This window comes from Stomoxys calcitrans, chromosome 5, assembly GCF_963082655.1.
Source record: "Stomoxys calcitrans chromosome 5, idStoCalc2.1, whole genome shotgun sequence".
In the NCBI taxonomy this organism is placed as follows: Eukaryota; Metazoa; Arthropoda; class Insecta; order Diptera; family Muscidae; genus Stomoxys; species Stomoxys calcitrans.
The window spans coordinates 61,854,212-62,081,814 of record NC_081556.1 but is presented as its reverse complement, the minus strand read 5'-3'; the positions used below and the strand labels follow the sequence as shown (position 1 = coordinate 62,081,814).

The window sequence follows — 227,603 nt, the reverse complement described above, 5'->3', positions numbered from 1 at the left end:
CAGCGAAAGCCGGGCAATGATATAGGAAATGCATCAACGTCTCAACATCTTCCCCACATGCTATAACTTGCCGCACCCATTCTGCATAAGTGAGCTCGTAGTCCTATGTGGTCTGTTATGATGCCGAAAGCTATACTGACTTCATTTCAGCAATAGTCTCGTCTTCTCTATGGATATACACCTAAGCCAGTAATCGACTTGGTGTGAGCTCCAAATACTAAAAAGTAACCTACTTACAAATTGCTTAATTGTAGGTAGGTTAATATCTGTTATTGTGTCAGCCGGTGTGCGTTGGCAGCGAAAGCCGGGCAATTATATAGGAAATTCATCAACGTCTCAACATCTTCCCCACATGCTATAACTTGCCGCACCCATTCTGCATAAGTGAGCTCGTAGTCCTATGTGGTCTGTTATGATGCCGAAAGCTATACTGACTTCATTTCAGCAATAGCCTCGTCTTCTCTATGGATATATACCTAAGCCAGTAATCGACTTGGTGTGAGCTCCAAATACTAAAAAGTAACCTACTTACAAATTGCTTAATTGTAAGTAGGTTCATATCTGTTATTGTGTCAGCACTTAAGTGCCGGTGTGTGTTGGCAGCGAAAGTCGGGCAATTATATAGGAAATTCATCAACGTCTCAACATTTTCCCCACATGCTATAACTTGCCACACCCATTCTGCATAAGTGAGGTCGTAGTCCTATGTCGTCTGTCATGATGCCGAAAGCTATACTGACTTCATTTCAGCAATAGCCTCGTCTTCTCATGATTGGGATCTCCCGATAGGATTTTCGTCGACCTATTGACCGTTTCGCTCGTCCCCCACGCCCTTGTCCTTGGAGCATGAATTTCCAGATGGCAATACCAGAACTCCGTCAATCCAAGACAGCAGAGCAGAGCATTGCACTCGACGTCAAGTGTCGTCTCAGGTATGCGATCAAAAACCTTTTACACTCCTTCCAGGTATCAAATCGTCGCCTCGATTAAACAGCGATGCACAGTGGGAGATAATCGAAAAAAACGAATAAAAAATATGCTTTGTGAGAACGGGCAGAGATATCTCTTTTCAATTTCAAGGCCCTAGGTGTTTCGGGCGGCTATTGGCAGGCCCCTAAAGGTGGTCACCTCGAAAATTCTTTTGGCATTCTCTTCCCCAATACCTTTCCCCATTCTATGGTGGGCGTTAAAACAGAAATTAACGAAGTATTTAAAAATGAAAAACTGTCCTCAATTAAGAAATTTGTACATTCAATTAAAAAATTTGCTGAAATCGGACCTATAAAGGAATTTGTATTATTGATTAATAATTTTGCAATTTGAATTTATGATAAGCTCAAATTCAATCAAAGTGGTTATTAACTACATAAACCATTGTTTTAAAATTTGCCATTTCTTTTAAAAAACATTTCTGTAATAAAAATAAAAAAATTTATATTTTTCACAATTTAATGCAATTTTATTGCATTAAATTGCGAATAAAATAAGAAATATATTCGATACAAATTTTAATTTTTTTTAACGGTCCCAGGGTTAAAAAAAAGGGAAATTATCGATTCAATTTTGAATCTCTCTTCGTTGTCGGCGACACCGTAAACATTATTATAAGCAACATAATTTACATACATTCATATTTAATATAAATCGTAATAAATACCAATCTTAGCATTTTGCTTGCAATACCATGAAGCCTAGATCCACATGTGTTATCTTCCACCGTCAGAGACCAAATCAATATAATCTATATATGGATAGTAAAATATAAAAATAATAAAATAATATTAATAATATGTATTAATAAATACCAATTTTACATTCTAAAATGTCCTCTAATTTGTTTCGTTTGGAATTTATCCATTTAAATTTAAATTAATAAATTTGTTTTACTTTTAAATTATTATATTTATAAATAGAAGCTAGACATATATTTGACTCATTTCCACTTTTTTTCGAGTTGCATATGTGTCAATACACAATTTATATCATTTCATAACAATTTAATTCGTACAATTAAAAATATGTTCAGCTTATACCTTCTTTACCAATCACTTTCCGCAGTACCAAAAATATCGAATTTCTATCTCAAAAATAAAAAAAAGCAGTTAACACCTTTGTTGAAAAGATTTTTATTAGTCAATACCATGTTTAATCGGTTAATTTTGGGTCCATACTTTTTCTGTGTATAAGGATTTATTCAATCAATACTAAAATGATTCACACCATTCGCGCATATTCGTTGTCTTTGAGAGTGTTAAGTGAGATAAACAAAAGACATCCAATGCTATGCACGGGTTTCGTGATATTCTCTTTCTATGAATAGTGTTGAATAGTTTGCTGTTGCTTTAAAATGATGTGAATGAAAATGGCATTCAAACCGTTCTCTGATGGTCACCTTACACCCAGAGAACAGTTGATACCACGGATAAACCAGAGGGATGCGAAGTTCGTCCCCAGCCTTTAAGTAAAGATGGTGATCATCGCACCCGGATCCAGAGATGAGGACAGCGGGATGACGGAAGTAGTGAGCGAGGTTTTGCTAAGCTCACAAGAAGACAGAAAGCCGGGTCACGGCAAACGAGGCTAAGGGGTATGCACCAGCATCGCATTCGGGCGAAAGTGCAGGATGCTAGACGGGATATAACTAATATTCCAAGCACTTCTACGGAAGCTGGAAACAGAATCAGATCTCCCGAAGAGTATAACACTGCTCTAATGATGCAAGAGAAATAGAGTTTCCCGCTTTCACGTACTCTGGGAAGACCAAGCCAGCCCTCCCACAGTGAAGACGTCGCTGGGAAAGATAAGGAGTAGCCCATCTTAACTTGTGAGAATGATGGACATTTCCGAGCTTACAGAGACGACGGTCTTCATCAAGAGATGGGGCAACAAATTCGCGACGAAACACATATTAGGATTCGCAGGCTAGCAAAACCAATGTTTGGGCGAGGAGAAATGGGAGGTCTTTCACAGGAAGGAACTTGTTGTGGTGGACATTGATCAAGTCTCCGTTATAAATTTGGCTAAGACTAAAAGCGTGACGTTCTACGGGGGCAAGGCTGTCTTTCCAGTGACTCAATACCGCCCAACGAACAGGAGGCCAACGACAAGACAACCACCGACTCTCTCAATATTCGGAAGTTTAGGATATGCAAAGAGCGTAACATAGAAACAGTCCAATGACAAGCAAATCAATACCGCCTAAAAAACAGGGAGCACCCACCCCAGAAGCCAATTTACTCAAGATTTGGAAGACTGGGGTAGGCAAAGAGCCTAACGTTAAAACATCATGCAGTGCAGGGACCCAACGATCTCTAAAGATTCGGAATACTAGAATATGCAAAGATGCTAATGATAAGCATCAGGCATTGCAGCCTAAAGAACAGGGAGCAGATGATGTGATCATCACCCTCTCGCAAGAAGCCAATTTACTGAATGATTGAGGTCGTTTAGAAAGGCCTCCAACGGAGCGAGACAACTACATACGCTCTGAGGAGGAAAATCATCAAGCGCAAGATTCATATTGCGTTAATTCAGGAGCCATGGGCGAACCGGAACAAAGTTTCTGGACTGAACCATAACAACTACTAATTGTTCCATACTATCATTGGCACTCGCCCGAATACCTGCGTTATTTGTCATAAATTTTTAAATAATATAAATATTTTACCCAGAGCTGTCAACGGTGATGAGACAGGGAGATAGTGAAGAATACCTCGTATAACTTTTCATGCGTTTCGACTCTCCGTGACCGCACCCACGTCGGAGCTGCAACGGCTGGTGAGGAAGGTAAAACAGACAGGGTGCGATGCGAACTCTCACCACATTTCAAATGCTAAAGACCTAATAACACTTAATATTGGTAACACCGATACGCCGAGGACGTTTTAAATGTGTCAATATGTTCGGAAAATCTAATCGATGAGGTTCAGGATTGGAGAGTCTCCATGAAGCACTTCTTCATTGATCATCGCTATATCCGTAATAAGTTGAAAACCACCTGGAAAAAACTCGGAAGACTAATCAGAGGAAGACATGGGCAAGGTGATTAGATTGTAATAGCATAGAAGACATTGACGACCATGTCAACAGGATAACGACTGCAATAGTGGGATGTTTCGAAGATGGTTGTCCTCTTCGAGAAAGGATATCATTCCCAGAAAACCATGTATGGCTGGGGAAATTCGCAACATTGGGAAAGAGGTCCGCAGACTTTTTAACAGGTCGTAAAACAGTGGAAGGTTACTGGAATGTGTATTACACACGGTTTAAGGAAAACTACAAGATAATCAAAGCGGCAGAACATGCCTCTTGGATGCTTTTCTGGGAAAAGGTCGATAGCGTGAATGACGCCGCCAAGATAAAAAGTTTGAAAAAAATTTAAACGTGGGAGTGAGAGCGGAGACAACGGAGGACATGTAGTGGACTTTGATGAAAACTTATTTTCCACAGGATACGACGGGGCTCACGGCAACACTCGAATCTTGTAATAATGAGGTGATGGAAAGCTTATCATTACGGAATTTATGGTGAAGAAAGCCTTGAGGAGCTTCCAATCATTTAAGTCACCCAGACCTGATGGAATATTTCCGCCTTTTTTAAGAAGGAGGCGACCTACATGGCGCCCCACCTGGCCACTATTTTCATAACTTGTATATACTCCGAAAGCCTGGAAGGAACTAAGGGCTATATTTATACCCAATATTATACCCCGATATTTATACCCAAGCCCAGCAAGGCAAGTTATGCGACACCAAAGGCCTACAAACCTCTAATCCTTAAGTCCTTTCAACTCAAAACCATGGAACTTATTTTGGACACCATGATGAAGCGAACTGTTCAAATACAAACAGCTTGCCTATGTCAGGGTAAGGTCGGTGGAGACTGCCCTGGACGATGTTGTGCATGAAATAGGAGAATCCTTCTATGCCTAAACGTAAACACTGGCGGTATGCATTATCTTCGAGGAGAATTTTAACAATGTGCGGACCGATGCACTGATCCAATCCTTAGACCAGTACCGGCTGGACCCAGTTCTTAGAGACTGGCAAAACCATATGCTAAGGAACTTGTGTGTCCCATGACATAAAGATGAGGGAGAACATGGTACATGGCACGCCACATGGAACATATTATCGGCACTCCTAAGGGCCATTATATATAGCCTGTTGCGGATGTTGACTGAGGAGCGATTTGAACCCATCTGCAACGCAGACGATGTTATAATACTTCTAAAAGATAAGGATTCGAATCAGCTATGCAGAAGGGCCGAGAGGGTCTTGTAGATGCCACACGACTGGGTTAGACCTAGAGGTCACGATGTTAACCCAGGGAAGACTGAAATATGCCTGCTCACGAGGAAGTCGAAGGAATCAACAGAATATTTTCGATATCTGACAAGGTTAGGAGTGATCTTGGACAGGAAACTTAGTTGGAAGTGTCAAATTCAGGAGCGTGCCGAGAAGGCTCAAAGGGTCGAAATTGGGCTTAAATCGGAAGATAGTCCATTGACTCTACAGGAGCGTGATTAGACCGATACTTAGCTACGCCTTAGTAGTTTGGTGGACTGCAATGGAGAAAAAGTGCAACGTAAGGATAATACAAAAGGTTCAGAGAACATATTATCATGGCATAGGCGGAGAAATGGTGACCACGCCCACCGTGGCAATGGAAACTTTCCTAGATGTCCGACCTACCGACGTACAGACTATGAGTGAGGCAGCCACTACGATTATGAGAACAAAGGCGATGAAAGTATAGATAGAAGATAGGAGCAGGTCATACCATCTCGGTATAATCGAGGCGACTATAGCAAACCTGGAAGGAAGGGAAGAGGTTTCCGATCAGATTCCTTAGATGACACTTGAGGTCGAGTGTGAGACTCTGCTGCCAGAGGCACAGCCTTGGATTGACGGAAATCTGATATTGCCATCTGGGAGATCATGCTACACAGATGGATCAATGCTAGAGAACAGAGTGGGCCTGGGTATCTAGATTGAGAACCCAGGGACTAAGATTTGTTTTCGAATGCCTGACCATTATACGACACTGCAGGTGGAGATCCGGGCGATCACTGAATGCGTGAGGTGTGATGTTAACGCGAGGATGTCGAGTGTGAACATCTTTAGTGACAGTGAACTGCCTATTAGGGCAATAACAACCAAGACAGTAAGGTCACGAACAGTCTTGGAGGATGAGGATGGCACGATCTGCGTCGTTTGAGTGCTGGGCCACAGCGGAGTTAGGGGGAATAAAAGAGCATACGACTTGGCAGTGAAGGCCAGAGGACTGCCGTCAATAAACTTGGTTAACCCGAAGTTTTTCTGGGCGACATAGGCTCGATTACTGGCTTAGTGTGTCTGTCCATAGCGGCATGGGGCGGATTAATATCCGCACCTTCTTTTCAACCTAACCTAACCACTAAATTTTAAGCAGTATGATTGTCTCAATGAAAAGCTAACTTCGAGTAAGACATTGTACTTTGTACTTGAACCTTCCCGTAAAACCAACTCAGTGTCGAAATTACATACCGCTTCCAACATGCAGGCATATAAATACATTTCTCTTAAGAATCAATACACCATTCGTCACAACTTCTCACAATATGCATGCTATAACACGTATTTTCGACTTTTTTCCTTTGAGTGAAAATGCTCTTTCCCCTACCCACTCAACTTCTCAAAACTGTTGTTTTAATAATTAATTTAATGCAAATTAATTTAATGCAATGCAAATTAATTTTTTATCATCCTCTTCTCTGTATATAAAAGCCACGCGTGGTTTACCGACTGACTGATTACTGTCCAGCCGTTTAGGCTAAAGCAAGAATTATGAGATTTTGCATGAATGTTGGTCTTAGGTTGTAGACGCGGAGTTTGGCGACATTTGTTCGTTGAGGTACTAAATAGTACCTATATAGTACGAAATGGTGCATGTTTGTGCAGGGTGAACGAAATTGCTGGCAGAATGACTTTGGGCTCAAACTAAAAAAACGTCTTGAAAATATCAGATTTGGTGAAAAATATTTCCAAAATCCGGAAGTGGGAGAAATAGTACGTTTAGTGCTGCAATTGGTACTATTTGTACTTTCTTTGTAAATTGAGCTAGATCTCTGAATTTTGGAACTTAGCACCGCAATTGGTACCATTTGGTATTTTCTTTACAGATGGAGTAAGAGGTCTAAAATTTGGCATGAAGATACAACTGGAAAATATATAATGGGTGACTAAATTATCTATTCACAACTCGAACATTTTGGTACCATTTGGTACTTTCTAGAGCTAGTGGTCTGAAATTAAGCATGTAGGTACATGCAGGCAAAATATGTTAGATGTCTTAATGATCTCTTAAAAATGCGTACATTTTGGTACCATTTGGTAATTTCTCTATAGATGGAGCTACAGGTCTAAAATTTGGCATGTAGGTGCAACTAGGAAAAATATGATGAGTGACTGGTTAGGTTGAAAAAAGGATGTGAATATTCATCCGGCCCATACCACTTGTTGTGAGTTCTAAATACTAAAAAGTAACCTCGAAAAAGATAATTTTAGTCAGGAATTCCGTGCTACTTACAAAATTGTTACCCATACCACGCCCCTTAATTGATTTATGTCTGGTGTCTGTTAGCAGCGAAAGCCGGGCAATGACATAGAAAATGCTCCAACGTCTCATCATCTTCCACACATGTTCTACACATGCTGTCACTTGCAACACCGACTTTGCATAAGTGAGCTTGTAGTCCTTTTATGGTACCAAAAGCTATACTGTCCTCCTGGTTGCTTGCTTTCAGCAATAGCCTCGTCTTCCCACAATCCGGATCTCCCCATAGGTTTTTCGTCTTCATGCCGACCGTTTCGCTCTTCCACAGTATTACATGCGTTCGTAGCCAACGTTCTTTACTCGGACTGCGTCGACCAGAAAAGCTTCTGGTTAACCAAGTTTATTGACGGCAGTACTCTGGCCTTCACTGTCAAATCGTCTGCTTATTCATTCTCCTTTACTCCGCTATGGCTCAGCACCCAAAACGATACGGATCGTGATGGATGACAAAATGTTCTATTCGTATACATATTCATAAAGTGCTAAATATTACGAAATAGCTTATCTTCGACTGAAGCAAGCGGGGACAGCTAGAATTAAGCAACTTGATACGAATTATTACAGTCTTGACAAAAATGCGATGTGTCTTAACAAATCGTACTAGAAGTGGAAGAAAACTTACTAATTGTGGTGTAATCGGTACCTTTAAAGCATATATGTATTGGTCGACTAGAAAACAACATTGAATGTTTATGGAGCTAGACTCTGCAGTTACACTATTTGGTTTTCAAAGCATGGGTCATTGTAAAGGTTTAAATGAATCCCAATTTTGAGCGCTTTAACCCAATTATTAAAGACAGTAACAATTTGTATGTTTCAGTACGTTTTGATGTTTTGATACAAAAATTGCCAGTATTGCTGTATCCCAATTTTGGGAGTATTATCTTTATTCCGTAAAGAATGTACCATTCTTGAGTACGTTTGAGTACCTTAATGCACGATTAAAAAATATCTTCGAGTCGCCCAATATACAATTTCAAGGTAGAATTTGCACCACAATTAGTACGTTTTCTTCCACTTGTCATATCTTGGTCAAGACTGCGGTAATGTTTGCCAAATTGCTTAATAATTTACACTTTCTGCTACAATAACGTACGAATTTTAAATAGATCAATTAGTCACCCATCATATTTTTCCTCGTTGTACCTACATGCCAAATGTCAGGCTTGTAGCTACATATATAAAGAAAGAACCAAATGTTACCATTTTGGTACCAAAATTTACGAAGTTTGAATATATTAAATTGGCACCCATCATATTTCCTCGTTGTATCTACATGCCAAATGTCAGACCTCTAGCTCAATCTGCAAAGATAGTACGAAAATGTACGAATTTTGAATGGATTATTTAGTAACCATCAAATATTTCCTAACTCTACCGACATTACCTCAAGCTTCCAATTGCGATAATAAACGTACGTTTTCTTTCATTACCAGTACTATTTTTCCTTTTCAGCAGATGTCTTTTAAGTCAAATATTAAAATTATATCTCTATCCATCCATATATAGGCCATATAAGTTCACCCATTTCCTACATTTTTGGTACTTTTTTTAGTACCTTAATGTAAAAATTTCCAAAAACTTTTCTAGTCCAATTAAGTTTGCCATTGCGTTCCTAAGTTCCAAAATTCAGAGCTCTAACTCAATTTACGAAGAAAGTACCAAATAGTACCAATTGCATCACTAAACGTACTATTTCTCCCACTTCCGGTACAATTTTGAAACATTTTTGTCTTCTAATGTTATTTTCGAGACGCTCTTTAATTTGACCCTAAATTCATAATTCTAGACCTATCCGTTTGCGGTAGAAATAGAGTCGGATGGTACATGAACATACCTTTGCCGTATTACATACACAAGCCATACATATGTCATCTTGCAAACTACAATGAAGGGGTATGTTGCTTATACAATTTTGTTGCTAAGTTAAAGTAAGCCTTTTGCCGTTCATTACATTAATTGTATGGCGGCTGAGTTGGTAGAATATTCGCTTTGCATTTGAAGGGACCTGAGTTCAAATGACGCTGGCGCCAAAATGTGGACTTCGAAAAAATGTTGAAGTGGTATGAAAATAATAATTAACACGCGCATTTCTAGGTCATGCAAATATCCCTTTTTACGCAGTGCTGCAAAAACAACTTTAACGGCAGTTCTTTTTAATTGGTGCTGTTGCAGGCCAGTCCAAAACACTGTTTTTTGTAGGACTCGTAAATGGACATATTTTGCAGGCCCTTCACCAGGCGTATTTTGAGCGATGGGTAGTGCATGACATCGTGCCAATGACACGCAATGTTATTTTGAAATGGTGTTCACATTTGAGTGGAAGTGCTGCTAACTGCCTATGCGGGCAGATGCGTATGCAAGTATTTCGCTTCTGAAGAAGAACCGTTGTCTGTAATAGAGGCAACGCAAGCCACATAGTTTCACATATAACAACTTATTGCATAAAAATACTAACATATCGTTTAATTGTTTTTAAAGTGTTTTTTTTTTAATTTGGGCCCATTGGTGGGCCTTCAAAGTTGGTCCCCTTGGATTGTTTATTATGTTATTTGCGAAGGCATTTCTGATCCGATTTCCAATTTTTTAACGGATGTCAATAGTTCATGAAATTTGCTATATTTTTGACGCAATATATGCCAAGGTCCGATTCTATGATCAAGAGTTAGCTCAAATAATTAATCAAAAAAGTAAAAAAAAGGAATTTTGGGCATTTATTTATGTATAAAGAAGAGTTGTTCTAAAAATTTCAATTTTGCTCATTGTACCTTAGGGAGAGAGTTAATGAAGATGCATTTTAAAACCAAAGTGTTTATTTTGGGCTTATTTCGGGTTTTATTCAAATAATTTTAACAAAATTTATTATTTTGATTTCAGCTTGGTCATTTTATTGTAAAACAAGTAGGGCTGGCAAACCATCAATATTAGCTCCATTTGATAGTTTCAATATTATTCTTCCTATCCTATCGATAGAACTGACAAATTTGTTTAATATATGTACATATTTATATATAAATAAATTTGTATTTGTTTGCTGTGGTCAGGAAGGAACAAAAGGCTACATAAATTTTTGAAATCGGAAGGGAGGCGGACCCTCCCTCTTATCCCAAAAGAACCACCAAAAATAAAAGTGGAACGACGGGGATAATATGGGACTCAAATGAATGGTTTTCGGGTTCGATGCGATATTAAAATTTCGAATTTAAGTTTATGTCCAAGTATCTATGTGGCGCTATACCCATTAAACCTTGACAATGTGGAGATCAAGTGATAGAACCTAACATTCAAATTTGTACACAAGTGCCAGACCCTCCTGGTGGTGCACAATCCCGGTCTCAAAAGTTATACTGGGTAATTATACAAGATACATAGTAAGTAAGCACTATAAGTATGAATAATGAAGGCTCAGCGAATCTGGCCGGGTTTCGTTAGTCTATTATTCATAAAAGGAAAGTGTTTTGCTTTGTTTGTTTGTTCCGAGTAGACCCACAAACGGTTGAACCAATTTTAATGAAATTTTCACTGATCGTAGAGTTTCGCTTCCTCTGAAAAAGGGTACTAAATTTTGCGATATACGCAAGGGGCGGGCCCTCATCCTAATCACAATTTTCAAAAACGCCAAATCTCGGAAATGAATGCACCGATTTAATCGAAATTTTGATTTCATCCTAAAGCCTAGTAGTGACTTCATACGTTGTCTTACCTGTACAATGTTTGCTTAACCAGAAAATTCAACTTATGGGTCATCCGTTGCCCTTATACGTAGTACAAGGGACCAAGAACCTTGTACTTTTTGTATAAAATTTAATATGAAAACGCATTTTTTAAAATGTTAAGTTAGTGAATTAGTTTGTAACACACAAAAGGAAGAGAAATAGAACCGTTGATAAGCATACCGATCGACTAAGAATCACTTTCTGATTCGATTTAGCTATGTCCGTCTGTCTGTCTGTCCATGATAATTTGTGTACAAACTACAGGTCGCAATTTTCATCCGATCGACTTTAAATTTATTTATAGCGCTCATATATATATATATATATATATATATATATATATATATATATATATATATATATATATATATATATATTTATATATAAATATATATATATATATGTATATATTGTACACAAATTATCATGGACAGACAGACGGACATAGCTAAATCGAATCAGAAAGTGATTCTTAGTCGATCGGTATGCTTATCAACGGTTCTATTTCTCTTCCTTTTGTGTGTTATAAACTAATTCACTAACTTAACATTTTAAAAAATGCGTTTTCATATTAAATTTTATACAAAAAGTACAAGGTTCTTGGTCCCTTGTACTACGTATAAGGGCAACGGATGACCCATAAGTTGAATTTTCTGGTTAAGCAAACATTGTACAGGTAAGACAACGAATGAAGTCACTACTAGGCTTTAGGATGAAATCAAAATTTCGATTAAATCGGTGCATTCATTTCCGAGATTTGGCGTTTTTGAAAATTGTGATTAGGAGTAGGGCCCGCCCCTTGCGTATATCGCAAAATGTTTTACCCTTTTTCAGAGGAAGCGAAACTCTACGATCAGTGAAAATTTCATTAAAATTGGTTCAACCGTTTGTGGGTCTACTCGGAACAAACAAACAAAGCAAAACACTTTCCTTTTATGAATAATAGACTAACGAAACCCGGCCAGATTCGCTGAGCCTTCATTATTCATACTTATAGTGCTTACTTACTATGTATCTTGTATAATTACCCAGTATAACTTTTGAGACCGGGATTGTGCACCACCAGGAGGGTCTGGCACTTGTGTACAAATTTGAATGTTAGGTTCTATCACTTGATCCCCACATTGTCAAGGTTTAATGGGTATAGCGCCACATAGATACTTGGACATAAACTTAAATTCGAAATTTTAATATCGCATCGAACTTGAAAACCATTCATTTGAGTCCCATATTATCCCCGTCGTTCCACTTTTATTTTTGGTGGTTCTTTTGGGATAAGGGGGAGGGTCCGCCTCCCTTCCGATTTCAAAAATTTATGTATGTAGCCTTATGTTCCTTCCTGACCACAGCAAACAAATACAAATTTATTTATATAAAAATATGTACATATATTAAACAAATTTGTCAGTTCTATCGATAGGATAGGAAGAATAATATTGAAACTATCAAATGGAGCTAATATTGATGGTTTGCCAGCCCTACTTGTTTTACAATAAAATGACCAAGCTGAAATCAAAATAATAAATTTTGTTAAAATTATTTGAATAAAACCCGAAATAAGCCCAAAATAAACACTTTGGTTTTAAAATGCATCTTCATTAACTCTCTCTCTAAGGTAAAGGGTGATTTTTTTGAGGTTAGGATTTTCATGCATTAGTATTTGACAGATCACGTGGGATTTCAGACATGGTGTCAAAGAGAAAGATGCTCAGTATGCTTTGACATTTCATCATGAATAGACTTACTAACGAGCAACGCTTGCAAATCATTGAATTTTATTACCAAAATCAGTGTTCGGTTCGAAATGTGTTCAAATTTTGACAAATTTTGTTCAGCGATGAGGCTCATTTCTGGTTGAATGGCTACGTAAATAAGCAAAATTGCCGCATTTGGAGTGAAGAGCAACCAGAAGCCGTTCAAGAACTGCCCATGCATCCCGAAAAATGCACTGTTTGGTGTGGTTTGTACGCTGGTGGAATCATTGGACCGTATTTTTTCAAAGATGCTGTTGGACGCAACGTTACGGTGAATGAACACATTTCGAACCGAACACTGATTTTGGTAATAAAATTCAATGATTTGCAAGCGTTGCTCGTTAGTAAGTCTATTCATGATGAAATGTCAAAGCATACTGAGCATCTTTCTCTTTGACACCATGTCTGAAATCCCACGTGATCTGTCAAATACTAATGCATGAAAATCCTAACCTCAAAAAAATCACCCTTTACAATGAGCAAAATTAAAATTTTTAGAACAACTCTTCTTTATATATAAATAAATGCCCAAAATTCCTTTTTTTACTTTTTTGATTAATTATTTGAGCTAACTCTTGATCATAGAATCGGACCTTGGCATATATTGCGTCAAAAATATAGCAAATTTCATGAACTATTGACATCCGTTAAAAAATTGGAAATCGGATCAGAAATGCCTTCGCAAATAACATAATAAACAATCCAAGGGGACCAACTTTGAAGGCCCACCAATGGGCCCAAATTAAAAAAAACTCTTTAAAAACAATTAAACGATATGTTAGTGTTTTTATGCAATAAGTTGTTATATGTGAAACTATGTGGCTTGCGTTGCCTCTATTACAGACAACGGTTCTTCTTCAGAAGCGAAATACTTGCATACGCATCTGCCCGCATAGGCAGTTAGCAGCACTTCCACTCAAATGTGAACACCATTTCAAAATAACATTGCGTGTCATTGGCACGATGTCATGCACTACCCATCGCTCAAAATACGCCTGGTGAAGGGCCTGCAAAATATGTCCATTTACGAGTCCTACAAAAAACAGTGTTTTGGACTGGCCTGCAACAGCACCAATTAAAAAGAACTGCCGTTAAAGTTGTTTTTGCAGCACTGCGTAAAAAGGGATATTTGCATGACCTAGAAATGCGCGTGTTAATTATTATTTTCATACCACTTCAACATTTTTTCGAAGTCCACATTTTGGCGCCAGCGTGATTTGAACTCAGGTCCCTTCAAATGCAAAGCGAATAACTTACCAACTCAGCCGCCATACAATTAATGTAATGAACGGCAAAAGGCTTACTTTAACTTAGCAACAAAATTGTATAAGCAACATACCCCTTCATTGTAGTTTGCAAGATGACATATGTATGGCTTGTGTATGAAATACGGCAAAGGTATGCTCATGTACCATCCGACTCTATTTCTACCGCAAACGGATAGGTCTAGAATTATGAATTTAGGGTCAAATTAAAGAGCGTCTCAAAAATAACATTAGAAGACAAAAATGTTTCAAAATTGTACCGGAAGTGGGAGAAATAGTACGTTTAGTGATGCAGTTGGTACTATTTGGTACTTTCTTCGTAAATTGAGTTAGAGCTCTGAATTTTTGGACTTAGGAACGCAATGGCAAACTTAATTGGACTAGAAAAGTTTTTGGAAATTTTTACATTAAGGTACTAAAAAAAGTACCAAAAATGTAGGAAATGGGTGAACTTATATAGGCCGGATGGATAGAGATATAATTTTAATATTTGACTTAAAAGACATCTGCTGAAAAGGAAAAATAGTACTGGTAATGAAAGAAAACGTACGTTTATTATCGCAATTGGAAGCTTGAGGTAATGTCGGTAGAGTTAGGAAATATTTGATGGTTACTAAATAATCCAATCAAAATTCGTACATTTTGGTATCAAAGTTGGTAACATTTGGTACTATCTTTGCAGATTGAGCTAGAGGTCTGACATTTGGCATGTAGATACAACGAGGAAATATGATGGGTGCCAAATTGATATATTCAAACTTCGTAAATTTTGGTACCAAAATGGTAACATTTGGTTCTTTCTTTATATATGTAGCTACAAGCCTGACATTTGGCATGTAGGTACAACGAGGAAAAATATGATGGGTGACTAATTGATCTATTTAAGATTCGTACATTATTGTAGCAGAAAGTGTAAATTATTAAGCAATTTTTCAAACATTACCGCAGTCTTGACCAAGATATGACAAGTGGAAGAAAACGTACTAATTGTGGTGCAAATTCTACCTTGAAATTGTATATTGGGCGACTCGAAGATATTTTTTAATCGTGCATTAAGGTACTCAAACGTACTCAAGAATGGTACATTCTTTACGGAATAAAGATAATTCTCCCAAAATTGGGATACAGCAATACTGGCAATTTTTGTGTCAAAACATCAAAACGTACTGAAACATACAAATTGTTACTGTCTTTAATAATTGGGTTAAAGCGCTCAAAATTGGGATTCATTTAAACCTTTACAATGACCCATGCTTTGAAAACCAAATAGTGTAACTGCAGAGTCTAGCTCCATAAACATTCAATGTTGTTTTCTAGTCGACCAATATATGCTTTAAAGGTACCGATTACACCACAATTAGTAAGTTTTCTTCCACTTCTAGTACGATTTGTTAAGACACATCGCATTTTTGTCAAGACTGTAATAATTCGTATCAAGTTGCTTAATTCTAGCTGTCCCCGCTTGCTTCAGTCGAAGATAAGCTATTGACAAAAATGCGATGTGTCTTAACAAATCGTACTAGAAGTGGAAGAAAACTTACATATATATATTTGTATATATCGCCCGATATTCATTCCTAGAGCCACTGCAAGCGCATTTATTGACCAATCTTACCAAAATTTTGTACAACGCTTTCCTCGACGACTTCCATAATATCTCTAAAGTTTGCTCTGAACCAGTTCAGATTTAGGCATAGCTCTCATATATATATGTTCGTCCGATTTGCATAAATATGGCAATCAGTTGGTCATTTGTTAATCGATTCTCTCGAAATATGGCAGGAAGGATTTTCTCTTGGTTCTCGAGATTATAGAAGCATTTTATAGAAATCAGTTCAGATTAAGATATATCTGTCATACATGTGTATTGCCCGATTTTTAATTCTTCAGTCACAGCAAGCGCATTTATTGACCCAACTTATAATATATTCAATAAGCAACTCACCCCTCTTGTTGACATCCGAACTTCCCCATATCACTTCCTACAATGAGGCTTTTCTTCCCCGCAGAAGCGGCTTCAACCAGCGACTTAAGATTTGAAGGCGGCATCTCTGAATCGTGTCCCATTTAAAGGAAACCCAACCAGTATTGAGATTTGTTTATTTCAAGGTTGGCTACTACTAAATCTTCAGCGCTTAGCCATCACGTTTACTACTCCTTCCAAGAATAAAGGCTCTGTGTCTCTCATTTCCCGTACCCTTGAGTAGTTTAAATCTCGGAATTCTTAGTCCGCGAACCATTAGTCCCCTGCCATCAGGAGTACCTTTAGTGCCACCGAATCGGTCTTACAATGGTGGAGATTTATCTGTAGAAATCGCACCAAAGACAAGATTCAAATCTTTCCCCACTGTTGTGTTAGCCTCATCTTCTGATTCCACCAGCAGTTCATCCTTGTTAGATTTTGTCATTATTAGCTTCCGTACGCATCCAGGGATAGGTGAGAAAGCTGTGGAACCACTCTTCCTCAGGACACTAGACGCCTGCGGTGTGGTGTCCGTGCTTCCCCGCTGGTGCATACCTTGAGCCTAGTCCATCTGGATGACCCAACCACACAGGGCTTGTCGGGTCCCATTTCGATGCCATCCCTCCTGTCTCTATTGTGGTGGTCTCAGCAAAGTAATTTCTCACTTGAATCTTGGTTAGCTCGTTAAAATTTGAAATTTGGTCACCTCAGCCCTATAGAATTTTGATCGGGCTGTCAAAAGTGGATTTATGGTCCGACTTTTAAAATTTTTTTGCTGGAAAGTGCTTGAAAAGCCCTAAAAAAAAACAGGCTTAAATGTGCGGGATGTTTTTTATAGTGTCCAAAAAAAATTTACTAACAAATATTTTTTTTGAAATTTTCGCAAAGTCTGGCCTCTTATTTTGTTGCTTGTGAAAGCATTTCTTAGGTGATTTCAAATTGTTTACCCGACTTGGAAATCTAATAAAATGTACTATTTTTTTGTCGCGATATATGCTAAGGTCCGTTCTAATCGAAAAATATTACATGTGCTATTTTGAAAAGTGATTTTCATATGTACCAACATATGAAAATCACTTTTCAAAATCACAAATTCGTTTGTATCACACGACATGTACAACTCTACAAGTGCTAAATATGGCATGTCGTAAGACAACTACATGCCGTGTAATAGAACCTTAAGTTGTATTGGTTAGTGTGCATCAGCGAAAAACAAAATTCGTCAAGCAAAACGATGAATGCAGAAAATGCGTTGAAATTGACGTTGCATTTGAAAATTCTGCCGCTGCTCTGCTTTTAAGAATATAATTTTCCAATAACGTTGAAATCAATTGTATTTCAGAAATGTAGGGGTCGACAATATAGTTGTTGTTGCAAATATAAGACTCAAGTTTAACTTAATAACTATTTAAATCTATCTTTATTTAATATATAATTGTGTGACAATTAATTCGATTCACTTTTACGAAAGTGTACAACCGAAAGCTAAATAACTCACGAGCAACTAGAAATTGCTTTCGCCTTCGTCTGGCAGCTGAAGGGTTGCCATCTCGTTTACTTTCAGAAGTCGGCAAGTTCGGGGTTGCCACATACTTGTGCTGTGGACAGCACAAGTCGTTTGCTATTTTGGATTACAACGCCAACAAATTGGGCATTTCATTCATACAACGAGATGATGGCAATAAAAAGAAGTGACAGACGACGGTCATTCCTTCTGATGATGACAAAACAATTGGCACGACCAAAACATAGAGGAACGTGAGATGAACGACCACATATCCAAGGATACGAACCGCAATGAAAGCATTTGATGTAAAGCTTAAAAAAAAACAATTCTTATTTTATAATGCAGAATAACTGCATAATTTTGTTCTTTTAAGATAAAGGGTGATTTTTTTGAGGTTAGGATTTTCATGCATTAGTATTTGACAGATCACGTGGGATTTCAGACATGGTGTCAAAGAGAAAGATGCTCAGTATGCTTTGACATTTCATCATGAATAGACTTACTAACGAGCAACGCTTGCAAATCATTGAATTTTATTACCAAAATCAGTGTTCGGTTCGAAATGTGTTCAAATTTTGACAAATTTTGTTCAGCGATGAGGCTCATTTCTGGTTGAATGGCTACGTAAATAAGCAAAATTGCCGCATTTGGAGTGAAGAGCAACCAGAAGCCGTTCAAGAACTGCCCATGCATCCCGAAAAATGCACTGTTTGGTGTGGTTTGTACGCTGGTGGAATCATTGGACCGTATTTTTTCAAAGATGCTGTTGGACGCAACGTTACGGTGAATGAACACATTTCGAACCGAACACTGATTTTGGTAATAAAATTCAATGATTTGCAAGCGTTGCTCGTTAGTAAGTCTATTCATGATGAAATGTCAAAGCATACTGAGCATCTTTCTCTTTGACACCATGTCTGAAATCCCACGTGATCTGTCAAATACTAATGCATGAAAATCCTAACCTCAAAAAAATCACCCTTTATTATCAAGACCGGCAGAAGGAGCTGCGCCGTCGTTTGCGACTACAACGAACAGACAAGCGCCTATTGTCATTTCTATAACAATCCAGTTTGTGCAAAGCATTGAACACTACACAACAATAGTCTATTAGGCTTTTTTCCATTTAAAATTAATAATATTATATTTTTTTTCTAAAATTCATTATACTTGTATTATTAGTAAATAATAATAAATCAAAACAGTTCGTTTGAAATCGGTTCATCCAGATGGACTAGGCTCAAGGTATGCACCAGCGGGGAAGCACGGACACCACACCGCAAGCGTCCAGTGTCCTGAGGAAGAGTGGTTCCACAGCTTTCTCACCTATCCCTGGATGCGTACGGAAGCTAATAATGACAAAATCGAACAAGGATGAACTGCTGGTGGAATCAGAAGATGAGGCTAACACAACAGTGGGGGAAGATTTGAATCTTGTCTTTGGTGCGATTTCTACAGATAAATCTCCACCATTGTAAGACCGATTCGGTGGCACTAAAGGTACTCCTGATGGCAGGGGACTAATGGTTCGCGGACTAAGAATTCCGAGATTTAAACTACTCAAGGGTACGGGAAATGAGAGACACAGAGCCTTTATTCTTGCAAAGAGTAGTAAACGTGATGGCTAAGCGCTGAAGATTTAGTAGTAGCCAACCTTGAAATAAACAAATCTCAATACTGGTTGGGTTTCCTTTAAATGGGACACGATTCAGAGATGCCGCCTTCAAATCTTAAGTCGCTGGTTGAAGCCGCTTCTGCGGGGAAGAAAAGCCTCATTGTAGGAAGTGATATGGGGAAGTTCGGATGTCAACAAGAGGGGTGAGTTGCTTATTGAATATATTATAAGTTGCAATCTGGTGATTTGTAATAAAGGGGTTAAGCCAACCCTTATTATCAGGAACAGGCAGATACCTTTGTATCAGATACCTTTGTATCGGAAGATATAAGTGGAAGAATATGTGACTGGGATGTGTTGGATGACCACAGCTTCTCTGATCATCGCTATATTAGTTACAGCATTAGAGAAAATACTGCAGAAGTGGTCCCTCGGCCAAACTGAAGAAAAGCGGATTGGGATAAATTTCGGCACAAATTCTGCAGGTCTATCCCTTGTAGACCAGAAAAGGAAGTGGAAACTACGGAAGATATAAACACAGCGGTGAAGCAGAACACGAAGGCCCTGAATGACTCGCTTGCGTCAGCACGACCTAGTGCGAAGCCAAGGGGCAAACAGCGGCCGCCATGGTGGACTCCAGAGCTGGATGGTCTAAGAAATGACTGCAGAAAACTCTTCAACAGAGCCAAATCCACAAGAGAAAATCTCAGAACAAATCCTGGGTAGAATTCTGGAGCTCTGCTCCACCTATTACCGTGGCGTATATTCATAAATCATAGAATGTATGGACAATTTCTAGTGAGAAAACACTAGAATTACTCGTTGATACACATTTGCCGGGAAATTCTCCAACGGACAAATGGCCGTCAGAAGAGGTTTTCACTGATATGCATTCGTCGGAGGCTATTAGGGAAATTGTGTCTGAGCCGAAAATCCTTTGGGCGACAAGAAGTTTCGACTCCTTTAAGTCGCCAGGCCCTGATTATGTATCCCCGGTTGAATTACAAGCTGTGCCTTATAGACTGATTCCTCTCATATACTCTGCTGGTACCAGAATGTCATATATACCTGTGGGATGGAGGGACACTAACTTCATTTTCAATCCGTAAGCAGGAAAACCCCACCACACGAAGGCGAAAGATTTTTGTCCTATTAGTTAGTCACCCATTATGCTGAAAACTCTTGAGAGGTTGATAGAAATATCTTAGGGCAAAGATCCCTGGAGATCGCCTGTCGCGGCAGCAGCATGCGTAAAGTAAAGGCAAATCCTCTGAAAGAGCCCTTCACAACCTAGTCGTCTACGTAGAGGTTTCTCTCGCTGTCAAGGAATATACAGTGGTAGCATTTCTTGACATTGAAGGTGCTTTCGATAATATAAAACCGACGTCAATCATGGAGGAGTTGGAGTTTCTAGACATCAACTCTACCGTAAGAAAGTTTATTAATAACTTACTTACTAAAAGATGCATTACGACAGGCTTGGGATCCGTGGATCTAAAAAGATGGGTCAGCAGAGGAACTCCTCAAGAGGGTGTACTGTCTCCTCTACTTTGGAATATAGCCACTAACAATATATTATTGTCTCTGGAAGAAAAAGAAAAAGTGGTCGCGTATACTGGTTAGGAGAAAGTTTCCCAGCACTCTAAGCGATATACTTCAGGAAGCTCTACGTGCAACAGCAAAGTGGGCTACCGAAAGGGGTCTAGGTATAAATCTTGCACGGATAAGATAATCTTGCACAGAAATAGTTCTTTTCCGTAGAAATTACAAGTTACCTACAGCGGAACCTGTCTCCTTGGGAGGAGAGAATGTTCCATTTACAGAAAGCGCAAAATACCTGGGTGTTTTGCTGAACAGCAAACACCTGCAAAAGAGCCATTGGAAAAAGTTGGGGTTTAGGCCGCGTGTCATGCATTGGGTATGTACTGCAGTGGTCAGACTTATAATGCTATATGGTGTTGTGGTCTCGTGGACGGAGCCTTAAAAGTCCACCTACTGCTCAATACTGTGTTATCCTTGATACAATATCCGATGTTCCAGGGATTGCTGATTACACCCTACCTGAGCCGCTTTTAGTAAATAGTACCTAGAGGCCTTCATTTCTTCCGCTTTGGCTTAAATTTGGCACAATGACTTCTGTTCCGACTTCCAACATCTGTACTAAGTATGATCGGAATCAGTCAATATACTGATATAGTTCCCATATTAATCGATCCCCGGACTTAAAATCTTGAGCTCCCAGAAGCCTCAATTTTCACCTTATTGAACTGAAACTGGCAAAACGAGTTCTGTTATGACTTCCAACATGTGTACCAAATATGATCTGGGCTTCCTTAAATATCGATATCCCGATATGACTTCTTGATACCATAGAAGTCGCAAACAACTCCCCGATTTGATTGTTGCAAAATAATTCAAATTCGAACTGAAATAATAAAGGTAAATTTTTAGAGGAATCTATAGTGGGTACCCAAAACTCGGCCCGGCCGAACTTTGCTTTTTTGTTTTACCTCGAGTTCTCAAAAGGCAAAGGGAGGGTATATTTGGGTTATGTGCCAATTTGGAAATCATTTTTGCCCAAAACGGGTATTTTGGATTATTTTTTTTTAATCTTTAAAAAAATTAAGAAAACTCAAAAGAATAAAAATCAAAAAGAACAAAAATTATTAAATTATATATTTTTAATTTTTTGAGACTTTAAATTTAAATTTTGTTTTAAGAAAATTGCATTTCTTCATTACTTTTTTTGTTTTCATACATTTATTCCTCTGACATTCATTCCAAAAATATGGGAAAAAATTGCAAATTTTCTAAAAACGAAAATTCAAATTCAATTCTATCTGGTCTTAAACAAAATTTGTTATTCTATCCCACGACTTAATTTGTAATCAAAATAGCAAAAAAACGTTGAATCTCCATCCAGAAGCAATGACTTTTAGATTCTACTTAAAAATATAAAAACTAAAATGATTTCCATGAATTTAGCAGAAACAGAATCTGTTTTTAGAAACTTATTCAATATCTTTTTGGTTTGGAATAATCAAATCGTTAATATGCTTGAAGAATGGCACAATAAAACAAATAAGAATATATTAAGTTCGGCCGTACCGAACTTTGGATACCCATCGGCATGGATATATGGTCATCATCCTAATTTGTTATATCTCCATCATTATATCCAAATATTGAAAGATCCGGATCATTTTTGATTTAGGTGCCGAGATGCCGTTTTTTATACCCTCCACCATAAGATGGGGGGTATACTAATTTCGTCATTCTGTTTGTAACTACTCGAAATATTCGTCTGAGACCCCATAAAGTATATATATTCTTGATCGTCGCGACATTTGATGTCGATCTAGCCATGTCCGTCCGTCTGTCCGTCCGTCCGTCTGTCTGTCGAAAGCACGCTAACTTCCGAAGGAGTAAAGATAGCCGCTTGAAATTTTGCACAAATACTTCTTATTAGTGTAGGTCGGTTGGCATTGTAAATGGGCCATATCGGTCCATGTTTTGATATAGCTGCCATATAAACCGATCTTGGGTCTTGAATTCTTCAGCCTCTAGAGTGCGCAATTCTTATCCGATTGGGATGAAATTTTGCACGACGTGTTTTGTTATGATATCCAACAACTGTGCCAAGTATGGTTCAAATCGGTCCATAACCTGATATAGCTGCCATATAAACTGACCTTGGGTCTTGACTTCTTGAGCCTCTAGCGTGCGCAATTCTTATCCGATCAGAATGAAATTTTGCACGACGTGTTTTGTTATGATATCCAACAACTGTGCCAAGTATGGTTCAAATCGGTCCATAACCTGATATAGCTGCCATGTAAACCGATCTTGGGTCTTGACTTCTTGAGCCTCTAGAGTGCGCAATTCTTATCCGATTGAAATGAAATTTTGCACCACGTGTTTTGTTATTATATCCAACAACTGTGCCAAATATGGTTCAAATCGGTCTATAACCTGATATAGCTGCCATATAAACTGATCTTGGGTCTTGACTTCTTGAGCCTCTAGAGGGCACAATTCTTATCCGATTTGAATGAATTTTTGCATGAAGTATTTCGTTATGATATCCAACAACTGTGCCAAGTATGGTTCAAATCGGTTCATAACCTGATATAGCTGTCATATAAACAGATCTGGGGATTTGACTTCTTGAGCTTCTAGAGGGCGCAAATCCTATCCGATTTGGCTGAAATTTTGCATGACGTATTTTATTTTTACTTTCAACAACTGTGTCAAATAAGGTTCAAATCGGTGCATAACCTGATATAGCTGCCATATAAACCGATCTGGGATCTTGACTTCTTGACCCCTAGAGGTCGCAATTATTATCCCATATGCCTGAAATTTGTACGACGGATCCTCTCATGACCATCAACAAACGTGTTTATTATGGTCTGAATCGGTCTATAACCCGATACAGATCCCATATAAATCGTTCTCTCTATTTTACTTCGTGAGCCCCAATGGGCGCAATTCTTATACGAATTGGCTGAAATTTTACACAGGTCTCCAACATATAATTTAATTGTGGTCCGAACCGGACCATATCTTGATATCGTTTTAATAGCAGAGCAATTTTTTTCTTATATCCTTTTTTGTCTAAAAAGAGATGCCGGGAAAAGAACTCGACAAATGCGATCCATGGTGGAGGGTATATAAGATTCGGCCCGGCCGAACTTAGCACGCTTTTACTTGTTTTAATTCAGACCTAAAATCAGCAGATCGGTCTATATGGCAGCTAAATACGGTCCTATCTGGACCGTTATTGACCAAAATGACAAGTGATCTAATGTAACTTACTGTTTCAAATTCCACTGAAATCGGGCGCAAGACCTTAAATTGGGAGATAGGTCAACAAGGCACGGAATCGAGGGCCTAACGCAACTCAATGTATCAAATATTAGTAAAATTAGGGTAAAAAATGTGCCTTCAACGGCCTCGATGGGCAGATCGGTCGATATGGCATCCATATTCAAATATGGTCCGATTTGGACTATATTCGGTTCCTACAGAGAATTTATACAACTCACTGATTCAAATTTCAGCGAAATCAGCTTATGTGACTTTGTGGGCTTAAGACCTCAAATCGGCAGATCGGTCTATATATGTAATTGTTTTTCTTGTACGATCTGATCTGCACTTTATTCGGGTCGGATGTAACTTAATACAACTCGGATCGGATGCAACTTAATACAACTCACTGTTTCAAATTTAAGCGAAATGGCATAATAAATGCTTAAAACAACTCACTGTTTCAAATTTCACCGAAATCGAGTAATTAATGCGCCTATTATGGCCTTAAGACCCTAAATCGGCAGATCGATGTCCGACCTGCACCATTTTCGGGTAGGATCACGGTGAATTAAAAAAGCTCACTGTTCCAAATTTCATCGAAATCGGATACAAATGCTCCTTTAATGGTCTTAGCACTCTATATCGCGAGATCGGTTTATATGACAGCTGTGTCCAAATATAGTCCGATCTAGACCACATTCAACAAAAAGGTTTAAAATTCTACCAGATCACACAAAATTCTACCGGATACACAATGCTCTTCTTATGGGCTCAATACTCTACCAATGGACGAATTGTTAGGTGTGGGTGCAACTCAAACACATAAAGTAAGAAAGAGTAAACTCAAATTCATAACTACTTTCCAAGAGTAGGCAAAAATAAGGAATAAAGACTTAAGCAAAATACGATTTGTTCTAAAAATAGACAATTATATTTGTTTACCTTAAGCCACGCATATTATAAATAAGTGAGCTGGTAACGCACCTGACTAACAAGCGAGAGGATAGATGTTCAAACCCCACTGGCGGCAAAAAGTTAAGTTTAGCAGTAATATGAAAAAATGGTGTTTAATAAAAAACAACAACATTTAATAAACAAAACAAAAGAAGCAATATTTTTATACCCTACACCACTATTGTGGCACAGCGTATTATTACTTAGTGCATTTGTTTGTAACACCCAGAAGGAAGAGAGATAGACCCATTGATAAGTGTGCCGATCGACTCAGAATCACTTTCTAATTGGATTTAGCCATGTCTGTCCGTCCGTCTGTCTGTCAATGTTAATTTGTGTACAAACTACAGGTCGCATTTTTCATCCGATCGTCTTCAAATATGGTACAGACATGTTTTCAGGCCTAGAGACGAAGTCTATTGAAATTGAAAAAAATAGGTTCAGATTTAGATATAGCTCCCATATATATGTTCGTCTGATTTGCAGTAATAATGCAATAAAATGGTAATTTGTTAACCGATATGTATCGCCTGCAAGCGCATTTATTCACCAATCTTCCCAAAACTTTCTACAACGCTTTTGTCGGCGAAATTAATTTTTCTTGAAATCGGTTCAGATTTCGCTAAATATGTTCGTCCGATTTGCAGTAATAAGGCAATAAATTGGTCATTTGTTAACCGATACTCTCGAAATTTGGCAGGAAGAATTTTGTTATGACTTTCGACATTATTGGTGAATTTCATAGAAATCGGTTCAGATATCGGTTCGGTTAGATATAGCTGCCATATATATATATACATATCGCCCGATTTCCACTTCTTTGGTCACTGCAGTTTAACTTATTAACCAATCTACCCAAAATTTTGTACAGCGCTTTCCCAGACGACTACCACAATATCTAAGAAGGTTGCTCGAAATCGGTTCAGATTTAGATATATTTCCCATATCTATGTTCGTCCGATTTGCAGTAATAATGCAATAAAATAGTCATTTGTTTACCGAATCCCTTGAAATTTGGTACGAAAGAATTTCTCTTGACACTCGACTGGTGTCTTTCATGACTGGTGAATTTCATAAAAATCGGTTAAGATTTAGATAAAGCTGCCATATATGTATATGCGCTTTTATTGACCAATCTTGCCAAAACTTCATACACCACTTACCTCATCAACTGCCACAATATCTGAGAAGTTTGCTCCAAATCGGTTCAGAGTAAGATATAGCTCCCATATATATGTTCTTCCGATTTTGGGAAATATTGCAATAAATATTAAAAAAGGCTGCTTCACACCTCTTTCCGCCGCTGGGTTTAGATTGTATGTTGTCAACGGCAAAGGCACATCTGGGTATGGCTATCGGAATAATTACATCGCATAATAAGTTAAGTTATGTCTCGCATTGCCATTACAAATGATGACATCGGTTGGAGGTGTCATGTGATCGACGTCTCGGGGGACCGCTTGCACATTCTTTATCAATTCACTACTTTATGTCAAAATAGACACAGGATACTGAGTTCCTTTTTTATTTCCGGCACTAGAAAAACTAAGAGGCGTAAAGCCGAGCAGGATCAGGGCGTTTGCCATTTTATCCGGGTGGCACCAGAAAGAATGTTAACGGACGGCTAGCTTTGTGAAGTGACTCATCAGAAGAAGAAAAGGGAAGATTAGAAATCACAAAGGACATTAATCTGTCCAACGTGCATGTCTACACGACTTAGGTCTTGCTATTATCCTCCGCCATCCTAACTAACCTAATCTACACGGATGGTTCCAAACTAGACGACCAGGTGGCCTTTGGGGTGTACTCTAAAGATCTAGAACTGGACATATCGAAGAGTTTACCCGACCACTGCACTGGTCGGTCAAGCAGAGATCCTTGTAATTAAGGAAGTGGTGGAATGGCTAAGATATAATGTCATTGCGACGATTAGCATAAATATCTTGTCAGACAGCCAGACAGCCATTATATCCCTGGAGAAAGCATTTCTGAACACAAAAACCGCCCTCGACTGTCGCAGATCTCTCAACGAGATGACTAAACAGTTCAAAATTCACCTCTTCTGGGTGCTGGGCCACAGTGATATCCCAGTGAATTCTAAAGCGGATGCGCTTGCGAGACTAGGAACTACCTTACACATACCAGGGATACTGGAATCTGTGGGTATGCCTCTAGCGACAAGTAAGCTACGTTTTCAGGACCAGCCCCGAAGGGCAAAGAATGATAGATGGTCACAAAGAGGGGGCTGTGAGCATTCCAAAACTATGTGGGCTAATCTAGACTTGAAGAGGTCTACCGCTTTGCTGTCATTGGCTAGAACAGACGTCTCAGTCATTGTGTCTGTCATGACAGGTCACTGTCTAATTGGATGACATGCTGACAGTCTGAAGGTTGCCAGCAACGACTTTTACAAAAGCTGTGAAGAAGAGACTATACAACACCTTCTGTGTGTGTGTCCCGCACTAGCAGTCAAAAGGAGTTTCACTTTAGGTTCTCATTTCTTTGAGAACCTGTCTGATTTAGCGGATGTGAACATTCGCAAGTTATTGGGCTTTTTAAAGCGATCTGGATGGTTCAACGGTAGGAACTTCCTTCCTCTGTTCCTGTGGTATCATATTGGACGAAATCGTCTAAGTGAGTCTGATGGCAGACTGCCACTTAAACCTAACCTAACCTAACCTACAACGGTGTATAGTCCACCAGGACACAAACTGAAATGTAATGATCTTATCAACTCACATAGATATAGATTCATTGTGGGTGGGGTCTATAATGCAAAGCATATTCATTTGGCCTCCAGATTAACCACGAATAAAGGAAAAGAATTTTGAATAATATAACACAAAAATGAAGTAAAAAAATCAAAAAGTACGACAAGCACAATCTATGCCTTCGCCTTTCTAATCTTACATACGATAATAAAACCAACTATTTGGCAAACGACTAAACAAAACAAGAGACATGTTCTTCAAGAAAACGGCCAATGGGCAAAAAGCAGTGCAGAAAAGGCAATGCATTCAACGGCCGGTACAGAAGATCGTGAAGATAGCACTTCAGATAATGATAGATGTGGAATGCAGTAAAAAATCTCCAGGATTTGATTTAATAACAGGCGACGGGCTTAAGCAACTTCCATATTATATTATATTTATTGCAAAATTGCAGAAAATTATGAACTTTGTTCTCAAGTTACAATATGTCCCCAACTACTGTAAAGTTACAGAGGCAATTATGTTGCAGGAACCAGGGAAGAACCGTAATAAAACTGAATCATATTAGCCGATATCTCTACTTCCAATAATAATAGGAAAACTTTGAAATACTGTTCTGCAACTCAGGGTACTCAAAGATAGGAAACAGAGTACTCCTATGACATCTGGAGTTCCACAAGGAAGCATTCTGGGACTAATACTCGTATCCTATTTATACTTATGATATGCCTTTACAAGAGAATTGTTTTATTGGAGTTATTGCAGACGACACAGTTCTAATGGCAACTGTCCGAAATGCCACTGAATCCACAACAAAACTGCAATGGGCTTAAAACGATGTGTGCAAATGAACAGACGAATGGGGTCTGAAACTGAGCAATACCAAGTCAATTCATGATAACTTCTCTATAAAGCGAACACATTACATTCTTACACGTTTCAACTGAAACCCCCAAACATACTCTTCATATATAAATTTAACTTAATCATATCAGTATGCTAACTATTGTAATTTCTCCTTAACAAACTACTAGTTAGATAAAGTTCGGTTGAAATGATTGTGTGGATATGAATTCGCCCCATGCCACTGGGGACATACACCTAAGCCAGTAATCGGTTTGTTCTGCACTCTAAGTACTTAAAACGTAACCTCGGAAAAGAAAATTTAAATTAGAAATTCCGTGCTACTTTCAATGTTTTCCATGTCACGCCCCTAAGTTGGTTCATATCTGGCTTAGTGTCCTAGCTAAGTGAATGCTAGTTAGTCACTTTATTTATTAGAGACTCGTTGCAGTGTCAGTTAAGCAAATTGCTTAAATAAATAATACAAAAAATTCATTTGTTCCATTCCAATGCAGAAAGATATGGTATACATCTATTTCCTCAAATAATTGACTAAAGAAGGTGGCCACAATGGCGTCCTCATTTTCCCTAACGATGGTGACTTTTGTGAAATATTAAGCCGTATGCAAACTTTTCAAAGAGACTGGAAACGGAGAATATCTATTCAACCTAGAAGGAAATGGGCCTTTATTCGTGGCTACATCAAAAATTCGGAATTTCATCGATAATCCATTAAAAATCGATATCTCACTAGGAAAACTTAAAATGGCTTTTAAACTTCTTAAAAGTAGTAATTTTTTATGGAATTTTTATTTATTAAATGTGCGATTGTTCTACATTGACCACAATATAACACCCTTTGTGAGCTGCGTTTGTACTTGCGTATGAATGGGAGGGTTTTACAAAGAATTTTAAATGAAAAAAACCGCTCATACCACTAATGACTTTGAAAAGCAACATTGAACCACCTTAAATTTTGGGAGAAAACTTACACAATTCAAGAACAATACACTTCGATTACGAATGATAGCGCATTCTAAAACTATGTGGCCTAATCTAGATCTAGGTCTACTGATTTGCTGTCATTGGCTAGAAAAGACGTCTTAGTCATGACAGGTCACTGTCTAATCGGAAAACATGCTGACAGAGTGAAGGTTGCCAGCAACGACTTTTGCAGGAGCTGTGAGGACATCGAAGAAGAAGAGACTATAGAACACCTTTTGTGTGTGTGTCCCGCATAAGCAGTCAGAAGGAGTTCCGCTTTAGGTTCTCATTTCTTTGAGAACCTGTCTGATTTAGCGGATGCGAACATTCGCAAGTTATTGGGCGTTTTAAAGCGATCTGGATGGTAAGTGAGTGATGGCAGACTGCCACTTAAACCTACCACCAAAAGTTTGGAGACGCTGCTCAGCATTGTGAACCTAATTGCACTAGAGTCAACAATACATCGGGAAACTATTCGAGTTGTTATCAGTCCACAGGGTTGGCGACAGCGACAACCATAGAAAGAAGAAGATCGTTTACACATTTTCGAAAAATTTTGCAAACTTGCAATTTTTAATTGTCTCCGGCTCGGTGGTGTCTGTAGTACCACCATATTAAATTAAGGCAACGCTTCAGCAATCTACAATGAAACTTCTCGCAGCCAATGGACAAGAAATTCAAACCTATGGTGGTCATTGTGTTTTCAAATTAGACCTAGGCCTTCGAAGTGAATTCAAGTGGTGGTTTATTATTACCTACGTCCAATCGCCAGTATTGGGAGCCGGCTTTTCAATTAATTACAATTTGATGATTGATCTGAAAAGAATAAGCCTTATTGATAGGGCATTGGGCAAAAACCCAAAGGTATTTACCCGGTAAATTGGGTAAATAATCGGATATTCACCCATATCTACCCAAATACTGGGTATTTATGATTTTGCAGATATATTGGGTATAAAACCATTTTCCAAAAATTTCATAAAATCTGAACTTTGCAATACAAACCCGATATATAGACCGATATCCAGACTTAAAGTCTTGAGACAATAAATTTGTCATTTTCCGTTGGGCACAGTGAATTCTGGTAGACCCCTACCCATTCCTGTGAAGTGTGGTCCAGATCAGACCATATTTGGATAAAGCCGATTTCCATATATAGGTTATTAAGCCATAAGAGATCCATTTTGGATATTTGGATATAGCTGCCATATAGACCGATCTGCCGATGTAGTGTATTTATTCAGGGTATAGGGTATTTATTTCAAAGATTTATGGATTTGGTTTTAAGGGGCCTTGAGCTGTAGACTTTCGTAAAAGTTAATCAAATTAATTGTCGCACAATTTTGTAATAAATAGAGATAGATTTAAATAGTTGTTAAGTTAAACTTGAGGCTTTTATTGGCTACAACAACTATAAGTATAATGTTGTGTCGACAGCAAAATTACCGCCTTGTTCTTCTTGGACACATAGCGTTATATCGCTTTCGTCGAAGACGAACAATGGGCTGTTGACATGATTGGAATTCCCAAAGCACACAGCCTTATACGAGTGCACTGTTTCAATATATGCGGTTTTCTTCCTGATCAAAGTACGCACCAAATCCAAAGTTGTCAGAAGTTCTGCCCTTGATTCACCTCTTGTGCCTGGTCAGGCAATTTTCCAGACTAAATCACTCTTTTGCCAGGGTAAAATGATTTCGAGTCGCACAACCAGCATATCTTTATACCTTACTTGTGTGAAGAGGGTGTGGCGGGAATAACTGCTTATCAACGAGCAATGCCAAGTTAGACGGCAACATTTGCCAAATATAAGCAATAGCCGCAGTTTTGCTGTTGATTAGTCGCTGCTGCATTGTTTTATGCACCTTATACGATCTAATGATAATACTGCTATATATATTCGACGGCTCGTTAGGTCCCATAACTCTTCAAGAAGTTCATTACTCGATTTAGTGAGTGCAGCATACAAAATAATAGCCAAAAAATCATCTAACAATTTTAAAGTGATTGGATTCCATTCCTTTGAGTTAGTTGGATTTGCCAAATTCCATGCAGCGTTCACTTCCCTGTCATTCCGATTTGATTCGTGTATTATGAAATTTCAGTACAAAGATTACAGTACAGTCCTGCGGACCTTTTCCCACATTCCCGTATTTGTATAGAAACTAAACTATTGGTTGGATCCCTTTGAATTTTTTTTAAACGGTTCTAGATAAAATGTCCTTGGAAAAATTACCTTGTTTTTTAAGATTCAGTCAAGCTTAAAATACAAAAAAATACATTTCATTTCGTCCATTTATAAAAAAATTGTCTAGAAGATTTGTTTTTTTTTTTGAAGATGAGTTAGTATTCATATTCTTCGACTCGTTTTTGCCATTATTCTAGCCAATTTGGATATATATTTCCTGCAAAAAGCCGTAGTTACTTGTTTAAAGTTTTGATTTCCGAATAGAATGTCTAAAATGAAAAAAAAAACAAAAACGAAAAATAACAATTAGTTGAAGTAAATATTGGGTTGCCCAAAAAGTAATTGTCGGTAATATAGTAGTAATATAGTCGGCGTTGACAAATTTTTTCAACGGCTTGTGACTCTGTAATTGCATTCTTTCTTCTGTCAGTTATCAGCTGTTACTTTTACCTTGCTTTAGAAAAAAAGTGCGCGAAATTTTGTTTACATTTGTTTGTTTGGCGTCAATTTTAATATGGGTACCACACGTATTGAAAGAAATTCATTTAACAAACCGATTCAACGCTTGTGATATGCACCTTAAACGCAATGAATTCGATCCGTTTTTAAAACGAATCATAACTGGAGATGAAAAATGGATTGTTTACAACAACGTTAGTCGAAAACGTTCATGGTCCAAGCATGGTGAACCAGCTCAAACGACTTCAAAGGCTGATATACACCAAAAGAAGGTTATGCTGTCTGTTTGGTGGGATTGGAAGGGTGTGGTATATTTTGAGCTGCTTCCAAGGAACCAAACGATTAATTCGGGTTTACTGTTAACAATTGGACAAATTGAATACAGCCATCAAGGAGAAGCGACCAGAATTGGTCAATCGTAAAGGTGTCATATTCCACCAGGACAACGCTAGACCGCACACATCTTTGGTCACTCGCCAAAAACTGAGTGAGCTTGGCTGGGAACTTTCGATGCATCCACCATATAGCCCTGACCTTGCACCATCAGACTACCATTTATTTCGATCTTTGCAGAACTCCTTAAATGGTAAAACTTTCGGCAATGATGAGGCTATAAAATCGCACTTGGTTCAGTTTTTTGCAGATAAAGGCCAGAGTTCTATGAGCGTGGAATACTAAATTTGCCAGGAAGATGGCAAAAGGTTATCGAACAAAATGGCAATAATATATTTGATTAAAGTTCATTCAAAGTGTTATTAAAAACGCATTTACTTTCTTTTAAAAAATCCGCAATTACTTTTTAGGCAACCCAATATAACACAATTAAAACAATTTAGATAGAACTTACCTAAAATGATATTTATCTGCTCATTTCAATATTCATTTGCGGGAAAAAGCCATGGTTGCTAGTGGTTTTAATTATTGTACATTAACCAGAGTTTTAAAGTTTTAATTTGCCACAACGAATGCCTAAAATTAAACCAAAAAAATAACTACTTATTGAAGTATTTTAAAATAATAAGACTTCCTTAAATAGAATTTATTACCTCAAATGACACTTTCAGTTATTAGTTGTATTCGATTCATCAAAATTACACGTATACAGCGGTCAAAAAAAGTATTCATCATTAGCAAAATTGATAATAAATTCACTTATTTTAGGTAATTGAAGAAAATTTAAAGTAAACAAATAATGCAGTTTTATGCAATAGTTTATTTTTCGTAATATGTTTTAAAATAAATTCAAAAAATAAATTTAATTAGCGCAAAAAATGCAATTTTATATAATAACACCAAAAACAGAACAAAAAAAGTATTCATCATTGATGTGCTATCATCAAAGTCAAATTCAAATATTATTTGGGAATCCCCCTTTTCTGTTTTATTTAGTAAAGGAGGCTTTGCCCTTGACAACAAATATTTAATTTCATTGAAAATATAGTTTTTGTCAAAATGGGTCGTAAGCAAAACGAGGTTTCTGATGAGGTAAAAGTTTTGATAATAAAACACCACAGGAATGGTTTAACTCAAAAAACTATCAGTGAAATATTAAATAGACCACGATCTACTATACAATCCATCATCAGAAAGTGGACAGAAACGAAAACTGTTGACAATAAACCAAGATCTGGTCGACCAAAAGCACTTTCAGTTGGAGATGTGCGTTGGCTAGTGCGGCAAGTTCAGAAAACTCCGAAGACAAATGCGACCATTCTTCGTAAAAACACTATGGAATATTTAGGGAAGGAAGTTACTACACAAACAATTCGAAATACACTCAAAAGGCATAGTTACAGAGCAAGAACTGCACGTAAGAAGCCCTTTATAAATAAAATAAACCGAGTGAAAAGGCTAAACTTCGCAAAAATGTACATATGTAAAACAGCCCGAATCATTTTGGAAAACAGTCATTTTTGCAGACGAGAGCAAGTTTAATCTTTTTGGGTGCGATGGAAAGGTCATAGTGTACAGAAAACCAAATACAGAGCTTGAAGAACGAAACACAGTTGCTACTGTAAAACATGGTGGAGGTGGTTTAATGGTTTGGGGGTGTATGGCGGCTTCAGGAGCGGGAAATCTTGAAATTATTAATGGAGTAATGGATCATAAGTATTACATTGACATTTTAAAGAGGAATTTAAAAGATAGTGCTGTAAAACTTGGGCTTGGTAATAACTTTCAATATTATCAAGATAATGACCCCAAACATTCTGCTTTAAATACCAAGATGTGGATGCTGTATAACTGCCCCAAAGTCATTAAAACTCCTCCTCAAAGTCCCGACTTGAACCCAATTGAACATCTTTGGGAACATCTCGAACGCAAATTGAGAACGCGCAATTTTTCGAGCAAGAGTCAAATGCAACTGGTGATAATGGAGAAATGGACTAATATAGACCAAAATATAACCGCTAAATTAGTCCAATCGATATCAAACCGTTTAAAAGAAGTTATAAGACGCGGTGGTCGAATAACAAAGTATTAATTTTTTTAAATTATGTTATTTATTTTTTTTGTTTTTTTGCAATGATGAATACTTTTTTTGTTTACTTTTTTGTGTTCAGCTGTAAAATGGCCCTTTTTGTTCCAATAAATACTATTTTTTTCTTTAAAAACAATGAAATTGTGTACATATATATCACACAAGCACTACTGCATCATTAGTTTAATATGTTTTTATTCCAATTGTCTTTTGTAGACTTATTAAAAAAAAAAAACATTGAATTGAGTAAATTTTACAAAAAAATTAAATGATATTTTTAAAATTATTTCTGAATTATTCACCTTTAAAAATCAAATCGGACTGCTACAAAAATTTATTATTTTTTTCATATAGCCACCTTTTTTTCGTTGTTCTCTAACGAACCGTATTCTATCAAATAATATAGGAAATTGCCGTAACATTCACGCGTGTAATACAACAAAAACATAAAAAACCCTACACATTTTCAACGCCCACAGACGCGAACAATTAAAAAACCCACGCATGACAAATAAGACACATTCATCTTGAGAAAAATTCGTTGATGAAAATTTATGAAAAAAAGTCATATCAAATCAAACTGACTGCGTTGTAAAGGAGTATATCTTTTACAAGAAGTTAATGAAAACGTCTTAAGTGCATTTACATATTTCTAGGATCATGTATACCATATTTCATTACCAACTAACTAAAAAATTTTATAGTAAAGTTGCTTTTACAACGAGGTGGATTTCATACTGACATGTCCTCAAAATATATGGTAATAAGCTTCAGTAAAAATTTGCTATACATTTTTTTTCCATACAAACATTTTTTTTCGTATGTCACAGACTATAAAAAAAAGCATGCGATTTTGCCTTCCGCGAGTATTTTTGAACGAGAATTTATTTTTTTTAAACTGGTTATAAAGACAAGCAAAACCAACAATAAAGAATATTTTAGGAAATTTCCGTACCACTTTTGGGTATAGGATATATTCCAGTAGTTTAGCAAAATTTCATTACAGAAGAGACAATAAAATTTTAAATAAAATTGTTACTCCAATTTTGGGTACATTTTTTACTACATTATACGATATCCTTTTTTGTCAGTGTAGGAGCAGTTAGCCAACAACAAAAAACCAAGTTCACGCTCTGTCAAAATCAGTGCAGCTCTGTTTTTGGCAAATAGAGGATTAGTGTAAAACTGATTTTGACAGATATTGTTTTGCTTTGTGTTGTTCTAAAGCAGTAAATTTAATTTAATGCATTATTTATTGCATAAATGAACCTTGATTATTATTTCGCGCCATTTTGTCTTTGTTTGCGATTGTGTTTATAAGTTTCTCGCCTCGTGCAACAAATGGCAAACTAAATGTAGAGCTAAATGAGCCCTCGATTAAGTTAACCTCCCTTGGCTTACCAGAGTAATTTTGGCTTAACTTCGTTCACGCAAATACAGATAATTCTACAATCATCGTATTTCTAATCTATCTTACTGGAAGTTATTGGCGGCGCTGGTAATATTGTCTGTATTGGTGTAACCAAACCAAACAGATCATGGAATAAAATATTACATAAATGGATAAGCATTTTTTTGGGCCAACTTTTGATGAGACCTTATTGCGGATGACATCATGAAATAGCGTAACTAAATAATTGTGCCACCACCATCTGCCAAATATTGACTCTTCATCATCAGAGGAATCAAGACCCCATCATCATTACTACCATCGCGGTTGTACTATTCGCATACGGTTCAATTGATGGTTAACGAAGAGGTAGACTACAGAAACTTCAAAATGAAAAGCACCCAAACGACGCGGATGGTGCCATACTCTCTTACTCCATTAGACTTTGTGACTTTACCGTCCTGGTTGTTTCAGCTTTGATGACCAAAGTACTGCCTGTTATTATGTTCACACTCGACGTCCTCACTGTAATACCATACCAACTCACGCATTCTGTGATAGTCCGTAGCACCGCCAGTAAAACCGTATTATAGTCAGGCAGTAGGAAACAGATCTCAATCCGTCAATCCAAGCACCGTGTAGCTGGGAGCTTTGAGCGCACTCGACGTCATGTGTCGTATCAGCTCAGCGATCAGTTGCAATAATGTATTTTAAAGATTCCAGCGTGAACGCTCAAGAAGCATAGGATATCCCGACGGCGCTCCAAATCTCGTGAAAAAGAACATAAAAATGTCTAATACAACAACTGTATTTCCAGATTTTCCCATCGTGAACAAGAAAATGAAAGTACTGTATTTTAGATAAGATAAATTTGTTTGCTAGAAAAAAATTTCTTTTAACGAAATTTTGTCGAAAACGAAATTTTTTGGACAAAATTTGGTCTTTTGACGCTTGACGATTTTTGCTATGAATTCCTTTACGATTTGAGGATTTCTTTTTGGAGGTGTATTTTTTTAAATGTATCACAAGTTGAGACAAGTTTTTTTTTTTAATTGTTGCAGTTTTGTCTTAATATATTTGTTAGAGAAGCTTTTAAAATTTCTTTACAGACTCACTTAGACAATTTTAAGTCCGTTGTGATACCACAGTAGCGACAGACCAAGGCTTCTGGGGGAATGGAACCCACGACCCCTGCACTCGTAATCCAAGCACGCTACCAACTCGGCTACCGGGGCACCCACACATTTAGAGAAAATTTCATTAAATTCTTGTCTTAAAAATGTTTTGTTGGAATTTTGTCTTTACAGACAATTGTTTTAAAACGTTGGTTTTAGATTTTATTGAAATGTCGACTTTAAAGAAAATTTAGTTGACTTTGAAAGAAAAAGTATTACAAATTTCATGGACAATTATAAATGTTTTGCGCAAAATTTCATTTGGTAGAAGTACATAAAGTGGAGTAATTTTCTTTCTTGCTGCGCTAAAAATGAAAATACTCTTAAGAGTATAGTTTCAATCTTGAAGACATACCTTTCTGACCAATCCTATCGACGAGTTTGGGTGGTTCCAAACGAAATCGCGATCTAGGAAACCAGTCAAATGCTAAAAAAATACAAATACAAATTTGTAATAGAAACTGATTACCCTATGGTCTGCAGCCGGACAATATCCGATTGTATTGAAAATTAATATATATATATATATATATATATATATATATATATATATATATATATATATATATATATATATATATTATTGATAATAATAGTAAACAAAGTCAACAATAGCCATAATATAAACTTCAAGTGGACTTGTGGCCAATTTAATCCACGGCAAATGTGTGCGGTAATGGTATGCAAAGCTTTTGTTGTGCTGTACGGTCATCGGGATCCATGCTAATGCTCGAACGAGGCTCGGGAGGAGTAGTCCATCAAGCGTCTTGGCTACTGGGAGAGGAGGGAAATCGGTCTGTACGACTGCCCGTTACTCGGGTCCTTTCCAGCCTTCAGTATCGGGATCTCTCTGCCCATCTTCCTGACATCGAGTACTATTAGAGTGTTCAAAGACATATTGAGGACAGTGGTAAGGTACTCGACTCCAAGTATATTCCGATTCATCAGCATAAGTGTAGAGATTCCGTCGGGGCAACGCCTTGGGTGATTTGGCGCCCCGAATGACATTCGTAACTTCGTCCACTGTATATTGTGATCGATACGATAAAGGGCTCTCCTCACCTAAATTTGACCGACAAAGCATGATATTGCTTTATAAAAAACTTTTCAAACAAGGTGCTAATTGCTTCAATTATTTTTGACATTGAAATACGATTTTTTTCGTATCATGGCAATTGATTGGTAAGGAAGACATTCGTTGACTATATTTTTAATTGTTCGAATTAATATGTTATTTAATAATACAAATTGTGAGTATCTATTTCTGCATTCTGTTGTGTCCTCTTTCACACATACGTTATGCGAAGAAGCGCGAATGAGCCAAATATATGTCTAATTTCTATCATAGATGTGGATAGACAAAGAAATATCAAGAAAAATACTAAGTGTGGTTTTTATTTATCCCTCAATGAAATAAAATAATTTATTTAATATTAATTGTTAAGTTAAAACAATATATTTTTAAAAGCGTTATCCTGAAATAGTGTAAAGCAGAAAACATCAGAATGTGAACAAATGAAATAAGTACATTCCAAACGAAACAAATTTGAAGAATTGGAAGAAAGTAGACGAGGTATTTATTAATATTATTTTATTTTAATATGTTAATATCCCTATAGAGACTATATTGGCTTGGAAAACGACGCTGATGCAGAAGTTAGCAAATGCAGTATTCCCTCATGTGGGTCCAGATATCATGGTATTGTGCGCAAAATGCCAAGATTGGTAATTATTACGATTCACTTTAATATGTTTTGATCATTATACTTTTTACAGACGGTATCCACGATAAGGAACAGAGGCTTTTTAAGGAATGGCAATGTTTTCTTCTTTCTTTAAAAAATATTAATTAAACAAGTAAGAGCGTGCTAAGTTCGACCGGGCCGAATCTTATATACCCTCCACCATCGATCGTACTTGTCGAGTTCTTTGCGCCGTGTCTCTTTTTAGGCAAATAAAGAATAATGAATAAGAACTGTTATGCTATTGGAGCTACATCAAGTTATAGTCGATTCGGACCATAAATGAATTGAATGCTGAACAATATGGAAGTTATTGTGTAATATTTCACTCCATTCGGATAAGAATTGCGGCTTTTAGGGGTTCAGGAAGCAAAATCGAGAGATTTATATGGGAGCTCTATCAAGCTATCGATCGATTCAGACCATATTGGACACGAATGTTGAAGGTCATGGGAGAAACCGTTGAACAAAATTTCTGCAAAATCGGATGAGAATTGCGCCCTCTAAAGGCTCAAGAAGTCAAGATCCCAGATCGGTTTATATGGCAGCTATATCAGGATATTTACTGATTTGCGCCATACTTAGTACTGTTGTTGGAAGTCGTAACAAAACACCTCGTGTTAAATTTCAGCCAAATCAGATGAGATTGGTCAAGATCTAAGATCGGTTTATATGGCAGCTATACCAGGTTTTAGACCAATTTGAACCATACTTAGCACAGTTGTTGGAAGTGATACCACGTGCAAAATTACAGCCAAATCAGATCAGTTTATATTGCAGCTACATCAGGTTATGAACCGATTTAAACCACACTTAGCACAGCTGTTGAAAGTGATACTATTGTAAAACACCACATATAAAATTTCAGTCAAATTGCAATTGCAGCTATATGAAAACATGGACTGATTTGGCTCATCTACAATCCCAACCGACCTACACTAATAATACACCTTCGAAAGTTAGCGTGCTTTCGACAGACAGACGGACGGACGCACTGACGGACGGACATGGCTCGATTGACTTTAAATGTCATGACGATCAAAAATATATATACTTCATAGGGTCTTAGACGAATATTTTAACGTGCTACAAGCAGAATGACGAAATTCGTATACCCCCATCCTATGGTAGAGGGTATAAAAATAAATATTTTAAATCAATATATTACTTGTTTTACCAGCAACTGAATCCAATAAAATAAAAAATTTTTTAATCATACAAAAATATCAATTATTTCCTTTTTCTAAATTGGTAAAAATGTTATTTGAGAGAAGAGACAATTTTCAAATAAATTGTTTTATAGAGTTAATAACTGCTTTAATTGGATTTTTGAGATTGTCTTAATCCAAATTATAAAATTAATGATCAATAATACAAATTCAATTATAGGTCCGATTTCAACGAATTTTTTTAATTGAATGAACAAATATCTTAATTGAACCATGTTTTTCATTTTTCTGTGCTCCTTGCCTTGTCCCTCTCTGAATGCTTAATAAATTGATGTTTCAACAACCTGGCTTATCTCTCCGTGTCAGTCACAGCTACGTCGCCAAAATCACTGAGGTCATCCCTTCTTCCGCGGTTCGAAAGTGTCTTAACAGGAGACCACAGCTTGCCTACACCGCTACCTAAGTTACATTGCTCCAACCACAAATTCCGCTTATGCTCGTCATCTACCCAGCTTATTTCCATATTCAGCTTGCTGATTCTGGGGCTAGTGGGGTTCGTGCACCGAAGTCCACCGTGCTCGTTTGCGAGTACCACTGCCTGCGCCGGAAAATAGGCCGCACTTGAGGTATTAAATTTGGTATTTCCTTCTGCTTGTTGGTTCGTACTGACAAAAATAACTTGTGTAGAAAAGTGATTAGTTAAAATATATAGTGATGTGCTCCAAATTTAAAAAAAGTGGCGTGGTTAGGAAATACGAACAGTCGTATTAGAAATGGGCGAATCGTGATACCTAGTTGTCTGAAGCTCACAAATTTTTTTTTTTATTTCATAGTCGACTTATTCACCTATGCGCCAGAATGCCAAATAAAACGATTAATTTATTGTTTGTTTATCTTTCGAGACGAGCTTACGAGACAAATGTAAATGAAAGCCAGAGATCGCAACACTATATTTATTTCCACACATATCTATCCTGGCGATCGTAAAATTTAATTTGAATAACTGTGGTCAAAACTTTAAGTTATATATACAAGTATAGAATGGCAAAAGTCGGCTGATGAATATACGAATATAGGAGCTTTTCTAATCTGAACCGATTTTTGATAAACATCAACACAAGAGTATAATATGTTCTAGTTTTCGTAAGGATCGGAAGAAAAATGACAACAATATTGAAATATTACTCAAAATCAGACGAACATATTTAAGAGAGCTGCAAATATCCAAATCTAAACCGATTTCGACAAATCTGCATACACAATCTGGCCCGGTACGGGATAACTATGTGCACTACACCAGCTGGAACTTTCAGCTCAGATCTGTGTGGTGTTAATCGTTGGTATATATATATATATATTTATATATATATAATAAATATATATATATATAAATATATATATATATATATATATATATATATATATATATATATATATATATATATATATATATATATTAAAGCAGTTATTAACTCTATAAAACAATTTATTTGAAAATTGTCTCTTCTCTCAAATAACATTTTTACCAATTTAGAAAAAGGAAATAATTGATATTTTTGTATGATTAAAAAATTTTTTATTTTATTGGATTCAGTTGCTGGTAAAACAAGTAATATATTGATTTAAAATATTTATTTTTATACCCTCTACCATAGGATGGGGGTATACGAATTTCGTCATTCTGCTTGTAGCACGTTAAAATATTCGTCTAAGACCCTATGAAGTATATATATTTTTGATCGTCATGACATTTAAAGTCAATCGAGCCATGTCCGTCCGTCAGTGCGTCCGTCCGTCTGTCTGTCGAAAGCACGCTAACTTTCGAAGGTGTATTATTAGTGTAGGTCGGTTGGGATTGTAGATGAGCCAAATCAGTCCATGTTTTCATATAGCTGCAATTGCAATTTGACTGAAATTTTATATGTGGTGTTTTACAATAGTATCACTTTCAACAGCTGTGCTAAGTGTGGTTTAAATCGGTTCATAACCTGATGTAGCTGCAATATAAACTGATCTGATTTGGCTGTAATTTTGCACGTGGTATCACTTCCAACAACTGTGCTAAGTATGGTTCAAATTGGTCTAAAACCTGGTATAGCTGCCATATAAACCGATCTTAGATCTTGACCAATCTCATCTGATTTGGCTGAAATTTAACACGAGGTGTTTTGTTACGACTTCCAACAACAGTACTAAGTATGGCGCAAATCAGTAAATATCCTGATATAGCTGCCATATAAACCGATCTGGGATCTTGACTTCTTGAGCCTTTAGAGGGCGCAATTCTCATCCGATTTTGCAGAAATTTTGTTCAACGGTTTCTCCCATGACCTTCAACATTCGTGTCCAATATGGTCTGAATCGATCGATAGCTTGATAGAGCTCCCATATAAATCTCTCGATTTTGCTTCCTGAACCCCTAAAAGCCGCAATTCTTATCCGAATGGAGTGAAATATTACACAATAACTTCCATATTGTTCAGCATTCAATTCATTTATGGTCCGAATCGACTATAACTTGATGTAGCTCCAATAGCATAACAGTTCTTATTCATTATTCTTTATTTGCCTAAAAAGAGACACGGCGCAAAGAACTCGACAAGTACGATCGATGGTGGAGGGTATATAAGATTCGGCCCGGTCGAACTTAGCACGCTCTTACTTGTTTAATTAATATTTTTTAAAGAAAGAAGAAAACATTGCCATTCCTTAAAAAGCCTCTGTTCCTTATCGTGGATACCGTCTGTAAAAAGTATAATGATCAAAACATATTAAAGTGAATCGTAATAATTACCAATCTTGGCATTTTGCGCACAATACCATGATATCTGGACCCACATGAGGGAATACTGCATTTGCTAACTTCTGCATCAGCGTCGTTTTCCAAGCCAATATAGTCTCTATAGGGATATTAACATATTAAAATAAAATAATATTAATAAATACCTCGTCTACTTTCTTCCAATTCTTCAAATTTGTTTCGTTTGGAATGTACTTATTTCATTTGTTCAAATTCTGATGTTTTCTGCTTTACACTATTTCAGGATAACACTTTAAAAATATATTGTTTTAACTTAACAATTTATATTAAATAAATTATTTTATTTCATTGGGGGATAAATAAAAACCACACTTAGTATTTTTCTTGATATTTCTTTGTCTATCCACATCTATGATAGAAATTAGACATATATTTGGCTCATTCGCACTTCTTCGCATAACGTATGTGTGAAAGAGGACACAACAGAATGCAGAAATAGATACTCACAATTTGTATTATTAAATAACATATTAATTCGAACAATTAAAAATATAGTCAACGAATGTCTTCCTTACCAATCAATTGCCATGATACGAAAAAAATCGTATTTCAATGTCAAAAATAATTGAAGCAATTAGCACCTTGTTTGAAAAGTTTTTTATAAAGCAATATCATGCTTTGTCGGTCAAATTTAGGTGAGGAGAGCCCTTTATCGTATCGATCACAATATACAGTGGACGAAGTTACGAATGTCATTCGGGGCGCCAAATCACCCAAGGCGTTGCCCCGACGGAATCTCTACACTTATGCTGATGAATCGGAATATACTTGGAGTCGAGTACCTTACCACTGTCCTCAATATGTCTTTGAACACTCTAATAGTACTCGATGTCAGGAAGATGGGCAGAGAGATCCCGATACTGAAGGCTGGAAAGGACCCGAGTAAGGGGCAGTCGTACAGACCGATTTCCCTCCTCTCCCAGTAGCCAAGACGCTTGATAGACTACTCCTCCCGAGCCTCGTTCGAGCATTAGCATGGATCCCGATGACCGTACAGCACAACAAAAGCTTTGCATACCATTACCGCACACATTTGCCGTTTATTAAATTGGCCTAAACTGGACCTATCGAAGGCATTCGACACGGTCAGCCATGCCAAATTCTTTGAGGACATCGCCAATACGTCCCTCCAGCCAGGCCTGAAACACTGGATCACTTTTTATTTGTATGGTCGCCAGTCATTTGTGGAATTTAGGAATAAGAAGTCGAAGTACCGTAGAGTGTATTAGGGAGTTCCCCAAGGTGGTGCGAGATCTCCGGCACTGTTTGACCTATACCTATCCTCCATTCCACCGCCTCCAGACGGCATTGATCGTATCATATGCGGACGGTTGTACGATCATGGCATCAGGCCCCCCACCCATTGATGACATCTCCGATAGGGTAACATCTACCTCAACGAACTTGACTCTTATTTTGCTGCAAGAAATTTGAAGATATCTGCCACCAAATCTTCAGTCACATTGTTCACTACATACACGCATGAGGTGCGCAGGGAGTTGAAAGTGATGGTCGACGTAGTGACAATTCTGACCTTCAAGTGTCCCAAAATACTTGGTGTCACATTTAACGGCTTTTAAAAATTCTCCTCACATGCTACAGCAATTTGCGATAAAGTCAAAAGTTGAAACAAGGTCCTCAAGTCACTTGCCGGCAGCACTTGGGGTGCTGACAAAGAAACCTTTTTGACAACGTACAAACCAATTGGCCGGTCTGTGGTAAATTATGCAACGTCAGCTTTGTGACACGCAGTGGAATAATATACAGATCTGTCAGAATGCCGCCCTTCGTACTGCGACGAGCTGTCTCCTCAGTTCTCACGTGTACCACTTCCATCAAGAAACAAAGATCCTACCCATGCGAAAACTTAACGACATGTTGCCTAAGCAATTCCTTGTGGGCTGTTATTGCAGAGACCATCCAAATCATCATCTTGTGGATAGGTATTCACCGCCCAGATGCCTTAAGGTAGATCTACATGATGTAGAGCGTGCGTTAGAACCTCAAGATCAAGCGGCGTATAAAGCGGATCTAGACAACATTCATGCAGATGCGGAAAATAGCTACCGGGTGAAGTGGCGCTTGGAGAGCGACCGCCTCCCATTGCACCTGAAGAAATTGACCTCCCCCGGTAATCGAAAGTAGTTCTGGCTTAATTACTATCCGACAGATGCAGACGCCTCAATTCTTACGGAGCAAGACCGTATTGGACCGATTTGCCCCATCTACAATCTGAACTGACCTACACTAATAAGAAGTATTTGTGCAAAATTTCAAGCGCCTAGCTTAACTCCTTCGAAAGTTTGTGCGCTTTCAACAGAACGGACGGACATGGCTAGTACGACTTAAAATATCATGACGATCAAGAATATATGTATATAATTTATGGGGTCTTAGACGCATATTTCGAGGTGTTACAAACTGAATGACGAAATTAGTATACCCCCCCTACTATGGTGGAGGGTATAAAAACAATTAATCAGTTTAGAGCACATATCCGTGATATAATTAAGATATACACACAGAAAAACAGACTTTTCAGTGATGTATCCCGAATTTAGCACCAAATGGCCAAATTCAGAGCCTATTATCTTCTACAGCTATAGTAAACACTTTAGCAATCTCCAAAAAAACGTAAAAAATTTTTCTCTATTCGAAATTAACGAAAGTGTTTCAAAAAATTTTTGATTTGGAACCACTGTGATGCGGGTCCTCTGAATGAAATACTGGGTACGTCCATTGGCGTAACGTATGCTGGGCTTTATAGTTGCCCACTTTATTAGCTATTTGTTCAAACTACCTAACTTTAATAGCTAATTTTATGCTTGTATATAATTTCGGACGTTATTGGCCAGTTATCTTCTTTATTGGGCAATTACGATCAAACGTTCAAAGGTATTTTATGAACTATTTATTCAATCTAATCGAATACAACACCCAAAAGTTTTTTTTTATATAAAGTACAAAAAAATTACGCCGACAAAATTGCTGAGTAGAATTTTCCTGGACACCCACAAACTTTACAGAATGTATAGGGAAGTGTAGGGTGGCGGCTGACCGCCAGACTCACTCGTGACACTCAGGACAGAAGAGCATATGGGGGAATTCCTTAGTAGTTCCTTACATAGAAAAACCAGATCGATTATATAGATCATATTATTGCGAATGCTCTCTATGATAATGAGAACCTATTCAACAAATCATCAATATGACTGTGAGGTTTTTAAATTAATAATTTGATCCGCAGGCTTAAATCGCTTGTGCCCTCTTTTACAACACACAGAAAAAGATTTTATTTTCTCTGTTTTCTTTTCTCTCTCAGGCTTCAAATCCCTACTTACTTGGGAGGCTCAGGGGCTGTAGTCCCAATCTTTCAACCACCGACTGGAAGATTGGTAAACTCTATGAGGTTGATGTGGAGCGGAGACATGCAGTTTTCATACTAAACTCCGGCTGTGTCTCAGACCAACAAGTCTGAAGGAGTTTTATCCTACGGATTCAACAAGTTGAGACTGAAGGTGTATAGAAGCGGTGGGTTTGGGGAATCAGGAAACGACCCAACAGTTGTTGACGAACATTTGTCTAAGTAACTATCGACTACATATCTAAAGCTAGGCGGATTGTAGGAGATTGGAAATTCCCCCGTAGGGACCGAAAAAGGAGGGGAAGACGTCAAGACGGAACCCGACAAGCACTGTGGGTAGGTCATCCGGTGGGATTGGACTCAAGGTGTGCATCAGCGGCGATGGACAGAACTCAAAAGATACTTCCACAGCAGCACCTAGTGAAGCATCTACGGAAGAATCGTCCACACCGCAATTGTCCAGTGTCCCGAGGAAGAGTGTTTCCAATGCTTTCTCAGCTGCACATGGATGCGTAAGGGAACTCCTCATGACAAGATTTAACAAATCTTGTGAGAATAAACTCCAGGCAGACTCTGAAGATGAGGCTAACGTAACTGTGGTAGAAATTCTGAATCCTGACTATGGTCCGGTTTCTGCAGATAAATATCCATGGTCGCTTCGGTGGCACTAAAGTTCTTTCTGATGGAAAGTGGATTTAACATGGTTCTTGTCTAGGTACCATGGGTTTGTGCAGGAATGGTTCGTGGATTAAGAATTCCTGGATTTAAACTACTCACGGGTACGGGTAATGAGAGACACAGAGCGTGTATTTTTGCAAAGAGTAGTCTAAACGCTTTTCTTCTTCCGTCGCTAATCACTGAAGATTTAGTAGTAGCCAGCCTTCAAAATAAAAAAGTCTCATTACTGGCTGGCTTCCCCATATATGGCAAACGATTAAGAGATGCCGCCTTGGGAAAAAGAGCCTCATTGTAGGAAGTGATGCTAACGAACATCACCAGATATCAATGAACGGATGATCTGCTTATAGAATATACAAGGAACAGGCAGGATCTATTAGATGTAACGCTTGTATCGGAGGATATAAGCTGAAGGATATGTAACTTCAACATTGGCTAAAATAAGTGGTCCTAGGCTAAACAGAAGAAAGGCGGATTGGGATAAATTTTGCCACACATTCTGCACGTGTATCCCTTCTTAACCAGAAAATGAAGTGGAAACTGCAAAGGACACTGACATAATGCTTAAGCGGAGCACGGAGGCCCTGAATGACTCGCTTGTGTTAGCATGTCCTAGTGCCAACCAAGGGGCAAACAGCGACCACCACGGTGAACCCCAGAATTGGTTAGTTTAAGGAAGGGCTACAAAAAAATCTTCAACAAGGGGGGCTGAGAAAGGCTCAGAAGGCATCCTGGGTGGAGTTCTGCAGCTCCGTAGAGGATACATCTGAGGCCTCTAGGCTAAGGAAGATCCTACCCTCAAGATCTAGTATGGTGGAATACAGTCAGAAGTCGGAGAATGTATGGGCAATGTCTAGTGAAGAAACACTCCAATGGACAACGTGGTGCCAAAAGAGGTTGTCACTGGTATGCATTCGTCAGAGGTTATTGGGTGGAATTATGTCTGAGTCGAAAATCCTTTGTTCAATAAAACGTTTCGACTCCTTTAAGTCGCCTGTCTCCGATGTATCACTGGTTGAATTGCAAGCTGTGTCCGACAGACTGGCTCCTTTGCTTGGGGAGATATACTCTGCCTGTATCAGCATGTCATATATACCTGTGGGATGTAGAAACACAAAAGTCATTTTCATTCCAAAAGCAGGAAAAACTTACCATACGAAGGCGAAAGATTTTCATCATATTTTTTACGCTGAAGACTCTAGAGAGGTTGATAGAAATATATCTTAAGGCAAAGATTCCTATAAATCACCTGTCTCGACAACAGCATACATATAGTAAGGGCAAGTCCACTGAAACAGCCCTTCACGACATAGTCGCCTACATAGAGGATTCTCTCACTGTCAAGGAATACACAACGGTAGCATTTCGTTACAGCGATAGTCAAGCAGCTTCGAAGGCTTTATTTGGTACGAGAATAAGATTTAAAGTTATGGGTCTCTTTTGAGAGATTTTAAATTGTCTTTAGAGGTATCATAATCTGGCTTTATGTTAGGTTCCTGGATATTTAGATATTATAGAAAAGAAAAGTCGGACATGCTTACGGGATCGGGTGTAAGCCTTGTCCTTGTGTCAATATTGGATGTATATCTACAACTATCGAAAATTTCCCATGGAATAAAGGCGCATTAGTCTTGTTTGAAACGTTGAGTGGAGCGGACATTTTGTTATTTCACGCCGCAAGAATTTTCCTGTAACTCGTAATAGGTCACTATTTTTGGAAGAACAATTTAAGTCACCCAAGAATAGCTGCGATTGAGGTATCCATTAGGCGATTGATGATTTGCGTCTGTTTCCAGTGGAGCGTCAGATCTAGAGCCCGGGGGTAGGCTTAGAATGGACTCCAAAGACCCAACAGCTGCGGTGGTGGTATCAGGCCATAGCATGTTGTCCGCTACTGAGATCTCGACTGGTGGAGCGGCTGCTCCAGGCTCCACTAACCGACAAACGACTGGTCAGCAGGGGCTTTTGACGAGGACACCTGGTTCGAGTCTTAAGGATAAGGCCGAACCTATTCTTTCTTCGCACGCCTTTAATTTGCCTTGGTCATCGGCCTTCCCCGGAAAACCAACACGCTTTTTAAGAGGTTGGAATAATAGAAGACGCATCGCTCTCAGGTGTATTGAGAGGCTTGGTGCAAATGATCCTAAGACTCTCACTAATAGGGAGAGAGACTCCCTAAATTGGGCTCGAGAAATTGCTATATAGGCTACTCCAAAGACTACACGTCTAGATTCAGAAAAGCTGCACCGCAGTCAGCCAAAAGGTATGCGGTCAACTTGAGGGCATCCCATGCTTAAAAAAACCTGGAGCAAACAATAGTATGATGCGTCCAAGAACCTAATGTCTCTAGAAACAGTTTGGTGATAGCAGTTGTCGGCAAGGGAGAAGAACGGGTCTACTTACCTAGGAATAATTGGAGTGAAGGTCTGTATAAGCGAAGGGGTTGGGAAATCAGGAGACGACTCAGCAGTTGTTGCTGAACACTTGCCTGAGGAATTATCGACCATATTGCTAAAGTCTGGCGGATTGCAAAAGACTGAAAATCCCCCTGCAACAATCGAGACAGGAGGGGATAGCATCGAAACGGGACCCGACAAGCCCTGTGTGAGTGCGTCATCCAGTTGGACTGGGCTCAAAGTGTGTGTCAGCAGGGAAGCACGGAGCTCAAAAAGTACTTCGTCACCAGAAGCTAGTGGAGCATCTAACGAGCAATTGTCCACACTGTATGTGCCAGGTGTCCGCAGTAAGAGTGGATCCACAGCTTTTTCACCTGGCCCTGGATGCGTACGGAAGCTCATCATTACAAGATCTAAGGAATCTTGGAAGGATGAAATCTTGGAGGAATCGGAAGACGAGGCTAACACAACAATGGTGGAAGTTCTGAATCCTGACTATGGTCCGGTTTCTACAGATAAATCTATACCATTGAAAGGCCGCTTCGGCGGCCCTTAAGGTCCTCCTGATGGCAGGGGGATTTGACGTGGTCCTTAATGAGGAACCATGGGTGTGTGGAGGAAGAATTCCGGGCTCAGAATTCCGGGATTTGAACTACTCAAGGGTACGAGGAATGGGAGATCCAGAGCCTGTATTCCTGTAAAGAGTATTCTGGAAACTACGGAAGATATAGACATAGTGGTCAAGCGGATAGCGAGGGCCCTCAATGACTCGCTTGCGTCAAAATGCCCTAGTGCTAAGCCAAGGGGCAAACAGCGACCGCCATGATGGACCCCAGAGCTGGTTGGACTGCAGAAAACTCTCCAATAGATCAAAAGCCACAAGAGCATCACATGATTGGGACATCTATAAGGCTGAGGTAAGAAAATATAAGGGCGAGATGTGAAAGGATCATAACAAATCCTGGGTAGAATTCTGCAGCTCCGTGGAAGATATATCTGAGGCCTCTAGACTAAGGAAGATTCTGTCCTTGAGACCTATTACGGTGGGGTATACTCGGAAGTCAGAGAATGTATGTATCGTTGATACACATTTCTCAGGAAATTGTCCAACGGACAGCATAGCGCCAGAAGAGGTTGTCACTGGTATGCATTCGTCGGAGGCTATTAGAGAAATTGTGTCTGAGCCGAAAATCCTTTGAGCGATAAGAAGTTTCGACTCCTTAAGTCGCCAGGCTCTGATGATTTATCACCGGTTGAAAAACAAGCTGTGGATCTAAAAAGATGGATCAGCAGAGGAACACTTCAAGGTGTACTGTCTCCTCCGCTTTGGAGTATAGCCATTAACAATATACTATTGTCTCAGGAAGAGAAAGGTGTAAAAGTGGTCACGTATGCTGATGACGTGGCAAATGCAGTTAGGGGAATGTTTCCTAGCACTCGAAGAGATATACTTCAAGATGCTCTACGTGCAACAGCGAAGGGGCTACTGAAAGTGGTCTAGGTACAAATCCGTGCAAGGCAGAAGTAGTTCTTTTCCTTGGGAGGAGAGAATGTTCCACTTACAGAAAGCGCAAAATACCTGGGTGTTTTGCTGGACAGGAAACTGAACTTCAAATATAACATTTTGGAAAGAGCAAGAAAGGCCACTGTTGTCCTATACACCTGCAAGGGGGTTGGGGTTTAGACCGCGTGTCATGCATTGGGTATATACTGCAGTGGTCAGACTTATAATGCTATATGGTGTTTTGGTCTCGTGGACGGAGCCTCAAAAGTCCACCTACTGCTCAATACTTAACCGGATCCAAAGGATGACTTGTTTGTGCATCACAGCCGCACTGAGGACTACACCATCTGATACACTGAATTTAATGCTACATCTTATGTCCCAGGACATTGTGGCTACCCAAACTGTAGCGACCACTGCCGAGAGGTTAAAGGAACTTTCTCATTGTGCATGTAGCGGCTACGGACACTGTGTTATCCTTGATACAATATCCGATGTTCCAGGGATTGCTGATTACACCCTACCTGAGCCGTTTTTTGATAAATAGTACTGTACCACTATTCCTGAAGGACCGTTTGGAACTACGATATCCCTGGTAACAGAAGCTACATAGATTTCTATACGGATGGTTCCAAACTAAACGACCAGGTGAGCTTTGGGGTGTACTCTAGAGATCTAGAACTGTGTACCAAGCGGAGATCCTTGCAATTAAGGATGTGATGGAAGGGCTAAGATATAATGTCATTACGACGACTGACATTACTATCTTCTCAGACAGCCAGGAAGTTATTAAATCCATTGAGAATGTATTGCTGAACACAAAAACCGCCCTCGACTGTCGCAGATCTCTCAACGAGATGGCTGAACAGTTCAAAATTAACCTGTTCTGGGTGCCGGGCTTCAGAGATACCCAGGGAATTGTAAAGCAGACGAGCTGCGAAACTATTAACTATCCTACACATTCCAGGGATACTGGAATCTGTGGGTATGCCTCTAGCGACATGTAAGCTAAGTTTTCAGGACCAGGCCCAATGGACAACGAATGATAGATGGTCACAAAGACGGGGCTGTGAGCATTCCAAAACTATGTGGGCTTATCTAGACTTGAAGAGGTCTACCGCTTTGCTTTCATTGGCTAGAACAGACGACTCAGTCATTGTGTCCGTCATGACAGGTCACTGTCTAATCGGAAAACATGCTGACAGACTGAAGGTTACCAGCAATGACTTTTGGAGAAGCTGTGAAGATATCGAAATAGAAGAGTGTGTGTTCCGCACTAGCAGTCAGAAGGGAGTTTCACTTTAGGTTCTAATTTCTTTGAGAACCTGTCTGATTTAGCGGATGTGAACATTCAAAAGTTATTGGGCTTTTTAAAGAGATCTGGATGTTTCATTGAAACTGAAACTGGCAAAACGAGTTCTGTTATGACTTCCAACATGTGTACCAAATATGATCTGGGCTTCCTTAAATATCGATATCCCGATATGACTTCTTGATACCATAGAAGTCGCAAACAACTCCCCGATTTGATTGTTGCAAAATATTTCAAATTCGAACTGAATTAATAAAGGTAAATTTTTAGAGGAATCTATAGTGGGTACCCAAAATTCGGCCCGGCCGAACTTTGCTTTGTTGTTTTACCTCGAGTTTTCAAAAGGCAAAGGGAGGGTATATTTGGGTTATGTGCCAATTTGGAAACTATTTTTGCCCAAAACGGGTATTTTGGGTTATTTTTTTTTTTAATCTTTAAAAAAATTAAGAAAACTCAAAAGAATAAAAATCAAAAAGAACAAAAATTATTAAATTATATATTTCTAATTTTTTGAGACTTTAAATTTAAATTTTGTTTTAAGAAAATTGCATTTCTTCATTACTTTTTTTGTTTTCATACATTTATTCCTCTGACATTCATTCCAAAAATATGAGGAAAAATTGCAAATTTTCTAAAAACGAAAATTCAAATTCAATTCTATCTGGTCTAAAACAAAATTTTTTATTCTATCCCACGACTTAATTTGTAATCAAAATAGCAAAAAAACATTGAATCTCCATCCAGAAGCAACGATTTTTAGATTCCACTTAAAAATACAAAAACTAAAATGATTTCCATGAATTTAGCAGAAACAGAATCTGTTTTTAGAAACTTATTCAATATCTTTTTGGTTTAGAATAATCAAATCGTTAATATGCTTGAAAAATGGCACAATAAAACAAATAAGAATATATTAAGTTCGGCCGTACCGAACTTTGGATACCCATCGGCATGGATATATGGTCATCATCTTAATTTGTTATATCTCCATCATTATATCCAAATATTGAAAGATCCGGATCATTTTTGATTTAGGTGCCGAGATGCCGTTTTTTTTAATTCAGACCTAAAATCAACAGATCGGTCTATATGGCAGCTAAATACGGCCCTATCTGGACCGTTATTGGCCAAATGACAAGTGATCTAATGTAACTAACTGTTTAAAATTCCACTGAAATCAGGCGCAAGACCTTAAATTGGGAGATAGGTCAACAAGGCACGGTATCGAGCGCCTAACGCAACTCAATATATCAAATATTAGTAAAATCGGGTAAAAACTGTGCCTTCAACGGCCTCGATCGGCAGATCGGTCGATATGGCATCCATACTCAAATATGGTCCGATTTGGACTATATTCGGTTCTTACAGATTCAACTCACTGATTCAAATTCAACTTATGTGACTTTTGGGGGTTTAAGACCTCAGACCTCGCAGATCGGTCTATATATGTAACTGTTATTTCTAGTACGAACTGATCTGGACTTTATTCGGATCGGATGTAGGGGCTCTTAATGCAACTTAATACAACTCACTATTTAAATTTAAGCGAAATCGCATAATAAATGCTGCATTTATTAGCATAAGACCCTAAATCGGCATCGCAGTTGTATCTAAATATAATCTGATTTGATGCAGGGAGGCTTAAAACAACTCACAGTTTCAAATTTCGGCGAAATCGAGTAATTAATGCGCCTATTATGGCCTTAAGACCCTAAATCAGCAGATTGATGTTTGTGGCAGCTATATTAAAGTATGGTCCGACCTGTACCATTTTCGGGTAGGATCACGGTGAATTAAAAAAGCTCGCTGTTCCAAATTTCATCAAAATCGGATACAAAATGCTCCTTTTATGGTCTTAGCACTCTATATCGCGAGATCGGTCTATATGACAGCTGTGTCCAAATATAGTCCGATCTAGACCACATTCAACAAAAAGGTGTAAAATTCTACCAGATCTTACTGTTCCAAATTTCATCGAAATCGGCTACAAAATGCTCTTCTTATGGGCTCAATACTCTACACATGGACGAATTATTGGGTGTGAGTGCAACCCAAACACATAGAGTAAGAGTAAACTCAAATTCATAACTACTTTCCAAGAGTAGGCAAAAAAGAAGGAATAAAGACTTAAGCAAAATACGATTTGTTCTAAAAATAGACAATTATATTTGTTTACCTTAAGCCACGCATATTATAAATAAGTGAGCTGGTAACGCACCTGACTAACAAGCGAGAGGATAGATAGTAATATGAAAAAATGGTGTTTAATAAAAAACAACAACATTTAATAAACAAAACAAAAGAAGCAATATTTTTATACCCTACACCACTACTGTGGTACAGGGTATTATTACTTAGTGCATTTGTTTGTAACACCCAGAAGGAAGAGAGATAGACCCATTGATAAGTGTGCCGATCGGCTCAGAATCACTTTCTGATTGGATTTAGCCATGTCCGTCTGTCTGTCAATGTTAATTTGTGTACAAACTACAGGTCGCATTTTTCATCCGATCGTCTTCAAATTTGGTACAGACATGTTTTTCGGCCTAGAGGCGAAGTCTATTGAAATTGAGAAAAATAGGTTCAGATTTAGATATAGCTCCCATATATATGTTCGTCCGATTTGCATTAATAATGCAATAAAATGGTCATTTGTTTACCGAAACCCTTGAAATTTGGTACGAAAGAATTTCTCTTGACACTCGACATGGTGACACTGGTGAATTTCATAAAAATCGGTTTAGATTTGGATATAGCTGGCATATATGTATATGCGCTTTTATTGACCAATCTTGCCAAAACTTTGTACACCACTTACCTCATCAACTGCCACAATATCTGGGAAGTTTGCTCCAAATCGGTTCAGAGTAAGATATAGCTCCCATATATATGTTCTTCCGATTTTGGGAAATATTGCAATAAATATTAAAAAAGCCTGCTGCACACCTCTTTCCGCCGCTGGGTTTAGATTGTATGTTGTCAATGGAAAAGGCACATCTAGGTATGGCTATCCTGTTCCTTAGTGGAATGTTCATGGGGAAAATTTGCAATTTGCATTGGGTATGGTTATCGCATAATAAGTTAAGTTATGTCTCGCATTGCCATTAGAAATGATGACATCGGCTGGAGGTGTCATGTGATCGACGTCTTGGGGGACCGCTTGCACTTTCTTTGTCAATTCACTACTTTATGTCAAAATAGAAACAGGATACTGAGTTCCTTTTTTATTTCCGGCACTAGAAAAACTGAGAGGCGTGAAGCCGCGCAGGATCAGGGCGTTTGCCATTTCATCCGGGTGGCACCAGAAAGAATGTTAACGGACGGCTAGCTTTGTGAAGTGACTCATCAGCAGAAGAAAAGCGAAGATCAGAAATCACAAAGGACATTAATCTGGCCAACGTGCATGTCTACACGACTTAGGTTTTGGCATTATCCTCCGCCATCCTATCTAACCTAATCTACATGGATGGTTCCAAACTAGACGACCAGGTGAACTTTGGGGTGTACTCTAAAGATCTAGAACTGGACATATCGAAGAGTTTACCCGACCACTGCAGTGGTCGGTCAAGCAGAGATTCTTGCAATTAAGGAAGTGGTGGAATGGCTAAGATATAATGTCATAACGACGATTGGCATAAATATCTTGTCAGACAGCCAGACAGCCATTATATCCCTGGAGAAAGCATTTCTGAACACAAAAACCGCCCTCGACTGTCGCAGATCTCTCAACGAGATGACTAAACAGTTCAAAATTCACCTCTTCTGGGTGCTGGGCCACAGTGATATCCCAGTGAATTCTAAAGCGGATGCGCTTGCGAGACTAGGAACTACCTTACACATACCAGGGATACTGGAATCTGTGGGTATGCCTCTAGCGACAAGTAAGCTACGTTTTCAGGACCAGCCCCGAAGGGCAAAGAATGATAGATGGTCACAAAGAGGGGGCTGTGAGCATTCCAAAACTATGTGGGCTAATCTAGACTTGAAGAGGTCTACCGCTTTGCTGTCATTGGCTAGAACAGACGTCTCAGTCATTGTGTCTGTCATGACAGGTCACTGTCTAATTGGATGACATGCTGACAGTCTGAAGGTTGCCAGCAACGACTTTTACAAAAGCTGTGAAGAAGAGACTATACAACACCTTCTGTGTGTGTGTCCCGCACTAGCAGTCAAAAGGAGTTTCACTTTAGGTTCTCATTTCTTTGAGAACCTGTCTGATTTAGCGGATGTGAACATTCGCAAGTTATTGGGCTTTTTAAAGCGATCTGGATGGTTCAACGGTAGGAACTTCCTTCCTCTGTTCCTGTGGTATCATATTGGACGAAATCGTCTAAGTGAGTCTGATGGCAGACTGCCACTTAAACCTAACCTAACCTAACCTACAACGGTGTATAGTCCACCAGGACACAAACTGAAATGTAATGATCTTATCAACTCACATAGATATAGATTCATTGTGGGTGGGGTCTATAATGCAAAGCATATTCATTTGGCCTTCAGATTAACCACGAATAAAGGAAAAGAATTTTGAATAATATAACACAAAAATGAAGTAAAAAAATCAAAAAGTACGACAAGCACAATCTATGCCTTCGCCTTTCTAATCTTACATACGATAATAAAACCAACTATTTGGCAAACGACTAAACAAAACAAGAGACATGTTCTTCAAGAAAACGGCCAATGGGCAAAAAGCAGTGCAGAAAAGGCAATGCATTCAACGGCCGGTACAGAAGATCGTGAAGATAGCACTTCAGATAATGATAGATGTGGAATGCAGTAAAAAATCTCCAGGATTTGATTTAATAACAGGCGACGGGCTTAAGCAACTTCCATATTATATTATATTTATTGCAAAATTGCAGAAAATTATGAACTTTGTTCTCAAGTTACAATATGTCCCCAACTACTGTAAAGTTACAGAGGCAATTATGTTGCAGGAACCAGGGAAGAACCGTAATAAAACTGAATCATATTAGCCGATATCTCTACTTCCAATAATAATAGGAAAACTTTGAAATACTGTTCTGCAACTCAGGGTACTCAAAGATAGGAAACAGAGTACTCCTATGACATCTGGAGTTCCACAAGGAAGCATTCTGGGACTAATACTCGTATCCTATTTATACTTATGATATGCCTTTACAAGAGAATTGTTTTATTGGAGTTATTGCAGACGACACAGTTCTAATGGCAACTGTCCGAAATGCCACTGAATCCACAACAAAACTGCAATGGGCTTAAAACGATGTGTGCAAATGAACAGACGAATGGGGTCTGAAACTGAGCAATACCAAGTCAATTCATGATAACTTCTCTATAAAGCGAACACATTACATTCTTACACGTTTCAACTGAAACCCCCAAACATACTCTTCATATATAAATTTAACTTAATCATATCAGTATGCTAACTATTGTAATTTCTCCTTAACAAACTACTAGTTAGATAAAGTTCGGTTGAAATGATTGTGTGGATATGAATTCGCCCCATGCCACTGGGGACATACACCTAAGCCAGTAATCGGTTTGTTCTGCACTCTAAGTACTTAAAACGTAACCTCGGAAAAGAAAATTTAAATTAGAAATTCCGTGCTACTTTCAATGTTTTCCATGTCACGCCCCTAAGTTGGTTCATATCTGGCTTAGTGTCCTAGCTAAGTGAATGCTAGTTAGTCACTTTATTTATTAGAGACTCGTTGCAGTGTCAGTTAAGCAAATTGCTTAAATAAATAATACAAAAAATTCATTTGTTCCATTCCAATGCAGAAAGATATGGTATACATCTATTTCCTCAAATAATTGACTAAAGAAGGTGGCCACAATGGCGTCCTCATTTTCCCTAACGATGGTGACTTTTGTGAAATATTAAGCCGTATGCAAACTTTTCAAAGAGACTGGAAACGGAGAATATCTATTCAACCTAGAAGGAAATGGGCCTTTATTCGTGGCTACATCAAAAATTCGGAATTTCATCGATAATCCATTAAAAATCGATATCTCACTAGGAAAACTTAAAATGGCTTTTAAACTTCTTAAAAGTAGTAATTTTTTATGGAATTTTTATTTATTAAATGTGCGATTGTTCTACATTGACCACAATATAACACCCTTTGTGAGCTGCGTTTGTACTTGCGTATGAATGGGAGGGTTTTACAAAGAATTTTAAATGAAAAAAACCGCTCATACCACTAATGACTTTGAAAAGCAACATTGAACCACCTTAAATTTTGGGAGAAAACTTACACAATTCAAGAACAATACACTTCGATTACATATGTAATTATGATATTAGGTATCAAATCTAAAGTAAAATCAATAGAAGAACATAATATGTATATATGTATATGAATATATCATATAGTATTTTTGCTTAATAAAATACTAGCGAGAACATCAGGAAAAGATTTCAACGTTGGGTATACCCTCCTAATGTTAGCGACATTTATGAAAAACTGTGTCATTTAAAAAGTGTATAGCAGCCATGGAAAAACTTTTTCCCAAAGAGGTGTCGAATAATGCGGCACGACGTTCGGACTCGGCTATAAAAAGGAGACCTCTGATCGCTGATCTTAAACTTGAAACGAACAGGACTCATTGATGAGTGAGAAGTTTGCTTTTGTTCCTTAATGTTCATGAGCAAATTTGCATCTTTTTGGATATAGATATATGAAGTTGATACAAGCTATATGAACTAGATATAAGAATTATATATGGTATGATATATAATTACATCTTGCACCAGATATAGTTGGATAGAACAGATGCAAATTGATCCAATTCTATTTGCTACGTATATCTACTTAGATCTGATCATATCAACTTTTTTACTCGGGTTTGAAATTTAATGGTGATTATTCAGTTAAAGATAATTTAATTTGAATTAGTCAGCGTCTAAAATTAGTATTATCATATTTTAAATCAACACTTCGTTCACATTTTCTTTCAGCCTATACATTTATTTTGTGAACAACTATAAGATATAAATACATACATTCCCCTCCTTGATCAACGTTAGGACAGTTTTTATCTAAGACTTGGTTGAAGTCATTGAGAAGAAACTAAAGCGAACATTATACCCATATTCCATTTATTTTTTTTTTAATTGGCTATGACAGAATATTTGTTCCACTAGCCGAACGTAGAATAGCGTTCCAAGCGCCTCGATCTTCTGCGCTCATTCTAAAATCTCTGACACCAAGTTTCGAGGTGTCTCCCACCACTTGATCTTTCCATCGGGCTTTCAAAAGACTTCTTTGCTGGAGCTTCTTCATTCATTCTGACAACATGACCTAGCCATTAACGCAAACTGGTCCATATATTTTACGAAGAATCTTTCTCTCAAATACTCCAAGCACTGACTCATCTGCTTTCACAAGTACCCATGCTTCAGAACCATATAACAGCACGGGTAGTATCAGTGTCTTGTATAGTGTAATCTTTGTCTGTCGAGAGGTGGCCTTGTTTCTAAACTGCCTACTTAGTCCAAAGTAGCATCTGTTTGCCAGTATTATTCTTTGCTTAATCTTAAAACTGGTGTCATTCGTTTCGGTTACGGCGGTGCCGAGGTAGATAAAGTTACTGACTGCCTCAAAGTTGTGGTTCCCAACTTTCTCCATTTTCTTTATCTGCTTGGTTGTGCAAGGCATTTTGGGAGTTGAAACCATCCATTTCGTCTTATCTCCATTTACTGCCATACCCATTTTCAATGACTCTCTTTCTATGCTATCAAAGGCTGCAGTTACTACTTCCGGTGACCGACCTATGATATCGATGTCGTCGGCATAGGCGAGAGGCATGTGTTCTCTTGTGATTAGTGTGCCATATCTATTCACATCTGCATCTCGTATTATCTTCTCCAGCAGGATATTAAAGGTATCACACGATAGGCTGTCTCCTTGTCTGAAACCTCGTTTGGTATTAAATGGTTTGGAGAAATTCTTTCCTATTCTTACTAAGAAACGCGTATCAGGAAGTGTCATCCTGCAGAATCTTATTAATTTTGCAGGGATACCAAACTCAGACATGGCTTGAAATACCTTTGAACGTAAAGGAGTATCGAAGGCGGCTTTGTAGTCAACGTAGAGATGGTAGTTGTGAATATCTAGTCCAAGGTGTGTTTACCAGGTCTAAAGTCGCATTGATAGGGCCCAATTATCTCATTGACTTTAGGTTTTAATCTTTCACACAGTACGCTCGAGAGTATCTTGTATGCAATGGGGAGGAGAATTAGTCCTCTGTAGTTGGCACATTCCGTCTTGTCTCCTTTCTTGTGTAAGGGACATAGCATGCTGAGGTTCCAATCATCGGGAATGCGTTCTTCTAGCCAGATTGCGCAGATAAGCTGATGCATACGCCTTATCAGCGTGTCGCCTCCGGTCTTAATAGATCAACGGGTAACCCGTTGGCTCCTGCTACCTTGTTGTTCTTTAGTCGGGTCACTGCTACTTAGACCTCATTCTGACTAGGGGGTAAACATTCTATACCATCATCAGGGATTGGGTTCTGCGGTATTCTCTTTGCCGTCAATGTGGGACACTAGCAGTTGGGTAAAATGTTCATTCCATATCCTCAGTATGTTATCTGTGTCAGTTACCAGATTTCCTTCTTTGTCTCTGCAGGAAGTTGTACCTGCACCAAAGCCATCGGTTTGGTGTTTATCCTTTGGTAGAATTTCCGGACTTCATTCTGACTCCTGTACATCTCAATTCGCTCAAACTCACGTCTTTCCATTTCCTTTTTCTTTCTGCGGAATAGACGTTTCTCCTCTCTCCTTTTCTCCCGATACCTCTCCTTCATCTGGCGCATTGCTACTGATTGCAGGGTTGCTCTATATGCCGCATGCTTGGCTTTAGCAGCATCTCGACACTCTTGGTCGTACCATGCGTTTCTTGGAGGAGGCTTCCGGTACCCAAGTACGGATTTCGCGACATTTTCCATGGAGTGGGCAATAGTTTGCCACTGCGCCATTATATCATTGGAACAAGGAGTGCTTTCATCAATCAGTTGGGTCAGTCGAGTGGAGTATGCCGCTGCCATGTGTTGTGTTTGCAGCTTTCCAATGTCCAGTTTCCGCGCAGTGTTAGATCGTACTTTCCTCACCATGTTGAGTGCGAACCTTTGCTGCAACAAGGTAATAATCCGAATCTATATTCGCTCCACGGATCGATCGTACATCTAACACGCTGGATGAATGGCTTCCATTTATCACAACGCAATCAATTTGGTTTCTCGTGTTTTTTTATCGGGTGACAGCCATGTGGCTTTGTGGATATTTTTATGTTGAAATCTGGTGCTACTAACTACCATGTTTTTGCCGCGGCGAAATCATTCAGCCTCAACCCATTACTGGACGTAATCTTGTGGAGGCTAAACTTTCCGACTGTTGGACCAAAAATGTCTTCCTTCCCTATCTTCGCATTAAAATCTCCCAGAACGGTTTTAATATCATGGGCGGGGCAGCGGTCATATTCTCTCTCTAGGCGCTCGTAGAAAATATCCTTGGTCTACTCGTCTTTGTCTTCCGTCGGGGCATGGGCACAAATAAGGCTGTTGTTGAAGAATTTGGCTTTTATGCGGATTGTGGCTAGCCTCTCATCCATCGGAGTAAAGCTGGAGACAAGGTGTTTCAGTATCCGACTAACCATAAATCCACAGCCAAATTCATGCCTCGTGTTATGGCAGCTATAGTATAGTTCGTCACAGTTTGGTGTTGTAGTGACGCCATTCCCAGTGCATCGCACTTCCTGTAAGGCGTTTATATCTGCCTTGTACTTCTCTAATACATCCGCCAGCGCTTATACTGCACCTTCTCTATAAAGAGAGCGGACATTCCAGGTGCAGATCCGCAAATCATGGTAATTTTTTCGTTTGCGTGGGTCCGTTTTTGCTATTCCTTTGTTTCTCATAGTTTTCCGGGGGCGGGTTACTGGCCCAGCGCCCCAACCATAAGGGTTTTGTGGGATTGCACATGTATCCCTCGTTGTGGCGAGCCTCTTGCTCCAAGATCCGACGCTCGCCTCCAGCCGCCCCTAACCTTGGAACAGACGCTGATGTTGGCCATTGGTTATTTGAAGGCGCCAATAACTCGCCTTGTCATCTCGAGTATCATTGGCACTCAGTATTTATTTAAGAGCCAGTACCACCTGACTCCTCTCTGAGACTCTCCTCTTGAAAATCGCTGACTGCCCGCGGCCGCATTTGCAGCTACTCCGCATAAAAACGGAGCTTTCCACCATCCGCAACCTATGGACGCGCCCGTTAGCTTATTAATCGCTGTAGAATTTTTGGCTGAACTTAGGAATTAGAAACTGGCAAAAATTTGGATTTCCTAAAAGATGGTAGATTTGGTTAAATCTCGGAAATATATCCATTCAATGTCGGTGATATGGAATTAAAAAGCAGAAAGAAATACGAAAAACAAACGAAATCAGGTTTCAGTAAGCCACGAGGGAGAGTTCGGTTGCTTAGCCTTACCAAAATGGTTCCTCTTTAAGAAAACGTAGAAATTTATGGTTAAGTAGACGATGACTTTTAACTTTATTATTCGATGGTAACAAATTGAATGAACGAGAAATCACTCGGTGAGCTAATACAAAAGAACAAGTAGTAAACTTAACGCAACTACTTTTTAGCCTTATCTAAGATGAAAAGTGACATCTGGATATGAAAATTCATTTGACTTAACACTAAACGGCGAAGGTATGCGGCATAAACATTCCGGCCCCTCTTGCAGTAATGCAAATATTAAAAAGTTGCCTTATTTTCTAAAGGAATTCATAATAAATTGTATAATTCATATTTGATATTTCAAATGTTTATAATAAAATAGGCTACTAAGCTGAGCACGATCCAGACAAAACCCATCCAAATATAGTATTAGTTGCAACGGGAAGCCCGGCATTGCTTGGTAGAAGACCTGGTAGAATTATCTTGGCGTATAAGTCGGATCCAAAAACGATGTCGAATGGTCCACTTTGATAAAAATGGGGATCCGCCAACTTCATGTTTGGGAACTTGTCTGCAGTTGTTGCTGGAATTGATCTTTTTGGGGTGTCCATAGATATGCGATGGTTCACAGTCATCATGGTTTCTAATAACCTGTTGGTGATACATTTGGAATGGATCGCGACAGGGCAGATAGTTTCGCTGCCAAGAGTAGTAGTAGTTAGCCCAATTTTCTCTATCAATCGCTGTGAAATTTTGCTAATAGATGTGCATGGATCTATTACGGCTCTGACCGAGTGCTTTTTCTTGCCATGGAGTACATCTACCACGGCCGTTGGGAAAAGATTAGTTGTATGGGGACTGGTAAGTGTTTCAAGGCTCACGGCTTGAGATATGGTTGTTGTTGTTGGACGTTTATGTTGGGTTGTTGTTGAACGTTTGGGTTTTTGATAGTTATCCTTGGCTTCTGTTTTTTGGTTGTCGTGTTTCTCGGAGTGGATATGCAAATAGGAATGATGACTGCCTCCACAATGTTTGCATCCTAAGCTAGAAAAACATTTTCCGGATGAATGCGTATGGGCCAAGCAATTGGGACAGTAGTTATTAGCTATAACTGCATGCAAACGTTTATCGACGGTCATGCAGAGAAATTTCTGGCATTTTCGCAGCCCATGGTTGCCCTTACACAATCTGCAATTAAAGCTGAACTTGGTGCGACGTCCTTTGGACACTTTACATTTTATCGAAGGCATACTGAAATTAAATAAGGATATATTGTAATAAAATTTAGCAAGGAGGGAGGAGAACAATTTTCACTATCGGACGAGTGATTATACCCCTTGTCGTGACAATATCGGCCACTCTTACCAAATGGTCTTTCCCAGTATAAATTTTAGAAACTCTACCCAGTCTCCACTCATTTGGGGGTAAACAATCATCTCGAATAACGACCATAGAGCCAACTTCTAAGTTCTTCTGAGGGGTTTGCCATTTCATACGTTTATGAATTTCTTTGATATATTCATGTTTCCATCGGATGCTAAATTGTTGGCATAGAGCCCTTACTCGACGCCAACGGTTTAAAACGGAAAGATTGCCATCGGACTCCGATGGTTCGGCAATGGAGAGGATCGGACCACCGGTAAGAAAGTGACCAGGCGTCAATGCCAATAGGTCATTTGGATCCTCAGATACCGGAGAAATTGGCCTGGAATTTAAGCAGGCTTCAATTCGGGCTAGAATTGTAGCGAACTCTTCCAGAGTAAATTTATGATTGCCAGCCATTTTACGGAAATGTAGCTTAAAACTTTTTACCCCGGCTTCCCAGAGTCCTCCCATGTGAGGAGCTCCCGGGGGTATAAAGTGCCATGTTATACTCTGGTACGAAAAATTTGCGGATATTGAATCGCGGGAACAGCGAAGAAAATTCTGAGAGATTTCTTTAGAAGCGCCCACGAAGGTGGTACCATTGTCTGAATATAGATTACGTGGACACCCTCGTCGTGACACGAATCTGTGAAAGGAAGCTAGAAATGCTGCAGTGGAAAGGGAAGTAGTGAACTCGAGATGGATTGCTCTCGTGGCGAAGCAGACAAAGATACACACATATCCCTTTGTAGTTTTGCAAGAACGCCCTGTATATGCCTTTATCTCGAAGGGGCCTGCAAAGTCTAACCCCGTATTCGTAAAGGGGCGGGATAGTGTTGTCCGCTCTGGAGGAAGGGTTCCCATCAATTGCTTTTGCAACTTATGCTTAGCAATAACGCAAATCTTGCAATTGTGAACGGTAGATTTGATGAGATTCTTAGCTCTAGGCATCCAGAATTGGAGCCGTAGCATACGAAGCATCAGATTGTTTCCGCCATGTAATGTTATGGTATGAATGAAACGTAGTAAAAGCCTGGAAAACGTACTGTGGTATGGAAGTATAATCGGATATTTTTCGTCATAAGTTAAGCTTTCTGACCCAGCGATACGGCTACAAACCCGCATGAGACCATTCTTGTCTATAAAGGGATTGAGATTAGAAAGTGAACTAGAGGTGGGTATTAGCTCCTTCTGAGAAAGTTTGCGATATTCGTTTGGATATTGGTGCATTTGCGCCAACTTAATTATCGAATTTCTAGTCGTCTCGATGACATCTCCCTCAGAATGAATACTGTCATTTGAAGCCCTACTGCCCTTCAGACTGGCAATAAATCGGTACACGTATGACATTACTCGGAGCGCCCTTCCTAGGCAAGAAAATCGGTCAAGAAGGTCTTCGAAATTCGGAAAGTACGCGAAATTATTTTGAACTTGGCGAACCTCCATTAGAGTTTCGTCAATCTGGACCGAACTTGGTATTGGCCACAAACTTGGAGGAAGTTGCAACCATGGCGGTCCACACCACCATGTACAATTACCGGAAAGCTCTTTCGGATAAGCACCCCGAGAGGCAATGTCTGCAGGATTGTGTCTAGATTCCACATGGGACCAATTGTCCCCACTGATAATCTCGGAAATTTTGGAAACCCGATTGGCTATGAACGTTTTCCAAAGGAATGCAGGTTTCTTCAACCATGCTAGGACAATCATGGAATCCGACCAGCAAAAGATTTTCGTATTCGGAATAGGGAAAACCTGCATCAATGCCTCAATCGTCTCGGCAAGTAAAAGTGCGGCGCAAAGTTCTAGCCTTGGGATCGAAACGGTTTTCAAAGGAGATACCCTGGACTTTGCCACGAGTAAATAGGTATTTATATTGCCATTGGAATCGATGGTGCGTGAATAAATGGTAGCGGCATATGCCTTCTCGGAGGCGTCACAGAAGCCATGCAGTTGCACCTCGCAGTCGGGTGTGTATTGTACCCAACGGGAAATACGGAGGTCATTTATATCAGAATAATTGGCCAAGAAATCTAACCAATTAGTCAATAAATGTGTCGGAACTGGGCTGTCCCAGTCGGTATTGGAGGCCCATATATCTCGCATTAATAGTTTGGCTAGTACAATATATGGACAAAGCCAGCCAGCGGGATCAAACAGTTTAGATATCTCGGATAAAATGAACCTCTTAGTAGGCCTCTCATTAGGCCTGATGGCTTTGGCAGAAAAATAGAAATAATCATATCTGGCGTTCCACCTTACGCCCAAAGTTTTAGCCGTGCTATTGTCATTAAACTGTAGGAAATCTTCATTGAGTAAATGTTCCCTAGGAATGGAAGCAAGGAATTCGGATGAATTGGAGGTCCATTTCCTCAATGCGAATCCAGCGGATTCCAGGGCAGCAGTCAGTTCTGTCTGGACCTTAATGGCTGATGACACGTCATGGCCTCCTGCCATAACATCATCTACGTACATACACGACATTAAAACATGACTAGCTAGCGGATAAACATCCTTAATGTCAGTGGCTAGCTGTTGAATTGTACGAAGTGCGAGATATGGGGCGCAATTCAATCCAAACGTAACCGTTTGGAGCTCATATTCGTGGAGGTTGTCGTTTGGATCATCCCTAAAGATTATACGCTGGAAGGGTGTGTGGCTAGGATTAACGGAAATCTGGCGGTACATCTTTTCAATATCGCTGTTAAAGACGATTTTGTAAAAGCGCCATTGGAGAAGCAAACTAGTCAGGTCAAGTTGGAGGGACGGTCCGCAGTAAAGGACGTCGTTCAAGCTTACACCATTCGAAGTTGGATTCGAAGCATTGAAGACGACGCGGACCTTCGTAGTCACGCTGTCAGGGCGAACCACAGCATGATGTGGAAGGAAATATCTGGAATCATCTTGGGAAGGATTTGACGGAACCTCTTTCATATGGCCAAGTTCCAAGTATTCCTTGAGCACTTTGTCATATTGTACCTTCAGATCTGGTGTTCTAATCAAACGATTCTCGTTCCGAAAATATTGGGCCGTTACATTCCTCTTCGACGGACCTAGTCTCAAAGTATTTCCAAACTCTTTCTTGAATGGCAATGATACAACATATCGGCCCGTTGGGCCCCTTCGCGTGGACTCAGCAAAGTACTCTTCACAGTATTTGTCATCATCCGACATGTTTTTTCGTTTAGGAATATCTTCCATCTCAAAAAATTTGGATATCCTCTCATCGAGCGCTAACTCGTTAAAGTAGGAGACCGTTGTTCGAAAGGAGGAAATATTATCAGAAGCAACAGGCCCTGTCAAAATCCATCCGAACACTGTCTCTTGAGCCATCAGTGTTCCACAAACCTTGTGTCTCACCCCACCAAGCATTACCTGAGGAATTAAGTCTGCCCCGATCAGAATATCAATGTATGATGTTCGAAAGAAATCAGGATCCGCCAGACGAATGTCCGGTAAACGGGAAAACATGTCGCTATCAGCCGTAAAGGTGGGCAATGAAGATGTCAGTCGGGGAAGAACGATTGCGGAAGCATTTATGAAAATTCCGGAGTCTATGGGTGAACTTAAACATAAGTCGCATATTTTCTGTGAACATGCGGACACACACCCATTCAGCCCGGAGATCTGGGCGGATATCCTTTTGCTATTAAGTCGAAGAAGGTTGAAAAGGTGTTCAGAAATGAACGAAGCTTCTGAACCAGAATCAAATACAGCCCTTGCTTTAAATATCTCACCTCTATGAAGGATGTGAATAATTGCTGTACCAAGGAGAACCTTTCTGGATGTGGTAGCAGCACAAGACTGAATTGTCACACCGCTAGAAATTTGGGGCGTATCTTCGGATGTGGACTGTAGAACTGGTGTATTTGGAGCGGTGATACATTGGTTACCCGATTCAGTTCCTGTATTGCAAAGCAAGGTATTATGTCTTCGTTGACATTTCGAACAATTAAATGCACTTTTGCAATCTTTTACCACATGTCCCTTCGAAAAGCAATTCAAGCATAGCTTTATCTTCTTTATAAAAGCCAACTTGTCGTTGTAGCACATGCTTATAAACTTTGGGCACACTCGGATTGTATGTGATACGTCTGGACAAAGTTTACAAGGAGGAAGAGCTAAGCTGTTCTGATAAGAATTAACCCGTTTCTGACCGGATAGTTTGACATTAACTTTGGGAGGTTCGCTCGATTTAGAAGTGGAAGGCTGATCACTTAAATTTCGAACCGTCTCCAACGTTTGGTATCGGCTAGTGAGGAAGGAATCAAGGTCCTTCCAGGACGGACATTCTGTCTTGTTATTGACAGACTGCTCCCATAATGAAAGGGTATTTTCGGGAAGTCGAGTGCTACATAGGTAGACGAAAATAGGGTCCCAACTTTGTATCTCGATCTGGTAGAGTTTCAGAGCAGATATTATGCTGTTGATGGAATTTTGAATCTCCTTTATGGAGTCTCCGGATTCGACAGATATTCTTTGAAGGCTAAACAAAACCTTCAGTTGGCTATTTATAAGCAACCTCCTGTTTTCATACCGAACTTGCAGAGCTTTCCAGGCAATATCAAAGCCCTCATTGGTCAATGGGGCTTTGCGGACAATATCCCTGGCTTCATCTCGCGTTTTATTATTCAAATGGAAAAGCTTTTCCACCGGTGAAAGCCTCGAATTCTTTATATAGATGGCCGTAAACAAGTCTCGGAAGGTCGGCCAAGCTAGATAATCTCCGTGAAAGAGCTCTGTGTCACACGGTGGTAAATGAACTGACGGATATTCATCTCGGACGGAAGATGTATTCATCGGAATTGGATTGGATATCGACGCCCGTTTGGATTCTATACAGGCACTTATCTTAGCTACAGAATCGACATATGTAGTGTAAGTGCTGTGGTACCGGGCTCGAATAGTCTCAAGATCAGCTTTGCTATTCTCGTCCGCAGAAGCCATTAGTTCCTGAACACTTTCCTCATACGTGGGTTTCATTCTCTGCCAAATATCTCGCAGTTCTTCCTTATGTACCTCCAAAGAGTAGACTGAAGAATTGTTGAGAGATTCTCCGCAAATATCGGCGTTGAAAATAATCAAAGCGTCAGATATTTGCGTAAACCTTGTCAAAGCGGACATTCTGACCACACAATAGTCCAAACCTCAGAATCTCAACGAACATATATATCAATATTAGAAAAATATCTGTAAACCCCGTTCAAAAAGAGTATAAGAAAATTAAATGTAAAACGAATGAATACAAAACTTCGATCCAATCAACTTCCTGCCCTTTTGGAGCAAAAACAAAATTCAAAATATACTCCAAAATTTAACCTCAATTAGAAAAACATTTCATATGTGGGCAAACGCAATTGGATTGAAAATCGAAGACCACAAATGCAGCCATGTGGAATATTCTCACATAAGTTGTATCCGTACAATGGACTAGAAGGAAAATTTCGTTTATGGCAGGGTAATTCAATGGTAAATTTAATAATTTTTAAGAAAAAATGAACGAAAAAAATAGTCTACAAATGATGCAACTCGTATCGGAAATCCAAAAAAATTATCGTAGGAACAACAAAAACTAAAGACCATTCACGAATCTGATCTAATATAGTTTAGCTCGACTTCACTTTTATTATCTCACAAAATACCTGCATTAATCCCCAGAATTTGGTTCAAATTTGGTATTCTTCCTTGATGTTCTTTTCTCCTTCTGGGCCATGAACTTGGTGTAGGATTATAGAGGTTAAGGCTTCTTCACTGCCCTTAATGCCGTCTTCTAACTGATGGTGTCTTTATGATCCAGCCTCTTTTGGAATTCTTCCCAAAGTATATATCGCCAAAATACTTTTGTCTCTATGTTGTGTTCAACCAAAAATAAACACAAAAACTAAGGTCCTCTGACGTATCTCGTTCAGCAATGAAATTTACTCTTTATAGTCCGCAGTTTCAAAAATCGATAAATGTAGCAAGTAGCACTTTCTAACTTTGCTATATTTAATTCACACACGTTGCTTTGATCAACAATATCAGTAATGACAAATAGGGCGAACAAAGGCAAAATAATGACAGTATAAAAACGATGTAAGTGGATATGGCTTCCGACAACACACTGCCCTTTTGATATTTTACTTCTCCTTCAATTTTATGATCTGATTATCATGAATACATAAACGGTACCCATAATGGAGTGTTATAAATCCCTATGGAAGGGAACCTGTTTTAATAGTCAGCTGAATCAAAACAAAAACGAAACTGTGCTACCGCTGCTCACGACTGCTATATCAATTCGCTGTTGCTATCTATTATGGAGCAGTGCTGTAGCAGATCTTGACCAACGATTGACGCGTATGTCAACAAAACAGGCAAAAATTAGCATTGATATTCCCAATTAAAGTGCCGAATCAAATGGATTGAAGAGGAATGGGATTCTCACCACTGGGTATGTTAAATCGATGCCCAACAAAGAGATTGGAAGTTTATTTTCGCCTTACACAATGTACGAGCAATTGTACCAAATTATTGGAATATAAATGTTGTTGCTATCTAAGAGCACATATGTAGTCTCATTTAGATTTTTTTTTTTTTTCCTTTTTTGGACTTCTATGTTAAATGCACCATTTAACACCTGTCTCCGCAGAAAAGGAACTTTGTGAGGAAAAACACGTTACGTAACTTCTGTCCCTCTACTTTTATACGAAAATAGTTTTTCATTAGCCGAACATACCTGGATTCGATTTTATTTCTGCTTAAACGAAATTGCAATTGTGGATGAAAAATTTCTTTTAGGCTTTCCAAATCCGGTTCGAAGGACCATGTAGAGTATTTGGCTGAACTTAGGAATTAGAAACTGGCAAAAATTTGGATTTCCTAAAAGATGGTAGATTTGGTTAAATCTCGGAAATATATCCATTCAATGTCGGTGATATGGAATTAAAAAGCAGAAAGAAATACGAAAAACAAACGAAATCAGGTTTCAGTAAGCCACGAGGGAGAGTTCGGTTGCTTAGCCTTACCAAAATGGTTCCTCTTTAAGAAAACGTAGAAATTTATGGTTAAGTAGACGATGACTTTTAACTTTATTATTCGATGGTAACAAATTGAATGAACGAGAAATCACTCGGTGAGCTAATACAAAAGAACAAGTAGTAAACTTAACGCAACTACTTTTTAGCCTTATCTAAGATGAAAAGTGACATCTGGATATGAAAATTCATTTGACTTAACACTAAACGGCGAAGGTATGCGGCATAAACAATCGCTATTCCATTAAACAGTGGTTAGTATCACTCGATCTATTTTTACATAACTTACCACCAAATTCGAATAAAATAGAACAACATGAGGTCGCAATTGTTGTGTTTCTTTCAGTTTTATTTGGGACAAGTTAAAAACGAACAATGTATTTTTCGATTATTTAGAGTTAAGATTATAATTGTTGCTCTCACTGTAGATCTTTTTTATTAATATTGTTATTTAGCCTCGACTACGGTTAGAATAACTTAAAACTAAATAGGTTTCGCATAACTTCAAACTTCTCGCAATTCATTTAGGTGAATATTATCAACATCAAATATTTGTAAACTCTATAATTAAAAACCAAAAAAAAACCAAGAAAAACAAAAAGTAATTTTTTCAGGTGTCTGATTCTATATGGTATTTAGTTTAGCATTCGTCGTTGAAAAGTCGGCTGCATTCAACCTTCGAAAGCAAAGGCTGCCAATTAATGCTGATGAGAACATCATCAATTGGGCACAATTGATGCATGTTAATGAAGAGAGATGGATGAACGAACTCAAACTCCTTGTGACCGTGTTGGGACGTCAAAATGGGTCTATTTTTTTATGATTAGCTTACATATTATAGAATATATCAATTAACCGACGCTCTGCCAAATGTTCGCTTATTGTCTCATTAATAATATTTCGAAGTTTCCGTCAATGCTTTTCTAATTATTTTTCCTTACATAAAAATTATTTAAATATTTTCTTCTGTTTCCTTGTCCTTCTTATCGCTTGACAAAAAAGGAGTTTAGATAAATAAAAAACAAATTTAAAATTTTACATCTAATAATATATGTGTAGGCATTTATATATATATATATGCTTAAAACTACATATGTGTTTTCATTAAATTACAACCACTATAACCTATTCACAGCAGTTTTCTTTTTTGTTCAGCTAAATACTTTTTAAATACAAACATGTAACTTGTGTTTGCACCGGTCTGAGCACTTCTAAAGCGTAGTCACAGTTGCTCAGAATTGTTGAAACTGCCTACGTGATTCAATAACGAAAGCATCCTAATTTGTGAACATTTATTTCAATACAAAAATTGAAAAGTTGGCAAAAATTTTTAAATCTCATAGATACCGCACCGATACCGATTGCCAAGGCAAGGTTAGCACAAAGTCTTTATGCTCTAGAGGACAACAAACATTGGCTTTTTTAGTCGAAATTTTATGTTGCGTTTATCGTTAACCAGACTCCAAGAACATGGGGATTTCAATTGTCAGGGTAATGGAATTGAATGTTATTCCAAAATATCAGCTATCTGAAAACAAGCAGAAGCGCGACATGTTCGGCGGCCTAGATCTTCTAAACACGGCACCATGCATCGCATTTGCCTAGTTCTTCGGACGATTTAGATTTTTTTCTGAAACTAGTTATTTGAATGTCAATTTCTTTTATAGAATTATTTTGATTTGCCTTTTAAAGAGTGGCTTTTTTAGAAAATGTCAACACTGTTTTTGTGTCTTGCTTAACTGTCAAATGCGATGTTCGATGCATTTTATTTTAGCGTTTAACAACACTAACATTTATCTGAAAAAATCAAATGTGTAATGTAGAGTATCGTATCAATTTAAATAATGATATTCTAATTTTTTCTGCGTTTTATATAATTTTTTTTTAAATAAAATTTTAAATCTCATAAAAATTCATCGTTTATAATATATGTTACGATGCCGCGAAATAAGTTTAACAGAGACTCTTCTTCAGCAACTTATGATATAGGTCCATAAACAGTTATGTTAACCCCACCGTATTTTTTTTGTTTTTTTTGATATTTTTTTTTACTACGAACTTTACATTTGCAAATGACTTTTAAAAATTTTTTGAAATTTATTTCATCCTTAACAATTTAATTTCTAATGCAGGAAGTAAAAACATTATTTTCTGTTGTCACTTTTGAGCCATTATTTCATTTTAGAATTGGACCTTTTCCTTCTTCCTAATTTCGGTTAGATAGACTAAAACTACGCCATTTATGAGATCAAGTGGTTAAATCAGGACATTGGTCTATAATGCCATATGATGGAAGGCTTTAATACTATTCATTGTTGTAAACTTTAACGAAATCGGATAAAAAAAACTCTTTTAGTAGTTCAAGACCTTAAATTGGGATACCATTTGAAATAACTACCACAACCAAATGTGCAAATCATAAAAAGCATTAACCCAGTGATCGGTCTATACGACAACTTTATCCATATAGCTGTCCAATCTATACCGTATGTGGCATTATACAACTCAGGACTATATCAAGATATAGGCCAATACAATACATTTTTGGAAGTTTATGTGTCTATGGCCCAAAAATATATGGAAAATGTCTCGAAAATTATGCACAAAATCTAAAATAAGTTTTTATCCAATGATACATCATTAAAGGCGAAAGAATTGATAATTGTTAACATACAAATTGAAAGAATTGTCAAAAGTGCTCTATTTTCTATTTTCCAGATTAGCTTCACTGTGAAATCCTTTCAATTTAGGTTTTTACCATTCCAAAGTAATGAAGGTTAACGTTGAAGGTATATCATACAATTACGCAAAGATTTGAGATAAAAGTCACTGCAAACCCTTTTATATTATGGTTCACAATTTTCAGTTTTAGTTAAAAATAAAAGAAAATAGAAAATATTATAAATGTCTCTATTTATGGTCATTTACTTTTTTTTTTTTACTTAAAACTAATCGTGATAAAACCTGTACTTATTACGTTAGGGCAAAATAAAACGCAGCGATTTAAGCTCAAAGAAGACTGGAAAATAACATCCTTCACTGATGATTATGGTATTTTGCCCATACCGTCTGGTATTATTTTAATCGTGTTGTTGGCAAATATTTTTAATGCCATTTTGGTATCAATTTAACACCAGACGAAGGAGCCTGTTAAGAATTGATGGTGTTACATTTGTATTCTTGTCATCGCGGCAAAAGTTTTGTTTAGCTTTGTACTCAGAATATTAATGTCTTTAATTTAATAAAAATAATGTTTTATTACAGTTTTAATGCCTAAAAATGTGTTCAAACGCGGTGAAACTGGAAAAAATACAATCTCTAAGGAAATTATCTTCATAAAAAAACTTGATAAAGTCTCTTGTATGGTAAACGGTGCTGTATATGCATAAATGTGGAAACCACTTTTGGAAATCACTTCTTGGAGATGGTTTATCATAGTTTTCTGTAATTATTTAATTGTAATTATTAATATACATAATCAAAACTAAATATAATTAACGTTTTATTACGTTTACTAACACTAAGAACAGTAGGGTATTAACACCAATACCAGTTAATGTTTAAGGGTAATACCAAAGGGCACCAATAATTTTATATTTTATCCGTACCATGCGTTATTACTTTGATACCATACTGTGTTACTTTACTATCAATACCGTATGGTACTGAAATGAGCATGTTTGATATCAAGTTTTCTCTGGTGATGTAATGTTTGAAGGACGGAAATGACTTCAGAATGACTTCAAGAAATTTGTTCAGAAGACAGATCAACGTAGGTTAGGTAAGAGCGGAATTCTTTTTACAGATTCACTTAGACAATTTTAAGTCAATTGTGATATCACAATAGCGACAGACCAAGGCCTCTGGTGGGAATTGAACACCCGACTCCCGCTCTGGCAATCCGAGCATGAAACCAACTCGGCTGCCTTAGATCAACACTCTAGCTCCTAAATCTAACCACAAACCCCTCAGAACCATATTCGCCAAGGTAGCAGAGAAGTCTAGTACAATTCAATTCTCCAACTTTAGCGAAAACGGATAAAAAATGAGCCCTTCATGACCCGACTATATGTATTGTATATATATAGAGGTCGGTCTATATAGCGCTTTACTATATCAAAATATGCTTTGATATACATTTGTCAATTCAATTTTTTTTACGAAAAATAAGACCCAAATCAGATTTCCTTTGTGATCTTAGAACAAAGATACTCCCTGACGCCCGTTACAAGTTGGGAATGGGAATATATGCATCAGATGAAAACAAATTTTGTGATATTTCGTGTCACGTATATTAATCATTTTTAAGGTAATAAATAGATTGGACACGGTTATATCATTATCGTATTTTACGACGATGTAGAATACATGCAATTTATGGGAACGGAATATTTAACAGTGTTTCAAACTGAATTACAAGTCACTATCCAATTGTGGTGGGTACAAATTGCTGATTGCATAATAAGAAAAACATTTTAACAATTTTGCTCCAATGGTAAGCAAAAATTTACAATAACTTTTTTTACCCCAAACATACCATTAAACAATCCTCTTTGATTAGGGGGAAAATATCTTCTGAAATACTGTTTGGAACTCATAAAATATTGATCAGAGTCGCTGCAAAATATAGACATACTCTTACAAATTGTATACAGATTTACACATGCATTGTCACGTTGTGTCCCCTTAAATGTTAGCAATCTAATCAAATTTTAGATAAAAGTGAGCAGGGTTAATTATTTTATTGGGAGAACTGTTTATGGTGGTAGAACGTCATGCGCCTGAGAAAGGCAAAGTGAAAAAAACTGAGTCTAATGGTTATGTATGTGAGTGCTAAACCATAGTCCGAATTTAGAGCAAGCAATTTCTTATGCCTTCGTACAACAGAACAAAATTTTCCCATCACTCTATCTATATTTTTTGTCTTATGACATGCCACTTTTTCTGTCTTCAAGTAATTTATCATGTATGTCAAAATGGCTAATTTACATAAATTTTACTATCACACTATTTTCGTATGACACAACCTAAATATGTAAACAAAGCTGATTTTTTAATGTTTAAACATTTTTTAAGTTGCAAGAAAGCTGGTCGAATCATAAAGTTGTGAAAACAATATAATTTGGGTTTGCTTTCATCCGACCGACAACAAGAAGAGCTGATTTCTTTGTGTTTTGTCAGAAGAAACAGGGCACGCTCTAATCGAAGCAATAACATGTGTCATTTTGAAATGTGGTTGTTATATGTTAGTTTCATTCGTATCACATTATGTGTACAACTTTAACAAATGCATAATTCGATATGTCATAAGACAAAAACATATAGAGTGATAGGGACTTTAGCTGAATGGCATAGTGAAAGTGAGTCTCAATGATACTTCTGTCTATACCCATTTTAAAGTTTAAAGCAACAGCATAAGCGGCTACTCTGTAAATCCGAGCATATATTTGAAAGTATAAAAAAGTCCTACATATTGCTTTCTTCAACTCTCATATTTTCGATTACAAATCTTTTCAAAATATTCAGTATACCATTTCCATGGAATTTCTATTTATTTCGTTATTTTAAAAGAAACAAACAAGTTCACAAATTCATCTCGCACATACTATAAACATAACTATTTATAGGCTTTTTATTACAATATTATTATTTCTTAATTCAAAAGGAGGTATTTATTTCCCCAGCCGGAGGTCAACTTAAATAAGTATTTGTGTAAAATTATCGAGTTTAACTCTGTGGAATTGCGTTCTAGATGTTTCAACCTATAAAGCGACAATCGTTAACCGAAACAAGTACGAGTTAACAAAACAAAATGCAACAACAAATAAAAAAAAAAACAAAAATACTGTAAAATTCTTTGTTGGGATTTCAATCGAAAGTTCTTAGAGTTTAGTTTCGTCTCAAACTAAAAAACTTCATTCATTGGCATGTCTAAAGATACTTTCAGACGACATGTGATTTACATAGAGCGGTGGTCAAAAATGTTGACGCATAGTAAACTTTTTAACAAATTTTTTCATTTGTTGTTGGTTTTGGTAACAATTTTTTTGGATACACAATGTCCTTTTGGAACAATTCTCTTAGCAAGTATGACAAATAACATATTTTTAGAAATTTTTTAAATTATGATTTTTCCTATGTCTGTCAGACAAGAATAGAGCGCGCTCTAATCGACATATATTATTTAACCATATTTATTCCCATATCCATTTTACACATGCAATGTGTCTTATGCTAAGCTAATAATGTGTACAAAATCCAGTGTTGAAAACCTTTGACACCACCTTCTCATGGAAAACTGTCGTTTGATAGAACTTTAAGTGTGCTTTTAATTAAGGGTTCGTATGTCCCATGTGGGGATGTTTGTATCTAAGACTTAAAAACTACTTCTAGGCTAAGGTCTACATAGATCTGTACTTTACAAATACTTTAAATTTCAATTAGTTGTCGATAATTCATTTACAAGGACTAACGCTCGCGTCCTTAACTTATTTACTATATATGTTTGTGTGTGTTTGCATAGATGTCAGAATGAGGTTATGAGAGACTGGTAAATTGTTTTTTTTTCTATTTTATATAGTTCACCGAGAATGTTGCTTTTGGTTCAGGGCAGGGAGAGATAGTCAAATATAGGGTAGAGGAGTAGAGATTGCATTAGGGGCATCTACAGATCAAAGACCTCCATTTTAAAGGACTTTCTGCTTGATGGCACATCAAGATGATTTCCGGAGATGCGGAGCATTGTACTGCGCATTGTGACTGGTTTATCGTCTTCGTCGTCATCAGATGCATCACTATGTGTTTTAACGTGGCCTCCCAAGGCCGGACCACTGAAATCGTCCTCGTCGTCCTACAAGCAGAAATCACATTCTAAATTAGTTATAAGCACATCAATGTATAATAATTAATATATGTATGTACACAAGGGCGAGTTGATCTTTTTTTTTTAATCGTATAGCAAAAACATAAGCTACATAAAATTCTAAGAAATTTCTGCGAAGAGACAATGTATCTGAATTACAATCCTAATCCGCGACTCTCGACTTGAAAAAAGCTACTATTTGTAGCTCTTATGTTTTGCCATCAAGTTACAGGTCGCATTTGTTATCCAATCATCATACACATATAACTTTTTTAGTCTAGGAATTTTGTTGAAAATCCATGAATTTTGGTGAAAATCGGTTCAGATTAAGATATAACTCCCATATATATATATATATATATATATATATATATATATATATATATATATATATATATATATATATATATATATATATATATATATATATATATATATATATATATATATATATATATATATATATATATATATATATATATATATATATATATATATATATATATGGTATATATATATATATATATATATATATATATATATACCAAAATTGCAACCATTAAGTACTTTCTGTGCAGATGGAGCTAGAGGACTGAAATTTGGAATGGAATGGAATTTTGTATGTACAACTAGAAAATATATGATGGATGATTATTAATCTATTTAATATTCGTACTTTTAAGTACCAAAATTGGTACCATTTTGTACTTTTTGTTCAGATTCAAGGTCCATCTGATTATTTGTAAAGTACATAAAGGTCTGACATTTGGCATGTGGGTACAAGTAAGAAATAAATATTGGGTGGCTAAATGATCTTATCATCATTCGCACATTTTGGCAACATTTGGTACTTCCTTCATAGATGAAGCTTGAGGTCTGAAATTTAGCATGTAGGTAATTTTCGTACATTTTGGTTACATTTGCTACTTTCTGTTGAGATGGAGCTAGAGGTCCGAAATTTGGAATGTGGGTACAACTAGGAAAAATATTGATCTATTCACCATTCGCACATTTTGGTACTTTCTTCGCAGAAAGAGCTGGAGGTCTGAAATTTAGCAAGTAGGTACAACTAAGAAATATATGATAGGTGACTACATGATCTATTTTGGTACCAAAACTGGTACCATTTGGTACTTTCTCTCATATTCGTATATTTTGGTACCAAAAATTGCAAAATAGGTACTAAAACATTCAAAATGATACTTTCTCAAAATTGCGGTTCATTTATACCTTGACAACATATATTGGGCTATTTGGTAGTATTTGGTGCTTTCTTTACAGTAGGGGACCGATTTCTGAAATTTTGTACCCAATTATTACAAAACTTCATTTTCTTATAAACTGAATGCTTTTGTAAGCCCTACACTAAAAAGTGGGTATCAAAAACTGGGGTAGCGAAGCAGACAACCAGGATGCTAGTATGTATATATACACCCAGTGAAAAGTTGAAACCAAACGTGTTCCTTTCAGCACCATACGGTATTGTAAAGCAACACCGTAAGGAACAGAAACAATACCGGATGGTATGGATAAATCATAAAATTATTAGTACCGTTTGGTACTAGCCTTATTACCGAACTGGTATTGGTTTTAATAAAAATCTGTTAATGGTTTTAGCACCAGACCGTTACTGGTTTTAGTACCAAGCCGTTATTGATTTTTCCGCCCCCAAATGAAACAAAAAAATAAAAATAATTTTATTACGATAATTTATGTTAATAATTACTAATGTTACATCGGAACCACCGCCAATTCTTTCTATTCAGCAATTGAATCCATAACCATCGATTTTCAGAAGTGGTTTTCATACGAATAAACCAACACAGTTTTGTTTTCCACACAATGGACTATAATGGTTTTGATTTAGAGTGTCCTTAGAATTAGGTACAATTTCGATTTTCACCGCTTTCGAGTATTTGAGCATGTTTTTACGCACTCAAATTGTATTAAAATATTTTATTTATTCCTTTAACAAATATTTTATAACGGCGACAATATTCTATAACGGCGACATTACAACCACACTTATGGCGCGATGACGATAATATAAATGTGACGCTGTCAATTCCGTAATTTTTCTATCAATCTATATATATATATATAGACTATCATTCTAGTGGTTCTACTGTTAAATACTAAATTTCGAGCACATAGTTTCAACTTTAAAGTTGACACCAAAATTACTTAAAGAAATTTTGGCACCAAAATGTTTGAATTGTGAAAAATCTAAGTTTTACTTAAATGTCAAATTTTAGACCTCTAGCTCCATCTGCACAGAAAATACCAAATTGTATGAACTGTAAAAAGATCAAAGTCACCCATCAAGTTTATAATAGTTGTACCTTCAGGCCAAATTTCAGACCTCTAGCTCCACCTGTAAAGAAAGTACCAAATTGTACCAATTTTGGTACTAAACGTACGTTTTCTCCCGTTACCAGTATGTACCAGATGTCTTTTAGCTCAAATTTCGAAATTCAACCTCTAGCTATCCGCTCTGTATAAAGATCACATATTTTGTACATATTTCGTACTTTCTTAGTACCTAAATGTTGAAATTTCCAAAAACTCTTATAGTCACCCAATTATGCTTGTCATACTGTACCAAAGTTCCAAACTTCAGAGCTCCAGTTCAATTTACAAAGACTACTAATTTCTGCCATTTCCGGTACGATATTCCAAAAATAGAACGTAATTATAGCCATTTCCGTTCAAACTGGGCTTTTTATATTGCCTAAACGTACGAATATGACCAAATCCAGCCTTATCCCGTGACTTTGACCCAAGACCAACGTGCACAATTTAATGATTCTAGCTTTAGCCGTTTGGGATGGGCGGTGATCAGTCAGTCACGCAACTCGTTTATATATACATATATTGAAAGACTGATGAAACCAAGGATGACCAAGCTCTAAGCTCGGCATCAATTCATCGCAACATTTCCCGAAAACTTGGTTACAACGCGCTTTAGCAGAAATATGAGTGAGTCACCAAGTTTTCGGGAAATGTTGCGATGAATTGATGCAGAGCTTAGAGCTTGGTCATCCTTGGTTTCATCAGTCTTTCAATATGTGCAGCGTTGACACTGGATGATGGTTTTGCGTAGTCCTCTATTTTTTCAGGATCTACTTCTTTCCAACTTTAACTTTTTGAACACTGGAAGTTCTGGACACGTGGATATATCCTTTGTCTAAATCTTACTTACTTTTTGCCTTTGGCTAAAATATTCCTTTTAAAACCAATTCAAAAACGTGCTGACGACATGAAAAACAATAAGTCGCGATCAAGTTTCAAGATTCCAAACCCCAATCCCTTCACAAATCGCTTGGACTTTTTAACGACCAGAAGAGTCGTCCAATTTCGACACTGCAATAACATGTTCTGTTTTTTTATAATAAATAAATAGGTAAACGTTCTTCTTTAAATTTGTGTGCACCTAATGCCGGCAAGAGTTTGCCCAGTGCGCAGTTACAAAATCTGCCACCTTATTTTGGAAAACTTCTTTGGGGGATCTTGCACGTTCCCTTCGCATACGTCTCCGAATTCTCTGAATATTTGATTTGCTTATCAAAAATTATGATTAAAGTGGTGAGAAGATATTTAATAAAACAATCGTTACCAAATTTTGTGAAGATCGATAGTTGTAGCTACTACGGCCTCGTAAGTGTAAATTGGTCGATACATATGTATAGGAGCTACACCTAAATTTGAACCGATTTGGATGAATTTTAACTGAGGAAATCAGATGGGTAAGAAACCACTCCATACCAAATTTCGTATTAATCGGTTAAAATTGGGGCAACTATAACAATTTAAGTGAAAATCGGGCGATATATATACATATGGTAGCCAGATAGTAATTTTTTCAAAGGCAACATTTCAATAAAATTTGTTCTAAAGCAAAATATTCTCGAAAGAATGGTCCGGACCTCTCAAATTTATATTCTAAGCACAATATTTCAAAAATGATTTCCCAAGGTAACTTGCGAGATTTTTAAAATTTTTTTCTAAAGACAAAATTAAATTTGCTATTCTTAGATTTTTGGCAATGACGAAATTTCTTGAAACAAAATTTTCTCTCAAATTTCAGTTATTTAGTTTAATTATATGCTCAGGTCCTGGCCACATTAAATAATTTTTTCTATCGACAAAATTTTTAAGAATTTTTTTTAAGACAAAATTGTAAAAAATTTTTTAAGACAACATGATAATGATTTTTTTTTTATAAACAAAACTTTAATATTTTTTTTTTTGAAAACAGAAATATATTAAATTTTACCTAAAGACAAACTTTCAATTATAATATTTCCAAAAAAAAAAAACTTTTTTCGGTCTTAAAACCTTATTGAGATTCCATTGCAGGATATTGTCCATTCAAGAATGTCTATTCAAAGAATAGTATAGCAAAACACATTTAAAAATCAGCAAAAGTGTTTTGTTGCTAGAAGCATTTGACTGGTTTCCCGTATAGCGATTTTCTTTTCGCCCAAAAAAAAAAAAAAATCAGCAGCGGCAGATGTTAAATGGATCATGCTGCTTTACAACCATCCCAACTGGAGTAGATTGTAAAGCACACATCTGAATTTAAAGAGGGCTCTTTAAGGCGACTTGACTCACAAGCGCAGTAGAAAACAAATAAAATCTTATTTGCCTTATTCAAATCCAACTTATCCAACGATGCTAATAGCAATAAAATTTTCAAAATTTCAAAAAAAATCACTGACATTTCAATGATTTATTTCTTTAAAATAAAATCTCATGGCGATTTTTTCTAAAGCTAACATTTCAGTGAAAGTTTATCTAAAGATAAAAATTCTGTGAAATTTTGTGCGAAGACAAAACTTAGCCAAGGCGACCCCTCGAAATTATTTTTCTAACGACAACATTTGCATAAATTCTTTTTTAAATATAGTATTAATATTATAATATTTTTAAAAAATATTCTTAAAGATTATAAAAAACCGCTATATTTATGAAACTTTCTAAAAACAAAAATTCAGTAAATTTTTTTCTAAAAAAATGTAATGAAATTTGTTTAAAGCCCAAAATTCAATACATATTTTTAAAAGAAAAATGTTTGACAATTTTTAAGCAAAATATTATTAAATTTTTTTTTTGAAGTTTATGTTTTTATAAATATTTTGAAAACAAAAAAATACACAAAAATTTCTGTGGTGAAATTTGACCAGTCAAATTCCCAAAATGTTGGCAAAAAAATTTGAAAATTTCCTAAATTGGGAAGAGTTTTCAACCAGGTGAGATTTATATTATACACAATTAGTCAGCATGCTTTTGGTTCTAACATCTTCCTTGTTTTCTCTTCCAAAATTAGCAAATTATATAGGAGCAATGGGCATAGTTGCATGCAATATTTACCCTATCTATCCACCAAAAGGGATTTTTGCTCGATTTTAATTCAAAGGAGAGCTTAATTATGTAATTTGCATCTGCACTTCATGCTCAAATGACGTTTTCTTTAGTTTGTGTGGGTAGTATTCTATGGAAATAAATAGCATTTAAATCCGATTGTTGAAATCAGACAAATTAAAACTAGCGCAACACATACATTTTTGCAATATTTAACAAAAGTCATAAAAATACTGGCTTGTTCACCGAAATGTTTGACAAAATTTTGAATACCCCAAACTCACTATAAAATTAAGATATCCGCACAAAAATATCTAATCGACACTCAGCACACAAAGCTTGGCTCTTGTTTTTTTATTAAATGTCACTGCCAATGAGTCCCTTGCTACACCCTTAGAGACTATAATTTTCTATAAAAACATGGAATATTTTAATCCATTTCACAGTTACTGAAGGATTTTGAGAACTTTTCTATTTCGAACCACAGTGCGGTGTTTGTTTTAATTTTGCCATAACGCTAAATGCCAAATGGTTGCTAAAACAGTTGTGTTTCTTTTTTGCTAAAAATTTAAGATGACGCTTCACATTAAACCTGCAATATATATATATTAACACTTTTTCAAAGTTGTCGCTTTCAAAACTAAATATTGGGTTGCCCAAAAAGTAATTGCGGATTTTTTAAAAGAAAGTAAATGCATTTTTAATAAAACTTAGAATGAACTTTACTCAAATATTCTTTTTTTACACTTTTTTTCTAAAGCAAGCTAAAAGTAACAGCTGATAACTGACAGAAGAAAGAATGCAATTACAGAGTCACAAGCTGTGAAAAAATTTGTCAACGCCGACTATATGAAAAATCAATTCAATTACTTTTTGGGCAACCCAATATATGTTATAATCCAAAGATGAATTTACATCATGCGTTAATCAGAGTTGTATTTTGCGAACCTTGATTTTTATTTTCGGGCAACTGCACAAGTGAACGTAACGTGCTCATTTAAGCGACACAGAATAAGAGAAGCTTGCTGTTAATCTTACGATACTTTGTCGATGACATGCTAAATAATAGACTATACAAGTGCATTGTTGCTCTGTACCGACTTACAACAAGTTACATTATTTTAGGTTAAAAGCTCACAGCCGGCACTTAAGTATATTATGTAGCAACAATTTCTACAAACATGTATTGTTCTCAGTGCTACTGTGGTGTACTGACTGCAATTCCTTGCAAAGGAGAAATATGTGTATGTATCATAAGCGGTAATCGGGCTACAATGTCATGCAATATTTTATACGTCTACCACGTACTATGTTCGTCCAGACTATGATTCTTGAATTTCTCCACCATATATCGGATATGGTTTCGTACCAAGTTTTCCCGGAATTTGCATAAATACATTTGCCAAAAATATAATATATATAAAATTTATTTATCTGCTGCGCTTTCTTTTTGCTCTTCAAATGTTCTAACAATTCCAGGCGGGATATTTGTCCTTAATGGTCTATTTAAGTTAAGTGCTTCTATCCAAGGAATAGCTTGGCAAACAACATTTTCAAAGGTAGGCAAATGTGTGAGGTTGATGAAGCACTTCACTGGCTTCATCAGCAAGATTTGCGATACTGATCATGAGTTTTTCATACCCACAGCAAGTGAACGGGGTGTAAAACACACATCTAATACTGAACTAATGCACAAAACTACGCTAGCGTTGGTGCTCAATTCTCACGTAATCTTATTCTCTTGGCTTCAGTCGTTGTAGACATAGCGCCGAATGAACACACGCATGAGAGTACGCATCATTTTTCTGTATTCAATTTAAAAACAATGTTTAATTCCGATGAACTTGAAGGAAAATGTTATGTAATGATCTTATTATTATGTTAACTTTTAAATAACTTCATTCGTCCTGTCCAATAATTATTTTTAGTCTTGGAGAGAATAAAAACAATTACAATCTCATTTTTATTTTGTGCACCTCTAGAGCTCAATTCTCTTTCTATAAAAACACAAAATGAAAAATTTCTTACATTTTCATAGCATTTCTGATTCTTGTTTTATGTAAACATAGAAAAGCTATCATCATGTTTTCATATCAGAAACATTTTCTTTCATCATTGCATAGAGTAGGGAATTCTTATTTATTGCAACCATAAAAATAAGTTCAAAAACGTTATCGAGTGAAAATTGAAGTAAACAGAGATTTTAGTAAAATTTGGCGTTCTTAAACAACATTTACCTATAATGATTTTTTAGGGTACCTTCACGGGCCACACGAAAAAGCACGGATTGACAATGAGTACCTCACGGACTGGAACATTGGGCTCTGCTTACTTCTTTGTAGGGATTTAAGCCTACCAGGAAAAAAAGATTCGGACCACAAATGAAGATTTGGCAGCCCTAACAAGTTTTCGAAATGCCGAGGTGACCAAATTTAGGGGCCTGCCAAGAGGCGCCCAGACCACGGAAGAACTTATAATTTTTGCATATGATCTCTTTAACACCTTAGCTTTAACCATATGAAACTTCAAAAAGATATCTCTACCCATTCTCAAACAGCAGATTGTATACAAGTTTTTTTTTCTTTCTATTCTAGTTTTTTTCCACTGTAAGTCGGATGCCTCCCCAGGAAAGCTTATCAAATATAATTCGTACCGCAGAAAAAAGAATATGCGGGGCAAACCAAATAGGTACTACGAACAGGGAGTGTCCTGCTTGCGCGGATGCGATGAGACCGAGCATTAGGGTCGGCAGCGGATGAGCTAAAGGAATGACCAACAGTGGCGCTCGACGATCTATAGAAGATTTACCATTATAAAGCCTTTGCCTGGAGCGAAAAAGCGTTATGCTCTTAATGCAATTCATAACATGAGATGGAATGTTTCCCACTTTATATATTTTTGTTTTCAATTTGATTTTCAATAACAAACATTAAATCAGAATTACAATATTTGTTGCTATGAAAACTTAATATGTAAAGTACTGATGAAAACGAAAATGAAAATATTTTTTAAATTTCATGTTTTTATAGGAAGAGAATTGAGCCGCTGTACTAAACACTAAATTCCAATGGTTAAAGAACATAACCATTCTTCTCTCCTATCAATGAGTGTTGTTCGATTGGAATAATCCCAGAAAGTCGAAATAAACCCGGGCATCTGGCAAGCCTACTTGCACTGCTCATCTTTTGCAATGAATACTGCGTGTGTATAGGCCGCCTGACACAAACAAAAAGATTTTTGAAGCATATCTTTAGGCGACTTTGTAATATAGTCCTCTCCTGAAACAACATCAAAATTTCAACATTTATACAGCATATTTCTGGGCGCATTTAATTTACACGGCAATAGCTTAGTGTATGTATGAGATGGGCGATAGGAAATAAATACCCGGGTATTTACCCATATATACCTACATTTATAATTTCGCAGATATCTTGGCCATATAAAACATTTTGCACCAAATTTTTGATGTTCTCGTAAAATCGGACTATAGATCTATATATAGCCGCTATATATACCGATTTCCCAACTTAAGTCTTGAGGCAATAAATGGTTCTTTTTTCTTCCCATTATGATGAAATTTGGCACAGTGAGTTTTGGTAGACCCCTTCCACTCCTGTGAGAGTACAGATCGAACCATGTTTAGATACAGCTACTATATAGACCGACCGCCCGATCTCCCGATATAGAGTATTAAGGCCATAAAAGATCCATTGATTACACGTTTTCGATGAAATTTGGTACAGTAAGTTATGGAGGCCACCTTAGCGCAGAGGTTAGCATGTCCGCCTATGACGCTGAACGCCTGGGTTCGAATCCTGGCGAGATCATCAGAAAAAAATTTTCAGCGGTGGTTTTCCCCTCCTTATGCTGGCAACATTTGTGAGGTACTATGCCATGTAAAACTTCTCTCCAAAGAGGTGTCGCACTGTGGCCCCTTGTCATTGAGCTTAAAACTTGAATCGGACTGCACTCATTGATTTGTGAGAAGTTTGCCCCTGTTCCTTAGTGGAATGTTCATGGGCAAAATTTGCAAGTTATGGAAGACCCCCACCTATTTCTGTCAAATGTGGTCCATATCGGACTATTATTGGATATAGCTACCATATAGACTGATTTCCCGATGCACTGATTTCGTAAAAGGTACATTTTCATCCGATTTCGATGAAATTGGCACAGTGATTTTTGGGGTCCTTTTGTTGAATGGGGTCCAGATCGGACCAGAGTAGTCCCGGAAAGCGAAAGTTGTGAGCACCATACAGGCTGGAATATTGAGGTCCAATCTGTGTGATGTTCATTGCTGTCACGATAAGCTTAGCTGCGAGCTACCGGGTGCGTCCACAGGTTGCTGGTAGTGGAATGCTCCATACAGAGTAGCTGAGACGGCAGTCGCCAACAATCAGCAGTATCGAGCGGAGAGTCTCAGTTAGAGGCCGGGCGACACCGGCTATTACACAAATGATGAGTGCCTATGATGCTCGATATGCCCACTTACAGGAGTTTGACGAGGATCGCCACTTCCACGTGGCTACAACAACATATATCATTAGTTATAATTTTGACCTGATTGACAACATAGGACAACAAAATCGTGTAAGTAAATGCCCGGGAGTAGGCTTAGAATGAACTCCAAAAACCCAACATCTGCGGTGGTGGTATCAGGCCGAAGCATGTTGTCTGCTACTGAAACCTCGACTGACGGAGGGGCTGCTCCAGACTCCACTAGCCGATAGACGACTGGTCAGCAGGGGCTTTTAACGAAGACAACTGGTTCGAATCTTAATAACAAGGCCGGATCAATTCTTTCTTCGCATGCCTATAATTTGCCTAGGCCATCGGCCTTCTCCGGCAAACCAACACGCTCTTTAAGAGGTTGGAATAAATGACGCATCGCTTTCAGGTTTATTGAGAGGCTTGGTGCGGATAGTCCAAATAATCTCACTAATAGGGAGAGAGAGACTGCCTAAATTGAGCTCGGCAATTTGCTGCACAGGCCACCCCAAAAACTACACGTTTAGATTCGGAAAATGCACCGCAGTCAGCCAAAAGGCAGCGGTCTCCTGCTAAAGAACTAGGACGAACAATAGTAAGATGGGTCCAAGAACCTTTGCTAATGTCGAGAAGGGAGAAGAAGAGGGCTGCATACCTAGGAATAATTGGAGTGGGATAGTCAATGGACTGTCATCAGTTTACTCCGACGTCCTTGCGGAATTTCCTGGGGCTTCTCAAGTTTATGACGATGCAGGCTGGTATCGGGGTCGATACAGACTAATTGTCTTCAGGTTTGGTGAAATGATTAGTGTGATCTGGCCAGGTGCAGTACTAGATTCTGTCAAGAAGGAAGATGTTCCTTTTCGACTAATGGCACATGCTTGGACACCAAGGATTCCCTCAGATCCTGAATCGATACTTGGAAGACTAAGCAAATCTTTCAATCTTTCAACCACCGACTGGAAGATTGGTATATTGGATAAGGCTGATGGTGACCGGAGATATGCAGTATTCGTACTACACTCCGGCTGTCTCGCAGGTTTATTGAGAGGTTTGGTGCGAATGATCCTAAGACTCAAAAATAGGGAGAGAGATTCCCTAAATTGGGCTCGGAATTTGCTGTACAATCTACCCCAAAGACTACACGTCTAGATTCGAAAGCTGCACCGTAGTCAGCCAAAAGGCTATGGTCACCTGGAGGGCATCTCATGCTTAAGAAAACTAGGGCAAACATAAATAAGATGGGTCAAAAGAATCTTTACTAATGTCGCTAGATACAGTTTGGTGATAGCAGTTGTCGACAAGGGAGGAGAACAGGGGTGCGTACCTATGAATAATTGGAGTGTAGGTCTATAGAAGTGAAGGGGTTGGGAAATCAGGAGACGACTCAGCAGTTGTTGCTGAAGCCTTGCCTGAGGAACTGTCGACCACATCGCTAAGGTCTGGCGGAAACGAAACGGGACCCGACAAGCCCTGTGTGGGTGGGTCATCCAGTTGGACTGGGCCCAAAAAGTGCGCTAGCGGGGAAACACAGAGCTCAAAATACTTCATCAGCAGCAACTAGTGAAGCATCTAAGGAGGAATCGTCCACACTGTAATTGCCCAGTGTTCTGAAGAAAAATGGTTCCACAGCTTTCTCACTTGGCCCTGGATGCGTACGGAAGCTCATCATGACAAGATCTAAGGAATCTTGTGAGGATGAACTCCTGGTGGAATCGTAAGACGAGACTAACACAAAAGTGGTGGAAGTTCTGAATCCTGACTATGGTCCGGTTTCTACAGATAAATCTTTACCATTGTAAAGCGGTTTCGGCGGCACTAAAGGTCCTCCTGATGGCAGGAGGATTTGACGTGGTCCTTAATTAGGAACCATGGGTGGAATAATGGTTCGTGGACTAGGAATTTCGGGATTTGAACTACTCAAGGGTACGGGGAATGGGAGACACAGATCCTATATTCTTGCAAAGGGTAGTCTGAATGTTTTCCTTCTTCCGTCGCTAAGCACTGAAGATTTAGTAGTAGCCAGCCTTGAAATAATCAAGTCTCATTACTGGCTGGCTTCCCTATATATGGCACACGATTCAGAGATGCCGCCTTCAAACTTAAGAAGCTAGTTGAAGACTCTTCTGTAGGGAAGAAGAGCCTCATTGTAGGAAGTGATGCTAATGCACATCACCAGATATGGGGAAGTTCGGATGTCAACGAAAGGGATGAGCTGCTTATGGAATATATTACCTGTTGCAATCTGGTGATTTGTAATAAGGGGATAAACCGACCTTTATTACAAGGAACAGGCAGGAGGTACTAGATATTACTTTTGTACCGGAAGATATAAGTGGAAGAATATGCGACCTGGATGTGGTGGATGATCACAGCTTCTCTGATCATCGTTCTATTAGTTTTAACCTTAGAGAAAATACTGCAGAACTGGTTCCTCGGCTAAACAGACATAGTGGTCAAGCGGATCACGAGGGCCCTCAATGACTCGCTTGCGTGCGCATGCGACCGCCACGATGGACCCCAGAGCTGGAAGGACTGCAGAAAGCTCTTCAACAGAGAAAAAGCCACAAGAGCACCACACGATTGGGACATCTATAAGGCTGAGCTAAGAAAATATAAAGGCGAGCTTAGAAAGGCTCAGAACAAATTCTGGTTAGAATTCTGCAGTTTCGTGGAAGATACATCTGAGGCCTCTAGACTAAGGAAGATTCTTTCCTTAAGACCTATTACGGTGGGGTATATTCAGAAGTCAGAGAATGTAAAATATCTTGTGAGGAAACATTGGATCCCCTTGTTGATGCACATTTCCCGGGAAATTCTCCAACGGACAACGTGGTGCCAGAAGAGGTTGTCACTGGTATGCATTCGTTGGAGGCTATCAGGGAAATTGTGTCTGAGCCGAAAATCCTTTGAGCGATAAGAAGTTTCGACTCATTTAAGTCGCTAGGCCCTGATGATGTATTACCGGTTGAATTACAAGCTGTGTCTGATAGACTGGTTCCATGGCTTAGGGAGATATACTCTGCTTGTATCAAAATGTCATATATACCTGTAGGAAGGAATTGGAGTTTCTATGAATCAACTCTACCGTAAGAAAGTTTATTAATAACCTACTTAGTAAAAGATGCATTACGGCAGGCTTGGGATCTGTGGAGCTAAAGAGAGATGGATCAGCAGAGGAACACCACATGGAGGTGTACTGTTTCCTCTACTTTGGAATATAGAATTAACAATATATAATTGTCTCTTGAAGAAAAAGGTGTGAAAGTGGTAGCATATGCTGATGACTTGGCAATTGTGGTTAGGGGAAAGTTTCCCAGCACTCTAAGAGATATACTTCAGGAAGCTCTTCGTGCAACAGCAAAGTGGGCTACCGAAAGTGGTCTAGGAATAAATCAGTTGCAATACAGAAGTAGTTCTTTTCAGCAGGAGATACAAGTTGCCTACAGTGGAACCTGTGGCTTGTTTGTGCATCACAGCCGCACTGAGGACGACACCATCTGACGCACTAAATTTAATGCTACATCCTTTGCCTCTGGACACTGTGGCTACCCAAATTGCAGCGATCACTGCCGTCAGGTTAAGGGAGCTAAGGGAGAGTATATATAATTTTTCCCATTTGGAATGTCCCGAGTAAAAAAAATTCCATTGTCAGATCCAACAATATCTGGCATGAGATATAATTTGATCAAGTTATATCTTATAACTTGGGCAAGAAAAACCAAGGTTTGGTCGCAGAGAAGTCGGAGGTCTTCCACAGGGAGGGGAAGGAGGAAGGAACTCTCTTTGTGGTTGGCATTGATCAAGTCTTCGTAACAAGTTTGGCTAAGACTAAAGGCATGGCGCACTACGGGAGCAAAGCTGTCTTTTTCAACATTTTGAAGACTAGGATAGGCAGAAATTTTTATTTTGCGACATCAGGCCATGCGGTGGTAGGTGATTCAACACCGCCCAATAAACAGGGAGCCGACAACGAGACAATCACGGCATCTCTCAATATTGGAAAGACTAGGAGAAGCAAAGATCCTAATAATAAAATATCAGGCAGCGCAGTGGCGAGAGACCCAACACATCCTAATAAACAGGAACCCGACAACGGATCCATCACCGACTTAAACATCCAGATAAACCTCCACCGGAGCGAGACTGCTACGCACGATCTGATGGAGGAAATCAGCAAGGGAAAGATTCATATTGCCTTAATTCAGGAGCCATGGACGACCCGGAACAAAGTTTCTGGACTGAACCATATCAACTACCAATTATTCTATGCTATCACTGGTACTCGGCCGAGGACCTGCGTTATTTGTGATAAAAATTTAAATTATATATTATACCCAGAGTTGTCAACGTCGGATGCAACTGTGGCGAGACAGGGAGGGCATACCTGGCATCATGTCTATCGACTCTCCGACACCGCCACCTAAGTCGGAGCTACAACGGCTTGTGAGGAAATAAAAACAGACAGGAAACAAGGTACTAATAGCGTGCGATGCGAACTCTCACAACATTTCCTGGAGTAATACCAACACTAATAAGCGGGGCCAAGCCCTGGCAGAGTTCTTGAATACTAACGACCTAATAACTCTTAATATTGGTAACACCGCTACCTTTGTTAATAGGATTGGGGAGGAGGTATTAGATGTGACGATATGTTCCGAAAATCTGATCGATTCAGGATTGGAGGGTCTTTCTTTCTCTGACCATCGCTACATTAGGTTTAGAATAGCACGGCCAGCGCCGAATCCGATAAGCTTCCGATAAAGTTGAAAACCAACTGGACAAAATTCGGAAAGCTACTCAGAAGAAGACTTGGGGAAGATAATTAAGATTGTCCAAGCATAGAAGAGATTGACAAATATGTCAACAGGATTACGACTGCACTGGTGGGGTCCTTCGAAGGTAGTTGTCCTCTTCGGGAAAGGAAACCAGCCCAAGAAAATAGAAGAATCCTTCGATGCCAACACGTACACACTGGCTGTATGCATTGACATCGAGGGGTCTTTAAACAATGTGCGGACAGACACATTGATCCAATCCATAGATCAGTACCGGGTGGACCGGGTCCTTAGAGACTGGATAAACCATATGCTAAGGAACATGTGGATAAATTGTGTGTCCCATATCATATATATAAGAGAGAATGTGACACAAGGCACGCCACAGGGGTGCATTTTATCGCCACTCCTATGAGTGACCACCATAAATCACCTATTACGGATGCTGACTGAGGAGGGTTTTAAAGCAGTCTGCTGCGCAGACGATGGTATAATACTTCTAAGGTGTAAGGTTCCGAACGAGCTATGCAGAAGGTCCGAAAGGGTCTTGCATATGGCATATGACTGCGGTAGACCCAGAGGTCTCAATGTTAACCCAGAGAAGACTGAAATATGCCAGTTCACGAGGAAGACGAAGGTGGGCCAATTTAATGCACCATGTTTCCTCAATAAGACGATTTCGATATCTGACTAGGTCAAATACTTAGGTGTGATCTTGGACAGGAATCTGGTTTGGAAGTGTCACATTCAGGAGCGTACTGAGAGGCTCACAGATGTTGGGCACTATGTAGACGTGCTCGAAATGGGGCCTGCATCCGAGGATAATCTGCAGGCTCTACAGGAGCGTGATTAGACCAATACTTACTTACGCCTCAGTAGTTTGGTGGACTGCTATGGAGAAAAAGTGCAACATAAGCACCATACAATAGGTTGAAAGAACATGTTGTTTTGGCATAGGCGGAGCGATTAGGTACCACGCGGCTATGAGACTTAAGGCGATGGGAGAATGGATTGAGGATGGGAGCAGCTCATACCATCGCGGAATCGAGGCGACAATAGGAAACCTGGAAAGAAGGGAAGAGGTTTCCGATCGGATACCTGAGATGAACCTTAAAGTCGAGTGCGAGGCACTGCTGCCATCGGCACAGTCTTGGATTGACAGAACCCTAGTATTGCCATCTGGAAGATTATGCAACATTGTGGAATAGCGAAACGGTCGGTAGGACGGCGAAAATCCTATGGGGGGATCCCGATCGTGAGAAGTCGAGGCTATTACTGAAAGGAAGCAAGAAGGAGGTCAATATAGCTTTTGGTATCATAACGGGACACATAGGACTACGAGTTCACTTAAAAATCGGTGCGGCAAGTGATAGCATATGTAGGGCATACGGGGAAGATGATGAGACGTTGGAGCATTTCCTTTGTCATTGCCCGGCATTCGCGTCTAACAGATACCGGCACTTAGATGGAGACACAATACCAGACAGACATACCCGATTTTGTAAGTAGCACGGAATTCCTAACATAAAATTTTCTTTTTAGAGATTACTTTACAGTTTTTAGAGCGCACAACAAGCCGATTGCTGTCTTAGGTGTATGTCCATTGGGGCATGGGGCGGATTAATATCTACACCCTCTTTTCAATTAGATAAAATTTGATTTCAAATTTGTCGCTAATTTTCAACTTTTTTACTAGAGATACTATTTTAACATATTTCTGTAGAGTCAGAGCAATATATGTGAAAACGCAACACCTATCTAAAATAGGTTAAGTGTGAGGCAACCTCTACGGCTATGAGAATAAAGGCGATGGGAGAATAGAAAGAGGATAGGAGCAGCCTATAGCGGTATAATCGAAGCGACGATAGGAAACCTGGAAGGAAGGGAAGAGGTTTCCGATCGAGTACCTGAACGACATTTGAGGTCGAGTGCGAGGTACTGTTGCCAGCGTCAGAGCCTTCGACTGACGGAACTCTAGTATTGCCGTCTGGAAGATCATGTTACACGGATGGATCAGAACTAGGAGATAGAGTGGGCCTGATGGTCTTCATTGAGAATCCAGCAACTGAGATCTGGAACAGCGAAACAGTCGGTAAGACTGTGAAAATCCTATGGGGTTATCCGGATCGTGAGAGAACGAGGCTAGGCTAGGTGTCATCACGGGTCACATAATACTGGGAGCTCACTTATGCAAAATCGATGCGGCAAGTGATAGCATGTGTAGGGCATATGGGGAAGAGACGTTGGAGCATTTCTTATGTCATTGCCCCGCTTTCGCGGCTAAGATACTTCGGCACGGACATGATATGGTATGGAAAACGATTAGGTTTTTTGAATTAGCACGGAATTCCTAATATCCTAACACTCTTTTAAGGCTAACCTAACTCAGTTTGAATTATTTTGTGGCAATTAAATCGGGTACTAATTGAAGCTTCTTCAGCAATTGGGGTGAGTGTACTTTTCAAAATTTGAGCCTTCTAGGAGCTCAAGAAGTCAAATCTGGGGATCTGGGGGATTTTGGAGTTATTTGGTATGTAAGTTGGAAGACTAAACGAGCTTCATATACAAAATTTCAGCTCAATAGAACTTAAAATGTTAAGTCCAATGATCGGGATTGAGAGCTATCAATCTTTGAATCTCTATTGATGGAATTTTATCTTGTTGAAACCACATGTCATGCAAGTCAACCTCTTGCATTCTGGGCAAAAAAAGGTAGGTATCACCTCATGGTAGCGCTCACCATTCACCGTATCGCCACGACTCACATCATGATGCCACCAGCCCATAAACCGCACCAAACTGTGACTTGTTCGGGATGCATTGGTAGCTATGCTTCTGGGTGATTTTCACTCCAAAATCTACAATTCTGCTTATTTACGTACCCATTGAGCCAAAAATGAGCTCCGTCGTGTAGAAGAAGCGAGCGATGAACTTTCTTAACAGAGCACGCATTTTGATAATAAAATTCAATTGTTTACAAGCGTTATTCGACGTAGGACGATTCGTGGTTAAATTGTAGACCAAACTGTGGATGTTTGACAGTGAAACAAAACACGAAACATGTGTAAGCTGTTTAAACCAGTGTTGCTAAAAAATAGGGTCGATGGTCAATATTTCGAGATGTTAAAAACCGAATGACCAGGTTAGTACACCGCCATCCTGTGGTGGTAGGTATACAAATTTAGTAAATACCAAAATGTTTCAACACAACAAATTAGTATTTGCTTTATAAATTTTTTATAATTTTTAACTTTTGTGCAGTAGAATTTTGTGAGAAATATCATTGTATGGTATTAACATTTATACTAGGTATTACAGCACAAGCGGAACACAATGTTATAGTACAAAACATACAAATTATGAGTCCATTATATTTAATTTTATACTTACGATGCATTTGGCTAGATTTAAAGATTTATGTGAGATTGTGCGCATGATGTGGTATGATAAGTTAAGGAAATTACCTTTCTAGTTTACAGTCTGCATTTGGTTACATCAAGCCAATTGAAGAGTCCTCGCTCCACAGCTGTTATACAAGGGAGCTAAACTCTTAAAGCTGTAGCATGAGAATTTTCTAAAATCCTTCGGTTTAGTTTTTTGATGGTGGCTTCCGGACTTTACAGGATTGAAGGCAAGTCGTTTAGTTAGTCTGTTTGAGTTTATGGGGAGTGAGTTAGGGTACTGGCACTGTGATGTCAGTTAATGTATTTGTAAACTATGTGATGGTTGCGATTTAGTTACGTAAGTCAAAATTGTATTAAAACATTTTTCCAATTTAAGTTTTGAGGTATATGTATCTTTTTTTTGGAAAATAGTTTGGTTTCTTTACTAATATTGCAACCACATATTTTTTTTTTACTTCTTCACCTTTTAATGTAATTATTTGCTGTATAAGCATACATATATGGCTGTGAAATATTTCTACCTTGTATTGGATAAATTGCTATTACGAAATTTATAAGCGATAATCGTTAAGAAGGCGCTCAGTGTTTTCCATTTATGTTTGTGATCTTGAGTAGTGTGGACTGGTAGAAGGATGATTGGCACAAGCAACACGTTCTTTGGGTTGTGGCTGACATGTTTTTTGACTTAAGGATAATGCTTGCTCCTCTTGAATCTAGCTAGCAGGGTGATGGAAGTTTTTATTGCAGAATGGACAGGTAAATTGGGATTAACTTATTAGTTAACTAATTTAAACTTATTTAGCTGTATGTGCGAGTTTAGGAATGTGTGTGGGTGTGAGTATTTCGAGTAGTCTCTGTTAGTATTAATGTCCTGTTCGAGAGATAAAATAGTAACCGGTACTTCCGCTGGTGTGTTGTTGAATAAAGTAAACGCAAAATGAGAAAAATGTTTGAAACCGACACTCTCAGATACGTTAAAAATCTATTTTCCAATTTTTACTCTGAGAGGAGGTCAAGTCGGTGAAAACTAAAAGCTATTTAAAATTCTTGGTTTCATTTAATTCTGCATAAAATAAATGAAATTCAAAATCAAAAAAGAAATGGAGAGAAATCGCATTAGTTCATTAATTTATTGATTAGAAAGACTGGCGAAAACATATCAAAATTTACCGACAACAACCACTTTTGAAACACGAGGACATGGTGATGGCAGAGTCAAATATATACACATAATATCTTGGCCCAACTAATAAACTTTAAACGAAAAACAAAAACTAACAAAAATTGCCAGATTATTATGCAGCAAGTTCAATTTCGAGGCACAACATTTAATCGAACTCTTTTTTGTCTTCATTCGCAAGCCACAATTTGTTTTAAAATTTTTTATCCTGAGACTTAAGAATATACTGAAATTTGATAAAATTATGTATAAATATTATATTCTTGTTGTAATTTTAGATTTTAGACGTTTTCTCACGATTTTCAAAAAGTTGAGAAGAATTCCATTGGCAGATTTCATGTATATTGAATGAATCAACCATTTGGTACAAGTTGTACCCAAATCTTGGTCGTTGGTTTAATTGCAATTTTTTGTTATGGATGTTCTTTATTCTTGACAAATTTGGTTGAAATAGCAAAATTTTTGCAATTTCAGAACAAACGGCTGATGTCTGCATCTTAATTTCATTAAGGAAACCGTTTAGATCATCTCAATAGAAGAATCTGCCTCTTGAAAGTTAACACACACGGTCGTCGAACAAAGCCTTCCGTCCGTAAATACACACATGTGTGGCGAGAGAGGAAGCTGAACATTTGCAACACAGCCAAACGAAACAAATTAGAAACCTAAATTTGTGCTTTCTTAAAAGAATGAAATAATTCGTATGCTTATGTTCAAAAAATTAAATCAATGGGGTCGGTTTTACACTCTCCACCATAGGATAGGGGTATACTAATTTCGACACTCTGTATGTAACACCTCGGGTCTAAGACCCAATAAAATATATATATATCCTTGATCGCCATGACATTTTTAGTCGATCTAGCCATGTCTGTCGAAAGAACGCTAACTTTCGAAGGAGTAAAGCTTGTCAAGCGCCTAGCACAAATACTTCTTATTATTGTAGGTCGGTTGGGATTGGAAATGGGTCAAATCGGTCCATGTTTTGATATAGCTGTTATATAAACCGATCTTGGGTTCTGACTTCTTAAGTCTCTAGAGTGCTGAAATTTTGCAAGTGGTGCTTTGATATCAATTCGAGTAACTGTACTAAGTATGGTTCAAATCGGTTCATAACCTGATATAGCTGCCATATAATCCGATCTTGGGTTTTGACTTCTTGAGCTTTTAGAGCAACAGCTTCTCTCAATATGGTCTGAATCGATCTATAGCTTAATACTGCTCCCTAATCTAATACGCAATTCTTATCCAAATGGACTGAAATATCACGCAATGATGTCTACAATGTTCAGCATTCAATTAATTTATGGTCCAAATCGGACTATAAAATGATATAGCTTCAGTAGAGATAAAAGAGATACCGCGCAAAGAACTCGGCAAATGCGATCCATGGTGGAGGGTATATAAGATTCGGCCCGACCGAACTTAGTACGATCTAACTTGTTATTACATAAAATTTCCTGTTTCTCTTGTGATTATTGCTTAATACTTTAACTTAATTCAACTTTAACATAATTCAAGCTATTTCCATATTCTCAACAAGTCACATCTAAAGATCGGTTTTTATCGGTTGTTAGTCATAACAAAAGTTTTTGTGCACAATTTTAGCTTAATTAGATAATGATTTCAGCAGCCAGGCGTACACTTAAAATTTCAAGACCATTGAGAATTAATTCGGGTCTTATACCAATATTGGGAGGAACTGTACCATTTGGTATTAGAGCCATGTAAAAACCTCTCGCACTGCGGCACGCCGTTCGGACTAGGCGTGAGAAGTTTGCCCCTGTTCCTAAATGGAATGTTCATGGAAAAAATTGCATGATACCAATATGTGAAGGTGTTACAAACGGATTGACGAAATGCGAGGAACTCCATTTCATGCTGGAACTTTAAGTATCCCAGTGTTTAAGAGAACATTTAACAAATGTTGTTATTAAGCCAATTATATCAAGTTTTGACAACAAATTTTGATTAAAATCAAATCAAAATTTTTCTCATGTCTTTTTTCTGTGTACATCAAAAAAATCAGAGTTGTATTTGCTTTTAACTACACTGCCAAATGCTAACCTCTGATTCAGCAAGCCAATAATTTTCCCGCGAACAGAGAGACTTTTCGCACATTAAGGAGTGGTATGCGATTAAAGTTTTTATCAATGTTAGGACCTTCTTTTTACAATCGAGTCTTTAACAACTGTCAACATTTATTACAGATATGTTTGCGAAAGAACAACAATGTATGCTCTCTTATCAGACCAATATGTAAGCTGTCGTAGTAACTATTCTTTGTCGGTTCAGCTTCGAAATTTTAGCAGATTTTTAGTTAAGACAGCAGATTTTGTTAGTTAGAATTTGCTAAAACATTAGCCCTAAGTTTGCTTCAAAAGCAGTCTTGTCTGCTCTCCCATTTCCAGCAGCCAAAAACTGCTGTTGTAACAAACTATTTTGCTATTTTGATTAATAAATTTTGTTGAATGTAGTTATTTTTATTCAAATCCATTATTCAGTATGTAACAAATTCAAACACTGAAAGGTACACTATTCAATGCGTCGTTATTGAGGTCTTTTGGCCTTCAAACCAACATATATGCATTTTGTGGTCTTCGCGAAATGAAACGGGAGAAATGTGCTCAAATTTCTGTCAACATGGTTTTCTGATTTAAATGAAATTTGGTACGTAGTATTTACAAGTATAAACCTCCTTACAATTCCAACATAAATGGAGCAGCAGACATTATCAGCAAACAATAGATTTTTCAGCAGTCAGCCTGCTATTCTCAAATTGCAAACATTGTGCTATAATAGCAGAAAACAGGCTGCGATAGCAATAAAATTAACAATGACTAGTCAGCAGACAGTGTTTGGTATTATCAGCAGACTTTTTTTATGAGTATAGATAAGAAACAATTAAATATAATTAAATGAACATTTAATTATATATATATATATATATATACAAACACCTATCTTTTGTACTCCAAATCATACATCTTTTGGGGTACATGAAAGTCTCGGTTTCATTGAAAAAACTTTACCAAAGTACTTCATTCTACGGGAGGCCACAGTATCGCAGAGGTAAGCATGTATCCCTATGACGCTGAACACCCCGTATGTTCAAATCGAACATCAGAAAAAAATGTCTGCGGTGGTTATCCCCTACTACCAAAGAGGTTTCGCACTGTGGCACGCTTAAACTTAATAAAACAATAAAATATATAAAATAAAGTCGTTTTTAGAGTGAGTGGTTGCAAAACACTTGGATCTTCGAGGGATGGTGTTAAAAATTGAAGTCAAATGCAAATTAGAAAATACTTTTTTACATCCATACGTTTTTGAATAAAGAAGAACTATTAGTTTTTTGGTGTCTTCGGTCATAAAGCTCGTCTCGGAAGAGAATTTAACTCATCATTAGAAAAATTATCCTCGCCCTAACTGGCAAACGAAATTAGAAATAACAAGTAAGAGGTTGGTAAGTTCGGCCGAGCCGAATCTTATGTACCCTCTACCATGGATCGCATTTGTCGAGTTCTAGAAGTCAAGATCCCAGATCGGTTTATATGGCAGTTATATCAGGATATGTACCGATTTGCGCCATACTTAGCACAGTTATGGAAAGTAATAACAAAGCACCTCTTGCTAAATTTCAGTCAAATCGAACGAGAATTGCGCCCTCTAGAGACTCAAGAAGTCAAGACCCAAGATCGAGTTATATAGCTGCTGTATCAAAACATGAACCGATTTGGCCCATTTACATTCCCAACAGGCCTACTCTAATAAAAAGTATTTGTGCAAAATTTCAAGCGGCTAGCTTAACTTCTTTCGAAAGTTCGCGTGCTTTCGACAGACAGACGGACGGGCATGGCTAGATCGACTTTAAATGACATGACTATATATATATATATATATATATATATATATATATATATGGGGTCTCAGACTCATATTTCGAGGTGTTACAAACAGAATGACAAAATTAGTATACCCCCTTTCTATGGTGGAGGATATAAAAAATTACCTTTTGAGGTTCTACATATAAAAAATATAAAATTACCATCTATCTATCCATCTTTTAAATTCAGCAGTTGATTGAAGAATAGGCAAATATTATTTAATGTAAGCAAATTTGCACAAATTTTTGAATACGCGGTGAAATACATTGAAATAAATGAAAAAAATATCTGTTCGCGTACTTTTACAGTGAAAATTTGCAGGAGAGTAAGAACTGCACTTACAATCTTTTGCTATTTATTTTAATTAAACAGCTATTTTCCTAAAATAGAAAATTTCTGCTGGAAAAAAAACTTGCAAGCTCTCAACTCTTACTTAGCTCGCTCTCACACACTCTCTCACTCTTTTCAGCTGGCAAATACTGTACGCGAACGACATCCAGCACGGAAACACTCTTACCATTTGTTATTTCTAATGCTGATAATACAGTGCACACAATGATATATATTGAAAAAAATTAGAAAAAAATATATATAATGTTTTTGGGCAAACAAGTCCTGTGTTTCAAAGTTATTGAGTCGTTGTAAACTTTGTATTGTCTTCGTTGATAAAACTTAACGAGGCAATTGTGAATGCGAACCCTTCGATCAGTAACTTACTTCGAAATCTCCGATTGTAAACCGTGTTGCCGCTAATGAATCTTGGGGTGGCATATCTGGACTCACGATCTGCATTTAGCATTTGAGGATGAATTACGATTTAGTATTGAGATTTGTTGAGGCAACGAAAGCATAGGGGAACAGAACGGAAATGAAACATATAAGTGTTTATATTAGTTACAGTGATGTTATGTAGCGATAATGATTGTGTAATTTTTTCGTGACGAAGTATGCATTTTTGTTAGCACAACATGAAAATATCAGAACACCTGAATGTGAACGTTTGCATGTTTATATATGAACGTTCATTTAATAGGAGGTTTTGAGCTCCGATCACTTGTAATAGATATATACGAATGTGTAGGTGCTTAAAACATTAAAGTAAATTTATTGGATGTCAGGAAGGAGAGAGGGGTACTTACATCGTCGTCATTGTCGATCATTTCCTTGGTAGATGCCGTCGTTTCGTTTCTGCGAATCGACCCTTGGTGTATGTCCAAGTCAACTTTAAGGCATTGGAAGCTACGCATCAGGAACACGATTGGCATTGGCAAGACTCCAGCTAATATCATAGTTAGAGCAATGCCCATAACCCATGGAGGATAATCCTTTTGTTGAACTGAACCCTTCCATTGCAACGAGAGAGAAACACAACATTTATACAAAATTTCTGTTGAATTTCAAGCCAAACAAACTTACAGTGTCGGCATTCCATGCATTATACGTAGGATTTTTAATGATCATGAATATGATGGACGATGCCAAAATACCCACCATGATCACAGGCCCAATATATCGCCAAGTCAATTGCCAATACCATCCGGGACGGTACCCAGTCATTTGATAGATATCTTCAGTGAATCTGCAGAGCCACACATGATGAGTTAAGTAATTGAAATGCAATAAATACAACTTACCTTTCATGACCGTAAATGTACACCACAGCGATCATTTCCATTAAAGCAACCACAACAAGACCAATTGTACCGGCGAAGGAGTCAAACATCTTAAGCCAATACTCGCCTGCACCTGTACAGAAGATGAAACCGACAATGAAGCAGAAGAGACAAACCACTCCAGTAACATGTTGTTTCTTAACCCGCTTAATAATATCGATGTCAAACAACGTGCACAGCATGCCTTCAAGTATGCCAATCTGGGAGCCCAGTCCCAGTGACAACAGCATAGTGAAGAAAAGAACAGCCCAGAATGGTGCACCAGGCAACTCCACAATAGCCTGCGTAAAGACGATGAACGCCAAACCTGTGCCCTCGGCCGCCTGTTCAGATTGAAAAATACCACATCACAATCTTTCCTTCTCCAACCTAACCTCAACACTCACATTATCCAGCTCCTTGGACAAGCTGCAGACACTCAAACCAAGCTTAGTGTCAGTCATATTGGCGCCTTCCATTGCTGCTTCGTACTGCTCCATAGTCACATTTGGAGAAATTATCATTGAATGTTTATAAAGAATATCTTTGTTTCTGAAATTATCGAAAAGCTATTAAGACTTGTTGATTTTTTAGTTTCGAACGATCTTAGTGATGCATTTGGTGGACGATGTTAACGGCAAAGATTTTTGATTTTGTGCAACTTTGAGTCGTCTGGCAAAGAAAAATGTCGAGTTATATTGTAGGACATTTTATTAAGGCAATGTTAGATTTTGTAGCTATTTATGTTAGACTCACTAAAACATTTCAATCCATTGTACTGCCACAGGAAAATATGAAGAAACTAGCCTACTGTTGTACTTGCCAGATTACTTCGAAAAGCAGGAAAAGATGAAGAAACTAGCCTACTGTTGTACTTGCCAGATTACTTCGAAAAGCATAAAAAATTGCGAACCTTCTCATATGCTAACTCAGACAAGTCTTCAATGAATTCTTAATCCCAAAGTAGATCTCTTTTCCGGCGTTTTCAAAGTTTCTGCGGATATCGTAACTTCTAGCATTTAGTCTATTAGCATGTTTTCCATTTATACAGTGGCTTGTCATGAGACTTCCGTTTTAGCCAACAACAGCAAAATGGAGTGTTAGGATAATCGATTTTACATAAGTCATATGTGTCCTGTTATGACACCAAAAGCTAATCTGACCTTCTTACTTCCTTCCAGTAATTGCCCCGTCCTTTCACGATCCGGATCACCTCATAGGATTTTCACCGTCCTACCGGCTGTATCGCTGTTCCACAGTGTTACATGTTTGTCGCCCACGCCCTTAAATCGGACTGTGTCGACCCGAAAGGCTTCGAGTTAACCAAGTTTATCGTCTGCCCTTTCATTCCCCCTTGTTCCGTTATGACTCGTCTCCCAAACGATGTGGATTGTGCCAACCTCAGAGAAGGCGTTAATCTCCTTCTTACACTCCAAATCTATTCGTGACCTTACTGCCGTTGTGGCAATTTTACTGTCCGTAAAGATGTTCACACTCGACGTCCTCGCGTTAGTACCACACCACCTCACGCACTCCGTGATCGCCATAAGTAAGTATTAGTCTAATCACGCTTCTGTAGAGTCAGTTCAACGGGTTCAAATCCCTCCTCAGTCAGCATCCGTAATAGATTATTGATGATGGTCTCCCAAAGGAGTGGCGTGCCCTGTGCCACTTGTTGCGTGCCCTGTGCCACTTTTTCCCTTATATTTATGTCATGGGACCCGGAATTTATCCACCTGTTCCTTAGCATGGAGTTTATCCAGTCTCTAAGGATCCAGTCCACCCGCTACTGGCTTACGGATATGATCAATGTGTCGGTCCGCACATTGTTAAATGCTGGATGTCCTACTCTTTACCATGTTTTCCACAATGCGTTCCATGGTTTTGAGTAGAAAGGACTTAAGGCTTACAGGCCTGTCGGCATTTTGTGTCGCATAACTTGCCTTGTCGGTTTTGGAAATAAACCCTTGCCTCCTGCCAGGCTTTCGGAGTATATGCAAGATCTAGGCACGCTGTGAAAATAATGGCTAGATGAGGCGCCAGATAGTCTGCCTCCTTTTGTAGAAACGCTGGAAATATTCCATTAGGGCTTTGACCATACATTCCGTTATGACCTTCGATCAACATCATTATTCTAAGATTCCGGTGTCCCCATGAGTCCCATCGTATCATGTGGAAAATGGCTTTTCATCAAAAGCCTCAAAATGTCCTCCGTTGTCTCTGCTCTCACTCCCATGTCGTCTACTAACGTTTCAGTATGGACATGGGTTTTTGAGAGAAATGTTTTCATCTTGGCGGCGTCATTAGCGCATCGACCTGGTCGCAGAAAATCTTGCAGGAGGCACGTTTTACCGCTCTGGTAATCTTATTGTATTTCTTGAGCCATGTGTAATACACATCCCAATATACTTCCGCTTTTTTACGACGTGCTCTGTTAAAAAGTCTGCGGACCTCTTTCCCAATATTCCCAACTATATTCGTAACATTCCACAAGTGCAGTCGTAATCCTGTTGACATTGTCATCAATGTCTTCTATGCTTCGACAATCTACATTATATGGCCCAAGTCTTCTTCTGAGAAGTATTCCGAATTTTGCTCTGTTAGTTTTTAACTTATTGCGGAAGCTTATCGGATTCGATGCTGGCCGTAATATTCTATAACTAATGTAGCGATGGTCTGATAGGGAATGCTCCTTGGACACCCTCCAATCCTGAACTTCATCGATTAGATTTTCCGAACATATTGTCACATCTAAAACCTCCTCCCTTATCCTATTAACAAATATAGCGGTGTTACCAATATTATGTGTTATTAGGTCATTAGTATTCAAGAATTCTGCTAGGGCTTGGCCCCGCTTATTAATGTTGGTACTACCCCACGAAATGTGGTGAGAGTTCGCATCGCACCCTATTAGTACCTCATTGACTGTCTTTTTTGCTTTCCTTACCAACCGTTGCTGCTCCGACGTGGATGGAGGTGTCTGAGAGTCGAAAGGCAGGTAAAATGATGCCAGGTATGCTCCCCGTCTCATCACTTTTGCATCCGACGTTGACAACTCTGGCGAAAATACATAATTTAAATTTTTATGACGCAGGTCTTCGGCCGAGTACCAGTGTTATCATAGAATAATTGGTAGTTGATAAAGTTCAATCCAGAAACTTTGTTCCGGGTCGTTCATGGCTCCTGAATTAAGGCAATATTTATCTTGCCCTTGCTGATTTTTCCCATCAGAGCATGAGTAACCGTCTCGCTCCGGAGGAGGTTTATCTGGATAACCTCAATCATTGGTCCTTCATTAGATGGAGTTCTTGCGAGTGGGTGACGGTCTCATCTCCCTGTTCTTTGGGCTTCATTGAGTCTCATCTCCCTGTTCTTTGGGCTTCATTGAGTTTCCCGTCACTGCATTGCCTAATGTTTTAATATTAGGATCTTTGAATATCATAGTCTTCCGAATCGTGATAAAGTCGGTAATGGTTTCATCATCGGGTTCCTGTTCGTTAGGCTGTATTGAGTCTACCATCCCTGCAGTGACTGATGTTCCAATATTAGGATCTTTACCTACACTAGTCTTCTCAATCTTGAGTAAATGGACTTCTTGGGAGTAAGTTATGGCCACATCGTCGGCTCCCTGGGCGTTAGGCGACATTGAGTTCTCCGTCACTGCACTGCCTGATGTTTCCGCATTAGGATCTTTAACCATCCTAGTCTTCCTAATATCGAGAAAGTCATTGATGGTTCCGGCGTCGGGTCTTGTTCGTAATGGATAGGAAGTAATGCTAATGCACATCACCAGATATGGGGAAGTTCGGATGCCAACGAAAGGGGTGAACTGCTTATCGAATATATTATAAGTTGCAATCTGTCGATTTGTAATGAAGGGGATAAGCCGACCTTTATTACCAGGAAAAGGCAGGAGGTACTACAAATTACCTTTGTATCGGAAGATCTAAGCGGAAGTATATGCGACTGGGAAATGATGGATGACAACAGCTTCTCTTATCAACGTTATATTAGTTTCAGCATTGGAGAAAATACTGTAGAAGTGGTCCCTCGGCTAAACAGAAGAAAGGCGGTTTGGGATAAATTTCGGCACAAATTCTGCACGTCTATCCCTTCTAGACTAGAAAAGGAAGTGGAAACTACCGATGATATAGACATAGTGGTCAAGCGGATCACGAAGGCCTTGAATGACTCGCTTGTGCCTGCATGTCCTAGAGCCAAGCCAAGGGGCAAACAGCGACTGCGATGGTAGACCCCAGATCTGACTGGTCTAAGGAAGGACTGCAGAAAACTCTTAAACAGAGCAAACGCCTTAAGAGCACCACACCATTGGGACCTCTATAAGCCTGAGCTAAGAAAAGGCTCAAAACAAATACTGGGTAAATTTCTGTGGAGAATTCATGTGGACCACTAGGTAAAGGAAGATCCTAACATCGAGACATATTGCCTAATACATTCAGAAGTCAGATAGTTTATGGACATTCTCTAGTAAGGAAACACCAGAACTATTTGTTGATACATATTTCCCCATAAAATAAGAAGACTTAATTAATATAGGTAAAACAGTTTTTTTCGTTTTACGTTTTTGAAAACCGGAACAGGCCAGATACTTTAGGACAGAAGTAGTTTCTTTCAGCAGGAGATGCAAGTTACCTAAAGTAGCACCTGTCTCCTTGGAAAGTGGGAATATTCCATTTACTGAAAGCCCAAAATACCTGGGTATTTTGCAAGACAAGAAATTAATTTTAAATCCAACATTTTGGAAAAGGCAAGAAAGGTAACTCTTGCCCTATACACCTACAAGAGACCTATTGGGAAAAGTTGCGGGATTTAAACCACGTGTCATGAACTGCTATATGGTGTTGTGGTCTGGAGGATGGCCCTTCAAAAGTCCACCGATTGTTTAGTACTCAGCCGGATCCAAAGGATGTCTTGTCTGTGCATAACAGCCGCTCTGAGGACGACACCATCTGATGCACTGAATTTAATGCTACATCTAAATCCTCTGGTCATCGTGGCTAAACAAATTGCCGCGACTACTGCTGTGAGGCTAGGGGAGCTTTCTCTTTGGTCATGCGGGGCCTACGGACACTGTGTTATATTTGATACAATGTCATGGATTACACATGCCTGAGCCGCTTTTTGATAAAAAGCATTGTATAACTATTCCTGATAGAACCCATTGGAACTACTAAGACAAAATTATAAGATAATACCAGGAAGCCATTAAATCCCTGGAGAATGTATTTGTGAATTCAAAGACCGCCCTCGACTGTCGCAGATCTCTCAACGAGATGGGTGAATAGTTCAAAATTCACCTGTTCTGGATGCCGGACCACAGAGATATCCTAGGGAATTGTAGAGCGGACGAGCTTGTGAGACTCAGAATCTGTGGGTATGCCCCTAGCGACATGAAAGCTTAGTGTTCAGGATCAGCCCCGAAGGACAACGGATGATAGATGGTCACAAAGAGGCGGTTGTGGACATTCCAAAATTATGTGGCCTAGTATCGGCTTGGAGAGGTCTACCGCTTTACTATCACTGGGTAGAACGGACGTCTCAGTAATTGTGTTCGATATGACAGCTCACTGTCTGATCGGATAATATCATGACAGACTGAAGGTTGTTAGTAACGACTTTTGCCGAAGCTGTGAGGACGTCGAGGATGAAGAGGCTAATGAACATCTGCTGCGTGTGTGTCTCACACTGACAATCAGAAGGAGTCCCACTTTAGATTCTCATTTCTTTGATAACTTATCGGATTTCGCGGATGTGAAGATTCGCAAGTTGTTGAGCTTAAACGTACTTTTTTACGATAATATAAGAAACCGTTTTGGAAAAGAGTATGCAAATGCAAATTTTCCCACGAACATTTCATTAAGGAAGAAAAGCAAACTTCCCAAATATCCATTAGTGCTGTCCGATTCAAGTTTAAGCTCATTGATAAGATCCTTTTTATAGCCGAGTCCGAACGGCGTGCCGCAGTGCGACATTTCTTTGGGGAGAAGTTTGGTATAGCTCTTCACAAATGTCGCCAGCATTAGGAGGGGATAACCACCTCTGAAAATAGCGCCATAGGCGGACATGCTAACCCCTTCGCTTCGGTGGCCTCCAAAAACGAGTATCGAAAAGGAGTACAATGAACATTAATTATTTTTAATTAAATAAAACTAGCCCACCAAGACACGTTTCGCTGTGCCATCTTTTACTATGTATAGTAAAAGATGGCACAGCAAAAAAATTTCATTATATTTGTAATCCAAATATATATTATATTATCAGGCTACATATTCACTTTAGGCTTTTTAGTGAATCTCAGGGGCTCGACGTTATATTTCAATGACAGTTCACTCTTAACTTCTTTTCATTTGATACTTGGCTACATGTTCTCTTTGAAGTTTTTTTTTTGGGGCGTACTTATACTTGGCCAAAGTGTTTATGTCGTCACTTCTGATGGCTTTAATTTAAGACTAAATTACGAATATTTTAATATATATATCAGAGGTGAACGGAACGGACTCTCATGATCTTGTTTCGTCTTTCAATTCCAGTTCGTAATCCACTTCTAAAATTCTCTTATTTGAGACTCAGATTGACATAAACAGGTTGCATGTCCCATTGAGAAGGTTTGGCGGCCCATGATATGCTTGGCCCAAAATTTGGATATCAAATTCGTACTCTCCACACAAATGTCTCGAATCTGAATCCCTTCAACACATTTCATTGTGGCACCATATTGTTGTGATCGCGGCTTTCACAGCAATACTCATAACAACCCCCAAAAGGATGATGTACTCTTTGGAGTTGTGAGGGGATAGGCGACCTCCCAAACATTACAAAGAAACCGGTCAATTTAGTTTATGTTTTGAATTCCTGAATCATATTTTTAATGCTAAGTTTAATGAATTTAATTGGTATCTTGCGTAGAAGTTGCGTCTAAACAAACGTAACACACATTTGATTAGCTGTAAATAGTTGTATTAAAATCATGTAGTGTAGAGTTTGTAGAATAATTTCTTCGCCTTTTCTATCATTTCGAGCACGAAATATTATTTATTGCAGAATAATAAGTAGAACAGTAAAGATCGTCACGACCTGAACGAACATTTTTGTTATAATTGTAATGTACCTCGTACTCCCTGTGTGTATGCGTACTCCCTGAGGGTATGCGTAGCTCCCACGTTATTTAATCTTGAGAATAACCTATTTCATTGGGAAGTGGTAAACTGTCGTTTTATATACAGGGTGCGCCAGAGTAACACACTTATTTGAAAGGTCAGTAAAAACAAAAGTTCTTCAGTTATTATTTTATTTCTTCTTTTGTTTAAGAATACCATATCCCAATTTTTCTTATGGAGCCTTGAAAATGATATCGGGTAAATTACGTCCTCATTGCGCATACACTGATTAAGTCTATTTTAAGTCGATCCCTCCCCACACAACTCACCGCTCGGTGTTTTTTTTTTTTAATAAGTAAGTTTCTCGGCGTACCTTGTACTATTGGGTCGGTAAGAACACTAAATCGAAAATTCTTGCTTTTTACAGGTATGAACCCATGACATAATGCAAAATACTACATCCACTCTCTTACTTCTTTAACCAATTTCATTCATTGACTGCATAGCACAACCACAAAATTAATTACTTCGACTGCGCAGAATCGTTCATTTTCACTACTATGTTTAAATACAAATAAATGACACCCAACCGACTCCCCTTTATATTTCCCATACGACCTGTACTGTAATTATAAGATTTTTTGCCTTGTTGTGCAGGCTTGCAATATATATACAAACAACATTAAAAGTGGAAATGCCAAACCCGCCAAAGCCGTGCCTTAAGCAATTGACTACCTATATACCAAATAGGTCCACGCACATCACACCCTCACCCAATAGAAAAAAAAACCTTTTTTAAGTTTGGCAGAAAATGTGTGTGTGGTGACTCCTGGACAGCACAGTGAAAATTTACTGCCAAAACATTTCCTAACATAGTTAGGTTAGATTAGGTTTAAGTGGCAGTCTGCCATCAGACTCACTTAGACGTTTTCGTTCATTGTGATACCACAGGACCAGAAGAAGGAAGATGCCTTCTAGATCCTACCATCCAGATAGCTTTAAAAAACCCAATAACTTGCGTATGTTTACATCCGCTAAATCAGACAGGTCATCCAAGAAATTAGAACTTAAATTGGAACTCTAACTGCTCCTTCTACCACACAGAAGGTGTTCTATGGTCTCTTCTTCCTCGATGTCCCTACAACTTCTGCAAAAGTCGTTGCTGGCAGCCCTCAGTCTGTCAGCATGTTTTCCGATTAGACAGTGACCTGTCATGACGAACACTATGACTGAGACGTCTGTTCTATCCAATGTAAGCAATCAGTAGACCTCTTCAAGTCTAGATGAGGCCACATAATTTTGGAATGCTCACAGCCCCCTCTTTGTGACCATATATCATTCGTTTTCAGGACCATTCGTTGCCTGGTCCTGAAAACTTATCTAACATGTCGCTAGGGACTAACCCACAGATTCCAGTATTTCTGGAGTGTGTAAGGTAGTTCCTAGTCTCGCAAGCTCGTCCGCTTTACAATTTCCTGGAATATCTCTCAGGCCCTTCACCCAGAATAGGTGAATTTTGAACGGTTCAGCCATCTGGTTGAGAGATCTGCGACAATCGAGGGCGAGTTTTGCGTTCAGAAATACGTTCTCCAGGGATTTAATGGCTGCTTGGCTGTCTGAGAAGATATTTATGCCAGTCGTCGTAATGACATTATACCTTAGCCATTCCACCACTTCCATAATTGCAAGGATCTCTGCTTGATACACACTGCAGTGGTCGGGTAACCTTTTCGATATGACCAGTTCTAGGTCTTTAGAATACACCCCATCGCCCACCTGGTCGTTTAGATTGGAACCATCCGTATAGATATCTATGTAACTTCTGTTACCAGGGATATCGTAGTTCCAATCGGTTCTATTAGGAATAGTGGCACAGTAATTTTTATCAAAAAGCGGCTCAGGTAGGGTGTAATCCACACTTCCTGGAACATCGGGCATTGTATCAAGGATAACACAGTGTCCGTAGCCGCCACATGACCAATGAGAAGGTCCCTTAATCTTACGGCAGTGGTCGCTGCAATTTGGGTAGTCACAATGTCCAGTGGCATAATATATAGCATTCAATTCAGGGCATCAGATCGTGTCGTCCGCAGTACGGCTGTGATGCAAAAACAATCCATCCTTTGGATCCGGTTAAGTATTGAGCAAGTATTGGTAGCGCCGTCCACCAGACCACAACACCATATAGCATAATAGGTCTAACAACTGCAGTATATACCCAATGCATGACACGCGGTCTTCACCACCAACTTTTGCCAATGGCTCTCTTGCAGGTGTAAAGGGCAAAATGTTGGATTTGAAGTTCAATTTTCTGTCCAGCAAAACACTCAGGTATTTTGCGCTTTCTGTAAATGGAACATTCTCTCCACACCAAGGAGTCAGCTTCTACTATAGGCGACTTGTATCTCCTGCTGAAAGGAACTACTTCTGTCCTGCACGGATTTATACCCAGACCACTTTTGGTAGCCCAATTTGCAGTTGCAGGTAGAGCTTCCTGAAGTTTATCTCTTAGAGTGCTGGAAAACTTTTCCCTAACCGCAACACAGTTAGTATAGCTTTTTATAATTCACTTTAATCACCAATACATGCAATTGAACATTTTGTTTTTAAGTAGGCTATGTAGGCCTATTTTGTAATGTGTTCCAGCTAAAGAAATGTTTATGTAATTATGTTAGGTTTGACTTTTTCTTTTGCTTATTCTAACCAAGTCTTGAATATATGACATCACGTTTGAAATTTAGTCAGTCATCTTTAAAACCTTGTCAAATAAACATTAGAATAGTTCTTTTTATAAAAAAAAAAAAAATATTGTGGTGTGTTTTAATTTTGAGAATTTCTCTACTATTCACCACAAATTTGGTGACCTCCGACAACTATTTGGAATACGTTTGTCATATTTTTGGAACTAAACGCGCCGAAATTAAACATTAATGAATATGTCGACGCCAAGAGCCAACTCTTCCACCAATGGAAGTTTCTGGCGTAGCGATTAAGGCCCCACTATATTGGCATGCGGTTTCTTTGCTCTGGTTTAAGTAAAAGAAGTCACAATTTTTAATGGGAGGCGTAACGCAAGACTCCACGAAATTTCATACGATTGTCGCATCAATTGAGAGAAGCATACTTGAAAAGTTTCATGACATCGTAATCAATCCCCCAGCTGTTAATGTGTATAGCAAATTAAAGGCCAAATTGGTATGCTGTTTTTCCGATTCCGCAGAAAAACAATTGAACTGACAACAATTGATTTTGGAGACAAGAAGCCGTACGAGTTATTGAGCGGAATACGAAATTAGACTCAAGGTAATTGTAATAGCATTTGACAGGTATCCTAGATCGCGATTTCGTTTGGTACCACAATAATCTCATCAGCAGGATCTGACTATGAAAACTCTTAAGAGTATTTCCGTTTTGTAGCGCAGCTAGAAAGAAAGTCACTCCACCTCATATATTTCTACCAAATGAAGACATTGCACTATTACACCAAAACACACTTGCCCAACTGCTGCTCTAAACAATCGTCAATTGCCATAAGAGTAAGTTCTCAATGTAAGCTTATTGCAGCCTACATCGTTTGCAGCGTTCATTTGCAAGTTTTGCGCTAAATTTATTTCAGCGTAACTTTAAAGAAAAGGTATTTTGTTTTTCTATTTGTAATAGAAACAGAGAACCCTGCGGTTAGCGAAAAACGCATTTTCTTTACATTTAAAAAAAAAAAACTTTTGGTGATGCCAATTGCATTCAAATATTCAAACGTTTGGTGGTAATATGTACCACAAACACGCTTTTATAAAACCCAAATGTCACAAAAGAAAAAAATGTTCTTGAAGTTACCAAACATTAGATACGCCATTTGCAAAAACTTTGATGCAAAAATTTCATCGTTTTCAAAATTTTACTTGTCAAAACTTTCAACCCAAATAATTGTGAAAATATTTTAAATATATATTCCATTTTTTTTTGAGATGGAGGCCAAAGTACCGCTTAGGTTAGCATGTCCACCTATGACGCTGAACGCCTGGGTTCGAATCGTGGCGAGACCATCAGAAAAAATTTTCAGCGGTGTCTTTCCCCTCCTAATGTTGGCAACATTTGTGAGGTACTATGTCTTGAAAAACTTCTCTCCAAAGAGGTGTAGCACTGCGGCACCCCATTCGGACTCGGCTATAAAAAGGAGGCCCCTCATCATTGAGCTTAAACTTGAATCGGACTGCACTCATTGATAGGTAAAAAGTTTGCCCTGTTCCTTAGTGGAATGTTCATGTGCAAAATTTGCAATTTTACAATGAAATTGTTTTCAATTTAATTATTTTTTTTAATAGGGGAGGCAGAAATGGTATGATATTTAAATATTAAACATCGAGATGATAGGAAGATAAATCCATCGACGAGTATACGTGTAAACTAACATTACGACTACTTCACGACTCAAAATTTCTTGACGATGAAGGACGTATTCTCCCATTGTCGTACTAATTCAAATAAGTTTTATAGATAGCCAGCAGGCTACTCTCGAAATTTACATATGTTAAAGTTGATGAACACATTTAGTAACATATGTAAGAGATTGTATATAATTCAAACCCAACACAAGGTGATCCATGAAATACGTTCGGTTTTCTTAAATGGATCACAGTGCCATTGGACCTTAATGTTATATTTTTAATTTCTCAATCTAAACAAGAAAACTATGCAATTTTTAATCAAGGGGACACGCTTTTTGCCGAACAATAAATTTACTTCATATACGGAACCCCAAGGACTGGCCAGGCCCCAATAAGAGACATATTAAATATTGTTCAGATTACCAGTAAGATGAATTTATTACACATGGAAATGAAATATTTCTAAAGTGAATAGTTTTTAAAAAAAGAACCGTTACATTCATGTACAGCTACTAAATAAGGTTATGACCCCATAAAACCCCAATTTTTTTATCCGATTTCGCTGAAATTTTGTAAAGTGAGTTTAAATGTAATAGTCAAATTTCGTGCAATTCAGTTAAAAATTGTAGTAACTACACCCTTAATAATGATAGCTAACATCTAAATCTAAACCGATTTTACCAAAGTTTATAACGTTCGGCTGTAGGTCAAAAAGATGATATATGCAAATTTTCGTAAAGTTGGATAACAAATTCGGAATGTACCTTGATTACAATATATGGACGGGCGGATTCGCGCCCAGACAGGTATGGCTAAATCAAACTAGTAAGTAATTATGAGTCGATTGGAGGATCTATTTCCAAAAAAAAATTCTCCCTTATGTTATAGGATGGTCTTATCTACATATATCAGATCGGGGCCTCGAGCTTAAGGTTTCAATCAAAACAATCTGATTTAATCACACAGGAAGAAATGCAATTTCGGATCTGGATATGCTCAATGTACAGGGGATGACTTTTTTGTTTCTTTTCTTCTTAAAAATTATTTCCTGTTGCACGAATGAATGAACGTTTACTTATTAATAACGTTTATTTCATTTAAATATGAAAAATGTCACGCACAAACCACTTGAAAATTATATTTTTGTGAAAAATTTATTTATTTTTTTCTTTTAATCATACAAATCCAAAACGGCAAATGTGTCAAATCTAATAACTTTCACGAAAGGCCACATATCTTATAAACAAAATTAGATATTGATTGTGAAAATCGGTTTACATACCTCGTTTTTATTAACAATTAAGTGAACGCACCCCACTTATAATCATCTTTGGAAAACCCCTTTGATTCTCAGATTTAAAGAAATTAGTGAGAAATAAAAGGTTATGTCATTTTTGTAATTGAATTACCCTTTGGTTTATTTTTGTATTATAGCCACAATTAACCCTCTCAAGCCCGAATTAAAATACGCGTAGCTAAAATTTTTTTGAGTAGACATTAACCTTAATATCAATGGAAAAATATTGCAATGTCCTAGGGCTTTTTTATTTACTCATTTACCTCTCTTAATTAAGTTATTGAACTTGGTTTTAGGATAAATTTATTATATACATGGTTTTTAATAATTTAATAAAACAACGTTTTTTGCAAAACGACTTTGTCAACATCGCTTTTGGTATAATAGCAACTAACTGAACACGTGCACAGCTCACTACCAACTTAACAGCTGTAAGCTATATTTTTACGAAAGAATTAAAGAACAAGTAAAAGCGTGCTAAGTTCGGCCGGGCCGAATCTTATATACCCTCCACCATGAATCGCATTTGTCGAGTTCTTTTCCCGGCATCTCTTCTTAGGCAAAAAAAGGATATAAGAAAAGATTTGCTCTGCTATTAGAGCGATATTAAGATATGGTCCGGTTTGGACCACAATTAAACTATATTTATGTTGGAGACCTGTATAAAATGTCAGCCAATTCGAATAAGAATTGCGCTCTTTGTGGGCTCAAGAAGTAAAATAAAGAGATCGATTTATATGGGAGCTGTATCGGGCTATAGACCGATTCAGACCATAATAAGCACGTATGTTAATGGTCATGAGAGAATACGTCGTACAAAATTTCAGGCAAATCGGATAATAATTCCGACCTCTAGAGGCTCAAGAAGTCAAGATCCCAGATCGGTTTATATGGCAGCTAAATCAGGTTATGAACCGACTTGTACTTTATTTGACATAGTTGTTGAAAGTAACAATAAAAAAATGTCTTGCGAAATTTCAGCCAAATCGGATAGGAATTGCGCCCTCTAGAAGCTCAAGAAGTCAAGTCCCCAGATCTGTTTATATGACAGCTATATCAGGTTATGAACCGATTTGAAACATGTTTGGCACAGTTGTTGGATATCATAACAAAATACTACGTGCCAAAATTCATTCAAATTTGATAAGAATTGCGCCCTCTAGAGGCTCAAGAAGTCAAGACCCAAGATCGGTTTATATGACAGCTATATAAGGTTATGGACCGATTTGAACCATACTTGGCACAGTTGTTGGATATAATAACGAAACACGTCGTGCAAAATTTCATTCCAATCGGATAAGAATTGCACACTCTAGAGGCTCAAGAAGTCAAGACCCAAGATCGGTTTATATGGCAGCTATATCAAAACATGGACCGATATGGCCCATTTACAATACCAACTGACCTACACTAATAAGAAGTATTTGTGCAAAATTTCAAGCGGCTAGCTTTACTCCTTCGGAAGTTAGCGTGCTTTCGACAGACAGACGGACGGACATGGCTACATCGACATAAAATTTCACGACAATCAAGAACATATATACTTTATGGGGTCTCAGACGAATATTTCGAGTAGTTCCAATCAGAATGACGAAATTAGTATACCCCCCACCTTATGGTGGAGGGTATAAAAATATGTAAAATAGCGGTATCTAGACGCTAACAAACACAATGTTGCATATGCGCAACATCGGTCATGAGAGAAAAAGGAATGTGCATTTTTATTGATGTGTGTTTTTCTGTTGGTTGGGGACGTTTTTGTTACAAAAACCACATTTATGGGGGGTTATTAATTTGGAAGTTAAAATAAAATGCGCCCATTCATAAATACCTGTTATTGAACTATTGAAAATACGTAGTATAAATAGTTGCTCATTGATCGATATGTGCCATTCAACAAGTTCAGACAAACCTGAATAATGGCAAGGCATTTTCCATTCAAGTTATTAAATGAAATACAACATTTCAATCAAGAAGAGCTCTTTTAACAAGGAGCAGAACACGGAAATCTGGACTAGGAACCTAGCCCAGTTTCGAGCACCATCAAAAAGATGAAACGTTATAATTGTTGGTGGACCATTATGTGGTTGGAGTTGCATGCCCGAGCGCTGCAGAAAAAACCAAAACTTCGATTTATTAAGGGAATTGTTTGAAATAACCAAGGGAAAAGGCGAATGGATGTGCAAAGAAGATGAGAACTTCTACAAACTACAAGATGAGAGCAAAGGCCGCGTTGACTATTCCAGCGGCAAACCTGCTGGTGCCAATACCATCCACCCATGTAAGCGAAAGAGGGTAATGGGCGGGAATGTTTCTACACTTATCAAATCAGCGATACTTGATTGTTCTGAAAGTAGCACAGACTCAATAGACAAATGTTAAGACAGTCCTTGGGAGGATTTCAATGCAACATGAACGAGAAAAAGAAAGCAAACCCAACAGATATTGCAAAAGGCTTGTTACAAGCTCAAAGCTGTCATCCCACGGAGCAGCAACGGTCTGCCCGAAGCTTTACGCTGAGAGCATTGAAATCCCAATCCCATGTTAGTCAGGAATTCAAAAGGCTATATACAATGAAGCTGCTCGGCTGAAGGAGCACTTGGAAAGCAAATCAAACATCGAGTACTTCTTTATGCAGGAATTGATGAGCAACTATAATGAATTGAAAGCAGCCTTCAGAAATGGTAAAACTCAAATTAAGGAAACAGATGGCTGGAGTGGCGACATGAAGTTTCTCTTCCACCTCACTTGTGTTTTCCGTCACTTCACTGAAAGGAGTGAATTCGTTTTGTAAAGTTTAACCAGATCCCAAACATTTGCAATCCTTGTTTGAACCGTTGAGTGGAGCGGACGTTTTCTTATTTCGCTCCGCAAGAATTTTTTTGTACTCAAGGATAGCTACGATAGTGGTATTCAATAGGCGGTTGATGATCGAGTCTGTTTCCAGTGGAGCGGCAGATCTAGAGTCCGGGAGTAGGGTTAGCATTAGCAGCAAAGATCCAACAGATGCGGTGATGGTATCAGGCCGTGGCATGTTTACTGTTACTGAAACCTCGACTGGTGGAGCGGCTGCTCCAGGCTCTACTAGCGACTAGACAGACGACTGGTCAGCAGGGGCTTTTGACGAAGACACCTTGTTCGAGTCTTAAGGACAAGGCCGAATCAATTATTTTTTCACATTTGCCTAGGCCATCGGCCTTTCCCGGCAAACCAACACGCTCTTTAAACGGTACCCATCGCTCTCAGGTTTATTGAGAGGCTTGGTACAAATGATCCTAAGACTCTCACTAATAGATAGAGAGACTCCCAAAATTGGGCTCGGGAATTCGCTGCAAAGGCTACCCCAAAGACTACATGTCTAGATTCGGAAATTGCACCGTAGTCAGCTAAAAGGCTGCGGTCACCTAGAGGGCATCCCATGTCTAATAGAACTTGGGCGAACAACAGTAAGATTTGTCCAAGAACCTTTGCTAATGTCGCTAGGGACAGTTTGGTGAAAGCAGTTGTCGACAACGGAGAAGAACAGGGCTACATACATAGGAATAATTGGAATAGGATAGTCAATGGACCGTCATCAGTATACTCCGACGTCCTTGCGGAATTTCCAGTTTGTGACGATGCAGGCTGGTATCTGGACCGATACAGACTAATTGCAATCAGGGATCAACGCTCAATTGAAATGTATCGTTGTGTGCTAAAAAAGATTGATGAAATCTGGCCAGGTGCAGCACTAGATTTAGTCAAGAAGGAAGATATTCCTTCTCGACCAATGGCGCATGCTTGGATACCAAAAATTCCCTCAGATCCTAAATTGATACTTGGAAGACTTAGGGAATGTAATCCCAATCTTTCAACCACCGACAGGACTTTGGTAGATTGGATGAGGATGATGGTGACCGGAGACATGTAGAGGCGGTGGGGTTGGGGAATCAGGAGATGATAATGCACATCACCAGATATGGGGGAGTTCGGATGTCAACAAAACGACTCGCTTGTGTCAGCATGTCTTAGTGCCAAGCCAAGGGGAAAACAGCGACCACCATGGTGGACCCCAGAGATGGCAGAAAACTTTTCAACAGAGCGAAAGCCATAAGGCTGAGCCAAAAAAATATAAGGGCGAGCTGAGGAAGGTTCAGAATAAGTCCTGGGTATAATTCTGCAGCTTCGAGGTGGATACATCTGAGGCCTCTAGGCTAAGAAAGATTCTGTCTTCGAGACCTATTACGGTACATATTCAGAAGACAGGGAATGTATGGGCAATGTCCAGCGAGGAAACACAGGAACTACTCATTGATGCACATTTCCCGAGAAATTCTCCAACGGACAACGTAGCGCCAGAAGAGATTGTCACTGGTATGCATTCGTCGGAGGTTATTAGATAAATTGTATCAACTCATACTTGTCGCGAGGCCGGTGACTTAAACGAGTCGAGTTATTCTCCTAGTGATGTATTACAAGCTGTGTCTGATAGACTGGTTTCTTGGCTTAGGGAGATATAATCTGCTTGTATTAGCATGTTATATTAACCAGTGGGATGGAGGGAGACAAAAGTCATATTTATTCCGAAAGCAGACAAACCCTACCACACGAAGGCGAAAGATTTTCGTTGATTTAAACATATCTTAGGGCAAAGATCCCTGGAGATCGCCTGTCGCATTAACAATATATTATTGTCTCTGGAAGAAAAATGTGTAAAAGTAGTCTCGTATGCTGATGACGTGGCAATTGCGGTTAGGGGAAAGTTTCCCAACTCTCTAAGAGATATACTTCGGGAAGCTCTACGTGCATCAGCGATGTGGGCTACCGAAAGGTTGTCTAGATACAAATTCGTGCAAGACAGAATTAGTTTTTTTCTGCAGGAGATACAAGTTGCCTACAGTGGAACCTGTCTCCGTGGCAGGAGAGAATGTTCCATTTACAGAAAGCGCAAAATACCTGAGTGTTTTGCTGGACAGGAAATTTAACTTCAAATCCAACATTTTGGAAAGGGCAATTAAGACTACTATTGCCCTATACACCTGCAAGAGAGCCATTAGCAAAAATTGGGGGTTTATACCGCGTGTCATGGGTATATACTGTGGTCTGGGGAATGGCGCTTCCAAAGTCCACCTAATGCTCAATATTTAACCGGATCCAAAGGATGGCTTTTTTGTGCATCACAGCCGCACTAAATGAAGAAGACGACACCCTGTGATGCACTGAATTTAATGCTTCATCTTATGCCTCTGGACATTGTGGCTACCCAAATTGCAGCGATCACTGCCATGAGGTTAAGGGAGCTTTCTCATTGGACATGTGGCGGCTACGGACACTGTGTTATCCTTGATACAATATCCTAAGTTCCAGGCGGTGTGAATTACACCCTACCTGAGCCGCTTTTTGATAAAAGTACTGTACCACTATTCCTGATAGAACCGATTGGAACTACGATATCCCTGGTAACAGAATTTACATAGACTTCTATACGGATGGTTCCAAACTAAACGACCAGGTGGGCTTTGGGGTGTACTCTAAAGATCTAGAACTGGTCATATCGAAAAGGTTAGCCGACCACTGCAGTGTGTATCAAGCGGAGATCCTAACAGTTAAGGAAGTGGTGGAATGGCTAAGGTATAATGTCATTACGACGATTAGCATAAATATCTTCTCAGACAGCTAGGCAGCCATTAAATCCCGGGAGAACGTATTTCTGAACACAAAACCCGCCCTTGACTAACGCAGATCTCTCAACCAGATGGCTGAACCGTTCAAAATTCACCTGTTCTGGGTGCCGGGACACAGAGATATCCCAGGGAACTGTAAAGCGGACGAGCTTGCGAGACTAGGAACTACCCTACACATTCCAGAGATTCTGGAATCTGTTTTTCAGGACCAGGCCCGAAGAACAACGAATGATATATGGTCACAAAGAGGGGGCTGTGAGCACTCCAAAACAATGTGGCCCAATCAAGACTTGAAGAGTTCTACCGCTTTGCTGTCACTGGCTAGAACAGACGTCTCAGTCATAGTGTCCGTCATGACAGGTCACTGTCTAATGGGAAAACATGCTGACAGGTAGAAGGTTGCCAGCAACGACTTTTGCAGAAGCTATGAGGACATCGGCAGACTGCCAAGAATAGACTATAGAACACCTTCTGTGTGTGTGTTCCGCACTAGCAGTTAGAAGGAGATCCACTTCAGGTTTTCATTTCTTTGAGAATCAGTCTGATTTAGCGGATGTCGGACATTCGCAAGTTATTGGGCTTTTAAAGCGATCTAGATGGTTCAACGGTAGGAACTAGAAGGTATCTTCCTCTTCCTCTGTTCCTGTAGTATCACAAAGAACGAAAACGTCTAAGTGAGTCTGATGCCCCTTAAAACTTACCTAACCATATCTAATATTTCCAATGTACGCTGGAACTCTCGTACCATACTAGCTCTTCTTGCGTTTAATTAGTTGCCTGAAACCCGGAACAGATTGCGTAAAATCTGTTCATTCGCTTCTTACTCATGGGCTGATCATTGTTTCAGTAGTCAATTGCTTCGCGCTGAACATTTTGAGTAACTATCTATAGCATTGAATGACTACCCAAAAGCTGTCAAATGCTTGAAGATACGCTGGAAAGACTCATCTCCAATCAACATGGCCCGAAGCAACCAGTGCTGTAAGCGTGCGACACTTATATAACTACTGCCGCACGTTCTCTTTGTTTGAGCTTCTCTTTCTCTCATTCTCATGTACGCAAAGAAGAGCAAGTTTATTTGGTTGTGTTGAGAACAATGCCAATTTTGAAATGACATCTTCATGGCGGATTGCATGTTAGGAGAAATAAGCGGCATCATTTAGGCAGAACTTAAACGGCTTTTCTTAAAAATTGATTAATATTTTTTTTTTAATATTTAACATTTATAGTAGCTTAATTTTTCAATTTGTTTGCGTAAATATTTAGAGGAATAAAAGTCATTTAAAAGCAATTGACCGACACAAACAATAACCTGTTGAAATAATGAAACTATTTTGAGAGCTATTTAAAATGGACGTAAAAGAAAACATGTCATCAAAATACTGGAGTTGATTCGCCAAAACTATCACTATATAACTAAGATATTCCCAAAGCCAAGCGTATTTTGAAGTCTTTGAATGAAAAGGATCGGTCTGAAAATAGTGTGTTGGTAAGCCGTAAAAAATTCATCTCTTTAACCACATCTCACCGCCGATGGGCCAATTCCAGCACCCAGTAACGACGATAATTTTCAAAAAAATGTTTGAGATATCTTTACCAATTTCACAGTAACAGAAAATTTTTGGCAATTTTCGATTTTGAAAAATCCCTGGCTCCCAGATATATATTTCATCCGATATTGACTTTCAACATTTTGCATGAGACGTTTTATTAGACGACCCCATACGTACGCAAAATTTTATTGAAATCAATCCTGATTTAGATATAGCTCGTACATATATATATTTCATCCGATATTGACTTCTACTGCCTTAAGTAGAAGCCACAATTTTGATCAGATTTTATCAAATCGGCACAAGTTTAAGTATTGCTCTTAAATATATCATTTATCTGATATGGGCCTATCGTAAGAAAATCTTACAAAGCTCTATTCGATATTTCAAAATATATGCAAAATTAAAGTCTGACTTGATTTGGAGATAAATTCTATATATAAAAAGTAGTACGTACACTACACCACGGGTATTATATAGTCGGCTCTGACCGACTTTTGGCTTTCCTTACTGGTTTATTAATAAGGTGAATATATTTTCTATTATTCTACGATTTTGCCATCATTCATATGGTTTAAGAAGTTTCGTGCAAGATAAATTGATCTGCCGACAAAGTTGCGTTTTGAAACTATTTCAAAAAAGCGGTTAAATATTTTTTCAATAATTTTGCATTTTGAATTGGCGGCCTCAACTTCATATATCCACCCATAAATCGTATTAGTGTGGCTGGCCTGGCATCAAGATAAATCAAAACGGCACCGTTAAAACGGTCACCCTTTATAATAAAAAAAGGCTTTTATAACAACTTATGAAAAACAATTAACAAGCAATTGACGAGCACGTTTCTCTAACATTTGCTTGCATAATCGGCAGTGCAAATCAATTGTAAAAATGTTTTCAACAGTATCGGCTCTCTCTTTAACTGACAAAAGGCCGCAAATGGCTTGAGCTCAATACGCAATACGCCAGTGTGGCTAATATTTTGTTATTCCCCTTCTATTTGTCCAAAATTGTTTATTGTAGTTGGTTATGTTGAATATGCATTGCATTTATAAATCAGACTTTGAGTCAAGGCGAAGAGCAAAATTATAATCTCTTCTTAAATGACTGTAAAAATGATTAATTATGTATTGAAGGTTTTTAAGGCTAAAATGATCAATATGAATACAACTTAAGTCTTATCACTTCAATTCATGCGCCGAATTTAGGTCGATTAGTCAAAAATTAAGTGATCTTAAGTTACTTTTGAACCTAACTGGTACGAATTAGTGTGTTAATTGGTAAGCATTAAGACAAACGTGGTCACAATTTATGACCTCGAGAGTCCAACGAAGTCAATTAGTAGGCTTAGCTCCTTAAAAGGGGGCAAATCAATTTATGAACCTATTTTGATAGTATTTGTTCTAAACATAAGCCTCTAACCAAATCAAATCAATTTTTTAAGGAAGTTATATCATTTAATTGGCCCTTGGCGATCATAACTTGTGTTGATCTTGGAAGTCACATGTGTACTTTGCATACCAAATGTCCATTAAGGATTTTAGCGAAATGCATGGAATATATAAATAGTATATTTCTGAACTGTGTCTCAAAGTAAACCAAGATGTATTACGTTTGATGGACATGGCTTAATCGTCTTAGAATGTAAATATAAAAATACTCTATGGATTTTAAATCGTTACTACAAAGTTTTACAAAGCGAATGATTAGATAAATATTCTTAAATTCTGTGATATGAAGGAGAGACATTTGACAGCTTTCGGAATAATTAAAGCAACTTTAACAATAAATTTTTATTTTTTAAAAATAATTATAGAAAATTTGTTGAAACAATATATTCTGGCCTCCTTATTGCACAAGGATTTTTTTTTTTTTTTTGTTTTTGTTAATTTTCACATATTACATTTTATTTTTTTGCATTTTTTTTACACATTTTTTATATCTATTAATTTTACAATAAGTTTGAAAGTTATTGATATTGAATAAAACGTATGGCACATTTTTACGGCAAACATTATTATTAGCAAGTATTTTCTATTTTGTAAATGTGTAACGTTTTTATTTATTAGTCAAATGAAATGAATATCCTACAGACTAACAGCCGTATTCACAAAATGTTATGGAGCCTATATAAACTAGTAATAAGCATTTGCACTAAAATCCATATTCACAAACCTTTAAAAGCCTATTTAGGGTTTAATAAAGCTTTTTTCAATGGGCATAAGTTATTGTAGGCTCTGACCTTCTTTAACCAAATAATAACCTCACTTTTGTAATTTGTACATGCACTCGCAAGATAATAATACTATCCAATAAAATATTACGATAAAAATCTTTGGAAGAAAAAAGAGATAGGCAGATAAATATAATTTATACTTATTTATTAATTAACACATTTTTTTTTTTAAATTTGACAATAACAATTTCTTTATGTGCCTTCGACAGATAATCGAAAGTATTTGGAATAGACAAGTATACGTATTTTGAAACATTGCAATGAAAATCCCAAATAGTCAAGTATTCGGAAGTAGAATTCAAATTTGATATTAAAAGTTGAATTCAAGAAATTGGGTCCGCCCCGACCCCAAAAATAGGTTCATTGCACGATAAAAACAATATGGGTCTCGAATGGAAGGTATTCGGGAGTAGATTACGAATATGGTCAGAAAGGAGGTATAGGCTTTATAATTTATTAATATTGGAAGGGGACGGACCCTCCCCCGTTTCCCAAAAACACCAGCCAAAATCAAATGTGGAGCGATAGGGACAATATGAAAGCTATTGGAGAGTAGAATATGTATATGGTATTTAAAATTGGGATCAATATTCAAGGGGTCGCCCAACTTCAAAAACTGACCCAAACAGACATATTGGACGTACATAACAATATAGGACTCGAATGAAAGGTATTCGGTAGTAGACTACGAATATGACATAAAAATGAGGTCTAAGTGATTGATGGTCACCCCACCCCTGATAAGCCCCACAAATGGGACCATTACTCGATCATAGCTTAATGAAACTGAAATAAAAGGCATTTGGGCTGCGAATATAACATTAAACTTTGTGCTGCAACGGCTGATGAGGCTAATGAGGAAAGCAAAACAGACAGAAAACGAGGTGCTAATAGGGTGCGATGCGAACTCTCACCACATTTCGTGGGGTAGCACCAACGCTAATAAGCGGGGCCATAACAACTTAATATTGGTAACACCGCTTCCTTTGTTAATAGGATTAGGGAGAAGGTATTAGATGTGACGATATGTTCCGAAAATCTGATCGATGAGGTCCAGGATTGGAGGGTCTCCATGGAACACTCTTTATCTGACCATCACTACATTAGGTTTAGAATAGCACGGCCAGCGGCGAATCCCATGTCCAAACTCAAAAACTCATGTCCAAACTAAAGCTTTAGTAGACGATATGGGAGTGAGAGCAGCGACAACGGGAGACATGTTGAGGATTTTGATGAAAATCCATTTTCCACAGGATACGACGGGACTCACGGAGTCACCCTAATCTTGGAATAATGACGTTGATCGAAGGTTTATAATGACGGAAATTGTGGTGAAGGAATCCTTGGGGAGCTTTAAACCATTTATGTCACCCGGAACTGATGGGATATTTCCGGCGTTACTACGGAAAGAGGCAGACTATCTGGCGCCTCATCTAGCCAAAATTTTCACAGCGTGCCTAGGATTTGCATATACTCCGAAAGCCTGGCAGGAGGCAAGGGTGGTGTTTATACCCAAGCCCGCACGGCAAGTTATGCGACACCAAAGGCCTACAGACCCATAAGCCTTACGTCCTTTCTACTCAAAACCATGGAACGTATTGTGGACACCATGATAAAGTGTAGGACATCCAGCGAACTGCTCAAATACAAACAGCATGCCTATGTCAAGGGAAGGTCGGTGGAGAGTGGCCTACACGAGGTTGTGCATAAAATGGAAGAAACCTTCGATGCCAAAACGTACACACTCGCGGTACGCATTGATATTGACATTGCATTGACATTGACATTGATCCAATCCAAGATCAGTACCGAGTGGACCCGGTCCTTAGAAACTGGATAAACCATATGCGAAGGAACAGGTGGATAAATTGTGTATCCCATGGCATAAATATAAGGGAGAAAGTGGCACAAGGCACGCCACAGGGGGGCATTTTATCGCCATCATAAATGACCTATTACGGATGCTGGCGGAGGAGGGATTTGAACCCGTCTGCTACGCAGACGATGTTATAATACTTCTAAGGGCTAAGAATCTTGCATATGGCGTATGACTGGGCTAGACCCAGAGGTCTCAATGCTAACCCAGAAAAGACTGAAAAATGCCTGTTCACGAGGAAGACGAAGGTGGGTCAATTTAACGCACCACGTTTCCTCAATAAGACGATTTCGATATCTGACAAGATCAAATATTTAGGTGTGATCTTGGTCACAAGTGTCACTTTCAGGAGCGTACTGAGAAGGCTCACAGATGTTGGGAACTATGTAAGCGGGACGTAGGCTCGAAATAAGGCCTGAAACCGAGGATAGTCTACTGGCTCTACAGAAGTGCGATTAGACCAATACTTACTTACGCCTCAGTAGTTTGGTGGACCGCTAAGGAGAAAGGCTGCAACATAAGGACCATACAAAAAGTTCAGAGAACATGTTGTCTTGGCATATGCGGAGCGATGAGGACCACGCCCACTAGGGCACTGGAGACTATTCTATATATCCGTCCCATTGACATACAGATTAAGTGTGAGGCAGCCACTACGGCTATGAGACTTAATGCGATGGGAGAATGGATTGAGGATGAGAGCAGCTCATACCATCGCGGTATAATCGAGGCGACGATAGGAAACCTGGAAGGAAGTGGAGAGGTTTCCGATCGGATACCTGAGATGAAGCCTTCCGATTACTGGCTTAGGTGTATGTGCATGGTGACATAGGGCGGATTAATATCTGCACCCTCTTTTCAACCTAACCTAACCTAACCTTGAGTCCAAGAATCTAGGTGGTGGTTAACATCTTTAAATCATAGCAGATGGGGTGTGGCGCACAACACTCATATAGACGCCCACACCAAACGGCTGTATGCACCAATCATGACAATATAGGTTTATTTTAAAGCTATATGGTTGTGGACTGCGAATCTGATATCTTTGCAAATGCAAATTTTGTCCATAAACATCCCACTAAGGAATAGGGGCAAGCTTCTCACATATCAATGAGTGCAGTCCGATTCAAGTGTATGTAAGCTCCTTTTTATAGCCGTGATCGAACGGCGTGCTGCAGTGTTACACCTCTTTGGAGAGAAGTTTAACATGGCATACTACCTCACAAATGTTGCCAGCATTAGGAGGGGAAAACCACCGTTGAAATTTTTTTTTTATGGTCTCGCCAGGATTCGAACTCTCTGCGCTACGGTGGCCTGCTGATTCGTTTATTCTGCTCATATATCTTTCGGACCAGATCACCCCAAAACAGTCGATTAATCATAATGACCTACAGAACACTGTGTGATTTAATTAATGTATGGGGACACAAATAAATGTAGGCCGCCATACCCCTAAAATTATGACGTACAGCGTGATAGGAGGAGTTGCAAACCTTAACGTTAAGACTGCAGCCATTATTAGTTCACCGATAGACAAGACCAAACGACGTGCTGCTGGGCAATACTTTTTTGTTCAAAAGAAAATCGTTTATATGGCCATTTGATTTAATTTAAAAAAAAGACAAAATGATGACTATTTAATAGGTAGTCATATTGTCATTGCCAATGTTATAGGCGTATAGCCACGCCAAGCGAGTAGCACTAACATTTGAATTAGCGCCATCTACTGGCTGTTTTCAATTCCAATCCAACAGCCAATAGATGACGCTAATTTAGAGAGGCCAACATGAACAGAAAGAGGGCAGAGTGGTCATGATTGATCACACAGCATTTATTTTTGTTATGACAACCTATCGGTCCTTTGAATAAAGAACAAGTAAGAGCGTGCTAAGTTCGGCCGGGCCAAATCTTATATATCCTCCACCATGGATCGCATTTGTCGAGTTCTTTGCGCGGTATCTCTTTTTAGGCAAACAATAATGAATAAGAGCTGTTATGCTATTGGAGCTATTGTAATACATCAAGTTATAGTACGATTCGGCCCATTAATGAATTGAATGCTGAACAATGTAGAAGTCATTGTGTAATATTTCAGTTCATTGGGATAAGAATTGCGCCTTGTAGGGGCTCAAGAAGCGAAAACGGGAGATCGGTTTATATGGGAGCTGCATCAAGCTATAGATCGATTCAGACCATATTGAACACGTATGTTGAAGTTCATGAGAGAAGCCGTTGTAGACATTTCTGCCAATCGGATAAGAATTGTACCGTCTAGAGGCTCAAGAAGTCAAGATCCCAGATCGGTTTATATGGCAGCTATACCAGATTATGTACCGATTTGAATCATACTTAGCACAGTTGTTGGAAGTAATACCAAAACACCACGTGCAAAATTACAGTCATCGGATACGAATTGTGCCCCCTAGAAGCTGAAAAAGTCAAGACCCCAGATCGGTTTATATGGCATACTTAGCAAAGTTGTTGGAAGTGATACTCAAGAAGTCAAGACCCAAGATCGGTTTATATGGCAGCTATATCAAAACATTGACCGATATAGCCCATTTACAAACCCAACCGACCTACACTAATAAAAAGTATTTGTGCAAAATTTCAAGCGACTAGCTTTACTCCTTTGAAAGTTAGCGGGCTTTCAACGGACAGACGGACGGACGGACATGGCTAGATCGACATAAAACAGAATGACGAAATTAGTAAACCCCCATGCTATGGTGGAGGGTATAACAATAAAATATAAGAATTTCGTTGCGGTAGTTTGCGGTATTATTTTTTAACTTTCCCACCCTCCCCCTTACCATAATTTTAAAAAACACCAGATCTCGGAAATTGGTATGGCGATTTAAGCTATATTTTGTTTGCACACTTACAGTAACCTAAAAACAAAAATTTGGTATCAAAATGTGGCGTGGGTGCCTAGGAGGACCGCCAACCCCCAAAACCCGCCAAACGGACCAACCACTACAATATGGGTATCAAATTACAGGTATTTGAGAGCAGAAAACGAATCTGATATTCAATTGTGGGACTAAGTGTTTCGTGGCTCACCCCACGCCCCAAAAAACCCTTCAAATCGGACATATTTACCGACCATGGGAGCATAGATCTACAATGAAAATCTTTGGGAGTAGAGCACGAAATTGACTTTCACTTTTGGGACCAAGTCTCTGAGAGTCCACCACGCCCTAAAACAGGACTTTTACTTACTTGGGGTTTAAATAAAAGGTATTTGAGGGTAGAAAAATCCACAGGAAAATTGTAATATATTTTTAACTCAAATTAGGCAGAAATTTCCAATTTTAGAGTACTTTTCTCCAACATAGCATTATCGGGCGAAGCAGAGCGGGCCGGGCTCAGCTAGTCTTGTATATAAAAACCAATTTGTGTTTGTTTGTTCCGTATATATATAATTTGTTGATATCGGAAGGGGGAGGGCGGACTCGTCCCCTTACCGTAAAAGTACTATCCAAAAATAAAAGTGTACCGATCGAGACAATATGGGACTCAAATGAAAGGTATTCAGGAGTAGAGTACGAATTTCATATTAAAAATTGGTTCCAAGTAACTGGGGGCCGCCCCAACCCCAAAACCCCCTAAAATAGGTTTATTGGACGATCATGAAAATTATAGACTCAAATGAAAGGTATTAGGGAGTAGATTGTGGATATGGGTAGGAGGGAGGAACAGGCTTTATAATTTGTTGAAATCGGAAGGTGGCGGATCCTTCCCCGTCACCCCAAAAACACCATCCAAAATCAAAACTGAACCGATATGACAATATGGGTATCAAATTAGAGGTATTGAATAGTAGAATGTGAATATGGTATTGAAAATTTGGTTCAAGTACCCAAGAAATCGCCCTAACCCCAAAATTTCTCCAAGCAGACAAATTGATCGTTCATATCAATATGGGGCTCAAATGAAAGGTATTCGGGAGTAGATTTTGAGTCTGGCATACAAATTCAGATTGAAGTTAAGGGGTCACACCAACCCTCGAAAACGCCCCAAATGGACATATTAATCAGTTATGTGTATATGGGACTCGGTTTGGTTGTTTGTTCCGTAGACTCAAAAACGCCTTAACCGATTTTTTTTTTTTAAAATTTTCACAGATTGTGTAGTTTGGTCTGGAATGAAACATAGACTTTATAATTATTTGATATCGGGTCGGATCAACAGTTGGCTGATAGGCACAATATGAGTATCAAATGATATGTATTGTAATTCGTACCAAGCGGGCCTCCGCAACCCCAAAACTCATCTTAACAGACATATTCGACGTTCATGTCAATATGGGACTCAAATAAAAAGTATTTAAAGAAAGCTGTTTGAATCCAAACAGTGGGAGGTCGCCCCACCTCCATATACCCCCAAATGGATACATTAGCCGACCTCTATATGGGACTCAAATGAAAGGTATTTGGGAGTAGATTACGAATATAACATTAAAATTTCCGTTCAAGTCTAAGTGGCGCTTTTACTCCTAAAAATACGTCAAATAGGTTGATTAACCCATTATGACAATATAGGACTCAAATGAAAAGTATTTAAGAGTATAAAACGAATCTGATATCCAATTTTGGGCCGGCCCGGTCCGGCTAGTGTTAAATAAATTTGATTGCAAGATTTCTTTTGATGTGTTTAAATCAATGAATGCAAGCTCTTTGCAGCTTGATGTTGACACAATTTAAATTTAAAAAGCACGATTTTAAGGTCTATTTCGCGCATATTTGGTGCTTTGGAACGGTATATTAAACAAATTTACAAGGCGTAAGCTGGTGAATCAATACTAATATTAAGTAAGTTAAAAATAAAGAAAGCTGTTTGAATCTTACGACGGCCTTGTAATTTCTTGAGTGCAAACTTAACAAACTTTTTCTGATTTTTTTCAATAATTTTTTTTTTTCAATCCCAAACAATTGAAGCGTATTCTCGCTTAGATCTCACAAATTTAGTATAAATCAATTTAACGGGATAAGAATATAATATAAAGTGGTCTATATGTGGAACAAATATTAATGACGTATCAAATATAAATCTAAACCACGAATAGTAGTTAGCTTTGTATGATCGTAGTTACCTATTTTGAAAGTAACCTGAATGGGATTACGTTATCTGTAATATGAAACGTGAAATCAAGATGTAGTCGCAATTTTCTAGCGTTACCCGCTTCTCTATTGGTTGGTGATAGCAATGGCCGCTGGACATAGTGCAGCCGGAATGCGATAAAAGGATTTATTCTGACTCTTGAATTTTCCAAAAATTTGCAGTAGGTGGAGTAAATACTTCGAAATGTGGCATCAAGTATTTTGGGATAATTGATGGTCTGAATGCCGATCATCTTTCCACTCAACGACATATCTTTACATACATGGTAGACCCATGACAATATTCAAATATGAACCACATATCTTGATATATTCTTGGCTATGATAGAACATTTGTCCCATTACACGAAGATGGAACATCATTCCAAGCGCCTCGATCTTCTGCGCTTCTTCTAAAATCTCTGACATCAAGTTTCGAGGTCTCTCACCACTAGATGTTTCCATGTGGGTCTTGGTCGTCCCGGATTCAATGTACCACCGTGATCGCCTTCTTTTCTGGGACTTCTTCACCCATTCTGACAACATGACCTAGCAAACGCAATCGTTATATTTTGATGAGTTCAACTTTGCTATCGTCGTCATACAGCTCGTGGTTCATGCTGGTTCACTGGTTCCTATATATTTTACGAAGGATTCTTCACTCGAACATTCCAAGTACTCATGCGTCGAAGTCATAACACAGCCCGGGCAGTATCAGTATCTGTATAGTGTAATTTTCGCCTGTCGAGAGGTGGCTTTGCTCCTCAGCTGATATAAATATAATTTCCGTAGATAATAAATTGTTCGCAAATAGTAGGAGTTGTATAATTTTTTTGAATAACATTTAATTCATACTTTTTCACCTCAACTTCCTTCCATTTGTTTGGGGAAAATTTTCCCTAATTTTATCATTTCATTCTCCCTTTTATTTCGATTCAGAATAACTACTTTATCCCTGGGAAATATTTCTCTTTTTCGAAGCTGGCTTAGAATAAAGGAAAAGGGAAAAATCTCTCAGGAAATTGGTATTCAGAATAGGGAAAAGGGGAGTAGGGAAAAAACCCCCAGGGAATTGTTATTCAGAATTAAAGTTAGAATGTTATTGTTAGGCTCGAAATGGGGCCTGAGGCCGAGGATAGTCCAGCGTGGTGAGCCCAATACTTAATTAGGCCTCAGTAGTTTGGTGGAATGCTATGGAGAAAAAGTGCAACGTAAGGACCATACAACGGGTTCGGAGAACATGTTGTCTTGGCATAGGCGGACCGATGAGGACCACGCCTACTAGGGCACTGCTGCCATCGGCACAGTATTGGAACCCTGGTATTGCCATCTGGAAGATCATGTTACACGGATGGATCAAAGCTAGAGGACAGAGGGAGAACCCAGGGACTGAGATCTGTTTTAGACTAAGCATAATACGGTCCTGCAGGCTGAGATCCGGGCGATCACGGAATGCGTTAATGATGTGATACTAACGCGAGGACGTCGAGTGTGAACATCTTAACCGATAGTAAAATTGACATAAGGACAATAACAACCAGGACGGTAAGCTCACGAACAGTCTTGCAGTGAAAGAAGGAGATTAATTAACAGTGAGAAGACGAGGCTATTACTGAAAGGAAGTAAGAAGAAGGTCAGTATAGCTATTGGTATCATAACGTTGAGGCAAGTGATAGCATGTGTAGGGCTGGAGGGGAAGATTATGAGACGTTGGAGCATTTCCTTTGTCCTTGCCCGGCTTTCGCGTCTGACAGATACCGGCACTTAGGTGGAGACACAATATCAGGCATGAACCAACTTAGGGGAGTGGTATTGAAAACAATTAAGGATTTTGTAGGTAGCTCTTTTCATTTTAGAGGTTACTTTATAGTTTTTAGAGCGCACAACAAACCGATTACTGGCTTAGGTGTATGTCCACAGTGGCAAGGAGCGGACTAATATCTGCACCCACTTTTCAACCTAACCTATTCAGATTAAAACGTTTTGCTTAAATCCAATAACATATAAAGCAGTTTGATCCAAAAGACCATCATCATCTTCAATATTACATAGGTAAGATTTAAATTTAGTTTTAACAGCTTAAAGAACACCCCACCTCGGGATAATCCTGCAGAGAAGCTTTTCTTCCTTCCGATATATATTAAACAATTTCAGATCGAAAAATTCTATGTTATAAAAGTCCGAATTAAGCCAGGTTTCAGCAATGAGAAATATTTATATCAAAGTCACATTGGGACATGCAATTCAAGATTTCATTAGTTTTTGTCCGAATACCTGACATATTGTGATAAAACAATTTTAGATTGTGTACAGCATTTATCACTAGGGCAGCCGTGTTCCTCTTTTAATGAAAACTTTTAAAAGGACGTACTCTGATGTCAGTTGGCCACAAATCGGAATTTAAAATGTTATTATAAAAACTAAATACTACACCCAGCTTCAACCAACCAAAAATGCGGTATATGTTTTTATACCCACCATTGGCCATTTTGCCATTCTATTTGGAACACATCAAATTATACATTATTTATATCTATCTCCGGTTAAGAAATCTTGGGCTTATAAAGTCGTATTTTTGTCCCAATTTCAATGAAAAACCGTACCGATTTTGGATAAAGCGAACTGCCATTTTTGTCGTTAGGCTTAGTACTGACTTCATTCATAGCGAGAATTATTGCGAAATCCGACGGACTCTTTTCTTTGTCACGAGCATTTAATTACATGTGTCCGTCCGTCCGTCCGTCCGTCTGTCTGTCTGTTGAAAGCACGCTAACTTTCGAAGTAGTAAAGCTGGCCGTTTGAAATTTTGCACAAATAATTCTTATTAGTGTAGGTCGGTTGGGATTGTAAATGTGAACATTCGCAAGTTATTGGGCTTTTTAGATCGATCTGTAACGGTTCAACGGTAGGAAATAAAAGGCATCTTCCTTCTTGTTGTTCCTGTGGTAGCACAATGGACGAAAACGTCTAAGTGAGTCTGATGGCAGACTGCCATTTAAACCCATCGCCTCCTGATGCCTTGTTGTTCTTAATTCTGGTCACTGCTTCTTGAACCTCATTTCGACTAGGAGATATAATTGTTATAAAGGGTGATTTTTTTGAGGTTAGGATTTTCATGCATTAGTATTTGACAGATCACGTGGGATTTCAGACATGGTGTCAAAGAGAAAGATGCTCAGTATGCTTTGACATTTCATCATGAATAGACTTACTAACGAGCAACGCTTGCAAATCATTGAATTTTATTACCAAAATCAGTGTTCGGTTCGAAATGTGTTCATTCACCGTAACGTTGCGTCCAACAGCATCTTTGAAAAAATACGGTCCAATGATTCCACCAGCGTACAAACCACACCAAACAGTGCATTTTTCGGGATGCATGGGCAGTTCTTGAACGGCTTCTGGTTGCTCTTCACTCCAAATGCGGCAATTTTGCTTATTTATGTAGCCATTCAACCAGAAATGAGCCTCATCGCTGAACAAAATTTGTCAAAATTTGAACACATTTCGAACCGAACACTGATTTTGGTAATAAAATTCAATGATTTGCAAGCGTTGCTCGTTAGTAAGTCTATTCATGATGACATGTCAAAGCATACTGAGCATCTTTCTCTTTGACACCATGTCTGAAATCCCACGTGATCTGTCAAATACTAATGCATAAAAATCCTAACCTCAAAAAAATCACCCTTTACAATCATCAAGGATTAGTTCTGCCGACTCCTCTTCGCCATCGTCGGAAACCAGCAGCTGGGAAAAATTGTTATTCCTATCCTAAGCACACTATCTGTATCAGCTGCCAGATTTCCTTCTTTGTCTCTACAGAAGAAGGTGCCTGCACCAAAGCCATATGTTTGATATTTGAAACTTTGATAAAACTTCTGGGCTTTATTCTGACTTCTGTCACCTCAATTCGCTGACACTCAAGTCTTTTATCTTCTGTCTGCGGAATAAACGTTTCTCCTGTCTCCTTTTCTCCCGATACCTCTTTACTGTTACGTGTTGCTACTGTTTGCGGGGTATGCCACAATCTTGGCTTCGGTAGCAATTCGGCACTTTTAGTCGTACTATGTGTTTCTTGGAGGAGGCTTCTGGTACCCAAGTATGAATTTCGCGACATCTGCAATCTTTGTTTGTTTTTTGCAGCGGCGAAGTCATTTGCCTCATTTGAGTTGAGGCTAAAGAGGGGGCTAAATTTTCCGACTTAAGGATTAAAGATATTTTCGTTCCCTATTTTCTCATTAAAATCACCCATAAAGATTTTAATATCATCGGCGGGGCACGAACAAGGATGATGTTGAAGAATTTTGCCTTGATGCGGGTTGTACCGGAGTATGTCGGGATACAAGGTGTTTCAGAATCCGTCTAACCACAAATCCACAATGTCTTGTATCATGGCAGCTATAGTATAGTTCGTCACCGTTTGGTTTTATTGTTACAACTTTCTTGGAATTGAATTTCTTAATAATATATTTCCTAAAAAGTATTTGTGAAAAAGAATTGATTTTCATATCGAAAAGCAAACATTAGCTACCAAAATCTATTGAATTCACTAGTTACTACAAAAGTGATAAGAAAATTCTTTGTGCCAAATTTCATGAATAAAGTTTGGCAAATGATTCCATACATATACTGATTTCCTCCATTTCTTTCGGCTTCATGTCTGGGCTATTGTAAAATGTTTGTGACAATTTTAATGACGATCGGATGATAATTGCGTTTGTACACAAAATAACATAAAAACAGAAAACAACATAACAGAGAAAAACAGACAGAAGATATCTCTTCAGATTTAAATATAGCACCTATACACAGAAAAAGGGTATCGTATTATATAGAAAAAGTTTACCCGATATTGGCAAAAAATATTTTATTACTCTTTATAAAAACTTTTTCTTCTGCTATGAAAATTTGCTAAAAAAAAGAAACATATCCTATTTTCAATGAAATTGCAATTAGTTCATATGCTTAAAATGGGTATGGAATTTCCTAAAAATTATTCTTCATAGCCAGTTTAAAAATATTTAATTCACGTTGAAAAATACTCCCGGAAGGAAAATTACATCCTTAATTGTAATCTGTTACATACTAATATAAAAGTTACTTCAACCAATTGTTTTTACTTTTGTTTTCTATGCTACAACTACAGGATGATTTTTTAACTATTATCATTTCGGCGACACTGGCTTAAACAGCTCACGCACGTTCCGTGTTTTGTTTCACTATTAAACATCGTCAGTTTGATCTTTAATTTAACCATAAAACGTCTTACAAACCAACAACACTTGCAAATTATAGGATTTTATTATCAAAATGCGTACTCTGTTAAGAAAGTTCATCGCACGCTTCTTCCATTTTATGGTCAGTTGGCTTATTGACTCAATGTGTACGTAAATAATCAGAATTGTCGATTTTGGAGCGAAAAACAGAAGCATTGCAAGAGCTACCAATGCATCCAGAAAAAGTCACATTTTAGTGCGGTTTATGGGCTAGTGGCTCCATTGGACCGTACTTCTTTAAAGATAATGCGAATCGTAACGTAACTGTGAATAGCGATCGCTACCGTGAGATGATATCCAACTTTTTTTTGCCCAAAATGCAAGAGCATGTGGTTTCAACAAGAGGGTACGTGAGACGCAGTCACGGTCAACATTTGCATGAAATAATCTTCAAACATTAATTTATATGGATCGTACTATCGATTCAAATAAAGATTTCATGCATTTTTCTGAATTTTATTTTATTTTATTATTATTTTTGTTTTTTTTTGAAAAAATTATGCTATAGTTCTTAAAAAACGCCCTTGATTACTAAAACAAAACAGGGCTGTTATAGAGGAACGATGTTTATGAGATTATGTGGTTCGTGTATTCGTATGTCTAAGCTATATACTTTTTAATTTAGTTAATGCCCGATAAAGAGCCTGTTTTCTACCAGGGTGCCAGGCCATAGCGGAGTAAGTGGGAATGAAAAAACAGTCGATTTGGCAGTGAAGGCCCCAGGACTACTGTCAATAAACTTGGTTAACCCGAAGCCTTTCGGGTCGACGCAGTCCGAGTTAAGAGCATGGGCTACATTACCGCCTGGTATTATTTTGTTCACATCATTTGCAAAGATTTTTAAAACCATTTAGTATCAATTCAATACCAGACAAAGGAGGCTATTAAGAATTGACGGCGTCACATTTGTATTTGAGTGTTTTTGAGCTTTGTACTTAAAATATTGACACCATTATAAAATATTTGTTAAATAAATAAATGAAATGTTTTAATACATTTTGAGTGCGTAAAAACATGTTCAAATTCTCGAAAGCCGTTAAAATGGAAATAGTACAAATTCTAAGGAACTCCCACTTCTGGGAATCATAGGATATGGATCCAATTGCTGAATACAAAGAATTGAGGTTGGTCACGGTTTAACATAACTATTTGTAATTATTACCATATATAATTAAAATAAAATTATTTTCTAACTTTGTCTTCTATAACTTTGTAAAATTATTTTCAGTGTTTTTTTTTTTTTTGTTATTTTTTTTTTGTTACTCAATAACGATTTGATAGTAAAACCAATAACTGTCGGGTGCTAAAACCAACAACAGATTAGTATTAAAACCTATACGAGTTCGGTAATAAGGAACATAAAATGATTGAGGAAATGATGAAACATAAAATGATTAGTATGGTTTGATACTAGACCAAACGGTACTAATCATTTTATGTTTCATCCTGACCATACTATCAATACCGTATGGTACTGAAATGATCACATTTGGTATCAACTTTTTTCAGAGTGTAACACTGTGGAACAACGAAACGGTCGACAGGACGACGAAAATCCTATGGGGAGATCCAGATTGTGAGAAGACGAGGCTATTACTGAAAGGAAGCAACAGAAGGTCAGTACAGCTTCCGGTATCATAACAGAACTCATAGGACTACGAGATCACTTATGTAAAATCGGTGCGGCAAGTGATAGCATGTGTAGGGCATGTGGAGAAGGTGATGAGACGTTGGCGCATTTCCTTTGTAATTATCCGGCTTTCGCGTCTAACAGATACCGGCACTTAGGTGGGCATCAATACCAGATACGAACCAACCATGGAAAACAATTAAGAATTTTGAAAGTCGCACGGAATTCATAACTTAGATTTTCTTTTTCGAGGTTAAATTTTTATTATTTAGAGCGCACAACAAGCCGATTTCTGGCTTAGGTATATATCTATATTGGCATGGCGCGGATTATATTGTCCGCACCCTCCTTATTTAAAGAGGGTGCGGATAATAAGGATGCAAGGTGAACAAGAAATGGATTTTGATTTGGAAAGCGAAACGGGGGAATCTCCGTGCAATAGTGGCGATGATTTTGCATTATCAGACGAGGATAATGATGAAATAAATTGTTAACGTGCATTCTGATTAAGCGTCATTGAGCCACTTGAGCAAAATTCAGAAAAAGAGAAAATGCAGTAAATACTGAAAAAAAAAAATATTTTTCAAAAATAAGCAAATTCAGTATTCATCGCAACCAATTGAAATAAATCGAAGAAAATTATTTCGACGTCCAGAAAATTTCACTTCAGGTAAAAACCTTTGCTCTTGTTCTGGGTTGATGTTCATTATACGTTTCCATGGGAAAACATTGCTTATGACAATCTGCGCGCGTGTTTTTCATTGTTGCTGCTTTCTGGTGTGTATCGGTCATACGGTGAACGTGTCGCTAAACTATGATATGACGAAACGGTCGGCCAACATTTAGAGCAAGGATGTCTTTCAACATTTTCAAGCGTATACATGGTTGCATTCGATTTGATGACCGCGAACAGCGTATGGCCAACACTACATCTAAATGAATTCGATAATGAAATCATACTTTGAAAGTTGTATACATACCAAGAAAAAACATTACCGTAGATGAAAAGTTAGTTCCGTATCGTGAACGATGTCTGTAACGTCAGTATATTCCATCCAAGTCGGCGAAATATGGCATCAAAATTTGACCCAAGAACACACGACCCAAAAAGCTGGTATACAACACACAAATTTATGTTGAACGTATTCCCGGACAGCCTGTTGTTTTGGATTTCGTGCACGGACTTTCAGGCAGACAACATGTGACAACTTTTCACTTTCTAAGAATTGGCAGAAGATTTGGATAAGAAAACGCATGACTATTTTGGGAAAAATAGGACTCAAACTCCTTCAGTTCTACTAGACGTACGTCAAAAGCCAATTTATCATATTCAAGGTGTATGTAAATATAAATTGTAGACAGTTATATTGTAGTATTTTCCTCGCCGGTACCATTGCTCAGTACATACCACAATGTTGTCAGCATAAATGAGAATAGTGAAAAAAAGAAACCTAATATCGTTGAAGACTACAGCAAAACCAAAAGTGTAGTTAATACTATGGATCAAATGGTGGCTACGTACGCATGCCAACGATAAGTCATTCAGTGGCCAATGGCAGTATGTTGTATCCACTCATGACATTCATTGAATTATTCCCGAATTGGAAAAATCTAAAACGAACCATAATATTCGTCGTAACCTTTTTATCGAGGAGCTTGGATTTAATCTCGTCGAAAAATAGATCATTAAACGTGAAAGACAACATCAAAGAAATTATGCTTCCAATGTTTTTCAATGAATTCGCTAGATTCGCCATTAACTAAGTACATCAAAACGATGCCGGTGCTATATCTGCAGATATAAAAATAGCTACATTTTTTGCTACACGCTGTGAAAAGTTTACAAATTTCACTTTTGCTGAACATGATTTCAATTTATGTGAAAAATGTACAAATAATTGACAAAAGTTAAAAATTAAATGTTTTTCTAATATATGTATGTAATATTCAAATTTTAATTTCATTCTAAATTTACATACCTTTATGAAGTTAAAATGGTTGTTAGTTTTTTTTTAGCTTTTTTACAATTAAAAATGCAATGGGACCGATTAGATGTTTTTCTCGAGGGACCGAGCAGAGTCAAAAGTTTTATAGACTTTATGAAAAATTTCCATCGCTATTCCCTGCGCAATGTAGACTTACTATATGAATTTTGAAATTTGAATGAATTGATTGACTATGGATGGCAAGCATAGTCATGCCGTCAGTTGACAAATGTACATTTTGGATGGCAATTTCAAACAGAGTTGCCAATTTTTGTATTTGGGAAGGAAATTTTCGGCACCCACCGTTTCGGATTTGATTTGTTGTTTAACAATGTACACAAAAAAGACATGATAAAAAGCTTATCAACAATTATTTTCAAACATTGATAAAACATAACTTTAATTTAATAAAAACTTTTATCGAACATTGATATTGATAAAATATAACCACACATTATTTATAATTTTATCAAACATTAAAAAAAGCGAAATATTTTTGTCAAACTTTATGACAAAAATCGATACTTGTTTGATGGAATACTTGAAAAGTCTGTATAAAATTTTTTCTGTCATTATACGCAAATTTCCAATAGTTTTGTATCAGAATTATTGGCTTCAAATACGACATCGTTTTTGTCAGTTGTTGTTGACAACACTGCACACTGACACCCAAAGTACACAACAAAATCAATGCAGAGAAATTATTAATTGTGTCCGTGCTCAGTCATTTAAGTCCATGTCCATTGGAAATTGTTTAGATGGGTGTGTGTGAATGAATGTGTGTGTTCTTTGCATGGGCACGGTAGATTTTAGTATTAATGATCTTGAATTTGTATAGGAGCAAGGTCCCGGATAGCGTTATTCATTAATGAACACAAATACTTACTGCTCGATGCATCGGTCCACATTAGCTGTCGCCTTGAAGCCGAGAATGGCAAATATTACAACGCTGGCATAGATAGCTGTTATGGCATTACAAACGGAGACGAGTAACACGTCACGGACGCAATTGTTTTTAGGGGTGTTGTAGCTACCGAAAGCAATCAAGGAGCCAAATGCAAGGCCAAACGAATAGAATACTTGTGTGGCGGCATCTAGCCACACAGTAGGATCGCCAAGTTTTTCGACTTTAGGTGTGTACATGTGCATTAGGCCCGCACTAGCACCCGGTAATGTGATGCCACGAATGAAGAAGATTGTCAGGACAATGTAGGGAAAAAGTGAAGTAAAATACACCACTTTACCGGAACTCTGGATACCCTTCATCACAATAAAGAACACAATTGTCCACGACAGTAAAAGACACAGCACAATCCACCACTTAAGGCCGCCAGGTTCTTCCATGGATGGAGCTGCATCTAAAGTTGTGCGATACCAAAAATACGCCGTTTCCGATGACAGCGCACATTCTTCTATCACAGCTCCCGTCTCGTTAGTGGGACATGATGACCATGGCAGGGGATACTAAAAATAATAAAAAAGTAGAGATTGAATTATAAGATTCGACAGTTTTGATAGACAGCTCACCCGAAAACTGTTGAATAAATAGAAAAAGACCCACGTAATAATCACATTATAATAGAGCGCCACAAACAGTGTCACAATACACGATGAAATACCTATACCACCAAGCCAGGGGTGAATGGTGTTCCAAACACCCAAAGCCCCAAGACGCATGCGCTGTCCTATGCCCAACTCAATCAGGAATAGTGGTATGCCTTCCAATATCAACATAATCATAAATGGAATAAGAAAAGCACCTGAAAAAAAGAAAATATACTTTTCACAAATAAGTAACAGATGTGGTGGTGAATAAAAGATAAAAAAATCCTGAACAGATGTAGTGATTTCCGCCCAAGACATTGGGTCTCGATCTTTTCGATATTATTTTTCTTTTTATGTATGTATGTATGTATGTTATGTTAGACACTTAATACCAATGCTTTTTACACCATCATACCCATCCTACCTTGAATATTACTATTTCTTTCCCACAACAAATTCTTCCCTTCCCTAGAAAAAAAATTGCTTCGCAAAAACTCAGAACCCTGCGCTCCGAAACTAATTGGGATAACGCTTTAGGATATGATAGTGTTGATGAACATACATCAACATTTTATTCTATTCTATAGGGCAGCTTGCTAAAGCAGTCCCTCGAAATATTGTAGGTGACAATTCTGAACCATCTTGGAATAAAAGAAATTTAGCGAAACTTAAAAATAACACGAATAAACTTAAAAATCAGGAACTATACACGATTTCTCCAATTTTTCATAAGCAAGATCAAGGTACAATATGGTGAACAACCTGTCTCATCGCTGTTACCTTAATAAAATGAAAACTGACTTAAAATCAAATCTTAAGTCCTTCTACAGATTTGTTAACACTAATCGCCGCTTTAGTGGTTTACCTAACATTTTTAAATATGATTCAATGTCAGCGGACACGGATTTAGATATCTCAAATATTTTCGCGACTACTTATTCTGATAAACATTGAATATCCTTATATAATTAAAAATTCTATAAATATAGATGTTCCTTTGATAGATTAAGACACTTTTGAAAAAGAACTTAAGGTCAATAAGCTAGCATTTTGAAACCGTGTGCCGATCAACTTGCCTATCCTTTATTGATATTGTTTAATATTTTATTAAAATCTGGATATCTACCGCAATGATGTAGTGTTTATTGACATTTATCTTTAATCTCTGGGTGTCATAGTGGATGGGAAAAACATTAGCCGGAAGTCGACTCCACATACGAACGGTTCGAGTGAAATAAAATTTCTCTCTGTAATGCATTTTTCGGCCCGCTGGCCAATCAATTACAAATGGGAATTCCTACAAATTCCTGGAATGTCTAGTATTTCTAACAAACATCCTTACATCAGGGATAAGAAGACGAATTTCAGATAAACACACACCATGAAAGTACCCATAGAACAGCGCCAAACAACTCACATTGTGGCGATGTTCAAGGGAGACAATAGAGTTGGATATTAGCTGCAGGGATGATTTTGAAGCTCCAGTCCATACATTTGAGTTGTATTCCATTTTCGGCCTTATGAAAGTGGTACAGACGTTAAGAAAATCAGAAGGAGCACTAAGCACTTGAATGCTTCTTTTGACTCTTCAAATACATGTTTAGCCCAACGTACACCGCTTTACGTTTTTCATGCCCAGAACATCAAGAGCTTCTGATTGCTCAACATCTGTTCTTGAGAGACGATCGTAATGGGCCAGCGAGTCGTTTGTGTTACAGCGAACAGCACTGAGTCTTCCGTGCACTAAAATATACTTGATTGATTCGACCCCAAATCCTGGCAGCGAGTGCATCGTCCATAACCCTCCTCTTGTTCTCAATCACTCGGAGACTCGGCCAGTGGTCGAATGAGTATGGATGACAAAGACTACTATCATCCGCAAATGAGTAGATCGGTTTCGATGTCTGACTCAGCAGATCGTTGATGAAAATAAGAAAAAGAGAAGGAGAAAGGACAGAGGGTACACCTGCGGTAAATATATACTCATTGGATGAGAACCCATCTATAACCATTCGAATGGTGCGATCAATGAAAAAGCTCGAAATAAATCGAACGGTGCCATAACCGACACCAAATACCTTGGAGATATCCAGAACCATAACCTTACTCTCCTCAAACTGGTGGATTGAGCGACTCCAACGTTCCAACAGAAATGCTATGAGGTCGCGATAGAGCGATTTCTTTTTCATACTGTTGGTCCCTAAGAAGGCCATTAGACCCTAAATACCACACAAGATGGTGATTTAGCATGCTCTCCATAACCTTGGAGAGAGCGGAGCATATCGCAGATGGACGGTAGTTCGCAGAGTTGGTCGCCATACTCTTCTTGGGTATTGGCTGAACGTTTGCAACCTTCCAACACGCCGGAAAGGCTTCCGTACGGTAGGCAAGGTTTAAGAGGTTGCGTAATGAACGGGGAAGTGTCGAAGAACACTTGTGCAAGACAAGGGATTTATTTACGTCGAGAACCCTTTTAACTCCACGATCTCAAAAAATAACTGGGGCATGACGCCAGATACATTTTCGACTAAGGGGAGTGGTTGATTGCTATCCGGCAGAAAAGAGTTCTCTGCAAATATATCAGCCAACAGATTAGCATTATCAACCGGGTCGGTGATAGTTTGATTATCCTTAAGAGTTGGGATAGATGAAGAACTACCCTTTACCCACTTCACGAACGACCAAATTTGTTGTGTAATATGTTATACGTAATAATAGAAAACTTCTAATAGGTTTGATCGGGACGTTCAAAGTGTAGATAGTGTAGGTAGTGTAATAAGGCCCAGTGTAAACTCATATGAAGATAGAGACTGCCGATCACATCCACATTCTCGGATGCAAAAGGGAAGGATTTGTTTTAAACAGATACCATCAAATTAGAATGAAGAGTATAGTAAGGATCCCAAACTATAAATCCGTATTCTAGATTGCAACGTATTAAAGAATTTTATAAATTTGTTGTCACAGAAATATCACTAAATTCTCTGCTCCAACATTTCATAAACCCAAGGGCACCGTACGCGCTACCAACTGCCATAGAGATATGGTGACGAAAATTTAAATGTGGATCTATAAGTAGACAAAGATCGACTGATTCAATCTCTTCGGATCCGATAAAATAATTGGTAATGAAAGGATTTCGTCTTGAAAACCGCATTATTTTGAACTTGGAAATATTCAGTTGCATAACGTTAATATCGCACCATCCATAAAAAAAAAGATCAAGTACGAACTGGAGATAATTCTGATAACCTGGGTCATTAAATGACCTGAAGATTTTCACATCATCAGCAAACATCAAAATATTAGAATGCTTTATTACGGTAGGAATCATTAATGAAAAGACAAAACAAATCGGGCCGAGATGACTACCTTAAGGAACATCGGGCAAAACAATTAAAATGAAAAAAACTGAAACACTTTGAAAGGTTTGAGGCGACATTTGCAAAATGCTGTTCCGTATAAATGTACATACATTATTAGGAACCTAGATAGTAGGGTATTTATAATCCCAAATACAAAATTATTGTTGATACAGTAAGGTCTTGTGGGTTTTTAAAACTTTTGTATCGGCTATAGTATGCATTTGAATAATACATTTGATAAATAAAAAGCACAGCATTTAAAGAAACATTCAATTTTAAATAGCCACGTTAGGGTTTAGCGTAATACACCGGGCCAGCTAGTTTAATCACAAAAAGTCCCTTGTCGTAAAAATGTTTTATAAAATTAAGGCCGGTACTATCGCTTTTCGCTAAAATTCTCGTGATTACTTCTTTTGGGGAAAGAAACTTCCTGATTTCATTCAGTAGAACATTCCCCCATAACTTATGAAACAATTTTAATAAAAGTGTTATGTTATTGCAAATTTGTACATAAACATTCCATTAAGGAACAAGTGCAAACATTTCACACATCAATGAGTGCTGCCCGGTTTAAGTTTAAGCTCAATGATAAGGGGACTCCTTTTTATGAGCATTGTTTAAGTTCAATGATAAGGGACCACCTATTAATGGCTGCCATACCATTTTTCCAATAGACATAGTTCCTCACAAATGTCGCTAGCTTTAGGAAGGGTTAACAACCGCTGAAAATTGTTTTCTGATGTTCTCGTCAGGATTCGAGCCCAGGCGTTCAGCGTCATGTCAGCACTTGCTAACCTCGGACAATAAGGCAGGCCGAAACAGTAAAACCAAATATCTTTTACTTATTTGCACCGGCTTCGAATTTGTATTCATTCGATACAGAAAGTGGCACAGGGCACACCACAAGATTCATTTTATCGCCACTCCTAAATAACCTATTAAGGATGCTCACTGAAAAGGAAGTTGAACCTGTCTGTTTCGCGATCACGATGCCATCCGGGAGATTACTGAATGCGTAAGGAAGTAAGGTGTTTACGCTAGGACGTTGAGTGTGAACATCTTTGCGGACAGTAAACAGATAATCAGGGCAATAACAGCCAGGACAGTAAGGTTACGAACAGCCTTGGAGTGTTGGAAGGTGATAAGCGCCTTTACAGAGGTTTGCACGTCCGCATTGTTTGGGTGCGGCCCATAGCGGAGTACGGGGGAATGAAAGAGTAAATAATTTTGAAGTGAAGGCCAAAGGATTGCCATCAGTAAATTTGGTGAATCGGGTTGATAAAGTCCGAGTTAAGGGAGTGGGATCAGTGAAAGGAGTGGGATCAGATCAGTGAGTGGGATCAATATTCGGATCAGGGGAGATCCGGATGTTGACAAGACGTGGTTAATGCTGAGGGGAGGGGATCAGTACAGTTGTCGGTTGGGACACACTTATGCAGAATAGGTGCTGCAAGTAATAGAATATGAAGGGCATTTTGGAAGATGATGAGACGCTGGAGCATATCCAATGATATTGCCCGGCTTTCCCAGCTAGCCGACTCCCGCTCTTAGGTTTGGACACAATACCAAATTTTAGCCAACTTAGAAGCGTGGTATAAAAAACAATAAGCGATTTTGTTAATGTACGGAATTCCTTGCTCAGATTGTTTTTCGAGGTTACTTATAAATTTTTAGAGCGGACAATAAGCCCATTACTGGCTTAGGTGTATTTCCATAGTGGCATGGGGCGAAGAGTTGCAACAAGTATGATTGTGTAGGCTTGATCACCAGTTTTGAAAAACGAGTCAAATAAATCATGTGCACAATTGAAAGCTGTCCATTCCACTCGCTCCAAACGCAACGAAAATGTTGTGATTCAAAAACGAATTGATTTAAACACTAGGTTCCAATCGAAAAACTCACATGCATGTTTTGTTTACGAGCCTGCTAGTAACGCTCAATTCTAAAGCTCGTACAGGATATGATTTTTCTGTTTGTTGTATTTTATTTGATTTGTTCAAAGTACAAATGAACAAGTCTGATTGGAATCAAGCTACATAAATTGCCCTTCGCTTCAAGATTTAGAAAACAAAAAAACCTTTAATTTCATTTGGTTTTATAGCATAACTCTAACATTAGAAATTAAATTGAATTAAATTAACTAACAAATACAAAAACTTTACTTTTTCGATGTTTGGGACACCGATTTCATTAAAAATGTATATAATCTTCTTACGAATGTTTATGCTAGTGAACCATTCGAAATCCATTGATTTCATGAATAACACCAAATCAGTTATCTTATGGTGTCTCGATAGTAGATTGTGACGCCTAAAATTTTTCGCTTAATACAATTGCCCGTCCATATATCGATGGTGCCTGATGCACTACCTGCACCGTCAGATTTAATAATGTAGGCCAAAATGCTCCACACAAAACTACGACTTTAGTGTTGGCCAGACGGTGTGTAGTTTCCACTTTCAACATTTTCAGTCACATTTTCATAATTTTCGTCCATTCCAAACAGAAAAAGTGTTTGTTGTAATTTTAAGTGCATGTGCCCAAGTTAGATGAATGTGTGTAGACCAATCAATTGTCCAGAACAAACTCGAATGGAAACAAACCGTTCATTAATTTCAGTCAACTCAAGATAACTTGTTGGATCATCCTTCGTTACTGTATGAAACCAGCGAGTACGAACATTCATTTTTGATTACTAATGAAGAGATTCGAACTGAATGTTCGATTCGAACAAATACGAAAACAATCACTCTCTGTTCATCCACTCAAACAAAAGCACCAACATAATCGAGTCGCTGAACAAGTGTGCTTAAAATTTTTGCTACTCGCTGCAGTTCTCTGATCCCCACCCTCATTTCATACTTACCTAACGTATTGCCCAATATGCCCATATTAAGCAGCATGTCTTTGTTAGTGCTAAATTTTGCTGGGATTAGCCCACAAATCGCACCTTTTTAAAAATATTTCCCTATTTAGAAGGATTTCGAATATTTTCATCGTGAAATTAAGGAAAATTTAAAAATCTTAAATCTATAAATGTAATGCCCGGGTGAGATATGAATATTAAAAAAAAAAAAAAACAAAATGAAATGAAAATGAAAGTTGGCTAGTCAATTTTGGCTTTAAAAACCCAAAAAACCAAAAATAATTTGGAGGAAGCCAAAATTTGATTTTTTTTCCTTTGGGAAAAATTTCTTTGACATTTCGAAAAAGTTTTTATTGAAATTTTTTATCTTTTATTTAATTTTTCAAGTTTTTGCCTGTTAGGGCGAGATTATTGAATTTTACAATTTTTGCCTGTTTCTCTTTCGAGACGAGCTCATGTGTAGTACGGAAGAAGTGTTATTAGTCACAGACAGAATGTCTGTCATTACACAAAAATACATGCATTGTGAAAAGTACAGCTAATAAGCAGGGTTGTCGAGCTTGGTTAATGTGGTGATTGTATCATAGATGTGTTTTTGCTATTAATACGATTCAAATACAACACACCAACGTACCCTTGAAGCCATCACACCTAATATGGTTGAAAAGTCTTCTAACCAAAGACGAAACGCGTCCCATAGTGGTTGGTGTGTGTTGCTATCTTTGGCTTTCTTGTTCCATTTGCATCGCCGATCATTGAGCTCGTCTCGAAAGAGAAACAGACAAAAATTAGAAACTTTTTATCTTTGAAAATATAATTTCAATGGGGGCGTGGCCCATATTTTTCACTGATATATTTTTTTAGAGACATTTTCATTGAAATTGTTTAAAAAAGTGATAGATTTTCGTTTTTCGCTGAAACTGTGACGGAAAAAATTCCCTGAAATGTTGTCTCTAGAAAAAATGTCATTGAAATTTGTTTTTTTTTAATATTTCATAACAATTTTGTCCGTATAATATTATTATATAATTGAAATTGTGTCTTTAAGAAAATATTTCTTGTGGAGTCCAAGCCAAATTTTCTATTAGAGAATTTTGTCTATAGAAATTTTGTCATTGAAGAAAATTATATTGAAATCTTGTCCTTAAAGAAAAATTAATTGAAAATTTGTCTTAAGACAGAATTGAATTTAAAATTTGTCATAGAGTCTAGTACTGACTCCGACTTTTCACCCGAACCACGGTCAATGCGCATTATAAATAAACACATTCCGCAGAAGGGGTACTGAGTTCTTTGAGCAAAATACCAGCGACATGTCGCTGCGCCAATATGCTTCAATGAATTGCGAATGTATGTAAATGCTCACGTATTGGGTCCAGGCAACTCTGTTTCATCATAGTTGCTTCTGTTGTGTGGCTTTGTTTGACTTCTGTTTGTGATATGTCGTCCAATAGAATGCGGCATATTTCGCCAAAAATTTATAAGACAATTTTCAGGTGAATGAAGTTAGGACTAGGCTTTAAAAAAATCTTAAAATTTTGTTTTTAGAGAAGATTTAATTGTAATTTCGTAACAATTTTGTTATTTAATTATTGAGCCCTGTTTCAGAACAAAGGAGAGCTCGAGACCGTACTCCATAGTCGTTGGGTATGTCGAGCACCTTAATCATTTTGGCAAAGGTGTTGATGAAGATACATGACGTATCGTAAATCACGACCCACAATGTCAGTCAAAGTGTTTTGACAACAGCACACTCTTGCAGACAATTCGAATCAGTTAAAAAGTTGAAAGTCGATCAACAAATACTATCGCAAATAAAAAACTGCTGACAATCGTCGGGGAAAATTATGCAATGAAGTTTAGAATCTTGAAAACAGGATCGAGGTAAATAATTCTGAAAGCACAAAACTCAAATCCTTTTCCACTAATCGTTTTGCCATTCCATTAAATTGTGCCAGGCTGATGAATATTGAAGTCAGAAACCATTATACAATTCTTATATGAAAGGCGAATTCATGAATATTTAAAGATTTAATAAATTAAATGGTTCTGCGATAAAGGAGAAATTCATCCCAAAGTAAGTCTCTATAAGAAACATAGCTAAACCGGAATGCAATACTAAGCTTAGTATAAGCCAGTAATAGACATCCAAATACCTATAAAAAGCAAACGATTGTTTTAAAATTTATAATGTCGCATAAAAGTGAAGCGTTAATGTTATTTCTGGCAAAAATTAAAATACAAAAACAAATGAGCGCAAACAGACAAATCACATGATTTTTTTTCCAATTTTCTATACAACAAATTTTTTAAAAGGCCAACAGTTTAAATGTGAGTCTTTTCAAATCTGGTAGATAAGTAACCAAAGTAGCGTATGATGTATGTGGGCATTACCATCGAATGGTAGCCATACGCACCCTTGACAAATAAATTTACAGCCGGTTTCACTAAGTTAATTGTTTCCATTCACTCTCACCCTATCAGACAAACAGCTGATTTGCGTTCCAATAAGAAGCAGATAAACAACTAATCGGCTGAGATGCATTGCGAAAGAAGACGTTAGCAATTTGCATTGTAATCGGGTTTCACTATGGGTGTATTGGCGTGAGCTGAAGAAATAAGAAAATCTTAACATATTTTGATAAAATTTGAAACACATATTGATGGGAGCTTTTCTAAGTATCAATACCGTTCATCTTTGACCCAAACAAAATAATATGTGCAACGTTTATTGAACACTTGTGAAAAGTTTATTGAACATTTGTTATAAATGTTATAGCTACTGGTTTTAGGTAATTTCGAGAACATTTGCGGTCTCGCAATTGTGTTCGAAGAATTTCCTTTTCTTAAAAAAAATCACCACCGCTGAAATATGCATTATTTTTCATTTCCTCTAAAGAGCAGCGCGAATTTTAGGCACATGTTCTTTTTTACGTGTTTTAGCGGTTTTTTCCACGAAATTTAAGTTTTTTTTTTTCAATATGTAGATATAGCCACATCTTTTCTCATCCACAAAATGTAAGGCCATGCGAAAAGGTAATCAATGGTAAATTCCTTGATTACCTATTCCTCGATGGCCTCTCTAGCTTATTGATTCCAGTATACGTTATTCTTAACACGGAAGGTGTCGTAGAAAAAGAATAAATTCTTTTCTATTTACATGTTTGAAGGAAGCATTATTTAATTCGGAAGATCGGCCTATATGGCATTATACCCGAATGTCGTTCCATTTAGGATGTATTTGGCATAGAAGTGAGGGCTCGAATACAACTCACTTCAAAAAATTACAGAAAATAAGGTCATAGACACACTTTTTATTAGACCATGTACCACTAAAAAAGTTGTATGTGAAAAAATGCAATTTTCAAACACAATCATGTATATTTTTTGACGCGACAAAACGGCAACAGCAGTTAACGGGTTTCCAAAATGAAAACGAATCATCACTTAAAATATTTACATAGTACTCCCATTTCATTTGATATGGTACTACACCCCGTAATCAATGTGCAGCATTTTTCAAATGAAATTTCCCTTTTATTCTTTGAGGTTTCTTATTAAATGTCTTTCCTATAACGAATTATGTTATGTATTCCAAATGTAATACCATCGCCATTTTCCCACTGCGTATATTCTTGATAGTGAAACAGGCTTATAATTAATTATTTAAATTTTTGGTGCTGAGCCAGTGGTTCTCGCCAAGTCATGGGTGTAAGAGTTATATGACGTCTATTTTTCCGCTGGACCATAACCGAAGAGACAAAACGCAATTCTGATATACCTTGAGAAAATAAAATAGCCAAAACTAATGTCCAGTTTTATATATTGTGTTCAGAGATTGCAAAATTGGTTTAAAGATTAATTCTTAATTTATTGTTGAACAAAATGGAGCAATATTTTTTATATTCTCAGCACAAATATAGCAAAAACTATTTGTTGTAGTTTCCAAGAAAACGAAAATCTAGGTATATTATAAAGGTGATTTTATAAGAGCTATAGGAAAGTTTTTGAAAAACACATACAGTTCAGAAAAATGCATAACATCTTTAATTGAATCAATAGTACGGTCCATATAATTTAATGTTTGAAAATTATTTCATGCAAATGTTGACCGTGACTGTGCCTCAAATGGTCCATCCGCTTAGTCCAATTTTTGGCATAATCTTTCCAACATTTCGGCCGGTATCTCACGAATAAATGCTTCAATGTTGTCTTCCAATGCGTCAATTGAAGCGGGCTTGTCTGTATAGGCATGAGCTTTAACGTAGCCACACAAAAAATAGCCTGAGGGTGTTAAATCGCACGATCTAAGCGTCCCATTGACCGGTCCCGAACGTGAAACAAAATGTTTACCGAACTCGCCTCTCAATAAGTCCATTGCTACGCGTGCTGTGTGGCATGTCGCACCATCTTGTTGGAACCACATATCATGCAAGTCAATCTCTTGCATTTTAGGCAAAGAATTTGGAAATCATTTCACGGTAGTGCTCACCATTCCAGTTACGTTACGATTCGCATCATCTTTTTTATGTTTTCTCTGTTTTAGCTTCATTCTTTAGTTTAATTTCTTTGAAAATCAATCAATGATGCAAGTAAAATGCTTCTTTTACTAAAAGATGTTGGAATCCGCTTTACTTTCAGTGTGTAATGTGAAATGGTGTTTGGATGTTTCGTAGATGAGAATAGAATACGATCATGAAGCAGTTGTTCTAGGGTTTAATTTAAAATCCAAGCAGCATAGTATTTAATTTTAATTGGAGTAGACAATATACTGTATGGAGAATTAATAGTTTTTCGTCAATTGGTTGTTTAATCGACTTCTTCGATGGTGGGACCAGCACCGGAACCGGCACCGGGAGCAGCACCAGCGCCACCGGGGAAGCCAGGCATACCGCCGGGTATATCACCGGGAGCTCCACCAGCACCTTGGTACAACTTGGTGATGATAGGGTTGCAAACACCTTCCAATTCCTTTTGACGATGCTCGTATTCATCCTTATCGGCCAATTGATTGGCATCCAACCATTTGATGTTCTCGTTGCATTTCTCCATGGTGGTGGTGCGGTCCGACTTGCAGATCTTGGTCTTCAAGTTGCCTTCGTCCAATGTAGCCTTCATGTTGAAGCAGTACGATTTCAAGGAGTCAATGGTTTCCTTTTGCTTCTCATCTTCATTTTGGTATTTTTCAGCTTCGTTGACCATATGTTAGATATCCTCCTTTGACAGACGGCCCTTGTCGTTGGTGATGGTGATCTTGTTTTCCTTGTTGGTGGAACGATCCAGTGCAGTGACGTTCAAGATACCGTTGGCATCAATATCGAAGGTAACTTCGATTTGAGGTACCCCACGAGGAGCTGGTAGAATGCCAGACAATTCGAATTTTCCCAAAAAGTTGTTATCGACAAAATCAAAATGGACAATTCTGCTTATTTACGTACCATTGAGCCAAAAATGAGCTTCGTCTTTGAATGGAAGAAAATTCAATAACTTGCAAGCGTTGTTCGGTTTTAAGACCAAAATATACCAAACTGAAGAAGTTTAACAGTGAAACAAAACAATAAACGTGCGTGAGCAGTTTAAACCAGTGTTGCCAAGATAATAGCTAAAAAATCACCCTTTATTATATATATATTATAGCCCCAGGATATATCTAAAAAAACATATGCTGTATTAGAAAATTGTTGCCGAACTTGAAATGAACGCCCCAATTTGCGATAGAAACAACAAAAGAATCTGTGGAAATTTATGTCGTGCTGACCAGTCTAATTTATAGAAAGATCGATGTTTGGAAAACTTCAATTTCCTCTCAGCGACAAACCTGCCTGCGTCATTTGCCTTTCAAAAATATGCTTCATTTCCTTGTTTATGATGCGCATCATGGCTTAATGAAAGTGTATATAGTTTGGGGGGTCTTTACTGAATATATGATATTTTATTTGTAATGTTTAATGGGTACATCTTATTACATAATTAATAATGATGTCTATAAAATTCATATTTGCTCTCTTAACTTAAGAGAGAATAAATTGATCAATATATAAATTCTATTCGCAAATATTTTAATCATGTGTCACTGGTGCGATAAAAGTAGAAATTTGTAACTATCTTAAAATATACGGACGGATAACTAGCATAAGGTAATGTTTATATTGGTTTGCCTAAAAAGTAATTGCGGATTTTTTAAAAGAAAGTAAATGCATTTTTAATAAAACTTAGAATGAACTTTAATTAAATATATAATTGCCATTTCGTTCGATAACCTTTTGCCATCTTCCTGGCAAATTTAGTATTCCACGCTCATAGAACTTCTGGCCTTTATCTGCAAAAAACTGAACCAAGTGCGATTTTATAGCCTCATCATTGCCGAAAGTTTTACCATTTAAGGAGTTCTGCAAAGATCGAAATAAATGGTAGTCTGATGGTGCAAGGTCAGGGCTATATGGTGGATGCATCAAAAGTTCCCAGCCAAGCTCACTCAGTTTTTGGCGAGTGACCAAAGATGTGTGCGGTCTAGGGTTGTCCTGGTGGAATATGACACCTTTACGATTGACCAATTCTGATCGCTTCTCCTTGATGGCTGTATTCAATTTGTCCAATTGTTGACAGTAAACATCCGAATTAATCGTTTGGTTCCTTGCAAGCAGCTCAAAATATACCACACCCTTCCAATCCCACCAAACAGACAGCATAACCTTCTTTTGGTGAATATCAGCCTTTGAAGTGGTTTCAACTGGTTCACCATGCTTGGACCATGGTCGTTTTCGACTAACGTTGTTGTAAACAATACATTTTTCATCTCCAGTTATGATTCGTTTTAAAAACGGATCGAATTCATTGCGTTTAAGGTGCATATCACAAGCGTTAATTCGGCTTGTTAAATGAATTTCTTTCAATACATGTGGTACCCATATTAAAATATACGCCAAACAAACAAATGTAAACAAAATTTTGCGAACTTTTTTTCTAAAGCAAGCTAAAAGTAACAGCTGATAACTGACAGAAGAAAGAATGTAATTATAGAGTCACAAGCCGTTGAAAAAATTTGTCAACGCCGACTATATTACTACTATATTACCGACAATTACTTTTTGGGCAACCCAATATTATGGCACAAATTTAAGAACTTTTGCCAATAATAAGAGGTCAACAATGCAGCTAAGTTTTCATCACCAACCGTAACTATATTTTTGTCGCAGGCTTTTGAACTTACCTCCACCGTTTTGTTGGCATAGATAAGGAAATCGCCATATATTTCCCAGACCTACGGAGTAACCAATGATACTAAGAAAGAATTGCATTTTGCCAGACCATGCTGCTCGTTCGGGATCTCCAGGAATCTCCACAGAACTTACAGAGTTTCTCTGGGGCGCTGTTAAGACAATTGTCACACCATGTGATCCGTCTCCACGCGCCCTTGTGTTCAAGGGCGCCATTTCATGGCCATTCCGAGGCGCATCAATAATTTTGGTGGCAGCCATCAACAGTTGAAGAGGTCAATAACAGCAAAACCTGTTTTTCGACACCTTTCCGAGCTGTTCCTAATACAGACGTTTCTTCTGATCTGTTGACACTGAAAGAATTAAAACAAATATATTAATAATATGCTAATAAAAGGCATTAAAAAGCCACATACATCCAATGAAAATGAAAGAACTTTTTTAATTTGAGGCCACCGTGGCTTAGCAGGTTAGCATGTCCGCCTACGGTGCTGAACGCCTGGGTTCGAAATCTGGCGAGACCACCAGAAACAAATTTTTTCAGGAAGACGCAGCATGCCTGTAAAAAAGGCACATCGCTCACAGCTTTATAGAGAGAGCTATGAATAATCCTAAAATTCTCACCGATAAGGAGAGAGTCCCTTAATTAGACCCGGGGATTAGCTGCCCAAACTGACAGCAGTCAGTTAAACGGCTGCGGTCACCTTGAGGGCATCCCAACCCCAAATGAGTTCCCTTATGCAAGGGAGAAAAACATAGCATCATGCCAAGGAACAATTGCAGTGGGATAGTCAATGGACTGTCATCTGTTTACGCCGACGTGCTGGCGCATTTGCCTCGGCCTCCTCCAGTTTTTGACATGCAGGATGGTCGGGGCTGATACTACGAATTGCTTTTGGGGATCAACGTTCAATTTACATGTTTCGTTGCTCCCTAAATAAGATTGGAGCTATCTGGCCAGACGCAACACTGGGTTTAGTGAAAAAAGCAGATATTCCTTCTCGACCAACGGCACACGCAAGGATAGCAGATCCTGAATCCATACTTGGGAGACAAAAGGACTTTAATCACAAGGACGGAACTCAATAGGGACTTCGAGAGCAGAAGTTAGTGAAGTATCTGAAGAGGAATCGTCCACACATCAAGTGTCCGGTATTCTCAGGAAGAGTGATTCCACTACTTTCTCAACTGCTCCTGGATACGCAAGGAAACCCATCATAACAAGATCGAACAAATCTTGTGAGGATGAATTTCTGGCGGATTCAGACGACGAGGCTAACGCAACAGTGGTTGAAAATCTGAAACCTGACTATGACTTGTTGTATGCAAAGAAAAAATTAAATTTCCTTCTGATAGCAGGAAGATTTAACGTTGTTCTTATCCTATTCCTAGATTTAAACTTCTTAATGGTACGGGGAATGTGAGAAACAGAGCATATTTTCTTGCAAAGAGTAGTCTAAATATGTTTCTTATTCCGTCGCTAAGAACAGAAGATTCTGTAGTCGCCGGCCTTGAAATTAAAACGTTTCATTACTTGCTGGCTTCCCTCTAAATGGCACACAATTCAGAGATGCCGCCATCAAACCTTAAGGTGCTAGTTGAACCCGCTCCTGTTGGGAAAAATACTCTAACTATTGGAAGTGATGGTAACTAACATCACGAGACATGGAGAAGTTCAGATATCAACGAAAGGGGTGAGCTGCTTATCGAATGTGTTATAAGCTGCAATCTGGTGCTCTGATGGGTCAAATGACGACACAAAACCAATTGACCTACTGTCATCGTATCATGCCTATACAGGTGATTATGTTCGGCAATTGTCCGCTAGATGTCACTTGGAGGGACATTTAGGCACACCCGACTTTATGATACCGAAATCTATACTGTCGTCCTACTGAATGTTTCGCTGTTCCACAGTATTACATGCCCGTCGCGCACGCCCTTAACTTGTACTGCGGCGATCCGAAAGGATTCTGGTTAACCAAGCTTATTGACGGCAGTCCTCGGGCCTTCACTGCCAAATCATCTGCTCTTTAATTTCCACTTAGTCGGCTGTGGCCCGGCACCAAACGATGCGGATCGTGACTTCCTCAGAGAATCACACTTGACGTCCTCGTCCTCCTATCCGTATCTCCGCCTGCAGGACCGTATTATGGTCAGGCAGCCGAACACAAATCTCAGTTAATGGGCTCTGACTTCTATTATCCGAAACAGGCAGGAGGTACTAGTTGTTAACTTGGTTTCAGAAGATATAAGCGGAAGCATACGCTACTAAAAAGTGCTGAAAATACTCCAGAAGTGTTGTCTCGACTAAGCATAACAAAAGCGGTTTGGAAAAATTTTGGCATACGTTCTGCACGACAATCCCCTTTAGACCTGAAGAGGAAACTGAGGTGTATCAAGCGGACATCCTTGCAATTAAAGAAGTGGTGAAATGGCTAAGATGTAATGTCATAACGACGATTGGCATAAATATCTTCTCAGACAGCCATGCAGCCATTCGATCTCTGGGTAACATATTTCTTAATTCAAACACCACCCTCGACTATCGCAGATCTCTCAACGAGATGGTCGAACAGAATAAACTCCGACTGTTCTGGGTGCCGGGCCACAGAGATATCTCCGGGAATTGTAGAGAAGTCGAGCTTGCAAGACTAAGAACTACCTTAAACATTCCAGGCGACCTGGAATCTGTGGGTATACCTCTAGCCACATATAAGGTAAGCCTTTCGGATCAGGCTCTTAGGGCAACGAATGATGGTCACAAAGTGGGGAATTTAATCATTTTTATGTGTGTTAATAAATTTCTTGGAAATGTTTGATCGACGACTGAAAAATCATTCATGTGTCAAATAACAACCTTATAAATCTCAATAAAAATTGCTACTAAAATTTTATTATATTTAATTTTTTTTTTTTTGCTAAGTTCGGTCGGGCCGAATCTTATATACCCTCCACCATGGCTCGCATCTGTCGAGTTCTATGCGCAGTGTTCCCTCTTACGCAAACAAAAAATAATAAATAAGAACTGTTGTGCTATTGGAGCTATATCAAGTTATGGTCTGATTCGGACCAAAAATGAATGCTGAACATTGTAGAAGTCATTGTATAATGTTTCAGTTCATTCGGATAAGAATTGCGCCTTGCAGGGGCTCAAGAAGCAAAATCGAGAGATCCATTTATATGGGAGCTGTATCAAGCTATTGATCGATTCAGACCATATTAGACACGTATGTTTAAAGTCATGAGAGAGCGGTTGTAAAAAATTTCTTCCAAATCGGATGAGAATTGCGCCCTCTAGAGGCTCAAGATGTCAAGACCCAAGATCGGTTTATATGGCAGCTATATCAAAACATGGGCCGATTTGGCCCATTTACAATCCCAACCGACCTACACTAATAAAAAGTATTTGTGGAAAATTTCAAGCGGCTAGCTTCGAAAGTTAGCGTGCTTTCGACAGACAGACGGACGGACGGACGGACATGGCTAGATCGACTTAAAGTGACGGGTCTCAGACGCATATTTAGAGGTGTTGCAGACAGAATGACGAAATTAGTATACCCCCATCCTATGGTGGATGGTATACAAGGAATAATGTGTTCCAATCGGATTTATTTCTTTTCGACCTATTTTTTGTACGTTTATGTTTCTTTTTGAAAAATCGACCTAGAGGTTTTGGTATTCGGTGTAAATATTAATGAAAATATAAAAAAATTTCAATAAATAAAGAAAATTGAATTTAAAAAACTAATAATATAACTTACTCATCTAGAACATAATACTCTATTTAGCTTAAAAAAAAACTGTTTCCCTCGCAATGTTTGTATTTCTCTTTGCGGCAGGTATTTTTCACGAAAGAAACATATTAACCTCAAATTGTTTTATATGTAATGCATTGTTGGCCTGCAGTAAAAGTGTATGTGTATGGTAACACTTGAAAGACCAAAAATGTTTAAAGTTTTTAAAATTCTTCTGATAATATAAAATAATTTTCTTATGGATTTTGTAGGTTTTAGAACTAAAATTTTAAATTTCTTAAGTTTTCCACCAAAACATCAAATCAGTCATTTTGGTGAATAAAGCAAAAATTGTGTAACAAATGATTGACCTTTCTAATGCTAATTTCAAATCACCCCCATCTTCGCAAATCCTAACAAATAAATTTGTGTAGGCAATTCACTTTTGGCGACCTTGTGGCGGCTCTTTCTTACAGCTGCACATTGTCAGGAACAACTTACTCGTTCCATTAAATAGGAAGAATATCAAGCTGTTTGATCAATAATTAACTTTTGCAGTTTGTTGCTTACCTTTTAACCATTTCCACTCAGTTTGACTCTTAGCCAAATTAAAATAAGTATACCAATGCAGACGATTTACTTCAAATGGCAACTCTCAGTATTATATAGAAAAGTTTGTGACGTCAAAACCACAAACAAATTTCATTCACGACAAAGTTTTAGTTTTTACCCAACATTTCGCTCCAATTTCGGGAAAAACTGCAAGAAACTAGTAAAAAATATTCAGATAAACCTATCGTTTTTTTTTGGTTTTTAAATTTTCGTTTCTAGAAAATTGAAATAAATATTCAGATATGTATCTCTATTCGTTTTTTTTTTTTTGGTTTTCCTTAAAAAATGTTTTAATTTGTTTTCAGAAAATTGCAATCCAAAAAATGGTCAACGTTGAATTGTTTTTAATGTCCAAATGCGCAGGGGTGCCAAACGTTACAATTTTAGGTCAAAATATCGCTTTTTGACAAACCATCGAAACCAATAAACTAAAAAAATTTGCCGGCGTTGGTACCCATAATGGTTTCAAGGGTTGCCAATAAATTTTTTTCCCATGTTTCTTACTAGAAGCAAAATACTACTAAATGCCGTGAGGATTCGGCTATAAAAAGGAAGCCCTTTTTAATCATTAATAAACTTGAACCGGACAGCAGTTGCCCCCGCTCCTCTATGAAATGTTCATGGGCAGATTTGCATTTCCATTTTTTTTTGCGTACGTGCACAAGAACGTACGCTCGGAAATAGTGTTGGCCCGTGTTAGAGTGCCCACCACTGATGTATACCAACTTGAAGTTTCGTCGGCTGTGGTGCAATGTTCAATGGCGTTTGTTAAAATTCCATGAGATGATGAAACGCAGGTTTGATACTCAGCAGTACACAAACACCTTTTACAATCTTTTAAAAACTGTGTACTAGACGTTGAGACGTTGACAGAATGTAAACTGGTGTGGACGTTTCATTCACAAAAACTGTAGTTAGCTTATGCACATTTGTGTTTTATATGATAACATATGTGTGTTGATTCACTTCCATAAAGCAATGTGGTCAATTTGTCAACGCAGTGCATGGTGTTGGTCTGTGCATAAAATAAATTGAACAATCCTTCGATTCCAAAACGTACACACTGGCGGTATGCATTAAAATCGAGGGGGCTTTTAACAATGTGCGGACCGACACACTGATCCAATCCTTAGACCAGTACCGGGTGGACCCGGTCCTTAGAAACTAGAAAAACCATATGCTAAGGAACAGGTGGATAAATTGTGTGTCCCATGGCATAAATATAAGGGAGAAAGTGACACAAGGCACGCCACAGGGGGGCATTTCATCGCAATTCCTATGGGTGACCACCATAAATAACCTATTATGGTGGTCACCCACCCATATGCTGACTGAGGAGGGATTGGAACCCGTCTGCTACGCAGACGATGTTATAATACTTCTAAAGGTTAACGATCCGAACGGGCTATGCGGAAGGGCCGAAGGGGTCTTGCATATGGCATATGACTGAGCTAGACTCAAAAGTCTCAATGTTAACCCAGAGAAAACTGAAATGTGCCTGTTCATGAGGAAGACGAAGGTGTGCCAATTTAACGCACCACGTTTCCTCAGTGAGACGATTTCGATATCTGACAATGTCAAATACTTTGGTGTGATCTTGAACAGGAAACTGAATTGGAAGTGTAACATTCAGGAGCGTACTGAGAAGGCTCACAGATGTTGGGCACTATGTAGACACTATGTAGGGCTGTAGGCTCGAAATAAGGCCTGAATCCGAGGATTGTCCACTGGCTCTACAGGAGCGTGATTAGACCAATACTTATTTACGCCTCAGTAGTGTGGTGCACTTCTGTGGAGAAAATGAGCAACATAAGAAAAATACAACTGGTTCGGAGAACATGTTGTCTTGGCATAGGCGGAGCGATGAGGACCACGCCCACTAGGGCACTGGAGACTATTCTAGATATCCGACCTACTGACATACAGATTAAGTGTGAGGCAGCCACTACAACTATGAGACTTAAAGCGGTGGGAGAATGAATTGAGGATGGGAGCAGCTCATACCATCGCTCATAGAGCGCACAACAAGCCGATTACTGGCTTAGGTGTATGTCCATAGTGGCATAGGGCGGATACATATCTGCACCCTCTTTTCAACCTAACTTAACCTAACGTACAATTATTTTCACTTTTTTCCTCGTATAGTTTTGACAGGTTGGCAAATGGCGTTACCACCTCATGGTAAACATATAGGCTTGCACTAAATTTTTTTTGGTGCTTTTTTTGCACTACTTTTCTTGTCTAAAATAAAACACAGCAAATGTATGTATTTTGATTGCTTTAGGCATTTTTTTCGCAAGAGAAAATTAATTTGGATTGTAAATACTGGTAACATATACATATCCCCTATTGCGTGATGGTAAATATCTCAGTCAAGAAATATCCTTACAAAGTATTATTTTTTAAGAGCTATAGGAAAGTTTTTCAAAAAAAAAAAAAAAAAAAAACAAAAACAAAATACAATTCAGGAAAATGCATGAAATCTTTATCGATAGTATGGCCAATTTTTACGCGTGCTGTGTGGCATGTGGCACCATCTTGTTGAAACCACATTTCAGGTAAGTCAAGCTCTGGCATTTGCCTAAAAAAAAGATGGATATCATCTCATGATAGCGCTCACCATTCACAGTTGCGTTACGAATCGCATCATCTCTGAAGAAGTGCGGTCCAATGGTGCCACCAGTCCATAAACCGCTTCAAACTGTGACTTTTTGTGAATGCATTGGTAGCTCTTGCAATATTTCTGACTGATATTCACTCCAAAATTCTGTTTTTTACGTTCCCATGAGCCAAAAAAAAAAAAAACGAGAAACTGGGAGAAGTGCGCGATGAACTTTTTTAACAGAGCTCGCATTTTGATAATAAAATTTTATAATTTGCAAGCGTTGTTCGTTTGTAAGACAATTCATGGTTAAATTGTAGACCAAACCAGTGTCGCCAAAATAAGTAATAACTAAAAAAATAACCCTTTATGTACCTCTGCCAACATTTTTTCCATTTTGGGCTACCTGCCACAACATCATTTGTTGCTTGCGTTGTGTGCAATGCAACAACAAAATTTTTGCCTTGCTTTCTATCCCCTGCATGTGGATGTTGTTGTTTGTTTTTTAAGCCCCCTTTTTTTGCTAGTTTTCTTTGCTGGATGGGATTGCTCGTTATTGAAAACCCCTTTTGTACCCTACACTACCACTGTGGTACAGGGTATTACAACTTGGTGCATTTGTTTTTAGACTCATTGATAAGTATACCGAACGGCTTTGAATTACCGCCTGATTCGAATTAGCTATGTTCGTCTTTCTGTCTGTCTGTCCATATATTCTTGTAATCAAGGTATAGGTCGCATATATTTTCCGATAGTCATAAAATTTTGCACAAGTCCCTTTTTTGGTCCAAGGACAAACGCTATTGATCGGATCAGATTTAGATATAACTCCCATTTATATCATTCATCCGATATGGCCTTTGAAGGGCACAGTCGCTACAATTTGGTCCGATGAGACGTTTTATTCGACGTCCCAGTCCGTGTGCAAAGTTTCATAAAAATCTGATCAGATTAATATATAACTCATATATATATATATTTCAGCCGATATAAGATTGTAGTAGCCACAATTTAGGTCCTATCGTAAGAAAATCTTACAAGGTTCTATTCCACATTTCAATAGGTATGGCAAGTTTAACTCTGACTAGATTTCAACATAGGTTCCATGTATTAAAATTTGTCGGCAACAGCATCCATCGGCAGCATCATGTTTGTGCTCATCGTCGACGTCGTCGTTAAGCATGTTTGAAATTGTTGAGTGAGCGACTCCATTGTCCGCTAAAGGCCCATAATGTCACCCCTCAATGTCTTCATCGCACTCTACGTTGTCGTTGACACCTTGTCGTTTTGCTGGAATTATTTCGGTTGTTCTAATCCGCTGTTTTGAGTCATTGTACATCTGAGATTCTGCGGCTTTTAAACGTTTTATGAGCTTTATCTTATTACCCGACATTTTCAAACTATTTTTTTCGAAGCTCTTCCTTCAGCCGTACACACGTATGAATTTCACAATAACGTAACGTATTTCTGCACACGTTCACACATACACACTTTCAAGTGTTTCTATCCCACTTCTAAAAATTGTCGAAGGACGCGATAGTGGGATAAAGGTTTAAATTCAAAAGGTTTACTAAGTAAATAATAGTACTGTGTGCTTATAATAAAGAAAAATAGAAAAAAATATGGCAGAGCTCGCTTAAAATGCTTCTGCGTTAACGTTTACCAAAACAAGACTCTCTGCTGCACTCATCTTCATCGGATTTGACAGTCCAGAATTTCCGTCATGTGTAATTGATAAATGTATCATCATCATCATCAAAAAAACGGATGACACGTAATGCACAAAAATAAAACGTTTAAGACATTTTTACTTCTCGTTTGTTGTAAAACCAAAAACTCTTTAACGGCAAAAGTGTTTCGATAGCCGCAAATGATTATTCGTTTACTACTTCTACTAAGTTTCCCATGAAAATTTCACTAAGGAACAGTTTAAAGATTCACCATAGGTACATCCAAAGACAAAAAATCATTAGAGCAACATAGAGGGCTTTCAATTTAAAGGGTAATTTTGTAAGAGCTATATGATAGTTAAAAAAACACATCAAATTCAGAATAATGCACGAATAGACCGTGACTGCGCCTCAAATGGTCCATCCGCATAGTCCAGTTTTGGCATACTCTTTACAACATTTCGGCCGTTATCTCACGTCAATTGTAGCAGGCTTTCTTGTTTACGTACCCATTATGGAAGAAGCGAGCGATGAACTTTCTTAACAGAGCACACATTTTGATAATAAAATTCAATAATTTGCAAGCGTTGTTGGATTGTATGACGATTCATGGTTAAATTATAGACCGAACTGAAGATGATTGACAGTGAAACAAAACACGAAACGTGCGTGAGCTGTTTAAACCAGTGTTGCCAAAAAGATAATAGCTAAAAAATCACCCTCTTACACACATGGCATCGAAACAAATCCATATATTACTCTGGAAGAGTTTGAATTTCCAACTTAGCTTTGCTCATAATTGGTAAAAATTTGAGCACTAAATTAAAATTGGTATCCTTTTCAATATGTACAATCTACTTTAAAACAAGTGAAAAGCCGTTAAGTTCGGCCGAGCCGAACTTTGGATACCCACCACCTCGGTACCACCTTTCGTCAAAATCCGGTGAAAAGTGCATACTTTATGCCCCAAAGCAGCTATATCGAAATATGTTCCGATTTGGACCAAATACTTATAAGTACAAGTCGTTGTTCAATTGTTTAAAAAAATATTGGTCTTTTAAGTAGCTATATCTAAAAATAAACCGATCTGAACCATATACGACACGGATCTAAAAAAGCCTAACATAAGTCACTATGTGAAATTTCAATGAAATCGGACTATAAATGCACCTTTTTAATCGAGATATCGGTATATATGGCAGCTATATCCAGATCTGGACCGATTTGGGCCAAGTTATAGTACAGAAAAACACAACTCACTGTTCCAAATTTCAGCGAAATCGGACAATAAATGCGCCTTTATGGCCCCAAAACTTTAAATCGAGAAATCGGCCTGTATGGCAGCTATACTAAATCTTGACCGATCGGGCCAAATTGAAAAATAAAGTCGAACGTTCTAACACAACTCACTGCCCCAAATTTCGGCGACATCGATCCATAAATGCGCCTTTTATGGGTCCAAAACCTCAAATCAAAGGATCGGTTTATATGGCAGCTATATCCAAATCTGGACTGATCTGGGCCAAATTGTAGAAAGATGTCGAAGGGCCTTACACAACTCACTGTCCCAAATTTTGGCAAAATATGACAATAAATGCACCTTTTATGAGCCCAAAACCTCAAAACGAGAGATCAGTCTATATGAAAGCTATATCCAAATCTGGACCAATCTCAGCCAAATTGAAAAAGAATGTCGAAGGGCCCAACACAATTCACTGTCCCAAATTCCAACAAAATCGGATAATAAATGTGGCTTTTATGGGCCTAAGACCCTAAATCGGCAGCTATATCCAAATCTGGACCGATCCGGGCCAAATTTAAGATGGATGTCAAGGCGTAACGCAACTCACTGCTATTTTTTATGTTTGCCTATTACTTATTTTGATTAATTTAGGCATTTTTTTTTTTGAATTTTGTTTAGAAATATTGTTGGATGCTACCTGATCCATCCATTGGTATACATTTCCAAAAATGGCAGAGCTTGCACGCATTTTTTTATTGCTCTACTAATGTGTACATGACTGGTATAGCCTTTCGTCTCTAAATTTAAAGACAAAATGGAATTTGGAAAGTATACATTCAGTGGTGATTATAATCATCCACTGAGACACACATTTACATTTGTATTATTTATTTTTCTTCTAACATCCCCTTCATAAGTAAGCAGCAGTCGTTATCAGCAAACAACAGATTTTTCAGCAGTAAGCCTGCTGCTCTGAAATTGCAGACCTACTTATGTAATAGCAGAAATACTGCTACAATAGCAGCAATATTAAATACTAATATTCAGCAGACAGTGTTTCCTATTTTCAGCAAACTTATTTCTATGAGTGTAGCTTTCATCCGATATGCCGCTCGCTAGGGCACGGAGACTGTCCCAGATTTCCGACCCATAGACATACAGATTAAGCGTGAGGGAGCCACTGCGGCTATGAGACATAAGTCGATGGAAGAATGGAGTTGCAAGTTGTCACACCATCGCGGCATAAAGGAGGCAACGATAGGAAACCTGGAAGGAATGGGAGAGGTTTTGTATCGGATACCTGAGATGACACTTGAAGTCGAGTGCGTGGCACTGCTGTCATCGGCATAGACTTGAATTGACGGAAAGTTTATGCTATACGGATGAACCAAGGCTAGATCCTGCAGGCGGAGATCCGGGCGATCAAGGAATGCGTAAGGTATATGGTGTTAACGCGAGCACGTCGGGTGTTAACATCGTTATGGTCAGAAAACTGGCCATCTGAACGGTAAGTGTAAGTAGGAGATAAACACTTCTTATTCTCTTCACAAAATGTTTTTGATATCTCAATAGGTTTGCAAGATTAAAATCTGACCAGACTTTGGTTCCATATATATCACCTCTTGAATGTGCTTTAAATTACTGAGTAGACTCGCTGTTGTAGGGCATTATAACGTCAGCTCCGACCGACTTTTGTCTTTCCATGCTCATTACATGCATATATTGAGTGCAATGAACGGCCATGTATTGACCACCGGTCATGGACTTAAACCCGATGCAATATTATGTCATGGGATCATCGTGAGGTCTTCTTTTTTAACATTTGCCATATTCCAACATTGAATGACTTTTCTATAAAAACAACGAAGTCAAATAAGCAATTATTATTCTGGGATACAGCCTTTAATTTTACGTTCAACTTTTCTAGAATCCTTGTTTGGAATATTGGCAAATTACGTTATGGCCAGTAGAGGTTGGGGGCAAGGTGCTGACTATATGTTCTGTAATCAAAGCTGACGTACTTGAAATGATGAAATTGTGGCTCAGGCGTCAGCTTGTTATGTTAGCTGCAGCAATTTGTTTAAAATTGGGAGTGCCTTCGTATGCCAATCCGCCCGGTAACAAACACACAATGACCGCAAATCCTTAAATAAGAACAATTTGCAATATAACAAATTTCAAACTATTGTATTTTATTATACGACAAAAATAATAGCTTCATGTAATCATAAAAATCTCTTTGAATTATAGCTCCCAAAACCATGCAACGTATTGTGGATACCATGATAAAGACGTGAAAGGACTTTCAGCGAAATGCTCAAATTCAATCAGCATGCCTATATCAAAGGAAGGTCGGTGGAGACTGCCCTTCATGAGGTTGTGCATAAAATAGAAGAATCCTTCGAATCCAAGACGCACACATTGGCGGTATGCATTGACATCGAAGGGGCTTGATCGGGTCCTTCGAGACTGGATAAACAATATGCTAAGGAGCAGGTGGATAAATTGAGGGTCCCATGACATAGATATCGTATAAGGGAGGAAGTGGAGCAGGGCACGCCACAAGAGAGCATTCTATCGCCACTCTTATGGGTGACCACCATAAATAACCTATTATGGTGGTCACTCACCCATATGCTGACTGAGGAGCATATGGGTGAGTGAACTCGTCTGCTACGCAGCCGGTGTTATAAGGGGTAAGTATCCGAACCAGCTATGCAGAAGGGCCGAAAGGGTCTTGCAGATGGCAATCGACTGGGCTAGACCCAGAGGTCTCAATGTTAACCCAGAGAAGACTGGTATATGCCTTTTCACGAGGACGACGAAGGTGGACGTTTCCTCAATAAGACGATTTCGATATCTAATAAGGTCAAATACTTAGGAGTGATCTGGTTCAGGAAACTGAATTTTAGGTGTCACATTCAGGAGCGTACCGAGACGACTAACAGATGTTGGACTCTATGTAGACGGCCGTAAGCCCGAAATGGGGCCTGAATCCGAGAATAGTTCACAGGTTCTACAGGAACGTGATTAGACCAATACTTTCTTATGCCTCAGTAGTTTGGCAACTGGTTCAGAGAACATGTGGTCTTGGCATAGGAGGAGCGATGAAGCCCAGGCACACTGGAGACTACTCTAGATATCCGATCCATTGGCATACAGTTTAAGTTTGAGGCAGCCATTGCGGCTATGAGACTTAAGGCGATGGGAGAATGGATTGATGATGGGAGCAACTCATCAGAGAATGACAAAGTGTATGGATTTGGATACCACAAAACTATTTGGTGAATCCAAGTTGCGTCCAATATATAAATAAATAAAGACACTCGAAAATAAATGGGCCGAACAACTCAACCTTTTAAAATTTTTCAATGCACTTACAATATTACTTCCTAGTTCCTACCGTTGAACCATCCAGATCGCTTTAAAATGCCCAATAGCTTGCAAATATTCACATCCGTTAAACCAAACAGGCTCTCAAAGAAAAGAGAACAAAAAAATGGAACTGCTTCTGACTGCTAGTGCGGGACACACATACACAGAAGGCGTTCTATAGTCTCTCATTCTTCGATGTCCTCACAGCTTCTGCGAAAGTCGTTGCTGGCAAACTTCAGTCTGTCAGCATGTATTCCGATTAGACAGCGACCTGTTATGACGTACACAATGACTGAGACATCTGTTTTAGCCAATAACAGCAAAACGGTAGACCTCTTCGAGTCTAGATTAGATCACATGGTTTTGGAATGATCACAGCCCCATCTTTGTGGCCATCTAACATCTAGTTTGGAACCATCTGTATAGAAGTCTATGTAACTTCTGTTACCAGGGATATCGTAGTTCCAATCGGTTCTATCAGGAATAGTGGTACAGTACTTGTTATCAAAAAGCGGCTCAGGTAGGGTGTAATTCACACTGCCTGGAACTTCAGATATTGTTTCAAAAATAACACAGTGTCCGTAGCCGACACACGACCAAGCGCCGTCCACAAGACCACAACACCATACAGCATTATAGGTCTGACAACTGCAGTTTATACCCAATGCATGACTCACGGACTAAACACCCTAATTTTGCTAATGGCTTCCTAGCAGGTGTGTAGGGCAAAAGTTGCCTTTCTTGCCCTTTCCAAAATGTTGTATTTAAAGTTCAATTTCCTGTCCAGCAAAACACCCAGGAATTTTGCGCTTTCTGTAAATGGAACATTCTCTACTCCCAAGGATACAGGTTCCCCTGTTGGCAACTTGTATCTCCTGCTGCAAAGAACTAATTCTGTCTCGCACGGATTTATGCCTAAATCACTTTCGGTAGCCCACATTGTTGTTGCACGTAGAACTTCCTGAAGTATATCTCTTAGAGTACTGGGAGACTTTCCTCTACTGCAATTGCCACGTCATCAGCATACGCGACCACTTTTACACCTTTTTCTTCCAGAGGCAACAATATATTGTTAATGGCTATATTGTAAAGTAGAGGAGACAGTACACCTCCTTAAGGCATTCCTCTTTTGACCCATCTTTTTAGATCCACAGATTCCAAGCCAGCCTTAATGCATATTTATTAATAAACTTTCTTACGGTAGAGTTGATGCCTAGAAACTGCTTCATGATTGAAGTCGGCTTTACATTATTGAAAGCAACTTTAATGTCAAGAAACGCTACCTTTGTATATTCCTGGACAGCGAGAGAATCCTCTATGTAGCCGACTAGGTGGCAAAGGGCTGTTTCAGTGGATTTGCCTTTAGTATATGCACGCTGCTGCCGCGACGGGCGATCTCCAGGGACCTCTCAAGAGCCTTCAGCACAAAGGATGACAGACTAATATCACGAAAATCGTTCGCCTTCGTGTGTAACGGTTTTCCTGCTTTCAGAATGGAAAAAATGAAATCCATTTCATAGGTGTACATGACATTCTGATACAAGCAGAGTACATCTAAGCCGGGAACCAGTCTATAAGACAAAGATTGTAGTTACACCGGTGATACATCATCAGGGCCTGGCGACTTAAATGCTTCGAAACTTCTTATCGCTCAAAGGATTTTCGGCTCATACGCAATTTCCTTAATAGCCTCCGATGAATACAAACCGGTGACAACCTCTTCTGGCGCCACGTTGTCTGTTGGGAAATGTGTATTAACGAGTAGCTCTAGCGTTTCCTCACTAGATATTGTCCATACAATCTCAAACTTCTGAATACACGCCACGGTAATAGGTCTCGAGGACAGAATCTTCCTTAGCCTAGAGGCCTCAAAAGTATCCTCCATGGAGCTGCAGAATTCTACCCAGGATTTTTTCTGAGCCTTTCTCAGCTCGACCTAATATTTTCTTAGCTCAACCTTATAGATATCCCAATCGTGTGGTACTCTTGTGGTTTTTGCTCTGTTGAAGAGTTTTCTGCAGTCCTTCCTTAGACCAACTAGCTCTGGGGTCCATCATGGCGGTCGCTGTTTGCCCACTGGGTTGGCACTAGGACATGTTGACACAAGCGATTCATTCAGGGCCTTCGTGATTCACTTGACCACTATGTCTATATCCTCCGTACTTTTCACTTCCTTTCTGGTCTAGAAGTGATAGACGTGCAGAATTTGTGCCGAAATTTATCCCAATCAGCTTTTCTTCTGTTTAGCCGAGGGACCACTTCTGCAGTATTTTCTCCAAGGCTGAAAATAATATAACGATGACCTGTGGTCATCCCACACCACCCAGTCGCACATTCTTCCACTTATATCTTACAAAGGTAATATGTAGTACCTCCTTCCTGTTCCTGGTAATGAAGGTTGGTTTATCCCCTTTATTACAAATCGCCAAATTGCTATTTACTTATTACATATTCGATAAGCAGCTCACCCCTTCCGTTGACATCCGAACTTCCCCATATATTGGTGGTGTTCATTAGCATCACTTCCTACAATGAGGCTGTTCTTCCCTACAGAAATGGTTTCAACAGCGAAATTAAGGTTTGAAGGCGGCATCTCTGAATCGTGTGCCATGTATAGGGAAGCTAGCCAGTAATGAAACTTGTTTATTTCAAGGCTGGCTACTAATAAATCTTCAATGCTTAGCGACGGAAGAAAAAAAAATCATTTAGACTACTCTTTGCGAGAATACAGCCTCTAAGTGTCCCATTCCCCGTACCCTTGAGTAATTAAATCCCATGGATCCTGGAGAAGAACCACGTCGAAGCCCCCAGCCATCAGGAGGACTTTTCGTGCCGCCAAAGCGGTCTTACAATGGCGAAGATTTATCTGTAGAAACCGTACAGATGAGCTTACGTACGCATCCAGGGGCAGGTGAGAAAGCTGTGGAACCACTCTTTCTCAGCACACTGGACACTTGCGGTGTCGACGATTCCTTCTTAGATGCTTCACTAGCTGATGCTGTCGAAGAACTTTCTGAGTTCCATGCTTCCCCGCTAGCGCACACCTTGAGCCCAATCTAACCGAATGACCCACCCAGACAGGGCTTTTCGGGTACCGTTTCGATGCCATCCCTTCCTGTCTCGATTGTGGCAGGGGGATTTTCAGTCTCCTGCAATCCGCCAGATTTTAGCGATGTGGTCGATAGTTCCTCAGGCAAGTGTTTAGCAACAACTGTCTCCCGATTTCCCAACTCCATCGCGTCTATAGGCCTTCAGTTTCAACTTGTTGAATACGTTGGATACAACCTCTTCAGACTTATTGAGATCAGCGAGACAGCCGGAGTTTAGTATGATGCTGCACGTCTCCGGTCACCATCAGCCGCATCCAATCCAACAATTAATTAATCATTCAATCTACGGATTAATTTCCGCGCCCTCTTTTCAACCTAACCTAAGAATGAACAACACGAGAAATGAATGAACAACACGGGAAATGAAGTATTTTTTTGATTACACTGAAAAAAAATTGTCAGACAATAAATTTGACCACAGACAGCACTCCATTGGTAGACTTATTATCAGTACCCTGGCGCTATTCTGTAACCTCCCTCCTATTGGGACTACAGTTCATATTCTGATAATTGGTACCATCAATTTGTACTATTAAATCCAAATTTAGTCAAAATTCTCTTCCTACTGCCTAGTTTTCGACTTATCGCCGAAAACAACTGTCAAAACGCACTATAAAAAAAAGTTGCGAAGACATTGCGAACACATTTCGAAAAAATGGTACTATAAGCAAACTAACAGCGACATGCATATTACTGTTGTCTTTGTTGTGTCCATCGGATTTCGCAACAAATCGATAGGCATTTTCGCTCCAAATGAACTCAGTACTAGGCTCCAAATTAAATTAGAAGTAAATGTTTTACTGTGCTGTCGTTATTGCTGTGTTTTATTGTATCCAGTGCAAGTCAGATGTTTGCATGAAATTTCAGCGCACATTTGTACTGGATAGTTCTCGATATTATGACAACAGATAAAAAGAAAATATTGATTTGCACTTTATAGTAGACTCAAGGAAATTTGTTGTTCGAAACAGCAAATATGTATACTAAAACAACAGTTTTTGTTAGATGAAAAGGAAAAGCTGGCATGACCGCTGTTTAAGTAAACATGTGCTACTGTTTTAGCAAACATTTCCTAATGCTATTTCAGCTAACAAAATCTGTTGCAGCAGAAATGAAAAAATGTTCGCTATTATTTATGTTTGCCTTTTGCTGTCGATCGAGCGTTTTGACTACTTTGGACATTTTTGCAAAGGGAGTCGAGCTAATGACCATCACAAAATATGTTGGTAGAAATGTCATGGTTGCTGGATTTGCAGATCATTTCTATTTATTTGATATCGTATGAAAAAATTATATGGAATATAACAGTCACTGAGACATACATCTCCATTTGCCTGCTGCCTAAGATATAATTTAATATCTTTCTTAATAATAATATTTTTTTTCTTTTTGGTGTGACTATATATTGTCCCTTCATATTCTCCGTTTCTGCGAGATTTTGTTTGGTTTTTCTGATATTTTGCCTTTTAAAAAAACATGAACATTATTCAAAGCAGCCGAGACAATAATTCGCGGAGGTCGTGTTATCGCTTGGCATTCAGGGTTTTTTCAAGGGCGCTACAAAAGTAGACCGATAGGAACAGCAAACGACGCCATATTTTTTGCCGCTCTTTTGACATTTCTCTTCAGTAGTGTTTGTCAATTTATGACTGATGTGTATGTATGCGTCGTACTCGTAGTACGTACTCCATGAGTCATCATTGCATCCCGAAAAAAATTACGGTTTGGTACGGTTTATGATCCGGAGGCGACATTGGACCATACTTCTTCCGTAATGATCAAGACCGGCACGTTATTGTGAATGGGAATTGCTACCGTTCAATGACAACAGAATATTTTTGGTCCTAATTGGATGATATGAACTTGGAGGATATGTTGTTCCAACAGGACGGCGCCACAAGCCACACAGCGAATGTCATAATCAATTTATTGGAAACCAAGCTTGGAGAACGTGTTATCCGAAGAAATGGTTCAGTCGATTGGCCGTCTCCGTCGTGCGATTTGATTCCGTTAGACTATTTCTTGTGGGGCTACGTTAAGTCCATGGTCCATGCCAACAAGCCATTGACGATTAATGAACTACGTACGAATATTAAACTCGAAATTGCAGCGGTACCGGCCGATTTATGCTTGAAAACAGTCAAAAATTGGGTTCAATGTCTGGACTTCGCAAGCATGCCCGTCGTGGCCATGCAAAAGAAATCGAGTTCCATACATAATGGTATCGTACGTACTTTCACAGGAATGAAGAATTTCATTCATATCCCCAACAGTTTTTGTTTTATTTAAAAAAAAAAACTTTTGTAGCGCTCTTTTATCAATTTAGGTGTTTAAATTGCCAGCAAACACTGTTCCGTTCAAGTCACAATTATTTTAAACGACTCGATTGCTCACCAAATCGTAGTCAAACTTTTGAACAATATTTATCAAAAAGTTTTTAACCAGTTAGGAGACAAGTGAAACACCAAATTTTCCGTGCGGAGTTTCCATGAAACTTCTCCCGTCGGATGCCTCCCCGGGTCGTGCATGGGGAAAGCTCGTCAAATATGACGGGTACCAAAAAAATATGCGGGCGAACCAAAAAGTTACAACAAGCACAGGGTGTCCTTCTTGCACGGATACGAATACGATGGGACCGTCCAATTGAGTCGGCAGCAGATGAGCCAAAGGAATGGCTAACGGCATTAGTAAGGGGATAACCACCGCTGAAAATTTTCTGATGTTTACGCCGTGATTTGAACCCAGGCGTTCGGCGTCATAGACGGACAAGCTAACCTCTGCGCCACGGTGGCTTCCACACGATGACGATCTAAAGATTCCCACATATTCCCCATTAAGATCTATACACTTTTGTATGCGTTTGAACCAATTGTCGGAGCACTTTTGCCACTCCGATTGCGGTATCTCCAAAACATGCGTTCTGAACCCATCAACCGCTTCTTCAGGTGTCGAAAAACGTTGACCCTTCATTCTATTTTTTACGTACGGGAATAAAAAAAAAGTCATTCGGGACCAATGCTGGTCCCACTAATGCCTAAGGTTTTCTCAATCTCACGATAGGTCACATGATGATCTTGCAATATCAGTTGGCGTACAGCATCAATGGTTTTTGGAACAACAACAAATTTTGGACGACCTTCACGAAATTCGTCTTGAAGTGAACTACGACTTTGGTTGAATTTACCATGCCATCGATAAACACTGATCTTTGATGGAGCTTCATCGCCAAAAATTTAATTAAGTTCATCGATGCATTCTTGTTGAGTTAATCCACATGGAAAGTTGTAAAAAAATAATCGCACGAAAATGTTCACGATTTAATTCCATTTTTTGGGCAAGAAAAATCTGTAAACAACACAAATAGCGCTCGTATGTGATAACTTTCTGAGTACGTATAACCTCAAAAATGTCAAGCTTAACGATAGAGCAGTCAGTTGGCAGATTGCAACACAACGGTCGTCTAATCCCGAAATATAAAAGGCTAGACTCGTATACTTGGGATTCACCTGATGGAAACACCCGCAATCAACTCGACTACCTAAATATCAACAAATTCTTCCTGGGTTCGCTATTGGATGTGAAACCTAGACGTGGAGCCGATATCAACAGTGACCCCATGCTCTAAAAGGCCACTCTCTACGTCTACGCCCAGCTGTCGTGAAAAGGATTTAAAGAAAAAGTTAAACTTCTTGCACCTAAAAACCCCAAAAGCCGCCCGCGAATACAAGACAACATTAACCGAGAAGCTACAAAATACCACCCAGATATGGGCCGAAATAACAGCAGTATGACGGCCACCTCTATCATAAGCATTGCTAGACGATCCCAAAAACCATCGATAAGCAACGAAAGTATAGAGAAAATAGGATACTGGAAACGTCTATACAACGCTCTGCCAAGGTCAAAATCAAGTTTAACAAAAACCGCCGCCAGGACTGAATATTGCGCCTCCGCCTCGCTGGTCAAACGACAAGTTCGCAGACATAAGCGAAAATGCTTCAATATGCTAGCAGAGAAAACCGAAAATGCAACTAATACTGCAAACATGCATGTCGTTTGCGGGTCAATAAAATAAACGAGCGGCAACAATATAAGGCCAACGACAGTAATAAAAAAATGTGAACGGATCGGTATTAACAACGCCCGAACTGCAATTACAGCAATGGCGCGGATGTTTCAGCTCCGAAGGACCAACAACCGAGGATGTAAGCTACGACCCTCTATTAAAGATCTCTACTCTAGTTTCATAGGATCATGGTAGAGACTCCCGGATAGTTCTGCCACCACAGGAAGATTGGTCACTGCCACAGGCAAAGCATTTCATATTATGAAGGTCGATCGACACATACTTGTTGTTTTAACCTCCTGAGCATGTTTACGATAGAAGTCACCTGGTATTCCACAAGTAAAACGAAGATTCATGTGAAAAGAAGAAAAACAGATCTTTCCCTGTTCCTGAGGTACAACCGGAGAGTCCACTAGCTTCGTCACCTGGATCCGATCATCAGTCCTAGGCTTCCCATTCTATTCAGAATATATCTCATGCCCTGCCAGAACACCGCCAATTGCGAAATGTCGGGATAGCCGTCATCACCGCCTCAATAACTGTATCACCGGGATTCACGGACTCATTCAAATTCAAAACATCGTTCACTTGTCTCGAGCACATTCTATTTTCCTTCAACAACTTTTCGCCCCTCCAACATTAATCTCTAAGTATGGCTATTGTTCCAACATTTAGCGAAAAGGTTAGGATAGTGAGATTGCAACGAAGGGTTCCTCTTATGATCTGCACTAGCTCAATTTCTGGTATTATCTTCTTAAGTCTAAATGTCTAATAACATATATCTGCATAAAAATCATCGAAATCTTTTCCGACCAGCTGCTTTGTTTCCATTATTTCTCTTATAGTTTCATAGTCTACTATGTCTGCACTATCCTCTGAAATATCTCAATACCATTTTGCGGCATTACCTGTTACCAAACACTAGAATTGGAAGAATGATATATTGCATTGTTTTCTAATTTTCTCAAAATTTCAATCCAAAAATGTAAGCTCTCAACTGACCCCTCCAATTTTATGTGCCAGCGATCAAAATCCACAGGCTTGCGAGCGCAAGTCCTGTAGTGGGGTCGAACGCTGTCGGTGAACATCACCTTCGAATATCAGAAAAATTCTCAGCGATGGTTATCCCCTTACTAATGCTGGCTAGATTTGTAAGGTATCCTGCCATGTTAAAACTTCTCCACCAAGTGGTGTCGCTATCGGTACGCCTTTCGGACTCGGCATAAAAGTGAAGGTCCCTTATAATTGAGCTTAAGGTAAGGTTAGGTTTAAGTGGCAGTCTGCCATCAGTCTCACTTAGACGTTTTCGTCCATTGTGATACCACAAGAACAGAAGAAGGAAGATGCCTTCTAGTTCCTATCGTTGAACTGTCCAGATCGCTTTAAAAAGCCCAATAACTTGCGAATGTTCACATCCGCTAAATCAGACAGGTTGTCAAAGAAATGAGAACCTTCCGACTGCTAGTGCGGGACACACACACAGAAGGTGTTTTATAGTCTCTTCTTCTTGGATGTCCTCGTCGTAATGACATACTACCTTAGCCATTCCTTGATACACACTGCAGTGGTCGGGTAACCTTTTCGATATGACCAGTTCGAGATCTTTAAAGTACACCCCAACCCCACCTGGTCGATTAGTTTGGAACCATCCGTATAGAAGTCTATGTAACTTCTGTTACCAGGGATATCGTAGTTCCAATCGTTTCTATCAGGAATAGTTGTACAGTATTCTTTATCAAAAAGCGGTTCAAGTTGGATGTAATCCACACTGCCTGGAACATCGGATATTGTATCAAGGATAACACGGTGTCCGTAGCCGCCAAATGAAAAAGCTCCATTAACCTCACGGCAGTGGTCGCTGCAATTTGCCTAGCCACAATGTTCAGAGACATATGATGTAGCATTGAATTCAGTGCATCATCCTTTTGATCCGGTTAAGTATTGAGCAGTAGGTAGACTTTTGAAGTACCGTGCACCAGACCACAACACCATATTCCCAATGCATGCTCGCGGTCTAAAACCCCAACATTTTCCAATAGCTCTCTTGAGGGTGTATAGGTTAAGGGTGGCCTTTCTTGCCCTTTCCAAAATGTTGGATTTGAAGTTCGATTTCCTCTCCAGCAAAACATCCATACTCTCCACCCAAGGAGACAGGTTCCACTGTAGGCAGCTTGCATCTCCTGCTGAAAAGAACTAATTCTGTCTTGCACGGATTTATACCAAGACCATTTTCGGTATATTTCCTGAGGTATATCTCTTAGAGTGCTGGGAAACTTTCCCCTAACCGCAATTGCCACGTCATCAGCATACGCGACCACTTTTACACCTTTTAGAAACTCCAACTCCTTTATGATTGACGTCGGTTTTATATTATTGAAAGCACCTGCAAATGCTACCATTGTGTATTCCTTGACAGCGAGAAACCCCTCTATGTAGCCGACTAGGTCGTGAAGTGGTGTTTCAGTGGATTTGCCTTTACTATATGCATGCGCTGCCGCGACAGGCAATCTCCAGGGTTCCCTGCCCTTAGATATGTTTCTATCAACCTCTCAAGAGTCTTCAGCATAAAGGATGACAGACTAATAGGACGAAAATCTTTTGCCTTCGTTTGATAGGGATTTCCCGCTTATGGAATGAAAATGACTTTCGTGTCCCTCCAACCCATAGGTATATATGACATTCTGATACAAGCAGAGTATATCTCCCTAAGCCAGGGAACCAGTCTATCAGACACAGCTTGTAATTCAACCGGGACTTAACATTTCCTTCGACGTATATGTTATGTGATGATTAAAAGATGCAAAAGCTACATTCAACGGAAAATATCATTTTCCCAATTATAAAAGAAATTGTAGCGGGGTGGGTTGCGTCTAGAGTCTAGATGCTGATATGTACTAACAGTTATTAATATTTCATTATTATATTTAATTTTTGAATTGTTATAATTAGATCGATGTTGGAGAAACATATTTTCATCATAAAACTTAAAAATTAATAAATTAGAATTATGAAGGTCACCGTAGCGCAGAGTTTAGTATGTCCGCCTACGACGCTGAACGCCTGGGTTTGGATCCTGGTAAGACCATTAGAAAAAAATTGCAGCTATGTTCTTCCCCTCCTAACATTTGTGAGTTACTATGCCATGTAAAATGTCTCCCAAAGAGGTGTCGCACTGCCGCTCGGACTCGGCTATAAAAAGGAAGCCCCTTATTATTGAGCTTAAACTTGAATCGGACTGCGCTCATTGATATGTGAGAAGTGCCCCTGTTCCTTAGTGGATGTCTAGAAATTTTATAGGGTGTCTAGAAATTTTATAAAGTATTTATGAAAATTTCGAGCGACCAGACTTGTTCTGAAACAGATAGTCATAACGGTTTTGTTGGGTCTTAAAACAATTCAGATTCAATTAAAAATTATTGAAAGAATTTATTGTTCAATTTAAATGTATAACATTTTCAATCACATACCACATTGAGCCTTTCTTAAGTTTCAATTTAAATTTAATTTATTGCGATACTAGTCTTTGAATAGACAGCATTAAACAAAAATCTAAAGCCGAACAATATCATGCAATGCAATAAAACTAAACATCTCAATACAGACTTACAATAAAGTAAATAAAAATCTTAATTTATTACCAAAACTCTCATGGAAAAATAGCAACATAAACCGATATCATAAAAATCTTCAAACAAATTTGCATAAAGCTCTAAACGAAGATAATGAACCAACATTAGATGACCTTGGTAATGTTATAAAAGAGTCAGCCAAGATGAAGATGAGTAGAAATGTTGAGTTTACACCAAAACAACCGTGGTACAATTTGAAGTGTCATACAGCAAGAGAAAAAATGTTTAAATTGCTAAAAATGTTTAAAACAACAGACACTTCAGATGCAAAACTAAAATACTTAAACTCGCTAAAACAATATAAAGATAATTGCAGCTCAAGTAAACAGAGTTATAATGAAAAACTGATGTACACTGTAAATAATGTAACGAATTCCAAGGAATGGTGGAAGGCAGTTAAAGAAATTAGAAATCATAAATTCCAAATAAGTAGCGTGTTATCAGCAGATAATTTCAAAATACACTTTGAAAATTTATTGAACCCATCACACAGTTCGTTAGAAATGAGTTATGCGCCCAACTGGAACACCGATGCTATACTAGATAGAGAAATAAGCATGGATGAGCTCAAATATGTTTTGAAAAACTTAAAGATGAACAAAGCTCCGGGAGAGGATCGTATCCCATATGAGCATATCGTATATGCCTCAGATGATTTCCATAAACAAATATTGAAAAGATATAACACAATCTTTGATACTGGAATAATTGATAATACTTTTATAAGAACGGTAATATTTCCAATTCACAAAAAAGGTGACTTGTACCAACCAACAAATTATCGAGGAATTGCGTTTATGAATTGTTTAGCGAAAATAATGATGGGTATTCTAAATGAACGACTTTGCAAGTGGGTGGAATACCACCAAATTTTAACAGAATACCAGGCTGGATTCAGAAAAGGCTACTCGACTGTAGATAACATATATAATCTGGCATCTATTGTAAGCCTAAAATTAAAAGAAAAGAAGAAGATATATGCATTTTTCGTAGATTTTAAGGCGGCATTTGATAATGTTTTCAGAAAGTCTCTACTATATAAACTTTCACAGATGGGCGTATCAAACAAATTTATAACATTAGTTCAAAGTATATACAACAACACACAATACGCAGTCTGGACGGGAGAAGAATTATCAGATTATTTTGAAACTAATTCAGGAGTTAAGCAGGGATGTCTACTATCACCGATACTTTTCTCACTGTACATTAATGATTTGCATGAATATCTTGAAGGAGGAATTTATATTCAACATCTAAACATAAGACTTCTGTTATACGCGGACGATATAGTAATACTTGCCGATGATATATCAACAATGCAGAGCATGATTTCCAAATTAGAAATGTACTGCAATACCTGGAACCTTAAAGTAAACATGGACAAATCAGAAATGTTGATATTTAGAAATGGAGGACGTCAGAGCCACAACGAAAAATGGACATACGGAGGGCAGCCGATAAAAGTAGTAAATGAGTATAAGTATTTAGGAGTAACATTTACGCCGAAACTAAAATTTACAAAACATATAGAAAAGCGAACAGATGAGTCAAAAACAGCTATAAATGCAACGTGGGATTGCTTACTTCGAAAGAGAGAAATAAAGATAGGAAAGAAGTGGGACGTATATCAAGCTGTCGTTCGATCAATTCAGACATATGCGGCTCAGGTATGGGGCTTTTCTCACTTTGAGGAAGTTGATAATTTGCAACGCTACTTTCTGAAGAAAATACTTAAAATACCAAATTTCACCCCGAATTACGCGTTGATGCTGGAGACATCTGTCGAAAATTGCCATTTATACACAATAAATCTTCATCTACATTACATTTACCAAATAATGTACAAGTACCATGAAAATCGATTGCCAAAAATACTAACAAAATTGCTGTTGCAGGAAGAAGTATTCTGGGTAACGGAGGTCAAAGCACTAGCGGAAAATTTGAACGTCCAATGGCCAAATACTTCCCAGGAACATGAATGGAAAATTTTTAATTCACATATTGTTTATAATAAAAAAATACAATTAATAAATGAAAATCTGAGGAAAAAATCACAAAGCATGTCAAGAATATATAAATTCTTAGATCACACTAGAGGAGAATTTTACTTTACTGATTCTTTTTCCAGCGAGGAAATATCTTGGATATTTAAGGCGCGATGCGGATTAGTCCATTTGAATGCAACGAATTTTTACGCGGAGAATGAAATGAAAAATTGTTCCCTTTGTAATCTGAATGAAGAGGAAACTATACGCCATTTCTTGGGAGTTTGTCCAGTTATGAGAGAGTTCAGAATACGAATCTTTCAAACACCAATATTAACTGAAGAAGATACAATAAACATTTTAAACGGCAGTAATGTAAACCACTGGAGAAAACTTGTCACATATTTAAAATCTGGTTCAAAGTACAGAGAATTCTTAATAAATGAATATAATTTTACGAGAACATGATATTAACTTCTATTTTACGACTGACGGTTTTTTCAAAACCATTGTCAAAGTAACTTGCTTGTTTCTTGTTTGCAAAATTAATTAATTTCAAATGAACTGTAAATATTTATATATATAAACCAAACATTATTAATTTTGTATGAAATTATGGACTAAAATGATAATTGCAAAATAAAGAAACGAATAATAATAAAAAAAAAATAAAAAAAAATAAAATATCATGCAATGGAATCTCAATAAAATGTTAAGACCGAAAAGAAGAAAGCGCAAACAGACAAATTGAAATTGAAACAATATTTTAATTAAAAATTGCAAAAATTTCAATCACCATCGCAATTGAAAAAAGTGCAAGACTCAAAAAAATTATTGAATCAATAAATTTTTTAATTGAAACTGAACTCTTTGAAACTTCAACGTAGTACTCGCTTCAAATATTTTACTTTCGATAAACAAGTAGAAGATACACCTAAATGAAAATAAGTCAATCCACTGCACAGAGACTTGGGAATGAGGACAATATCGGAAAAAATATCCATCCACACCCTAACACATTAACTCTGACTTAAATAATATTGTTCGAAACTATCAAGGCACCAGAAGAACCAAACCAATGGATGTAGTCCCATTTTAAAACCCTAAATCCGTGGAACTAGAATGTAGTAACTGAACTGTTTCCACAACAAGTTTTAATATAACCCCGATATAAACCAGACTTTTGTACAAAAATTTTAACAAAAAACGTTTCATAATTTTGACTACTGCAGCTATCAATATCTTAACCGGTTTTGATAAAATTTTCCAATCTACCAAATTTTTTCTCAGAGGATAAAATGTACGAACTATCATAGCCCAAGCCCTTGCAGTTCCCAATAGGTTAAACCTCTTTTTCGTTATTTGAGGTACTGTGTACCAAATTTTAAGAACTTTTTCGAATCTACTAAATCTAGCCGAGTTAGTAGCGTAGCCGGATTCCCTCTACATTTTACATTCATTTCAATGACAGGATATGGAATAAATTTCATAATTCTAGCTTCGTCCTTTCGGATATTCAATTTGGACAGTCGTACTAACGGCCTTATTCACAAAACTTCATTAGGCCTTAAAATATGTTTATTTGAAAGTTATATAAAGGAAATATGTCAAATAATCTTATTTCACATCTACATTCAGTTTTGTGAATGAGACCGCAAAAGTTTATTTTCTCTGATTCTTGGTACGCATATTAAATAAGCATTTGTTGCACTCACATTACTTCGAGAAAGAACTCACCCGTGCAGTTTGATGTAGGTCTGGGCGGATATGGGTACTATTTTATTTCATATAATAAAAACGATTGCATTCCACGTTAATCCTATTTTATAAAAAAAAAATTAATTTCCAAAAAAACATATTTTTTTTTTTGCCAATAAGTTGAATAGAATTTGAACATATCAAATATAATGTACCATTTAATTCAGTCCACGTAAACTATAACTGTGCATGTGACACAAGTACATGCATGCGTGTATAATCATAGGAATATGTAGGCTCGACAGTGCTGACGTAGATTCGTATATTTAATGTTTAGGCTCAAGTACATAACATGCATATATAGCAGAATGTCTAATTTGTTGTCATCTGTGTGGCACGAACTTACAATGGACAGTGGTTGAGTGTGAAACAAAAATACCTTTGTTTTCATCACTTCAAAGGATTTACATAGCACACCTCATTAAAACGTTATAACGTTGGTCAAAAATCTCAGAAATCAATTAGAAAAAATATAGTATAATATGCTATACGAAATTCCACACCATTAAAAATGCAGTTAAATCATTGTAAAAATAAATATTAATTGTATATGTTTGGTATAACGATTATTTCGAAACACTGTATGCACACATACGAGTATACAATGTATAAATATGTGCCTACCTTCCTCATTTATTGTTAGTTATTTAGCATCTGTAAATGTGCGCGTAGCCTTCCGAAGGACAACTCGAGAGAGAGGAAGAATAAAAACAGATACCAACACATTCTGTGACGACACGAGGCCGTGTGGTTATTAACCAGCTGAACGGAATAAAACGGAATGGAATGAAACAACATGTTTGGTGGACCAGAGCGATATTGAAAATACTTCTTCTTTCTTGTGAAATAACCAATATTGCGCAGTAATTCAAAACAACCGAATTGCACAGTGAGCGGAGGATGACGAACTCTATGAAATGATACTTTCGGCTTTCATATTAGATTATATACAAACAAACCTACATATACATTTACGTAAAATCCCAATAAAGAACGCAGTAACCATTCGATTTGTTATGTCCCTTCGTTGGCACCGCGACGAAGGGCCATGTTCCTGGTATTTACCGTTTTAAAAGCAAATCTTTGCACAAGCTAAATAATAATTGCTTTTCGGTTTATATAAGAGCACTGAACTTTTTTTAGCATATTTGTGCTGGGTTATTTTTGTGATAACTATTATAATAAAAACAAGTCATTATCCTTGAACGAAATTCTAGGCCAATCAGATTTATTTAATCCAAAATATATAAACGGAGCAGATGAAATTTGGTTGAGGAGAGATCACGGAAGACCAATGAAAAATAATTAGGATGGACCAAGTCGGACTTTTTTAGATCCATTCTGCCAAAAATTTAATTTTGAAAGCAACTGCTTTATTTGTGCCTCTAAATTAAAAATAACGGTACTAAACACAAGTCCATGTGTGTGATACTGTTGATTGAAAAATTATTTGTCAATTATGTCGTCTTTAAGATCCAAATCTATTTTCATGCAATAAAATATGTCGCAATAATTTCTTATAAAACCTTTGTATGAAAACACCAATTAGTTGAAGGGGGATTTCAAATATAGATATTTTTGTTTGAATAATTTCTTAATAAATTTTTTTAAGATTTGTGCATTTTTGTCCACGGGGCAACACTCAGCGCCGTTCGGACTCGGCTATAGAAAGGAGGTCCTTATCATTGAGCTTGAACTTGAATCGTACAGTACTCATTCGTATGTGAGAAGTTTGCCGCTGCTTGTAGATAAATCTGCCATATGGACCGATCTGAGGATTGAGGGTAATTAAGCTCACACATTGGGTCAATACAATGTGAATGTGTGTTTCAGTGGATTTTTATAATCACCACTGAATGTATTCTCTTCATAATCTTTTTTTTTAAAAATTTTGATCAATTTTGGTCAAGCCATTCATATACACATTAGTAGAGCAATAACAAAAAATGCGAGCGAGCTCAACCACATTTCGAAATGTACACTGATGGATGGATCATTTAGCTTCTTTGCAGTTATATTCCACAAACTAAAATCATATATAGCATAACACTTTAGTTCAGTAGATTTTTGTACTTAAAACAGCGGATGTTGTTTGCTGATTTATGCTAATGTTTGCTAAAACAGCAGTAATGTCTGCTTTCCTATTTTCAGCAGACAAAAACTGCTGTTTTAGCAAACAAATTTGCTGTTTTGAATAACAAATTTGGTTGAATGGGATCAGTGAATCAAGGAAATCTGCGCCTGCAGCGGGGTGTGTCCAGAGGGATCTGGGTGTGAGTCGAGTGGGTCTATCTGGGCAGTTAAACAGGTGATGCAAAGTGCAATAGAATCGAAAAACGGTGAGAAATAACTCTTTGAAGTTTGAAAAGTTTAGAGCTGAATTATTATCGAGATCATGTACAAAATTTCAAGGCCCTAGACGGTCCGGGCGCCTCTTTCCAGGGTCCTAAAGTTGGTCACCTCTGCATTCGAAAAAATTTCGGGCTGCAAAATCTTCATTTTCGGTCAGATTTTCATAATTTTTTTGCAGGATAGTGCTCAAAAATCAATACAAAAAAGTCCGATAGAGGCATGCAATATCTCCACTGGTTTCGGGAATATTTCACTTTTTTTGTTTTCTATGTTGAAATATTGGCCGATATTGACTTCGTATTTTGCGATTTCCGACGGTTCGATTTCCCTTTTGATGCATAATTTGGATTGATGACAAAATTTACAATAACCTTGCAGCAGAATGCGTCAACATTCGATTATTTAATTTGGAAGTGAAAAAATTTTTCTTTTTTTTGCATCTATCGATCAAAAAAAGTATTTGCATTGAAAAAAGTTGTTTAAATACCTTCACTTTTCATTTTTTTTCTGTAGAGGGAACATAAATATTTGCGTTTTAACTGAAGTTTGAACAAACTTAAACGGGTGCAAATATACTACAAAATAGGAAATATTTTATTAAAAAAAATGGAAAACGAGACGGGTTTCCAAGCGCAAAGCCCAGATCCCTCGTCTGGGCTTATGTTATTTTTACTTCATATGTCATGGGGTATTAGGGGTATGTCAAAATGGGAATTTGGAGAATTTTTGGAAAAAATCGGGCAGAGTTTTTTTTTTAAATCTTAAAAACACTTTTATCTGCAAAATTCAAAAATATATATTAAGATATCTCTATTCGTTTTGTTTCTTGAATCTACTGCAACTAGCTTATACTCGTATGTCCTAAGACCATATATTTTTAGGAGTATGAAAGAAAATTTTATAGCCTTTGGAATGGTGCATACTATTATATTTTAGCTTCAAATTTTAATTTTGAATAAAACGACACTCTGAGGTAAAATTCCCAACTGTGCGACACCTCATCGGGAGAGGTTTTACAAGGCTGCATCTCACAAATGGCCCTGCCATTAGGAGGGGATAACCACCGCTGAAATTTACCTGATGTCTTCTCCAGGGTTCGAACGCAGGCTTTCAGAGGCATAGGCGGACATGCTAATCTCTGAGAAACGGTGGTTCCAGTGTTAAGTTCGGGCCATAGCTTATAAGAGTATTCCCTTCACCATGGATCACATTTGTCATGTTTCTTTATAGGCAAACAAAGGAAAATGGAAAATAATTGCTATACTATTAGATCTATTTCAGGTTATGAACCGATTGTGCAAAATTTCAACTAAATAGGATAAGAATTGCGCCCTATAGGTGCTCAAGAAGTAAAATCAGGTGATCGATTTATATGGGATCTATATATGGTTTGAACCGATTGAAACCATATTTGACACGTATGTTGAAGGTCATAGGAGCAGTCGTTGTAAAAATTCAGCAAAATCGAATAGGAACTGCGCCCTCTATATACTCAAGAAGTATAATCGGAAGATCGATTATATAAAGTTATATCAGGTTATGAACCGCTTTAGACTATACTTTACATAGTTGTTAAAAGTCAAAGCAAACACTTCATGCAGAATTTCAGCTGAATCCGATGATAACACCAGACTCCTAATGCTTCAGAAGTCAAGATCCCAGATCGGTTTATTTAACAGCTATAACAGGTTATGAACCGATTTGGACCATATTTAACACAGTTGTTGAAAGTCATAACAAAACATCTCATACATTTATTTAAGATCCAATATCGGGTGTCGGTTTATATAAATCAAAACATGGACCGATATGGCTCATTGCAGTCTCAACCGACCTACACTAATTGGAAGTACTTGTGCAAAATTGCAAGCGCCTAGCTTTATGCCTTGGATTCTTGTTTGAACCGTTGAGTGGAGTGGAAGATTGGTAGATTGGATAAGGCTGATGGTGACCGAAGACATGCAGTTTTCGGGGAAACACGGAACTCCACACTCGTCCACACTGCAAATATCCGGTGTCCGGAGGAAGAGTGGCTCGACAGCTTTCTCACCTGCCCCAGGATGCGTACGGAAGCTCATCATGACAAGATCTAACGAATCTTATGAGGATGAACTCCTGACGGAATCAGAAGAAGAGACTAACGTGGAAGGTCTGAATCCTGACTACGGTCCGGTTTCTACAGATAAATCTCCACTATTGTAAGGCCGCTTCGGCGGCACTACAGGTCCTCCAGATGGCAGGGGGATTGGACGTTGTTCTAATCCATGGTTGTGTAGGAATGGGTCGTTCGATTAAGAATTCTGGGATTTAAACTCCTCAAGGGTTCGGGGAATGGGAGATACAGAGCCTATATTCTTGCAAAGAGTAGACTACATGGTTTTCTTCTTCCGTCGCTATGCACTGAAGATTTAGTAGTAGCCAGCCTTGAAAAAACAAGTCTCATTACTGGCTGGCTTACCTATATATGGCACACGATTCAGAGATGCCGCCTTCAAACCTTAAGTTGCTGGTTGAAGCCACTTCTGTAGGGAAGAAAAGCCTGATTGTGGGTAGTGAAGCTAATACACATCACCAGATATGGGGAAGTTCGGATGTCAACGGAAGGGGTGCTTATCGAATATTTTGTAAATTGCAATGTGGCGATTTGTAATAATGAGGATAAACCGAACTTTATTATCAGGAACAGACAGGAGGTACTAGATATGACCTTTGTATCGGTGGATACAAGTGGAAGAATATGCGACCGGGAAGTGTTGGATGATCACAGCTTCTCTGATCATCGTTATATTAGTTTCAGGCTTGGCGAGAATACTGCAGAAGTGATCCCTTGGCTAAGTTTCGGCATAAATTCTGTACGTCTATCCCTTCTAGACCAGAAAAGGAAGTGGAAACTTCGAAGGACATAGAAATAATGGTCAAGCGGATCACGAAGTCCCTGAAGGACTCGCTTGTGTCAGAATTTCCGAGCCAAGCCAAGCCAAGGGGCAATCAGCGACCGCCATGGTGGACCCCAGAGCTGGTTGATCTAACGAAGGACTGCAGAAACTTTTCAACAGAGCGAAAGACACAAGAGCACCACACGATTCAACCATCAATAAGGCTGAGCTAAGAAAATATAAGGGCGAGCTAGGAAAGGCTCAGAACAAATCCTGGGAAGAATTCTGCAGCTCCGTAGAGAGTACATCTGAGGCCTTGAGGCTAAGGAAGATTCCGTCCTCGAGACGTTATAGGTGTGGTATATTCAGAAGTCAGAGAATGTATGGACAATGTTTTGTGAGGAAGCACTAAAACTACTCGTTGATAACATTTTCCGGGAAATTTTCCAACGGACAACGTGGTGCCAGAAGAGGTTATCACTGGTATGCATTCGTTAAAGGCTATCAGGGAAATTGTGTTTGAGCCGAAAATCCTTTGGGCGATAAGAAGTTTCGAATCCTTTAAGTCGCCAGGTCCCGATGATGTATCACTGGTTGGATTACAAGCTGTGTCTGATAGTCCTGGCTTAGTGAGATATACTCTTCTTGCCTCAGAATGTGGGATGGAGGGACACGAAGGTCATTTTCAGGAAAACCTTACCATACGAGAGGCAAACAATTTTCGTCCTATTAGTCTGTCATCCTTTATGCTAAAGACTCTTGAGAGCTTGATAGAAACATATCTAAGGGCAAAGTTCCCTGGATATTGCCTGTCGCGGCAGCAGCATGCATATAGTAAAGGCAAATCCACTGAAACAGCACTTCACGACCTAGTGGGCTTCATAGAGAGTTTTCTCGCTGTCAAGGAATACACAATGGTAGCATCTGCAGGTGTTTTCAATAATATAAAACCGACGTCAATCATAAAGGAGTTGGAGTTTCTAGGCATCAACTCTACCGTAAGAAAGTTTATTTATAACTTACTTACTAAAAGATGCATTACGGCAGACTTGGGATCTGTGGATCTAAAAAGTTGGGTCAGCTGAGGTACTGTCTCCTCTACTTTGAAATATAACCATTAACAATATATTATTGTCTCTGGAAGAGGAAGGCGTAATAGTGGTCGCGTATTCTGATAACGTGGCAATTGCGGGAAGGTTACCCAGCACTCAAAGAGATATACTTAAGGAAGCTCTACGTGCAACAGCAAAGTGGGCTACCGAAAGTGGTCTGGGTATAATTCAGTGCAAGACAGAATTAGTGGAACCTGTCTCCGTGGGTGTTAAGAATGTTCCATTTACAGAATGCGCAAAATACATGGGTGTTTTGCTGAACAGGAAATTGAACTTAAAATCGAACATTTTTAAAGGGCAAGAAAGCAACTCTTGCCCTTTACACCTGCAAGAGAGCCATTGGCAAAAGTTTGGGGTTTAGACCGCGTGTCATGCATTGGGTATATACTGAAGTTATCAGACCTATAATGCTACATCTTATGCCTCTGGACATTGTAGCTACCCAAATTGCAACGACTACTGCCGTGAGGTTAAGGGAAATTTTTCATTGGTCATGTGGCAGCTACAGACACTGTGTTATCCTTGATACAATATCCGATGTTCCAGGCAGTGTGGATTACACCCTACCTGAGCCGCTTTTTGATAAAAAGTACTGTACCACTATTCCTGATAGAACCGATTGGAACTACGATATCCCTGGTAACAGAAGTTACATAAACTTCTATGCGGATGGTTCCAAACTAGACGAACAGGTGGGTATTGGGGTGTACTCTAAAGATCTACAACTGGTCATACCAAAAAGGTTACCCGACCACTGCAGTGTGTATCAAGCGGAGATCCTTGCATTTAAAGAATAGGTGGAATGGCTACGATATAATGTCAGTGCGACAATTGACATTAATATCTTCTCCCAGGAAGCCATTAAATCCCTGGAGAATGTATTTCCGAACATAAAAACCGCCCTCGACTGTAGCAGATCTCTCAACGAGATGTCTGAACAGTTCAAAATCCACCTGTCCTAATTGCCGAGCCACAAAGATATCCAAGGGAATTGTAAAGCGGACGAGCTTGCGAGACTAGGAACTACCTTACACATTCCAGGAATCTGGAATGTGTGGGTATGACTCTAGCAACATGTAAGCTAAGTTTTTAGGACCATGCCGGAAGGACAACGAATGATAGATGATCACAAAGAGGGGGCAAAAAATATTGGCTGTTTCAAGCTGGGTATGCATCTATTGCGAGACATCGATTTACAATTTTGGACGAATTTTAATCATTTTTGGTTAATTATTAATCGTTTTTATTTGCAAATAGCTTAATTTCATGTTGCATGGAGCTATTAAAACATACATTTTCATTCGTAGATGCAAGAAAAAAACTCACAAAGCCTATTATGTCACCATGTTACGCAAAGAAAACTTCTTTCGAGCTGCGTACCTGTATACGAAATTTTCGGTAACGGTGCCGATAACGAAAATTTCGTTTAGGTATGTCAATGCATTTCTTATGGGTAGTAAAAAACTACTGCTATCCCATTTTCAGCTGACTTGCTGTTGTACCAGTAAACATTTTTGGTGTTTTATTCGTTTTTATACCCTCCACCATAGGATGGGGGTATACTCATTTCGTTATTCTGTTTGTAACACCTCGAAATATGCGTCTAAGACACCATAAAGTATATATATTCTTGATCGTCGTGACATTTTAAGTCGAGCTAGCCATGTCCGTCCGTCTGTCGAAAGCACGCTAACTTTTGAAGGAGTAGAGCTAGCCGCGTGAAATTAGTACATTAGTGAAATTAGTAGTCGCACAAGTACTTCTTATTGGTGTAGGTCGGTTGGGATTGTAAATGGGCCAAATCGGTCCATGTTTTGATATAGTTGCCATATAAACCGATCTTGGGTCTTAACATCTTGACCTTCTAGAGGGCCCAATTCTCGTCCGATTTGACTGACATTTTGCACATAGTGTTTCGATATCACTTCCAACAACTGTGCGAAGTATGGTCCAAATCGGTTTATAACCTGATATAGCTGTCATATAAACTAATCTTGGGTCTTGACTTCTTGAGCCTCTAGAGGGCGCAATTCTCATCCAATTTGACTGAAATTTTGCACGTGGTGTTTTGGTATCACTTCCAACATTTATACGGTATGGTCCAAATCGGTCCATACCCTGATATAGCTGCCATATAAAACGATCTGGGATCTTGAGTTCTTGAGCCTTTAAAGAGCGCATTTTTCATCCGATTTGGCAGAGATTTTGTACAACGGCTTCTCCCATGGCCTTCAACATAAGTGTGCAATATGGTCTGAATCGATCTATAGCTTGACACAGCTCCCATATTAACCGATCTCCCGATTTTGCTTCTTAAGCCCCGAATCGGACTATACCTTGATATAGTTCCTCCTCCGTCCATATTCATTATTCTTTGTTTGCCTAAAAAGAGATACTGCGCAAAGAACTGGACAGATGCGATCCATGGTGGAGGATATTTAACATAAAGAAAGCACTTTAGTCCATTGATAATGGGTGGGAATGTTTTAGTTTTGCAGATTTACAAAATGTGTTGCTCTGCCCAGAAAATGAAAATAATATTGACCCAGAGGTTTCAATGTTAACCCAGAGAAGCCTGAAATATGCCATGAGGAAGACGACGCACTACGTTTCCTCAATAGAATGGTTTCGATATCTGACAAGATTAAATACTTAGGTGTGATTTTGGACAGGAAACTGAATTGGAAGTGTCAGGAGCGTACCGAGAAGGCTCACTGATGTTGGGCACTGTGTAGACGGGCCGTTGCCTCGAAATTGGGTCTGAATCCTAGGGTAATCCACTGGCTTTACAGGACCGTGAGTATACCGATGCTTTCTTACGCCATAACAAGTGCAGAGAACATGTTGTCTTGGCTTAGGCAGAGCGATGAGGACCACGCCCATTAGGGCACTGGAGATTATTCTAGATATCCGACCCATAAGCATACAGACTAAGTGCGAGGCAGCCATTGCGACTATGAGTCTTAAGGCGAAGGGAGAATGGATTGAGGATGGAATTAGCTCATACCATCGTGGTATAATCGAGGCGACGATAGGAAACCTGGAAGTAATGGAAGAGGTTTCCGATCGGGTGCCTGAGACGATACTTGAGGTCGAGTGAGAGGCATTGCTACCAGCGGCGCAGTGTTGGATTGACGGAACCCAGGGACTGAGATCTGTTTTAGATTGCCTGGCCATAATATGGTTCTGCAGGCGGAGAAACGGGACATCACGGAATATGTGAGGTGGTATGGTGTTTTCAATATTTGGAAACGCTGGTTTGATTGTAAATAACTTTTACCGCAAATTCTCAATTTCCGTCCATAGTGTATTGTGGGACCTTTTGGAGAGGTCTGCTATTTCCTACCAAGAAAAAGGAAAGAAAGTTGACCGAATAAAAATGTACAATTTAATGCATTAAATCCTTGAATTGTTATACCCTACACCACTACTGTGGTACAGGGTATTCAAACTATAGTGTGCAACATCCAGAAGGAAGAGAGATAGACTCATTGATAAGTAAACGATAGTCGGTGAATCACTTGATTCAATTTAGCTGCGCCCGTCTGTCTGTACATGTTAATTTGGAAAGTACAGAGTACAGGTCGCAATTTTTATCAGATTGTCTTCAAATTTGGCAGTGGTATCTTTTTTGGCCTAGAGATCTATATCTATGTTCGTCCGATTTGGATTTGCAATAATATCGTCATTTGTCAACCGATACTCACGAAATTTTGCACGAGGGCTTCTCTTATGACTCTTGATACCACTAGTGAATTTCATTTATATATTGGGTTGCCCAAAAAGTAATTGCGGATTTTTTAAAAGAAAGTAAATGCATTTTAATAAAACTTAGAATGAACTTTAATCAAATATACTTTTTTACACTTTTTTCTAAAGCAAGCTAAAAGTAACAGCTGATAACTGACAGAAGAAAGAATGCAATTACAGAGTCACAAGCTGTGAAAAATTTTGTCAACGCCGACTATATGAAAAATCCGCAACTACTTTTTGGGCAACCCAATATAAAGGGTGATTTTTTTGAGTTTAGGATTTTCATGCATTAGTATTTGACAGATCACGTGGGATTTCAGACATGGTGTCAAAGAGAAAGATGCTCAGTATGCTTTGACATTTCATCATGAATAGACTTACTAACGAGCAACGCTTGCAAATCATTGAATTTTATTACCAAAATCAGTATTCGGTTCGAAATGTGTTCATTCACCGTAACGTTGCGTCCAACAACATCTTTGAAAAAATACGGTCCAATGATTCCACCAGCGTACAAACCACACCAAACAGTGCATTTTTCGGGATGCATGGGCAGTTCTTGAACGGCTTCTGGTTGCTCTTCACTCCAAATGCGGCAATTTTGCTTATTTACGTAGCCATTCAACCAGAAATGAGCCTCATCGCTGAACGGTGAATGAACACATCTCGAACCGAACACTGATTTTGGTAATAAAATTCAATGATTTGCAAGCGTTGCTCGTTAGTAAGTCTATTCATGATGAAATGACAAAGCATACTGAGCATCTTTCTCTTTGACACCATGTCTGAAATCCCACGTGATCTGTCAAATACTAATGCATGAAAATCCTAACCTCAAAAAAATCACCCTTTATATATACATAACCCGATTATTCCAGCCTTTGCCAGCGTATAGATTTTTTGACTCTGTACGCAGGCATGCGATAGCTGTGTATGTAGACGATTTCACTTAAACTACTCATCTTCTCATCATATACGAATAGGGCAATGATTTTCATAAATATTTGGAAAATAAATTGATTTCTAAGATCCAATGTAAACAAACACTTTGAATAATTGCACATATTTTCAGTTCTAATCGATTTCGAACTTTCTCATGCGGTATACCAAACCACCACCACATTGTATACTATACTCAATAAAAAAATCGAAATAAAAAGCAACACGCCAGCGCCAGCTGAGGAGATCTGAAATGCCTTCAATGTCAGTCAATCATTTTGGCCTGTCTATAGCTAGCAATGGCATGAATGGTGGAACAATATTCATTTCCCAGTTGAATTTCCTTCCTTCCACATTCAAGTCAAATTTTCACCGTGGTTCACTCAGATTTCTTTCCATGCTTAAATTTTATTATACTATGCACCACTACAGTGTTAAAATGTACTTCAACTAAGTGCTTTAATTTGTTACACGCACAAGAAAGAGAGATTGACCCCTTCATATTTTTAGCCATTCATATCTGTCTGTCGGCCTTTGTTATATTGCGATCAAACCACAAATCCTAATATTCATCCGACCATCTCAAACGGCCAGGTTTTTTGGGCGAAAAGTATTGGAATTGAAAAAAATCGTTTTCCATGTACATATATTACCAAAATTTCCACTTATAAGGCCGTAGTAGCTACAACAAATCGTTACTATGTAATTACACCATTACATTGACAGTAAGGAGAAAAACCTTATCATATCTGTGCCACTGTATATACAAATCCGGATTTCCACTTATAAATTTTGTAGGGATATACACAAAATGTGCTACGGATTGTTTTTATATCCATCTGCATATAAATGCTCAAATCTTATAAAGATATCGCCCAATTCTTACGTATAGTGGTAGTGTACGGTATTATCTTGTCGGCACCGCTCAAATGTGTCTTCCCTTACTTGTTTTGTTTCCAATTTTGTTCGGCCTCCGAATTATGAAATACTGCTATGTATGTATACGACCATTCAAATTAATTAAAAAAAAAATATTCACGAGCAGAGGTACACTCGTACAAGAGGAATATTTCATGCATACACCTATGTATGAGCAATTTGTATTATATCAACATAACCCGGAGGTGGAATGTGGGGTTAAACAGTAACTTTGAAAGGCCTTAATTCTAATCACGTATTGCTACACAAGATAATTACTTCCAACCAACAAAACAATTAAACCGTGCTAAGTTCGGCTCGTTCAAATCTTAAGAACCCATCTCAGTCGATTCTTCTACATTTTACATAAAAGATCTACATTAATATTTTGAATAAATCAAATCAGATTATGATTTGATCATATTATTTGGGGGCTAGATACAAACCTATCTCATACCAAGTTTCAACCAAATCGAATATAAGTTAATGCGTGTAGAGGCTCAGGAAATCAAATCGGCGTTTCAACCAAATTGAATATAAGTTGGAGGGTGTAGAGGCTCAGGAAATCAAATCGGGGAATAGATTTATAGGGTGATGTATCTATTAATGAACCACTATTTTACGTATGAAATTTTCAAAAATATTCAGTGGTGATTATATATATTACTCACTAATGTCCTTGTGGGGATTTTAGTCAATAGATCTTCTCTACATAAAGTTGTGGTTTACTGGCATACTGTTTCGAATGTGCACAAAATTTTGGAATTTTTAACAACAACATTTGTTGATTCAACAAAAAAAAATATTGATATGACAATATTACGTTATATATCGCAACAATTTTTCATAGTTGACTAAATTGTTAAACCCCGTTTACACTAAAGCCCAAATCCACTTGATTTAATATAATCTACAAAACCCGTTTACACTACGATTCAAGTGATTTGTATTTGTCAACAGGGATATTTTGGACAGCGTTTTTATTGTGGTCAGCAATTAAATTGGAGAAGCAACATGCATAACTAGAAAGGAATTCGATGTTTCTTTTAATGACAGAACAACCGAAAGTAAAACAATGATATCTACTTCAAAGAAAGAGAAGTTAGGTAAGAGTGGCAATCCTTTTACAGACTCACTTAGACAATTTTAAGTCCATTGTGATACCACAGTAGCGACAGACCAAGGCATCTGGCGGGCATCGAACCCACGACCCCTGCACTGGTAATCCAAGCACGCTACCAAATCAGCTACCGGGGCGCCCATAGTATATATTAAGCGTACAAACAAAAGTTATTTAATTTCAACTATTCTACTATTATTCATGGGTTTCTATTGAATTCTACATGAAATATCTATTTTGTATTGATTTGCACCTACGATGGTATGAAAAGGGCGAGCTAATTTTGAATTTTTTGAAATGAGAATACCAAATCAAACAATATCTTCCACATTGCAAAAGTTTGGTAGTATGCTTTTCGGAAGATATGGCACGCACGAACCTGGCCCGTGCCGAGATTGAAAGAACCCCGGGAAACAGGAAGATCCCCAAGGCGGGGTAATATCTCCGACACTGTTTAATCTCTACCTATGTATCTTCATTCTAGACGGCATAGATATCGTATCATATGCGGCATCACGCGTCCATCATCGCGTTGAAATAATATTCAGATCTGACAGAATGCCGCTCTTCGAACTACGGCGGACTGTCTCTTCAGTGGACGAGCTTCTTCAGGAGACAACGTTCATACCCGTGCAAAGACCATCGCAGTGAGCATCCAAATCATCATCTTGTGGATAATTATCCACCGCCTAGAAGCTTTAAGATGGATCTATATGATCTAGACCGTGAAGTTCAGCGCTACAAGAGAGAACCTGTAGATCAAGCGGGTCTGGACAACATTCAAGCAGACACGGTAGCTGATACCTCGAATAGCTACCGGGTGAATCTGGTCCTTGGAGAACGATTGCCTTCCGTTGCAACTAAAGTAATTGACCTCCCCCAGCAAACCAGAGTAGTTCTGGCTCAATTACGATCCGGCAAATGCAGACGCCTTAACTCCTACAAAGCGATGACTGATGCCAACAGGCCAAAATAAATGTGCCGATTGTGACCTGGGACCACACATCACCGGTTTAACGGCCCAGCCAGAACCACTCGACTCAGACCCAGATCTTTCTGGATGCACCCCACCTTATTCGCAGTGTTTCTGGATCTGGATATTCAACAGAACTAGGCACACGAAAGATAGAACCAACACACTGCAACAACAACAACATTATTGGGGCAGGAAACTAATCAAGTAATCCCCGCTGTTGATACGATATTTTTTTGTTAGTTCAGAAAAAAATTAGCCATTATGTTTTTAATCAGCAAACACCAATGTGACTTTTATTTCAGTTTCCAATAAACAATATTAAAACAACAATTCACTTTGTTAAAAAAAAAACAATCCTTCAATTTGTCAATACAACAATCAAATTTGTAATCTGTTTGTTAAAACAAAAAAAAACTTTTTTCTTTTAAAAACCAAATTACAGATTTGATTGTTGATTGTTAATAAATTGAAGGATTGTTGGAAGAAACTCAAAAAATTTATTGACAAAAAATTATCGATTTTTATAAAAAAAAAAACTTAGTAGTCGTTATGTGGGACAACCATGCACGAGGCCATATGGCCTATCACACATTGGACGCTTATGACCGCTGAAATCTTACTCAGTAACCCCTTTCCAAGGGCTAGCAATTCTCTCATCCTCTTACGGTCGGCAGCAGTCAAGTGTTCTGGCAATTCGAAATCCATGCACAAATTCCCACCTCGCCGCGTCTTTTGCACTGACCATATTTTCTACAAGACCAGCGCCAGGTCTGCGGATCGGATTAAGTATTGATATAGCGGCATATAGACCAATCTCCCGGTTTAAGGAATAAGACTCATAAAAACCGCATTTATTGCTTGACTTCACTGAAACTATTCGTGTCGATTATGATCTAAATCGGTATATATTTAAATATAGCTGTCATTTATACACCGATCTCCCGATTTAAGGTCTTGGGCCCATAATATAGTGAGCTATTTTAAACTATTTGTCGTTCGTGCCGAGAATGATTTAGATCGGACCATATTTGAGTTTATAAACCGATCTCCCGATTAAATGTCTTTCAACTATAAATGGTTTTTTATACCCACCACCCAAGGATGGAGGTATATTCGATTTGTCATTCCGTTTGTAACACATCGAAAAGTCCATTTCCGACCCTATAAAGTATGTATATTCTTGATCGTCTGCGGTCTGTCTGTTAAAATCTCGCTACTGCCTTTAAAAAGGAAGACATTGAGCTGAAACATTGCACAGATTCCTTTTTTGTTCATAAATATATTAAGTTCGAAGACGGACTATATCTTGATATAACCACCATATAAACCGATCTGCCGATTTAAGGTCTTAGGTCATTAAAGTTTCATTTATTTTTCGATCTCACTGAAACTTGGGAGATTGAGTTGTGTTAGGCCTCTTGACATCTTTGTTCGGCCTAGATGGGTTTAGATTTAAGTATAGCTGCCATATAGACCGATCTTTCGATTTAGGGTCATGGGTTCATAAAAGGCACATTCATTGTCCGACAGTAGGTAATCGACATCCTTAATTTAATCGGTACAGATTTAAGATCGCGGGTCCATAATAGGCGTATTTATTGTTCAATTTCGCAGAAATTAGGTGCAGCGAGTTGTGTTAAATACGGCCAAGATCAGACCAGATTTGGATATAGCTGGCATATATACCTATCTCCTGATTTGAGGTTTTGGACCCATTGAAAGTTAATTTATTAACCGATTTTGCTGCAATTAGACATAATGAGTTGCGTTAGACCCCTCGTCATTCGTGCCGAATATGGTCAAGATCGGGCCATATTTAGATATAGCTGCCATTTTTCACTGTATTATGACGGAAGGTTTTCAATATATATATCCGAAGTGGTGGGTATCCAAAGTTCGGCCCCCCGAACTTCTTGTTTTTTACTGGTTTATTTTATTTATGAAGGCCACCGTAGCGCAGAGTTTAGCATGTCCGCCTATGACGCTGAATGCCTGGGTTCGAATCCTGGCGAGACCATCAGAAAAAATATTCAGCGGGTTGTGTTAAATACGGCCAAGATCAGACCAGATTTGGATATAGCTGGCATATATACCTATCTCCTGATTTGAGGTTTTGGACCCATTGAAGGTTAATTTATTAACCGATTTTGCTGCAATTAGACATAATGAGTTGCGTTAGACCCCTCGTCATTCGTGCCGAATATGGTCAAGATCGGGCCATATTTAGATATAGCTGCCATTTTTCACTGTATTATGACGGAAGGTTTTCAATATATATATCCGAAGTGGTGGGTATCCAAAGTTCGGCCCCCCGAACTTCTTGTTTTTTACTGGTTTATTTTATTTATGAAGGCCACCGTAGCGCAGAGTTTAGCATGTCCGCCTATGACGCTGAATGCCTGGGTTCGAATCCTGGCGAGACCATCAGAAAAAATATTCAGCGGTGGCTTTCACCCTCCTAATGCTGGCAACATTTGTGAGGTAATATGCCATGCAAAACTTCTCTCCAAAGAGGTGTCGCACTGTGGCACGCCGTTCGGACTCTGCTATAAAAAGGAGGCCCCTTGTCATTGAGCTTAAACTTGAATCGGACTCCACTCATTGATAGGTGAGAAGTTTGTCCCTGTTCCTTAGTGGAATGTTCATGGACAAAATTTCAATTTTACTTGTTTATTAACCGATTTTGCACGTTTTTCGCTAAATTTATTCAGTCTTGAAATAATTTATATGGTCAGATATTGTCGGGCTGCAGGCCATAGGTTTTGTTGTAATTTGGTCCTGATAGAACCTATCCAAAGTACATTTCGGCTGAACTAACTTGTTTGGATACATTTCGGAGAAGCCTTAGCGGAAAACTACAAAGTTTATGTAATCTAGTTTAATTTTTTTGAGGAATCTAAAATTTTAATGAATACCTTTAACGCCTAGGTTCTTATTATATGTTAATTAGCTGAACCGAATCCACTCCGTCGGCCTATTCTCTTTGATATCTTTTATATAAGCTCTATATTGCTATTGTCGTTAAATACTTTAACTTTGGCTGTCTGTATAGGTTTTCACAAAATTTTATACGACATCATCTTCGGTTCAAATTTAGATATAGCGCCCGACTTTTTACTAATACTGTAATAATTGGGCATATTTGTTATCCGATCCTCACAACATTTATCACGAAAGCTTCTAATATGTCTATTCTGATCACTGGTGAATATCTTAGAAATCGATAACTATTTAGATATAGCTACCATATATGTGTATGTAATTCCCGATTTTGACTTTTAGGGCCTTTCCAAAGGCATTTATAAACTGACCATCTGAAAAGTTCGCAAAGCGATTTCCTATATAACTACCACAATAAGTACGGATTTTGGTCAAAGTTCTACAACTCCGACGCTTGCGTTACACCAATATGGTGTATCAAAAAGTCGGATTTGTCCGATTTTAGCCCGTCCTAACTTGTTTCGGATGTCTTCTGGGGACTTTTTGAATGGTGCAGTGTTGGCTTCTGAAACTAAATTGTTGCCGGAAATAGGTTAGGTTATGTTGAAGAGAGGGTGTGGATATTAGTCAGTCCCATGCCAATATGGAAATACACCTAAGCCAGTAATCGGCTTTTGTGTGCTCTAAAAACTAAAAAGTAACCCCGAAAAAGAACATTTTAAATTAGGAATTCCGTGATACTTACAAAATCTTTAATTGTTTTCCATACCACTCCCCTAAGTTGGTTCTTGACTGGTATTGTATCCCATCTAAGTACCTGTGTTTTGACCCGCGAAAGCCGAGCAATGACATAGGAAATGTTCTAACATCTCATCATCTTCCACACATGTCTCACACATGCAATCTCTTACCGCACCGATTTTGCAAAAGTGAGCTCGTAGTTCTATGTGTCCCGTTATGATACCTAAAGCTATACTGATCTCCTTCTTACTTCCTTTCAGTAATAGCCTCGTCCTCTCACGACCCGAATCAACCATAGGATTTTCGCCGTCCTACCGACTGCTTCGCTGTTCCACAGTGTTATATTAGCGTTCATCGCCCACTTCCTTAACTCGAACTGCGTCGACCCTAAAGGCTTCGGGTTAACCAAGTTCGTTGACGGCAGTTCTCTGGCCTTCACCGCCAAATCGTTTGCCCTTTCGATACCGGGAATAATTTAACTGATTTCTATTATCGGCTGTAGTGTTTTAAGCAATTTCTTTTGTCTTACATTAGAGCTTTAAACTAGAAAAGTAATAAAGAAAAATGTTGCGAAAAGTAAACTTCTCACATATCAATGAGTGCAGTCCGATTCAAGTTTAAGCTGAATGATAATGGGCATCCTTTTTATAGCCGAGTCCGAACGGCGTGCCCCAGTGCGACACCTCTTTGGAGGACAGCTAAATCGAATCAGGAAGTGATTTTGAGTCGATCCGTACACTCATCAATGAGTAGCTCTCTTCCTTCTGCGTGTTAAAAACAAATGCACTAAGTGACAAAATATATTTAGGTGAAGGGTATAATTTTATTTTACATACCAAACATCTGTCAAACCAACAAAAATTAAAACTTCTAGGAACCGAACAAGGATGATCGAGAGACCGGTTTACATGGGTGCAGTATCAGGTTATAAACTGATTTGGATCGTATTTGGCACAGTTAGTGGAAATCATAACAGAATACTGCATGCTAAATTTCAGCCAAATCAGACTAAAAATGTGGCTTCCAGGGGCTCAAGAAGTCAAGTCGGGAGATCGGTTTATATGGGAGCTATATCTAAATCTGAACCGATGTGGCCCATTTGACCAACATTAATATTAAGTATCTTTGCAAATTTTCAAGCGGCTAGCTTTCCGCGTTCGGCCGCTATCGTGATTTCGACAGACGGACGGACAGAGCTCATCGACTCAGAACGTCGACACTATCACGAATATATATACTTTATAGGGTCTTAGACGAATATTTCGAGGGTGTTACAAACGAAATGACTAGATTAGTATACCCCCATCCTAAGGTGGTGGGTATAAAAAGTCGGTGCAGCTGTATTTCTTGTAATTGTTTAAGCTGTTGATAAAGCTACTTACGGCTATACAGAAACAGTTCTACCATAGCGATCCCCATTTTCGTGGAAAGCTAGATAATAGCTATTCTGACTCAAAATCTATAAATGCTGATCTTCCACAAGTTAGTGTCATTGGGCCTTAATTACAAGAAACTTGTCATATACAAGAAACTTGACAAATCTTTGGGCCTTTATTATTGTACGTGTCATATGCAAGAATCTTGACAAATGCAACCATTTTCCGATGACACAGATGTAGCACTCAGAAATGTGGAATGCAAACAAATTAAGACAAATGTCTGTCTACAACACACTCACTAATTAGCTCACATATTTTAACATACCTTAAGTATAGACATTCCAACTCGTTCAAATGGTCTACTAAATATTAGTTCATTTGTATGTACCTAACATCCAACTTTGCTAGGATTTAGTTAATTTTTCGTTAAATTGAAGGTCCCTTTCTATTTAATTTTACATAAGTTTCGCTATATTCCAGTATCGAAGCAGTGAGCGTTATTGAGATGGTGAGTTTATTATCTTTATACCTAGTGTGTTTCAAAAGTGTTGAGCTTCACTGTGAATTCCGTGATTTTCCCATTGAAATGCCTATAAAAAAACAGAATACGCTTTAACATCCTAAACTTACTCAAAGCAGCTACTCCTCTGTCGTCTTCTACGCCGCCTTTCTCATTTGGTAAGCACAATTGAATGTAGCATGTAAAGAGACGCCAGACGAATTCTGTTATTTTTACATTTGTTGTTTTCCCCAATAATTGTTTGAATATTTTCTGGTGAAATTGCAAGAAAAACAAATATCTCACATACATTCATAAGGAAAAATTGATTTTTTGCCAAAAACAACGATGGGAACTTTGTTGAAGTTGGGGAGCGAAGAGAAACCGAAAGTGAATGTAAATGTAAATTTAAGGCCATGGCGAATTCGTAAACGTCATGTGATTGGGACCTGTACACACTTTTGTTCGTTGACTTGCCAATTGAAAAGAGCATGGAATGAAACAATAAGGTTTGTGGGAAAATCTCAATGCCATTGCCAGCCTCACTGCAGCACGAAGAGGCCACTGGCAACGTCACATGGTTGAAACACGCAGGATCGTCATCTATGCATCCCTTTTATCACAACCCCGCTTCCCATAGCCGTACACGCCAAAACCTCAACCATGTAAATGTACGTCAACCCCACTATTACGACACAAATCAAGACCAAAGCTTCTTCGATGCCATTCATTTGATAGGCGACCCCAAAAGTTTTGCTGCCTTCTGCTGTAATTTCATGTAACATTTGCTCTGATATACTTATGCTAACCACCACAAGGAAGTATACGTTGCGAACCATCCCAATGAACCTATACGCATTTCATGCATTACTCGAGCAAAACCTTATTATAATAGAATATAGTCTGTACAAAATTAAGATTACTAATGCGTGTCTATCAACAGCGGCTAGTTAAGTAAACCTTAATTACGTCACCAATTGGTCTGTTTTTATGTCCTGAGCAGGAAATTGAAATATAATTTCAAATCCTATTTGAAGTTATAATGTTTCAATCAGTATATACACTTGTGATCCTAAAAACTAAATCAAATCGGGAAATCTGTTTCGTTGGTGTATTTTTGTAAATAACATCAAATGCCAAGTTACATCCAATGAAACAAGAATTTACCCCTGTAGTTATCAAGGAGTAACTTCGGATATCGCAAAATATGGAAGAAATAACCAAATCAGTGATGGCCATTCGCATATGTTCTGGTGTATGTGCACATAAATGGGTGTGTGGAACTAAAATAGTTTCAACGAAAACTTATACCTACTTAATTTAAATCTAAGTTCAAAAACCTACGACTTAGTACTTTAATATTTTGATGGATATATTGCATTTTGACGTAATTTTTTACAACAGAGTTGTGCGTTTGAGCCCCAAAATCTTACGCCAAAAACTCGATCCAATTAAAATTGGAAGCTCGGGACTATTAAGCCTAGTGCTGAGTTAGATTTTTCGCGCAAACAATAGTCAAAACGCAACAAAAAAAAAATGTGACGCAGAAAATGCGAGCACATTCCGTAGAATGGTACTGAGTCCTTTGAGCAAAATAGTAGCAACGCACTGTGGGAGAAAATCGAAAAAAAAACTAGTAACAAATTTGCCATTTGAGAAAGGGTAAAGATAACTGAAATTTGAAATGGTTAAAGCTGAGGTGTTATTGAGGTCATGTGCAAAATTGTAAGGTCATAGGTGGTTCGGGCGCCAGTTAGCAGGCCCCTAAAGTCGACAACCTCGGCATTTCAAAAAATTGTTTTGGCGGCCAAATTTTCATTTGTGGCCCGATCTTTTGCTGTATTCTGCTCAAAAATTGCGCCTGTGGTATATTATATATCCACTGCTTTCGGGGATACTCGACTTTTTGTTTCTTGTTGTTAAAATTTTGCCCGAGTTTGGCTTTGCATTTTGCAATTTTCGAAGGCATTTGTGGTTCAATTTTCATTTTGATGCATGATTTAGACAGGTGACAATGACTTTGCTGCAGTATACATCAACATCCGATATTTCAATTAAAAGTTATAGAGTTTGGAAGTAAATGTGAAAAAGTGATTTTTTCTATTTTTGGTCCAAACAAGCGTTTTCATTGATTGCTCTTTATTGAAATGCTTAAAAATCTAAATTCTTTCTTCTTCTTTTGTAAAGAGGACAATCTAAATTCTTTCTTCTTCTTTTGTAAAGAGGACATAGGTTAGGTTAGGTTAAAATGGCAGTCTGTCATCAGACTCACTTTTTCGTCCATTGTGATACCATAGGAACAAGAGAAGGAGAAGGAGGGTGCCTTGTGGTTCCTCCCGTTAAACCATATAGATCGCTTTAAAAGCCCAACAACTTACGAATGTTCACATCCGTTAAGTTAGACAAGTTCTTAAAGAAATGTAAACCTAAAATGGAACTCGTTCTGACTGTCAGTGCGGGACACGCACACAGCAGATATTCTGAAGTCTCTTCTCCTGGACGTTCTCACAGCTTAAGCAAAAGCCGTTACTGGCAACCTTCAGTCTGTCAGCATGTTTTCTGATCAGACCTGTCATGACGGTCACAATGACTGAGACGACTGTTCTAGACAACGACAGCAAAGCGGTAGACCTCTTTAAGTCTAGATTGGGCCACATCGTTTTGGATTTCTCACAGCCCCTCTATTGTGACCATTTATCATTCGTTGTTCTTGGGGCCTGATCCTGAAACTTAGTTTATATGTCGCTAGAGGCATACCCACAGATTCTTGTATCCCTAGAATGTGTAAGGTAGTTCCTAGTCTCGCAAGCTCGTCCTGAAAACTTAGCTCATATGTCGCTAGAGGCATACCCACAGATTCCAGTTTCCCTGGAATGTGTAAGGTAGTTCCTAGTCTCGCAAGCTTATCCGCTTTACAATTCCCTTGGCTATCTCTGTGGCCCGGCACCCAGAACAAATAAATGTTGAACTGTTCAGATATCCCGTTGAGTGATCTGCGACAATCGATGGCGGTTTTTGTGTTCAGAAATACGTTCTCCAGGGATTTAATGGCTGCCTGGCTGTCTGAGAATATATTTATGCCAATTGTCGCAATGACATTATATCTTAGCCATTCCACCACTTCTTTAATTGCAAGGATCTCTGCTTGATACACACTGCAGTGGTCGGGTAACCTTTTCGATATGACCAGTTCTAGATATTTAGAGTACGCCCCAAAGCACACATGGTCGTTTAGTTTGAAACCATCCGTATCCGTAGTTACAAACGGTTCTATCAAGAATAGTGGTACAGTACTTTTTTTTATCAAAAAGCGGCTCAGGTAGAGTGTAATCCACACGGATATTATATCAAGGATAGCATCGGATATTATATCAAGGATAACACAGTGTCCGTAGCCGTCACAAGACCAATAAGAAAGCTCCCTTAACCTCACGGCAGTGGTCGCTGCAATTTGTCTAGCCACAATGTTCAGAGACATAAGATGTAGCATTCAATTCAGTTCATCAGATGATGTCGTCCTCAGGGCGGCTGTGATGCACAAACAAGCCATCCTTTGGATCCGGTTAAGTATTGAGCAGTAGGTTTACTTTTGAAGAGCCGTCCACCAAACCACTACCCCATATAGCATTATAGGTCTGACAACTGCAATATATACCCAATGTATGACACGCGGACTTAACCCCCAATTTTTGCCAATGGCTCTCTTGCAGGTGTATAGGGCAAGAGTTGCTTTCCCTGCCCTTTCCAAAATGTTGGGTTTGAAGTTTAATTTCCTGTCAGCAAAACACTCGGGTATTTTGAGCTGTCTGTAAAAAGAACATTCTCTATTCTGTCTTGCACGGATTTATACCTAGACCACTTTCGGTAACACACTTCACTGATGCACGTCATCAGCATACACGACCACTTTTACTCCTTTTTCTTCCAGAGTCAATAATATATTGTAAATGGATATATTCCAAAGTAGACTGTACACCTCCTGCATATTTAAGTAAGTAAGTTATAAATAAACTTACCCCAATATATGTTTCTATCAACCTCTCGAGAGTCTTCAGCACAAAGAATGACAGACTAATAGGACGAAAATTTTTCACCTTCGTGTGTTAGGGTTTTCCTGCTATCGGAATGAAAATGTCCTTCGTGTCCCTCCATTTCACAAGTATATATGACATTCTGATATAAGCATAGTGTATCTAAGCCGGGGAAAAAGTCTATAAGACACAGATTGCAATTAAACCGGTGATACATCATCAGGGCCTGGCGACTTAAAGGAGTCGAAACTTCTTACCGGCCAAAGGATTTTCGGCTCAGACACAATTTCCCTAATAACCTCCGACGAATACAAACCAGTAACAACCTCTTCTCTAAATCTCTTCTGGTTCCACGTTGTCCGTTGGAGAATTTTTCGGGAAATGTGTATCAACGATTAGTTCTAGTGTTTCCTCCCTAGACATTGTCCATACATTCTCTGACTTCGGAGTATACCCAACCGTAATAGGTCTCGAGGACAGAATCTTCTTTAGCATAGAGGCCTCAGATGTATCCTCCAAGGAGCTGCAGAATTCTACTCAGGATTTTTTCTGAGCCTTTCTCAGCTCGACCTTATATTTTCTTAGCTCAGCCTTATAGATGTCATAATCGTGTGGTGCTCTTGTGGCTTTTGCTCCGTTGAAAAGTTTTCTGCAGTCCTTCTTTAGACCAACCAGCTCTGGGTCCACCATGTAGGTCGCTGTTTGCCCTTTGGCTTGTCACTAAGACATGCTGACGCAAGCGAGTCATTCAAAGCCTTCGTGATCCACTTGACCACTATGTATATATCCTACACAGTTTCTACTCCCTTTTCTGGTCTAGAAGGGATAGACATGCAGAATTTGTGCCGAAATTTATCCCAATCCGCCTTTCTTCTGTTTAGCTGAGGGATCACTTCTGCAGTATTTTCCCCAAGTCTGAAACTAATATAACGATGATTACAGAAGCTGTGGTCATCCAACACTTCCCAGTCACCTATTCTTGCACTTATATCTTCCGATTCAAAGGTAATATCTAGTACCTCCTGCCTGTTCCTGTTATTATTACAAATCGTTAGATTGCAACTTACAATATATTCGATAAACAGCTCAATGACATTTTTTTCAAACATTAAATTTTAATGAAATTTGTCTAAATACATGCACAATTTCAATGCAGTGTTTTCTTAAGACAACATTTTAATGCAATTTTTATGTAGGATTTTTAAACCAAAAAATAAAAAAAGTTTTCTAAGCTCAAAATTTTAGAGATATTTTTAAAGGCATTATTTCAACAAAATTTATTAAAGACAACATTTTATTTATATTTTTCCAAAATTTTTCTTAAGGAACACTGTTCAATAAGATTATTTCTAAATATGAATTTGTATTCAAATATCAAATTTTCTCTGAAGACAAAATCTCAATGTAATTTTTCTTAATCTCAATGTAATTTTTCTGAATAAAATGTTTCCAAAAAAAATTTTAACTAAACTTTTAAACTTACAATATATTCGATAAACAGCTTAATGAAATTTTTTTCAAAGTTTTTCTAGAGCTAAAAATTCAATGACAAAATTCAAAGACAAAGTTTTAATGAAATTTTTTTAAAGACAAGATTTCTAATAAAATCTTTTCTAAAGACAAATTTTAATAAATTTCTTTTTTCATTTTATTAATTTTTTGTTGAAACATATAATAATAGATAATTTATTCGGCTCCGACTCCAGGGAAAACTGGTCGTTTCCGACTTCGACTGCGCAGCTCAGTCCCTGACACAATTCCTTGACATAATAAAATGCGATTTTATACACTATTCCCATAAAACATGATGTAGTAATTAATCTGTACGAGATAGCTACACGACTCATGCTAAATACAGGCCAAACCAGAAGAGAACAAAAATCACGGAGTTGACAAAGTGACAACATTCGTTCATAAAAGTGAATCAACACACAGATATTATCAGATCAACCATAAATTTTCATAAATCACCAACAGTTTTTGTAAATGAAACGTCCACACCGGTTCACATTCTGACAACGTTTAGTCCATAGATTTTTAGGACAATGCAAAAAGTTTTTGTGTGCTGCTGAGTATCGAACCTGTGTTCCATCCATTCCATTGAATGTTTACAAACGCTTTAACACATTGCACCACTGGTGGCTATGTACATACAATATTTTTAGAATCATTTAAACCTAAGGATGGTATACATACACATTTTGTAGGGACGGTCGGTGCATGAAACAACAACGAGGTCACAAATTCATCCACTCTTGTTAACAATATTTTCAACAACGTCTGTGTATGATAATGACAACATTGGTGCATGATTTTGTAATGTCTTTTTCTTATAGACAGAAATTATAAATGGTCAACCAACAAACTCCTTTTATAAATTTGGTTAGAAATTGGTACCGGCTGATTATAAATCGAATCAGACCATACTTGGCAAGGATGTTTAAGGTCATAGGTAAAATTATACAAAATTTCAGCCATATCGGATAAGAATTATGCCCTCTAGAAGAACAAGAAGTAAGAGCATGCTAATTTATATACCCTCTACCATGGATCGCATTTGTCGAGTTCTATGCGCGGTATCTCTTTTTAGGCAAACAAAGAATATTGAATAAGAACTGTTATTCTATTGGAGCTATATCAAGTTATAGTCCGATTCGGACCATAAATGAATGCTGAACATTGTAGAAGTCGTTGTGTAATATTTGAGTTCATTCGGATAAGAACTGCGCCTTGTAGGGGCCCAAGAAGCAAAATCGGGAGATAGGTTTATATGGGAGCTGTATCAAGGGATGGGATGGACACGTTTGTTGAAGGTCATGAGAGAAGCCGTTGTAAAAAAATTCTGCCAAATCGGATGAGAATTTCGCCCTCTAGAGACTCAAGAAGTCAATATCCCAGATCGGTTTATATGGCAGCTATATCATGTTATGTACCGATTCTCGCCATACTTAGCAAAGTTATTGGTAATCACAACAAAACACCTCATGTAAAATTTCAGACCCAAGATCGGTTTATATGAAAGCTATACCAGATTATAAACCGATTTGAATCATACTTAACACAGTTGTTGGAATTAATACCAAAACAGTACGTGCACAATTTCAGTCAAATCGGACGAGAATTGCGCCCTCTTGAGGCTCATGAAATCAAGACCCAAGATCGGTTTATATGGCAGCTATATAAAAACATCTACACTAATAAAAAGTATTTGTGCTAGCTTTACTCCTTCGAAAGTTAGAGTGCTTTCGATAGACGGACGGGCATTGCTAGATCGACTTAAAATGTCATGACGATCAAGAATATATATACATTATGGGGTCTCAGACGCGTATTTCGAGGTGTTACAAACAGAATGACGAAATTAGTATACCCCCATCCCACGGTGGAGGGTATAAAAACTACAATCGGATGATCGGCCATAACAACCTACTTTGCCAAAATGTATTAGTACAAAATTTCAAGCGAATTTATTTATTCGCTAAGACACTATCGTGATTTCAACAGACGGTGAGAGGAACGGACGGATGGATGAAATCGACTTAAGATGTCATGACGATCAAGAATATATATTCTTAATGGGGTCGCAGATATATATTGAAATGTGCTATAAACAAAGTATGCTCCGATCTGATGGAAGAGGGTTAAACAACCGCCTTTAATGAGCAAGGGAGTTACATCGGGAGATCGGTATATATGGGGGCTTTATAACGATATGATCCGATATAGATGTCGAGCAAGAATGCATATAATCAGAATTCAATATTGCGAGATATTGCAAACATAATGACAAAATTAATTAAGACTATTTACGAGGATGTGCATAAGAAAATTGAAAAATAAATAGTCAATTTAAATGTAAAGGAGCGGAGCGTTGAGCAGAGTGAACAAATTTTTGGCGGAGCGGAAAAAAAAACAGCTCCTGTTCTCTGCAACAAGCAACACAAAAATCACTGTTTTCTTTTTTCTAATCCTCGAGGCTATCGCCATCCTTCATTGGTTTTTAAAAATTTGTTACCTTCAAAAGCAAAAACATTGAATTTTCGCCGACTTTTAATGAAATTAATATGATAACATTTGAAAGCGTCAGAGGCATAAATTTGCGTCTGCTGCCTTTTTACATTTGAAAGCGGAAAATTTTCGTCTGCTCCATTTAAAATATGTAAAGTTGTTATCCTTTATATTATGCGCAGCTGGCGAACAATTTTTTCTAAAAAATTAATACTTTATTTCTGGAAAAACTTGCGCCAACTTCGCTTTTCCATAAATTGTATAAATATATACATATATTTTACATTTAAGGAAAAGAAACCCATTTCGTTTGATAGAATGATACGCATTAATGCAAAAGTTGACATTTTTGCATTTGACATTTGACAGGATTCACTAAAAAGATTACGGAAAGCAATCAGCCGATATAATATTTTTTGAATTTTTTACAGTATTTGCCATTGAGGATGTCAACTAGTTCTTTTTATATTCATTCTTTGTTTGAGTTTTCTTTTATGTTAGATGACATATTTTCACATCCTCAATGTTCATGGGACCTTTCCTAGTGCCGTAACCTTCTATTATTCAGCCATGATTTCTGCTTAAAACTTTCTCAAATTCCAGGATTCACTAATAGAAGGTTAGGTCACATGCAAAAACACAAAGTGGATAGGCCCCATAAACATCATTAAGGGTGTCAAATCTGACGATTGAAAATGTCATCATATAGGAGAAAACGTAAACAAAGAATGAATGTAAAAAGAGAACAAGTTGACATCCTCAATGCCAAGTACTGCCAAATATTAAAAAAAAAGTATATCGGCTGATCGCTTGGCTTAACCTTATTCAGTGAATCCTGCTCAAATTCATTCAAAAATATTTTATTATTTCCACAAACTACACTTGTATTGCCGTGCTATTACAAAGCTGCAGGATTCACTGAATAAGGTTAATCCAAGCGATCAGCCGATATACTTTTTTTTTAATATTTGGCAGTACTTGGCATTGAGGATGTCAACTTGTTCTCTTTTTACATTCATTCTTTGTTTACGTTTTCTCCTATATGATGACATTTTCAATCGTCAGATTTGACATCCTTAATGATGTTTATGGGGCCTATCCACTTTGTGTTTTTGCATGTGACCTAACCTTCTATTAGTGAATCCTGACAAAGCTGTTTGAAATTTTTTTTTTTTGCTTCAATTGATTTTGATTCCTTGTGCAAAGAATTTGTATTAGAAGATCAATATGAGATTGCAATCAATATTAATTTTTTGGGATTATTAAATTTTCTCAATTTGGGTGTTATGGTAAAAAACAATTGGTTCTCAGACACAGCTGTTACTGGTATTATGGCATGTTGGAATGTTAATATGTAACAATATCCAAATTCGTAAATTAGGGTTTGTGACCGGGATCCGGAGCAATTCTTATCCTTTTTTGACTGAAATTTTGCAAACCGGTTTCTTTTATCACCTCCAACATTTTTGTAAAGTCAAATCTCAATCAGTCCATAACCGTTAATATTCCCCATATTAACCGATCTCCCGATTGTACTTCTTTTGCCACTAGAAGACGCAATTCTTATCAAATTTGGTTAAAATTTTGCATAATTTCTCCTAACACCTCCAACTCCCGTATAATCCGAACTTCCGGTTTTGCTCCCTAAGCTTTTAGAGGGCGCAATTATTATTTGATTTGACCGAAATCATGCACAATGATTACTCCTATAACCTCCTATATCCATGCCAAGTATGGTCTGAATCCGTTCCTATTGCTCCCATATAAACAGATCATTTGACTTTACATCTTAAGCTATATGCTTTAATAATTCCGGAAGCAATTTCTAACCAAATTTTAAAAAACAAGTCAAAACGCATTAAGTTCAGCCGTGACGAACTTTACATTCCCACCACCGTTGACATATTTATTATCCTATTTTATTAAAAACCTACCATATCTATATTAATGTCCAAGTATGGACCGAGTTGGATCATATTCGGTTCAGGAACCAAGAAGTGTAAGTTTAAACTTCAAGGAAATCAGATTATGAGTGAGGATTTTATAGCTTAAGATCTCAGATCTGTAGATCGGTCCATATGGCAGCTATATCCAAATATGGTCTGATATGGACCAAATTTATATCAAAGTAGGGTCCGATCCAAATTTGGTTCGGACCACGGAAAATCTAGTTCAACTCATTGCTCTAAACTTCAGCAATATAGAAAAATACTGTTTTTTATGGGCTTAAGGCCATAAAGCGGTAGATTGGTCTATGTGGCATCTACATTCAAATTTGGTCCGATCTGGACAATGTTCAGGTCGGACGAGAGGCTTAGTATAACCCACTGTTTCAAATTTAAGCGAAATCGGGTATCTAATGTGGCCTAAATTGATAGATTGGTCCATATGGCAGCTATATCGGATTTCGATAGGGTGTCACTGTTCTAAATTTCAACAAAATCGGGTGATTCACGCACCCTTAAAACGGTAGGTCAGTCTATATGGCAGCTATATCTAATTATGGCCCAATATGGACCATTCTCGGTTCGGATATCGGGGGCCTTAGTAAAACTCGCCTTTTATAATTTCAACGAAATCGGATAATAAATGCGGTTTTAATGGGTATTTCGACATATGCGATCAATGGTGGATGGTATAGAATATTCGGCCCTACCGCAGTTACCTACTTTTCAGTTACCTTGTTTTGAATTTAAGACGAAACTTTTTATAATTGGCACAATTCAGTTCTCTAATATGCTTTCGATAACGATTTGAGAAAAGTTAACTCATGGTAAACCATCATTGAGCCTAAACTTGAATAGGACTGCACTCATTGATATATAAGAAGTTTGCCCCTCTCCCTGGAATGTTCATGGGAAAAATTTGCAATAACTCATGTTAATGTAACATTTTTAAATTTTTGTTTTGATTCGCAAAAAAACAAGTTCATAAAACAAAAAAAATTTAATTTAAGAATTTTATTTTATCGGAACGAAGCGGATTTTGAGTTTGGAAACCGCTCCGCTGCCGCTCGGGCAAAAATAAGTCTGCTCCAAATCCCTGTTTGTCACATTCATTTGGGCTTTCTGACATTTGGAAAATCGTTTTTGGGCTTTATGACATTTGTCGTTTTGAATGTAAATGTATTTGTACATTATTTAATTTGTAAATAATGTACAAATAACAATTTAAATGGTATAATGCTAATGGTGTTGTGGTCTGGTGCACGGCACTTCAATAGACCACCCACTATTCAATGTTCAGCCAGACTCAAAGGATGGTTTGTGCATCACAGCCGCACTGAGGACTACGCCTTCTAATTCAAAGTGGTGGAATACGATTGGCATAAATAACTTTGCAGATGGCCAGGCAGCTATTAAATCTCTTAAGAACGTATTTCTGAATTCAAAAACCGCCCTCGACTGTCGCAGATCTCCCAACGAGATTGCTTAACAGTTCAAAATTGTTCTTTTTAAGGCAATCTGGTTGGTTCAACGGTAGGAACCAGAACGCTTCTTCCATCTTTTGTTCCTATGGTATCACAATGGACGAAGACGTCTAAGTGAATCTGATGGCAGGCTGCCACTTAAACCTAACCTAACCTAATAATTTCAATACAATGATATAATATTATAATTTAAACTTAAAATGTGTGTCATGTATTAATAAGGCCAATGTCTCCACTATCGCACGTTTCAAAATTATGTTGCTTTATCCAATTTTTAGTATTTTGTCCAAAGCCCTTTGGCTTTAATAAGAGCAAGAAGAATACAAAAGAACTCCGATACAGAGTCCCCAAACTCCATCAAAATTGTCGGACCAAAACTTTCTAACGGTGCAACAAATTAATATGAGAAAAAGCAAGCACAAACAAATACAAAAATATCCGACACGAAGTTCAGACATAGTTCAGAATTCCTTCCGAGCTTTCGGAAGAAAAATTAAAAAAAAACCCACACGACAGACATTGTTCGGAATTCCTTCCGAACTGTCGGAAGAAAAATTAAAAAAAAACACACGAGAAAAGTTTTTCCGACGTCGTTCAGAATTGTTTTAAAACTGTCGAAGCAAAAATTCCCTCAGAGTGTCGAACAGAACTCGGCAAGATATTGTCTCAAGACTTTAGAATTTGTTCATATTTGTCTAACATCAGACATTTGGTTCGCTAGGCAATTATAGGGCTCTTAGACCCAGTATGATACAAAAGTTTGCAATATAATGTTTGCAAAGCAAATCGTGTAATTAAGCTTATCGAAATAAATATGTCACTAACAATGTTTTTTAGCCACTTCGTCCGTGTTTCAAGCTGGAGTATTCTGTTTAGCTTTTCAGGCGGAATGCTGTCAAACTCCATATAAAAAAACGTCGGCGAAACGCTGCAAGAAAATAGGTGAAAAAGGAGTACTCTGTTTATAGTAAGAAAATGGCACAAAGAAATTTTAGTGGCAACACTTGACATCATTGTCGGCATCGTTTTTGTTCTATTGGTTTCAATGATTCATTTTTTCTTTTTGTTATTTTATTTAATTCCGAAAAATAATAATAAAACCGTGCAGTGCAGATAACAAACGACTTTTGGTATGAAAATAAAAAACAAAACATAACTGTCAAATCAAATTCCGCTCGCGGACAATTAAAGATTTCCGCGACTTTTTCGAAAGCAGAATAGAATACCAACCTTTAGGCAGGTTACTCTGTTTCTAGTTGTGAAAAACTTCATCAAAAAATCACAATCCTGGGGCTCAATTCTCTTTCCATGGAAAGTTTTTTTACGTTTCCATAGCATTTCTGATTCTTGTTTTGGTAAACACAAAAACAGAAAGATATTTTGTCAGCATGTTTTCATATAAAGATAACTGAACCCCTGTCATTTTATTACACTAGGATTAATTGTTCTAATTACTACTTTTAAGTCATCAGCCTGAAAACAAGCATTTTAATTTTTCACACATATTTCACTTATAAATTTTTTCATTTGAAGTTCGACAGTTGTTCACGTGAAAAGCCGAAAAGAGTACCAACCCTTACGAATGAAGTTGCCTTAAGGTAGGTATTTTGATCGAAATTCAAATTTAGAAAGCAAAACCTCGATGAGAAAAATGTCACAGTTATGTAAGTTTTGTAAGAAAGCCTCGTTATTATTTGACAAAAGCTTTACACAAGTTAAAAATTTAGTAGAATACAATTCACCAGTGAAATGAAATTCACATTCACCACTTCCAAAAATGAGAGCCTTTGATGAGTTTGTTTTTGTTTGTCGAAAATATAGGTATAACTACCGAATTTTAGCAACTACATATGTATATTTGTTGTCTCTTTTGCCATCTGGGATGCCTGTCCCCTTCTCTATTTACAAAAATGTTTATTTTTCTATTTTCGCAATGAATAAACAAATGGTTTAAATTCAAGTGCAATAACGGGCGGAGTCAAGAGCAAGCAATCTGACGAGGAAGAAAGGCCGTGTAAATTGACGACATTGCTTTTCTTTTTTAATTTATTTATGATTTTTTCCGCTGACGTTTGACGTTCGTCGCCACCGCCGTTGGGCCCCTTGTCAAATGAATGGGCGTTTGTAAATAATTGTGGTTTGAACGGTAAGTTTATCGTTCAAATGAATAAAAAACGTATAGAAATGCCACTGCCGAATTACACGGTAGCTGTTGGGCTTTTTTCGCATCATGTTATGACATTTGTCATAAAAATGGTTTGTGAATTCCCTCAAAAGGATGGGCGCAAACACTGCATTTGCAGGCGTAACCAGACACACACACACATCCAAATTTCGTGCTCCTGAAAAGCACACTCTTTAAAAAGTATTTTTTACTTCTTGACAGTTCGGGCAAAAACACTCGTAAATATTTCCATATTAGAAAATATTGGTTTCGCATTATTCTTTCATTTTCCAATGGATGAACTTGGGATGTACATATCACATGGTTTTTTTCAATTTGAGAAAACTTTGCACAAAAATCCTTTATAGAATTTTCATGTGGTATTCACACACACAAAGGCACAAACACACACGGACTAATAAACACATACACTCTGTGGAAGTTTTACGTTTTCCCGTCTTAAGGGTAGGTCTTCCACTTCTCATGTAGTGGGGTGTTGTTTGCAGTTTTCCCTACGGTTTCAATGCTCCAAAATCAATTAAACTTGGAGGCAAATTCTTCGTCAGCCACGTAAAGAAATATACTTTTATTGATATAATTTGTCCTTTCACTTTGATTTTCTTTGGGTTCGTGGTATTGGTGTTGCTTTCAATTTTTAACGTTAACAGTATTTTTGTTTTCTGCGTGCACTTATTGGCAACTACCGGCGCTTAGAACTTTCCGTTGTGAACTAAATGAAATTGTGTGGTGAATATTCGCCATAAGGTTCACATCGAAGAGGGTGAACACAATTGTAGCATTAGTTCGGCGTGTACTCGTGGACATGTACAAGTAGTGGTTCTTTTGTGGAACAGTTTCGTGGTTAGTTTAGGAACAACATGAATTGAAGAAATTGACCGCATTAGAGGAAGAGAGAACCTTGCTCCCTTACGTGAGTGTACGCTCGCGCGTGGTGTAAAGCTGAAAAATGGAACGGACCTTCTGAAAGCTTTTCAACAAAACATTACCACCACCACTAATATCAGTGCCTAAGTGTATACAGCACACAATCAAAGGACAAGAAGGACAATGAAAAATGTACAGAACAGACACGTGGAGGTATGAAACGTTTTTAAAAGTTTCTCTCGTTTGTTTAATGATGCTACCCTCATAAATAAAAGTAATTTTCGACACAAGAATACTCGTTGACGATTACTTCTAAAGGTGCTATCAGACGATATTTATTCTCGAATTTAGCAACTCTGAAAGTTGCACACGTCGTCTAACAAAAAACAAATTTTGGAAAATAAATACACATTTTCATTCAATTTTAGTGAGCTCTTATTTCATTGAACATGCAATTACACACATTTGTATAAGAGAAATTTTGATAGAGGCAATCATTAAATGTTATATTTCTGCATCCTTAAAGGGTGGTACCATGACATATCTACCAAGTAGTGTACCGTAAACAGCTGAGTACAATTTTGTCTTGCGAATTGCACTATCTATCAACGAGTTTTGGTTGTGTGTGTGTATTATGGTTAAGAACCATAACACACATAGACAACGATAAATGGCGCGTACTATTAACATACACAAAATCAGTGCACTCAATATTTTGTTGTTGGGCAACTGCCACTACCTGTAAATGAATATATCTTGGGTACTATGTTCAATTTTCGCCATTATTTGTTTTAGGTAATAGATAATTGAAGCTGAATTAATTCAGTAACTTTTGAAACAATTTTTAATAAAAGTATTATGTTAGTATTGCGATTTTTGTAGTGTTTAAAAAAGGTAATCGTGAAAACTTGTGTGTTTCAACTGTGGAAAACGAACATAGTACCAGCCATAAACCAGGTTTACACTGATGATTAAATAAAAACAGCGCACGAGAGCCTGAATTCCAATTTGAATGGGCAATGTCAACGGGGTTTAAGAAAAGAATTTGTGTAGCCCATATGCTAAGATTTTTGAAAACGACATACACCGTCGGACAAAATAAAGTGCGGTTGTGTGCTCTTCTTCATTAATCCTCAATATTTTTTATCTACGTGTATTATTTACTTTTTTTTATTGTCCCGTTATTTGTGGAATGCCTCAGTTATTTCCATAAACTTTTGAAAAGTTTTAACTCGTTCGTTCAGGTTTCTGATGTAAAAGTATTGTAGTGTATAAAAAGTCTTCTTTTTAATCGTGAATTTTATAATATATTCTTTATTTTTTACAAAAATTGTGGTAAGTTATTAAAAAAGAATAATTTGTAGCAAAGAACCTAACTTTTGTGTTCAATATTACTTAAATATATAGAAAATAAGCATGGACCATTACTTTTTCGAAATAAAGCCCTCAACCGAAACTCAAAAAGATATGTTGGCAAAAGATCGCCAAAATGGAATGAAATTGAAAGCTTTGAGTTTCAAGTATAAAATATTAGTATATGGAGTCAGAAAAATTAATGTTTTGTATAAAATAAGGAAGTCAAATTAAAGTTTGAAAAAATTATGTGGCAGAAAACGTAAGACTACGAAACTTGAGGATGATCACATTGCAATTATAGCAAACAAAATCTTTTACGACAGCCAGAGATATAAAAAAAGCTATACAGCGGTCAAAAAAAGTATTCATCATTCAATGTTTTTTTTTTTAATAAGTCTACAAAAGACAATTGGAATAAAAACATATTAAACTAATGATGCAGTAGTGCTTGTGTGATATATATGTACACAATTTCATTGTTTTTAAAGAAAAAAATAGTATTTATTGGAACAAAAAGGGCCATTTTACAGCTGAACACAAAAAATTAAACAAAAAAAGTATTCATCATTGCAAAAAAACAAAAAAATAAATAACATAATTTAAAAAAATTAATACTTTGTTATTCGACCACCGCGTCTTATAACTTCTTTTAAACGGTTTGACATCGATTGGACTAATTTAGCGGTTATATTTTGGTCTATATTAGTCCATTCCTCCATTATCACCTGTTGCATTTGACTCTTGCTCGAAAAATTGCGCGTTCTCAATTTGCGTTCGAGATGTTCCCAAAGATGTTCAATTGGGTTCAAGTCGGGACTTTGAGGAGGAGTTTTAATGACTTTGGGGCAGTTATACAGCATCCACATCTTGGTATTTAAAGCAGAATGTTTGGGGTCATTATCTTGATAATATTGAAAGTTATTACCAAGCCCAAGTTTTACAGCACTATCTTTTACATTCCTCTTTAAAATGTCAATGTAATACTTATGATCCATTATTCCATTAATAATTTCAAGATTTCCCGCTCCTGAAGCCGCCATACACCCCCAAACCATTAAACCACCTCCACCATGTTTTACAGTAGCAACTGTGTTTCGTTCTTCAAGCTCTGTATTTGGTTTTCTGTACACTATGACCTTTCCATCGCACCCAAAAAGATTAAACTTGCTCTCGTCTGCAAAAATGACTGTTTTCCAAAATGATTCGGGCTGTTTTACATACATTTTTGCGAAGTTTAGCCTTTTCACTCGGTTTATTTTATTTATAAAGGGCTTCTTACGTGCAGTTCTTCCTCTGTAACTATGCCTTTTGAGTGTATTTCCAATTGTTTGTGTAGTAACTTCCTTCCCTAAATATTCCATAGTGTTTTTACGAAGAATGGTCGCATTTGTCTTCGGAGTTTTCTGAACTTGCCGCACTAGCCAACGCACATCTCCAACTGAAAGTGCTTTTGGTCGACCAGATCTTGGTTTATTGTCAACAGTTTTCGTTTCTGTCCACTTTCTGATGATGGATTGTATAGTAGATCGTGGTCTATTTAATATTTCACTGATAGTTTTTTGAGTTAAACCATTCCTGTGGTGTTTTATTATCAAAACTTTTACCTCATCAGAAACCTCGTTTTGCTTACGACCCATTTTGACAAAAACTATATTTTCAATGAAATTAAATATTTGCTGTCAAGGGCAAAGCCTCCTTTACTAAATAAAACAGAAAATGGGGATTCCCAAATAATATTTGAATTTGACTTTGATGATAGCACATCAATGATGAATACTTTTTTTGTTCTGTTTTTGGTGTTATTATATAAAATTGCATTTTTGCGCTAATTAAATTTATTTTTTGAATTTATTTTAAAACATATTACGAAAAATAAACTATTGCATAAAACTGCATTATTTGTTTACTTTAAATTTTCTTCAATTACCCAAAATAAGTGAATTTATTATCAATTTTGCTAATGATGAATACTTTTTTTGACCGCTGTATTTAAATATTCTGACTCGAACTGTCCAAAGAAGACTTAATGAAAGGGGTTTAAAAAGTGCCTTCGCTAAGAAAAAACCTCTCCTACGAGCAGCCAAAAGAAAACAATCGATTGGCTTTTGTAAAAAAGATATAAATATGCCTGAATCATTTTGGAATAAAGTTATTTGGACAGACAAATTAAAATATGAACTTAAAAATTGCAAAAATCGGAAAACGGTGTGGTGTGAACCAACACAAAGGCTAAAGTCGACAAACCTTATGCATACTGTAAAACATGGTGGAGGAAGCCTCGTGGTGCGGGGATGTTCATCTTTTAACAAGACAAAGACCCCAAGCAGACGAGTAAGGTGGCTAAAAAATATTTTAAAGAAAATAACGTTGAAAAATTAGAATGGCCTGCTCAAAGCCCTGATCTTAGTCCCACAGATCATCTTTGGGCTATCCTAGATGGCAAAATCTCGATGGATCCCAGATCAAATCTTCAAACATTTTGGGAAAAAATGCAAAATGAATGGAGGGCAATTCCAACAAATACTTTGAAGAACCTTGCTTTAAGTATCCCGATAAGATTGAGAGAAAGTATAAATAACAAGGGAGGAGCAACTTCGTAGTAAATTTGTAAGTTTTTTAATTGTTTAAAATATATATTAGAGAAGTGTTACTTTATTTTTATTAGAGAAGTGTTACTTTACTTGAAATTCCGTATGTGCCGTATAGTATGTATTATTAATAGAAAATATAAAGTAACAATTCAATGTTAAGTTCATTATTAGATAAAATATTAACCGAATTAAAAATAAAACTATAATTTATAAAAATTTGAAAACAACAAATATATGTTTCAATCAAAAAACTAAAAATATTTAAAGCCGCACTTTGTTTTGTCCGACTGTGTACATGTCCACGTCTTGCTGATTTCGTTTAGTAAGACATTTTTTCATTAAAAGCTGGTTTTTCACCTCTGAAAAACGAACATAGTACCGATATTATTAACGATGATATTTTTTATGTATGTAAAAGAATTTTGTAGCAAAAAACTTTCCTATTACTATTGGAAGGGGATTCCCTCATTATCTTATTTTTACATATCATATTATGAAAATTCCCTAATCTATAGATATATAGTATATATAATCTATATATTACCAAAAAAATCGCATTTAGTTCATGTAATTGGAATAAGTATACAAATTCTCAAAATTTTTTTCGTAATACCAGTTAAAAATCGTTGGCTTAGTTTACAAATATTAGCGACAAGAAAAATAACACACTAAATTGTAATGAGGTTAGTATATGGTGTTAAAAGATATGAAAGTGTGACACACCTACCCAAACAATTTTTGCAAATGGATATTGGTCAACTTTAACGATATCGTTGTATTTTAACGATGCTTATAATTATATATTCTGGTAAATTTTTCGTCAAATGACTCAAAAAAAGTGAAGTGAAAAAAGTAAATGAAAATTTGACTAAATGGTAGTAAAATTGACCATGATTTGGCACTTAAGATTTGTTTGTCCCGTTTGGTATACACAATCTCTTATTAAAGGTATATGCGAGTAACCTAAAATCTAGTTGACATTTTTTTAGAAATTGGCATATTATTATAAGATATATATTTTTGCGTTTTAATACAAATTTCACACAAATATGTCGTATGATGACACTTAATTTATTTGGAAATAGTGATGTATTTTTTTAAAAAACATTCTCTTTTTCCTGTTTTATGAAAATTAGTTTTAACGTATGAGGTATAAAGAGAATAAATAAAGGTAAGGTTTTGTTTGCATTAGGTAGTAGAAGTAACTAGTTCCAATAAAAACATTTCCCAAAGCTTTTATATTCTGTTATAAATTGTGGCTTAAAAGTATTATTAATTAAACCATTTATTATTTTATTTGCAAATATGTAATTATTGGACTTGTACAATTATTGCTTAATCAAAAAAGTGAACTTTGAATAATGATCATTAACTTTTAAATTTTAGTGAAGCTAAAAATACAAATCTGATTTTTTAGTGACACTTGCACTGAACTTTTCATTCGCATTTATGAATGAATTATCTTTAACATTTATTTATTTTAAACATGAGTTATTCTCTATTTCCTTCAACTCGTTTTTATCATTCATCTAACCAATTTTCTGCAAAACAATTAGTTGAAGTAACTATAAAATATTAATATACCTGCTGCAAAAAGCCATGGTTGCTTATGGTTTTAACAATATTAACCGGAGTTTTATTACCCACCTAGAATACCTAAAATAAAAACGGAAAATAAATAAATTAAAATAAAATAATTAATTTAATAATTAATAAATTGAATACTAAGAAAATAAACAAATTAAGTAGAATAAATAAATAAAATTATTTATTAATTAAATAGGTTTATTAAGAGGCTTGGTGCGAATGATCCTAAGACTCTCACTAATTGGGAGAGATTCCCTAAATTGGGATCGGGAATTCGATGCACAGGCTACCCCAAAGACTACACGACTAGATTCGGAAACTGAAGGTCATCCCATGCCTAAAAGAACGGGGGCGAACAATAGTAAGATGGGTCCGAGAACCTTTACTAATGTCGATAGGGACTCTTTTGTGATGGCAGTTGTCGACAAGGGGGAAGAACAGGGAATAATTGGAGTGGGATATTCAATGGACTGTCATCAGTATACTCCGATGTCCATGCGGAATTTTCTGGGTCTCCTCGAGCTTGTGACGATACAGACTGGTGTCGGGACCGATACAGACTAACTGCCTTCGGGGATCAACGCTCAATTGAAATGTATCGTTGTGCGCTAAAAATGATTGGTGAGATCTGGTCAGGTGCAGTGCTATATTCAGTCAAGAAGGAAGATATTCCTTCTCGACCAATGGCGCATGCTTGGTTGCCAAGGATTTCCCCAGATCCTGAATGGATACTTGGAAGACTAAGGGAATCTTTGAACCACTGACTAGAAAATTGGTATATTGGATAAGGCTGATGGTGACCGGAGATATGCAGTATTCGTTCTATACTCCGGCTGTCTCGCAGGTTTATTGAGAGGTTTGGTGCGAATGATCCTAAGACTCTCACAAAAAGGGAGAGATTCCCTAAATTGGGCTCGGGAATTGGATGCACAGGCTACCCCAAAGACTACACGTCTAGATTCGGAAACTGGAGGCCATCCCATGCCTAAAAGAACGAGGGCGAACAATAGTAAGATGTGTCCAAGAACCTTTACTAATGTCGATAGGGAAACTTTGGTGATGGCAGTTGTCGACAAGGGGAAAGAACAGGGAATAATTGAAGTGGGATATTCAATGGACTGTCATCAGTATAATCCGATGTCTGTGCGGGACCGATACCGACTAACTGCCTTCGGGGATCAACGGTGCTGCACGCGCCAGCCAGGCCCGGTGCTGCATGCGCCAGCGGGGAAGCACGGAACTCATAAAGTACTTCGACAGCAGCAGCTAGTGACGAATCTAAGGAGGAATCGTCGACACCGCAAGTGTCCAGTGTCCTGAGGGAGAGACATTCCACACATTCCTCACCTACCCCTGGATGCATACGGAAGCTCATCATGACAAGTTCTAACGAATCTTTTGAGAATGAACTCCTGGCGGAATCAGAATACGAGGCTAATACAACAGTGATGTAAGTTCTGGTCCGGTTTCTACACATAAATCTCAACCACTGTAAGGCCGCTTCGTGGCACTTCAGGCCCTCCTGATTGCAGGGGGATTGGGCGCGGATCTTATCTATGACTATGGACTAACGATTCCGGGATTTAAACTACAAAAGGGTACGGGGTAAGTTTTTCTTCTTCCGTCGCTAAGCACTGAAGATTTAGTAGTAGCCAGCCTTGAAATAAATAAGTCTCATTACTGGCTGGCTTACCTATATATGGCACACGATTCAGAAATGGCGCCTTCAGACTTTAAGGGGATATTTGAAGCCGGGGAAATTGGGATGTCAACGAAAGGGGTGAGCAGCTTATCGAATACATTATATGTTGCAAGCTTGCGATTTGTAATAAAAGGGATAAACCGACCTTTATTACCAGAAACAGGCAGGAGGTACTAGATATTACCTTTGTATCGCAAGATATAAGTGAAAGAATATGTAACTGGGAATGTTGGATGATCACAGCTCTCTGATCATCGTTAAATTAGTTTCAGCCTTGAAAAAGAAATACTGCAGAAGTGGTTCCTCGGCTAAACAGAAGAAAGGCTAATTGGGATAAATTTTGGCACAAATTCTGCACGTCTATCCCTTCTTGACCAGAAAATGAAGTGAAAACTACGGAGGATATAGACATAGTGGTGAAGCGGATCGCGAAGGCTCTGACTCGCTTGTGTTAGCATATCCTAGTGCCAAGTCAAGGGGCAAACAGCGACCGCAGAAAGGACTGCAGAAAACTCTTCAATTGAGCGAAAACCAAAAGAGCACCACACCATTGGGACATCTATAAGGCTGAGTTAAGAAAAAAAATGGGCGAGCTGAGAAAGGCTCAGATACGTCTGAGGCCTCCAGGCTAAGGAAGATTCTGCCCTCGAGACCTATTACGGTTGGGTATATTCAGAAGTCAGAGAATGTATGGAAAAAGTTTAGTGAGAAAACACTAGAACTACTCGTCGATACACATATCCCGGGAAATTCTCCAACGGACAACGGAGGTCATTAGGGAAATTGTGTCTTAGCCGAAAATCCTTTGAGCGATAAGAATTTTCGACTCCTGTAAGTGACCAGGCCCTGATGATGTATCACCGGTTGAGTTACAAGCTTTGTCTGATAGACTGGTTCCCTGGCTTAGGGAGATATACTCTGCTTGTGTCAGAATGTCATATATACCTTTGGGATGGAGGGACACGAAGGTCATTTTCATTCCGAAAGCAGGAAACCCCTACCACACGAAGGCAACAGATTTTCATCCTATTAGTCTGTCATACTCTATGCTGAATATTCTTGAGAGGTTGATAGAAACATATCTAACGGCAAAGATCCCTGGAGATCATTTGTCGCGGCAGCAGCATGCATATAGTAAAGCGCTTCACGAAATAGTCGGCTACATAGTTCCCTCGCTGTCAAGGAGTATACAATGGTAGCATTTCTTGACATTGAAGGTGATTTCAATTATTGTAAAACCGACGTCCATAATAAAGGAGTTGGAGTTTCTAGGCATCAAATTGGGATCTGTGGATCTAAAAAGATGGGTCAGCAGAGGAACACCTCAAGAAGGTGTACTGTCTATTCTACTTTAGAATATAGCCATTTACAATACATTATTGTCTCTGGAAGAAAAGACTCTAAGAGATATACTTCAGGAAGCTCTACGTGCAACAGCGAAGTGGGCTACAGAAGGTGGTCTAGGTATAAATCCGTGCAAGACAGAAGTAGTTCTTTTCAGCGGGAGATACAAGTTGCCGGATAGGTCAAAACTAAACGACCAGGTGGGCTTTGGGATGTACGCTAAAAAATCTAGAACTGGTCATATTGAAAAGATTACCCGACCACTGCAGTGTGTATCAAGCGGAGATCCTTGCAATTAAATAAGTGGTGGAATAGCTGAGATATAATGTCATTACGACGATTGGCATAAATATCTTCTCAGATATCCAGGCAGCCATTAAATCCCTGGAGAACGTATTTCAGAGCACAAAAGCCGCCCCCGACTGTCGCAGATCTCTCAACGAGATCGCTGAACAGTTCAAAATTCACCTGTTCTGGGCCACAGGGAATTGTAAAGCGGACGAGCTTGCGAGACTAGGAGCTACCTTACACATTCCAGGGATATTGGAATCTGTGGATATGCCTCTAGCGACATGTAAACTAAGTTTTCAGGATGAGTCCCGAAGGACAACAAATGTGTGTGTGTGTGTCCTGCACTAGCAGCCAGAAGGAGTTGCACTTTAGGTTCTCATTTCTTTGAGAACCTGCCTAATTTAGCGGATGTGGACATTCGCAAGCGATTGGGCTTTTTAAAACAATCTGGATAGTTTAACGGTAGGAACTTGAAGGCATATTCCTTCTTCTGTTCCTGTGGTATCACAGTGGACGAAAACGTCTATGTAAGTCTGATGGTGGACTGCCACTTAAAACTAACCTAACCTAAAATAATAAATAAGTAAATATATAAATAAATGTTTTAAATTGATATTTACATAAATTATAAATAAATAAATAAAATAGAACTCACCTACAAAATAATTCTTTGGTATTTGTTGTAATGGATGTATGAAGTAACATGTTGAATCGTGATAAGACCCTATGAAAAATAGATGCGAACTGCCGTCAAGTCTTTAAATTTGACAAAAACAAATGCTATTCGTAAGTAAATTAAAGAAACAATTACATTTCATTTCAGTTAATTCACCTTTTAAATCATCATACATTTT

At 38.0% G+C, this 227,603-nt stretch overlaps 4 protein-coding genes across 5 annotated transcripts; all 4 read right to left on the bottom strand.

Moving 5' to 3' along the window:
* Positions 1–62,908: 62,908 nt before the first annotated feature.
* LOC131997763 (uncharacterized) lies at positions 62,909–70,083 on the bottom strand. The gene is made up of 2 exons (XM_059369301.1): positions 69,857–70,083; positions 62,909–64,100 (listed from the first exon to the last, which is right to left on the bottom strand). Exon 2 carries the CDS (start codon positions 64,097–64,099, stop codon positions 63,236–63,238), a length of 864 nt encoding a protein of 287 aa, XP_059225284.1. The 5' UTR covers position 64,100; positions 69,857–70,083; the 3' UTR covers positions 62,909–63,235.
* Positions 64,134–69,338, bottom strand: LOC131997920 (uncharacterized). Its single transcript, XM_059369799.1, has one exon. The coding sequence runs from the start codon at positions 69,336–69,338 to the stop codon at positions 64,134–64,136; it is 5,205 nt and encodes a 1,734-aa protein (XP_059225782.1).
* Positions 70,084–71,558: 1,475 nt separating the features above from the next.
* LOC106091153 (sodium-dependent neutral amino acid transporter B(0)AT3) lies at positions 71,559–217,740 on the bottom strand. 2 transcript variants are annotated; one of them, XR_009398402.1, is made up of 11 exons: positions 217,424–217,740; positions 155,959–156,318; positions 142,500–142,732; positions 141,859–142,436; positions 103,256–103,400; positions 102,831–103,192; positions 102,613–102,775; positions 102,336–102,539; positions 101,914–101,982; positions 96,190–97,192; positions 77,993–78,080 (listed from the first exon to the last, which is right to left on the bottom strand). XR_009398402.1 is itself a non-coding variant. In XM_013257587.2 (9 exons), exons 2-9 carry the CDS (start codon positions 156,224–156,226, stop codon positions 77,895–77,897), a joined length of 2,139 nt encoding a protein of 712 aa, XP_013113041.1. In that variant the 5' UTR covers positions 156,227–156,318; positions 217,424–217,739; the 3' UTR covers positions 71,559–77,894. The 2 variants fall into 2 exon arrangements, 1 of the variants encoding a protein (XP_013113041.1); XM_013257587.2 differs by lacking the exons at positions 96,190–97,192; positions 101,914–101,982 and having other exon boundaries at positions 71,559–78,080; positions 217,424–217,739.
* Positions 153,448–154,130, bottom strand: LOC106091154 (heat shock 70 kDa protein cognate 4-like). The gene has a single exon (XM_013257589.2). The coding sequence runs from the start codon at positions 153,948–153,950 to the stop codon at positions 153,558–153,560; it is 393 nt and encodes a 130-aa protein (XP_013113043.1). The 5' UTR covers positions 153,951–154,130; the 3' UTR covers positions 153,448–153,557.
* Positions 217,741–227,603: the final 9,863 nt, after the last annotated feature.

What these genes read in the sequence shown, in the direction of transcription:
- LOC131997763 (XM_059369301.1), bottom strand. Translation starts at nt 64,099, where the DNA reads ATGCCTTCGATAAAATGTAAAGTGTCCAAAGGACGTCGCACCAAGTTC.
- LOC131997920 (XM_059369799.1), bottom strand. Translation starts at nt 69,338, where the DNA reads ATGTCCGCTTTGACAAGGTTTACGCAAATATCTGACGCTTTGATTATT.
- LOC106091154 (XM_013257589.2), bottom strand. Translation starts at nt 153,950, where the DNA reads ATGGTCAACGAAGCTGAAAAATACCAAAATGAAGATGAGAAGCAAAAG.
- LOC106091153 (XM_013257587.2), bottom strand. Translation starts at nt 156,226, where the DNA reads ATGGCTGCCACCAAAATTATTGATGCGCCTCGGAATGGCCATGAAATG. An exon ending in ATGCCAACAAAACGGTGGAG is followed by an intron (nt 142,733 to 155,958) that starts GTAAGTTCAAAA and finishes TCTTTTTTTCAG; the next exon opens with GTGCTTTTCTTATTCCATTT. An exon ending in ATTTATTCAACAGTTTTCGG is followed by an intron (nt 142,437 to 142,499) that starts GTGAGCTGTCTA and finishes TATTATTTTTAG; the next exon opens with TATCCCCTGCCATGGTCATC.